The sequence below is a fragment of the Takifugu flavidus genome, chromosome 5 (assembly GCF_003711565.1).
Source record: "Takifugu flavidus isolate HTHZ2018 chromosome 5, ASM371156v2, whole genome shotgun sequence".
Taxonomy (NCBI): Eukaryota; Metazoa; Chordata; class Actinopteri; order Tetraodontiformes; family Tetraodontidae; genus Takifugu; species Takifugu flavidus.
Window position 1 is genome coordinate 11,852,701 of NC_079524.1, and position 247,484 is coordinate 12,100,184.

Here is a 247,484-nt window from a genome sequence, read left to right on the forward strand (position 1 = left end):
AGGGGTTGGAGGCGGGTGGGGCAAATGGAACGAGGAGTGTGTAGGGCCGGCGCTGATGCCCACACACACACACACACACACGTCTCATGGCCGCCGTCGGCGGCGCACGCCACGAAAATGGACGAGACAAGCACTTGATTTGACAGCCGGGGCAGAGGGGCGGGGGTGGGGGGAGAGGAGTCATGTATAGATTTTTGTGTCTGTTGTTTTGGCTTATTTGTGTGCCTCTTTTACTCAGTCAATCAAATTTAATTGACACCGCTGGGCTGGGGCTGGGGGCCCCACGGCATGCTGGGATGACAGGCTTTTAATGCCAGAGAGAAGAGAGGAGGTTCTTCTGCTTCTGAAGGATGTGCGGGTTAGAGGAGGAGGAGGAGGAGGAGGAGGAGGGGGGGGGGGGGGGGGGGGGATTCTGGGAAGAGGAGGCTGAAGGTGACAATTCCTCAGCCCGTCAAGGGCATTAATTGATGTAACAACAGTGATGATCGATGCTAATAAATACAACCTTTAGGAAAAAAGTAATTAGACGACGTCCTGGTCTCTTGCCGAGACTGGCTGATAAACACCATTCGTCTTCCATGAGCCTTTCAGAAGGACACGGGGCATCATTTACATGCAGATCGACAGCAACATTTGCATTTAGGGGCCTGGATAAAAAGACAACAACACTTGTGGTTCTTGTTAAATAAGCCTTTTGGTCTGTTTGCCTACAGAGAGAGAGAGACTGCCCTCAGCGAGGGTCACTGTGGCCCAAAACCTGCAGATCTGTGTTTTTACCGAGCTATGAACCTGTTGACGTGGTATTGATCCGACAGAGCAGGTCAAGATTAAAAGTGTTCTGGCAGGATTTATCTGGACTGATGCAGCTGTGGTTCCGTGTGGACGGAGGCCTTTTGACGCTGAGTCAAACCTTTGCAATAGACCAGGTGATTCATGCACCGGTGCTGTTGGACTTTACCCCTGTTTCCATTTCCTTTTATATTTCAACACAAATCATTCTCATTGCCTCACAGGATATTTGATTTGAGACATTTTTTCTCCATCAAAATTCATCTTTAATACGCACCCATCATTATGCTGTTTAAATGTAATTTCATTTCCTTTTGGTCTTTTTAAAACATCAGAGTACTTTGGGTGAATATAATATTTCTTCAGGTCTACCTATAAATCGCTAATATTCGTGTCTGGACTGGAATTTTGTTTTTTAAATCTTCTGTAGATACACTTAAAATTATGGATTTATTTTAAAAATGTTTTAATATGGATTTTAATTCCTTAAACGTACTTTACATTATATGACATTATACATTATATGAAAATACAACGATTATACATTAATAAGACGCTGTTGCGCTTTAAGACCAGCAGGGGGCAGAGTTGCGGTTTTAACCTATTTCAGCGGAACTTTGAGCATCATCATCATCATCTTCAACACCAGCAGCAGCAGAAGCCTCGGTTGTCATTTGACATTTACCGCCTTTGTCACACAGTCGATTTGTGGATTCTGAGCATGAAAACAACAGCGGTACCTTGTTAACGTGTTTGTTTGTCCCCCGAGGACCAATGCAAAGAGCACATTTTATGAATAACGGGCAGCAAACTGACGTCTTGTTTTGCCTGTGGAAGTGACAATGGCCTCAGTTTCCTTCTGAGTGCCGCTGGAACTATCTGCGACCCTGTAAAATGTCAGAGATGCACCGGCGGTAAAATGAAAGAGATTATTGATTTTCTTTTTCCTGTTTTCATGTAAAGTTGTTGGTGTGTTGACAGGAGAGTTTCTGCACAGACTCCAACATCTTGTTTGCAGTTCTGCGTCTGACAGGCAGAAAAGACGCATCCGAGGGACAGAATTAGCTTCCTTTCATTTAGCCCACAGCGACACATTGTTCTTTAAGTGTGTTTGAGGTTTGAGATGACGATTTGGTAATAGATTTATGAAGTTTTGTGAAATTAATTAGTTTTTTTAAATTTAACAATAAGGATGAAAACCTTATCTTCAACAGAATGTGGCTATCATCCGCTCTGCTGTTCTCTTTTCCAGATTAAAATTGATAAAGTACAATTTTTATCTTTAGTCCTTTAAAGAGTAAACATCACTGCCACGATCTTCAAGTGTGAAGACATTTTTAGATTGTTGACTGTTTTCTGAGATGAGGCTCAAACCTCTGACTGCTTATTCTCTCTTAGTCAGTAATTTCATCCCGAATGAAATAAAACTCGAATAAAAACCCTCATTTGGCTGAGGGGTCCCTGGGGGGTGCTCTGAAGGGCTGCTGAAGATCCCCAGACCCCACTTTCGGAGGAGTCGTTCAGGCCCACGTTTACAGGCTGTGGTAATGATGCTTGTTTGTCCAGTGGTCTGTAAATCACACCAACATTAGAGCTGTCACCAGATCCACCGGAGACACAGCAGACCATCGCTAATACCCTGGCCCAGGAGAAGCTGCTCCCTGCTGGATCTATAACACTGGCCAAATAAATGACAGAAAAACACTCAACGGTGAACCTGTGGAGGAGATAAAAGTAGTTTTAAACCAATACGGACCATCTTTAACATGAATCTGGGGCCATAAAAGTGCAAAGTGACCACACATCAGTCAGAGTTGTGTTAGCGGTGTTAGCGGGAAGTGCTAACAGAGGGGGCAGCAGGTTTTCAGGTGTAAATAAAGTTGATATATACAGCTTTAAAGTGATGAGATTTAATAAACAGTTTAAAAGAACATGTTTATAGGCCACATCATAGCTAAATTTGGGTGCCAAAGGTCATTCAATTGCTGCTGTTTTGAAGCCCCTCCTACTCCTGGCTTCCTTCAAAGGTGATTGGCTGCGGAGTCTTGACCTCACCTGATCATTCAGGTCTCATACCTTTGGCTATTTTATCACACAGCCAGTTTATGGGACACGCAGGAGACGTCAGCATCTCCATCTCTCCCATGACAAACATGCAGAACCCTCCAGGAAATCAGTTTGTATCTGTTTTATCGTTTCACGCCGCATTCATTAATCATTCACATTTTAAACCCACTCAGCGCCGTGGCTCCTCTCTCTCTGAGGAGCCACGGGCCCCTCACAGATTGGACCACCTCTGCACTCTGGGCAGCATTCTGTCTTCATTTCCTGCACCATTCTTCATCCATTACAGCAGCTTTACTGGGAGATTGTGGCTTTTATTGGCACTGCTGCCTGTAAAATGGCTCAGAGCGGGCTGAGACGCTAACCTTTAAACGGGGGGGAGAGTTTGTTAGAGGAAAGATGGACGTTCAGGCTATAAACGGCAACACACAAACACGCTGAACTAGATAGGACATATTTTCAGAGAGCGTTGTGTTATTTATCGGGGAGCGACGGCTCCTTTAACCTCACCCATCGACCACCCAGAGCTCCCATTAAGGCTGACTGGGATGTCCGCAGGGAGGGAGGATAAGTGTGTGTCTCGGTGTGGGATCACTTAAATGCGATGGAGTGTTTGTTGGAGTGTTTATGGACAGATCTCACCATAGACTTATTTGTGGATTACTGATCAAATTTGTCTGGAATGTCTCAATGGCAGGAAGTGATTTAATTATTTTGCTAAAATCCTGTACATTGTTGCTAAATCGTCCCTTGTTATGAGTGTCTGGGCGTGCGATCCTAATTAAGAGTGACATTTAAGAGAAAATTGATGGAGGGATTATCCTGCTAATGATTCACCTATATAGTCTTGTTTGTAGGGTTTTTTCTCCGTATCTTTGTGCGTTCCCACATTTCCTTCGGAGACATGAACAACGACGTCACTTTCTAAATGACCTTTATTGAAGAGCGCGCTCTGAACAAACGAAAGGTACATCAGTGTGGGTGCTACTGGGGAGGGCTCAGCTCTTTGTTCGGCAGAAGGGACAAGGGTTGTTCTTGCTGGACTGCAACCATGTCTGGATGCAGTCTTTGTGGATGGTGTGGGAGCAGTTCAGAGGGTAGCGGCTCTCGCGATCCACCAGGTTTTGGCACATCAGGCAGAATTTACGGGGCCCGCCGGTGTGGCCCCCCCCTGCTGGCTTGTGCATGGAAGCAGGTGGTCTCTGGACTTGACTATGGGGCATTGGTCTGCTGATGGGTCCCGGCGTGGTCTCGTTCCGTGCCGACAGTAGCTGGATCTGCTCGGTGGCTTCGTCGATGGACATGCCCGCCAACGTGCCGCGGGAGCTCTTCACCTGCTTGAGCAGCGTCTTCAGCTCAGTCGTGTTGTACTGGGGGAAGCGGGTCCCCAACTTCTCTAGGATGCTGGTGGCACTGGCAGCCACATGGGGAGGTGGGGAAGGAGCCGCGGGATGGGTGGGCTGTACTGGAGGAGATGGGGAGTGGTTTCGGGGAGGAGTCAGCCTGGACGAAACCCCAGTCTGAGCCAGGTACTCGGGCTGAGAGGGAGGGGGAGGGTGGAAGTAGTGCGGTGGTGGGGGACGGTAGCGTTGATGGTACTGAGGATGTTGAGGAGGTGGGTACTGTTGCTGCTGGAAGTGACCCTGGGGAGGGAGGGGTCTCTTTATCGGCTCTGGAGGGGGCATGAACCGAGGGTGGGCCAGCGACTCCAACAGCTACAGAAGACAAATGTAAAAAAAAAAAAATTAAACATAATATTGTGTAGTTTACATGACTCCATAATGACTCTAATTTAGAGGGGGTGTCTTACGGTGGGGGCCTGTGGCAGCGATGGCACAACAATCCTGGGAATAGACTCCAACGTTTGGCCCTGTTGGAGATTCTGCAAGACTTCCTCAAAGCGCTTTTGCAGCTCCACCTGGTTCTTCAGGACCAGACTTATTTTCTTCTGCCAATTCTGCCTCTCGTGGGGGTATTGCTGCGGGAACTGCACCCTCAGAACGTTAAGGTGCTGTTCCACCTGGAGCAGGTAACCAACAGATGACTTACACAGGGTAAATGCTGTCACAAAGGTTCTCATTTAGTAGCAGATTTAATGTATAGTCGATTAAAACGTGCTGATATTCTGCTGTGTACCTCTTTCAGCCAGGTTTCAATGTGAGCCATGGCAACATCTCTCTGTTTTTCCACAGCAGTAACCTCATCCTCTAAGGCGAGCTGTGTGGCCTCCTGCACCTCCTTCTGTACTTGCTCCATCTCCTGCTTGAGCTCCTTCAGCTCCTCCTGACACTTCTGCTGCTCTTCTGTCTGCTCCTCCAACAGAGCCGTCAGCTGTTTCTCTTTTTCCTCCAGCTCCTTGGCCAGCCTCGAGGGTAAATAAAAGTAAAAGCAAATCCATAAAGGTGCTTTTTTGGGTTTCTTTTAAAGGATTGTACAGCAATACCACTGAGGTCAAGATTCACATTGTTGTTTCATTTTAACACAATGTTTTAATTTAGGAAGGTTTAAAGAAGCAGCAAATCAGCATTATTATGCCTTGTTTTTAAAAGTCAAAAATACATATTTGGCAGGTTCGGACCAACAAAACAAAGACGCTTCAACCGTTCAAACTTAAACAAAATCTGAAAAACATGATAATCATTTCTGAGTCTTTTTACCTGTTTTTCTCCTCCTCTGCTTTATTTTTCTCCAGGGTCATTTCCTCTTTCTTGTGTAAGAAGTTCTTCTTGGTGGCCTTGGAGTTATTTAGCAGCAGTTTAACCCGCACTGATCCCAATTTTTCCAAAAGAGCCTGAAAAGCGCAGTCACAGTTTGATGGAAAAATACAGCCTCTGTTACGAGGAGCAGTTTGTGAGTCTGACCTGGTGCTGGCGGATCGCCTCCTCCTTCTTCTTCTGCAGTTGTTCTTTCTCTTTCTTTTGTGTCACATTCTCTTCTTCCTGTTGTCTCATCAGCCTGTTATACTTCTCTACCAGGCTGGAGCTGTACTCAGACATGGCCACCAGTTGACTCTCCCAGTCAGGGTCCGTGTTGACGCCTGATTCCTCAGTCATGCCGTCTGGTGGCACTGGCTGCTCCATCTGAAGCAAGCCTTAGGAAGGAAACAAAGCAAGGGAGAAGGTCTATGAGTCGAGGCCCTGCAGCTCAGGTCGTCCTGCATCAAAAAAATACGTTTTCTGCGTCATCAAGGAGATCCCAAAACGTGAGTTTCATTTTTTGTTTTATTTCTCTAGAAGCGAGTCGAGCCATTGGCGCTCTTATCAGAAAAGTAAACATCTGCTATTTATCTACCCCTTCTAAACAATATGAAATCCATCCTTAACTTAGACTGAGCATATTATTACTGAACTCTCTTTAAACATCTTTAGACATCCCCCACGGGGATGAATAAAGTTCATCTTAAATGCTACTATAAGAGATTCAACTAACTTGGAAAGTATATTTGCTACATCTTTATTAACTTATATACAGTCCTGATTCAAGCTCAACTGCCGATACTGTCGTTTACTGATAACACTTACCTTCTAATGCCATGTTTTGTAATGCTATAACCAAGTCTTTTTCTGATTCCTGGTTTGATGCCATGCTAACTGCCTCCATGCTACCGCTCATGCTAACAGAATTAACAACATTTTCAATTTTTTCTGACCTAAACTCAACGGTAAAAGCAGCGTGTACGTTAGAAAACTACACTGAACAGTAACGCCTCTAGAGCTTAAAAATTATTTTCAATTTTAAAAATACTGCATCAGTTTAAAAAACTTACGACGCCACTGACTTGCGAGCTATGCGGAAACGATTGTGCGTCGTTGAAAATCATCCGCTTGAAACTGAGTCTGAAACGACCTAAAGATCGTCTATGGAACACAAGCCGATTATTCCTCAGACTACTATTGAGTACTTAACCAACTGCTAGAGTAATTGCCAAGAAGAATAGCAAACCTTTATAGCTAGGGGTAACTATCAAAGTAAAATTGGGAGAAATTCTTCTTTTAAAAAAAACCCCCAACTTTGTTTATAATGTTTTTGGATCTCATGAACAATAGAGAGAGTGACACCTCTTCATTTTTCCTTTGCTCTCTGGCTCCAGTCGGGAGTCCAGTTAGTCACATGACAGCGCTGGGACTCCCTGCTCCTCCTCTCTTTCTCTCAGTCCGTCAGTCGACTGTTTCTCCGCCTGCCTGTGTTGGTTTCTATTACCCACCTTTTAACTATCATCTGCATCAAGCGCAGGAACGAACATGGCGGACATTGCCAGTCACCCTCCACCGGAACGCACGGATTTCCAGGAGCTGGAGGACGCGGAGGACCTGTTCTCAGACCCGGCCGTCACACAGGAGGTGAGGAGGAGGACGTGTTTAAGGGAGGCCAAGGGGAGCTGTGGTGAGCAGGGCGTGATGCTTCTATCTGACAACACATGTAAACTTGGAGGTGGGGAAGCTAGCACGAAGGAAAAGCTAAAATGCAGGTGGTTTGAATGAGATGTGGTATCTGGCGGAAGATATTAGTCTCTGCACTGTCATTGTTATATAAAAATAGGCTCAAATTGCTGTGTGAAACACCTCTAAAGGTGATCTTTCAAACGACACGGGGGCCCACGAGGACCATATTTGCTCAGAGACAGAGGTGTGTTTCCTTCATGTCAGGTGACAGTCACAGGTGTTGCATTCAGGGCAATCTGGACAACAGGGGACAAAGACTTGTTGTTTCTCATGGTAACAGATTACTTAAAAAAAAAAAAAAATTCTTATTTGCGCTTGATATATTTGCACAACATTTTCATTTTCAGAAACTTTTAATACTTAATGCATCAGCTCAAAACAACGTTTATTTGTTGCAAATTCACTTTTAAAGGCCTAATTCACCCTCAAAAAATAATTACTATTCCTTAATTGATTTGTTCTCTGAAAACAAGAGAGGAAATATAAAATACTTATGGTACATATTTTCCCGATTCAAATGACTGCAAACCCTAGTACTCATATTTGTCTTGAAATTGAGTCATTTTTGTTATGCATACTAGCCAAACACTTGAATTTCCATTATTCTTTATATACTAATACATACTGAAGGCACCACAAGTGCAGGTCTTCTTTTGAAGAAACGACCTATTTCTTTCTAATACTAAATCTCATCACAAACTGGTTTACCTTTAAAACTGATGTGGAAACTCCTCTCCAAACCGTGATGAAACACAAACACAAAACAGTTATCACATGAATATTTGGAAATGTAGAGTGCGTTGGCACTTTTGTCCTTGGCACAAACCTGCCTGTAGTACTGTTATGCATACAGGCAAAATTGATGCAAATAAGATACAATGTTAATGTCACATAGAGCCAATGTGGCTGTTCACTGGGCCACAGGTCTCATAAAAGTAGTTTGATTCAGATGCTGTAGTTTTCTTCATGTGTCGATGAGCAGGATGAACATGATAACAGCCCCTCTTCTTCTCCTTACTTCTTTTTTTGTTGGCTGAACGTAAACTGACAATGAAAGTTTTATCTGAATATGGTTTAAACCTTTTCCTCAACTATTTTGTAATTTCACAGCAAACAAATGTGAAAACTTGCAGTTACAGACATGCACACAAACACATGCACATATAAACACACACACACACACACACACACACACACACACACACACACACTGAGGCCTCATTTCTCTTTTGTTTAGTCAGCACTCTGAATTTTATTCCTGATGATCCATGAGTGTCACAACAGTATTCTGTAATAAAGTGTGTGTTCATTCCAAAAAATGTCCAAAATAATGACTTTAATTTTTCCGTTTTTGCAGTGTTAAATCAAAAAACTTTTTTATTGATGTAAACGGCAGTAAATAACAAAGTTTGTGCTCAGAAGCCTGCAAACACCAGGTTGCATTTCTCGTTGAGTCAGTTGTTGTGTTTGACCCGTTCCAGAGCTGATGTTGATTTAACTGGAGGATGTATTTGCCGCTGCAGACAACAGGTGCACCATTACCAGCAGCTCAGTGAGGGACAATGATCCCTTTTCTGTTACTAGTTGCACCTTAAAGTGTTGTCAGGAGAGGAGTTGTCAGCTCTGACCTGACGTTTGTCCTGCGGTGTCCTCACCTTTCTTTTCTCTGTCTTTCTGCCTTCTCAGCAGCTTTAGGACATTGTTAGATGAATGATTACACCTGGCTTCTGTCTCAGACTTTGATCTGAACTCTTGGTTATTATCACCGGATAATTGTTACACTGATCCACATAATAGATGTCAATATTCCATCCTAGAGATGTAATTGTTACTTGATTATCGGGTGGTTAGTGTGTGTGTGTGTGTGTGTGTGTGTGTGTGTGTGCTTCCTGTGTGTGTTTGCTGAGTAAGGAAGAAGGAAGATCCTGGTTATCATCAGCCATTTCCTTTTGTGTCCCTCCACGTTTGGTGCTATCTGCTCGGCTGAAATTTTCATCCGTCTCCTGCTGCAGTTTGTCTCTGAAGCAGAATTTGATGCTCAGATTCAGAAAGAAACTTTGTTGTTAAACACAATAGATCCAGAGCTGCGGTGTGTGTCGGTGATCTGAACCACTAGGATGGCGCAGTCGAAGGTTCTGGGTTCCAATTCATCATCAATCAATCAATCAATACATCAATCCATCCATCATGTGCATCATAGGAGAACACCATGTAAACAGCAGTAATTGTGGGTAGCAGTAATTGATTTATCCTGATTGTGTTCTCCTGCCTCAGCACTTTGCACTGATCACGAAACAATGGCCAATCCTGTTTTTCTGAAAAGCTCATTCCAACTTTTACGGATTTGAGAAGCTGCCTGTAAATGATTTTATACATGATGCAGAAGTTCTCAGATAAATACTAATGCAGCCAGTCAGAGACAGTGAAAGCGCCACCTTTGGGTGCACTTTTCTGGTTGAGACAGAGTTGGTTGCTGCAACTTCAGTTCCTCCGAATCAGGAGAAACTTTTCCTGTCAATGCTTGGAAGTCGTTACTTGAAACAGAAGTTCATAAAAACTCTCTGTAAGACACTTTCACCCCCCCCCCCCCCCCCCTCTGTGTGTGTGTGTCTTCCATAAAGTTGCAAAACAAAGGGCTCATGTGATTCAGCAACAGTGCGCTGTGGTGCTGTTGTATGCAGATGGAGACAGGATCCTGTTGATTGTGGTTTTATTAGTGCCATTGTTGTTTTATCACCTACAGAGCAGGAGTTCATCCCCAGACTCTGACACTAACGGATCCGTTAAATCACGCTCGTGTCTGCCGGAAATCGAGCAACTTTTAATGGCTTTTAATGGCAAAAAAACACCAGGTGACGTCTTTTCACCTGAGTTACATCTGTCAGTCCTGTCGGACTCACTTCTGAGCTCCAGCGTCGGTCTTGTAACTGGAGGGAGCTGTGAGCTGCTGCCGTAGCTGTTTGTGGAGCAGTTGGCGGTTTCCTCCTTGTGAGCAGGAAGTTCTGCAGGATGGATGACACAAGCTGTCGAAGCTTCTTTTCCTTCTTCTGTGGAATATGTCCAGTTTGTGGGGCCTCGCTGTGTCAGTGAAATCATACCGTCCAGCTGTGGAGGAGGTGCAGAGGTCAAAAAATGTGGAGAAATACTGCTTTTGGAGAAGTTATTGATGAGACCGCAGGTCAAAAATGCACAGCATTCAAACAGGCCGTGTTTGAAATGTGTCGGTAAAGTCTCAGTAATTCCTGTCTTCTATGTCCTCTCAGTCGGGACCGGCCAGCCTGCCTGCCGAGGACATCAGCACCAACGCCAACGGACCCAGACAAGATTCACTGTTTGACGACGACCCAGAGGACCTGTTTGCAGGTAAAATCCGTGGCTCGTTGAGCTAGGACGCGCTGTGTTTTTCTGCATTACAAACATCTGCGTGAACGTGACATTCTAAAGGTTTTTGGGGTCACAGCGTGATTAAAAGCTCTTCCCCATCCCTTCATGCTGCACACACAAGCTTATGACTTGCTGTCACCACTTGAGGTATAGGATGTGGCTATATGATTAGCATGCTAATTCCCGGTCTTTCTTAAATATTTCTCTCTGTCCCGTCACAGAGGCCACAGAGGAGGTTTCGCTGGACAGCCCTGAGAGAGACGTCCTGCTTTCCGATGGGCCGTCACCTGCCATCACCCCCATCACACCTCCCACCTCCGTCATCACCCCTTGCATCGGCATCACACACGACGACATGTTTACACACTCCTCATTTGACGAGGTAAACACGCTTTGTTCTGAAATTAATGTTGAACTACTCATCCTGTCATGTGATCATCAGCAGGTCTAAATAAGAAAATCAGGACATTAGGTTCAGGGGAAAATGCGACTCTCTCAGATTTTTTTATTTTTGCTCCTTGCTGTTTTCTGTAGATTGAAGAGGAAGAGGGCGGAGACTCTTTTGACATAAACATTTCAGTGTCCGACCCTGAGAAAATTGGTGAGTACGCAAGTACGGACTTGAACCTCTGACATACACAGCTGCTGCTGTGGTGGCTAACAAAAGTTGAATGCATCGTGGGAGTTGCATCTGATCTGTGCTTGATAAGAGGGGTGGAGCCACTACACAGCGCACAAAAGCTGATCTGAGCACATGACGTTGCTTAAGGAACCTTGACTATTTTCTCAAGAAGTACGAGTCATCATGAACAATTATGAATCATGCATTCTTATTAGACAAAATGTTTTTCAATGTACAGCAATCTTTACTTAAAGTGAGTCTATACAGGCTACACGTCAAAATACTGTAATCACAAGAGAATTTAATTATTCAGCCGTTGTTAAAGTCTTATTAAATATGACAATTATCATTTCTGCTGCATCTGTCGACCAAATGCTCTAATAACAACTTCCTTTAAAGGCAGTAACCAGTTCAACCAGCTCAAAGTCTCACTGTTGTATCTGTTTATCTGTTAAACTTTATTTCTGAGAATGCTGCGTATATTTATAGTAAATACTAAAGAAACGGCAAAGAAATATGTGTTTACTTTAGTGCTTAGCGTCAAAGCCATAGGCCAATACAGACGAGCTACTGTAGGACACCAGTCTCTCATTTGTGTGTTTCAGGCGATGGCATGAACGCGTACATGGCTTACAAAGTCACGACGAAGGTGAGATTTAAAATTACCCGCTTTTCTCCAAGAACGCTGCAACAAAAGTGGCCGTCAGAAACATTACGTTTCACCTGCTGGTGGCGCTACTGTAACATTTTTCTTGTTTTTTACTGCTCTCTCTCTCCTTGTCTCTTGCCCAGACCTCCATGGCTCTGTTTAAGAATAAAGACTTTTCCGTAAAACGCCGTTTCAGTGATTTTCTGGGTCTGCACAGTAAACTGGCCTCCAAGTACCTACATGTCGGCTACATCGTCCCCCCTGCACCAGAGAAAAGCATCGTGGGTAAGAGCAATCATCTGGATGTCTTACAGTCTGTCTAATTTCAACGACAAACGTGTGTTGTGTTGTGTTGTGTTGTGTTGTGTTGGCTTCATTCCTAATGTTCCTCCTCTGCAGGAATGACCAAAGTGAAGGTGGGGAAGGAAGACCAGTCCTCCAATGAGTTTGTAGAGAAGAGGAGGTCGGCCCTGGAGAGGTAGAATGAGATGAATGTGGGAGCAAAAATTGTAGCATTGCTTGTGAAATCATTCCTAAAAACTGGTGCAAAACATTAAATTCCAAATGTAAGCTACATCAATATTCCACCTGTGTGTGTGTGTATGTGTGTGTGTGTGTGTGTGTGTGTGTGTGTGTGTGTGTGCATGGTAGACATAAAGTGTGTGTGCATGCAAGAATGCATGTGTGTTCAGTTGTAGTAAAACAAAATTCCAAAGGCAAAAGGTTAAATTGCAGATATCAGATACATCGTTATTGCGCGCGCGCGTGTGTGTGTGTGTGTGTGTGTGAGATATGAAAGAAGTTGGGTGGGGCTGACATTCTTCTGCCCTTTACTGATGGTGTTTGACTGACAGGAAGGTCAGTTAGTGACAGCTGAAGAACTCCATGTTGATGGAATATATATTTACATTATAATATATCAATTAAGATTAGATTCTAGTGTTAAAATGGCCTAATAGTTGCAACCAGGAATCAGCAGATTTTGAAGTAGGACATTAAAAAGGCCTTTTTGTGTGTGTATCAGGTACCTGCTGAGAACGGTGAAACATCCTATCCTGCTGAAGGATCCAGACGTCCTGCAGTTTCTGGAGAGCTCAGAGGTAAAATAATTAAACAAAACTGTATTTAAAACCAACGGCTCCCATGATAAACGGGCAGCGTTGGGACAATGTCGCAGAACCGGGATGGATGTCTCACTCAGCGGGAGACAAAACCTCTGCTGCAGTTTTCGTATCCTCAACCAGCAGCAGAACATCCCAGAAGGATGAAACCAGTTCCAAGGAGTTCCCTCCTTTTATTGTTTGATCTCTCTAAACCTCTTTGCTTCATCATCTCCAACTGGTACCACCCCCTTCTCCTCTTCCTCCTTCTCCTCCTCCTTCCCCTGTCCCCCTCTTAGCCGTAGCTGGTATTGTGCTGGGAAGGAGCCGCCAGTCACTGGGTCCAGATTAATGGCCTTGTGTCACAGATTTAACACATAAATCACTCGGATGCTTGACCGAGCGCGTCGCTCCATCCAGCCCACTTAATGAAACGCAATCGGACAATTGCGTGTGTGTGTGTGTGTGTGTGTGGAGGGAGGCAGGACGCCTCCACACATTTAGCCTCGTCCCCCACATTAGCGCCGGCCCTGGGGACTGAGCTGTCCCCGGGCTGCTGCTGCTGCCGCCCCCGCCGCCTCTGCTAGATGGAACTGGTGGGTTTCACAGAGGGGAGTGCGATGAATCGTCTCCTGTATCGGAGGAAAACCACAAACGTCCAGGAGAAACGCACATTTTTCCAACATGACGAAAAACAAGCTCGCTTCAGAGTGATGTAACCACCTGTTTTAATGTCTGCCAGCACGTGGGATATTTCATCTGAGGGGACCTGAATATGTGGGGGACGGTGCATTCAAAAGTTGGGGAGAGGGGGGAGAAAGCAGAGCAAAGGGGAAAAATAGGTGGAAACAGAGGGGGGAAGAAACGTGAAGGTGAAAACAGTTAATAGCAGTTAATAGATGTCAAATAAGATTGCAAAGAGATCAAAAATAGAAATATAAGCAGGTCATAAACAAAGAATTCCATCAAATGTACCTGTGAACGTGTCAGGCCATCCCTCCAGCTTCCCTCTCTGCTTACTTGTCTGCCCAGTTGCCGCGGGCGGTCAACACTCAGGCTCTGAGCAGCGCCGGACTCCTCCGAATGGTCAACAAAGCTGCCGACGCTGTCAACAAGATGACCATCAAGATGAACGAGTCGGACGCTGTAAGTGCAGGAGAGGAAGAGGAGGGAGGGAGGAACTGAAGACAGCTGGCAAGGATGAAGAAAGAAATATTTAGTAAATGTGGCAGTCGACGGAAGACTTTGTGTCATTTTAATAAGAGTTTCCACATTTCGATTCACGGTGTGGATTTTTTAGAACTTCTATTTAAAGATTTCCGGACGGAAGAGGAGAAACTGGAATGAGGATGTCGATAAAACAGACAGGACATGTTAAATTGGAGTAGGGAGAGGTGAGAGGAAGGAACTGATCAACATACTGAACTCGTTATGCGTGTGTTTGTCAGTGGTTTGAGGAGAAGCAGCAGCATTTTGAGAATCTGGACAATCAGTTGAGGAAGCTTCATGCCAGCGTGGAGTCGCTGGTCTGTCACAGGAAAGGTAGGATGCCTTTAGGAAATATTTGAAAATATGCCCATGCCACTTTTTTAATTTTTTTAAAAATAGTTTTAGCTTTTAATCTGGTTTCTTTCTGAAAATGATTAACTTCTGGCCCTTTCTTAAGTTTTGCTGCATAAAGATGTCCACTAGATGGCGCTAATGTCCCACTAGAGGATGAGGGCACTATGTGCATCTGGATGCATTTCTTTAGAAAAACGCAGATTTTTTTTTAATGTTTGTGTTGTCATGGTGACAATATTTTATATTTTCAATTCAAATTATTGGTCAACAGTAATTGCATTGCTTTCTTATCATCTTTGCCCATTTCTACTCAGAGCTGTCGGTCAACACGGCGCAGTTTGCCAAGTCGGCGGCCATGCTGGGGAACAGCGAGGACCACACAGCTCTGTCCAGAGCTCTGTCACAGCTGGCCGAGGTGGAGGAGAAGATCGACCAGCTGCATCAGGAGCAGGCCAATGCCGACTTCTACCTTTTCTCCGAGTTACTGGGAGACTACGTGCGCCTCATCACTGCCGTAAAGGTGAGAGCGGCGAGAAGCAGGAAACCTTTGGAAGTTGAGGGTGAGCGTTAATCTGCAGAGTAAATTGGGTTTTTGCTCCAGTAATAACTCTGCTGTGGTGCCTTACTGCTCCGAGCTTCTGGATTTAAAGCTGCGTCCACAAGGTAGGAACAAGACAGGACAGGTAGTACAGGTAGAATTAGTGTTGTGTACACTAGGATTATGTAGAAAGTTGTAGATTTCTTTATTAGTCAAAAGATTTATTAAATTTGAAATTGAATCTGCACAGAGAGCTGCTTTGTTTAATCGAGGATGGCCACAGCTAAATAATCCTGTGGATTATTGTGAGGACTATGTCGCAAAAACATTATCTGAGCCCCAAAAATGACAAAAAGAGAATATTTGTTACAGCTTTGTGTGCGTGCATCTTCAGGGTGTGTTTGACCACCGTATGAAGACGTGGCAGAAGTGGCAGGACAGCCAGTTGCTGCTACAGAGGAAGAGAGAAGCTGAGGCCAAACTGCAGTTCAACAATAAACCAGACAAACTGCAGCAGGCCAAAGACGAAATCAAGGAGGTGAGACACACGCAGACAAATAATCAGAACACTGAATCCTTAATTCACTATATCGACGCCATAAAATGTAACAGGCAGGACGACCCCAGGTTATATAGGAGGTACCAAACTTGGAAGATTTTATGAAATGATTAAACTGGAGGCTGAAAGCAAAGCTACACAAGTGCTGGGGCGATGTTCCAATGAAAAATCTGTATATTTTAAGTCTGGAGCTTAAGTGGAGACACGTATTGCTGGAAGGAATCACTCCTCTGAAGCTACAAAGCTGAAAGAAGAGCACAACCACAATTCAGTCACGTGAAAACTTTTTTTTTTTTTTGGACGTATAAATCTTGTTTTCCATCATCCAGCAGACTTCACATGAGCTGAGTAGGACAAACAAGAGCTGGAGAGAGTAGAAAAGTACTTTATTAGAGCCTCTGTTGAAGCTGTCACCGCACAAATTCATCCTCCCTGTCAGGATGCAACACACACACACACACACACACACACACACACGAGCGCGCGCACACGTGCAGCGTGGTCGGGGGTCTGGCATTAGAGCAGGGAAGCTGTCAGATGTGGGGTTTCGGGAGGAGGCCGGGGGAGTTTTTGGGGGAGGCTGTCAGAAGCTGCAGACGAGGACAGATCGCAGTAGAGTTGCAACCAACATTTATTTGGAGCCGACATGAGTTTTGCTGCTTGTCAGGAGTTGGGTTATGGCTCAGCCCCTGACACCGACCCAAAAAAACTAGTTCCCTCCTGATGTAAAGAAAAAAAAAAACAGTTTTAGTTTTCTGAACAGGCGCTACAGGAAACAGATTAATGCTAAAGCAACAGAAACTGCACACTGTAAACACCGTTAATGCCCATAGTGGGGTGGAGGAGCAGGTATTAAAATGTAAAAGCAACAGAATGTATGGATTTCTGCTTTTCTGCTGCAAATGTGTTACCCTCTCTACAACACAAAGTTGAACAAAGACGATTAATCTGTGCTATGGTTTATGATTTATGATTGTTTGTACTGGAACATCAATACTAGAGCAAATGTCCTAATTTAAAACCTTTAAATGGTGCAATAGATGACCTGAGCGCAACAATAGGTTATAGCTTGTTATATTATATACATTATATATCTCTCATTATGTTTTAGGATATTTGTATTTACTGTTTTTTTTTTTTTTGGAGTGATGTAGAACACGTAGCACCGCGGGGTGTTTAGTTTGTTTTCGGACAACAGTGCCCCCATGTGGACTCCAAGTAGAACAACGCAGCAGTTCGAAATAGTTCTGTTTACAAATAGCATCATTCTGTTAAAAATAGGAACAGATTATGGGTGCCATTTAGAAGACATATTTATTAAACTAGGCAAAAACTGATTATTTGAGAAAAAAAACCCCAGATGTGTGATTGACACAACATCAACATACAAACTCCACCAGTCATGTCTTTTTTGATTAATAATGTTAAATAAACAGTGAATCAGGGACGACTTTTTCCCTTTGTTTGCAGATTTTAATTTTCCTCATGTTTCTGGATCTTCCTCTATCATTTTTTTTTTTTTTTTGGAAGCTCTGACATTTTTTCCTGCCTCTTAAAATTCTTTTGCATTTTCCCTGCCATGCCTTCTTGCAACCAGGAAATTGAGGAGGTAGGACCTGCCCCGTCTGTCCACACTCCGTGTCCACCTGTCTGTCTGCCTGTCTGCCTGCTTCACACCCTTTTTCTTTGCTTCGTTGCACCGCTCTGCTCCTTCTCACTGAATAAACCTTTCCCAGGCTTCGTTCCTCATCTCTTGTCTAATAGCGGAGTCACGTGAATGAGTCTACCAGCATAAATTCACTTTTCATGCGATGTTCCAGATCATCTTGTTGAACACAGTGTTTATTTGCGTCCTCAGACTTGAGCTCTATGTTTATGTGAACGGCTCAATTTTATCATTGTGGTAGATCCATGACTGTCAGTAACACCAACTAACACACTTTGTAAACTACATGAATTTAGTTGGGTGTACAATGCTTGGATAATGTCATTTTCAGGTATAAAAAGGTTCATTTTACTGCATAAACAGAGAGAATCTTGTGAATCTCGTCAAGCAGTTTGACTCAAATAACAGTTAAGTCACCATTTTGCGTGTTTTCATCCGTTTAAATGTGTTACGAAGCTTCTATAATTGTAGATGATGTCGTTTTCAGACAGGAAGCTGCATTGTTCCATGTTGTCTGTGTTTCAGCTGGAGGGGAAGGTCCAGCAGGGAGAGAGAGACTTTGAACAAATCTCCAAAACTATACGTAAAGAAGTCAGCAGGTTTGAGGTGAGAACGATCCTATGGGTGTTTGCCAGCAGCCAGAAACCTTCAGAATATTCAGCAGCGAGTTCTTTTGCTTCTCCCAACAGAAAGAAAGAGTGAAAGACTTCAGAACCATCATTGTTAAATATCTGGAGTCGCTGGTTCAGACACAACAGCAGGTGAAACAACATCAATATTAATATTTCTCGATAATACCAGAGCTTATTTTATCTACAGCAGATAAATATTTTTTCTATCTCTCTTCCAGCTGATAAAATACTGGGAGGCCTTTTTACCGGAGGCCAAGGCCATCTCGTAAAGTCCCCATACACACACACACGCGACAGACAGTCCTGACTGGCTCCGACTCAACTACCCACAATGCACCTGTCCTCCGGGATCCTTTCATCCTTCTGATTAAACCCAGAGTGAAGAAAAGACACGAGGCTGTGAATTACAGACGTTTCTGCAGTTTAAAATGCTCACAGTTCACATGTTTACTCTTTATTCGTGCTCATCCCCAAACTGCAATGAATCCTGGTGCAAAGTCCCGATTATTTTAGCGATTCTTCATCACATTTTCTGATGCTTTTATCTGCAGCACTTTTAAATTAATTCTTTGGTTAAATGTGCCCACGGGTGGACGAATTTCACCAGTTAAACTTGATAAAGAAATTGATTTTATACCCAGATACATTTGTTTCTTAATATTTACACATTTGGAACCTCATCCTGGCCAATAATCTATTCTGATTCGACATTCCTGCTGCCCTTCCCTGGTCATTTTATCCGATAACCACACCAAAAACTGAATGCTCCATCATAGATTCTTATTTCTGTCTCAGTATTCTGGTGTGATTCTGGCAACATGAATGTGAGCTGTGAAACTGATCCGGAGGCAGAAATGAAGGACCGTCTCTATGTTGTACCTCCCGCCACTTCCTCTCTTTCCTTTCAAAACAAGAGTCCTGTTTAACTGTTGCTGCATGATCGTGAGTGAAGGCAACAGTTTTGTATTCTTCATTTTCTCTTCCAACTCGTTTCTGTGTTGGAGGAAAAGAACCCTCATTTATCACATTAAGGACATTTTGATTTTAGTTGTCTTTTAATTTTAGCTCTAGATTCTACAAATTAAAACAGATGGACAGTAAAAGGACGCTTCCTGACCTTTAAACTGCCATCCTTGCCTCATTGACGTCATTTGCAGTATCAGGAAGCTGTTTAATTGGCTCACACAGACAAACAGCCAAGTTCTAAATGAAATAGGATTTCTGATTTGTTGGGGGGGGGGCAAAGGCATTTCCTCACTTTCAGTTGTTGTCAGGCAATCTTTGTTTCTTGCCTTTAAAAGCCGTCCAAACGCCCCAGTCCAGTGTTTTTATCAGACTGAATTAGCCTGAGAAGTTAACTGATGCTATATGCTATACGTCCAGGACATAGACATTTTATTAACAGAGCTATATCCATACATATTTATTAACTTTTTCCCATTCTGATGCTGGACCTGGTGTGCCTGTTCACGAAGATGTATGTTTTCTCCACACAGACGGTAGCTTTGTTCTATTTTCTTGACTTGGAATTTCCTTTAGCTCCTGTTTCCACCTTAATTTGACAGCAGGTCTTATCTTCAGGTGCTGGAGGGGCTTTACATTTAAAATAGAGAGAAGAAAGATTTTTGGAGGTTTCAAATGCTTCAGCCCTCAGTTGTCTGAGTATTATAAGAAGGTCAGATTGTTTGCGTCCATCCAGAGAGCCGTCTCAGACCCCTCCCATTATTCTACTGGCTGTTTCTAGTCTTGTTTTGCCTCCAGTCAGCTCTCGATTTTCACTTTGTGAGTTCTTATTGAATTTAAAGCACATTTGATGATCAGAATTTAGTCAAACCTTTAAGAATCTTTATTACAGACTCCCTCAAATATAAATCACTCATCATTATTTGATTGTAACTTAATTGTTTTATTCATATTTTCCCGCCTGCTGATGTGCAATTGTTGAGAATTTTCCATTGATTTTTTTTTTGTTCCCCCTGATTTTTGCAGCAGAATTTTGAAATGATTGTTTTGAAGTGACATTCCTTCAGTGTGAGTGCAGCAGAACTTTAATGACAATAAAGGAATGTATCTCACCCACGGCTGTGCTGTTGTTCTTCCAGGATTCAGATCTATTCTCCTAAACAATATTTCTGTAATGCCTTTCAAAATAAAAGTTCACTTGCATATTTAGAACATTTCTTTAAAATTTTTATGGATACGATTTGGTTGCCATGTTCAGATTTTAATCCTAAACTAAAATGAAAGAATTTGGGGTAAAAAAGTTGCGTCGATTTTCAGTTAATGGCTATTGAATTACTGTTGAGATTTCATTTAGTTCTTTCTCTCAATGTCTGGTTTCCTGAGTAACGTTGAGATCATTCTTTTAAGTCCTGATCCGAACTGTTCCGTGCAAGATCGACCTCCAGGAAATAAAAACTGAAAGGACCTTCATAAATGTAACGGGTGTTCACCTGTCGTAACTGCACTGACCCGCACATGTGGCTCATCTCCAGACTGAAAATATTCACGCACATTGTCAGGGAGCTACATAAAAACTCTGCATACACACACACACACACACATACAGTACACACACATATATTTTAATGTGCGGAGCAGCCAGAGTGCTGTCAGGAAGTGGGCTGTGTGTTATTTTGTGTTATGGCTGTCACAGGATCGACTAGCTGTCATATTCAAGCTGCAGGTTCCTCCAAGAACAGATTCACATCCGAATTTACAACAAGCAGAGAAATATTTAGGTGATGGCCTTTGTGTATGTGTGTGCGTGTGTGTCTGCACGCACTCGTGTGTGCATGTGTGTGTATCACAATTTTCAGTAGGAAATTACCCTACTAAATGTTATTTTGCATATTTCACGAGCAACATTTGAGCACCTTTTATTGCTCTCTTTGACCCCCCTCCCTTCCTGCCATGGCAGCCATTTCTAATGGGTGGCTGCCGACGACTGCGGCCCGTTTGGCTCGGAGGATAATGCAGGTGAAGCTGAACCTCCTGCTATCGCCGAGGCTGTAATGGCTTCACCTCCACCTCACATCTCCACTGTGACTCCAGGCTGATGTAGCTGCATCTTTTTCCCCACTCGCTGACCTCCTGCTCGCACATGACTCCAGGATAATGTAGATGTATTTATTTCTCACCCTCACCCCCCCGACCCCCCTGCCTGTGGAATAATGCGAGCACATCTGTTGTGTTCACCTATGTAACCCCTCAATTTTCCCGCCACTTCAGGGTAATGTGGGTGTATCTATTATCCACGCCAATGTCTGCAACCTGCTTCTTAGAATAATGTAGCAGCGTTAGCACGGGAACCCCCCCCCCCCCCCCCACTTACCCTGGCAGCACCGCCGCCGGCTTTTCTTAATAACTCCAGACTGCAGATATGAGTTCAGCCCAGCTTTAAACTTTAAAATCTCTCTCGGTTATTTATGATTTCAGCTCATCATTTCACCTCTGTAGTCTACTACTTTAACTTTCTGCTCTTTTCTCTGGAGAAACCCACCGAAATGATGTGCAGGGAGGGAGGGGATGGGGGGGGGGGGGGGTTGCAAAAAGCACTCAGTGGAGGAGATAAGAATGTTGTTGCAGTGCAACCTCCACCTTTTATTTATTTATCATATCTCCAAATGGCGGTGTAGCTGTTGTGCTGTGGTCAGGATACAGTGACCTCAGTTGATCAACTATCCCCTCAGTGGGCTGATAAGAGGCCTAATATAACAAGCAGAAGGGGAGAAGAGCTGTACTGTAATTATTTCTGCGCTGTCGGGGTGGGGGGGATGGGCACCCTCCTCTTCCGATTCAAATCTGAGGGAAAAAGAGAGAGCTGGAAAGAAAGAAGAGCAGCCGTGAGACAAATATCAGGCAGCTGCAGCGACACAGCTGAAATTGGACTAGTTTGTCATACACACACACACACACACACACACACACACATCCAAGGTGCCAGATGAGATGCAATTCAAACTTCTTTACGCGTCCACTGAGTGGATATGGAAAAGATATGTGGACAAAATATGGCAGAAGGCCTGTAAATGTAAATGTGAATTTAAAGCAACTATCGGATTTTAATCTGAAAGACGCCAGGATAACTTCTGCTGATGGACGACATTTCTGAGTGATGACGTGACCTTATTTCTAATTTATGGAGTGATTTTGACGGGAGAAGGGGGAAGGGGCAATAATTTGAATTTATTTGATGGAGGCCTCTAATTTTTAAATTTAAATAGAAACATCTGTAATGCAAAAAAGATTAAACTGTGAAAGTTTGGTGGTTATACCTGTTGGTTCATTTTTGTCTCGCTTTAAACTACAATGACAGCAGCAAGCTTAAAGATATAATAATTATTACTGCCTTTGTTAATTGTAATGTATTGATAAAACATAATCCAACCATCCCTCCTGGGCTACCACCTTATCGTGGTGGAGGGGTTTGCGTGTCCCAATGATCCTAGGAGCTCCGTTGTCTGGGGCTATATGCCCCTGGTTGGGCCACCCATGGCAAACAGATCCTAGGTGAGGGATCAGACAAAGCGTGGCCCAGGATCCCCTAATGAAGATAAATAACATTGGTCTCAAGTTTCCCTTGCCAGGATGCGGGTCACCGGGGCCCCCTCCTGGAGCCAGGCCCGGGGGTGGGGCACATTGGTGAGCGCCTGGTGGCCGGACCTCTGCCCATGGAGTCCGGCCGGGCACAGCCCAAAGAGGCAACATGGGACCCCCTTCCCGTGGGCTCACCACCTGCAGGAAGGGCCAAGGGGGTCGGGTGCATCGTGTTTTGGGTAGCGGCCAAAGGCAGGGACCTTGGTGGTCTGATCCCCGGCTGCATAAACTGGCTCTAGGGACATGGAATGTCACCTCTCTGGTGGGAAAAGAGCCTGAGTTGGTGCGCGAGGTTGAGAAGTTCCGACTAGATATAGTTGGCCTCACCTCGACGCACGGCAAGGGCTCTGGAACCAGTCTTCTCGAGAGGGGTTGGACTGGGGTTGGAGGCAGGGGACACCAGTGGTGAGGGATGCCGTCAGGCTGAAGAAGGAGTCGTATCGGGCCTTACTGGCCTGTGGGACTCCTGAGGCAGCAGATAGGTACCGGCAGGCCAAGTGGAGTGCAGCTACGGCTGTTGCCGAGCCAAAGACCCAGGCATGGGAAGAGTTCGGTGAGGCAATGGAGAACGACTTTCGGACGGCCTCGGACCACCATCAGGCGTTTGAGGAGGGGGAAGCAATGCACTGTCAGTGTTGTGTATAGTGGTGATGGTGTGCTGCTGACCTCAACTCGGGATGTTGTGGATCGGTGGAAGGAATAGTTCAAGGACCTCCTCAATCCCACCAACACGCCTTCCAGTGAGGAAGTAGGGCCTGGGGACCTGGGGATAGGCTCTCATATCTCCGGGGCTGAAGTTGCCGAGGTAGTCAAAAAACTCCTCGGTGGCAAGGCCCCGGGGGTGGATGAGATCATGTTATAGGGCTGTCGTGGTTGACTCTGCAACATCGCGTGGACATCAGGGGCAGTGCCGCTGGATTGGCAGACCGGGGTGGTAGTCCCTCTTTTTAAGAAGGGGGAACGGAGGGTGTGTTCCAACTATAGGGGGATCACACATCTCAGCCTCCCTGGTAAGGTCTATTCAGGGGTACTGGAGAGGAGGGTCTGCCGATAGTCGAACCTTGGATTCAGGAGGAGCAATGTGGTTTTCATCCTGGGCGTGGAACAGTGGACCAGCTCTACACCCTCAGCAGGGTCTTCGAGGGTGCATGGGAGTTTGCCCAACCAGTCCACATGTGTTTTGTGGACTTGGAGAAGGCATTCGACCGTGTCCCTCGGGGGGTCCTGTGGGGGGTCATCCGGGAGTATGGGGTGTCGGGCCCGCTGATACGAGCCGTCCGCTCCCTGTACGATCGGTGTCAGAGTTTGGTCTGCATTGCTGGCAGTAAGTCGAACTTGTTTCTGGTGAGGGTTGGTCTCCGCCAGGGCTGCCCTTTGTCACCGATTCTGTTCATAATTTTTATGGACAGAATTTCTAGGTGCAGTCATGGTGTTGAGGGGGTCTGGTTTGGTGACCTCAGGATCGGGTCTCTGCTTTTTGCAGATGATGTGGTCCTGTTGGCGTCATCGGCCCGTGACCTCCAACTATCACTGGATCGGTTCACCGCCGCATATGAAGCGGCTGGGATGAACTCGTTCCTAGCCTCACCTATGGTCATGAGCTTTGGGTAATGACCGAAAGAACAAGATGACGGGTACAAGTGGCTGAAATGAGCTTCCTCCGTAGGGTGGCTGGGCTCTCCCTTAGAGATAGGGTGAGAAGCTCTGCCATCCGGGAGGAGCTCGGAGTAGAGCCGCTGCTCCTCCGCGTTGAGAGGAGCCAGATGAGGTGGCTTGGGCACCTAGTCAGGATGCCCCCTGGGCGCCTCCCTGGTGAGGTGTTCAGGGCATGTCCCTCCGGTAGGAGACCCCCGGGAAGACCCAGGACACTTTGGAGAGACTATGTCTCTCGACTGGTCTGGGAACGCCTGGGGGTCCCTCCGGATGAGCTGGAAGAAGTAGCTGGGGAGAGGGAAGTCTGGGCTTCTCTTCTTAGGCTGCCCCCGCGACCCGACCCCGGATAAGTGGTAGAGGATGGATGGATGGATAATCCAACCAGTCCCTCCAGGATGTAGCCATATATTTTATTTCTAATGTTATTTATGATTGTTTTAGCCTGATTTTTAGAAGGCTGCAGAGAAATGTCTTGATGGGAGCAATGTGGAACAGGATCTGGTGTCTGAAGGGTTTGGAAGGTAGAGAGGAGTACTAAAAATCTGAAGCCAGTCCAGTTTCCACCCATCCTGGGTCCAGTCCTGAAAGAAGGTCACAGCATCAGTCAGTCCAGATTCTGTGAACCCGAGAACTTGATCTCAGTCTCAGTTTGTTTGACCTTGAAGGCGACAAACAGGAAGCAGCCGTTCTGTAATTACGACACAGAAAAGTGTCAATTGTGGATTTTATTGTGAAGCCAAAAAGATCTATGAGCCAACGCGCCTGGTGATAGATGAGGCGATACGAAGCTTCCCTGATTTCGCAAATTTCTATGAAATGTGTCTGGAGTTCACGAAGGCGAGGAGATAAGAGGCTGCAGGAGACTCCTCGGCCAATAGGATTCATCCATTTCTGCCTCTGTGTGCTGATAAGAGCCCTCCTCTTCCTCTCTCATCCTCTTTTCTTCCTCACTTCTCTTTATTTCATTGCTTCATCACATCCTTCACCTTTTGGCTCTTTTGCTCTTCTCTCATCTTTCTCTCTTTGTCTGCCATCTTCACCCTTTTCCTAAAAGAGCTTAAACGCCAGTAAAATATTCTAAATGAGTCAACTTCCAGATTATCAACCATCAACTTGAACAGATTTCAACCCGCCGATGAAAGTTTTAGTGAAGAAAACTTTAGAAAACAGTGAATGATGCTGCCTGATTCCAAACAACCCACTGCTTAATGATCGCTGTGATGTTGATTAGATGGAATAAATCCAGATTTAAAGGATATTTAAAGGTAAAACAGCCATACCATAATGCCACTGAGAAGTAGCTCCCAGTCACATCCCATTCATACTTTTCCTAAAAAAACACCTTGGAACTGTTTGTGTCCGCACTTTCCTGCAAACCTGCCGTCGCTGCCGTTCCTCCGGCTGTGACACTAGATCTTCTTTAAGACACTTCAACCCTTTTTTCTCTCTCTCTCTCTCTCTTTCTTTTTTTAAAGATCCCCTAAAACAACATTGATTGTTTCCCAGAATGACTTTCTGTCGCCGCGGTAATGATTATGCAGATGTGGCACAACCTTTCCCTTTGACGGGCGGTTCCCACGGGGGCGGCGGTGACACGGTAGATGTGGCCTCGGAGACAAGCGACCGACACGTCCCCTTGCCTCCGCCCTGCTCGACCCGTCCGCTTGTGCTTAGTCTGGCCTTTTCCTGGATGATGGAGGAGCCGCTATCCTCAACACCTTTTAAAACAACTAAATCATCAGGCTGATCAAACCAAATTCACGAATATTTTCATCTGATGTCCAAAAGAATCTTTCGACAAAATGATGAACTTCTGTGGCAGTTCTGCAGCTGGATCATTCCACTGGAATCAGGGAATAATCTGGGATTATCTGAGCCCCCCCCCCCCCCACCGTGACCTCTCTTATCCTTCCTGTTATTTGATTAACAGATTTCCTAAAGAAAATGTCACGTGTGAAGTAACTACCCCCCCAGCCCCACCGCCTAACCCCCCCAGCCTCCCGCTGTCTCGCTGCTCCATCCTCAAATGACGGCCCCGGATCCGTTTATTCTTCCTGCCCATTGGCCTCCTGCCATCCCATTGACAGCAGACCTTCTTCATCATATATCCACTTTTCTTCTTCTCCTCCTCCAGATCATTTTTCCTTTCATATTAAGTTTTTTTCACCCCCCCCACTCTTTCCCCCACTCCCTCCGCTCTGCTGCTGGATTTTATTTGACAGGAAATATTCCAGGCGATGTGGCGTGGTTGTAGATCTCACGCCGTGGCAGACGCCATCGATCGTCGCCATTTGCATACATAAATCTATTGGCTATGTGACACTTGCCAATACTGTGGGCAGCAGGGAGTGGTGCTGCTGAGTCGGCCCGGTCACATTATCATTGGTGATGGAGCTTTGATGAAGTGTGACAGCGGCTGACTGACTGGAGCAGAGGCCACGCTGTAAAAAGTGAAGCTTCATGTTTAAGACGCTGAGGGCAAATGGCAGGTTGAACAAAAATAACAGGAGCGTGTAAAATTAAGATTATTTTGGGACATTTACGTGGTCTTTCCTTTATCTCTTGGACATCATCATTTGTTCAGGATTCTGCTTTAGCATTTTATTTTTATTTCATATCAAATTTTTGCTTTATTACTCTGTAACAAAAGTAATTTGTTCTAATTTTACCATTTACTGCATAAACCTGATGCGTATGTTTACAAGCTGCTTTGTTTTTAAAGCAGTATGAGTATCTTGTGTTGAAAATGTCTATATACTTGTGTGAGCGTCGGGATAAAAGGACAGAATTAAGTTTCTTTATTAAGTGAGCCGCTCTCCTGCAGCAAACGAAACCTGTGTGTGTGTGTGTCTGGTGTGTGTATGAAGCAGCCCGTAGTTTCTTTGTTTCTGTTGGAAGAAAAGGTCAAAGCAGCAGAGAGAATTAATTGAGGAGCGAGAGAGCACAGCTGGCTCTGCCTGTGTGTGTGTGTGTGTGTGTGTGTGTGTGTGTGTGTGTGTGCGTGCACGTGGAATGATTATTGCATTGTTTGATTTGAATGTAGAAGGCTAAACATTTGTCTCGATCACAAACATATTCAAAAGAAATAATTAGCAATCACAACACACTTGCTGAGAAGCTTCAACTCTCTGGAGATCAGATTGAAACTCCTGGAGGATCAGAGCAGCACCTGGAGCAGCTGAAGCAGTTCAGAAAGAGACAACCAAGGTGTTCACACATGGAAGATCTCATCCTCCCAGTTTGCCCAGCTGTTGCCAAGACAACCGGCCCAGCTCAGTCAGGCAGGGGGGTCCTGGAACGGCTGAATTCTCAAACTGGTCTGTAGTTTAGTAAGAACACTTTTCACTCACAACTGTGCGCGCTCTTCTTCTATATGGTGTTCTCTGTGGGTACGCATGCGTGCGTGTGCTCCCTCATTACCAGTGTTCCTGGTGTTATCGCCGTGGGAACCGTGACAACCTGCTTGCCACTTTTGTATGCAGGAGAACAACACTGATGGTGGAGCAGAGTTAATAGCTCTTCTGTGGTGGGGCTCTGATCCTTTAACACACACACACACACACATGCACGCACGCGCGCACGCACGCACACACACACACACACACACACACACACACACACACACACACACAATGTTGCAAACTGCTACAATGATACAAACACCAAGTGGCACAATTTAATGAAGTTCTGTTCTTTAAAGCAAGTGGCGGTTTGCAATGGGGGGGGGCTGTGTGTGTGTGTGTGGGGGGGGGGGGGGGGGGGTCACACCTCTCGGCTCTTTCGGCTCATCTGTTACTTTGAATAGTTTCCACGAGCCAATCGATGTGCCGGTTTTCTCCTGGCCTTTCAGCGCTGTCAGCCGTCATTGAGGGATGCAAATTCACATCAGAACCCCGCCTGACACTTTTCCTGTGGCAGGAGCCGCAAACGCCGCCGCTCAGCAATAAACGAGGTGAGGGCCCGGTTCCTCCGAGGGCCGACGGGGGGGAGAGAAAGACCTTTTCCATCAAAGTTTCTCTCTCTCTGCGCTGACAAGACGAGAGCGTAAAAGGACACTTAGTAAAGTTCAATTCTCTCTCAATGGAGAAGCAGCAAAAGTCCAAAAAGGAAGTTCTCTGATGGATTACTGGAAACACAGAGGCTGAATTAGACCAAGACGGACGCTGCGGTAGATTATTTACGTGTTAAATTCATGTGTTCTTCTGCATGTCCACATCTGTTTTGAAGTGTTTCATTTGACAAACACACAGATGTTGGATCACCAAACCATAGCTAATGTTACTAAGACAAAGTTTTTCAACAGTAGAGGAAAAAGCTGTTCCTATTCCCTATATAGTGCACTAACTATGGTGTCCGCCATTTTGTAGGGTTGTTTATATGTTAAGAAAGGATTACTGACCTCTATTTATGGTAGCGCACTCAGTGTATCCCACAATGCACTGTGAAATCTAGTGTACACAGATTCTTCATACCTAAGCAATATATCCCATGATTCTTTGTGGTTGCACACGAAAAGCCAGATATGACCTTTACTTCAAGTATTAAATGCATAGTACGACACCATTGCTCATTTGTCAACCACCAGAGTTGCTCTTCCAGAATCTCTTAAAATGCAACCAAGCTAAGATATTTGTCCTCTTCCAGGATCTTCTGCTCTGAGACTGGAGTATTTACCTTGGAACAGCCACCGGTGATTGTGGAAGGTGTAAAAGAAGATCCCGAGTAGTGTGAGTAAGTAGAATTTGTACATTCTTCACATCCTGGTAATATTGTAAGGTTAGAGACACCAAACTCTTGGTTCCTCTTCTTGTTCCTCTGTGATGTGATTGCTTGATTGACCAGTTAGCTAGAGTTGAACCAAAACAACCCTACATGCTAGGTGGAGATGAAGCCTTTTGTCATCAGGGTGAACAATGATGGACAGTGGTGCTTTATTGAGCTCTGCTGATTCTGATTGGTGCAGTGTAGCCCTGCAGAATCATCCATACACAGAACTAATGGTTGGTAATAGGTTTATCCTTAAGTCTCCTAATCCTCCTTTAACATCACAAACACTTGCCTCTTGTGCCTCCTCGTCTCTTGGCCTTCTTTCCGTTTTTTGTATTTCATCATTTCCACCTCCTCTCCCCCGCACACTCCATCTTCTCACCATCTGCTTTCCACTTATTAAGATTTCAAAGATACAAATGGCGGCGGGCTGATTGCTTTCAGGGAATCTGCCTTTAATAATTACAGGTGGTGAAGCTCGGCGTGGCGTCGGCCTGGCAGAGACTAATGGAAAACTAGATTTTTTCACTGAATTAGAGTGAGGAGTGGGGATCCATATATTGACAAGCCATCAACGGGCCGTAGATCAGGACAAGTGCTTCGGACTTGTTGGAGACGGCGGCAGCAAACTGTCTCTGATGCTCTGTGGCATCTCGATACGCTTCCCGCATCTTCCACCAGGCTGCCGGGAGGATCAAACCGACCTTCATCTCCTGGATAAGACTGTGCGAGGAGGACAAGGTGGCAGCAGAGGAGGGGGAGGAGAGCTAAAGGCCACAGAGTTAACCTTTTTTTGCTGATGACTCCCTCCTCCGCCCCTGCGGAGGACCTGAATCAAAATGTAAATGTTGGGGCCTCTGAGGGACCCGGGCTCTGGGATATGCTTGTATTGATTATATGAAGTGAGTTAGAGTTGCTCTGTTCAACAGCCGAACGTGTTTCCCCCCGATGCTCTGTGACAGGAATTACCCAGAGTTCAACAGGCATAGAGCTCTGCTGCTAATGACATTTATTTCACAGTCCGCATCACTTTGGTTTAGAAAATAATTTTGGTTTTTCCCTCTGTGGTATTAAAGGGAGACACTTTATTGGGACATATTATTCACGTCTGAATATTTAGGCAATGCTTTTATTGATTAGCTGGTAAAAGAGTGGAACGTCTGTCATTTTTATTAAATTAGAGATACACCCTTTATATACTTTCATATTTTTGAATCTTTGGTAACATAAAATACGGCTTGTGCTGAGGTCTCTCTGTCCTACCAGAAGCCCACTCTTCCTCTCTTTTCCCACTATAACCAGTCCCAGTGAAACCAGTCATTAGACGGTGCTGTCTCTTTTCAGCGTGTTTATTTATGCATGTTTGTGCTTTAATAATTAGTTAATAAGGTGGTACTGAACAAACAACAGAGATTACACAGATTTGAATTTGCTCCCTTCACATTTTCAGCTTTGACCTAATTTCTGGAACCATGAATGTACAATTTCCAATTTTTTTATTTTTTTTTGAAGCGCCGGCCTAAAGTTTTTCTCCTTACCTCTCATACGGAAATGACATTTTCACGCTTGTTACCGCACACTCACCTCTGTCCACGTGAGGTCATTTTCCGTTTCGGCGTCTCGTTTCCCTTTTTGCGTTTTCCTGGGGTGTGATGGTTTTCCAGTTCTGTGCTCCGTAGCAGCTGAGCGGGTCATCCATCATCTGCTCCTACTCTCTGCTGCTCGCTCCTCAAACTTGTTTTTTGTTTGGAAACTATCCATCATATTTCTGAGCACGACATACTGACCAGAGGCATCCTGGCGAAACACTCCGAGCGTGTTTTTCCTGCTGTGAAGTCATGTGTTTGTGCTGGTAAAACAACTCGGTAGCCAAAAACAACCCAAACAGAAAAAAATATTTTCACACCAGTCTGTCACGGTCATGTATCAGTCTGGTCCGGCGCCTTCACTTCGCAGAGATTAATCAGGAGCTGCACAGAATTAAGGAATCGGCGGATGGAAACAGTCAGAAATAACTTTGACTCCAAGCTTCTCCATACTTACAGTTGTTTCATTTTTATTCCTGCGTTCGCAGCTGTGTTTACTTGGCCAATGTTAACACACTTGCAGGCTGCTTTAGCATCCATCATTACTGCTTTGCAATCCATTTGTAATCCACACCTCCCTGAAACAATATCAGGTCAACACCATCAACAACGGGGCAGACAGGAGACCGGTTGTGAGGCCAGACTGGTGCACATGGAATCAGAGGTCTTATTTTTAACATTATATGTTATGCAAGAAGAAATCTACAGTTAGCATCGTAGTTTTGTATTTCACAGCATGTTACACCTCTTCATCCCTCTCTGTCTCACCTCCTGTACACCTGTAGACTCGGTGGTACAAATGATGTGATTATGATATATCATGTAACTGAGAAAGTCTCTTTGTTTCTGCTGGAAAAGGGAAAAAAAATCAATACTGGGGTACCGCGGTGCCTTCGGGGGCCGTGGCACCGTCCGTGGACTGGTCAGGTAAGGGTTAGGGCCAGTTGGGCGTATGGCAGAGCCAAAAGCTGCTGATGCTACAGTTAGCCCGACAGTGATGCATGTCTCGCCGTCCGGTGGGCCCTGTACCTGAGGGTCTGGCTGGGGGAGATCAGCTGCAGACCAGGATGATGTTAGGGATGGAGAAGTGGAGCGGTGGGTGGGTGGGGGGGTAAAAACTGGAATTATTTTTAGAGGCAGCCTCAGAGGGAGCAAAAATGGAACAAAATCTTTATTTGAGGGTGAAAATGGGGGAGTTGAGGCCACATGTCCTTGAAACACTGGTGCAGACGCAGGGAGCCCAAACAGCCTCCCCTGAGGAGCAGGTCAGGGGTAGTTTTCCACTAAATCTGTGTTTTTTATCCACACAGACACGCACACACACAGACCCATGTTTGTGATGTGACCTTTGGCCTTCGACCTGACCGCAGCATGTTGGCAGCCATCATTAGATTGTTCTGGCGCCTGTGGGAGGCACCAGCACCCACCACTCTGATAGGAAGATCTGACGCTCGGACGCGGCTGGGGATCAATTTATTAGCTTAGCATTACTGCTCTGTAATTCGGCTTCAAGCAAGTTCAGATTTTCACGATTAACATGCAGCAGGTCAAGTCCCCGACATCACGGAGAAACTTTGGCTGCACACTGAGCGAGTTAGAGAAATGACCCGTCCTGACAGAAACATATTTTCAAGAAAGTGCAGAAAGTAAACATTTGTTAAAGCAGCTAAACCGCTGCGCAGCTGGCCAGAGTTAAAAATAAGGTCCAAGTCCTCGTGGAGAGCGTGTAAATCCTCACACAGGATGGATGTAGCTGCCGCTGTTGTTCGTGTTGTTGTGTCCACCATCCCTTACAGAGACAATGGTGTTAATGAGCCTCACATATCAACCACAGTGTATTCCATCGTCTGTGTGTGTGTGTGTGTGTGTGTGTGTGTGTGTGTGTGTGGTGTGTGTGTGTGTGTGTGTGTGTGTGTGTGTGTGTGTGTGTGTGTGTGTTCTCCTAGAATTGGCTTTAGGTTAGAGTCTGGAGCTGGGTAGCGCATTAGGTCTTGAAAGTCTGCATAAAAATAGAAATAGTGTAAGTGTTTGTGTGTGTGTGCGTGTGTGTGTGTGAGAGAGAGTGTTTGTTTGACTGATATTTTTTGATATTTAACTTAAGCAAGCAGATTTATTCATTTATTTTTGCACTGTTGCATCTATTTGCAAAGAATTGAAAGTGTTTTGTGTTTTTATTTTTTATTATTTTGGATCAATCGGAGGCACTGTGTTTGTTTATTTCCATAAATAATGTTAAATAAAGCGTGAATGGTAATATTAGCATAGCCTCTGCGTCGACCTTCTCCTGAACTCTGAAGTGAGGTTCTTTTGTGTTTGCTCCAGTTGTCTGTGGCTGTTCCTGCTATTTGTGATGTGGCTGCATCCGAAAAAAGATCTTCATTATGGTTGTTGATTGTGTGTGTTGAACACGGTGCCTCCAAGCAGTCTCCCACAATGTCGCCGTAACAACCACCCCAGTTGCAAGGGTTTAATTCCAGTAATCGCGATGGAAAAGTATACCTCTCCTACTAAAGGTAAACAGAGCTAAGGTGAGCCGAGTGGTTGTCCTCAGTTTTAACGTCCTCTTCAGACATCAGGTCCAAACAAGGAGCTCTTCTCCAAAGTAATGGCGCTTGATGGTTGGATGCAGGTACAACTAGCTCCATTAGCGACCTGGAGATGTGTCAGGTGTTTATTTTCCTGTTCTGCCCGCAAGATTTGCCACATAATCAGCGAACAGTAGCATGAAATTACTGTAACCTAACCCAAAACAACATGTACTGTACTAATTACTGTAGTTATAACATGGGTCCAAAACAAGCATCTTCCAGAGTTACCAGTCACTTTAACCTCCTCACCCGAGGCTTTTCTCCATAAATAACAAACTGGTCAATCAAAGTCACCTCTTTTTTTAACCTCAGCTGGTCTAAACTAACCAGAAATCTGCACAATATGTGCCTCTCTCACCACTGGTGGGGTACCGGAGGTGCTGGTGGGGGTTGTCGCACTGCGATGGCTGTCTGTCAGTGCACGGACGTGGTAGAAATTCTGTGTTGAAGTCAGGCTCAGGTTTGCCATCTGTCAGCTCTAAAGGCCCAACTATTGATCCAAACCAGGGGTCACGCCAGGACCCTGACCCCCACCCACCCAAACCTCCTAACACACACACACACACACATACACACATTTAGATACATGACAGTAATGGGACAGTCATTTTGCCGTTGTGATGGCTTGTCAGTGACAGTCTGGTCAGCAGCGATACAGCCATCACTCTTAACCTTTTTATCAGCAGCAACCTGTGAGGGTGTGTGTGTGTGTGTGTGTGTGTGAGCGTAAGAGGGAGGGAGCTGTGTATGTGGAAATGCAATTATTGTAGGAGTGTCAGAATATTATGTCATAATGTAAAACTGCAACAATTTTTTTTTTTTTTTAACAAAGTATGTTCCTTTGCTCATTCTACTGGGTGAACATTAGGCATAAAATAACTTTCTACCTCTTCCAGGTCTTCTCTCCCTGTTTGCAACAGACTTTGAAAAATCGCCTCTACAGCTCAGGCATCCAATCCTGCAGCCTCCAGTCTCCGAAAGAGCCGACAGGAGCACATCGAGCTGGAATTGATACTCAATTAGAGGTCACTTTAATGGGCAGGGAAGCTTTTTCTGCCCTCTTGTTCCTTTTTACCCTCAACTTCAGCCAATCTGTTTAGGTTAACACATCATCGACGCTGTGAGGTCACACTCGTGTTTCACTTAACGTTTAAAAAGCTTAAATTTTTGATGAAGAAGAGTGAACTGCAGTTCTGCCTCAGGCAGCAGAAAGGTCAGAAGAGGTCAGTGATTTGCTCCCTGCTGTGGTTTTTCTATCTAAACAAGGTTCTGACCCGCGTCTGCCCCGGGCTGCAATAGAAACACGGTGACCATTCTCGCACGTGTGTGGGTGTGTCTGGGCGGGGGGGGGGGGGGGGCTGCAATATTTGTACAAAAATCTGATTTCAGAATTCAGCGGTACTGATGATCAGTGTGCTTATATGCTGTTGAATCCAAAATGTTCCATTTCAGCTGCTTATATTTATAAAATGGTTTATATGTCCATGTTTCTCTGTTGGACAAAAGTGAGACTAAATATCTGAATATTTAAAAAATCTTTCTACATAAACGATAAAACTTAAGAGGTGTGTAAAATTAAAAATGCTTTCAGGATCCAGTAAGACAGACGAGGCAGCAGGAGGCCGGTGGTCCAGTTTTTCTTCTTCATTAGTGCTTGTCCCTGCGGCTGTTAAATAATATTAATGACCTCCAGCGTCACTATACTCGCTACTGCGCTCGGCTTTACCTCAAGTGATTTTATCGACTCCTGACCCTTCAGCGAGTTTGTGTGAATGCGTGTGTGATTATTCTCGGCGATATTATCAGTTACTTTAATAAGTTGATTAGCCGTGACTCGCTATCTGCTAACTGGATCTAGATGATGATGTTGATTGGACGGAGCGCCCCACCATCAATCTTTCTGATTGGCTAATAACTAAAATCCATCACAGGTCCATGTGTGCGCACGTGTGTGTGATTCTTGTTCACTCCATTTAATCTGCGTGGTTTAATTTCTTCCTCTTCTTATTTCTTGCTCTGTTTCCACACTTTCTTCTGTTCATTCATATCTTTTCTAAAGTTTTCATCGATTCAGCCTGTACGGTTCTTACATTCCAAGCTTTTCTTCTCCACTTTTTCAATAGCGCATAGATAACAAAGAGAATGAAGACTGAAATGAAAGAAAGACAGATTGCGCTCTGCACAACTGGACTGCTTCCACCCAGGAAGAACAAGAGTAAAAAGAAGTGTGTGTTTATTGATCGGCCCTTGTAACCACACTTAGGGGCAGTATTGATATTCGGGGTTACTGAAGCCAACAGTTCTTTGTTCAACAGACATTTACCCTCGGAATTCAGGAAGAATGACCCATTACAGCGCACAGAAAAACGTAAAGTACGCAGGGTATTGTGAGAATAAAATAAACAGCGGCTGCGTTTTTGTATAGCAGATTTCTAAACATGTGGTACGAATAAGGAAGAGAGTGCATTGTTGAATAACACTGTTATTTCTGCTGGTTGAAGTTATTTTCACTCGAATTAGAATTAAAGTGTTTGGAAGTGACCCGCCTGTTATAGTGCCCAATGATGTGAGCTGGCTAACCAGTTAGCCGCAGCCTGTTAGTCCCGATAGTTCCCTTGAGTTTCCTCTGATTAAAGTTGCTGGTGATTGCTGAAAGTTTCAGGATTCTCCGGAGTGTAATTGATTTTCCCCAAACACGCCGTTTGGTGCATTCATTGAAAATCTGTAAAATTGCTGACTTACTTGGCTTAGTGTGCCGAACGTGGGCAAAATTAGCGCCGCTGTCAGAGGCGGATGTCCAAGTCAGCACGATGTTATCGTGTTTAAAGTTACGGGGGCAGTTGTGCATCAGTTTCCGTGTGTGTTCGCAGAAAGTGGGAGAGGAAAGCTCACTGTTGTGAAACACCCTAATTAATTCCTGCCCGTTTTTTTATCTCGGACACACTTGTTGATGTGTGGTGCGTGTGTGTGTGTGGATGGTGAGTCTCAGGAGTTTTGGCTGTTGTAGAAACAATATATTGGTCTCTGCTTGGCCCAAAGACTAATTACTCAGAGTGACATGCCTACACACACACACACACACACGCACACACATACACACACACACACACACACACACACCACACACACACACACACACACACAACACACACACACACACAGGAGAGCAGGAGAGCAGCTCACTTAATAAAGAAACATAATTCCGTCCCTTTTTCCCAGCGCTCCCTTCACTTTGCAGTTCCTGTGTGTTGGTTTGTTTATGTCGGTAAAAAATGTATTGGTGATTATTTTGGATGAAACTGCAATAGATTATTTGTGTTTTACTTCTGCTCCCCTGTCTTCCTTTGCATTGCAGGAGCCATATACAATATTCCTCTTTATTTTCTTTAGTTTTTCAGTTTTTTTAAAAGCACCCTTTTGGGGGGACACACAGTAAATAGTGAGTTCTTGTTCCCTTAATGCCATGTGCCACACTTCTCCTGCTCTGATTGGCTGAAATCTCTTTGCTGTCTGCCCCTTAGGCCACAGTGTCAATTAGCCACAATGTCAAATTAGAGAAAAGCTTCTACTGGTGGATGTCGACCAATTCAGCCTGGCATACATCACAGGATGCTTCAAGCCGAGGCGGCTCAGTGGCTCCCAACGAGGCTAAATATGGAAAAGCCAAGATAATATCGTGAAAACATCGGATTATCTAAGAAAGCGATCCAAAAAACACTGAATCTTATGAGAAATAATCAGATATTTGACAATATATCTATTGACACTAATACGGGAAGTCAGTGTTTCATACTTGAAGTAAAACACGCACATTTTGCACACACACACACACGCACACACACACACACACACACACACACACACACACACATCCAGGCACCCAGACATGCACAGTCCAGTTGAAAGAGAGTTATATCATCATTTAGTTCTGTTTTACTTCCCGTATTTCCTCATTGGAAGCAGAAGATTAAACCTGCCTGGCCATTGGTCTTCATTTGGAACCAGAAACACTGCTAATGTTGTGTGTGTGTGTGTGTGTGTGTGTGTGTGTGTGTGTGTGTGTGTGTGTGTGTGTGTGTGTGTGTGTGTTTTGTTACATTTTATCAGCGTGTGTTGGTACTGTGGTCTTGTATTTCGTGTGTGTGCTGTGTAATTAGCCAGGTCAAGCTAATTGACCTTGCGGCGTGAGTGTGTGTTAGCCACAGATTGCTAATGTTAGTTGAGCTGAGGCTGTGAGCAGTGATGGATGTGTCTGAGTGCTCGCAGCAAAATCAGGGGGGAAAAGACGTGAACCTCGCAGGACCTTTTATGTAGAAGTGTTTTTGTTTTTTTTTCATCAGTCAGACCTCCAAGAAACCAGCAAATGCATGTTGCTGCATAAGCTACTTCCCATATCATCAATAACCACAGCCTTCCGTAGCGCTTAGCGAGTCATTTAGGAGCTTTAGAGGTTAAAATAACGGAGGATTATTTGGATTTAGCCCATATGCCATCATTTTCCAACTTCAGCTAACAAGCAGGGCAGATTTATTCTGGGCATCCCGCTCTGACCTGTGATCGGCCTCCTCAGGATCCTCTCTGCAGCAACAGTGTGCAGGGTTATCGATGCCTCGCGGTCACTGATGATTTATGCCGGGAAGCGTCCAGTCGGCCGGCTGCTGGAGAGGCTTTTTACAAATGATGAAACGATAAAAACGGGAAGTCATATTTCCTCACAAAGGCTTTATTTTTTTGAAAAATTAAGGCTGAACGGTGTAGATGGATGAGGCTTTAAAGTGACGATGGTGTTCTATGACTGCTATTGAATGGAGCACATCCTTAACAAATGTCCCCAACATCCCGCCTGTGGGGTGGACCCCCCCCCCCCTCTCTCACTCTCCCTCTCTGCACAAGATGGATGTGTGTGTGTGTGGCCTATGACAGTGTAATGTGTCCTGGCATACTAGTTGGGTTTATTAGCTGAAACTAGTTATTTCTGGGACCCCCTGTGAGTGTGTGAGTGTGTGTGTGTGAGCGTGTATCAGCAGTGATAGATGCTGTGTGGCTCTGGTTGATTTTGTTCATTTGTCAAATGGCTGGAGAAAGGGTTAATCAGCTGTGGTCTCTTTTTCTATTATACATCTCTCCATCTCTTCCCCTATGGTGTCTTTCTCTCCTTTCTCAATTTGTTCCTTTGCTCTCATTTGTGGTGTCATTCCCTCTCTCATCTCATTTTCTCCTCTTTCCTTGACTCTATTTATTTGCGGCTCGCTTGATTTATTCTCCTTTCGGTCCATTATATTTATCTTTATTGCGTTTCCCTGATTTGACACCTTCCTGTCTCACCAGAAACATCCAGAAATTTCACTTTACTTCACCGAGATCACAAAGGTGTTTTTTTCCAGCTGACTTTATTCATTCTAGGTCAGAGTTGCACCCAAGCTGTATTTTCATACTTGCTGTGACTCCTCAGCATTGTTTCTGTGCCCATCAGAGGCTCCATAAAGACGGAGAAGTTGCAGGTATGAAGTTCTTCACTTCAGTCTTGTGCAGTTTCCTCTTGTCATCTTCCTTTTTTGGGATCTAGCATCTGCTTTAAACACATTCGCCACACAATTATTTCAGATTCTCTTCTGAATGCATCCCTATTCCCTTTGATAATAACCTCTAAATCCTTTTATAGGCAGTTTAATCTATACATTTACAGATAAATATTTGACCACTGATTCTTCTGCGTCCTCTGAGCTGCATCAAACCCACTTTTAATCATCCCAGTGGTGTTGTTGGTGTTTCCCCCTTTCGTGCTGGGGTGTGGTGCTCATTCTGTGTGCTGGGGGTGGGGGTGGGGGGGTCATAGATCTACCCAGGATACCCAACAGAATGCAGCTTTCCCAATTTATGTCTGTTAACTAATTTTTTGTGCAGTTTTCTCACAGGGTGAAGGGGTTCGATGTGTTATGTTTAATTCGAAATTATATTATAATTAATTGTGTTATGAAAAATATTCCTTCATTTCCAGAATATATGTGCTCCGTCTCAAGAATAAAATTCCTTAAGGTCCAATGGAATTTTCACATTACTTGGGCCCTAAATAGACTGAAAAATAGGGAGAATGAAGGAGGATGGCGCATTAAAGAAACACACTCATCCACTCCGATCCATCCATTTCTGCTTGTGGAAATAAGGGTCTCCTTGTTGTCAGCTTGTTATTTTTTCCTCCCTTCTCCCTCACTTGGTCTCTCTCTGTTCATCTCTTCCTCGCTTGCCCCGTGTCCTGTCCGCTGCCGGCGTTCTGTCATGTGTGAAGGTATCGATTTGCCAGCATTTTAACCATCAAACTGCAGCTCAGCTTTTTAAACAATAACTGACGGACCAAGGGGTGGGGGAGAAGACAATGAAGGGGAGGAAATAATGGGAGGAAAATGGGGAGGAAAAAGGGAGGAAATAGAGAAAAGGGGAACAAGAACAGAAAGGGTGATATATGTGATTGTAGTAAGGTGAAAAATGAGGAGAGGAGGAAGAAGAATGATTTTTTTTAAAATGGAAAAATTATTTCTGTCACTACAAATATTGAGGGATGCCAGTAAGCACATATGTTGTTTGATCTACAGAAGGAAGCAAAAGAGGGAAGAAAGGGGACAATCAGAAACCCAAGTGAGTGAGGACATTTATCAAAGGTGAATGAAGAACATGAGACAGTAGAGAGATTCTCTTCCAGAGAAGAGAGAAAAACACACCTCTTTTGAGGTTCCATCACTATCGTACATATAAGACTGTCATCAAAGCAGAAATAGATGGATGGATGGATGGATGGATGGATTGATGGATGGATGGATGGATGGATGATGGATGGATGGATGGATGGATGGATGGATGGATGGATGGATGGATGTGTGGGTGGATGGATGGATGGATGGATGGGTGGATGGATGGATTGATGGATGGATGGATGGATGGATGGATGGATGGATGGATGCATGGGTGGGTGGGTGGATGCATGGGTGGGTGGGTGGATGGATGGATGGATGGATGGATGGATGGGTGGATGCATGGATGGATGGGTGGGTGGGTGGGTGGATGGATGGATGGAAGGAAGGAAGGAGGAAGGAAGGAAGGAAGGAAGGAAGGAAGGAAGGAAGGAAGGACAGAAGGAGTTGAGATTTGCAGGACTATGCAAGACAAAAGGGGCTAAATAGTGCAAACTGGGCCTACATACAAAGAGGATGGATGGATTTGATGGATCAAACGTTAAAAGGAAGAAAAACAGGCAGAGAAGTGGGAGCTTTGAAAAAGAGTGACTGAAAGACAAAAACCGGCAATTGAGAGAGACAAAAAAATAGTGTTGGTGTTGGTCCTCTTTATAGATTACTGTTTGTTCAAGCAAAGTTTGGCAGCATTGATCTTCTGCCAGCTCTGCATTTATCACAGTGTGTGTGTGCATGCGTGTGTCTGATCTTAACTGAAAGTAAGATCACACACACACACACACACACACACACACACACACACACACACACACACACACACACACACATCCACAGGGTGCTCAGGCCACTCAGTGGAGCATCTCGTCCTACTGGTGTGTGAAGACAATAAGAGAGATGGAGCAGGATGAAAAATCCATCCATCCCACTGAGAAAGAGAGAGAGAAGAGCTGCTCCATCACTGGAAGAAAAGCATCGGTCCTCGCTGCAGCTGCCTTTTATAACAAGTCCAAATTCGGTTAACGCCACATTTATATGTTCAGATTTTCAATTTCGCTTGTTGAAAACTCCAAATATGCAAAAGTCCAGAAGCTTGTTGAACTCTTCATTGAATGCATTAACACAACATTTTCTATGACAGTCCCTGCAGGTTTAACATGGAATGTTGTGTTCAATCTCTGAATTTTATCTCTTGGACAATAAATCAGGCTTGTTTCGCTTCCCTGAAGTGGCCATTTACAGCTCAGGGCTGAACACATCTACAGTTCCACGGACCTTTAATCCACTTTTAGGATCTCCCCTCCTCCTTCTCACCACCTCTGGTTCTGTGGTCTCGTTCTTCATGTCTTCCTCCTTTGCTCCTCCCTCAGCTCCCGACTTCACTGTTAATTAGTTTCAGAGGGAGAGAGGGGGTAAGAAGGGAGGGATGGGGGGGGGGGGGGGGGGGCGAGAGTTGGGGGAGAAAGGGGACAGATGAGGAGTGAGAGAACGCAATAAGAAAAAAAAAATTAAAAATATGCCTGATTTGGTCCATATTGGCAGTTACAAATTCAAATTTTGCCACTAATATAACTTTGAAAGAATAACAATTGTACTATTTTTAGTTTCAATACATTAGAAAAACATCACGGAATTCTGCATATTTAAACATTTTTTTTCTATTTTTTCCTGTGTTTGCTTCAGGGCTTCAGTCGCTCCCTTGAAAACATCTGTAAAAAAGGAATTTAACTTTTAATGTTTCATATTTGTTGTTCTCTATTTCAATGTTTTTCTTGTTCATCTAAACTTCAATTGGCCCATCGATCAAATATATAATAGATGCGATGGACCAGAATGTATAACGCACATTAAAACTTCATAGCCTGATAAAAGAAAATGTATTCCACACATTTGTTTCACTCTCTTTTGAAAAAGAGCTGCTTTTGGAAACGACGGTAAGACAGGAACCTGCTCTCCTCCCAGTTAGGACTTTAATTGGACGATGAGAGGTGTCCACAGGCCCTCTGAGGATGTTTTGTGTGTGTGCATGTGTGTGTGTCAGTGTTTCGATTTTCTCGCAGCGTCCCCCTCTCTCTTGAAGGCGGAGGTGTCGCCATGGTTAAGGTTGCCGTCGGTGACAGGACAGCAGCTGCTCTCTCGTCCCTTTTCTCTCTCTCTGTCTCTCCCTCTTCAGTGGTCCGGATGAAGGAAACTCAGGGGAAATCATCACTATGTTTACTCCCACCTCCCACCACCACGCCACCCACTATCCCCGTCCCACCACCCCCTGTTGTCTCCGAACCCCTCCCTCATCCCCATATCTCTGTTTTCCACCCCATGACGCTGGCTGTTAGACAGATAGACACCCCCCTCCCCAATTGTCTCTACTCTCTCTTGTAAATTCGTGACCTCCTCTAGCTTCTGAGGAGATGGGGGGTTGGGGGGGTGACTTGCAATTGGTGCTGATATGAGAACGGGGGGTAGTAAAGGCCAGACAATTGCTGGTGAGGGATGCGAAAGAGAAGGATGAAGGGGCGAGGAGAGAAGAGGCCTTGAGAGTGCGATCAATGCGATGTTCACCTGCCGTCCACCTCCCCAATTTAAAGAGAAGGAGCACTAACGATTTCCCCACATGGCTCCTCTGGACTGATGGAGGCAGAGAGGAAAGGATACACAGAGAAAGTAGAAAAATTAGGCCTCTCTGCAGCAATGCATATAGATGGGAGAAGGTCGCTCAGAAAATTAGTTTTTAATGGTAGAAAGCATGTAGTCAAAGCAGAAATGGGAGGAAAATGGAGCTGAAATGAGGCTTTTAATGCAGGAATGCATACAAAGGAGGGGGGGGGGGGGGTCTATTGCAGGAATTTAGATTACAAAATATGAGAACATAAACTTTATAGTAGATGAGTGAAAGAATGCACCTGGGGAATGCATCCTTGTGATGATATGTGTTTTACTGCAAACCAAAATGCTTGAAGATAGATGAAGTTTATCTGCTACCTCCCACTATGCAGGCAACTCAAAATGTCCACAAGCAGCACTGTTCTGGTGGCTTGGATCACCCGTCAGTCAGTCAGTTGTCCCGTCACTTCTCTGTAGCATTTTTATCAACCCCATGCTTCTACACACTGTCGTGCTTCTCCAAACACTCACTGGTACAGGAGAATCCACATGCTGCTCAGGAATGGTCCTGTCTTCACCTGCTGTCCCTTATATGGGTGTTTATTGGCTGAAAGGGTACAGGATTTTCATTGACAGCTGCAAATTATCGTGGAATATTTTTCAGTTGTATTATAAAATATAGTATTTTTTATATGCCTGTTAAATCCACACATGCGACATCATTTGCAAAGACGCCTGGCTGAAGGTCGGGCCTGCATGGACGTCTCTGTGAATGCAGATGTGCGATTCAGTACAGTCTCTGTCCCTCCTCAGTGCTGCGTCAATATGTCTCTGTGCAAATGTCAGCTGATTCCTGGGTATTTCAGGTCCTGGAGGCCGTAGCGACTCAGAATTTGAATTGACCGTGTGTCATTGTCATAATATCAAAGCTACAATAAGACACACTGATACGTCTGTCTGCTCCTCCTCCTCCGCCTGCTCACGCTCTGACATGTGTGAGTATTCATGTTCCTGCTCTCCTGCCCTGACCTGTCAGCGCTGTCAATGATTGTTCTTCTCTCTAATTGCAGTCGAAGAGGAGGAACAAGAATGAGATGGAGGGACCCCTCAGCCCAGCGCTGTGACGGCGTGCAGAAGTAAGAGCACGATGGGTGCTGATCATGTGGCGTTTAACATCAGTAACTAGTTTTGCACCGACCAACACTGGGGAACTAGTGTTAGTATATATTAATGTTTTATAAAGTGAAGACATTTGAAAAAACAAAAGATTTCTGAATAATGAAGCATATGAAAATTATATTTTCAGTGTTTTTTTGTGACCTAGGTCCAAATGGGGATTGTGGTTTTGTGTTTATGAGTATCTTGTACTGACACGCTTGCACATATTGATTCATTTTATGCGATTAATGGTAGCACGCCGCTCTGGTCCGCTGGTATCAGACTGAATCCTGCTGTGCGTCATAGCTGCGGTGCAGTTTAGTCTGCCTTGTGTGCAGGTTCGCTGGTTGTTATCAGCGCTCCTCTCTGTCTCCCTGTCTGATGATGTGTTTGCTGTTGACCTTTAAACAACTCTGTCCCATCATCCTTCTCTTTGGAAAGCACACAGGGACGAACACACAAACACACCCACATGCATGCAAATGGGTTTCTGTTAGCACGACAACACACAGCCAACAAGTAAGAATATGAACACACACACGCACACACACACACACACACACACACACACACACACACTGGTACAAACACAAAGATGTGAACAAACGCAGACGCATCACTGTCTCAGCTTTGTTGGTAATGAGGCCTGTCATCCTTCCACACAGCCTCTCTCCCTTTTTCTTGCTCTCTTTCTTTTTTCATTGATCCACTAACAGATCCCCAATATAACACTTTTGCTGTGAGAGCCTCCTTTTCCTCCTCCTCCTCCTCCTCCTCCTCCTCCTCTACCACCACCTCGACATGCATCCCTCCGGACCATTTAAAAACCCACCACCACTTTCTCTCTCTCCTCTCCTCCATCTCTTTCTGTCCGAGTCTCTCTATCGCCTTCTATTTCTCTCCGCTGGCCTCGGACAGTCTTGTTATGTCTTCTGACAAACGGAGAAGAGGTTTCTCGGCGGCGTGCTGAGGAGAGGCGGCGGATGGTTAAAGGTGGGAGTTTGTGCATCCGTGTCCATCTCACCTGCTCGTCTCGTTATAGAATAAGCTGAATCAAACACAGTACGTGCACCACTGTTAATGTTCATATATGATCAGGCACTGATTTTAAAGAATGCAAATTGGTTTATGTTCAGGCCACAGTGCGGCTTGTATTTTTAGTGTTGGAAGGGAACAAAAGGAAAGTTATAGGAGATCACAAATCCTGCTCTGAGCCATATTACAGATGCTGACTCTAAAAGAATTTGAAGACTCACAGTCACAGTCGGTTTGTTGCTGTTATGTGTGAAAAGGGAAATAAAATTAGCCTTTCTGGTGGCATAAACCTGATGAGAACCAAATCCCGTCAAAAGCGTCGAGCTGCTTTTGCTGTTTTGACATTGAGTGAAAATCGGGATTATTAGTGTGATTCACAGAGATCTGACTTTTCAAAGGAGCGCGAGCGTTGATTTATTTCACTGTTCTATTTTGACTTCCTGTCTTCCTCTGGAGGTTTCTGTTCGGCTCTGACCTTTGTGTTCCAAGATGTTTTCCTCCCCTGTGTGTGGGTGAAGGTGTGTGTCTGTGTGTACGTGTTGTAGAAGAGAGGAAAACAAATCACCCGCTGTAGTTCTCATTAGCAGCAGTTTTGTGTCAGCGCTGAGAGATCAGTTGTCAGCTGGCGGCTTCCTTGGCAGCTTCACCTTTTACCAACGATAATTACATAGTTTAACGCCAGCATATCTCAAACTGTGGCTGTGGACCCAAAACAGGCCCAAATGTGACATAAAACAAGGACGCAGGACAATACTGAGGACAAGGATCAAAGCCTTTATAGGAAGGAAGGAAACCTTCTGGAACCCTTTGAAAATAATACAAGACCACAGATGTATTTTTTTTTACCAGTGCATTTATTGTAGTAAAACAAACCTTTTGGCACTTTTTTTGTAGGTATAAAGAAGGAAAAGTGACCATCTATTATGTCCACTGAGGAAGACTGAAATGCTTCATTTAGATTGAAATGCTACCAGAGGTTTGAACCACCCGAAGTCACAAGATTAAAGAGAAGAAAACCATAAAAAAGACAAAAGATCAACTGTCAGAATAAACATTAAGACTAGGAGACACTACAGCATTTTCCTTGAAATGACTGGCAGTGTGAACTAAGCAGGCGTAATTATGAACACTCATAAAGGGTTTAGTGGCGGTAACACAAAGTACAACATTTAAGATCATTACACTGACAATGGCAGCATTTTGAGCACTTCAATATTAATAACTGCATGTAGTTTTCCTCCTCTGATATTCAATCTGCATGATTTTTGCATATGATTTAAAAAAGATAAATAAAGTGAGAAAATGGCACTTTCTTTGCATATGTTTGCAGAAGACAAAGCAGTTGGCAATAAGAGGTGGAGGAGCTACACAATTCTGAAAGTGCAAGTTTGCATCATAATCCAAATCACAGTTTTGGTTTTAAATACAAAGTCAACCACATTATCAACAAGAGAACAACAGAATTGCCTCGTTCTTGTTTATGCTACAGTTAAATTTAAATTGTTTTGGTCTGCTTTTTGTTTTGAGGAAAATTCTTGGAAAACAACCAACTCTAAAAATATTTCATCTCACACATAAAATATTTTTTTTCAATTCTTGGAAACATTATAAATGGTTGCATTTCTTTGCATTAATACCATCAGCTTTGATGACATCAAAAACATCCCAAGCAGCTTTTCCTGCATGCGAGTGTACAGCCATGCATGTATGAATTTGGCCACCACAGAAGTAAACTTGTAATCTGACGTTCCACAATAATCCTAATTTCTTTGTTCCAAGAGCACCGTTCACCAACCCTCCACCTCCACCACGAAGGGCTCTTTAACGTGGATCCTGCCGCTGTTGACGATCACGCACTCGTTGTACGGCAGGTTCCTGTCGTTGGTGTCTTGAAGCTCGACGGTGTGAAATACAGACTGTCAGACACAGAAGCATTCTCACTCAATTCTCGAGATCATTTAAATTTAATCCTTAATACATGCAGACCTATGTATGTCAGAAAAGTGTGAGGTATCAATCTTTAATGATGAGGTGTAATTAGTTTTAATTGATTGACAATTTAATGCAAATCACCACCCCCTGCTGGCAGGAAGATGTATTACCTCTCAGACATGCGCAGGTTCTAATGTAATTGGACTATTATGTTCAGCTGACCTCATGCATGTGTGCACCTAGTTGGCAGCTTGCAATCGCCGTAAGTAGTTTTTGTCAAAATGTTTCTCCATTAACCTTGCTGCTCTACTTAGAATAAAAACCCAAATTTTGCCGAGGCTCCACCCACCATCCCATCCAGAACTTTGCCAAATACCACATGTTTTCCATCCAGCCACGGTGCCTTGGTCGCCAGGATAAAGAACTGGGACCCGTTGGTGTCTGGACCGGCATTGGCCATGCTCACCTGGTAGGATCAAACACATGATTCTCCTTAATCAAAAATGGGGTAAATTTGGTTTGAGTCGCCAATGGATGGAAATGTTTAATCCTGTTATCTGAGAGCATTCTCTCAGAACTCACCCAGCCTGCTCCGATATGCTTCAGCTTGAAGTTCTCATCTGCAAAAGTTGTCCCATAAATGCTGTGACCTGTGCAGAAAAGGGAAATTAATTACAATCACAATAACTAATGGTGCGCTAATTTTCTTTTTCTAAAGTCTATTAAAATAACAAAAAACAACCAAGACATGCAGGTATTTCACCTCCACTTCCATCCCCAGCTGTGAAATCTCCTCCCTGGATCATAAAATCCTTGATGACTCTGTGGAACTTGGTCCCCTTGTAACCATAACCTTTCTGTGGAGATGAGGAGGGAAATCACCAACAGCCAGCGGCATAAGGTTACACAACAATCAACCAAATAAACCAATCCATCCAAAATCAATTAGTCAATCAATCAACAAGCATAAAGCCACAATAAGCAATAAAAAGCCACCTACTTCTCCAGTTGCCAGGGCAACAAAGTTGTTGACAGTGCGTGGGACCACGTCTCCAAACAGACCGATGACGATCCGACCCACCTCGTGACCGGCCACGGTGACGTCAAAAAAGACCTGGACACAAACAAAGCTGATCGTCTGATCAAAAGTGTCCGAAAACTTTGGATTTTCGCTTTATGCTTTTTTCCCCCCTGATTATTCGTTACACTTTTAATTTGACCTCTTCGATCGATTTTGTTTTGTTAGAAGAGTTTTAGTTGTTTTTAACCTGCAGGAATGCTAAATGAAACTACCCTGCTGCAGTCTTCATTATGGACATGAATGGAATTCCTTTTGTGTGTGCGCATCTGCGCGTGAACGGCCGAGAGCGAACGCGCTGCTTCATCGGAATGGACACGTGTGCAGCTGAACGTGCGTGCGGGAGGGGTAGAGCGGGTCTAGCGTGTTCTGGAAAGATCGGTGCGTAAATTTCTTGAGGTCCAGTCTTCCAAAACAAACATCCATATCGTTTACAATCGCCACGTATGTGCACGTAGCGGTTCGCCGCACGAAGAGGACGGAGCAGCGTCGGATTCACGCACGCAGCAGCATCAGCACCCACCTTCTCAGTGACCTTCGGTCCTCTCCGCGGAGCCGCCGCGCCTGCGGATTGCAGACAGGCGGCAGAGACGCAGAGGACCGCAGGCAGGATCATCCGGAGTTCCATGTTTAACCGGGGAGATCAGCGGGAGCAGGCCCCTGGTGCTGCAGGGAGTCACGGCGACGAGGTGGGGGGCGCGAAGGAGAGGAATTCACGAAGATTCGCAGCGGAGGGGCTGGTCGCGACGAAGCTGCGTCACCAAACCACGCCCATATGAACTTGGCCCCGCCCATGAAAGAAAAGAGAAAGCGAAAGTCATCGCGACTATGTTATCTGATGTTAATCTAAGAATTCTCAATATGAATGAAATAAATGAATAAATTAAAATTAAGAGTTGGTTCCAGGGAGAACATGACTGCGTTTCCCCGCAGATCACGTGATTCGTCTGTAACGTCCCAGGGTGTAAAGAAAGGTTACCTGTTTCAGCCGACCTTTAACACCCTGAATTGATAGAAAGGTGTGTTTCCTCGTTTGTAGTAATAAGCAGAATGTTATAGCTGCCTGTCTGCCTGCACACACCTGAAGGAGCAGCTCAGCAGGACACAGGTACTGAATATAAAGGGGACATTCAGCTCACATTTGATTTCCACATGAACAGTCCATACAGGCACAACAGCATCATTTAACTAAGCAAATTAAGCATTGCTTATTCAAATCATGTTGTACTTTTAACTGCAATATGTCAACTTTAAGCTTCATGATCTTAACTGTAATATTTTCTTTACAATATTAACTCCTGTATTACTTCTCCTGCATTTGAGTTCTGGTAATTTTTGACGCTTCTATGACAAAAGAAAGAACATTCACGGTTAAAAATGTTTGTTTTTGATCCTTGTTTTGTTAAATGACGGCACACTCACTCAATCTTGTCTCTCTAGGTGACGTGGTATTATAGAAAATTCAAGTCGCCGCTAGAGCTAATATGCTGATTCCACGTACACTTTTCTTAGGATTTCTTTTTTCTTATTAAACTCATGTAGTTTTATCTACCAATGGTGCTACTAAACTTATGTGGAACCATAGTGGGTCTACATGTCAATATATATTTCTAGCACTGGGATAATCTATAATAAGCAGTTTTTGGCAAGAGAATGAAAGTAATTAATGAAGTCGGTAGACCAGGATCAGAGCTTTACAACACTTAACTGCATTAAAAACTCCTCAGTGGAGCTCAGCTTCAGCTGCAGGAAATAAAGCTGAAAAAGAGAATATAAGTCCCTGCTGAATACATGTCTATAGAGATGAATTATAATAGTCAGCCTTCCGTGACCTTAACACCACAGCTGGGACACACACACAGACACACACACAGAGTTATCGGCCTCCTGTCAAAGCAGGCCATCCATTCGTCTTTTCTTCCCGCCACCGGCCGAATTAATTAAGCAGAAATGTAAACGTTTTAATTGAATGTCAAAGCAGGACCTTAACAACATGCTCCTATGTAAATGAAAGTGACACTGTTCTAAACCTGCATGTTTATATCTACGAGAGTCTTTCCCAACAAGGTTAAGTGTGTGTAAACGAACAAGGGACATGCCAAAGTTTTAATTGAATTACCATCAGTTATGTGCTAACTAACCCTGGTGGATTTAAACCTACTACATTCTTAATTAGTGCAAGGAACCAAACCTTTACATGCTGGTACTGGGTTTCTACACATTTATGTCTACAGATTTATTTTGATTGATATTGTGTTCTGTTGTTTTATGCTAACACAAATGAACCACAACAGGAAGTAATAACACCCCTAAAATGCATATTGATATGGATGCAAAATATGGACTCAGTGGTTCCTGTTGGATACTGATGGTTCTTATGGTTGAACATACTTAGAGGCTCTTCTGTGGGGGCTTGGGTTCAGCTGTGCCTCAAAAAATGCTGACATCAGTATCTGTACATTATGAACCGTGCTACAACGTTTGAGACCCAAACGGGCGCTCTGGAGCTCAGCAGCAAGGCGTGGGGGTCGTGATGGCTCTCTCTCTGTTGAGACTTATTGTTGAGTTTATTTTGTTCCTTAGACCAGCACGTTGAATATACGTACATGACATACGATCATATAAGCACCAATTCTTGAGATGTGGATCCAAATCCAAAGTGTGTAAACTGACATTTCTCCAACAGAACTGCAAAGGCACAAACAATCTGGCGGGCAGTTCAGAGATCTCTCTTGCATGTGGTCTCGGGCTCATTTTTCACTTACAGTGCAACTGTTTGAATCGATTTCCATAATTTATTCAACTGTAAACTCATTTTAATGTTCCCTGTGTTTATGTGGAGTTTAAATGTAAACAGCAGCTCTGCAGCGCTCTCACGTGAAGAATACACCGCTTTGCTAAACCAACTCTTGTTAATATTGTGTTTTTCCCCCTTCCTTCAGCCGTCTAAATAATTAGCTTTTGTTGTAGAAAATGATGAATTTGGGCAGTTAATTTATTGATCGGCCGGCTCCTCCGATGTGCTTTGCTTTGGAAAGCCATTAATCAATGGATGAAAACACCTAATTCTCCGCCTGCTTGGATGTCCCCCCACCCCCTCATCTTTTATGCTTCTCAGATTATCCCCAGTTACAACATGGAGACGAGTTTAATTATGGACTAATGATGATAACGAGTGCAAGATGGAAAAATAATAGTTTTGGTACATTTAGAATAAAAAGGGGTCTAGCTAAAATTTTATTTTTAAAAGGATTAATGCCTCCTAATCTCCATTATCAAATGAGTTACTGTGATTGCACCCTTAACATGTGGTAAAAATAACTTATAGAAGCATAATTCCTTATTGTCTGGCCTATATAAATACCTTTAATGTCATGTAAATAATTACTCTGCCATTGCTTGTTTCTAGTAAATGTTTGGTTTGTTTTTTAATTTGCTCAAACCTTTTGTGAGAATCTAACATATCCAAATTGGTTTGTCACACAAAAGTCTCCATACTGAGAAAACACAGCTGCGGTCCAGTAATAAAGGTGTTTAATAAAGATTTCACTGGGGATCTGCTGAAGACTGATGCTGTGGTTTCTGGAGTCACACAGCTAAAATGTCCTAAAAAGGCTAAATTTGTGAGCTCTGCTTTTCAGACATGCATTGTTTCCATTCAGCAACAGACGCTTCTGTTTCCACAGATATTAGAATTTTTATCAAAATGTATTATTACTCATTAAAGCATGCAGACCAAACATGTAAAATCTGTTTCAAGCTTTCAACCACTCCATGGTGCATTTTTAACTATTACCATTGAATGGGATGATATGATGAAAAGCTGGGATTTGGAATCCCAACCCTGTGGTTCCCCACTGACCACCGCTGGCCCTGATCCTGTGACGTCATGTCGTAGCTCCACATTCCACTTCCCTGAAAAAGTCGCTTCAAGCCGACAAGAGTTCATTTTCAGACGCTTATGTTTGTGTTTTTGTTCTTTATCAATCCACCAGAGGTCCCAAGGATGACAAATGGGTCCTGTCAGGGCGACGCCAGTCATAACACACACACACTCTCGCGCACGCATGCACACACACACACACGCACGCACACACACACACACACACACACACACACACACACACACACACATGCACGGTTCCGTTTTTAGACATTTAGCTCAAGTTCTTATCCGGAGCAACTTACAATGACTGATGTATACACACTGTATCCTTTACATGCCTCTGTGTTGTGTGTGTGTGTGTTTGTGTTTGTGTGTGTGTGTATGAGTGTGTGTGCGCGCACACATGTCTGTGTTTGAAAGAAATAAAGAGAGAGTAGTAGATGGGTGGGAAAAGCTAGGGGTCATGGATAACAAGTCGGCCCTAGAAACACAATGAGTCTGGTTGTAATCAGTCTTATCAGTGCACGAGCACACATACACACACAGAATTAAAGTGATAAAGAAGCTGAGGTGAGCTGACAGCAGAACGACCACCTACAAGTGCAGTAATAATAACAAATGCTGTAATGATAATCTCAGCTGTACATTGACAAACGGGTTCAAAGTTCTCTGGATGATGAACGAATAGAAAGAAGAGGATGATGCAGGTCCTGAAAGAAAATACCCTCAAGTTTCCATGAGAAGAGACCTCTTGTGGTCGTCATAGTAAATTCATGTTCTGTCTGTAAATTGAGAGTGATGCACTTTTCCAGCTTGGCAAAAACTAAGGCCTCAACCAGACTGCATAAATCCAATGAGATTACATTCTAATAACCCCCCCGGCCCAGCATGCAGTCTTTGGTGATGACCACTGTCGCGATAGAGAGGCAGCTGGCAGTGTGAAGGACATGTTGTTCCACCTTTAACCCTTCCACTCCCCCATTAACACATATTCAGTCCATTGCTATCCAATAATCTGTCCACCAGTTTGAGCGTACCTGTAGATTAAATGTTTCAAGGTGATAAACTGAAGGACGTGAGGCTTTATGTTTGGATTAACCAGACAAGGCATCACTAAACATTAAAAACTCAGTCCCTAAATGCATAGAAATATGTTTTTAACTTTTTAGAAAATGCAGTGTTCTGTAAGGACAAATGACCAAATTATATCAGTTAGTCTCTGCTGTTCCTCTAGTATCAGCAACAAGCAAGGTTGCCACGGAATTATAACTAGTCTAATAATAGGGTTCTATCTTAGATCCAATCGACAAAATGTAAGATATCACTGCAGGAATCAAAGGCAGCCGTGTTGTCAGAACACACTGTTTACTTTTGCTTAATGTCAATAAAAAGCATTTAAATCTAATAAAATGGGAGAAAAGGAACAGGGATGGCCAACAGGAAGGCGGAAAACAGACCGGAATGTGAAAGTCAGAGAAAAGGGAAAAGGAGGAGAAACGATGGAGAAGTAGCAGAGGGAGAAATAATATGTGTGAATTAGAGAGAGGAGGGGAAGAGAGAGAGCGAGAGGGGGTGGGGGAGAGAGACTGAGAGACAGAGGGAGAGAGAGCGCAGTGCCTCAGTAGTTTTGGCTACGGATACGCTCAGCGCGCAGCGAAGTGTCCCGGCTCACCTCGATGGTTCAGCGCAGCCCGGAGGAGGGACGAGCCTTCCTGCCGGAAATCAGCACCGAGGAGCCGTCGTTCACGACCTGAGAGCAGTAAGCCTCCTCAACAACTTATGCATTAAAGCCTAAGAAACGGATAGAGAAAATAACTAATGGAAAACACGGACAAACGTCCAGGCGCTTTCTTTCCGCTGGCCGCTGCCTCTGTCCGGCCAGGGATCTATCACCGACCCGCTGATGGACCGGTCAAGACCGGTCCAGTCTATTAATTAAGGACTGAACTTTTTTTGAAAATGTATCTGTGGCGTTCTCGACTTTAGCTTGTAGTTTTGTTTCTTGGTTATTTGGTGCGGGTTTTTTCTGCGCTTCCCTTCTGGCGCGCTCCAAGGTTCGCAAAAGAGCGCAGCAGAGCCGGACTGACGTCGGAGGGTCAACCGGGCTGAAGTCACTGTTGTCCGTGGTTTTATTGGCTGTAGCGAAGCGCAAACACGTCCTTCTTTCTGAAAGAATCCAACATTTTACCTTCTTTTTACGGGGGATTCTTGAGGTGCAAAAGATAAAATACACTTTTATTTAAAAAATACCTATACATCCACATGTCTCGAACTGGTCTACACGCTCTTTAAAAAATATTCCGACCAGAAGCAACCATCTCATCTTCAGCCTGTTGAAATGTCGACTTTAAATCCAATTGCTTATTTAAAATCTGAAGGCGCAGATTTAAGATTAAGACAATAACAGTGCATTTAAAAAAAAAAAAAAACAAAAACGAGTTTCTGTGAGAAAAAGTTGCATGTGTGCAGGAAAAGACCAAAGACTTCAAGACCTAAAGGTTAAAAACTTGTCATGACCAATGCAAAGACCAGGGTGAAGTGAGCTGCTCATCAAAGGAAAAAATAGATATGCATAGCTGTGATTCATTCCAGGTACAATTTAAAATAAATCCAGCTTTACAGAGTCTCACAAAATGCCCTGAAGTTCATTTTGTGTTTGCCTTTAACTGCAATATGAATCAAACTTTACAAGTTTGACTCCTGACGTGTGGCGTCGATGATGACTGTCTGTTCTGTCTCCCCTCAGCCGCCGGCGGGCAGCCATGCTGAAGCCGGGCGACCCGAGCGGCTCAGCCTTCCTGAAGGTGGACCCGTCCTACCTGCAGCACTGGCAGCAGCTCTTCCCTCAGGCCCAGCTGAAGGCTCCCCTGGTGCCGCCGCTGCCACCACCTGATCGCCTCTCTATCCCTGTGGACAGCCTGCGCCCTTCCCGCCTGCACAGCCACCTCCTGGCCTCCACACACTGCAACACCTCCTCTTCTTCCACATCCTCTTCCTCAACTCCTTCCTCAGCTGTCGCAGCAGCTCTCACGCAGTCCTCCTCCATCTCCATCTCCACCTCAGTAGGGATCTCCCATCTCCCTGTTCCCCAGCAGATTGCACTTTTCGGGCAGGCGTTAGCCCCGGTGTGTGTCGGGCCTGGCGGTCCTGGAGGAGGAGCAGGAGGTGGAGGAGATCTAATGATGGTAATCCCCCCAGAGAACCAGGATCACAATCCAGCAGCGGGACTTCTCCAGCAGGCAAAGGAGCAGAGCTGTGGGGGGGTCAGCGTGGTGTCATCAAGCCTGAAGAGCAGCAGCAGCGGAGGAGGAGGGGGAAGAGTGGAGGACGGAAGCAAAGCCGCAGCATCCAGGCTCAAGCTGACGTCTGAGGAGCTGGACTACTACCTGTATGGACAGCAGAGGATGGAGATCATCCCCCTGAGCAACCAGACCGGAGAGGTCAACAATCGTACGTAAAACACCCCTCAACATCCACACACGGAGCGCCAACATTGGTTTTTAATTAAACGATCTTCATAAAGTACTTTTTCAGGAAAAACAGTGTACACGTGATCCATTTAACCTTTGACCTCACAATTGTAATTTCGTTTTCTTGCATTCACTCCTTTGAATTTTATTATATTTAGAGTTTTCACAGTCGTTGACCATTTTCTACCTATTATTTCCGACTACAACAGCTATATAATGATTGTATATTTATCAAAAAATATTTGATCAAGGTGTTAATTAAACATTTATTAATCCTTTCTATAAAATTAAAATATTTGCGCCATGAGAAACCTACAAATCATGTAAATATATATATATACAAATAAAAAAATATTTCTTAAATGTTTTCACATAATGCCCTGGTGCATTTTACATTTATTATAGTTGCAAATACATTTTGCACATTATTTGAACTTATTTTTTTAAATAAAGAATGATCACATGTCAGGCCTTAACAGCTAACTTATGAATAAATTGAAATGTTCTAATGTAATAACGAGAGCATTGGTGATTTAACCAGATTCAGCCTGTTTTATGCAAATTTAAATTAAGAAATGTTCCTGAAAGCCTGTGGTAGCTGAGAAATTATTATTAAAGAACATTTTGGTCAGTTGCACACTTGTCGGGCGGAGCTGCGGGAGGGTGATGGAGAGGCAGAGGTGAGAGATCAGCAGCCGGGCCAGGGGTTCAAGTCCTCAGACAGCAGCAGGAGCACCCAGTTAATATTAATTAGGCCTCATTTAGATTTTATGCTAATAACAATCTGAGTTCTCTTCTCCTGTGGAACTGATATTTTCTTTGTGCACAAACATTAATCTCAATTAAACTCGGTTTAAAGCGATCGATTAATTGCATATTTATTATACGTTTTCTTTAATTGATCCTTAACCCCTATAAAACCTACTCAAATTGTTCATAAATTAATCACCGCCCGCAGCTCCACAGTTGCACTGCGCAACAATGTCTGCGAAGTCATTTAAAATCATATTTCGTCAATGAGGGGCGAGTGTGTGTTTTATTGACAATGCGCGGCCATGCGTTTCTCTTTACGCAGTCCTGGTCAAAGCCTCCTCAGGAGGGCTCAGAGGTCCAGCTGAGTCTTCAGAGGGTCCGGTTACTCCTAAAAACCGTGACAGCTCGCACTCCTCGGTCCGTTTGTTCAGCCACGTCACAGGCAGCCGCGCTGCACCCAGAACACTCTTGTGTCTCTTACTTTGGTGTTTAAATCATCATCATCTGCTCTCTAAGGGAGCGTGAAAAGAGACTCTGCTTGCGTCGAACCCGATTTTCTCAACTGTTTATCTCAAGAGTTGGACTGTGATTCCACGCTTTTTTGATTCAAATGGATTCAAATTGCCAGCGGTGTCGTTTATATGTCTGTTTTTATGCTTTTTTGGGGTCTTATACTTGGGCAAATACGTTTCTTTAAATTCTAAATGCGACATTCTTTCAATCATTTGATTTATTTTTCAGCATCTTTAACCTTTTAAACGCGTTTCCATTTTCGAGTGTTTTAATATCGCACCGTAACGCACAAACATGAAGTCGCATCAAAACTTTAGAGTTTATTATGAACTGAGTGCCTTTTCCTTTTTCAGTGTCTCTGTGTGTGCGAGTGCGTGCGTTTCAGCGGTGATAAAACGGACCATCAGCAGTAATCTGCGTCGATACGCGCCGGCAGGACCGATGAGGGATGGAGGGACAAGCAGGAATTAATTGCTGTATATAGTTTTGTGTTGGTAGAGGGAGAGAGAGAGACAGAGAGAGAGGAAGAGAGACGGAGAGACGGAGAGAGATGGAGAGAGAGAGAGTGAGGGTGGGGGGGATCGATCCGGCACACAGGGCCGCTATTTATCATCCCAACACTGTTGTATTGAGGTCTCTGGTGTGCAAGTGTGTGTGTGTTTGTGTGTGTGCGTGTGTGTGTGTGCGTGTATGTTTGTCTGTGCGCATGTTAGAACAAGTGAATAAAGCAATCACGCGCACACTCCCTCATGCGTCACTGTCCGCAATAATTAATTACATTGATAATAACGCAAGCAAATAATAATAATAATATAGAATATAAAGAAAAACAAATTAAAGATATTAATAATTATTTCACATCCCTCAGTTTTGTGCGTTTTAATTTTTGTTGGAATTCTTATTATTGTTCCCGCATTTTAAAGCGGCCATTATACTTATTTTCTAGATTTTACTATTTCCTTTTACTGATTTTTTTTTTTTTACAATTTACTTTTTTTTATGAAATGTTTTATTAAATATGACCTCCATATTTTAAAGACCTTTCGTGAGAATTTTGAATTAATGTGGATCATTAAAAAATAAAATCGAAAGAGAGTTAAATATACATCGAGAAAATTGTATTTATTTATTTATTTTTTAAAAGAAGGCTAAACGGATCACGTCTTTTCTTCAGTATATTTGTGATTGTGATTAGTAACGAGACGTGTAAAAAAACGGAACGGAAGTCATCTTTTTACCTGATATGAAAAAAGACTGTTAATTATCACGTCACAGGCTGATACTTAATCCTTCATAAAAATGATCCATTATCAGTTCGATTTTGTTTGAGCATTAACATTAAAAACGGGAATAACGGAAACAAATATCAATCGTTAGCTGCGATGACATGAAATGACGTCATCATATGCCGTAATTATTTGTTATTACATTTAAAGGTGTCCTTTGTTTTAGCCTTGATTTTTTTTTTTTAAATCTCCTAAATTTTGTTACATATGATGTTTTTAATTAGATAATGCTTTATTTTCTTTTAAAGGCAATTTTAGGCCAAGTCATCAAAGGTGAAACCTCCAATCTGCATAAATCAGATTTAGGTTCAGAAGTCACTTCTTCATTTAAATATACCTTGAGATTATTCATATTAATAAATTATTCAAAATAAAGTCAGTTAAATCCACCCAACGCAGATTAAATTTTGTAAAAATGGATTAGGTCATCTGTGGACGTGGGTCGTTCTTTTGACCGTGTGATGAAAGCGTTCACTCCATTTAGCTGTGCGTTATCTCTGACAGCTCTGGAGGAGGTTTCAGATGTTAGCCGTTGCTCTCCCATCTCTTCCTGCCGTTTGGTGCGGGCTGAGTTTTTTGCGGGTTGTTTACTGCCTTCGGGAATAACCAGAGTGAGGCAGAAGCCCCAAACTCTGAGTGTGAAGGGGCTAAATGCTTTGCAGAGGCTTGTACGGCGTGCGGAGCCTCACTGTGTGGTCCGCCTCATCTGGCCTCACAGCTGCGTTGGAAACAAACACAGCTTTTTATCATCATAGGCTTTATGAAGTGTGATGGGTTTGTTAAGGGGTCTGGGGTTTCGACCCCCTCGCTTTCTGGTGCATGTAATAGCAGCAAATCAGGACTGACAGGAGCTCTTTTATGAAGCCCTTTATCACATGTGAGTCACATAAGGTCACACGTAGAAATGGAAAGTGATGCTTTGAAGTCTGAAATTTACATTACAAATGTGTTTATGAGCCAACAATCCAGGTGCATTTTAGGGGGATGAAAAACTAGAAACTTGTGGGAACGAGAAAGTGGCCGCAGGCGTTGGGAGATCAGAGGCGGAGTGGAGCTGTCCAAACACTGGCGATGGATGTAACGGAATACTAAGTTTGAATGATGTGCGCCGAGGACAGCGTCATAACAAGTTCACAGCTAGTTTATCAGCCTGAGAGAGACGGAGGGCAGAAGAGCCAGGAGGAGGAGGACCCGGCGACTTTGTGGCCTGTGCTGCTCTTCTTCCATTCAGGGTAGTTTCAACATTAGTGTGCATGTTGAATTTGCGTCTCGTGCCTTTCACATATCACCCTGACAGCAGAGTAGAAAGTTTACTGAGAAGAAAAGAATTCCACCTCCGCTTCCGCTTTTAGCCTGGGGCAATGTGAAATATTTGAGTTTTATTCAGGAGTAATTAGATGTTGACATTTAACACTGGTGCTCTCCCAAACTGGAAATCTAAACCTTTGATTTTTAACTGATCAGGTAGGAGAATCAACATCTTTAAACAGGAACTTTAGCAAACTGATGGTCTTGGCTCTTGTGAACAGAAAAGCAAATAAACCCAGTGCTCTTAGTCTGAGGACTTTGCTAATTCACAATCCTCAATCCCAAGAATGCAATTTTTTTGTTTGTTTTACAAAGTTCTGGGTCAAGGAGAAATCAACCTTCAGAATTTCTCTCATTTACTCGCCCATGAACCTGTGTTGTTGCTCATAATATAGTTTAATTCACTCATATCCATCATGGGGTTAAGGTAGCCGTCAGGTTCCAAAATTAATTTGTGGAAACATAAAAAAAAACACCAATAACATCCTGCTGCTGTCCGGACTTTCGCCTGCGAGTGGCTCTGTGGGAGTTTTGTGTCCCGATAATAATCCCTCATTATGTTGTTACAGTCAATTAAGAGCCATTAGTGTCACACTGCATCTTTGAACCAATGCTGACACTCATTAATCCCCAGCATTAGGAAACAGCACATTTTTTCGTCTTTGTTTTGAATGACCAAAGGACAGACGAGACCATAAGAATTTATGATTTTATTTCACCAAAAAGATACTACTACTACTACTACTAATACTAATAATAATAATAATCACTACCATCATTTGAACTGTTTATGGAATCTTCTGTTGCCAGGTTGTGACATGTGTGCAGACAACAGGAATGGTGAATGCCCCATGCACGGCCCTCTTCATTCGCTGCGCCGCCTCGTTGGCACCAGCAGCACAGCGGCACCCGTCACCTTGCCGGACGTCCCAGAATGGCTGCGGGATCTACCCCGAGAGGTGGGACTTTCGCAAGTTAGCCAAAGTCGCTGTTTTCTGGGCTTCTTTACTGTACAGTCCATACAGCAGACAATAGCTGTTTTAGCCTTCTTAGGAGGGGAGGATTAAAGGGAGTTCCTCAGGGTTCTGTGTTAGGAACATTCCCCAGAATGTTCTCTGTCTGATTATCAGATGTATACTGATGACGCTCTTGTATACACCAGCTGAGGCAACAGAAACTACAGTTACAGCAGCTGTCAGACTATCTGGCTCAGCGGTTTAGGTTAAAACCATTTGACAGATAGAGTAAAAGTGAATACAGCATCTACTGTACACACTCTCTTAGTGGATGACTCATATCAACTGAACCAGATGTTGGGGTAGGATCATCTGATCAAGTTCTTAGTCTCCATATATGAGTGCTGAATCTCTATTTGACATACATATGAAACATGTTGAAACTGTTCATGACCTAACATGGTACATCCCTCCGTGCAAGAAAGAAATAATATTGCAGGAAATTATAACAATGGATAAAACTATTTTGAACAAATACATTCATTTTACTAAAGGTAACTGATGCTGATTCGTGTGCATACAGGTGTGTCTGTGCACCAGTACAGTTCCCGGGTTGGGTTATGGGATCTGTGCGGCTCAGCGGATCCCTCAGGGAACCTGGATCGGCCCGTTTCAGGGGGTCCCTCTCCTGCTGGACAAACTGCCGTCTGGAGCTGTCAGGAACACGAGACACCTGTGGGAGGTAAGAAAGGTGTGAAAGCTGTAGACGAGCTGGCCTCCCGTTCCTATTTTACTGGAAAGGTCAATGTCTTTTTTCTGATTAAATACATTTACAGATTTACATAAAACTAACTATAAAAAGACATCAACTTTTATTAATTACAATTTTGATAATTGAAGTAATTTATTTTAATATACTGAATAATTATTCTAGTTTTTCCAACATCATTTTAACTAATTGGTTTGGAATTTACTCTTGGTGCACGTTCATCTTCACGTGGGTGCACGTGCGTGTGACCATCACATGACACCCCTGCCTCCACCATCAGAGTGGCCATATTTACAATCAGCCATAGAAGCGAGTGAATGCAGCAGATATGAAGCGCTGCCTTATAGATGAGGCAGACGGGACATCCGTCTCTGGAGCCGGTCATCAGCCGGTGAACGGAGGCACAGAGGTCAGAGGTCAGGTCGGTCACGAGACCAAGTCCAGGAGGAGTAAGGGTCTGTTCATCATCTTAAGTGAATTTGAATTATCATTAGTAAGTCTAAAATTAAAGTTACATTTTAATTTCATTTGGGATCATGAATTATGGTTGTTTTGACAAACCTGGCACACACCGGGGCTAACGCCTGCCCGAAAAGTGCAATCTGCTGGGGAACAGGGAGATGGGAGATCCCTACTGAGGTGGAGATGGAGATGGAGGAGGACTGCGTGAGAGCTGCTGCGACAAACCTTTTGCAAACCTTGTGCAAATGTTCAAGGATAAACTGATTAAAGTGATAAACTGCTTTTAATTATTTCAGTCAATATCAGAATCATTTATTCTAGAATAATTCAAACACAATACGATTATTCAAAAACATTTTTACAGGAATGAACTAGCCATTAAGTCTGAATCCTTTTATGAGGTGTGTGAATATTCCCTCCTCTCAATGAGTGAGACAAAGCTCTGAATTTGAGGTGAATCAATGACCTAATAATTGATCCAACGTGTGAGATTTGGCATCACCTACCACTTAGAGTAGAGAATGCAAGAACTCAATATCTGTCTTTAATCGCTTTTTCTCCCTATTCTCAATTTTGATTTTTCTCTACATATTTACGTGTTTATGTATTTATCCATATTATTTTGTCAAAGCTTATATTATATGGAAATGAATTCAACTTTTTTAATTTATTACTGTCGTAAAATCTTCTCATACATCAAAACTTGAAGGGTCCCATTTTAGACATCCCATTTTAGTCCAATGAAATTTGATGATCATTTTTGAAAATAAATCTGTCTGAGCAGCATTCATACAACATAGTCTGAGCATAAGACAGCCAGAGGTTTTGTTACCTTAAAGAGACTTCGAAGCCTTCAACCCTGGAGAAACTCTGATCCAATAACCTGGCTGGACTATCGGCACATTATCGGCTGTCCCGGTAAAAGTGGTCATTAGTCTTATTGATGACGGCGCTTTACACAAAGGTCCCATTAAAACTCACTAGCTGTTAAACTCACTTATTGATGCCTCCCAAAACGAGAAGGGACGTCTGTAATGCAACCATTTAGGGATCGTCCCACGATTGCTCACTGCCAGATGTGAGTGGATCAGTTGGTAGAACATTCATCGGACTTTGGACGTGTTCGTTTAAACCTGTTTCAGTCAAAGATTCTAAAAACCTTTAAGACAGAAATTGAAGAGCAAACTGAGCTGGGTTCATTTCTGAGGTGCTGTTGTTTCATGTCATTTCATGTTTCTCACTTTGAGACACTTTTATGCCATGATCCACTGCAGGGTTTCTGTTTGGTTGGTCAGGCTTTGAAAACCTCTTGAGAGAGGCAGCTTAAAGGGATCGAAGATGAAAATTAGCAGCGTTTCAACTCCAACTCTTCGCAATGCCTTCAATGTCACATTATAGGTGACAGCATTCAGAGAAGCCAGAAACAAAATAGCCCCTTTTTTGAGTCCCTACGTTAAGGTAATAGCCAAATAGCAGAGCACTCGATTTTAGATTGGTAGAGATGGTCTGGTTCAAATCCAGTTGTTGACGCTGCACCAAAGATGGATAGAAACAACCACATCCTCATGTTAAAACCATTGAAACCTCTGGCATCGATGCACTGTTGAAGTTGGACAGGAGGCAGAAGAATGCAACGCCCCACTGTAAAACCGTGATGGGAGGAAGCCGTTATGTGGCAGCAGTGGCATTAGATGAAACCAAGATAGGAAGTCTTGCTTATGAACAGCTAACTGCAATATTTTAGATTAAAGGAAAATACGACGTATTTTAAAGCCACATTACTGATTAAATGAGGGGTCTGCACTGGGTTTGGTTACGTTTCATACCTACACAATGTACCATTACTAAAAACAGTGCCAAAATGCTTCCATCAACAAGAACAAGAACCTCTGATTTAACTATGAAAGGCTCAGGAATGGGATCACAAACCTGGACCTCAGGGCTGTCCTGGCTGAAAAGAATGTGCCAGCAGAGACGTCCTGGAGCCGCAGCTCCGACCTCATCTTTAGTTTTCCTTTGGTCCTGTCTGAGAACGACGGGGTTGTCAGTGCAGAGTCAATGAAAACAGATATTGTCAGCTCTGAAGGGCAAAGAAAGGAAATGTTAAACAGTGCAGTTTAAGCTAAATATTTTGTTAGCGTGGGGTGCTATGACACAGATTCTGAGATGTATTTAACTTTTTTTGAATGTATAACTGAGTATAGATTCAGTTCTTTGTTGTCCAGCACTTAAATAGCGGTGGTCTTTCTTAACTCACTTATTACCACGGCGTCTCATATTTGTCTGCTGTCCGTTGTCATATCCTGGCTGTATTCCCAACAGAATTCCCACTGACTTCGTGTTTTCAGTGGTTTGTGGCCACAGCGTCCGGCAAAAGCTCTGTAATGTTTTTCTTGACTGATGATGTCAAATGCTTGTGTAAGTGTTGGTACTCTGGCTTTCATTAAGAGCCTGATCGCCAATGACATCATCGGTGTGATTGTATAATCATCCTAACTTTGATTTCTTTTTTGCTCTGTGGGGTGTTTGATTTTTTATCACTTGAAAATTTGAACCCAAACAGTGATAATCACTCTAACATAATACAACTATTATACAAGGATTAAACCTGTGAAGCTTAGAACATATATATCTGTTTGTATAATGACAAATGCAGATATACTAAGGTCTGGATGTGAAGCAATTCAGTTCTCAGCATTTTTGTTCAAAAAGCATATTTTCAAGATAATTTATCATTTGATTCCGTAGAAATCTTTCCTAATTGTCAAAGTCAGCTTTTTAGCTGGGTCAATTCAATGATGTCATCACTGGAGATGGTGGAAACCACCGCATTCCCCTGCGCTGTTTGCTTAAACCCACTCTGAGTCGGGCTACCTCTGTTCATTTCTCTGCTCTGTGTGACGTCGCCTCGGAGACACGGTGTCCACGGGGGTGGGGGGCAAGAACAAAGACTGGGGTTTTCCCCAACAGGAGCCCGGTCTTGGAATAACACAGGGCGTGTATGTGTGTTTGTACATGTGTGGACCAGCGTGCTTGGTGTGTTCTGTTTTTACAAAGATGTAAAACTTTTGGGGGGTTTTTTGTTTGATTTTTTTCCACATTTGGGTTTATTGAGTCTTCTGAGGCCTTGTTGGCAACTTGTTCTCTTTTAAATAATTTCTGTGGCTTTAGTGATTTTATTTATTTTCAATCAATTTCTTATTTATTTGAGGTTATGGTGCCTCACCTCCGCCAGTGTCCAACCCATGTGTCAGGAAGGACATTAAACTAATGGATGGGGCTATTTAATTAATGTTCCTCATTCTTCTGGGTGGTAGTACCAGTGGTGGTGGTGATACTGGGTGTGCTGGTGTGTGACCCTCTGCCTGCCTTTGTTGTGAGAGAAAGCAGCAGCCCTGCCTTTAGTCTGGGGCTGTTGATACTGGGGTGAATCAGGGTGCGTTGTATAAATATTATCCGTGTCTCTGAATGATTATTGCCCCCCTGATTTATGAGAGCGCTGACTGCTCGGTGAGAGAAGAATTTGGGATTGTGGAGCGGCTCTGGTGGTGACAGGGACGGCAGTGAGGTTTCCAGACTGCCCAGTAAAACATTAACTCCGGGCTGTGAGTGTGGAAGAACAAATTTTATTGGGAGGAATATGGACGAGCGGGAACAGATGGAAGTGGGGATTTACATGAAGTGTGAAGATAAAAATGCAAGGCAGGGATGGAACATAAAGCAGGCCAAACTGGTGGGTATAAATTTACAATTCATGTGTTGGAGAATGTCTTATCTTTACAGTATGTCATATTCTTGTTTAGTAGCTAGCTACCTATAGGGTACAGGCACTTCTAAAGCATCAATTTCAACATGCCAAATATTTTAAATCCCTCTCACACGTGCCCTGCGATCATGAACCTAGCGTGGAAACTCTCCTGAGGGAGGTGCATGTGAGAACACGCGTGTCAAAATCAGTAGGCCTGGATGTTAAACAGACATTTTCCTGCCAGCTCCCTAGTACAAAGTCTTTAAATGTCAGATTAAGCCCATGTGTGTGTGTGTATGGAGGAAGTCAGTGACAGAAAGCACGCAGCAGGCCTGCGGATGTGTTAGCGATGACGATGTGATGTTGCACAATCAGACAAGTGGAGATGCTTCATACACGTGCACTTTGAATGCACTGTTCAGATTCAACCTGAATCAGATTTCTGTTTTGGTGTCAAAGTCTTCTTAAAGTGTTTATGCTGTTTTGGCCATCACTCGCAGAACGATGGTGAGCCCCACTTGGAAAAGGAGGAAGAGACTGAGAGAAAAAGGAGGAGGGGACATGCTAAGATAAGGCAGAGGAGGCACACAAAGCAAATGAAGAATGCAGATAACAGTAGAATTAGTAGAGTTTCATTGATTAGCTGTAGGAGAGAAGTGTGCACGCATTGATTGTCTCTCAGGAACAGTTTTACAGGATTTGGAGTGAAAAAGAAGAGGACAGCAGTGTATTCAGTGGAGAAAGAGAAGTAGATGCAGATTATCAGTGAGGCTTTTTTCTGACACTGATGTTCTGTCTGCAGGCACATCTGGCTGGTCTCTCAACATCTGAATTCAGCTCTGATACTGTATGAGCTACGTTAACCACACAACCAATTAGATATTACAAAACCACAACTAAAATTTGTAAGCACAGTTACCTGGTGTTTGCTTATTATTTTCATCATAAAGTTCAGCACTTCCATACGGTACCTGAATGCAGCATTTGAGAGTTTTAGTGGCTCCATGCCAGATCGTGTCCAGTACCATTTTAACAACAGGTTTGTGTAATTTTGTCGCTAAAGTACATTAAAAAGAGGGATTTTATGGGGGTTAAAGATTTTAACCATGTTTTGGAATGAGCGACATGCAGCAAACGGTCAGTGGTCCAAATGTAACCCAAGAAACCTCCAGGTTCTGCCTCTCACTAAACACACAAAGGGGAATTTTATTTCTATTTGGCTGCACTGGAGCGTGCCAACATTTTCCCCCCTTTACAGCAGAAAATGACCAGACTTACTGTTAGCTTTGTTCCGTTCTCTTTTTACATTACATTTTACAATCTTCAATTTACTATTATCTTCGGTGACCAACATTCCCAAGTATGTGTTTGTCTGTACACTCAAGCAGGAGAGTGCTGACTAACACCATTTGACTTGATAACTGACTTTCTGACAGGCGAGTGTCACATCTCCAGCGATAAACACCTTTGACATGCACAGACAAACACGTACTCATCATGGTCGCCTAACGTCCCCCTGCTGCTGCAGCCATTTACATGCCAGCGTTGCCTGAGTGGTGCAGTTAAGTGTCTTTAGTTGATAACTGAGCTGCATTCTTGTGGCGGAGCGCCAATGTGTGCATGTGTATGGTGTAATCAGAGCTCAGCCTGGCATCGATTTATACCTGTCACTTTAATTACATAAGGACTTTTTACATAAATGTAATCATAATGTTTTAATATGATAATAAATTTATATTATCATTTTTTTAAGAAGGTATTTGAACATAATTGGTGTTGGTGATGTGTGTATTTTCTCACCGCAGTCACTATTGATTTACTTTATATTTTATATAGTGTATATTATTTAATATACAGTATATGTTATATTATAATTAAAATAGAAAATTTAAAATATCAAAACATTAGTGTTCAATTTATGAATAAAACAGAAGTTTCTGTCAGCTGTTGGTGTGGACAGGGATAGGGAGACGGTGGTAAATCCAGCCTCTTTCACTCCTCTGTGTGTGTGTGTGTGTGTGTGTGTGTGTGTGTGTGTGTGTGTGTGTGTGTGTGTGTGTGTGTGTGTGTGTGAGAGAGAGAGAGAGGGAGTGTGCGATTGAGGTAATCCTCCCCTCTTACCTCCACTCTTCTGGTTCTTGTAAGCATAAAGATAGACAGATAAGCACCGGCATATTTTTACGTTTTTCCTGTAAAATTCTGTAATTTATTCATCACAAAGAATTGACAAATTCTGTCTTTGGAACTTTTCAAGCTGAACACAAGAATTTAGCTCATCACTTCCTCATAAAAGTTTGTTTTAAGTATTAAGAAAACTGCATGATTCTGTGTAGAACATGACACTAAATTAAAAGGTAATTATTGCCGGTTGAAAAATACAGTATAGTAAATAACAGTATAGTACAACAGTCTTTTCAAATGTATGTACTTTATTAACTTTCATGGTTAAGGAAAATGTGTTAGCCTGTGCCCTGAGGTCTACCAGTCGAAATATAATGTGACAGGTCAACTGTCCTAGAAAAAATGAAGGTCAAACACTTGTAATTTGTTGAGCTTTAATAAACAAAAGCCACAAAAAATGATAAACTTTGTCCTGATGATTGTGCTTTAAAATAAAATAAAATAAAATAAATAAAGACAGCTGGAGCTGTGAGCTAAGCACAACAGCCAGGAACTGTTTGCAACATTTTCTAGCCGTTGAGCTAAACAACATGTTGTATTTGGCCGTTTGTCTTGCAGATGGAATTTTTGCAGCGATAGATTTGATAAACACCAGCAGCCAAAACATTTTTGACAGAACAGCATCAAGCTAGAAACCAGCTGCTGTTCAGAGAGGCTCCAGCTCGCTGCAGCTTCAGGCGGTTCACTGTACAGGCGGCACTGGGTCAAACACACAGGTGCTTCTGAAAAAATACATGTTACACACTTTTTGAAATTGAAATACGATCGCAGGTGATGCACTACAGGTACCTGCAATGTGTTTTCTGTTAAATGTATGTAAGAATATCCACACATAGCAGGAAAACATTATATAAATGAGCTTATCTTAAGTGATTCTAAATTCTTACCATAAACAGGACACAGTAGGTAAAAGTTTAACATGTTTTTATTTCAGGGGGTAAAAATCAAGTAAAGTGGATAAGTGGAGCTGTGATTTGTATAAGAAGATGTGGTGAAAAATCTCTGCAAGTAACAAAAGGTTTAAACAAGAGAAGAGTGCAGGAGTTTTATTACCAGCTCTGCACACGCTTATTTATGAGGACCCTCAGTGACGTAAGTGTTCCTGCAGTCAACCTGACTTGACATTTAAAACCAAGAGCAGTGCCAAGTTGTGAAATTGGTTCACAATACGAGAAATAGCAAGATTCAGTGGAAGAGAAATATAGGGCACTCTGGGAATAATTAGTCTGAATTTCTTATTGGAACTCTGCTTTGAAGAAAATATGGCGAAGTTCAACTTCGACATGGACAGAAACTAAATTTAAACTTTTATTTTCATCTAATGAACTCCACAGAATCCTGAAACAATGATTTGGATAAAGGCAGAGGACCAGACCGACACAGTGGTGGACATTAAAGTGCTTACATGCAGAGAATAATGAACGATTCTCCCAGTCATTTACAGCATTGATTGTTTGTTGGCCGTGTGGACAGCAGAGGGGCCTGCTATTGGCTCAGGTCATCACCTTATAAATGCACTCAACGCCTCTTCAATACAGTCGCGCTGCATCACCACGGATGGATGGAGGGATGGATTAATAATGAACACTGTGAGGATGAGGAGATCGACTTATTCTAACTGCTTATTATAGTGTGTTCATGGCTCTGTTGATTTATGTACTGATTTAACTTTAGCGTGATCTCTTGTACTTGATCTTACACATGGATCTTGCAGAGGGGTGGGGCTTCGGAATTTAAGCCAATACTTACCTGCCTCTGACTTGTCAACATGATAAATTGTGTTCATGCATCTGCTTAGATCTCTCTAGCATTGCGAAGGTGCAGTAAACTTTAAAGTTAGACACATCGGACACAGCGGGAAAGCTCAAGCTGCAGAGTCTGAGATCAGAGTAATATCAGCTTCAACTGCATTGCATTAAATTCCATTTGTTTTCCACAAAAGGTCAACAGGACCTTCAGATTCTACAAATATACAGGATGCCTGATATATGATGTTCTAAATTAATGTCCCTGCTCTGATGATATAATTCTAATAGGGTACTGCCTTTGTGCTGCCCTCTTGTGGCACAATGTCTACTAGAAAAACAGCTTCAACTTCATCTTTTTACACCACGCTCTTCATCCTGATTCTCAACATCTTTAGTTATGACTTCTTAAACCAGCCATGATCCAGATGAGGCCTTTAGTTGGACCAGGGACTTTGTGCAACAGTGGAGCAACACCTTGTCAGCACAGAAAACCTGGATTTAACAATGTCATTTGAATTTTGCCATGTGATTAATATTTAACTGAAAGTCAGTACATTAAATTCCATATATCTTTAATGCTTTGATGTACCTTTAGAACTACGCACCTAATTTGCTTCTATCTGGATCGACCCATTTAATTTAAATTCTGCAGCGAAATAAAAGAAAAGCTTCATTAATTTATTTTCTCTGTGAATCTCTGATATCTGTCTTCTTTGAGGTTTGAGCCAAAGTACATTAAGTCCAGCTGGAGGAGATTCCAGAAAGCTTACATCTCAGCTCTGTCAGGCCTGGTGTAAATATTAGACTTTATTTAATGTGACCGCATACAACTTATGACCTCTTTAGAATTGGGATTTATTCTATAGATGTGCCATCATCCTTCTCTTCCTTTCTTTCTATTGCTTCCACTCTTGTCAGTTTAGAACACACGACTTTCTTCATTTTTCTGGTTTAGACATTCCCAGATGGAGCATTGAGGCTTTTAGGCATGTGTAAATCAGGTTTGTGTAACGTTTAACACCCAGCGGGCCTGTTACAGTGACAGCTTCAGCACAACTGTGGAGAAGAGGCTAATGATTTGTTGCCAAGACTTCCTTGAAACATTTCAAATCAACTGGAGTTATTTCTTTTTGTTTCAGCTGCAAGTGCGGTGCCCCAAATAATTTTTGGTTGCAAACATCCATCAGGAAAACTCAACACCTTAAAGTGAAACAAAGCAGATGTATGGGATGTCTCATAAAATGTAGATAATTTTCCACTCTGACATTCCCATAAACAGACTTTTTGCCTTCAGAATTACACTTCATCACTTAACCTAATCTATGGGTGTATACTCTGAAATAAAACTACTATAGTACAGGTAGTATTTTTTTTAAATCCATTATTTCAAAGGCCTGGCCAAAGCTACATAGCCACAATTTAAATGCACACACTTTTATGTCTTTCCTGCTAGGATACGACACATCAAATAGACTGCAGAGTCTGATCAGTTAGCTCATCTTTAAATTTAAACAGCTGACTGTCTTCTTCTGTTCTGCCTCTTACTCGCTTCTTTTAGATCTGTAATGTATCCTAATGCTTTTATAGCCAATGTCTGTTTTTATATTGAAGTCAGATGTTCAAAATACAATCAGAAAGGGAAAAAAGACAGATATATACAATTACATTTTAAAAGTCCCCAAAGTCAAAGTCCACAGCTTAATCATAACAAAATGAAGCACACATTTTTGTTTGTGCACTTTATTCCAGAATTCCCAACAAAGCAACAGGTTCATGTTAATTTGATCAAAATAGAGAAATGTAACTATTTTGTAAGATTGTAATAAGCTATCTATGCTCATTTATACATTTTTTTTAGACCTGTAGCTACAACTTTTCTGTAATTTTTCTGTAACTTATAAAAACTACTAAAAGGTATGTTTCACTACTATGTCACTACTACCTCTTTCTCTTCTATTGCTGTCTCTAATATTACATGGTGAAAATACAGTATAGTATTGTGGTGACTAGAGGATCCAGTCACTATTTATATTGAAGTTCAGAGTGTGATGTGTATTGTTTGTGGTTTTATGGGATGTGCTCGAGTGGAACAATTGTTAAAAGTAGAATTTTATTTGTAAAGTTGCCGCCCTGAATGAAACATTTGATTTTCCCTTTGTTCTTTGCCAACCATTTTGCACAACTGCGCCCCCTTTTGTGAGGAGGATGTTGTAATACCTCCTCACAAAAGGGGGCGCAGTTGTGAGGAGGTATTAATACATCAGCTCGCTACACTATGGATAACTTTAAAAACCTGGACATAAGTCTTGCTTTATGAGGTTTAATAGGCAATGGGGAAGAAAATAGTAATCTATAGGTGAAAAGAGATAAGTATAGTGTAGTGGTTTTATATAACATAAAATCAAATACTTCCTCAGTATTTTTTTTAATGCAGTATAATTGTGGGTTTTCTGATGCCAGTCAGATTTTTTGAAAGTTTTATTAAATTTTATATATATATTTTTTAAATTTTGTGTTATTTATTTATTTAATTCTAATTATAATAAACTCATGGGTAATCTGCTACATCCATCAATAAATTCAAAAAACATTTAAGCCCTCGAGAAATTAAAGGTGCAGATCCTGTTAGGATGTCGCTTTACGTGATCTCAGTAGTACAGTAGTACAAAACTGCAATCAATTGATCCTGATTTAATTTGTTTTTTCAAAGCTTTTAATTGAGCCCGTATCTGTATATTCCAGATCTATGATGCAGAAGGGACATTGCAGCACTTTATTGATGGTAATGATCCCAGTAAATCCAGCTGGATGAGGTATATCCGCTGTGCCAGGCATTGTGGGGAGCAGAACATGATGGTGGTTCAATACAGGTAAGGACACCTTTAATTCTCTGACTGGTGGTAATTGGTTTTTTCAACACCTTATATCACCATGTGAAAAGGCATTTACCATTTAATTCTATCATACTATGAGACATATTAACAGGAGTTACACATTTCTATATTTCATTAGTAATTTAATTGTGCTTCACTGGATCAATTGTATTTCACTTCAATGATAAATATACAATTTGACATGAACGTAAGTGTAAACACTACATGCATTCCTTTAATTATATGCACAACAAAGAACCTGTTTACAATGTAAAACTAGTCTATTACTTTCCTGAACCAGAACATTCATGATGAATAGTGATGTTATTTAAAATGCTAATGTGTTGTATTCTATTGTATTTTTTTCTAGCAAACAATAAGAGACATAGATGGCATTACCAACTACTGCATTACACTAACCTGATAGAATTTTTAAAAAGAAATTAAATCAAATCAAAGTGGAATAAAATAAGCAATAGCAGAACAGTTTTTGTATTTCTCAAACTACATTTCTCAAATGACATTTATTATTGTGGTAATGTAGCGATGTAAATCTTTCTCATGTGACTAATAGGTAAGTAAGCAAGCAAAATGTATTTATGGAGCACACATAAAACACAGTTTGCACTGACCAACGTGACGTAAATAGCTAAAGATAGCACCCTTAAGAATATACTTCCAAAGCAACAGTTCTGAACTAAGATGACATCAAAACACAAACAGTTAAATACAAATGGAACAGGGGAAGCCAATCAAACTGTAGGGAAGGCTTTGTTTTGAGCCTGGACGTAGAGACTCTAATTTCTAGGCCTTTCTAATGTCAGGTGCACCAAAGTAAAGGGAGTTAGAAGAGTTCAGGCTGGAGGGTTTGAAGGCAACGGGGACTTTTTCCAGATCCTTGACAAACCTGGGAGTCTTCTGAATAGGGACGAATATTCTAATTTCACATGTTGCCGTCTCATTTTGTCACAAGATCACACATTTCCCTCTGGCTTTTTTAATGTGTTCTAGTATCCATTTGTCAATTTCTTCCTCATGCGTTGCTATTAGTTGAGTGATTTCTTCAGTCCCATTGTCATAATTATCTTCACCTATTGTGTTTAGTAGGTGATTCATTTCTTCTTCTTGTTTCCTCTGCAGTCTTTGGAAGTCTTTCCGAAAAAATTTGTTTTTGTTCAGCTGTTGGACGATGAGGTCCTTTTGCTGTTGCTTCTTCTGATTCACAACATCGTTTTCCCGTTTATCATTTTCCATTTGGTCTAAGACATTCATGGAGTAGTTCAATAGGAAGTCATTTCTATTTTCAGCTTCCTTTCTTGCTTCTTCCTGATATTTTTTCTTAAATGCTTCAAGTTTTTCCTCAAACGTGTCCTGAAGTTCTTCCAAGACATTTTCATTTTTGACTTTTTGAAGTTGAGCATCTTTCATTCTGTTATAATTCTCTACATCCTTTTCATATTCCTCTCTGAGCTTTCTGAGTTGCATTTTATTCTCGTGTTGGTTTTGCTCCTCTTCTGATAGTACTTTGTCCCAATATTCCATTCTTCCCTTCTCCCAAGCCTCCTGTTCTTCTGCCATTGTCTCTCTTTTCATCATCACCATATAAATCTCCTCAGTGCCCATCGTAGCATTCACACTGTTTTCCAAATCTTCAGATGTTTTTTCCCACTTTATTCTTTTGGCTTCATCCTCCAGCATCATTCTCATTTTTTCTTTTGCCTTCTCTTCTTGTTCTCTCTCTATTTTTTCCTGCTCTTTTCTGATGAGCTCCTCTTTTTCCTTGATCAGTTCTGTTTCTTGTGCAGTTATGTTTCTTTGTTCTGTCATTTCTTTTATCTTTGCTTCTATTTCACATGTGAATACCTCTTCTATCTCCCTTTTCTCTCTCTCTATCTCTTCTTGCTTTTCCTTCAGGATTCTGTCAGCCTCCTTTTGTATGGCTGCCTCGGCTTCTTGGAAGATTTCAGAGGTGTAGCTCTTTCCCTGATTTTCTTGCACCATTAGCTTAATTTTCCTCAGCAGCTCTCTGACTTGATCACCATTCCGATCTTTATTGTTGAAGACCTGGTATCTGTTTCCACAGTCTTTGATCGTCTTCTTCAAATAGCCTTCTCTGTCACTTTGTATGTAAGATTCAATGGTTTGATTCCCAAGTTCATCTCCCCTTGTGAATATGATGATGATGAAGTCTACTGCCTTGCTGCCAAAAAAGTCCTTGATCAGTTTGATGGCTTCCCTTTCCTCCTTTGTATAGCGGTCAATTTTTACCACCACTAAGAAGGCATGGGGTCCTGGAGCCAACATGGTGATGCATTTAGCAAGTTCCTCTTTGATTTCTTCATCGGTCAGCTTTGTGTCAAACAGCCCAGGTGTGTCCACCACAACAATGGGCTGCCCATTAATCTCTCTTGTCTCTTTTTGGCAACATTGGGTGACTGAACTTAAACAGGCATTAGATTCAAAGCATTTTCTGCCCAAAATAGTGTTTGCTGTGGCGCTCTTTCCACTGCCAGTTTTCCCAATCAGCACAATCCTAAGGCACTCTTCATTTTGTGATGGCTTGTGAGGCACTGTTGTCAACTCCGTTGAAAGAGCTACCTCAGCATTTCCAGACTCACTCTGTGGCTTTTCCATTATTTCTCCGATGAAACATTTGGATTCCCCAGCACTTGTTTTTTCCACCATATGCAACAGCTGATCAACTTGCTGCCTGTCCGTCACATCCAGGACAAAATATCGCCCTCTGCAGTGTCCACAAAGCTCCAGGAAGTGCTTGTTCTCCTTTAGAAAACTCTGAACAGCTGCAGCACTGGGGTCACACTTCACTGTTATCAAAATCATAATGAAGTCTTTTACTCTGGAGGTGAAAATGCTTTGCAAGGTCTCTAACTCTCTCTCATCTTCATCACTTAGGGAGTCCATAGGTAAGATCAGGATGAAGGCATTGACTCCCTCGGGGTCACAGAGAGACATACAATGAATTGATTCCTTTATAGCTTTTACCCTAGGTGTCCCATATAAAACAGGAAGCTCTACCAGCGATACTGCACGTCCACACACCTCACCCTGGAATTTGGCACACTCTAAAGGATTGTCATTTGAGTCATTCTTTCTTCCTCCTAAAATAGCACTGGTTGCTGAGTTCTTCCAGGTTTGAAATCTCCCAAACAGCACTAAGTTCAGAGGTGCTTTGGAGGTGACAGGTATCATTGCCGGGTCATTCTGTTCAGTGTAGTTCAGATGTCTTCCTTTGTTCTCATTCACAATAATCTCCATTTTTTCCATCAATGCTTCATAATCCTGTTCTGGAAGATCTTTTTCGAGAGAAACCGTGTGACATTTGTTTCCACAGTCTTGGATGACCTGGTTGAGTAAATCATTCTCTACGTCTACAGTCTGTGCTTTGATGACTATTGAGAATTTACAAGCCTCTTGACTGAAGGAAGTTAGAATTGTGTTTACATTGAGATGTTCGTCTTCACTGAAATCAGAAGGATTCAGTAACCATAGGAGAACATTTGGTCCAGGGGGACAAAAAGCAACACACCTTTTGATCTCATGTTTCAGTTTAACTTCAGGTAGATTGAACATAACTGGGGTTGTTACTACAATTATTCTTTTTCTCTTGTACTCTCCAAACGTGACTGTACATTGCTCCCTCACTTCCCAGGGGGGTTTATTTCTCTTCGCAATATTGTTCGTCAGTGTTGTCTTTTCCTTTTGGTTGTTTCCAAAAACCACAATTCTGAGGTAGAATCCTAGAAAAAAATGAGTACCAAACAAAAACCACGTCATGACACATTTATTAAGAATTAAGTAATCTGATTTCTTGTTTGTAAACCAGGAAACATTTGCCAATTGAGTCTGTAAAATGTATTCAATATTAGACTGCCTGCTTGTTGTCCCTGTTTGTCTTGTTTTGCATAGTTTCTGTTGGTGTGCCTTAGTGGCACATTCATTTTCTTGTCATACCCTAAAATTCTTACCGCAATTTTCAAATGCTGCCATGCCGTCACTTGGTGTTAGCAGGAAATAAATTCAGATGAGATGGCTTTAAAATTCAGGAAATGTCCTATCAAAAATAAGAAGAAATGCAAAGATGATAAAAATAAAACTTCTGTAATTACATTTTATATTTAAAAATCTTTAAAAATACAAATGTGTGGCCACATCAAACATATTTTAAACATCAATTGTATCCCATATTATGTAGATGGCATCTCTAAAAATTATATTAAAAAACACACATTATAAACATCTGTTTATGATTTAATAATGAACAAGTCAGTTATTGTGTCTCTTTCCATCTAACATGCTGAAGATGCTTCACTCACCTCAGCTTCATGCAGTTGCTGTAAAAGTTGTCGCAGGAGTTTTCCAGTTGTACTTCCCTGTGGATCGCACCACCTGAGGAAACAAATCCTAGTGGTTACCAAGAAAACACATTTTCTCTGCATGTTTATTTTCAACTTACCAGGTGAACTTCTTAAAGTCGTGGTTTCATACTGACTTTCCTGTTGTTACACCACCTGTTTAATAACAGTTGGAACTCCCTTCTACTGGAAAAGGTGTGGTCTGTCATTCAGTGTCACAACAAGCCAAATGTAGTCATGTCAAGTTTATTCAGAGGCCAAAATCACAAACATTGTTTGCCTGTGAGGGCTTAACAATCTGCAAAGTTGTGACCCCCTTTGTCCTTAGACCCTCGAACTGGTCATGTAAAAGAAGAAACCTGAAGGAGAGCCATAGATGAGGGTTCCTGGAATGACAGATGGGCATTCTATTCCACATATACAGAGAAAATCAGCATTAACATCAATAATAAACAGTACATGTTCACTAACTAACAACATTGCACAGGTGATAAAAGGCAAACCTTGAAACAGCTTTAATATGGGTATCTAAAGACAGATCCTGATTAAACAAAACACCAAGGCTCCTTACAGTGGTCCTGGGGGTCAGGTTCATGCCCTGCAAGGTTACATCATAGAGAATATGTTCCTAAAGTGTTTTGGGTCTAGTGTGATAACTTCATTTTCATCTGAGTTCAACCTGTAGAGCTACTGTAACAACCGACACCTGTTTACTTCCTGCAAGCCATAAGGCGTTTCAAAGGATTTGATAAGCAGAAATGCTGTCACCATGAAATGTACTTGGTAAAAGCTTTAAACTGTCAGTGAGATTACAAAAAAGACAAATCCTCTAGACAGAAAAGTAAGTTGTTGTAGAGTTGGAGCATAATTAAAAGCCTAAAGTGCTCCGTGTTACAGCTCACTGGGTTGATGCACCCTGGTTACACTTATAACCTGTGGTATTAACTAGAGCAACTAAAGATTTCTCTAAAAAATTAAAAAAGTATCTGTTTATCCTCCTGGAGATCCATTTGTACATTGATTAATATAAAAACTAAAGTATCAATAAAATGAAAACTGAATTTTACTTTACCTTTATCTAACTATCCGATTTACTGCTGACCTTAAAGCCCCTTTTACAACTATGCCCTGGCCAAGAGGAAACAGCCCACACTATAATCAACATAACAATAATAAAAAAAAAAAACATTGTAGCAAGTTAAGGACCAGTCAAACATTAGTTTTTAATTCTTGCTAGATGTTTAGCAGTTGTGTAGTTGTTACAGGACACACAATAATATTATTCACACAAATGAAAACACTCATCTTATCTCTCATGACATCAGTTTGCCTTGAGGGACGTTTGGGGCCATTAATGCTGATTAATAACTTTTTCTGTCATCAGTTCTCATGTCTATATCCTTTGCTTTCTTCTTAACATTTCTATAGTGAAAAACAACTCATTTTAAACAATCACCTTGTAAAAAAGGAAATAAATTTACATTAAATGTGAAGAGCAAATGATGAGAAAACATTTCAGATAATGGTGCAGGGTTTAGGCCTATTTCTCCCGGGTATTTCCATGCGTTTATTTATCCACTGCTGTAGTTCTTCCCTGTGCCTCATCTTTAGCTTACTGATTTCCTTATCCAGATTTCCTATAGCAGTTTGTTTCAGTTCTTTTTCTTCCTTTTCTTGTTTTATCCTCAGTTCATCATAGTCTCGTTTGTTTGCACTGTTTTTGCAAAGATGTTCTATGATCAGCGATTGTACTTGCGTTACACAAATGTCAAGCTTATCCAAAACATCAATTATGTAGGTTTGTTCGACACAAATTAATTTCTGAGCTTCCTTCCTGGCATCCTCTTCATATCTCCTTTTAATTTCCTGCTGTTTCTTTTCATATTCCTCTTGAATGTGTTTCAGTTCTCTTTCCTCCTCTAAGTTTTTTCTTGTGACTGATTCTTTCACATAGAGCTCTTTGAGTTTTTGAAGCAATTCTTGGTTCTCTGTGTGTTTCTTTTTATCTTCTAAAGCTCTTTGTCCCCCCCATTCCTTACTTTCCAGCTCCCAAACTTCTTTTTCTTTTGTCACCTCAGCTCTACGTTGTGTTCTCGTGTCAGATTCTTGGGCAGACTTTGGTCCTTTCTTCAAACCTTTAAATATGCTTTGGAACTTTTGTGGTTTGGCTTCCTCCTGTCTTTTCTTCTGTTTTTTCTCTTGATCTCTTTTTTCTTCTTCAATCTTTATCACTTCTTGCAGATCCCTCAACTCTTCATATTTTGGATCTAAGTTATCTTTGGACTCTGCAATGCTTTCTTTTCTTCTTTGTATTACTTGTTGATGATGTAACTTAAATGTCCTTTGTTGCACCAGTATTTCTTGTTCCTTTTCTTTCATAATTTTCTCTGTTATCTTGCCAATGACATCTTCTGTTTCCCTGAACATCTCTGTAGTGTAGTAACTTTTGCCATTCTTTTTTATCATTTCCTCCACCTTTACCAGCAGCTGGCTGACCTGAGAACGATTGTGCTGGTCATTGTTGTTGAAGACCACGTATCTCCCTCCACATTGTGTTATCAGTGTTTGAAGAGAACCCTCCTTATCTTGTGCTAGATAACTGTCTATTGATTGACCTTTGAGCTCATCTCCCCTAGTAAATATGATAATGATGAAATCTTTTGATTTTTCACCAAAAACTGTTGTCGTGAGCTCCACTGTAATCTTTTCCTCCCATGTGAAGCGGCCAATCTGTAACACCAGTAAAAACACATGAGGTCCAGGGGCCAACAAGCTCATGCATTTCACAAGTTCCCTCTTAGTGTCTTCGTTCGAAAAAGACGTGTCGAACAAGCCAGGGGTGTCAACCAAAGCAACACGGTACCCATCAATCACTCCTGATGCTGTTTGGCATTGGCGGGTCACTGAACTTATACCAACTCTAGATTCAAAGCATTTCTGCCCCAAAATTGTGTTTCCAGTGGCACTCTTACCACTGCCAGTTTTCCCAATAAGCATCATCCTGAGCAGTTTTGTTCTTTCTGCTGGGCTGGCTGACTGCATTGCACCTTGAGACGGGTGATATGGAACCATGGGCTTTTCCAAGAGTTTTGGAGCCGGATGTTCCCTAAAAGACGCTCTTTTTGGAAGCAACCTAGGTCTACCAGAACTCTGTAACAACGATAATTGTCGTGAAACAGGTGTATTATACATGTCTTCTCGTCTAAAGCCTGTAACAGTTTTCATTTCTTTCACAACATGCATTGCCTGAAAGACTTGCTGCTTGTCCAATATGTCGATGGTCTTGTATTGGCCACTGCAGCTCTGGACGATCTGTTCGATATCTCTGTTTTGCTTTAGAAACCTTTCAACCCATGAATTGTTTACCCTTCCCTCTATAATAAAAAGAATCACGATAAAGTCTTTGACTTTAGTGCCGAATGCTGCCTGGATCGCTTCTAACTCTTTCACATCTTCTTTCGATGGAGGTTGTAAAGGAAGGACTAAAAGCAAGGCATTAATAACGCCAGAGTCACAGTAGGAGAACGATTCTAATGCTGCTTTTTTGGCTTCTTCTTTTGACCTTTCAGACAAGGAAGGCAACATCACCATTTTAACATCTTCTGTTAGGTAAGCAGGTGGAACAGTCTTTTTTCCCAAAATGACGTTCAGCACCAACATCTTTAAGTGATTGTGTCTGCCACAGAGAACTAGGTTTGGGGATTCTTTTGGATATGGAGTCACATCGTTTTCGCCTGAAAAATTTAAATGTTGTCCCCCATTTCCTTGAATTATTATCTCCATTTTTTCTAGCAGTTCTCCAGAGTCCTCATCCTGAAGATCGGTCTCTTCCAAGTTGATCATGTGCACTTTGTGGCTACCATCTTCAATGAGTTGGTTCACAAAAGGATTTCCTCCTCCATCGCTTTGTGTTAAGATAACCATTAGGTGTTTTATAGCATCATGTCCAAAGAAGCTCAAGGCAAAATTCAGGATTTGCCTGTCTTCCTCAGTAAAATCAGATGGCTTCACTAGCAGCAGCAGAACATTTGGTCCCGGGTGACACTGAGCGACGCATCTCTTCATGTCATGTTTCACTCTGTTCCCTGGATGACTGAAAATGTTTAATGTTTGAACCACTGTGGGCGACGGCCTAAACCTTATGGACTTCTTTCGATTGTGTTTTCCTGTGATGAAGTGACTGAGTTTCATCATTTCAGTCGGATTTTTTCCAAACATAAGTATTCTGGGTGTCGTAGCTGTAAGAACAAAGAACAAAAATGTTCAATATTGAAATATTATCCATTTCAGCAAGGTCTCTCTCTTTCATCCTTGTTCCTGTCTCTTTTTCTTTTTCCTAATATTATCCTCAGTCTTTTTATGCTCACACCTCTTATGAACCTTAAGAAGTAAGCTGATATGTTTGTAAGGGTTTACAGATACTTCCTCCTTACTGACAGTTTTGTAAATGATGTTTTACTGGATTTACCTGTTGCTGACGCTGCCATTATGTGTGGGTTAGTACCTTGTCAAGTAGTTTAATGTGATACCTGTTGGATTTAAAGAGATATTGCACAATTATGATGCACCCAAAGCAAGAGTATATTATATTATATATATTGAAACTGACATAAACGACATGAACTACAACATTGTGCTGATTTCATAAAATATTTCACAAACATGCTCTTAAATAATGAGCATGAAACTTTAGAAACTTTAATCAATAAATGGTGTTTGTAAAAATGACCTAAAGTAGCTTGCTATGAGCCAAAAGGCAAAAATTAAAGAAAAAATATGAATGAATGAATCAATAAAAATAATTAGAATGACAGATTTTGAAGTTCTAGCAGAATAAGTACACAATTAACATATTATGCAAAAATATTTCAAATGTCTGGCATCTAGTTTAAATCTTATTTAATGCCTTTATTATCTATAGATCACTCACCAGATGTAATTACTCAGTCACAGAGCCTGCGTCTCAATACTAATATCATCTTCTCGTGTCAAAACAAAATGGCTTCAGTAGGTAGAAAAACAGGTAGAGAAACACTAACAGTCAGTGGGCAGAGCCACACGCCACCAGTGGATAAACAAGGTGACACAGAGCCCTGACAGGGATTGTCAGAAAGTATGATCATGACTCTGCTTTTTTCACTTGCTGAAACTATTCGTTAGAGTATTTGCAGCCGGCTTAAAGAGTTCTTTGTCAACGAGCAGCCAAAATTGAGCTGTGGCATCTGGCACATTAACAAGCAGTATTATTAGCTCAGTCTTAAATAAGGCAGTACTAAGATAGCACTATGGTATGGTAGAAAAAAACCAGAAACTCACAAGTTGTAAGTCCACATCCTCAGTTCAGTGGTACTTCCCCCTAATCATTTTTTTGGTGACTAATCCCTGATGACCAGGAATTCCCTCGAATTCTTGGAAGCCATCAGTCATGTAGTTTCCTTTTCGTTGTGTTAGTTTTACCCATGAATGAGTTGTGAATTGGAAGAGCCGTCATTGGAAATTAGGATTTTCCCTGACGGGGTGTGTAGGTTCTGGGTATGGACTTTAAAAGCTCAACAAGGATGTAGTCATGGATGCACTCTTTGCTGGGAAATTACACCAACTTAGCTGATTTATTATCATACTGATTCCTGTTATTCCAATCACACCACGTCACTCTGATTTAATGTCACAAATCTGGTAGCATTAGCCACTGGTTTTTCTTCTCCTATCATTGACACAGATTGTCAGCATACACAAATGGTGTTTTACTTCTGAAGTTTAAAAGAGACTTGACTGCACTAAGAGGTGTTTTAGTAAAGAATACAAATCGCATTAGCATCACACTTTGTGCTTGATGGAACTTAACGTGCCTTGAATTGTTTCTGACATTGACAAGCAATTGTGGTTTGGATCCAACGTGATTTCTGTTCACTTTAAGTGGTTGTCTGAATTTGTTTCACGAAATAACATTTCAAGCTGGAAAACAGAGGAGCTCTGTGGGTCACAGTCTGGTTTGTCTGACCCAGACAAATGAAAAAAAAAAAAAACTTTACATAACAGCAATAATTTTTTTATTGACTGAAAACGTTTCTGATTGTTTTTGTTTCAGGTCCTGTATCTTCTACAGAGCATGTGTGGACATCCCCAGAGGAACAGAACTGCTGGTTTGGTACAATGACTCCTACACTTCATTCTTCGGCATCCCTCTGCAGTGCATCGCTCAGGACGAAAACTGTAAGATTCTTCTGTTCTTCTGAGATGTTTTTGATGCAAGATGTGACTGTAACGTCTGAACCTTCCAGCTATAAGACAGACCCCGTATTGATTTCAATTTCTTTGGGTTTAGGGTTAAATCGATTACCCTGCTGTCAGTGTCATGTGTGAATTCATTTCCTTTCTCTTCTTCCTTTGCTCTCCTTTGTACTTTTTGTCTTCATTGTCCTCTGTTTCGGCCTCTGTTTCTTCTCTGTCCCTAATTTATTTTTGTTTACATCATCTCCAGTTTTCTGCTCTGTCTCTCTGTTTATATTTTTTCCATTCTATCTGGTTTTCCTTGCCTTTGACAGAGTCCCTCAGGAGGAAGCAAAAACAAACTTTGAATCTGTTTTTTTCTGTCACAATTACAGAGCAAAAGTACAAAACACGAAGAATGAGTTTTAATCTTTGGACTCCAGATCGAAATAAATTGAATTAGGAGGTCGTCTTTCACAGACTCGGTTAAATTAAATCGTGCTGATTGTAAATGAGAGATGTTTTACCACAAAGGAGTTTATTCTACAGATGGAACCTCTCTGTTATTGTTCTTATGATGGGCCTGTGGCAGGGTAATGTACAGTCACATGCAATGATGCACAGAGGCCTTTATGAGGACCTACATGACCAGAACAACTCTCACAAAAGTTGATAAAGAAGATAATCTCTTTTATATGGTAGCATGTCCTAGAAAACATTTTGAAAATGGTCTAGCAGGTTTAGGGGTTCAGTCAATAATTGATTAATGATCTTATTCTTGTTATTCATTTCATTTCCTTAAACATTTTTAGCTTGTGTAAAAGGTTAAGAATCCGGCATGGATTCTGGTTAAGGGTTGGGTTTCCTGTCCAATATCTGCCAAAATGTCTCCTATTTTCCAACAAGACAGTCACACATGGAAATATTGTATACTGACACACAGAGGGAGGACAAAGACCTGGGAGAGTTGGCTTTTTTTCCCCAACCAGCAGTCAAGAAACAAGTTTGTTCACATCTAAATGAACAGAAATTCGATTAGGCTTTATTTGAACAACTGAAAGATGGCAGCTCTGCTCCAAATTAAAGACATGAAATTTATTTAACTACATTTGGGTTTTCCATGGCATTGACTCTACCGCAGAGGATGACTTTGGCATCTTAATTGTGGCAGTGGAGACAGCAGGACTGTGAGTCCCGGTATATTCAGTAAAGCAAAAATTATGTTTATTTTCCTAATTACTGCAGAACAGACTGAGAGGTCTATCTATCTATCTATCTATCTATCTATCTATCTATCTATCTATCTATCTATCTATCTATCTATCTATCTATCTATCTATCTATCTATCTGTCTGTCTGTCTGTCTGTCTGTCTGTCTTCTGTCTGTCTGTCTGTCTGTCTGTCTGTCTGTCTGTCTGTCTGTCTGTCTGCCTGTGCTTTACTTTTTAAAAGGCTTGTGCCCCCTTTATTCAGTGGTTTTAATACATAATAAATAAAAAACGCTCACTTCTCATTTACATGACATTTATAATGCCAACACGAGTTGTACATATATTTAAACACACACTGCTTTTATAAACATGTATTAAATATCAACTTCTAAACCCACACATACTCGTATCAAAGTGAAAGCACAATCTTATTATTGATGACGGACACACACAAATACACCGCAGTCACGAACACACTAGTGTAGCATACAAACCCCGTGGTTGTTTACTTGTGTATGTTCTGTTCAATCACTGCCTGTTTGCCCGACACTGTGCAGCCTCGCTGCCGCCTAACAACAATAATGCACACTGACAGGAAAAGAAAAATCACTACAGTAAGACTCCTCTCTGTCGTCCTCCTCTTCATTCCTTTACTTCCACCTTCTACTCCATTTGCTTGCCTTTTTGGGTACATTTTCTTTGTGGTATATCTTATTTCTGTTGCTCTTCTGTCTAAAATCTTCTCTGGAGAGCAGCGACATCAGGAGGATGACTTGTGCTCTCAACAAGCCTAAACAGTGGAAAGGATCGAGGGAGATGGATGAAACGGGAAAATATGACATAAATAAGGAAGATTATATGATTGTTTCAGAAAATAGAAATAGTTTAAAGAGTTTTAATTGTAACTGACTGTAACCTTAGTTGAAAGTGAGCCCAACTTTTTTTTTCTTAGGTAAAAACTCACTTTGTAGTGCATCTCTGTGAAATAAGATGTAAAAGTTACAGTCGGCAGTGCTGAGAACTGTTTAACTGTATAATTCTACCATTTTAATGACGCTCCCCATGAGCAGGCCAAGCGTTATTGACCCATAATGTGCCATTTGTATATGTGCTGTTTGTTGCAAAATGAGGATATTATGGGTGAGCAGCAAGTAATGCATGCATCAATACTTCCATTGGGCAAATTACAAATGGTATAATTATCTCCTCATAAGATTATAAGAGGATCAATGCACTTCTGTGGCCTGATAGCAGAGGTGAAATAATGAATGATGGAAAACGGGTACACGGCATCGTAACCATGGGAAGGCGAACCAATCATTTAGACAAGTAGACAAGCGCTCTTCAAATCATGTCAAACATCATGAAGGTTTATGAAGTCCAGGTCTCTTATTTGCTCAGACCGCAGAACAGAGCCAAGCTCAGATCTGGGTCAAGTGAGGACAGTCGGCATCATCCGGTTTACCAAAAATCTAATTTGCACACTTACATACAATGTTTGAGCCTTGTTAATGTTATTGTTTTTGACTCATATGCGTGTTGTGATGTTGTTATCTTACAAAGTATGGATTAAAGCCTTCCTTCTGAATGTAATACATCAATACGATTTTTGAACATACGCCTGCTTCCAGGAGTCCTCTTTATCCTCATTTCTATTTGTTCCCAGTAAACGTCCCAGCCTCAGTGATGGAAGCTATGACAAGGCAAGAGTCTCTCCAATCCTTCAGCAAGAATGGAAAAAGCTCCTCATCTTCATCCTCTTCGTCCTCTTCCTCGGTCCTGATGCGCTCCATGGTCTTCCAGCACTCACCGTGCCCGAAGAATTTCTCCCTGATGGACAAGATTGGGGGTGGCCTTCAGTCAGACTCCAGTTTCAGCCAGCTGGGGTCAAAGAACCAGCGGATCTTGGCCAGCCCAACCTCCACCAGCCAGCTGAGCAGTGATTTCAGTGACTGGCACCTGTGGAAGTGTGGCCAGTGCTTTAAAACGTTCACCCAGAGGATCCTGCTGCAGATGCACGTTTGTCCACAGAATCCAGACAGGTAAGACAGTAAAGCTTTTGTCTGTTACAGTATCACTGCTAGTATCAAATCAGTTTAATACAGCTGACAGAAGGAGCCACAAGGTATCCAGGAATCTCAATTCAGGCCTTAAATCAAGTCATGACATGGAAAACCAATTTCAGCTTGTCCCTGTATCCAACTACAACCAAGCCTTGGCTTTTGGATTGAGAAAAAACAATCATTAAAACTATGTTCCTTTGTTCCCTGGAGTAGCGCTTGTCTTTGCATGACATTGGCACAAGTCATATTCTGTTTTTTTGTGTTTATATCCCATTCATTCATCCTTCAATGTAGGGAAATGCTGAAAAACTCCCATAAACCACTTATATTTAAACCAACAAACCCAGCTGTGTTGAAGTTAAATGTGGAGGGTTTTTGTCAAAGCTCCAGTTTAACACACTTCAAAGGTGGAATGGAAATATGTTGTCTTCTCATGTTGCAGTGCCTGGCTGAGGGTAATAAATAGACTGGAAATGTTTTCTTGCCAATTTAAGCAAATGTTTTTAGAACTCATACTTACCTTGGTGGAGTTAATTTAGCGTTGGAACTTTCTGCGCTGATTTAACACTTGTGCACATTTGTTGTCGTATCTGGGCTGTTGGATATATCATCTTTTCATCAGGCTCCCATGAATATCAAGCAATAATCCAAACTGGATTGGAATCAGTAATGTAATTATTAACCAAACCTTCGACCCTGTAACATCAGAAAGGACACCTTGCAAAAACCATCCATCCATCCATCCATCCATCCATCCATCCATCCATCCATCCATCCATCCATTCATCATCCATCCATCCATCCATCCATCCATCCATCCATCCATCCATCCATCCATCCATCCATCCATCCATCCATGTCTCATCCTTTCATGTCTTGAACACTTGACATTGCAGCATTTCAGAGGAAACAATTAATCAGAAGTTTAGTCCTGATTTAATACCTTTGTTGTCTCATCATGCCATCATTTATGCTTGACATAAAGTGGGACTTTGTGCTCATTAACATGAGGATGTTTGATTGTATATAACATCTGCCAACTTAATTATACGGGATGGTGGAACCAGGGAAGGCGTAGTGAATGTTGATTGTTGGGGGGATGTATTGGAAAATTTTTGCTTAGCTTTATTTTTTGTTGGGTGAGTCAGAGCAGCGTATTAATCAGCTTGGGTGTCAGTGAGAAATACCTCGCCTTACGCTGACCGGGGCCAGGAAAACAGATGCCACTTATTCAATAAACTAATACTCATAGGGAAGAAAAATGTGGGCTGGATATGGGGGAGGGAGGGGGGAGGTCGATGTGGAGCTGTCTGTCAATATGCAGGTTTTATGGGACAAAGGAGCAGATAAAATTCAGCTGAACAAGCCAAACAGTCGTGACTTGTAGATCGTCAGGGTCCTAGTATGCCTGATACTCGTATATTTGAGCATGGGTATGGTTAATCCCTAAAAACCTCACCTTAACTGGAATTAATTAATTTAAGATTTGGAGGATTCAATGTAGCTTCACATGTACAGACATGTACAAAAAACAACCCATATTTCAGTTTATTTATTTATTGCCTCATTTCCGTTCTTGTTTCCCCTTCATACGTCTTTATTGGTGTTTACATGAAATGATCATTTGGAAGACTGAAGGCTCTTCACATGAGCTTTACAATATGGCACAGCTTCTCAAGCTACATTGAATCGTCCTCCTCTTTCAGTTTTTTCTCTGTTTTTTGTCTTTTTTTTTCCTTTCCTGTGGCGAGAAAAATCTTTCACCAGAAGAGAAGTGTGTTTATGTCGGCGAGGCCTTGGACACGCTTTAGATCACAACACGGGATGTTGTTTAAGTTCTGTGATGGAAATGAGCGATGTGTGGGGGGGTCAGGTCAGAAGAGAAATGAACCTAATATCACTGGCTATAAACCTCTGCAATGATGAAATTATTAACCTCCGCTTTTATGATTGATGTGTTTACTGCACTGGTGTTTAACTGGGTCATTAGTGGTTTTATCAGAAATGGGCTGTTTTCTCCCACCACTTTGATCTCCCAGTCTCACTGGGTAAGTTTTGTGGTTGCCCGTGTTTATGACTAAGCCATGGATTTGTTTATGGATATTATCACACATGGTATCAAAGTGGAGCTGATTGAATCTGTACATCAGCACAGTTTTAGCTGTATGTTGGAGTGAAATGTTTATTTTTCTATTAGACTTTACACTCCAGCAACGGCACATGATTATTTCATCTCAGCAAATGATCATTTTTTTACATCTGTCATTAAACTTCTAAATTTATGTATACTTGTCACTTTCTGTCTCAAAAAAAGGCAACCTTGAAGCCAGTCTTCAATAAAAAGGCAGGTCTGACCCAAGTGTGCCCATGCAGAGTGGAATAACAACACTCCCAAAAACCCAATTAGCTCTAAATGTTTGCGTGTCGAGTCTGCTTCTCTGTTTTGCTAAACAGTTGACTTTTAGAAGATTTATCACCCAACCGTGCAGACATATTTGCATTTAACATTAACACAGATGTGTGCTGTCCCTGCTGGACACACAGATGTGTTGAAAAATTGCTTTATTCCCTTTTTCTCCGTGGAGCCGCAGGAGGAACCTGTGACGATCCGTCACCGTGATAAACGGGCTTGTAGAATTCTTTCCAAGGTTTATTTGTACTCGTCATGTTTGTCACCAAAGTAAAAATGTAAATTGTATCATGGGTTTCAGTGTTTAAATTGTCTTTGTGTTTTTAAAAAGCAGAGATGAGATTAATAGTGTTGCAAAAGACATAAGATGACGGGCAGATTGGTAAAATTTGATGTGTTTGTTTTGTACCAGTGAAGTTTTTGGTTTTTGAAGGTCTCAGTGCTCACACACATATTATGTGTGTGAGTCGATGTGCGTTCAGAGAGACATTGATCGCGCTGTGTATTGACGAAGGGAGCAGCAGTGATTAATAGCAGCCAGTCTCAGAGGAATAATGTCTTCATATGAGGCCGACGGACGAGTCATCCTCACCGCGCAGATTTAACTTCATATGGATTAGTCCGACTCCAGATGGGTCAATCAAGGCGCTCACTCTGCATCGCTACTCGCTGCAGTCCCACACACACTTCAAAGTTCCTCCTGTGCATAATTCTTTCCTTTTCATACCACAAAAAAAAAGGCATCTGTGACAACTACAGCTTTTAACAGTGGATGCTGACCTTTGACCCCAGGTCAAATTATACAGTCAGGGGGAATTAAAAATTTATTCCAATATAATTTGAATACCAGGAGGGATGGAAAGCTGCTTGTCTCTTTCATCGGCTTGTGTGTTAAATGCTTCAACGCAGCCACACGTCAACTCAGACTGTCGTTATTCCCACATGTTGTGTTGAAAGGCAAAGTTTACCGGCCTGAACTGCTTTGCTGAAAGTGATTCTGCCTGTCAGAAACACACACCCACTCTCACATGCTCACATTACATTGACTTCCCTTCAACTTTAATTTATTAAAGCAAAATCTCATCCATTGCCTATATATGCACTGTCCTCTGATTCTGTTGTTCCCCAGAAATTTGAGGGCATTGGATTTTGTGTGCGTGTGTTATCTGAGGAGTTTATGCTTCTTTCTACTGTAATAAACAATAACTGAGCATTAATCTCCAGGCCTGCTGTCTTAATAAATAATATCCACACATTCATCAACTTAAACTATTCACAATCAATGCTGCTCTTCATAGAAAACCCACCTAATAAATAGTGGTGTGGCCCACTGAGGCGTGAACTTATAGACCAGCCGGCTGATAAATGAACCAACCCCCACAGCAAGACGCCTTTTATGTGGAAAACTGCAAGTGAGAATTTTTCGATTTTATATTAGACTATTTTATTCTTATTACTTTGCTCTGTGTGTGTTATCCTCTCAGGGTACAGTAGGTGTTGTGATTAATAGAACAAGTAAAGACGCTGGTCTATTTGTTTTATTCTAGTTCACTGTTTGTACTTATTTGTCTTATTGGTTTTCCCAAAACCATTGTTTTATTTTCTACGTGCATGGTATATCAATAAGTCTCGTTACCACTATTGAAGAGATATAACTTAAGCATTAATATCATTATGAACGTAGGACATTTCTGTGTATTAATGCAAGGAGGCTTCCAAACCCAGGCTCAATTCAACATTGATTTGGCTCAGTAAAACGCATTAAAATCACCATGTGATGCACTGTGGAGGTGGTTCTTCTGCCACAGGACCAGGATGGAGGCACGTTCCAGAAAAAATATCTTTGGGAGAGACGCTGACTTGTTCAGCATGGTACCTCTGTTATATTATTCTATTCTGGAAATAAAAAGTTTTTATACAGTTGTAGGGAGCAGAAATAGGAAGAATGATAATAGCTAAGCAGAGATCAATAGGAACTATGATCACACTGGAAGTGTCCTGTAAGTTTAAATAAGGAGATAATGATAACAAGCGACTGTGTCCAGCTCAATAAATAGAAAAAGTGGGAGATTAGATCTGCTGCACAGAAGCAGGACGACACGCCAACACAGCTATTGTTTGGTTGTTTGTTTTGGTCTGATTCACTCCCACTGTGAACTCCCATCTGAAAGCAGAAACACACACAGTGTGTGTATCTTTATCTCTATCTCCTCCTCTGGTTCTGTTACGGTCTCTATCTCAGCCCCTCTTAACAACACACATTCACACAGACACATGGTGATAGATGGTGCAGTCATGATCCTGGCCTGAATTGTTGATGAGGGTCATGCTGCCATGGTTACCGCAGCAGTGTCCGACGCCCCCTTCCCCACGCGTGCGTGCGTGTGTGTGTGTGTGTGTGTGTGCTGTGTTCTATGATCTAGCAGTGAGGGTACTTGTGTGATACCTACTTTCTTTCTTCATTTGTGATTTTAAATTCTGTGTTTACAGTTATTATGAATTTTGCTCCTTTTATTTCCAGAAACAAAATATGTTTGTTTCTGAGAGCTTTCACCTTGATGAATCCAAGACATGTCCAACATTTAAAAGAAAACCAAAGATATCTGGAATGGCAACATTTTGCGTGCAAAGAGAAAAATGTAACTTAAGATACAATGTGTGTGCAGTAAACCCAAATCACCATATTATCTTTAACAATGTCAACTTTAATGTCTATAAATATTTTTGAACACTGATTTCCTCCATTTTTTTCCTCACCTGTCACTGTCTGCCTCTCTCTCTTAGACCCTACCAGTGTGGCCATTGTTCCCAGTCCTTCTCTCAGCCATCAGATTTGAGGAATCATGTGGTGACCCACTCCAGCGACAGGCCGTTTAAATGTGGATATTGTGGCCGAGCGTTCGCCGGAGCAACAACACTCAATAACCACATACGCACACATACTGGAGAGAAGCCTTTCAAGTAAGTAACTCCCCACCAGTCCAACCATCTCTCACCTTTTCTACCTGCTGTAAACCCCCACTTTCACTCACAGAGCAAGCTAATACATACAGTAACCACTGATGAACATTCGATTCCCTAAAAAGAATGTCACTTTTTCCCATTTTTATAAAGGAGAATGGGAAATTAAAAAAAAGTGGCGCATCGGTCAAAAAGGGTCAGTGACCTCTGACCTTTCTGGCATGCTGTGACTGCTGTTATAGAACGTCCAGCTTGTCTCCTGCTTCTGAATGTATCAGTGAACTGTTGAGTGGTGTGAACACAGAGAGAGCCTGATTACAGCAAGGAGAGGACTCATTTACATTTATTACTCAGGGATGACAGATACAATTTCATGGAAGCTTCACTGCAATTAGTGATTCTGAGAAGCTTCTGTTGTCATGCTGTCAACTTGTCAGTGCGTGTGGGGAGTAAAGATTCCCCAGTGGCCAGAGGTCAGAATTCAGGAGAGCAAGGGGCGGCCGAGGGGAGAGGATGAAATAGTCAGGTAAGCGATATCAAAGAAAGTGTAATAAGGGAATTGTGTGTTGGGAAAAGTCGAGAGAGGGTGTTAAAGTAAAGCTGTGGAAGCAAATGAAGGCTTTTAATAAGCAATCAGAAATCTAAAGTCATCATTGATGGGGAGCGCCAAAGGGCAATGAGAACAAATGAGAAAATGAGAGGGAGGTCAGGGAAGAACAGGAGATCAGGGTGTAAAAAGAGTAACAACAAGCCTGAAAAAAACGGTTAAAACAAATCAGCATTCTTAATAAGTAATCAGAGGGAAACCCTGAAGCTTTTCATCAGCACTTCAGAGTCTGGATGGAAGCGGAGCGGGACAAAGACAATCATGGACGGGCGTCAGAAATCTTTAGCCGATCGATGGCCTCTGGGAGTTATCTCTTTTTGGACGCTGCAGCAAATAGATTAAAGCTGCCACTGTCACTTTGTCAGGATGAAAACGGTCAACTTTATTTGCCCACTGAGGAGACCAGGCAGGGATTCTGTGAGCTTGGCAGCTTTTTCAGCACCGGTTCTCCCCGGAGCCGATCAGGCTGCTGTTTTTGAACCAAACCAAATGGGTGTGCTGCTGATTCCCCACCACAATGAAGAAGATCCATGTCCTCTGCATCCATGCGTACGTCTGTGCTCCTCACCAAGATCGTCAAACAACTACAAAAGTCCTGTTTAGACTTTGATGACATTGTTCCAAATGACAGAGAGAAAAAAGAAAGCTGTCAGAAATGTAGCTAAATGTTATCAGTAGTGCTAGAGGGTATTTACTGGCTCTAAAATAAGGAGTGATGGGATTTTAGTGGTCTTGTCAATCCACCTGAATACAATTTGTGTTTGTGTGCGTCCAATTATGGCCCCTTTAGCAGGAAGAACTGAGATAAGAGAGGGGCTGAAACTTCAGTGATCCCTGAGAAAGCCATTAAAGCTCCCTCTGTCATTTTGTCAGGACAGAGTGCTCAGTGTTATTTTTCCCTGCCCAGAAAAGGTGCACGCCGGTAAAAGGTTCTGCTGGGTCGATAGCCAGCGGAGTGCAGCCGCCGCGTCTCAGCTCTGGCCTTTGTTCTGCTGGACAGCCATCTTCATTTCTGTCCTGGAGGATAAGTCGCTGTGGCAGAGGAACTTCAGAAGAGCTTTGATCAGCTGATCTGTTGCAGATTTACAGATTTGAGCAGACAGGATCAAATTCAGGGCAGAATGTTCTGCTGTGACCAGTTCACCATGCAGATCCTTAAACTGATCACATGGTTGCATTGGTTGCATCTCATTGCTTGTATAATGTTGGACCATCTAAAGTTTTAACTCTCCTCCATCACTGATGTCAACATCTTTAATAAACTCGGCCTCAAAACTGAAAATAAATGGCTTTTTGTTCTATCTAACATCACCCCTCCTCCGGTTCCTCTTGTCAATCTAACAGCGTGTTAGCCTTGTTTCAGGGCTGTTAGGTCCAATACCTCAACACAGCTTCTTTCTATTTGAGGAACACACACACACACATACATGCACGCACTTTCACATACACTTCCCCATCTTCAACCCGTCCAAAAAAAAGCTCCCTCTCTGTTCTCATTCTAATGAAAGTGACAGTGACACTGCTTTATCAGGTCTTGACGTGCACGCGCGTGTGTAGGTGTGTATGTGTGTAGGTTTGTGTGTGTGCATCTGAGAGAACGCACGTGTGTGATGGGAATATCCTCCCCAGTCCACTAGATAGATTATTGACAGACAGACCGTGTGTGTTCTTGTGTGTCAGTCAGAGTGTGAAGATCAGGGCAACAATTACAGCTTGCTGCTCCACTGGGTCTCACACACACTTTGTACTGTCACTGGAAATTAGAGTTAACAGGAAGGTCTGTGTGTGTGTGTGTGTGTGTGTGTGTGTGTGTGTGTGTGTGTGTGTGTGTGTGACAGGTGCAAACATTGCGACCGCAGCTTCAGAGATCTTAAGGTTGTTTCAGAGTTCTGCTCTTACAAATGTCATTTGCAACAAACACACTCTTTTAACAAAATTTTTGTGTGACTCTCTTTCCAATTGTGTGTGTGCGTGTGTGTGTGTGTGTGTGTGTGCATGTGATAGGTGCGAGCGTTGCGACCGCAGCTTCACACAGGCCACTCAGCTCAGCCGGCATCAACGACTACCCAACGAGTGTAAACCCGTTAATGAGAGCGAATCCATCGAGGTGGATTAACCCCTGACTGAGAACAACCCACTGGCACACACAAACAAACACACACACACACACACACATTAAGGCAGCTAAATTTGAGATAGCTTTTCCTCCCTGTTTTTGGCTCCATCCACACCAGAACACCAGTTTTTCACATGAAATATACAGTGAATAAAACTGTAAATAGGTGAAGGCATGAAAAGGTTCTGTGGAGATCACAATTTATTCAACTATTTTTGAGTTTTTCCAATTAAAGGAAAATATGTAGGTTCTTTTGGCGCAGTGGTTTGACAGCTCATAAACATTGTCAGGTTGTTCTGCGCTTGTTGGCCATTTAAGCGCCGCTATCTGACGTCAAGCTTCAGGCTGTGGGTCTCACTCTACCTCACACAGTTGAATTAGTGTTGTTACATCTCCCACCTTCGACACCCAAGATGAGGAAAGTTGACAGTCTTTGTTGCTTTGACCATAAAATACACAGGTGGGATTTTTCATCTGGCCCTGCTGTGGATGGAGATCCTGTGGGAGAAAAAAACAGATTTTTTTTAAAGTTATCGTCTTCAGATTTAGCTGGTTTAATATGATCTCTTCTCCACTGATTGTGGACAGACGGTGAAGTCACGCTCATCCTGCTGGAGAGAATCCCCGTCCCGTCAAACCAAAGATTTGTTTTGTCCACAGAGATGAATTTTCACACGCAGAGGTCGGACTTGTGACTCTAAAACACTTCGGACGAGGATATTTATCGGAGGCTTTTGGGAATCCTGTCAGGGTTTCCTCCAAAGAAAACTCTTTCTTGAAACTTGGACAAAAGAGAGAGAGAGAGACTGTTGTTCTGTAGCTTTATTTCCTTTTTACAACAGCGATGCCAAAGGAGGGCCTGACCAAAGAGAGCAGACTGTAAATGCACAACAGCAGAGGTGGGAGGACAACATGTTTTACATTTAAAAAATGAACACAATGAAAAGTGATATGTAAAAAAAAAACAAGAAGAAGCTTACTATATTTATCCTCCTGCCCACATCATGCCTCAGGCACTTTTCTGTAAAATGGTAATTTAATTTTTGATGTTAACGGTGATAAAACAAATCCTGGGGAGATGATGGATGTGATTTCTTATAGAAATAACTCTGCGGTTCCTGTGTTTAATATAAGGCTATGACATCATGTGTTCGAGTATGTATTTAGGTTAAAGTCAGTCCGACGTGTTCAGCCTGTTTACGTTTCAAAGATGAGAGATTCGGTCGCCAACACAAAGAAGAATGGCCAAAGTTTCCAGTGGCTGAGTTTGAATCCATTCACAGGGAATCTCAGATGTGTAAATATTCACTCTAAAACACTTTGAATTAAAATCACGGAGGGGAAAAGCACAGTTGTTACACGAATACCAAATATTTTTTTGTGCCTGAGAGTTTAAAAAAGCTTTAATAATAAGAGTATCACTAACTTCCCAAAGATCACGGCCGTTCGGAATCAGGTGGATCTACAGTCTGAAACACGTCTGTAGGAGTTCCAGAGAGCAAACAGCTGCTTGAACTCTCACAGACCTGGTTAAGATGTGAGATATGTCTTTATTTTGAATGCTTATTTGTCTAGTTATGTATGTATATAAAATAATAATATGGGCTTTCTACACATTGATCCTTCGATTAAAAACAAACCAAAACAATGATGTAAATATGAACCAGAGCCGGGAGCATATTCACTTTCTGTTCACGTCTGTCGGGATGCAGAAGTTGAACTTTTCAGCTGAGGTTTAAAGAAATAAAGACTCAATGCCAAAACAGACAAGCCCATGACGTGTTTCCAAAGAAATATACAGATGTTTGGCAGAAGCGGTTCAAAGGTACTGACACCAAAGACGTGAGATCAGGCCTGGTCTCTGCAGCAGTGGAATAGAGCAAATCAAACTACACTACTGTTATTAAAGCCTTCACTTTACTCTATTTTTCCACAAGTTGCTCTTTTTTGTAAATCTGATCAACTCCTCCGATGAGCTGCACAGAACCTGGATCTTGTTCATTCTAATGTTAAAATAAACAGAGAAGAATGGATCCTGATTGTGTCCGGTTTGATTGGTCTGGTCTGATCTGGTCCGGGACACTGGGACCTGCATTTCCATTGTGAGTAGTACAGGATGGTGGAAGCAAACAGCTGATTCTTTTCTCTTGATGATTCTGTCTACCAGTAATCCCAGTGCAGCGTGTCTGGCTCCACCTCTCCACTGGAGCATTTAAGACTCTATTAAGTGGTTCTTCCTGCCCCAAAAGATCACCTGACCCACTATGATGTGTTTTTAGGCTCAAATAATGCTCTAAATTGCCTTATGTGAGCTTTGGCCAGGCATCAACAGCTGCCTCTACTTACTGCTAATAATCTGTAACACGGAGAGCGACAGCAGCGCCTTGACCTCAGCTCCGTCGGGGCCGCAGTCACAAAGTGGACTTTTCCACTTTCCAGTCTGATTTTAGAGATTATTCCTGAGAGGATTTGACAAATTCACCAAAACAAACACAGTCGGAGCTTTTCACCCATCAATCACCGATGTTTTTCCAGCGTGGGAAGCAGATCGAGAAGCCTGAGGCCAAACAAATGAACACACGAGCAAAGAGTCTCAAGTTTGTCTCTTTTAATGTCAAAGCAAAGACAGATTAAATTCCACTAGATTATGGAAGCGGTAGTTTTTCATTAGAAACATGGAGAACTACAGGAGGAAAGTGTAGACTGCCGCACGTCTGAAGAGAAAAGGTAGGTTGGATTGTTTACGTCAAGAAAGTTCTGATGGGAAATAAAAGGAATATGATCTAAGATAATAAACAGGATGTTTATTGATTTTAGTGTAATTTCCTGTCAAATAACTAAAATATGGAGCAGACAAGAGGTCAAAACAGAGAGGACGCAATGCAGCAGAGTTGTTAAGATTTAATTGGAAACATGTTGGAGCAGAAAAATGAGAGAAAAATTCACTGTGAGAAAATCTGACCATGAGTTCAGAAACGGCGTATGTGTGTGCGTGTGAAAGTATTTCTGCTACATGAATCATCCCTTTTAAAGAACACGCTGGACAACAATCACATCACTGTCACAGGGTGCACATCACGATAAAGCGGCCCATTTATAATTTAAATAAAGTTGTATCTGCACTTCATGAATTTAGAGGTAATGCTACAAAATAAAGAAACAGGGAAACATCTAAACGGACCCGTTTGGGGATGTCAATCAATTAATCATTGCTACAAATATAAACGTTGCAACCAAAAGATCTGGCACCTACTCCTGCGGTACGCTGCCCTCTGGCGGTGTGGAGGGCATCAACTTTACCTAATTACGTGTTAATATTACCCCCCACCTCCATTGAACAATTAAAGTGAACAAGTTTTGTTTATTTTTACTTTACTTTTACCAGATTTTTTTGCCTTATCTTTAATATATTTATAATAGAACTAACATTTAACTGATATATAAAAAAGCCTTAACTCTTTTTATTAAATCATGGATTCGCCCTCGTCTTCAGGTATGACGCGGGTGTGCGTGTGCGCATTCGAGTCGTTTATCACTCATAAAAAAATTTTTACAAGCAGAAGTTTGAGATAAAACGCCCAGATGATAAGGTATTAAAGGAGGACTTTACTTCAAACGTCAGCGTCACATTTCTTCTTCTTGTCTCTTTATCTTCCTCGCCGCTGCGCCTCCTCCTCCTCTTGCTGCTCCCAGTAGATGGATGAGTTGGGAACATCTGTTCCCTGTCAGCACTGAGGGCCCAGATCTCAACACAGACGCAGTGTGTGTGTGTGTGAGTACATGTTCTACATGTGATAACACGCGTCGTCTGTCTGCGGTCGTCCTCCAGCTGATTCTGTTCACATTTATCACATCATTTTTATATTCTATTTGTATTTAAACCTGCCACTAAAACGGCTTTGTCAAATTTCAGTCTAATTTAATTAGTTTAAGCTTTTCCACAGATCGACTCCATTAATCTGGGCGTATATAAGCGCACTGATCCTTAGAAAGGTATATAAAAATGTGTATTTTCACGATTGACGTGAAGCGGAATCTTTACACACTCGATGTTATTTAGTAAAAGTGACGGGAAAAGTGACGATTTTACGACCGTGAAAAAAAAGTACCAAAATAACGTAATAAATATTTAATCACTTGATGAGCCTCAACACAATAAATCGCATTTCAACACTAGAATTGAATGGGAAAAGAAAACAAAATATTATGCAAAATAATTTATTGAAAAAAGACAGCAGAGATTTCACTTCAGAATAATTTATTGACGACAAACTCAGAAATCTGTCACCTCTGACCAACTAAATTTAAGCTTCAGACTCGGTGACGTTTGTTTTGGAACTAATGCGCCCCCTGCTGGCGGATCCATCTCATCAGGGAAAAATATATAAAAGTACAAACTATTTTAACAGAATTCTATTAACTTAGTTTAGGATCAATAACGCAGATTTTACAGCATTCAGTCGAGCTGCTGCTTCTCATCAATCCAGCAGGTGAATGAAAGTGAATTCCTGAAAATTAAATTAGAAACGACGAGGTTGAAGGGTTAAAACAACCGAGATTCTAATCCCACCGACGCGCACCAACGCGGGCACACGGACGTGAACTGACGCCGATTGTTGTCCAGCGTGTTCTTTGAAAGGGATGTGACAGAAATCACGCCTCAACAACGTAAAATGGCGTTTGGAACGTAAACTGGGAAACATCAAGTTGCACCACAGCTTCACAGTGTGAAGTTTCACAGTGTGAAGTTTCACAGTGTGAAGTTTCATTTTCGACGTAACAGTAAGGATGAATTTAAGCCAATTTAAATTAGGAGACATCATGATTGACGGATGAACCAATGATTTGGCCACACCGACGTCTGTCCTCGGCTCTTTTGGCTTCTGGTTGGTCGACGCCGTCACGCCGTTTCTCGCTCCCTCGAGGCCTCCAGTATTTGCCTGTTGAGCTCGGAGATGATTCTGTCGTCGTGGGTGTAAACGCCCGTCCTCAGCAGGGTGTCCCTCTCCTCGTACAGGCGGCTCAGGTGTTCGTCGGCGCTCCTGGTCGCGTGCTGCGAGGGGGCGGGGTCAGAGCGCGAGGAGGCGGGGGCGGGACGCGAGGAGGAGGGGCCTAATCTCTCCTCTTGTTGCTTCAACCTGAGACACAACATTGATTGATTAATTACCTGAAACGAATATTTAATGGATACATGTATTGTGTTACAGTGTTACGGATACATCTCGTGTTACATTGACTCATTTACAATAAAACACAATGATGAAATAGCGAATACTTAAATATTAGCTACTTGTTTGCATCATGTGTTGCGTTTGGTGTTACCTGTTGAGGTCATTTCTGATGTCTTCCAGCTCCTTTCGGTCCTGCTGGACCGCCTGTTCCTGCTCCGTTGCTAGGCTATGAAGTTTCAGGGCCTCCAGCTCCGCTTGCTGCTTCTTGAGGCGCATCATTGCGTTTTCCTGCTCCCGCTGCAAGCACAGATTTGACCCGTTTTCAAAAGAAAAATGACAGGAGATTGAAATACATAAATGTGTAAAAATGTACATCTTATTTAATTAACTAATGAGTGCATATGTTTGGTCTTTATTTACATATTTATTCGCCTCACCACTATTGGAGCTGGTTACCATAGAGACCCACACCAGGAATCAGTGACCTGGCTTCATAGGATTGAAATCTGTGCGTTATTCTCAATAACAGAACAGGCCTGGGTTCTGCGGATCAAATCTGGGAATATTTAAAAATAAACCTCTGACCTCAGCGCTGAAATGTGCGTTAAGCTGCCAGGAAGCTGCTTGTTTTCATTACGCAAAGTAGAGTTTGGTGATTAATTTGTCTGGCTTCACATTTTCATAAAACCTCCCTGAGAAAAGTGCCGCACGACCCGAAGAACCCACAGTCGCAACACCGGCACGATGGGAAAAGAGAGTCTGCCTCATAAAAACGCCTCCAAGTCATATTTCTCTCAGCTGTTCGAACCTCCAGCTCAGTCAGACTTCCCCAAATTACCCCTAATACCAATGATGTCTCCGTCTACTCTGGCTCACATCTGGACACGCATAAATCAGAGAAGCTGTCCAAGGAGGGAAAACAACAACTGACGGGACGCCAGGCTGAAGGTCAGGGTAAATCTGGTGTCATGTGACCAGGTTTCAAAAGCGCAGGAATAAAACCGTTTATTCTGAGCTCTGATGTCCAACTCCTCAAACAATCCAACAACTTGACCAGAGCAGCATAATAATAATAACAACAACAATAATAACGACTCTGGACTGTTTTGTTTTGCGTGTTCTGGTGACACAGAGCAGAAAGTGCGGTTCTAGATGGGGAAGCTAACTTGCATGCAGAAATCTTCCATTTTCACACGGTTGATCAGCTCACCTCCTCACAGGGGGAAAAAAAAGAGAAAAAAAACACAGACAGGCACACATGAAAACACACACAATCTCTCATGAACATATCATACACACACGTACAGCATGTTGACACAGGCCGGACTCTCTGCGGACCATTAGCCGTCTGTATTACAGGCTGTTTTAAGGCTAATTACAACAAAAACAAACAGGCTAAACATTTTCTCTGGTGCCCGCTGCCAAGGACAATCTTGGGGCCGAGACCTGAAACAATTAGAGGACGAGGTGATACCGGGGCCTCGGTGGGGGGAGAGGAAGAGGCTGACACAGAAAAGGTACTAAAAGTCTGTTTCTATGGCAGATATTTCACATTCATGGCATCAATCAAACGGCAACTGCAGCCGGCACCGTCGCCGCGGTGATAAGGTGAAAACACAAGACAGGAGACACAAACAAACCAGACCCGAGGACAAGAAGACCTGAAGTCAACTCTGGACCCCCCTCTGCAAACAATTACAGTTTCACTTTTCCTGACATGACTAATGTCAACTCATTAGAGCGGAAAACAACTGGTTTTAGTTTCAAAGCTTGGAAATCCTGGATGTAGTGACCCAAAGAAGACAGAGGGACACATGTTTTTTAAACTTAACGTCCATGAGCTGACGCTGGAAACATGAGGCTGTGTTTGACGATGTCCAAAAGAGCTACAGGACGGCGAACCTCTAAGAGGAACTCCAGGAGAGCAGAACCAGGTTCTCAGATGCTTGTTTTCTGAACAATGACCAGAGGATGACTTCTCCTCCCCCGGCTGCTCCTCCGTTTTCCCTCCTCTGCTCTGGAGGGTCGTTTTGTGCGAATGCTTTCGCCCTGCTGCTCACATGTGGACACACTTTTATTTCACCTCAGAAGTAGTTTTCTGAGCAGCCCCCCCACCTGCAGGGGTTCAGGGGCCTTTTCATCAACGCAGTTGGAGCCTTTTTTTCTTATTTGACGGATAAAGAAAGAGGACGACTGGGACTAGTGCCGGAGATGAATGGGGCTGCAGTAAATTACACTAAATTATGAGCACGTACACAAACAGGGATTAATTACACCAGTTGGTTTCCTCTTACAATTAAATCCAAAGCCTGAGATGACCTATTACAGCGGTAAAACCAGATTTTGGCCATTTTAATAATAGCCAAATGGCCACACTGGCCGGTCCTGTGAAGATGAACCTGGAGAGGTTCAGGTCAGACCCACAGAGGCTGCAGCACTTTTATATCTGGGTGTCGTCAAAGGTTAAGATCAGTATTTTCAGGCTGCTCTGGTAGGTTTGTGAAAGTGATAACATGAGATAAGAGACACAGCAGCAGAAGTTTAAGAATGTGCTCTGCCCTTGATAAAGGCCTGGGTCTGGCTCAAACACCTCTTTATATAGAGATTAGAGGCCCAGATCCCACTGGTATATTTGTTTAGTTGGCCTGACAACAGCTAGTATGGTTTAGAATATTAACAGGATCAATGGTTGACAAAAAGCAAGCTCTAATCTAATTCTGTTTTTAAGTATGCAACAGGTTGAAATACAGCTCAAAATTGTCATTGTTTGATCATTTTTTAGTAAAGGTGATAAACCAGCCGTGTTTCCATTCCTGTTATGTTTCCGGGAGTTTTTCTCCGGAGCTGAAAACACTGATATATTGACTGTTAGATAAATGTGGGGGGACACTGGTTCCAGTAAATATATGGACGTTTCTGACCCTTCTCTTCTGGAACAAGGCCTCCTCACACTGGAGCATCAAACCATTCCAGCAGTGAACAGTGGGAACCATCAGAATCTCTCCACTGAGACCAGTAATACTCAACCGATTGCAGACAACAAGCTCCATCTGTCTGAGAGTTTCATACAAACACAATCACAACATCATCAGAGAGGACAAGTTCTTCCAGATGAGCCCAGAGCGAGGTCACTCCAGTCTGTGTTTTGAGATCAGATGAAGCTAAACTGCCACGAAAACAATGAGTTAAACTGAAAACTGAATTGATATCGAAGTGATTCTGTGATATGACACCAAATCTGCGAAGATTTGAAATACCAGAACTTACAAAGAAAAAAATGGGACATATCATCTTCAGAAGCCTTCAGAGCTTTTCTGGTTCTGTATGCTAACATTGCTGGTGTGTTCACAGCTTTGTTAGTGAAAATACTATATTTTGCAGCCCGATCCTCAACGTGGGCTTTAAAAATATCAATTTAACTTCCCCCACTCAAAACTTTAATCCCTTTATCCCAATATTTTTGCTCTGAGAGGGCTAACTTAAGCTCCCTGTCCCAATATTTTGAGTTGAAAAAGACCGAGGCCGACTCTTTGATCTAATACCTCATTGCTGTCTGGGTATTAATTCTGGTTCTCTGCGAGCCAGCGCCTCCCGGTTTGAAAAACACATTATTCCTCGGGCAAGAATTTTTATGATCCGAGCTGAGCTAAACATCATGCCATATGAGGCGCTGAGAGGAGAGAATAAATAGGCGAGGAAAGGCCGACAAAAACCAAACAAGTGTCGGTTTTTAAAACCGCGGAGCGCCAAGATGGATGGTCGTGTAAACACAGGCCTGATATTTTACAAAAAAGCAAGAGAGTGACATCTGAATAGTAAACGGATGCTAGCTTATTGCCCAATGCGATCCCAGGATGATTAATAGGCAGGGGGTGACACTCTGCACCGAACCCCCTTAGAGCAGCATAAATCACAGCCTGTTTTCTTTATGATGATGTGGCACTTAAAGAGAGGCGAAGGGAGGGATGGCAGACAGAGGAGAGGAGAGACAGCAAAAAAGGGAAAAGACAGGCACCACGAACAGTCACTTTCTAGAAGACATGAACCAGAAAACGACGATCTGGATAATCATACAAACAAATGGATCTGCAGGAAAAAAAAGGAGAAAGGCTGTAAGACAGGGAAGAAAGTGACAATGGACAAAGAAAAATGAAGAAAAAACGCAGGTGAAAGGAGAAAGTGAGAAGGATGCTGAAGAAAAAGGAGGGAAATCTAGCTGTTTAATGTCAGCAGCGGTTATTAGTTTCTCACATCAGTCCAGGACGAGTGTATTTACATTAGTCTCAGCTCACTAAAGCCCCACTCAGCTCTCTGTCACACAAACTCTCTGTGGTCAGAAGCTGTAACCTGTCATGCAGAACTGAGACGGACCGACTTCAGACAATCTCATACACAGCAGCTAAATTCAAGGGTGTGCCAGTATAATTTATTGCATCTCTGAGGACATTCGTATTATTACCGACTGTTAAAGCTGGTAAAATATTCCCCTTAATGAATCAAAGGGATGGATTTTATTGTGAGCGAAGACTATAACAGAAACAGCATCGGTGTGATGGATGAGCACCTTGAACAGTACCTGTTTGAACCGGGCCAGTTCTTTAAGTGCACGTCCCCACTGCTGTTTGTAATGCAGCTTGGACTTGGTGGTGGACTCCAGCTTCCTCTCCAGCTCCACCTGAATCATCACAAATCAAAAAATAACATATATAACATCTGAATGACTCTCGACAGAGCTAGAGTCTAAATTAATTTCAGGACTGATAACAAGAACCTGTATTATTTTTAAACTTTTGGGAAGAATGCCTGCACTGCATGCAACAAACACCAAAGTTAAAGGTAAAAACTGTTGGAGAACGTAGAGTCCAGCAAGTACCCTGTACCTTTATGGCCTACCTTTTCCAGACTGAGGATGTTGACCTCTGTCTGCAGCCTGAACTCAGGTTTGATGTTTTGTTGTTCTCTGTATTGCTGGAACTCTTTTTCAAGCTGCTTATATCGAGACTCCCCATCTGCAATCTGGATAAGACAGGAGCACATTAAATTATGCTAAAATTGTGTCGTTCCTGATCAAACCCTGTTCCCCGCTCTGTACCTGCTGCAGCAGCCGAGTTCTCTCTTCCTCCATGAGTCGAACTCTGTCTCTCTCTAGCGCCACCCGGTGTTCACACTCCTGCTGCAGCCTCCTCCTGCTCTCCTGCAGCTCCCTCTCAAATAGGTCGCGCTCTGCTCGCAGTTCCTTCTGGGCGAGATCGTGTTCGGCACGCAGCTCTCTCTGCAGCCTCTGAGCCTGAACACATCAGCAGTGTTTAAAAAGTCATTAACTACTACAATTGTATAGAAAAAAGGACTCATGTAATGCTGCATATTTAAGAATGTTGCTTTGTTGAAAGCTAAATAAATCTGAAATGCATTTAAACATTAGTTGGATAATAATAATGGTTTCCTTTAATTGTTATCAGTGTCCGAGCATCACAGCATCTATTCTGGGGTCAAGATAGGAATATTTAACTAGTTTAGAGAAGCATGTTTTCATTCAACCCTCATGCATCATCTCATCCAGTGCCAGATGAGTCTGACCTCCAGCTCTGCTTCAGCCAGATGTTTCTCTCTTTTCTCCAGATCCAACAGGGTCTTTCGGAGCTGCTCCTCAAAGGTGTTGTACTCTGTCGCCTACAAACAGAGATTTTCAAATTAAAAGTAAATGTGGTCACACATCATCCTTCAGGTATTCTCAGAAGGTCTTGTTGTTTAGACATAAAGGAGGCACCTTCTTTCTAAATAGAGCTTCTCTCTCCTTTTCTCTCTTCTTCAACTCTCCTGCCAGAGCCTGCATGCAGCTCACCTCCTTCTTCCTCAACTGCAGAAACAATATTTTAACGTGAATATTTGAGTCCATATTTATTTTAAACAAATGAGGACACGTGTCAACAACTAGCCTTTTTTTTTTTTTTATTCACCTCATCGTCAAACAGATCCTCCTGCTCTTCCTTCCACCGTTCCAGCTCCAGAGCTGTACGGTACTCCAGGGTGTCTCTGGGTAAAACTGGGGCTGTGGGGACCACAGGGGTGGGATCCAATGTGGAAGCAGGAGGTCTGTTTGCTGCTTGGTTGGATGGTAGCTTGTGGTACCCAAATGTTCATTCTAAGGAGACAACAGATAAAAGGAGAAAGAAACACTACAGCATAAAACACGACAGACATGTGACAGGAAGTGCAGTCTGGAGTTTTGTGTGCAGACATGGACATCTCACCTGTAAAGAATCTGACAGAATGACCTCTCTGGTTTTAACAAACCCCAGGTCCTCCAGAGTAGCCACAAAGCTCAACTCTGCCACCTTTTCAGTGGGACTGTCGGACAATATTGAACAGTGATTAAAAAAAGAGCGAACGTGAGTCTATAAAGCTCCTTTGGCACATGCACTCAAATGGGTTTAAATGTGAATGTTTCCTACTGTTGTGGTTTTAGGACAGGGATCCTCTCCTGGTAAGTCTGTCTCCAGCCCTGTTGACCCACTGAGGTCTGAAATCTGCTTCTCTCAGACATCAGAAGGCGAGACAGCTGGATGGAGGCCTGTCCTATCAACTGGTCTCTGCTGTTGGCGTCTTTGTGCCAAACCTCCACCTCCAGAGGAACTCTGCAAGATACAAAAATTCACTCATCAATCAAAACACAGCTGAAACCTTTGCTGAACGCTCGCTTGCAAATCAATGTCTAAATACAGTCATGTTCCGCCCCCTGCTGGACAGAAATGAGAACGACTGTAGCTGTCTACAATAAGGTAATTCAGTTATAGCAGAGTCCAGTGTTACTATATATATATATTCTAAAATCCAAGTCAGTTCAGTGCAAAGAGGGAATATACCTTCATAAATACACAAACAGCAAGTAAGTACAACTTGTATGTGTGTGCTCCTACTTTAGAAAGGTATCCTGTAGATGTTGTGGAAGAGCAGCAAAGTCAAAGGCACAGTAGGACTGAGGCAGAGACACTTCCATGTTCCTCTGCAGCTGCACCGGAGGGTTTGTCATAATGGGGGCTGGACTGCTAAAGAACTGATATGTGTACCTGAAATAAACACCACCATCATTGAATCAGTGATCATCATTCTGAATGTGTGGGTTCCAGCTTATTCGACATCTGGACTTTATTTTTAACCTGAGTGTAGCAGCAATGGAGTGGGTCAGCCTCAGGCCTCCCAGGGTGCGAAAGTCCAGAGAGAAGCAGTAGTGATGGGCAGAGGGAGGGATTAAAATCTTCGGAGCTGAAACACTGACTGATGATGCGCCGCCGTCTGCAGTAGCTTCAGTCTGCACAAGATCCAAATCTGCAGCTGCTTAAAAACAAATAAACAGTTATGGCCCCTGGTGATCAGTGAAATGGCATCTTATGAAACTGCTTTATTGCTGTGTTGGGTGTCACCTGGCAGTCCTGTCTGAGGTTCTACCAACAAACTCTCCACTTCACTCTCAGTCCCACGGCTAGGAGGGGAAGGAGGAGGAGGAGGAGAAGGAGGAGGGGAATCTCTGGGTTTTTGAACTGGCGATGTGTTTCGAAGTCTCTGCTCAGCAGCAGCAACAGCAGCAGGGGTGGAAGGAGGGTGGGAAGGTGTCTGAACTTCAGATCCTTCTTTGTTCAAAGGAGGCTGGAAAACCGAAGAAGTCAACATGTCGGTCCATTGCGATGCCGAGACGTTAAATAGAGATCACACCCTTCACATTACTACACTGTACTAGTCGCAGGATGTTTTGGTCAGATTTAAAACAGCAATATACATCTCAGAGCTCAAATAAAAGCACCTTTCCTGTGTGTATCTTCTGTGTTGCCACATCTCTTCTTAGGGTAACAGACACTCCTACAGTTGGCTGCAGGTCTGCAGGCAGAGCAGGCAGCATCTTATTAGTGCGGTTGGGAGGTTTGAGTATAAAGGCACCTTCCACCGCTGCTGCCTTGCTCTCCAGATCCACTGAGCCAACAGCCAGAACCGAGAGAGAAATGTTTGTGCTGCCCAGAGAGCGACTCCCACAACACAAATGGATCTGAGAAGACACAAGCACATATAACACACTGCGAGACTTTAAGGTGTTTAAAAGGCTTATAAAAAGTATAATTGTAAAGCACCTCTAAATCAGGCTCCTGAGAAAGGAAGGTCTGGAGGACCTGTTTGCTGCTGCGGATGCGTACAGAAGAGCGCTCAGGATCAAAGCTGGGACTCAACAGATTGTGGAAAGGTTCACTGGTGATGTCATTTCCCAGTAAAGAGTAGTAGAAATAAAACTCTGACCCTTCTGTCGACAGCTTGACTGTGCTGGGAATCAGCTAAATAACAAGAAAGGACATTTTAAATATCAATGCACTTCAACAAATAATATACAAAAATGTAAATACACATTGTTAGAAGTATATAGTGCCTTTCAAGGCACCCAAGGATGCTTATTATAATAAAAATATTACCAACAACAACAACAACAATAATAATAATAATAATAATAATAATAATAAGATTTGGGCATTTCCAAAGCATAAAACCTTTTCAACACAGAACATGTTTAGTGAGTGCCTTCCTATTAAATCCATATACCATATAAAGTCTATGTAAAATAATGAAAGCATGAATTCTTTTCTGAAAAGGAGCACAATGTAAAAGTAACTGTAAGACAAAGATCAGAGTATCATCCCCACCTGTTCTAGTTTAGTCGCAAAGGCCAGAGTGACTGATAGGATGAACATGTCAGAGCAGTGATCTGCAGGTCCGATCTGATGGTAACCCTGATCTGGGATTAGGACAGCCTCCAGTTTTTCAGGTAGAAGTTCAAGTACAGCAGGAGAACCTACAAAATCAGAGCAGCAGAGGATTTTAAAAGGGACAGGAAATGAGGATTAGGGAAAAGTAGGTTATTTTATAACAACTTATAATCATGTGACACCTTCAGTTCAAATATATCGAAGTGCAGAAGTGAAAACAACAAATAGGAAACAAAAAACCACTAACAAGAAAACAGCAAACCTTGTCGGGGTGGCGCCTTCCTCGCCTTGAACCTATCGGGAGATGGCTCAGAAGGCTTGTTATCATTTTCCAGCACCATGCTGAGGAGAAGCGCGGGCCTCAGCTTGTTGTATTTACTGCTCAGCAATGGACACCAACGAGGATCCTGCAAGGAAGAATGACAAAATAATATTCCTGGCACCAGCGGTCAGACATCACTTTCATCAAATACCACCATCACGGTGAAAATAATGTTTTCGCCCAGAGGAAGGGAAAAGGATCACCTGTTTGGCTTCCTGTACAGACCGAAGGTCCAGAACGATGTAGCCTACACTTTCGTTCTTCTTTGTCACCGAGTCAGTCGCAAAGCACTGAAGTTTGATGGGCGTTCTCTGAAGCCTAGGACGTGTCAACACTCATGAAAATTGTATGAAAATAGGGCTGCAAAAACATTGACATAAAAGCAGAACATGCGTATGAGGGCCACCTGTGTTGGTGCAGGGTCTTGCGGTCCAGCTCCCAGGCCAGCTCGGTGTTGAACTGCGGTCGATCACCGTGCTCCACCGGGTCTGTGGCCAAGTGTTCCCCATCAAAACTGGCCTGGACCACCAGACTGAGACGCTGACTCTTTGGAAAGTTTCGACCTTGGCATCGAAGGAAGATGGGTTTACTGAGACGCCACAGTCAGGCTGTGACGTAACTTGATATATTACAGTATATGGAGTTAGTTTTTAGCGTGTTAAAGGAGCAGTTAGCAGGTTGGATCTTGGGAAACTGATTTATGCTTTTCGTAAACCGTACTCTGCGAGAACTATATGCTTATAAGCGTCCCAGCTGTAAGGAGTTATGAATTACTTCGCTTAGTGGTTTAAATGGACGTAATTTGCCCGTTTATGCAGCTTACCTTCCAGAATGGAAAGAACGATCAAAAGTTGGTCCGTCTTCGTTGACATTTCAGCGCCGATGTTAGGCTTTTGTAACGAATAATATGGTAAATCCTTTTATCCACTCCGATGAGGTCACATCGCAATTACAGATTCAAAAGCACAGCAAAGAGGGTTTAAACTGACGGGCAGGGCCAAGAGTAGCCGCTTTGTTGTCAAGCTTTGGCGCCACCCATTTCATCTTTAAAGCGGAAGTAATGAAGGGGAAAGGAAATCGTTTAATGCCCCCTGCTGGCAGGAGGTAGAACTGCAACCACCTGTATTTTATATATACTTTTTAATTTATTATTTGTACGTTGTTTTAAAAGCCGTATTTGATTTGGCTAGATAAATGTCTTTGTTTGAGGGTAAGAGTCGACCAAAGGGTCGTTGATCGAGGCGGCAGATTATGGACTATATGGTCCCGAGTAGCGAATCAAGGGCACTTGGAGAGAGATTCGAGTTTTCTTTGAGTTAAGGTTATTGAACTGTGTGTGTGTGTGTGTGTGTGTGTGTGTGTGTGTGTGTGTGTGTGTGTGTGTGTGTGCGCGCGCGCGCGCGCGCGTGCTAGCCGTATCCTCACTTGTCCAGGCGGCGTTTTCAACTGCAATTTTCTGTGCGCCACTAGATGGTGTTGCTGGACCTTAACCTGCAGGGCCTTCTCACATTCTTAATTCTATACGTTTATGTACAATAAGTAATCAAATACTTTAATATTCCTAATTTTTAAAAATGTAAACCATTTGACATTGTAAAGATCTGGCTATACACAGCAAAAGTTTCCAAATTCCAAGCCTGAAGAATTAAAACCAGCTGATGTTATCTCAATAAGATAATTTACTTTTCAGGTTTTATTTTTAACCATTAGTCAGAAAACTGAAGAAACACATTTATATAAACGTCCTTTAATCATGATTGCCAAACATATGAATTAAGGCATATACAGTATAAAAAAGCAACAGCAGGTTTCATGTTTGTTTGATTTCCATGGATAAACGAGGTGAGTTAACTGAACATACCAAGCAGCTTTTTAAAGACAACACTGTGTCTCCCAAAAGATGACAGCATTTTGTAAACAGAGTTCATAGCACTATATTCAAGTAATTGAATGATCACTAACACTATGCAGGTAAGATGTTGTGTAAGTGAGGCAGAGCAGCTGATAGACCAGGTCTGGCCATTAGGACTTGAATTTTTCTATATTAACCTTCACAAGAACACTGGTAATGTTACAAGCCAATCAGCTGAGTTATAAATGTTGCACAAAACAAACAACAAACACAAAAAATTTGGCCTGTAGAGGTCATTTCTTGGTTTGCTCAGAATGATTATATTTACCCGAAAAGGCAAAATTTTCAAAGACAACGTCTTAGTTACATTCGAGGCTAATGATTCTAGTCTGTAATAAAACAAAGCTGGCAGTTGGCATATTCAACTATCTTCTGCATGACTGGATACTTAATGAACATGATGTGAATATAATTTTCTTTTTGATCTGACTGACAGAGTAGCAAGAAGATGCTAATATTGGTGATTGATGTTAGACTTAATGACTCCCTCTTCACAATCTAAGAGTCTAATTTTTAGTGTGTTTATGTCAGGCAGCCTTCAGGAAGACCTAATCCACTTTTTCAGTGTGGAAAATCTACATAGTTACTAAAATAACTGGTATAAACCACTGCCCACTTGAATGATTCAGTTTTTGACATCTTCACTTCCTGCTATCCCTTTATGTGCTAACAATCCTGTGTTAATCGTCTATATTTTTTGCAGACTTGCTACATATGCCTTAATTAATTGGGTTGAACTTTACAGGTACCAAAGATGATATTCAACAGAAAAGCTTTAATTGTGTGATTCAGTCTATCAGAGGCTCTGCAGTCAGCTAGTTAGCATGTGAGAGGCGTGAGAGGCAGCTGCAGAGCAAAGGATTAGGGCACCACAATCGGGGAAAAAGAAGAGCATTTTACATTGGACAATTCCAGTGAGATTTACTGAATTCCTTTTTAAAAGCTAGTTTTCCAGGTAACTCTATTCTTGTCTTGGCTGCTTTTTTTTTTAACAAATGGCTTCTCTGTTGCCACGTACTACAGTTCCTGAGCAAACTTGGAGCAAAATACAAATACAAATTAGGGTTGCAAATGATCAAAAGAATTTAAGCAAATTTGATCAAAAAAACCTGCATTAAAAAAACCATATCAGTTACTCTAAACATCCAAATCAACTGATGTAGGAAGCATAAAACAGAATTTATGTTGCTGCTCTGCCTGCTGCTCTCCTGCACGGATGATGGAGGTCAACATAGAGTACAATAAAGCATGTTAGTGCTCTGCCATGAATCTGTACAGAATATATACACCACTGGGTTCCTACATGGTATCGGGCAGGTAGATGTGAAGGTTTACTCTCACATAAAGACAATACAATCAACATGGTTACGTCAAGTACAGGTTAGTTATACAAATGCAGTGTCAGCACTATGGAGGGAGGAGGACCACTTCAATAATCAGAATAATAAGGATAATAATAGACTTTTTAGCATTCTAATGCTGATACCCAAGATCAGATTTAAAAAAACAAAACAAAACACTATTGAGATAACGCAAGTCATCGTCGGTACATTCAGTCATATCATCATCATATTACACTATGATAAATGTGCATTTCATAAAGCCGTGGTGGGACTGAGAGCACGGCGCTCTGGATTGTTTTATTTTATACATGCCTCCCGTATCTGTTAAAGTCCTGCAAAACTGATAGTTCCAAAAGTCTGGATTAGAGCTTTTCCCTCACAGAAGTCCCGATCCTGCTTTCTGTCCCGCCGGCGGCCCGTCCACCTTGATGCTATAAAACCGGTGCTCGCCGTTAGTGCGAAACGAAAGAGGTTTGTAAATGTTTTGTTCTCTGCCTCTCAGCGAGGCGAAGCTTATTCAACACCATGGAATTGATGTCTGATAAATCTGCCGTTCCTCATGTGAGACGTGGTCACATGGTCTTACTTCTTGCCTTCACTTTCTGCAGAGAGAAGAGCACAGGTCAGATGAGCTGCGGTTCATCCTGTAGAGGTTCAGACAAGAGCCCGTTTTCAAAAGTCTTCTGAAGGCAGAAGGGTTGAACGCAGAGAGGCTCTCAATAAAGCTGAAAGTGTTTGAATTTTTAGCTCGAGTTTAATGTTTTAAGTTCTGCTACTCAGTTTTCTTCATATTCTGGTCATCAATATTCATATATGTTCTAAAGCAGCTTTTTAAACTGAAATGAATTGGTTAATCTTCTCACGTCAATAAGAAAATGTTCAGAATTTCTGTAAAAACACTTTTTTTCTGGATTTAAAGAGTTTGTGGTTTGCGCTTACACTATTACAGCTTTGGTGATGATGAGATAATTAAGGAAATCGTTTTGTTTCACAGGATATTAAAGTTGTGATTTTTAGATATCCTCGCTACACAAATTATCACTCACTACACAACAATTATCTACTGGCAGATATCTGCAGTCTTTGCAGCAATAACCTAATAATTGTATTACGTGCTTTAACTGTCTGGCGTTATGTCTCCGCTGCAGTTCAAAAACATAGGCAGTGAAAGAGCAGTTGTTAAAAAATAAATAGGCACGGAAATCAGTGAGAAACAGATAATCATCTGGAAAAGAACGTTTTAGATGCATAATATGAGAGCTGTTGCTTATTTAATGAGGAGAAAAAATAAATTATTTCATGCATAGAGACCCCAACAGACAGCCTAAATCCAACACAATTCTACTTAAAGTAGAATAAATACAAAGATAATGACAGAAAAAAATAAACTCTGAGTTAAGCTATACATATTCATGAGCACAATGATTAAACCCACAGGGCAGAACTGAACACTCTTAACATAGCTGCATTAAGTTTGGAATGTTACAGCCTGACAGATATAACTTTTTCAAATTTGCTCAAAACACTGATAAAACTAAAACTACTTAATTCCTCTGCATTGTAATGGCCGTAACAGGATAATAAAAGGTTCTGAGAGGCTACAGGCTAAGAAGTTTGGCATTCTGGGTAGCTGAGATTTTTTTATTTTTTTTAAAAAGCTATTCTTACGCATTTTTATATTTGTTTTTTGATTGTCCTGGTGGTTTGAGGATTCATTAAACCTACCGGTAGGGGTGTGCCCGGACACCTGCTGACTGGACACCAGCGACCTGGAGCTCAGACCTTACACACAATAAAAGAAAAACATTTCAACAGAAGAAATTCTTCCGCTTAAGTAAGTGAATCGATCAGCTGCTTGACGGACTACTGACGTGCGTTCAAGGTTCCTAGTTTGGGTCGTGGGGTGTTGTCGGTCCTACCTTGGTAGATGTCGTACTGTCCTGACATCAGGTTGTAGCTCATACCCAGGTGTGTGTGATGGTGTGTGTGGAGGTGTCGGGCAAATGAGACGTGGTTCCTGTCTCCTCTCTCTGGCTCTCTTTCTCCCTCAGGGGAACCCTTCTCACCAGGCTGCAAGAGAAGACACACACCTACTTACACACATTCAGTACATGTCTGAAGAAGTGTTCCATCTTTTTATTCCCCTGTACTGGACAGAAAAATAAAACCTTGAATTTGCTGCCTAAATATATAAATATGCATATTTAGATTCAGGTAAACTAAATGAGCAGAAAGGAACTATGTAGGTTGAATTCAGAATATATTAACATAATGTTAAAAATAAATTCCTTTTTTATGAAGGAATTACTGTAGTTACAATTTTGAATATGCACTCATTTATTATTCTATGTTATGCCAGAGCTCTTGTCCGTGTGCGTTCTGCTGGTGGCAGCAGCTTGGCCGTGGTGGTGCAGTAAACAGTGTCTCACAGCGGGTGATTTTCCGCGGTACTGATGGGACTGCTGCTGCAGCAGCTCAATGGCGGAAGGTGAAGAGGAGTCACCGCTCTGCTTGCTGCTCACCACTGCTCCTCTGCCAGGCTGAGTCACCTCTGACTCGTCCCTGTCTGCCGTTTTTCCATACAGAGGATAGTGAAAACCTGGTGGGAGACAAACACAGATGCACACAACAACATACCCACGCACGCGCCATTAAAGTCACGTCACCTCGCTACAGTCATCTCATTGTTATTTAAAAAGCATAGTGTTGCAGCCTGTTTTCTCTTAAAATACTATCATTTTAAAACTGGACTGCGTCTTCCTCGAGTGTCAATCCCCTTCCTGCCACAAGAGGGAGAAATAGCAGGGATACGGCATGTGCAATTTATATTTCATACGTTTGTTTTCTATTACATTTGAGAGGCACAATGCTGCAGTCATTAATAATAATGTTTAATGTCTAATTCTACATTTTTCTTTTACTTACCTGGGTAATTGTGTACAAGAGTTGGGGACACCCCTCGATAGGAACCCCCACCGCCCTCACACATGGCAAGGTAGGCTGGGTAAGGGGAGTGCTGATACTGGATGTAGGGCTGCTGGGGGGTCATGGGAGGAGACACTGCTACCCGTGCATTTTGGGACTCCTCAGCCAGACCTCCCATTGGCTCCAGGCCTTGATCGTCAAGCCCTTCGGGATCGTCCGACGCGTCAATGCCAGGCAGATCGTGGGATGCATGGACCCGCACTTTTTTCAGATCGTCAGCCGCTCCTCCTCCCTTTTGTCCTCCAACTCCTCCTGAGATGACTTTGGCCCCGGCAGGCTCCATGGTAGCTACCCATTCCTTTCCCCTGTCTGCCTCACCCTCTTCGGCCTCTTCCCCATGTTGACTGTGTAGCTCTGTAGAGTATTTGCTGTGAACCAGGCAGTGAGCCCAGGCCGGGCCGTCTGAGGGCTAGATCGATGGGGACAAGTGTTGGTGGCAGTTGCAGTGTTTCCCCTATAATTTTTTGTTAACAGTGGTGGGTAGAGTCACATTGGTGTCGGTTCAACTTCGGTCCATGTCTTTGTCCCAGTTTATCACTATATGGTCAGTTGGAGAGCTGAAACTACCTATTTTACAAGTGTCAATGGTCTTATCTCTTTAGTGTGTTTTTGTTTGAAGACCATAGGGGTAATTAAGCTACTTAGCATTTTCTTTTGTTTAGCGGAGTCGGAGAATTGCTTGCTGTGGCGGCCCACCGCTGCTGAGTGACTATAGAGGAAACACTGTGCAATTGAGTGAACAGAACCATAGACAGAGCATCTATCACAGGCTCTGGGTGTGATGCTGATGAAGGATGACGACGTTGCAAAAGCAGGCGGCCATTCACTGGTGGAATGTGAGCGGTGTAGCGTCCCTCTCAATGACACAAATCACGATGCGCCTCACACATGATGAGCTGCAGGATTTTGGTCAAAATGAAGAGTGGGAGAAAAAAAACAACCTACCCTCTCAAACACATCGTTCATTCACTTCTTACAATCATTGTTACATGATCAAGCATGGCTAGTGTTAGCAGTTATCTGCACAAGATTAAATACTTAAAAACTGTACAAGCTCTCTGAAAAACAGCAGCTGATATCAAAACCATCAGAGTATTAGAAATGCTTCCTTTGTCCCTTTATGTACTCACATTTACAGCTAAAGTGAACAATACACATCCCCCATTAATTCTTACTCTTAACATTAAAAACATATGCATCATTAAAATTAAATGACACATGTCAGAGTAGAGCGACAGCACCACAGAAGCCACATGGTCTTTGTTATTAGCACCTACTGGTTTCGCTGTACACAACGTGCGATTAATTTCTTTGTGACACTCAACAGTCAGTAAAGCACACCAACAACACCATCAGCGGCGGCGGCAGATTATAGACAGAGGGAGAAACTTACACTGGAAAAGGAAACATTTGAGTCCAGATCTGTCTGACTGTTTGGGTTGTGGAGTGAAGAAGAGGAAGAGGACGGTGATTTGATGTCATCACAGTCTTTCATGGAGACCTGGTGTTGGTCCATACCACTGTGCACAGCTTTAAACCCCAAACTCTGTCCCCGTTCTCCTCTCTCACTCATCTCCACATAAGAGAGGACGGGTTTGGGACAGCAACCCTTAGCAAGATCTGGACCTTTACCTAGCATAGATCCAGTGGCAGACCCCCCAAGCACATGTTTATCATCCTCACTGTCTCTTATCCCCTGTCCCCTATGTTTAGCACTGTGCATCTGCTCACTGCATTTGGAGGACATCAATAGTTTCTGGTCCAAGTACAGTCCTCTGGAGTATTGGCCATAATACAACGACTGGGCCAGTGCAGTCTGGGTCTGACTCATGGCCAGCTGAAGTTGAGATTGAGGGAGCGTATCAACTTTCTTGGAGTCCGAGAAGTCATGTGAGGAGATTTTGTCATCCTCTTTGACTTCTTCTTTTCTGTCTTTTCCTTTCCCATCAAGTGCTGAACCTTTATGATAAGCACTGCCGCTGTTTGGCCTGTCTGACTGCATATAACCCTGCAGGTAGTAGGGTTCATAGCCGTGGTAGTAGGGAGATTGAGAGTCTTTTGATGATGGGGCAGATGGGGCGGACAGGTTTTTACCAGAATTACCATGGTGACTGTTGGAGCTCACCTCTGAAGAGGTGGAGGAGTTGGACTTGGATCTAACGCCATCTGAGCGACATTCAGAAGATCCCCCATCCTCCCCAGCATCTGAGATGTCAGAATAAGCGGGACTGTTGTTCTTGCTGTTGTTTTCTCCTGCTGTGAGACAACTTCCACTGGAGTCAAGCCTGGACGAGCCTCCGATGGAGGGACTGGGGGCATTGTCGGTGAAGGTGTATACCTTGTCAGCTTCGGCTCGGATGCTGGCCATCCTACTCTCTTGGCTCTCTGTGATTCCATTTATCACATCCTGCTTACTCAGGTGCTCCTTCAGCAGGCTTCCAGAAATTTCCTTGATTCCAATTTTAGAACTACTACTACTGTCTTCCATTTTGATTCCATTGCTGTCACCATTGGGAGTTCTGGTTGGCATATCTTTGTTGTGTTTGTCCTTCAGCTTCCGTTTCTCTTTCTTTCTCGTCTCTTTGCTGCAGGTAACCAGAGTGGCTTTGACGAGGCTTGGCTCCATCACGATGCTTAGCTTTGGTTTGATGGGTTTCAGAGGAAGATTTTTACTAGTGAGGCCTATTGCTGCCATAGGTGAGGGCTGCTGTGATGGGGGAGTATCTGCTGTTACAGATGGGTATGGAGTGTTGGGAATAGCAATGAGTTTAGGAGGAGCTGGCGCTGGGGCAATTGGGCGGTTGGTGCGTGACTTAGATAGCTTCTCAACCTTCCCGTTAGCTTTCTTGCCCTTGTCACACGCACCTCCCTTTTTGTCAATCAATCCCTCGGCTTCCAGTTTGGGCATCTCTACCGAGGAGTTCCTATCTGGCACCATGCAGTTCTCCAGAACCACGGTCATGTTGGATATGATGGGCAGATTACTGAGGTCATCAATCAGCCCATCTTTGAGCAATGAGGTTCTTCTGGTCTTGGAGTTTGTTGTGGGTGTGTGGTCAGTACTAAGCAGTAGCCTTCTGTTCTTTGGCGACCCCACTGTGGTCACCTTGTAGAGAGGGGTAGGTTTCTTAGAAGAGCTGTTGGCATTTGAGCTGTTTGTCTCTGAGAGGTCATATGTCAAGTTGCCAATGGTGTCCTCACAGTCTGATAGTCGTCCCTCGCTATCCCCATCCTTCATGGGCTCCAGTTCAGGCTTCCTCTGTTCTTCAACCTCCAGATGCGCATGAGTCTGATGGTAGCGCAGTCCATTGATGTGCTTGTAGCGCTTAGTGCAGTTTGGGTGGGGGCAATCAATGAGGATGGGCGGGGGTGGTGATGAAGCACAACCTCCTCCAGGGTCCATGAACGAAGGGTCAGATTTACCCTGCGGTGTAGATGGGGCACTGCGGGATTTTGCCCGGATCCTCTTCCCGTTCCCATTTTTAATGTCATCAGAGACCAGGCTGAGGTCCAGGTCTGCAGGGGGTTTGTTTTTCCGTTTCCCAGAGGACAGAGAAGAGGTACTGTTGGCAGGTTTTACCTCCTCTACAGTGAAAAACGAAGGCGGCGGTCGGCAGTTGTTGATGAGGTTCATGCTGCCTCTCCGGCCCTTTGTATGGATGGTTGCTGCAGTTCCAGCTACACCACCTCCTCGGCTTCTGTGCTGTGACAGGCCTCTGACTTTGGCAGGGGAGGCTGGCTCAATGCAGAGGCGCTCAGCCATGCCCATCCGGATCCTTTTCCCTCTGCCTCGTCCACCTGGCAACTCTGGGTCACTGGAGGGAGACTCGCAAAACCTGAACAAAAGATGAGGAATATGATTAGGATGAACATCAGTACACTCAATCACTGGGATTAAGTGGTGACTAACTCAGCAATAATGAACTCAGCCAGACTGGCTGCTTTCATTACGATGTTAATATCTTTAAAAAGCACTGATATAAAAATATACATGCTACACAATATTTTTTTGCTATATCAATGTTTTAAGGTATCTTAATACGGCAGCAGAACACAGTCAAAGCTGTTGACACAGGATTTTTGCTACCTCAACAGCAACCTGAACTCTTGACACTTCACACACAAGCAATCAACCTGAACACACATATCATTCAAAAGCTCATGCAGACCTCTTTACAGAGACTCTGGGGAGAAAAATGGATTTTTCTCTGTTTTTGATATCAAGGATTTTGTATTCACACGCTGCTCCCTCTGCCTCCCCGGACCTCACAGACCTTTATATGCATTAATTACGACAATAGATCACAATAATGGTTAGTGGCCATTACTGAGCGACTATATTCTGACCTTGAGAAGCGTGCTTTGGGTGTTAATCACCTCATTATTGGAACAGACTTCAACACACACCGAGACAAGTCTTTCCTGTCCCTGACTGTGATTTGAAAACGATGATATCTCACATTTCCTGTGATGTTTGTAATTGCTTTTTATATCAGAGTCCCTGGACATTAAACAATGCTGCCGGGGTGGACTTGCATGCTTTATGCAACATTTGAAGTTTTTCTTATTTATCTCAATTCTGTGGTTTTGCATACTCAAAACTGAATTCTTAATTACCCAGGTTTTTATTTGATGTGATAAATAACCTGCTGGTAACCCCATATATACACATACATACATACATACATACATACATACATACATACATACATACATACATACATACATACATACATACACACACACACACACACACTTGTGTGTGTGTGTGTGTGTGTGTACATAGGTATATATATGGGTTTGTATGTGGATGTGTGCAAAATCCCATCTATTGTTGAATCTTAGGGGAAATCTATGATTATTCCACTCAAACATCCTCTAATCTAGTAATCCCAATAAACTCGGGTTAGTGCTGCTGACCTCAATATTTCATATTTTGGTTACAGATAGTTCCAAGAGAAACAATGCATACAAGCATACAAGTATCGTCTTTAATTAAGTGAATTATAGCTGGTTGAAGGAGAAACATTTATTTGCGTCTGACAGACATCTGCACATCTGTCAACGCTGCGTTTGAAAAGAAAAAGCAATTTAGCTCCTTTCATTGAAAAGATTAAACTGTAACTGCAATGATGCCATTAATTTACATACAGGGGCGGTAATGTGAGGATTCAGACTCAGAAATCACAGAAACACTCTCCATCTGTGAAGCCGTTGAGACCAGAGAATGTTTGAGGCTCATCACGGAACAACAGCAATGGAACCAAATCAGTATTCATGTCTAACCAAGATGAACATGTTAATAAACATGTTTATTAAAACACATGAACGCCATGAAGAGTGGCAGCAAATCGGATAAAACAGATGACAGATCAACAAACACTAATCACAATAATTGTAATAACCTTGTCATTTAAATGCAATTACACAGAAATGACACAAAACTTTTCTCCATTTATCATTAAACAGACGGAGAAAAAGAACCTTAAATGAGACACTAAAAACATTTTTTTCACATGCATAACAAAAAGAGTTACAGCTTGAAAGCAACTAGCCTTCGAAAGTAGGTCTCACAGTCAGCGTGTAGGTTTAAGGGTAATAAAAGCCAGTGCTTGAAGATGACAAATCATGTAATTTTACTGGAACGTCTGAGTTTTCTTCAGAGGTTGCTAGTGCAGCAATAGTTTTTTTTAACATCGAGGAGCAGATAGAGAAGCAATATAGTGTTACCTTGGAGGAGCCCAGTCGTGCTTAGTGCAGTCGAGCAGAGTTCCCACGTATGTTCTCTTCCTCCAGGTCACATTAACCACCAGCACACCTGTCAATCACAGCAGGCAGAGAGGGAGCGGTTAGAACCACAGGGAATCCACTGGGACCGTGGTTCCTACAGGGGTCGGAATAAAAAGGTCAGAAATCAGAGAAGCTCAGAGGAATTGGATGGTGGAGTTGTAAGAAATCTTGGTGACATTCACAAGCGTATACAGCTGATTAAGATATCGATTATAACCGACTGTGAGCGTTGACAGAGCCTCCTTTCACCGGCTGTTTATTTGATTTCAAGCGCTTATGTGACGGGCAACACATATACACAAAACAATTTGAGTTCTGAAAAGAGCAGGGCTTAGTGCTTTAGAAATACAATAAACAGGGAACGGGAGCGGAGTCAGCGATTCTAAAACACTCCAAATGTGTTCAAAACGGTTGCAACTTTGGCAGTTACAGCCCGCAGAATGACTGACAAAATGATGTTAGTCAGCAAGATCTGCAGAGGACAACAGCACTCCCATCAGGTTTATTGTCAGAAGAAAAAGTGCGAGGTTGAAGCTGTAATGTTAGGATACCCTTCAGCCATCTGTATGAAACATTTCTCTCCTCTCTCCTGGTCTCCGTCTCGCTCTCTCTCTCTCTCTCTCGCACTCACCAGCTGACATTTGAAAACCATTAACCTCCGTTTTGTGATGTGCCAGCAGCAATGTCGAGCAAATCAAATTTTGGCTGCATTACGGCGTTAAAATGAGGTTTGACTGCAGCACACGACTTCTTGATCTTCAATTAAAGCCGATGGCCGCCGCCATCACACAACACGCTCTCAGATAAATTAGAGCCGGGAAACACTGCCAAGTGTGTTGTTCATTTCAGCAAGAGGTGGATGGGGATCAGGACCATTTCTCTGTTTCATCACAAGCTAAAATCTCCAATTAATAAGTGGGATGGAGGTGATTGGTGAGCAGCTTAATATTCCCAATATCCACTTTAAGTATCCTCATAAAGTACTTTGATAGAGTACTTTACTCTCTACACTGGGCTGATATCTCAAAGTTAAAGTCTGCCTTTACTGAAGGCCAAGTCCCAGGCTGCCTGCAGCCTACACTCTAAGTGGCTGCAGGGTTTAACAAGCCCCGATCTGCTAGTTTGATGTTGTAAAAAACATTTCCTGCAGCAGGTTCATTAACTCTACTTTGCAACATACAACACCCCGTCTACCAAGCCATTAAAAATACAAACACAACTCTCCGCGCTTCTAAAATAGACTGCAATGTACAACTCTTGACCTTAAATTTAGATTTTAGGTGATTTTTCAATCACAGCTGAGGTAGTGCACCCATGCTCACACAAAAAAAACCATATTGGGCACTTCTACCTGCACAGGAACGTATTTGGTACCACAACAACAGGATGGCTGGACATGGATTTTCTCTGCTTTGATCCTGTCCTGTGGTTTTGTAAGCATGACTGAGAGGTTTTAATTGCATTTATTAGATAGGATAATTAAAAGTCAGCAGGAAGGCCTGCGATGATGTGATTAAAGGTCTCTGTAAAGATCTGAGCTTCCACAAAAAAGAAATTATGAGGGAAGAGCGCAACAAGATGCATAAATTCATTTCTAAGATTTCCTACGTGGTTTTAAAAAAATGATTTTTGTAGGGCCAACAGTTGATCTGCAGCTTCATCAGGACCGATGTGATGCTCAGTTCATCCACAGGTGCTTTAAGTGATTTAAATTTATTGTTCCAGTTCAAGGACAGCAGTGTAGTCTTCACTGTCATCCATCCAAGATTGAGTGTTGCTATTTTGAGCCTGCATCACTTTTTATCTTCTTATATTCCTTTCAGCTCTCGAGTTCCTGTCTCACTGTCACAAATACTTTTTGCAAACATTTCACAGAACATGCATGGTGCTCAAAATCCTTCAAGGCCTGTTTTTAATTTCCAACCCTTCTTGAAAAGAAATATCCTTAAGTGGCAGAAGTCCCCAAACCCACGGAGTGCTGTGACTTCAGGGTTTGTTCATTGCTCTGCAAAGAATTCGAAAAAAACTGGTTCTCTGTCTCTCTCTCTTCCTTCCTGCCTCCTCGCCGACTGCACATCAAAACAATTTCATCGAAAAATCATAAAACCCTCTTCAAAGTCCCCTTCCATCCTTCTGCACGCCTCTCTTTTTCTCCAAGCTTGTTGGTTTTCTTCTGATTCAAAACTCAGTGGTTGGGGAAAAAAAGAAAAAACAATGACTGGTGAAATAGATGAAAAAGCTCTATGACTGAATGAGGTAGTACATTTTAGTGCCACACACAGCGGTTGAGCTTAAAATCTTGATTTTTTTTTTTTAGCAGTACTATAGGACTAAATGATAAGGAGAGAAAGAGCCACCACTGACCCAACCAAGTGTGAGGAAGAATCAATGCAAATAAAATGGTGGAAAACAGGAAAAAACTAAAAACTCTGTGATTTATTAAACCAGTCTTTAAATGTTATTTGCATGAATTAGTACAGCTGTTGTCTGAATAAATTTGAGTCACAAAGACAGGAGGTCTTGAAGTCAGATCAGCCTGTGAAGCTCAGCTGAGAGTCGAGCCAATCACCACCTGATTAACGCTCATCAGCCCCAGACCTCCTGCAGAGAGGAGCAGAGAGGAGATGGGGGAGTCCAAGGCTGAACCGCTGATGCCGTCTTCATCTCCATCTTTCCTCTCCGCTCTTCCAATTAGCGTTCAGCTTAATTAGCATGCACGCGGCGTCCTCCACTCGTATCCTTCTGCAAGAACGGCGCTCTGCTAATTTCTCCACCTCCAGAGCAACAGTCCCCAAGCAGCACAGCAGACTTAAAAAATACAAACATTACCAAAAAATTAGTCTTTCTCCCTCATGCTCCCTCCCCCTTATCAGCCTGTGTTCATCTATCTGCCTGTCTCCATCTTTCCGTCAGTGTGAAAACATCAACGAAACCTCTGCTGCCACCCTGCCCATCTCTCACACTTCACTGTATCACCTCCATCCAAACCGTCAGACTGCATCCATTTTGTCTTATCAATGCATCCTTCACCTTTGAAGTCCAATTATTTCTCATCCCTGCTTCCATCTGTGATATGTCTATAGAAAACCTCCACACACCCAGTATTTTACCTGGCCACATAATAACATTAGATTTGGTTTTATAACTGCTTATATACAGGTTTATAACCATTGCAAAGAAGGACTGCAGTTACTTCTTTGGGCTTAGGTGGATTTTACAGATTTCTGTTCATAAGCTGCATTTTGTGTTCTTTTATATGTAAGTCTGTAAGAAAGGAGGAAACACATTAATTCTCTTCAGTCCACATTATGTTGGGGGACAAAAAAGATGTTTGGCCTTGAGGCAATATTCTACCACCAAGAAATATAAAATAGCTGCTATTTAGTTTTTAAAACATGAACAAGATTTAAATGTCAATTTACTGTATTCTAAAACATATTACAAAATGTGTATCAAAAATAATATAACATTTAGAAAACCTCCAATCCTGTGTTCTATATAAAAATAATAACAAAATAAGACATTATAGAAAATAAATTCTGTTCTTTTAGCATTCTGACATAGGAGACCAGAATCTGAAAGGCTGGATAAACAGTAATAAGTAGCAACGTGAAGATAGAGCATTGGGTGACATATGGAGGATTATTTTGTTCAAACTGCATGTTTTTCGCTGTATAAATTCCTTCTGTGGGCTGTCTGGCTGCATTTATCCACCTTTCATACTCCGAGGCAGAAGATGTTCTCTTCACTCTCGTTCTTTTCTCTGTTCTCTGTAGGAGCGTTGCTCAGACCAGGATATATTCCCCTGTGTTTTCTCCTTCCTCTTCATCTTTCTTCTCTCAGACCGAGTAGCCAGAGTTAATTAATAGGGGGCCAGGAAACAAACACCTCTCCACCAAACTCGACACACCACTTCAGAGGCCCTGCGGCTGGCAGAGCAAGATGGGCACCAAATGATGGGATTTATTCATTAGCAGCCTCAGTAAGGCATTACACCAGCGCCGAGGAGCCGCAGTGCCGAGCGCTATCCTCGTTAACTACCTATCAAAGTGTAGCAGCATCAAAATCTGCGGATGAATCATTAGACCGTCTGATCCGTCGCCTGGTACTCCCAAGGTATCGTTTTGTAGCTCTGGATGGGTTTCTGGTTCTGCTCTTTCTGCATTGGGTACTTGGTATCCTGCATCTTAGTACCAGCACAGGTCTCCTGAGAAAATCCATTTGAGATGCAGCTTTTATTGTCTTTATCTGTAACGTTAAAAATAATCTAATACCTATGTATTTGCTTAGCGTGTGGTTTTACAACTCATGCAGGCCAAAAATTAAGAATCCTTTTGGTTGTTAAACAGAAATGTGGCGCTTAGAATGGGCCAAATAAAAGAATGTCAATTTTTTTGACTGTAATTTTAGAACAAAATGAACAATTATGAACATTCACACACCAAAGATCCACCTTCAGAACCTATTCCAAGGACACTTGAGCCTCCAGACTACAGAGGCTTTATATTTAACTAACGACCTTTGTGCCACTCACTCTGTGACCTGAGCTACAACCATCGCACAGACATCAATCAGCTGAAGGACACAACTGTGTGTTACAACAGATGACCTAACTCCACTCCTTACATTTAAAAACCCATGTTTCAGCAGCCGGTGGCCAACTCAGCTCTTATGTCGATGTTATAAGTATTAAATTCTTAATTAACATTATCAAGTGTATTCAACTGGTAGCAATGTATAAGGATACCAGTACAGTACAGAACTAATCATCAAACATTATTATTTTAACTATTATTATTAAAGTGTAGTATGTCTGTTTATGCTCTGTGGGTTATAAAGTTTACCCACCTATGAATCTAATGAGGTAGGTAAATTTTAAAATCTCAAAAGAAATCCCATTCAAGCAGAAAGAAATAATCTTTTCAGAGATTCAGCCATTCAGTCCCTCAATTATGATTGTATTCTCTACAAACAACTCTTTCACAAATTCAAATGTAAAACATAAACTGCAGCTCTTCTTTTTCCTATCAAGTACTCTGCATTCATGGTGGCACAAGCACAAGAGGACAGCAGACAGCATTTCAGCGCAGTAATGGCTGCATTTCTGGAGTGGACAGAGATGAGCCATCCATGTCTGGTCAGGGCAGCATTTGTGATTGTTGCCGACCGTCTAAGTGTCGGTGAGTCACAGATTAAATTGGCGAGACGGCCGCTAACTTTCAGACCTGCAGGCAGTTTAAAAGAAAAACACCTGGCTGAGGACATTGAAGGGTAAGTCTAGGCTTCTTAACATGTCAACAGAAAATAAAAGTCCTGCCAGCTAAAGTCGCCTAAAGCTGGCGGATCAGAAAAGCTGCTGATGCACTTCCACCATTTTGGCTTTTCCAGAGTCACTGAGGCGTGCCGAGTGTTTTATTTACACATGTTCACCAGCTAAAGGCCTTTCACAACTCTACATCACAAAACTGCTGTCCTGCAAACATTAAGATGTTCACATTAAGTTAGAACATTGAGGCTGTGCAGCACCGTGAACAAGCCCGGTTCCACTTCACGCCACGTGAGTACAGGCTTAAATAATAGATGTACTGAGAGTTCTGTCAAATGCCAGAGCAACACGAAGGCTAAACAAAAGTCCTGCGGCGTTTTGCTGACCTTCCTCGGTCTCGTGCCAGACGATGCCTTCCAGGTTGACACTGGTCCCTGGCTGGCAGGGCCCCAGAGAGGAAGGGTCTCCCTCCAGTGCCCCCGAGATGCCTCCATCTTGGGTGTTGGTGCCGATGGATCGCGTCCTCACCGTCAGCTGTTTGGGACTCGAAGCGGGCAGGGCCGGTGGGGAGAAGGAGGGGGTCGAGGGCAGAGAGGGCCCGGGGCCCCCGGGGTGACCAGGAGCGGGAGGAGTAAACATGGGGTCCATCTGAAAGTAAAAGCAAAAGGTGGACACTAGCTTTTAAAAAATCCAATTGCACCTGAATTCCTGGCCAACAAAGTGTGGAGAAAATTTGGTAAAAGATTTATTAATGTTGAAGTAATATTAGTGATGTGAGTCAATGTGACATTTTTGAATGTTGGATCGTCCTGCTACAGAGGACATTTTAGAACAGGAAGCATTATCTCTAAATGTCATACCCTTCATTATTCTGTCTACAGCCTGCACTTCCCAACTTTCTAAATACTAACTGGCAGCTAATCATCTCTCCAATACATCCAGACTTTGCAGAGAACCCTTCTTTCATGTGTACTCGCCTCACCTAATCTCTCTATATAATGAGTTGCAAAGAGAGATTTCATCCTCAAGCTCCTGTGTCTATAAGGAGAAACTATGTTTCCTGCCAACAGGCACATGCAGTCGATTCCACGTTGTAATTAGCCACATTTGCACACAGCAACTTGGTAAAAAGCTGCAGCTGTATAATAAGACAACATTACTGCAGTGTGACTATAACAATAACGGCTTCTCTGTTGCCATGGGAAATGGGCTGTGGAGCTTCTCTAAAATGAGGTTCAGCATTTTTGCAGTTACATTAACAAGACATTTGAAGACTTTCTAAAAAGCTGCCGAAAGCTTCGGACCACAGTCGTCCTCTGTTTTTCTGCAGCCTGCTCATCAGGATGTGACCTCACGTGCTCTTTAAGTATGTGGCAGCTGAGTAGATAAATGTGAGGAAAATGATCCTGATCCAGAGTGTCATCACAGTGAAAACCAGCTGTCAATACACCCTGCTGGGTCTGTAGCACAGTCAAGGTTGTTGTGGTGGCTAAGCAGTGGTATATTCTTCATGCAGCCACCTACACGTAAAACAATCTGTCACAGAAGCTTTGAAAAGGAGATGAAAAGAAACTGGAAGGACAGTGAAATCAAGGCTGCCAAATAAGATGTTTCCCAGCAGATTAACAGCTGGAAATGAACAGTTGGTGGGGGTGAAGTAAACCGGCCTCTTACACAGAGATTGGTGCAACGTTGCAGTAACAAAGACTCCTCTCGGATTCTCTTTCCTTTTTCATCAAAAAGCATCCAAGTTAGGTTGATCCACGGTGGTGGCGCAGCTGCACAGGACTGCCCCCCCGTCTGGCCTTGTGGGTTCATCGTGGCAACATTGCATAATGACATAAAGCTCCTTAAATTTATTTACGCAGAATATCAGGGAGGTGTCACAACACTGACTCACGGTTTCCTGTAATAAAGTAATCCAGCATCCAGCCATTAGAAGAAGACGTGTCAAGACACACTCAGCTGTGAGGGAGGTACTTCTGTCCCCGGGAAAACGAGACTTGTCTCTGACCTTCAGCACCAACCCAAAACCTCATCCAGAGATAGCTTTCAAATTTGCGACTTATAGACACGCTTTTTTTTTTTGTCTCCGGGTAGGAATGGATTCTGTAAAGATCTTTAACTGATGGAATGGACCTGTGTGGACACTCTGTCTCAGCCTTTCATAAAACCAATTCTTCGTTTTTTTAAAGTGCGTGATAGATCTTGGCTGTCATCACTTTGGTTACGTGTAATAAAACACTAAGTCATCCGTGTGTGCCTGAGCTTTACTCCCATCTTCAGAGCTTATTATGGTCCCAATTACAACAGCACTGGGATATAATTCTGCCGAGAGGGCAGCAGCAATAAGGAATGACGGATTTTTCTCCCCGGTGCGGCTCAATGAAGATCACAGGTTTTGTGGATAACTCATGGCAGGAAATTTACTGAATTGGATGAGAACAAAAGCTCAGTCTGTAGTTGAGGAAACAACATCACTTTGTCAGAGCGTGTGTGTGTGTTTGTGGTGGGGGGTGTGAGGTGTGCCATAAAACCAGAGCTAGGTTACAGTTACTCGAACAAATCTGACAAGAACACAATTTTTTCTTTTCTCACTGGATAACGAAACAGACAATGTGCCCATTTTAATAAACTCCCTCTGGTGTCTTTTTTTCTACTGCAGCGTTTGCTCTCAGTTCCAGCACTGTGGGCAGAATATCAGCAGCTATTTTCTCCATGATTAACCTGTTCTGCAGTTTGCAAAAAAGTGAGTCTGTATTATGCTCACAACTTGCAATGTGTAGGATGGACCTGGACATTGTGCATTCCAAGTATTCATAGAAACCACTTCCTTGTATTACATTCCACAGTATTTATATAAGAAACAAAAAATGCAAATTTATCATGGAAATGGTAATAAAACAAAATAGAGTCGATCCCCTGTGCTTCCTGACACTGTCTGTTTACTCCCACACAGATGCTGACAAAGACCACACAGGATTTATCCTATAAAATTCACAAAGCAAATTAAGTCTAAAGGAAGGATTGAGATCCTCTGTGAATTCTGTTCCGCCGTTAATGCCTGCTCCTCCCTCCGACACCCAGAATAACAAGTGCTCAATCACAATTCACACAGCAGCTCCGGACTGCCGGAGTCACAAAGCAAAATAACAAGAGAGAGAAAGAAAAAAGACAGACTGGAGTCCCTCATGTGTTCAGTGCTTCGAATGCATCATACACTTCCTTTTAAAACAGTCCAACATTAATGAAAAACAATGTCAGTGAGAGGATATCCAGAAAGAATTAACGTAGTCTGAGACTGCTGCTGAAATAGGCATGTGATAATCAACATATTTACCATAATATAAAATTATGATTGGCTGGACTGGATCTGATGAGCAAATCAGGTCAATTCAGTAAAATTAAAATGCCAATGTTCATCAAAGGTATGAAGAAAGCTAATTTATACCAAATTTAATTGCATATATCTACTGGGAACAACAAATTAAAAGACAAAATGTGAGTAAATAACATCATGATTGATAAAACAATCCATTAAGATAATGAAATGAATTATCAACAATTAAGAAAACTGACATCTGTCATCCATGTTCCTAGTAATTAAAATTCTCCAGTCACTCCCAATTCAGGCTTCTTTGATCACTGTTTAATGGTTTTCCACAAGTTTCTAACATGTTTTATGTGGCGTTTAAGTTTAAAAAAAAAAAAGCACAAAACTAGTTCTTGTTTCCACGAATCCACACAGGAGACTCAAGTACACAGAGACCCAAATAACACTAAAATATGCATGGGCCCTGGAGCTGTGCACACACAAGGACTCCCTCTCCACTTTTCAGACAAAACTATCTTCATCCGCCTTAACAGAATTAGCAGAAGAAGCCAAACCTTTTTGTCGCGCATTAAAAAGTGCAAAACCAGGCAGTCCCCCAAAAACAGTGTTCAGACTCCTCAAGCTCTTATCACACTGTCCTCTGTGTGACACAAGTCTTCTGTAGAAGCCTAAAATTTGCCATTACTAAGTTGTCCTTGCACAGACAAACTGGTAATTTTGTATAGGTGTGGAAAAGCAACATAATGAAGAGTCAGTATGAAGAAAACAGCAGCTAACGTGATGATGTTCACATAAATCAGCCCCCTCCTCATTAGTTTGTGTCGCACGGTGTGTAAGAGAGTAAATTCGGGCATACCAAAATCTCACCAGCAAAGCAAGAAACCAAAGAAAGATTTAAGTTGTGTATTATAAAAGTTCCGGTGCTGCATGAGGATTTGGGCAGTAAATGGGTCCAAATTCCATCTAGAAAAAGAACAATGTGTTAAAAGAAATGACAGGAAGCAAAGCTGTATAACCCAGGACGAAGTGGCAAAGAACTCACTGCAAGCAGGCTTCAAATGCTAAATTCTATGCTATTTTTTAAATATATTGACTAATTTCATAGTACCATGTTTGTACAGTCATGTGGGTTAAAATAACCACAGATCAAGGCACAATAACAGCAACCACTCATAATTAAGGCAGCCTCAGACACAATAAGTACAATTAAAATCTCAAAAGCACGCAGGCTTAAAAATGCCGTTAGCTTGAAAAAAGAGCCCGACGTAAACAAAGGACGTGGAAGACAAATGTGGCGCTAAAGCAAACTAAAGCAGATTTATGTTTGCTCTGACATGCTGGAGCTTTGTGTTGAGGCTGCATCACAAACAGGTGCAAAAACCCACATACAGAGCTGCATTTTCCCAAATTAATCAGCAGAGTAGTGGTGGGGTGTCTGGGGAGCCAGCTGAGGTTTCCCATTAATTCTGCATCTCGAAAAAAATCTATAATTAACGGGATCTTTTTGCTTATTTATTTATTTTAAATCACATTTGAGTCACATTTTACTTGCAGTACAGTCTACTGAAAAATCCCATTATGCGTTTAAAGAATGTTTGCTCGGTGATGTTAACGATCTAATTATGCACCTTTTCACACTTAGTGCTCGTCTCCTCATCCAGCTCAGGTAATGAATTAAGGGTGAAACATCTCCATTTTGACAACATGGGACCTGGATTTAACACACAAGCAGCAACAAAAATGCAGTTGATCAGCAGCAAGGATCCATCAAGATTGTCCATGGCAGACCTGTTTCTCTCTGGCTATAAAGACATCTTTTCCTGTCTTGCTTGCTCACCTCCATTTCTCTTGCCCTCTGTTGTCTTTTTCCTCCCAGCCTTCCCCCTGCTTCCTTTCCATTTCCACCTTCTTGTCCTGATGTCCCCCACCCCCCCTCCTCTTGTCCTCTTCCTCCTCCCCGCCTATTAAATCCCCCAGTGAGCAGCCACACTGACAGTTTTTTCCCCAGACAGAAATCACCGTCTTTATTGTCAGGCTGCTGAAAGAAGGCAGGGTGTGTGTGTGTGTGTGTGCAGACAATCTGTGATTTTGAAGTGTGTGTTTGTGGCGTATGTGATTTTTTTTGGTGTGTGAACGGCAGCCATCTTTTTTCTCCCATTTTCTCTCTCCAGTGCCTCTCATCTCTCTCTTCTTCTTTCACTCCTCACAAAATCACTCCGAGTACACACACACACACATACACACATACACACACACACACCACTTACCTTCCTGCTGAATGACAAGCATTAATGGCACAACATTACTCACCGCTGTAATAACTCCTGCTGCTGTGAAGCGTTTGAAAAACATCAATCGCTTTTGCTCCTTTGACACCACCAACACTGCACAATCAACCATTTCCAATAATTATGTTTGCTCAATTTGCCATAAATTAATCACCCCTATTTTCTGCATCTGGAGCAACATTTCTATTATAATACACAGTAAATATTGTGTGATTTGCCTGGCAGCTGATTTAACAGCAGAGATTGTTTCATTATAAGCCAGGCAATCATGTAACAAAAGGGAAGTAAAAAAAATTTAAAATGATACGACTGACAAAAAGTAGCGGATCTCCTCAACAGCAACTGGGTTTAAAAAGGTTACCTCAAAAGAGGACTGCTGATGTTCTACAGCCATTTGCTAACCTTCAGATCAACATGTTTGGCATCATATCAACACTAATTCATCTTTTTCCAACAATAAAAATAAGAAAAAACATGACTGGAGGTGAATCAGGGTCCCTTTAGATACAAGCTTGTCTAAGGAAATCGTGTTCACCACATTCACGTCGTCCTGGTGAAACTATCCCAACAGCCTGGCACCGTTATATGGGTGCAATGGAAATAGCAGCGGTCAGATAATGAAGCCAATTTCTTTCTGTTTTTCCTGGTTTTCAAATGAAATTTTGGTGATTAATTGAAACGTTAACTCTGCAGCAAATTAATACAGTAAACGTGGAATTATGGACAAGTGTCCTCCAGTATGTGCTGTTTCAGGGAGCTTTCATTGTTGAATATCAATCAATGGAAGACAAATCAATGGACAAAGAAATGCTAATGAAGATGTGTTGGCGTTGAGCTCTTCTCAGCAAACACACCTTCCAGGATATTCTATGACAGAATGATAGAAACAACTGTCAGCGCCACAAAACCGGCTTTTTCTACAGCAGACTGTGACACGTTCAATTATAACGATAATTATAACATATTCTTTTCTCACTGCTTCTGATGGCACCCAGAGAGGACAAAGCAGTGGGAAAAAGAAGTAAGTCTTTTTCAGCTTGGTTACATTTCAGGGCACAAATAAACACATCTCCACCTCTGTGCAACCCTGATTGTGTGTGACTGCAGCCAAAGAGCTGTGCTCAGAAGCTGCTACCCGCAGCTCTGTTAACAGCACAAAGAGCAGCAGAAGCATAAAGCTACAGTGGAGTTACGCCCTGAAATACCACACCAAAAAAATACACAGCACAGGTGGAATCACAGTATTGAAACTGGTTGAAGACTGTTTAGGGACAATATTAACATCATGCGATGTTTTTAAGTTGTCTAAAATGCAACAAAAGTCTTGCTCAAAGACTAATGTGTCATTCCTTGTCAAACTTAAAAACCTAGCAAGTCATTCTGGCCTAAATCATTCGACTGTATGCAGACGACACTGTGTTGTGCGAAACTGCACCATGAAATGACCACGAGTGCCGCACAGCCGCGCCCACTCACTCACGTTCTTACCTTAAAAAAACGGATCTTTGATTCAGTTGTTTATATTTTAACCACGTCCAGTTCAGCTTTCATTAAAACATCATATTTTAATATTGGATAATGTATTAATGTCAGTGTAGGGAGTGAAAATACAGAGAAGTGCGGCTGCACAGAGATATTGTGCGCGGAATTTAGTTATTAGCACAGCCTCTAAGCTGATAAGACCTTTGCTTAAAATTCAGACTGAGGATGAACTCCGACTCTTTGAATATTTCATCCCCTTCCAACTGTACTCGGTTACCATTTAACCCACAGATCCGAGAACATAAAAGTCACACAACTCAATTCACAAATTAATTTGACCCTATTGAGTTTCACTGACTGCATTAGATGAGAAAATCTTTAATCTAATTGTAATTCCAGTCAGACATCCCCTCAGCTGAATAACAAAAAAAACAAAAAAAAACAGACTTTGTAAAAGTGAATAAAGCAGAAAATCTCAAGCCAAATAAATCACAAAAGCAGAGCAGAGACAACCCTCGAGTCAGATGCCGGACAGTGATATGAAGATGTACTCTCTTTATTTCTGCATCTCTTTCAGCCGTCAGGGCTTTGCAGAGAGGATCTGCTGTGTGTGCGCATGCATGTGAGCGCATGTGTCTGTGCGTGCGTGCGCTTAGAGGTCTTTTCACACCACTTTCTTTTCATCCCTAATGGACTTCAAGCCTTTCACAGAAAAAAATATATCTTTTTCCTTCCGCGTGTCCTCCAATACACCAGGTATTGAAATGTCAACATTGAGCAGATACTAACACATATATTGTATTACTTAAAACTCTGCTTCTGGAAAGAAATGATACAAGATAATCTTAATTAATCAGGTGGTCTTTTCTTTGTATCCCTGGTGTGCTTGTTGAGTGTAGGTTCAGCCAGAAACAGCCATATATTCAGCATCGGGAAGGATTATTGCCCAGGAGGAGGGTCGGCTGTACCTCCATCTGGAACCCAGTTGCTCCTGGTGGTGGTATACTGGGACAAGACCAGCAGCTACCTGAAGCGGAGGAGTCGTTCAGTGAAGAGTTTAATGCATGTAAATGTCCCGTGTTGTCGCACAGGCGCCGATCTCTAAAATATGCAGCATTTCCTCCTTTTCATCGGGAGTTTGAGCTTGAACTAGCTTGAATTTGCATATCCGCTATTAGCCTGCTGTGTTAATAACCGGTCACGATAAAATTAATGAGGCTGATACATTTTTCATTGTGTCTGTCTAAACACAGCTTCGGCTTGATTTGGTTGCGTAGGTCTCAGCGATGCTGCGTTGCAGACCTTTGAACGTCTTTCCTCACGCTGTGTAAATGTTTTAAAGTCATCACAGATGTCAGGCCTGATGTCTGGAGCCGACGTGAGTCATCCCCCCGGTGGTTCGTCATCAAGAGTCAGACATTTTGTCCCTTTAGAAAATTTTCCTCCGCGTTTGTGGGGAAAGCGGGCCGAGTGTTAGATAACAGTCTGACTGAGCGGCTGACGGAGCTTCTCTCCTGCCAACGTTCTTTAAAAATGAAAAGAATAAACAACATCAAAGCACTGATAATGATCTGCTTCAGGCTTCACACATGCGATGTGTGTTTGAATCCCACTGATTAGTGGTGACCTTTTTTTTTTCCTGATGAAAAGGCGCTAAAAACCGTTCCTCCGCTCATGTCGGCTCTCCGTAGAACTGCTGATCAGAACAAAGACATTTTATGTCATGGTCTCTAAAATGAAGAAATGCTTCTACGCGCGCTTCCACCGGCTTGGGCGGATATTTTGCTGGTTAATAGAGAAAATGTTGGACTACACAATGCAGTGGTCTGACAGTTGTGAGCACTAAAGCCATATTTGTATCTCCAAACACAGATATTATGGAACAATAGGTGCAGCCCCGGATGATTTGTGTCAGCAAAACAGCCCTAAACGATTTGAGGCTGGACCTTTAGCTCAATTACCCTGTACCTGGATAGATTTTAGACATGTACTTACATCAGGAGTGACCTCTAGGTGCAGCCATTCTACACACTCTTAAATGCAGATGGATTCTTATACACTGCCGACGTGCAGTCACCCTTTTTAGGTATCATTAGACATTATAGGTATCAGCATAGGGGACTATTTGTTCTTGATTACTGCTATAAGGTGAGTTGTTGCCTTTGAAGTCATCAATATCAACAAATAATATTCAGGCTGGCGCACGCAGCGACATCTGATTTATATTCAGGAGCAATCGTGACTACATGAGTGTTGCTCTATAATTCACGAGCCTTTACCTTCAGTGCATCCCTGCTTTCATGTCTCCCGATCGCTCTCCATCTTAAAGCGCCCACACTGGCAATCCGCTGTTTGTATGTACTGTAACGACCAAGCGCGAGCACCGTCACATCTCGCTGAACAAAACCAACAGCATCAGTGCCGCTGCTGGAAACAGAGCCGCTGTTGGCCAACCTGCGGAAAAACCCACCAGGTAACAACAAAAACGTGCCAGCTTCACGAGACCTCATCGCCGTGGTTACTGTAGGCAAAGGCACAGTGTTTCCATACAAAGGCGCTACACCAATCAGAGGTCCTGGAGAATAGCTGGGTATTGACAGACATGGTAATACTCCTGTGGTGCAAACAGAATTCAGGATAAATCAATAAAATCCAACAGGAGTAGGAAGTGTTTGTTGTCTCAGCCTTATCCAGCCTGGAGGGATCCAGACTGACAGCCAGAAAATGAGAGCAGAACAGTCACTGTCATTGACAGACAGACTCTAGTGCATCTTATTGTCATGCATAAGACAACTTGAGCAGCTTTTATCTCTGCCGACCAGATCAGATTGAAGAAGAAAGCTTCTTTGATTTTTCAGATGTGCCATTTCGGCTTTCTTAACTGGACGGTCAGCCGTTTGGCTGAAAACTTTAGTTAATATTTCAAAAGTTACACGGATCCATCCATTTTCCAAACTTCTCTTTAAAAGGCAGAAACCTCGTGCAGGGCTATGTATTATCCTAACCTATCATCTGTGCAAGCTATAGAGGTTACTTATTCATTTTACCCTGAAGCTAATCCAAGCAGCATTTCGAGCATTTACTCGAAAAATATTTGATTTAGCATAAAGAGGCATTTGTAAGCTAATTAGAAAAAACGACAAAAGGAACTCCAAATCCCTCATTTACAGAACTGACTGAGCGACACACTACATTCCAGATTTACCTCTTTTATCGGTGTATTTTGCTGTGTTGTCTAGTGTTGCTGATGTTCTTGTCACTAACACCGTGAGGTCCTTCGTACCTGACTGCCTGGCCAGGGGCCCAAGTTTGAGGGGGCGTTTAACATTTCCTTAGTAACAGTGTGTTCCACCAATGAGAGACAAGCGTGTTGTACGTACTGCGGTTGTTTTCTCCAACTCGGGGGCTTTAGATGGCCACTTAGCGGCCAATAAATGAACTCACTGCAGAGAACACAAATGATTTTTAATTACAGATCTGCATTAATGACGTTCCTATACAACCAAGTTTCTGAAGTTTCCATAGTTTCGAACCATTCCAGTCTGTAAAGGTTTCAATAATATCTCATTTTACCATTTCCAAGGGCATTATAATGTAAAATGGTTCGTGAATGATGGTGCAGTGTGCAGAAGACCTATTGACAAATTAGCAAGTGCACTCTAACAAAATGTTTTGGGTTGTTTATTTAAATTTGTGCAGAAAATAGTATTCATGTCCCCCTGTTCAGTGTTTGCTGCTTATTAGAAAACGTTACCTTCCGGCCTGAGAACAGCAGCACGTCAGTGTTGTCACTGTGGATGCATCTTAATTCTGGCAGGAAAATCTCCTGCTGGGAAGCTTTATGGTATTAATGCAAACAAGTGAAGGATATTAAATATAAGTTCTTTCGTGATTATGGTCTTATTTCTAAGCCTTATCCAAGTACCTCCCAGTTACTGCAGATACACATGCGTGTTCCAGGCAGCAGGGGTGCAACTGTTTATAATCCAATTTTCCTTCATTTTAAAATGAAACGCATAAAATCTCCTATTCTGCTCATGATTTCAGTTCGAGTTATGCAGCGGGTGAAAAGCAGACTGAATTCGGTGTTGTTTTACTGCTGAGATTCCCTCGTCACGCTCGGCTGTTCCAAAGTCAGAAGAGGAGGCTACAGTGGCAGCATAGCAAGAGGTGCGTTCAGCCAATCAGGGGTGAGGAGCACCGGCGTTGACGTCTGACTGAGCGCCGTCATGTTTGGAATATACATGCGGCTGAATATAAAAGCTCTTCAAGGAGAAAACCTTTCCCCCGCAGCAGTGCGACGCTTTAATTTTGTCAAACATATTCATTTATTTTGCACACGTCCTTCCAGGATGTTGCTTGTACCGCCTTTCCAACCATCCGAAATATCTGACTCCCAACACAATCAGAACAAACCATCTCCACGAAAACACAATACGTTCCAAATGTGTGCAACATTAAGGTGCAACGCGCAGATCAAAACAAGCTGTCTTGAACTGCACCGTTTCTACCTGACCAATCAGAAGGAGCTTTGCTGCCTTATCGGCTCGGATGCGCTGTCAACGTGAAGGCCCGATTAAAGTCACGCTCATGAAGATGCAGCTGATTACGGCACCGTGGCGACGGCAGAGAAAAGCTTTGCGGGAACTGTATGAAGGACGCGCTGCGGCACATGGGCAGAACGTCATTAAAAATGTAATGTGCAGTATTTGATAATTATCGAGGGGATTAGATCGGATGCTGCGAAAAAAACCAGCGCCCGGGAGAGACTGGCTGCAACTTAACACCGGCAACTAACTGATTTTTATCCGTTTCTCCCTCGTGGCAGAAGGAAATCCACTCCATGACTACAGGCATGAACATAGAATAATGTGCAATTAACTAGAGCTGGTAGTTTAGTTTTAGCAGCATGTCACTTCTGAAACTGGCATCTGGATTGTTGAGTATTTGCACGTGTACATGGCAGGATTCTGTCTGTTAATCTCTCTGTTCCAAAGTAGGAAAAAGGAACACGTCAATGTTTGATAAAATGATATTTTATTGATGCACGGTATTTTCTGTGCATCAAATGTCTTGAACTCGGAGTGCAAGCAGGGAATAAGTACAGTGACCCAAAAATCCCAAGAAGTAACATAAATCTGAGTTTAATAGGTTCATTGTTGTGTGTGTGAATGGGAATCCTTCAGATCAACAAATAAACAAAGCAGCCGGGGCAAACCACCAATCCTCCTGTCAGCAGCTTCAGTTTTTCTAATCCAGCATCCGCAAAGGAGAAAAACCTTCTTCTAGACGTCCTCCATCTGCTTCTTTTATTTCCTCTGTCTGCCTGACTCTTTCATCCCTCGTCCTCTGCTGTCACGTCCAATTCCTCCCTCTCTATTAAACATCTCTCTCCTCACATCACCTCTCCCTCCACCCATCCCTCCATCTTCTTCTATCTTTGTCTCATGCAGGATGACTTATTCAACCCCCCCCCCCCAAAAAAAACCGACATCCGGTAGGAAAAAAATAAAAAACAGGCCGTCAAGAGTTTCTGTTAAACCGCGACGACATATCCTGTCATCCTGCAGTCTTATTCAAAGAGGATGTGATCTGACCTGACTCCAGGTTTATTTTCTTTCTTTCCCACAGATGAAAAGAGCAAACAAAGCTGGTAGCAGTGCAACAGAAAAGAGGTGCAGTCTCACCTTTGTTGTGTTTCTATCGTCTCCTCTAATCTCCAGATGAAATAAACAGAGCTGGATTAAATGCTTCTGAAAGCAGGAGGATGGAGATGGAGGACACACTGCTGCTGCCTCCCTCCACTACCCCCCATCTCTTCTCCAAAAGCAAAAATCAACCACCACCACCCCCCCCCCCCCTCTCTCTCTCTCTCACTCTCTCTCTCCATCAACATGGTAAATATTAGATATTGACAGTGGAAACAAAGACTCCAGCTGAGCAACAACAATGGGAAATATGTAATATCATGTGCTGTTCAGGTGGACACCCCTCCATCACATTATTCAAACATTCCTGCTGTGTCTCTGGGCTTCTTTGTGGCCTTCACACCTGCATCTTTCTTAGTGTGTGCGCTGAATATCAAAAATATCTATCCCTGCGTGCATTGATTTCACACCTTGGAGTTGCATAAATGCCTCATGTGTAGGAGCTGCCTGCGCGATGCTCGTGTGTGCTTTGTGATTCCAGTTTGTCTTGCGGACAATAAAATGCCTCTTACCTTCTCGGCTCCTCTGTGTTTCTTGGCAGCCGGCGTGTCGTCATGCTGCCGTCTGACAACAATAGCCCCGCCGCTTTTAACTCCACAGTCCAGCGTGGCTTTACTGGCAGCGCCGCCGCCGTTGCTCCCGCAATTATTGTTATTGTTTACGTTGCCGTTATCCCCCATGATCCTGCAGTCCGGCGCGGCGCAGGGGCAGAGTCCGGAGCGGCACAGATGATGCTCGGGGATGAAGACGGAGGGGGGAGGAGAAGACGAGCCATCACCGGACTTCTCCTTCCTCGTTCGGAGCGGAGGAGCAGGGGGAGCAGCCGCGTCTCTGTCTCGCTCCCTCTTCCAGCCCCGGATAACGTTTTTGCCCTTCCGCTCCTCTTTGCTTTTGGGGCAGCCGGCAGGAGAAGCGTTTATGTCGGGGACAAGGTTGTTGTTTCCCACGTTGCCACAGCTGTCCACGTCCCTGCTGACGGCCGAAATCATCTCCAGGCCGGCTCCGCGTCCTTGAGCCTCTTGCAGGCGTTGCTGCTGCTGCTGCGGCTGCCGCTTACCGAACGCGCACACGTCGCCGCCGCCGCCGCCGCGCACCGCGACGGCCGCCGCTGAGCGTTCCTCCGCTTCCCCTTTCCGCTCCCGGCCAGCTCGGCTGCGTTTCTGTGTGGATCTCCTCTGCTCCAACCCGCAGCTGCCGCCGCCACTGCCGACAGGTCCCCGAGTCTGGAGCGAGGGCAGGGCCGCGTATCTGTCAGCGTCGCTGCAGGAGGATGAGGAGGAGGAGGAGGAGGAAGCTGTGTGGTTGGGTGACAGCTCCCTGCAGTCCGTCAGCGCTCCATTCTCTCCAGCTCTCGGGAAACGGTTCATCTCCTCCTTTCCTTACGTGTCCTTTGTCGATCTTCACAATAATCAGCATTCAAGTCATTGTCAGGCCGCCGCAGTGTGACACCGCGCTGAATCAATGACAGCTGGTTTCTGACCAAGCAGCACCCAACGAGCAGAAATCTTTTAAACTAAAAAAAGGCTTTTTAAACCTAATGCAATCTTTAAAAAAAATAATAACAATAATCTTTCCAAAAATAGAGCTTCTAAAGTTTAAGAATCGTAAATTAATTGTGTACATTTAACTAGAGGCTCCCTTGATTACTGAAGTACGCTGAAAATGAAAGAGGTGTTTTTCAATTGAAAGTTTTATGAAAATAAATCTCAGGTTTCATTTATGGAAAAAAAAAAAGATTTTAATTTTATACTTTGTGTCAGCCACGTGATGGCGCTGCAGCGACTTTAATATAGTTTTAGATCATTTCTGAGCATTTTAACTTCACGTTTCGGCCACCAGGGTGAGCCAGAGTTCAACTTGATTCGGGTTAAACTTGTGTTGTCGTTTCAGTAAAAAATAATGAGAATTTTTGTTACTTCTGATTTACTTCCGATTTTAAGGGATGTTTTCAGAACTAATAAACTAATAATATAAGTAAAGATCATTTTATTTGCTTTTCAGAATCTTTTCTTTAATTCATTGGCCTAAAATTGAGCTGGATTGGAATGTAAAAAGAAGCTAGTTTTTCCTTTCACACTAATTAAGTACAGACTGATGAATTGGAATTTTAAAAAAGGGGGACAAGTTTCTATTTGCTCTCTTTCTCCAGAAAAAAGGTTGTTTTGAGGATAGTAAAAATTAAAATGAAGGAGAGGAAACACATTCACCACAAGGGTAATGCAGGAAATTAGGAGCAGCAAAGTCAAATATTATGAAAAAAAAGATAGCAAACAAGCATTGTTTATATTTCAAAGTGCAGTGTGTGTCTGCGTGAGTCAATATGAGTGTGTGGGGGCTCTCAGTAAAGGATACATTATCAGTTTTAAACAAATGTAAACAATTACATTTTCCGTCAGTCCATGCATCACTTATCCCAGGTTTGTAGACTTTACATCAGAAAAAAAGAAATAAAGCTGGAATTAAATTCCCAGATTTTCCATTCCTGTAAGACAGGCAGAAAACTGTAAGATGCCTGGAATAACGTCAGATTTCCGAAATCATGTGGGAGGGAAGTCTTCATCATCTAAACCTGCAAAATGAATCTGTTTGCGTCCGTCTGTGTTTCTGAGCACCTCAATCATGAAAGAATGGAGACGCGGTACAGAAGTCAAAACACACAGAGGACAAATTTGTTGACTGCCAGTGTCCCAGTAACCCACAGCTGATATCAGTCAGGTCAGATTACACACACACGCACGCGCGTATGTGCGCACACACACGCATGCACACACACACACACACACTGCAGGTGTAGCATTGCTCACATTGCTCACACAATTTAACACAAAAGCACAACTTCAAAATCTTTATCAGGATTTTTTTCAATGTGTTGGGTTTTTTTTTTTTTTTTTTTTTAATTGTCCAGATGAGAGATGATTTGCTTTTGGAAAAATGAATAACTGTTTCGCAGCAGTGTAAGATGTGGGGTCATCGCTTTACTTCACGTCCTGTGACAAAAATTACAACAACAAAAAAAAAAAGCAGGATGGAAAATCTGATTTATGAGCTGTTCAGGGAAAACTGGTTCGTGTCTCATGACGGCGACTGTTCTCTGGATGCGCACAGGAAAATAAAACAACACAACCAAAGAGTGAAGCATCAGATTCCCACTCCCCACCCCCACCGTTTGTTCCCCTGTAAACTGAGTCGGAGGGAAAACAGATTGTGTTCCCCCGTTATCAAATGATGCACAAACAAAGCTGTTACAATCACCGATCAAAGGTTTTAAAACATACACACACACACACAACACACACACACACACAGACATGCACAAACACACACACACACTCACACACACAGACACACCACCTAGTCTTGCAATGACGCTGCTGATTGGCTACTCAGCATGACACCAGGAGAGCTCAGGACACGCCCACCAGGCAGGTGCAGCAGCAGAGCAGCAGGCTGCAGGATCGGCACAGACACGCTGGACGCTGCGGGTTGTGATGACGGACCAGTGTATGACCCAGCAGGCGTTGCAGGAGGACGCCAGGAGGAGTCACAGATGCTGTTCAAAACACGTGGAAAGAGATATTCAGTGAGTGACTGGAGCCAACCTGGCAGATCTGAGGAAACATACAGGAATCAGCTGTAACATGATGGTTTGTTGGGGTTAAACTCCAGCCGAGGGGTTCAAGTCTGGCAGCCTGTGTCTGTCTGTGGACAGGAACATGATTGGGGTCATTCTCAGAGCTCTGGTGTTCACTTTGATCAGACGGGTACTCAGCACTGATTCTCATTAATGGTGAAACGTAAGACGTTACTAGAAACCACTGTGTGGATTGTTCACGCGTGTGATGTGCGACTGTTGTTTTGCTGCTGTTTGAAGTTCGGATGATGAAAACGTGAAGGAGCAGCACCGGTATGAGAGGTTGGTCAGTGATCCTCTGCAAGCCTTTGATTCAGAGCAACAGGAGAGTTCAGGCCGAAGGAAACCAGCGCTGGTCAGGTACACGGCAGTAACAGTCTCGTTAATTGGTGCTATCACTATAGTAACCCTGGCAATAACCAGACCCACTCTGATTTTCTGTCATTATGAAAAGAATGAAGCACTGTGGCTGATTTTTAATGACTTCTTCTTATGAAAAGTGAATTTTAAAATGTAAAACATGACTCAACTCGAAGCCGTATAACCGAATGCCTGTAGCAACAGGTGTTGCCGTTGTGTGTTACTTGCACAGTCAGCTGAAGTTTCTCTATCTGCGTCAATGTGTTCTGTGTTTGCAGGTCAAAGACTTTCGATCACTCCTTGTTGACTCACATCCCGACAGACTCGGACCCCAAGATAGAGAGAAAGAAGCCGCAGTACAGCCAGGTTGGCAGAGTGAAACAACCTCTGAGCAGAATTTTATTACAGCCATAAATGTTACAGCAGGGAATCTATCAGAGAGAGAGCTCAGAAGGGAGTCCTCCTGACTGGAACCATCAATGTGAAACTGGATCAGATTTCATGTCACCTCTGATGGAAATTTAAGCCTAAACCCCTTTTAAAACTCTCTTTGTGTGTGTGTGTGGCGTGTGTGTGTGTGTTTCTTCAGATCTCAAAGGGCAACAGCCAGTACCATAAAATATTTAAGGAAATCAGCAAAGAGGAGCAGCTCATCCAGAGTGAGTCTGTGACCATCAAACACTGGTGATGCGTGTTAAAGATGTGACACCTGGACCACTACTTTGGCTCCTGTCTCTGACACTCAGAGCGCAGCTACACGTCGCCCACGTTGGTCCCAACTGAAACGATTGAGTCTTTTTTTGTTTTTACCTGTTTGTCAGGTTACACCTGCGCTCTGCAGAAGGACATCCTCTACCAAGGACGGATGTTTGTCTCCGCCCACTTGATCTGCTTCCACTCCAAAGTGTTCGGCAAAGACACCAAGGTCCCGGCGCAGCCTTTACAATCTGAACCCTTCCTGGTTTGCGGCGTCCCAGCTGACAGTTTTGTTGTTTGCCAGATCGCCATTCCCGTCGTGTCGGTCACTCACATCAAGAAGACCAAAACCGCCATTCTGGTGCCAAACGCTTTGGTGATCGCAACCGAAAACGATAAGGTCAGGAGGTCACATCGCTATGAGCTCACAGCCCTGATTTCTGATTGGGAAATGTTGAGAGTGGAATTCTTAGACAGGTTTAGGTGGAATTTCTGATCGGACGGCTCTTTTGTGCAGTATGTCTTTGTGTCCTTCCTGTCCCGAGACAACACCTACAAGATCCTGATGTCCATCTGTCCTCATCTGGAGGTAGGACAGATGTCCCACATGCAGAGAAACGTGAGGTTGGGTGCACGCTAGCACTCTTCATAGTCTTCATTGTCTTGTTGACATTTTCTTTTTTTATCCGCCTGTTTAGAATTTGTGTTTTTTGTCGCATCACCTTTGAACTGTGGGAATGTCTAATTGTGGGAACGTGTTCTAGGAGAAGAGTCCGTGCAGCAGCCCCATTCCCTCCTCGGCTGACAACAGCTTCAGAGGTCAGAGGTCACCCCACTTCTCACTGGTAGGCCAGACTTGGGCTTATCACATCACCAGACTGCTGGATTTGTAAGGAATGCTGATTCTCTGCGTCTCTGAAGAGGTTTCCAGGTGACTTTGTGGATCTGGATGGAACGCTCAGACACAGGAGGCAGGAGTTGGAGGAGAGCAGCAGCTCCGACTCCCAAACCCCCGACTATGAGAAGATCGCAGGTATCTCCCACAAGCCACCACAGAAACAAGGATTCCAACCATTCCAAACTCAAGAAAGGACTGAAGGATTTCTCCCACCTTCTCACTGCTTTTCCTGGATCCTGTCTCCTCAATCCTTTAGAATTTTCTGTACCTCCTTTTCTGGATGTGGTTAAACACGCCGCTTCCCCTGAAAGTCCAGAGCATCAACACAAAGTAAAGAGGAAGAGCAAGCAGAGCTCAGAGAAACAGCACGAGTCACATCACACCGGTACAGATATTAAAATAACTCATTCCAACCAAGAAGTTGACAAATATTTGATTTATTTCCTTCTTTCCAGGCTCACAGCAGCTGACAAACAGGAGAACAGTTTCTGTCAACACTCTTCTGCTCGTCTACTTGTTTCTGTGAGATTCATTCGTTTATATTTTCAAGAATGTTGCATCCCTGTCCATCTGCCGGTCTCTCCTTCACCGGTTGTGTGTGTGTGTATGTGTGTGTGTTTTCAGAGTGTGTGTCCTGCTCCTGTCTTCCTGTTACCTCGCCTTTAAGATCACCTTACTGGAGCAGAAGCTGTCAACGCTCAGCTCCATCCAGGACTTCTCCCAACAGGAGTGAGTCTGGTCCATAGATTAGCATTTCCATAAATCAGAAATTCTGAACTTGTGTCTTCCTGCTTTGACTCGTGGGTGTTTCCCAGTAAAGACTTCCTGCAGGACACTGGTGTGAACGCAGACCCCTTCACTCAACTCCTGACCCTGAACCTGATAAAGCTGGAGAAGGTCAGTCTGCCTTTCTAGTCATTAATCGGTCCCTCATATTTAGACGGTGGGTATTAGAGATGATTGGTTTGGTCCATCAGGCCTTCGTTAACATGCAAACTCATGCAGAAGAGTTTGCAGACATATGTGTAACAGGACACTCGTTGCCTTTAATCATTGATAGTCAACGATCTGCTCAGACCAAAGCAGGAAGGTCAACCGTAAGAAGAGCTTTGTTGACACGTTGAGGTTGAAAACTGGGACCGTAAATCCAATTTGTGAGATTTATTTTGTAAAACAGGAGCCTGCTCAATACAAATAAAGCATTATGTCAATAAATTGTGTTGAGTGGGGTCAAGATATTGGATTGTGAACTATACAAATAGTTTATCAATTCATCAGTTTTATTATATAATTTACCTCATAATAGGTATGAGCTTTCTCATGAGTAGAAATAAACCTGTTATAGAAAAACATTGATTAGCATTTTAAGATGATTGAATATGATTTTTTTTACTCTGTAAGAAATAAGAAGGGTTTTTCTGAAAGAATGAATAAAATAATCACAGTATATTGACATCATAGTTAATCAAAATCATTAAAAAATAATCAGAAAACCTTTTCCCTGTTTCTGCTCAACTAGAAGTGTAAAAAAGCTCATCAAATTTCAATCTAAGAAAGAAATGCTCTGAAAATACTTAATGTCCTGAACCAGAATGGACAAAACAGACCATCGCAACCCTGATATAGATTAGTTGTTTAGTTTTCACAGGAAACAAAATTATTTCTCCAGCAGATTATTTCCTGCCTAATATAATATTATTTACAACGTTTTGTCACAGAGCAATAACTTAATGTTGGTCCATTTAGGTTCAAAAGAGCCTGCAGAGACTTCTGGAAGAAGCGGGGTAAATGTACTGGAGACCAGTATCAACCACCAGTATCAACCTGTACACAAACTGTAAATATAAAAATATAAGGGTTGTTACAACACGAAAATACTAACAAAGACTTTTTAAGATTGATTACAATACGTCTGATAAGCAATCAAATAAGAGGTTGAACAATTAAAAGTGAACAAACTGGATGTCACCAAGTGTCAGGAGGATAAGAACTTCTCTTTAACGCACAAGAACTTCTCTTAAACTCTTTTCATACTAATTGTACTGTAGACTCATTCTTCCATAAAGCATCTTGAATCTTCAGAAATGTCCATTTATCCCCAAAGTAAAAATGAAATTTGTACTAACCAGAGTGGTTTTGATGTTTCGCTGACCATAAATGTGCAGTTTCATTGATGCAGAAATGCTGTATCACTGTGTTTACATTAAATAGTTTTCTTGTGGAGAAATCTTAACTAATGATGAAGTAATACATACCTCAAAGGGCAAAAGATGCACCAATTATTCTGCTGGTATTCCAGATATGAACATTACTATGTGTTTTCCTGTTCTCTTCGCCTGTGCCAACAGATTAGAGGTGATTTACCAATCTCACCATCATTTTCTCTGGATTTAATAGCACAACCGCTGCTCTAAACAAAGAGTATTTGCATTTGATTACTGGGGACAAATGTGAAAACATGTTTCAGGACATACAAACCGGATTAATCAATTTGTCATCCGAAGACGACAAACACAAACATGTAAGAGTTAATGTTACAAAGAAAACTGTAAATAACCTATTTTAATAGATTTAATGATGTGATCCTGTTTCAGGTGTTGGTTACACATTTGCATGTTGAAATAAATTTTTTATTTTTGCTGTTTTGCTTCTGTTTTGTGGCTTTTTTCCTCCCTTTGTCTTCAGTCTGTTATGAGCGTGCATGTCATGAAGCGTATGGACATGCAGTTTCAAATATAACCACAGGGCGTCACTATTTTCAATGGTAACATCACCGGCGCCACAACAATGGACAGAGGATCAGCTGCTCAGCTGCAAATGAAATATGTCGATGTAGTCTGAAATGTCACTCATCTGGAATATCCTCTCTTGTTCTGTTTTATTTACTTTCATTAAAAGTATTATTTATTTATAAATTAAAACTTACAACTGAGTCACAATTAGGAGTGAGATTTAGTTTTGAAATACACAAAAACAAAGTGCATTACAAAAAAATAAAGGTGTCAAAACTACGTGTGTGTATCGTTCACTGATGGGCTTCAGGATCAAGTGCTCTGGCATGAAAGCAGCTGTTCTTCACTGTATGCTAATCTGTTTCACACAAGAGCCCGGACGCGCACGACTCACGCTGCACGTCAGTCTAGTCCGTGCGTGGATGTCTCAGAGCGTCACCAACAATGAAGACAAATGTCTTTGTTTTATGTTCCCAGGCACACGCAAACACACACGTTAACGTCTCTGTGTAGAATATTTTTGTGTATTTCAGGCATTTTCGAAAAAAAATGTTCTGATTATGAGTTTTGTGGGTTGAATTGGGGGAAAAAACAAAATCAACGTTTTCTAAAACGGTTGTTAATGGACTTATGCTGTTCTCAGAATGAAATCAAGCTCATCATCTTTTCTTCTTTTTGAAAGATGTTCTTTAATTTCTCGTCATCTCACGAACACGTGCCTTGGATGTGCCAGGACGCAGGCCAGAGATCGGTGCGTAATTGACACCAGCCGGTCGGTTTTGTTCTTCCTATCCGCTGTGTGTGTGTGTGTGTGTGTGTGTGTGTGTGTGTGTGTGTGTGAGTGAGTGAGAGAGAGAGAGAGAGAGAGAGAGAGAGAGAGAGAGAGAGAGAGAGGAGAGAGAGAGAGAGAGAGAGAGAGAGAGGAGAAGGAGAGAAAGAAGGTTGTGACAATAAACCTTTTGAGTCACCATCTGAGGGGACGGCGCGTTCGCCAACTCGCGGAGGGATGGACAGATGGAGATAGACAGATGTAGTCAAAGAGAGAAAGATTTGCACATCGCATACAGGACCTCGCATTCGGATGCTTTGGGCACTGATGAGGACCTAAGCAGAAGCTGTTGAAAGGAGTCTTTCTGCCTGTGTGCGCACCGGCTGCTTGGCACTCAATGATCCACTCTGCTGTCAGGACGTCCCCGTGTTCTCGGAGCAGGTGGTAACAGGTGTAACAGTTCGGTGGCAGGTGGTCTCTGCGGAAGCGCTGAAACATGTCGGGGCAGAATGAATCGCAGAGGAGCGACAGAAGCCGCTTCCAGGTGGATGTGGTGTCAGAAGCCTCCTCCGCAGAGCCCACTTCCATCCCTGCAGAGGCTCCTGGTTCTCCCCCTGTTCCGTGCCCTACAGACGGATTCAAGCCCTCTGAGGAATCCAAAGGTCGCTTCAGGCTGGTGGGCTTTAGTGATCCGGGCGCGCTGGGAAGCGCGATGGACATCGGTCTGCCGCCTGATGTGTCCCATGAGCCGGACACGGCGAGGAGCGACTCAGTCAGTCTGCACTCGACGGGCACAGGACACACGCACATCTCCGACCACTCCAACACCTACTACATGAGGACGTTTGGACACAACACCATAGATGCGGTGCCCAACATCGACTTTTACCGGCAGACTGCTGCGTCCTTCGGGGAGAAGCTGAGCCGACCGTCGCTATCGGAGCTCCACGATGAACTTGACAAAGTAAAGTAAAAAAAAAAAAAACTACACCAACTAGAAAAGCTTAATGCAACATTTTAGAATGTTGCTGCACGATTAAGCGTCAATTTAGAAATGTAGTTTATAACAGCTACTATAACCTAAATGTATTTAAACTTACATACAACACACACCGTCTCGGGCTAAACTGGATGGTAATAGGTTTGGATAAAAGTAAAGGGACTCGAGAATCTTTTATTTCTTTGAATGCATTTTTAAAATATTTATCTGAACAAAACATAGCAACAGTAATTATGCTTGACAGTAATATACAGTTCTACTTTCTGACCCTGAGTGGGCTCATGACATCATAAGATAGAGGCTCACGCGCGCACGCGCACACACGCACAATGCTGCCTTTCATGTCCCTGCAGTTGTCCCCTGTCGTGCTCCCACTCCTCTGTTACAACAAGGTAACATAGACCTACATTGTCTGCTGGTGCACAGCTGACGTGGTGTGAATGACGTCAGAAGACGCTTTGGGCTCTCTGAGACTTCCCGAGAATTTCCCAATATCCATGTATCTACTCGAACAAGCACAAGCAATATCTAAAACATAAATGGACTTAATGAACGGATGTCTCTTTCACCATCTGATCAGGGCAAAGCTGGGGTCTGGGAACCTCCTCACACTCCAGGGCCCACAGCACAGTGGAGGCACCGGAAGCTGCAGACGTCTATGAGAACATCTGATATTCAGTTCAACCACACTTAAACTGTGTTTCCATCTATGTTGCGATTGATTTTCAGGAACCGTTTGAGGACGGACTGGCTAACGGCGAGGAGCCGTCAGCAGCAGAGGAAGCGGCGGCCTTGGCGGCGAAGGAGAGGAAAGGTGGAACTGTGAAGTTTGGTTGGGTCAAAGGGGTCCTGGTACGTGAGACGCTCCTCTGAATGAAAAAGCGAGACTCTGCGTCAAAGGCTGAACATTACAAACTGTGTTATAGATCCGCTGCATGTTGAATATCTGGGGTGTGATGCTCTTTATCCGAATGTCCTGGATTGTGGGACAGGCTGGAATAGGTCAGTACAAACAAATCTGCATCCACAGTCCTCATTTCTTAGTAATAACAATATAATCATCTGAAATTCTGAATACGCAAGACACGATTTGTCTGTCCGATAAATCCAGCACCTAGTGTGTGTCCTGATATAACTCCGCTCTGTGACACATTTTACTCTACCGAATCGTTATCAGAGTAAACACACAGCAAGTCAGCAGTTCTCCCCTATGAGGACAGATCTTATGTCTTCTAAATCACATACGACGCTTTTTAAATGCACCTCTCATGGGTTTGCTTGTTTGTTTCCTCTGTTTGTGTGCTAGGACTAACCATTGCCATCATTCTGATGGCCACGGTGGTCACTACCATCACCGGCCTCTCCACATCTGCCATAGCAACCAATGGCTTCGTGCGCGGAGGTGAGACCATGAATGTTCACATGTTGCCTGATGCATTATGAAAGAAAGTGATCACACTTGTGTGTCGCAGGAGGAGCGTATTATTTGATCTCCAGGAGTCTGGGGCCGGAGTTCGGAGGCTCCATCGGACTTATCTTCGCCTTTGCAAATGCCGTGGCCGTCGCCATGTACGTCGTGGGCTTCGCGGAGACGGTTGTCGAGATGCTTAACGTGAGACATAGATTGACTGTTCGCCCATGAGTCCATCCCTGCCGCTGTGATAAACTTGCTTCTGCCTTCCCTGCTGGCTGCAGAATGTTGACGCCCTGATGACCGATGAACTAAACGACATTCGCATCGTCGGGACTCTGACCATCATCCTCTTGCTGGGAATCTCTGTGGCTGGGATGGAATGGGAAGCCAAAGTATGTCCTATTGAGCAACACATGCAGAAAGTTGTGGCTGGAGGATCGAGTAATAGCCAAGATATTGGTCGAGATGTCCCCATTTATATCAGGAAAACATCCATAGACCATTTAGTGGTGACTCTCTATTGGCACTACTAACAGACTTCTTCCCTTCCCTCTCTTCCTCAGGCTCAGATTGTACTTCTGGTCATCCTCCTGGCGGCCATTGTTAACTATTTCATAGGAAGTTTCCTGTCTATAGAAAGCAAAGAACCCAAAGGATTCTTTGGTTACCACAGTAAGTCACCATTTTCCCCACAAACTTGTTTGTTCTGTGATATACTGAGAAATTTAAATCAGCGAACTAAAATTATCCGTCTCCAGCTTCCATTTTTGTAGAGAACCTGGGTCCGGATTTTAGAGACGACGAGACGTTCTTCTCTGTATTTGCCATCTTCTTCCCCGCAGCCACGGGGATCCTGGCTGGAGCTAACATCTCTGGAGACCTCAGCGTAAGTTTGATGTCGTGCACATTACTTTTTATGTCAGGAGGGATTAGAATGAGGCAGTTGCCTCTGAGCAACTGAGCTGGGCAGCAACTAAACCTGAACCTGTTCTTGTCTCCAGGACCCTCAGTCAGCAATACCGAAAGGTACTCTGCTGGCCATCGTCATCACAGGCATCACTTATGTGTTTGTTGCCATATCTGCAGGTAATATATAACTAATTTTGATAAAATGGGAGATAAATCAATGTGCAGGCGGCACTAAATTTGATTAGATTTAAATTGATTTACATTCTCAGACCTGTGGACCAGCCTTACCTGTGGTTGTTCTGATCTTCTGCCTCAGGCTCCTGCATGGTCAGAGATGCCACAGGAGACCACAACGACACGGTGAGCGACACAGTGAACTGCACCGACGCTGCCTGCATGCTCGGGTACGACTTCTCCATCTGCAAAGAGGGGGGCTGTCAGTACGGCCTGATGAACAACTTCCAGGTAAATTAGCAGCACTCATGCTCAAACATTCATTAGAAACTATTTGCATATGAACCACAAATCTTTAAGTCAATTTTGTTCTGTATCATTTCCTGTTGCTGTAATCGTGATTATTTTTTAAATCTGTGTGTGTGTGTGTGCGTGTGTGTGTGTGTGCGTGTGTGTGTGTGTGTGAGAGAGAGAGAGAGAGAGAGAGAGAGAGACAGAGAGAGAGAGAGAGAGAGAGAGAGAGCTGTTCCCAAACAAAGTGTAGCTATGATAATACTGACTGTTGTTTAGAGTCACAAGGTTCTTTGGCTGAGAGCTGAATGAAAGCATTGACAGTATCCACCTACACACACACACACACACACACACACACACACACACACACACACAACACACACACACACACACACACAAACACACACACACACACACACACACACACACACACACACACATTGTTTTATCATGATTCTTGTTTATATTTTGCTTCTCTATGATTTCGTTTGTGTGTCTGATACACACAGATGAGATGCATGAATTTGACATCCGTATGTTTCTGATCCGTTTACATGCTGACAGATGTCCTGTAATGCTGGTAGGTACTGAATGGTGTTAGAAGGAGATCAGGAAGCACTGTCCTGAGCTGCAGCTTTGGGCTGACTGTTGCTTATGATGACAGTGTTGTGGGAACCTTGACATTGTTGCACTCTTGATGAGATGTCCTACTGGTTGAGTCGCTGCACAGCTTTTCTGAAGGATTAGGCACATGTGTAAAGATACTTGCTTGTGAATTTGTTTGTTGCGCAGGTGATGAGTTTGGTGTCAGGCTTCGCACCTCTGATTTCTGCAGGGATTTTTTCCGCCACACTGTCCTCCGCACTGGCGTCGCTGGTCAGCGCACCCAAAGTCTTCCAGGTCAGATAATCCAGCCACATTTTCAAAAAATATATATTAGCGGGAAGCAACACTGTCACTATTATTTTATCCACAACAAAAACCTTTCAAGAGAAAACCAAGTGTCGTATGTTGCCGTTATCCCAGGCTCTGTGTAAGGATAACATCTATCCAGGACTAGGTGTGTTTGCAAAGGGTTATGGAAAGAACAATGAACCTCTCCGTGCTTACGTCCTGACCTTCTGCATCGGCCTCGCTTTCATTCTGATTGGTAGGCTCTGTTCCATCCAAACACAATCTTTTGGATTTTAATGGTTTAATGCTGACGCTCTCTCAATGCTGTCTTTCAGCTGAATTGAACATCATCGCACCCATCATCTCCAACTTTTTTCTGGCCTCTTATGCTCTGATAAATTTCTCCGTCTTCCACGCGTCCTTAGCCAACTCTCCGGGTAAATTAAGCAAACATGTCAATGTTAATATTTATTGCACCTTTTCGTTGTCCTGCTGCTACATCTCCTTTCACGTCCGCATCATCTGTCGCCACAGGGTGGCGCCCAAGCTTCAAGTACTACAACATGTGGGTGTCACTTGCGGGGGCGATCCTGTGCTGCGTGGTCATGTTTGTCATCAACTGGTGGGCCGCTCTGGTCACTCTGCTCATCGTCCTCGCCCTTTATATTTACGTCTGCTATAAGAAGCCTGGTAAATACAAAAGAAAATTAATGTACGAATTATACTTTGATCATAAAAACAAGTCAAACAACTAAAGCTGAAATCATGCCAACAAGAAAAAGAGCATTGGTAAACCCAGTTTGAAGCAAATGAGCAGTTCTACGACCGACCACGACGTGCTGCTGGTGTTGACCTCGCACATCTTTATTTTCACACCAGCGTCTGAAATCCATCTGAAATTGAAGTCATTTAAAGTCCATCGTCCAAAATCAGCATCACCAATCTGTTTTTTCTGATCCTGTGCAGATGTGAACTGGGGTTCATCCACACAGGCTCTGATCTACAACCAGGCCTTGACTCACTGCCTGAACCTCACTGGTGTCGAGGACCATGTGAAGAACTTCAGGTGTGGATGAAAGTAACAACAATCACTCAGATGATATTGATACAACTGTGAATATGAAGGTGAGCATCATTTACAGGCCTCAGTGTTTGGTTCTGACCGGATATCCAAACTCTCGGCCAGCTTTGCTTCAGCTGGTTCATTCTTTCACCAAGAACGTCGGCCTGATGGTCTGTGGTCATGTCAGGACTGTACGTACAGGAGCTTTAACAAACATTTCATCCTGATTAACTCCATTTGAGTGTTCCGGTCCTCTGTCTTCTCCAGTCACCTCCCGTATCTCTGTTCAGGTGTCCCGACGGCCAAACTTTAAGGAGCTGTACCAGGATCGCGCCCGCTGTCAGAACTGGCTGAATAAAAAACGCATGAAAGCCTTCTACTCTACAGTTTTTGCTGACAATCTGAGACATGGGACACAGTTCCTTCTGCAGGTAGGAACAACGTCTATATAATACAAAATATTCCATGTAAAAATACTTAATGTCAATTGATTGTACACTCATTGTTTAAACCTGCTTTGGGAATCCAAATCAGATAAATAAATTATCTATTATATTAATCCATATAGATTGAGCACATTAAAGACACATGAAATGGTGAAGAAAGACTTAAATGAAAGCTGAGTGCAGTACTTACGTTTAATTCATTATGCATGAATCTAAGTGACGGCTGAAGGATTTGACCATTTTAATGTGCCTCTCTAATGCAAAGCAGAGAACTGGGGGAAATGTAGTAAAAATGCTCCAGGTAAAGTTCAGCATCCAAAGGATCAGTCAGAGAAGGGGGAATAGAATCTAAAATGTTATGGTAAATGCAAAGGTGAGAACTGCTTTGGGACATGACACAAACTGCCAAAATAAAACATGAAGTGCTAAAATCAAAGCCTAAACTATTGCTAACTGCTAACTCTCCTGTTTCAAACAGAAAAGTTGTCTGAAAAGCTGAATTAGGCTGAATTTAAGTCCTGTTCTCTGTTTCATTACCTTCAGGCTGTCGGTTTGGGTCGTCTAAAGCCGAACACGTTGGTCATGGGATTTAAGAACAACTGGAGTGATGGAGACATGAGACATGTAGAGATTTACATCAACACTATACAGTAAGACCTGAAGTTATTGGTCAATGAATCAAACATGGTTAAGGTTTAGGGTAACAAAATGTCCTGTCTTCCAGCGATGCCTTTGATCTGCAGTTTGGGGTTGTGATCCTACGACTGAAGGACGGGCTGGACATCTCTCACATTCAGGGACAAGGTACACCTGCCTTTAACTGTATTTACAAGAGCTTCGACATGGACTGCTATAGAATAATGTGTCCATCTCCTCTTTTGTCCCTCCCAGATGATCTGATGTCATCCCAGGAGAAGCCGCTAACTAGCAGTAAGGAAGTTGTGATTTCGGTCAGTCTAGCTAAGGACTCCGACTCGGACTCCAGTCCTTCAAAAACCACCAGCAACCAGAGCAGCCTGCTTAACATCAGAGGTGAAACCCAGAGCTCCTCTGTCTGATACAAAGAAGAAGAGGAGAAGTCACGTTATAGAGTTTATTGGCCCTTATGTTGTGTCATATGATGTGATTTACAGAGTCCAAGTCTCCTCTCAGTCAGACTGACCAGCGTCTGCTGGAGAGCAGCCAGCAGTTCAAGAAGAAACAAGGCAAAGGAACCATCGACGTCTGGTGGTTGTTTGATGATGGGGGTTGGTTTTCATGAAATACTCAGACTCGACATCAACATCCGCGCAAGACCTAATCAAGAACTAATCAAGCATGTTTGTGATTGCAGGTCTGACTCTGCTCATTCCCTTCCTGCTCACTAACAGAGGCAAGTGGGGTGACTGTCGGATCCGCGTCTTCATTGGCGGCAAAATCAACCGGATCGATCACGACCGTCGAGCGTGAGTTGTATCACCTGTTGTGGTTCTCTATAACAGGTGAACCTATATTCTAAGAATAGCCTATGCATCTGTGCGCATCCTTCAATCCAGGATGGCCACACTGCTCAGCCGGTTCAGGATTGACTTCTCAGACATCATCGTCCTTGGAGACATCAACACCAAACCCAAGAAACACAAGTAATGACCTCTATGACCGCAGTGGCGTTGGTTTGCTGTCAGTTTTCAGCATATTATTGCATTAGAATTTGCTTTGTCTTTTCAAAGTAAGCTGACATTTAAAGAGCTGATTGAGCCATACAGGCTGAAGGAGGACGATATGGAGCAGGAGGCCGCAGAGAGGCTGAAGGCCCAGGAGCCCTGGAGAATCACTGATAATGAGCTGGAGCTCTACAAGGCCAAGGTCTGCTTATCTCTGACCAATCTAACGCTGATATGGTAGAATTACACACCAAAAGGAACGTTAACAGGAACAAACTGTGTGTGATCTTTCAGACCAACCGACAGATCAAGCTGAACGAGCTGCTGAAGGAACATTCCAGCACAGCAAAACTTATTGTCATGTAAGAACTTCAGGTTCTATATTTGAAAAATTCTGGCTCATCATCATATTTCAGTTTATAGGCATTAAGGAGAATGCTATCAGAATTTGTAGGCTTGGTTCTCTTTAGGACAAACCTACGCATTAAAAAAATGTTAATAACACACTGTTACACTAATGTTTGAACTGGGTTATTATATTAATATTACTGAAGAATCAAGAAGAAGGCAACAACAGTTGTGGAGGTTATGGCTTTTTAAACTTATACTCATACTTGCTGAGTCAGTTGTGCCCAAGTAAACTAAAATATACAGTACTATACTTTAATAAAAGTGAGAGTCTATTGTGCATTTAGAAGTGCTTCATTTATTAAATGTCAAGAAAAATGTTGTATTGATGGATCACATGTACAAGTAAATTCTGTCTACCTTTCTGTCTGTGTCTAGGAGTATGCCATTGGCCAGGAAGGGCACAGTGTCCAGTGCTCTTTATATGTGCTGGCTGGAAACGCTGTCCAGAGACGTCCCTCCTCTGCTGCTGGTCCGAGGGAACCACCAGAGTGTCCTCACCTTCTACTCGTAACACACACTCACAAATATGCAGCGCTCACACATATAGTGCCAATGTTTATTAAAGCATTACAGCCCCAGCACAAACAGCCTATGGTCACAATTTTGGACCGAACTAATTAAAAAAATCTTATTTTTTAACTTTGTTAACACTTCCATTTTATATAGTCTGTGATTTTTTGTATGCATAAATAAGAGTAAATCAAATTATTAACTTATTTTGTCTGACTTTATGTATTTATATGACAAAATGAAGATTGCAAAATGTTGTTGTGAAATGATGAGATGTTTTCATGAAATTTGTATTGCTTGTAACATTTTGAAAATAATGCTTCTTCAGTTCTGAAGAAAATCAGAACTGAAGAAGCATTCTGGATAGAAGGCGAAACGTCTTCAAAAGAGAAGAAAAACAGTCCAGTTGACACAGAAAACAACCTTGGATAACTATGACCTGGATGACTGAGAATCTACACAGACATTATTTTGAAAAGGTTTTATTAAAGTATTAACAAAACCATGTTTCTGTTTCTGGAAATGAAATGAAAGCAGAATGAGAAGATGTTGCATTTGTGTCAATGGAAACATGAAAATTAAGAAAGACTGTTGAGAAGGCTGTACCTGAAGACACCGCAGCTGTTTCTTTTGTTCTGGTGGACTTGAATGCAACACCAAACACCAAACTGCTTACTGTTCAGATGGAAGGTCAGACTTTCTTCTTTTTAACCCTAATTTGGAAATCAAAGCCGCCTCATTGGAAGATGACCAGCTGATTGGCTTTGGCTCTCAAGCCAGGAGCACTTGGAAAGACAGCGTCCCAGGGACATGAATGTTGCTGCAGTACTCCAATCAATCTATCAATAAACCAATCAAACAATCTTTATTTATATAGCATCTGTTACAATCAAAATTGTTTCTAGGCGCTTTACAGAATCCCAGGGCCTGACCCCTAACAAACAACAGTGGCAAGGAAAAACTGCCCTTTAAGAAACCTTGAGCAGGACCAGGTTCATCTGGACCCTCTTGCTGATGGCTGGCTGGGTAGAGAGAGGAGAAGGGGGGGAGGACAGGTAGAGGAGAGAATAGGTAGAAAACATAGAAATAAGTTATATTAATTAAAATAAATTGCCGGTAGAGTTGAGTTGAGTGGGTCAGTGGGGTCGGTGGTCAGTAGGTCAGCATACAACTATGAAGGCGGCGATACCTGTAGATGAATACAGGGGGAGCAGAAAAACTACGGTACACAAGAAATAACATCACTGATCTAATTGGAGAGGAGAGGAGAGGAGAGGAGAGGAGAGGAGAGGAGAGGAGAGGAGAGGAGGAGAGGAGAGGAAACCATGACCCAGTGGGGTGACAGAGGCCTGTCAGGTGATCATGTTTCTGTACCCCGGCAGCCTAGGCCTATAGCAGTATAACTAAGATGTTAACCTAATAATTAGGTTAATAACTGGAACTACAGAATTAGTGATAATAAGCTTTTTCAAAGAGCTAGGTTTTAAGTTTAATCTTAAAAGTAGAGATGGAGTCAGCCTCCCGTACCTGGACAGGGAGCTGGTTCCACAGCAGGGGGGCTGGGTAGCTAAATGCTTGGCCTCCCATTCTACCCCTAGAGACTCTGGGGATCACAAGTAAGCCAACATTCTGAGAGCGGAGCGGTCTCTTGGGATGATAAGGTGTCACTAGCTCCTCCAGGTAGGATGGAGCTAGGCCTCTGAGGACCTTGTAGGTCAGAAGAAGGATTTTAAAAATCATTCTAAATTTAATGGGCAGCCAATGAAGAGACACCACTACAGGAGTTATGTGATCTCTTTTGTCAATACCTGTCAGAACTCTAGCTTCCGCATTTTGGATCAGCTGGAGACTTCTGAAAGAGTTGTTTGGACACCCTGATAATAAAGAATTACAATAGTCCAGCCTGGAAGTAACAAATGCATGGACTAACTTTTCAGCATCATGCCGCGTCAGTAGTTTCCTGATCTTTGCGATGTTTCTCAGGTGAAAAAAGGCACTTCTAGAGACTATTTTGATGTGTGAGTTAAAGGACAAGATTTTGGTCAAAAGTTACTCCAAGATTCTTCACAGAGAGACTAAATGCTATGGAGATACCATCTAGTGATAATGTGATCTAATCTATCCCTGAGAGGTTCAGGACCAAACAACATGACCTCAGTTTTTCCTGTATTAAGGAGAAAAAAATTTGAAGACATCCCTGACTTTATTACTTTAAGACAGGTCTGAAGCTTCACTAACTGCTCTGTCTCCTCTGGTTTCATGGATAGATATAGCTGAGTGTCATCAGCATAACAATGAAAATCTATTCCATGCTGCTGAATAATGTTTCCTAAGGGAAGCATGTACAAGGTGAAAAGGATTGGTCCAAGTACAGAACCTTATGGAATGCCATGGGCATGAGCAAACTGGTATCTATCTGATAAATACAATCAAAACCAGTGTAGTGCTGTCCCTTTAATCCCAATCATAGGTTCCAGTCTATGTAACAGGATGCTGTGATCAACTGTATCAAAAGCAGCACTGAGATCCAGCAGAACCAGCATAGAAACCAGCCCATGATCTGAAGCTATAAGAAGATCATTAGTAACTTTATTAAGTGCTGTTTCTTTGCTGTGGTGAGCTCTAAAGCCTGACTGAAACAACTCAAACAGGCTGTTTCTCTGCAGTTACTCCAGAAACTGAGTCACCACCACCTTCTCAAGAATTTTAGAGATAAAAGGAAGGTTGGATTTTGGCTTATAATTTGCTAACATTTCAGGATCCAGTGAATCGTCAGAGTCCTGGTTCATACCCCAGCACGTGGTCCACCAGAATGGGAAGGACAGAGTATTCTTTGACTGCACCTTCCGCTACCGGGGGCAGTCTCTGAATGAACTTTTACTGCTCAGAGTACCCCTACTTGGTGTTCTGCTGAGGTTCCGCCAGCACTCAGATCCGACTGCAGAACTAGGAGAGCTGAGGTTTATCTGGAGAGACATGCAGAGGAATAGGGAGCCCCCGGTACCGGAACCACTGCTGAGCACCTTCCTCACCAAAGTCAAAGAGATACTGAATGGTAAACCTCTTGGATACATCTCAGTGGATGCCGCCGATCCTGACCCGTTCACACCACACGTGCTACTCACAGGATGGTACAACCCTTTACGCTGCAGGTCATATGCAACCCCAACAGTGTCCTAGGGACCTGTCTGCGGAGGTATAGCCAGGTGCTTGCTGACAACTTCTGGCTGACCTTCATCCAACGTGACCTACCAAACCTGGAAGGTCAGTCCAAATGGCGGGACAGTGAGGGTCAGCTGGCCCGGGGCCAGGTGGTTCTGCTAGTTGATCCGCAGCATCCACTGAGATTCCTCTTGCATGGGGGGCTGCGATCAAAGACCACAACTACCTTACTTGATCCTGTAGGGATTAAAGCCAGGGGGCCTTTGATCACCAAGCATACTTATCTAGTGTTTGACCACTGTTTCGTGACTGTTTTTAGCTTTAGTCACAAAAACCAACGTCATATTGGCCTACGGCTGTCTCATGTACACTGTATGTTAGTGCCTCTGGTAACCAGTTCAGAGGAAAGAAGAGGACCATCACATTAGTCTTATACTTTCTGCAGCTGCTACAATGGCAAGCCTCCCGCTGACTGCAAAGGAGCAGATGATGGAGAGATTTCTCATTGCTGCAGCCCGAGGAGACCTACCCCAGATGAGGATACTGCTGACCCATATCCTGTCACTCATCAACCAGACAGGTTACAGTGGCTGGACAGCGCTGATGCTCGCTGCTCGCAATGGACACTACAATGTTGTGGAGGCGCTGCTCTCTCAAAGGTACAATAAGCTCATTTTTTTTCATCAACAAAAACTGTAGCAAGACTACAGTTAAGACTAAGTAAAATACTGAATCTTCATCTGCTATTTATAATTTGGCTTTCAACCACATTTGATATTTGATGAAACCTGAACAAATCAACCTGCAGTTATACATCATTTCTCTGATAAAGCAGTTACAGTATAGCTCTAGAATGAGTTTTCATTGTGTTGTTTCTGTTGGATCTTTGGATATTTATTCATGTACTTACGGTACTGCTTTTTCTTTGTAAAAGCTTTGACAAGTTGCCAGTGAACAGTTCCTCGCAGACTGCCTACGATATCGCCAAGTTCTGGGGCCACAGCCACATTTCCAACCTCCTAGCCAAGACAGATAACAGCTGCAGTGGAGTCTTGCCGGAGCTTTATTTCTGCAGAGAAACATTGGACCGACAGAGTGATAAGAGGACAGACAAGACCTGGTTAGAGGCTCAACAAAGGGACCCAAATACCGTTTATCTGCTTTTCTCCAACGTCAACCCGATGGTCAGCAGGTGTGAGTTGGGCAAGAGTTCAGAGGTTTGTAGTTGATGGCTAGTTAAACTAGTTCTTCATGTTTGGCATTGTGATTTCAGACTGCGCCCTGTCTAGTGTAACGTTTAAGGCTCTGCACTGTGTATTCGTGCCCAGAGAACAATTATGACCGAACATATACATTATTTTGTTCCAATTGTCAACTTTTGACAGTGGCAATGCCCAAAAACAACCATGAAAAAACTGAATCGCTAAGGCATGTCAAATGATCTGGAGCAGTCTAACTAAACCCTTTCTCATTCAGCATATTCTTTAAGCTTTTTACAAATTAATTTTACTTTTATTTTGTTTACATAAAACAAATTTACATAAAACAATTAAAAGTTTATCATGCTGAACTGATAACAACTGTTGCTCTATCAGGTTCCCAACAAGTTGTGTCGGTTCAGGTATGACGAGTCAAAGACCTTATTCAGAAACCCAAGACCAAGCTCATCTTTCTCGGAGTGGAGAAAAAGAAACCGTCTTCCTCATGCTCTCAGGTACAGGAGGGCTCCTGGGAGCCTCCTGCCTGGTTTGCCGTCGGGACAGACGAAGATGCCACTGAACTTCTGAAACGCTGCAGAGAAAATAACTGTTTCTTCCCCAAGTCAACCAACAGAAACCTGCTGAAGTACAGCGAGGAAGAAGCTGGTGAGATTCTTTTCCACCATGTTTAATCAAAGTTCTTCTTTTTCTTAAATCTGAACAGTAAATTTAACAACTCTGTTCACTGTGGTAAATTGAATCTCAACATACTGTATATGATTTCATTTTGCGTGGTTTTCCTCCAGGAATTGTGGCGCATGCTCGATCGGTGCTGGTTTGGCACGATCGCTACAGCTTCTGTCCAACATGTGGCAGTGGCACGAGTCTGGAGGAGGGAGGACACAAGAGGAGATGCCTGAACTCGGAGTGCAGGAGCCTGAAAGATGGGTACAACACCTGCAATCCACGAATCGGTATGAGGCTTCTGGCCCTTTGCTTTATTATGTCCTGTTGTTAACAGAACAGTTCAATTGAGAAGAGTTCCTGTTCTTAATCCAGTTCTAGGTTTAGATTACATGAAGATGTGAATGAAGACTGAATTATTTAATCTGTGGTAGTGAAGCTATTTTTTCACCTTATGTCTTTCTAGACCCAGTTGTGGTCATGCTGGTAGTCCACCCAGATAGAAACCAGTGTTTACTGGGAAGGAAGAAGAGCTTTCCTGTTGGCATGTTCTCCTGTTTGGTTGGATTCATAGAACCTGGTAATGAAACCTCACAAACCCTGAAACACAGTTAATGACTCGGACCCTGACCTGCTTCACCTCTGCTGCAGGTGAGGCCATTGAGGATGCAGTGAGGAGGGAGGTGGAGGAGGAGAGTGGAGTGAAGGTTGGACGAGTTTGGTACATCTCCTCTCAACCCTGGCCAATGCCCTGCAACCTCATGATTGGATGCCTCGCCATCGCCATCTCGACCGACATCAGAGTGGATCAGAATGAGATTGAGGAAGCTCGGTGGTTCACACAGCAACAGGTGCACGCATCACAAATCTCCATTGCTCTCTTTGTCCGAAATTGTTAATTGTTGAATAAAGCAAGTGGACACATTTAAAAGATTACAGCTTTGCATCATTAGAATATTTTTTAAAAAAAATCACATGTGATCATAAACGTCTTTATTAAAATACCATGAAAACATTTATTTATCTAGATTGCTGAGTCCTTGCACAGAGGAGCCAATCCAACCTTGATGCTCCCTCCCAATCAGACCATCGCCCACAAGCTGATCAGATACTGGATCTGCAAGAACGCCAACCTTTCGTACCGACCACCTCTGGACATTTGAACTGTGTATGTTTCTCAACACAACAGGGAGGTTCAGGTTCGAACCACTGACCAAATCAAAAACCAGAAAAAACAGATTAAATATAACATTTCCTATTTATGTCTGTAGATTCTCAATTACCGAGGTCATAGTTTTCCAAGGTAGTTTTCTGTGTCAACTGGACTGTTTTTCTTCTCTTGTGAAGACGTTTCGCCTTCTATCCAGAAGGCTTCCTTAAGTACTGAACTCTCTGGGGACAGCGCTTGAAAATATTGCCCTTGTGGACCGTTAGCATGCTAATGTGGTGCACCCCAAAGACTTAGTATATATATATTTTTAGAATCAATATGACTCCCTACATAAATGATTCTATTGCCACAACGCCACCCTAGGAATTCCATCTGGAGAGTGATTGTTAAAGCGCACAAGTCATTACTAATGAGGGTGGGAGACTGGTCCAATGTACAAGAGTTAATTATTTTATTTGCGGATATTTTCTCTAACAGTAATCACTAAAATACACTCACGCACCCATTCACACACACTCAAACGTGCAGATAATCAAGTCAAATTCACAATACTCGTCCTTAAAAGCACCAGCCCACACAGGGTAAATATGTAATAAATGAAAAAACAACATAAGTCAACCCCTAATCCCCCCAAACAAAATTACATTAAACCAAGAAAAACTGATTCTATTCCTCCTAGAGGCGCAGTTCACACACACACACACACACACACACACACACACACACACACACCACACACACACACACACACACACACACACACACAACACACACACACACACACACACACACACACACACACATCGAAACTTGTGCCACACACAATGATACTTCTCAGAGTGAGGACAGGAGTGATGCAGTGGAGCGCAAGGTTGAAGCCATGCACGATGAACCATGAACACGGATGGCAAAACAGCAGCTGGCCAACAGCAGCAAGAGGGAAGCGCACCAGAGCCGGCACCTGTAACAGTTACTCCATCAGGTGAGGGAAAATGTTCGAGGCAAGGAAGATGCACACCAAGCCACCGTGGTGTTACCACCGAAGCGGCTAAACAGCTGATTTATCCAACAGCTGATGCACAGGAGGCGAATCGACGGTAAGACACCCAAGGCCCCCAACTCTGATGAAGGAGGGAGAAGACCCAGACACGTACGAAGCAGCACAGCCCGACCGCACGGCGATCCGGTGAGAAGACCAGGTGAGCTGTGGCGGGGCACCCGGAAGCTCGACAACAAAAGGGAGCCCACGGTGCACCACAGCCTACTTTTAAGGATAGTGCCACAGCGGCAACTGCCACAGCAATTAAGGTGGACATGGCATGAATTCCATGTTGCCACACTATGATCTGGGGGTGGTCGTTCACTTATTTTCAGTTGGTGTGTCTCCCCTTTGTCTGCTGGCTCACATGGTGGTGAGTCACCATGTGAGCTTCCCGGGAACATGGAGCGCCTCTGTCACATGGGCACCCTGGTCTTCAGTGAAAAGGTGGCCACCCGTTTGAAGGAAGATCAGTGAGCCTGCGCTCATCTCCAGATGGCTACAAACAGGGACAACGTCATGTGGACAAAGTCATGCGCTACGCCACCCCCATCATCAACATGTCCTTTATGCCCAGGTGGAGGCCCAGGTGGAGGCAGTGCTTCCCAGGTCACGCAACATGGAGTGGAAGCTGTGAAGAACCTGCTGGAAGCCGAGTCCTGCTGTGCTGAAATCCGGAAGCTGGAAGGCGCGGGATATGTGTCCAGGGTCTCCCCTGAAGAGGTCAGCAAATCATCAGAGTTCTGGTTCATACCCCACCACGTGGTCCACCAGAACGGGAAGGACAGAGTCTTCTTCGACTGCATCTTCCACGACCGGGGACAGTCTCTAAACGAGCTGCTGAGGTTCCACCAGAACTCAGTCGTCGTGAGTGGGAGACATCAAGGGCATGTTCCATCAGATCCAACTGCAGCCCTATGACACACGAGTGCTGAGGTTCATCCAGAGAGACATACAGAGGGATAGGGAGCCCCCGGTACCGGAACCACTGCTGAGCACCTTCCGCACCAAGGTCAAAGAGAAAACCTCTTGGATACATCTCAGTGGATGCTGCCGATCCTGACCCGTTCACACCACGCGTGCTACTCACGGGATGGTACAACCCTTTACGCTGCAGGTCATATGCAACCCCAACAGTGTCCTAGGGACCTGTCCGCAGAGGTATAGCCAGGTGCTTGCTGACAACTTCTGGCTGACCTTCATCCAACGTGACCTACCAAACCTGGAAGGTCAGTCCAAATGGCGGGACAGTGAGGGTCAGCTGGCCCGGGGCCAGGTGGTTCTGCTAGTTGATCCGCAGCATCCACTGAGATTCCTCTTGCATGGGGGGGGCTGTGATCAAAGACCACAACTACCTTACTTGATCCTGTAGGGATTAAAGCCAGGGGGTCTTTGATCACCAAGCATACTTATCTAGTGTTTGACCACTGTTTCGTGACTGTTTTTACCTTTAGTCACAAAAACCAATGTCATATTGGCCTACGGCTGTCTCATGACACTGTATGTTAGTGTCTCTGGTAAACATAAATTCCCCATCTCTGTAACCTGTAATGAGTCCCACATTTGTTTTAGGCTCGTTCTATAATGACGTGATGATTGATGGACAGCTTGCTGCATCCATCAGAGAGAGTGATATCAAAGAAAAGGAACTAAAGTCTAGATTAATGCTGGTGGATATATGCAGTACCATTAATTCCACCTGTAGTAGTTCCTAAAATATCTTTGTTGCATGCTGTGTTTTATGTCTTTTTTCATATTCATGTTATTCAGCTTATTTTTAGGTGTCTCACATTAAGGAAACCCATGAGAGAAGTCATAATTTATTGTTCCCCCAGAGGGAAGTTTCTGAGAATCTGCAGCAGTTCAGAGGAAAGAAGAGGACCATCACATTGATCTCATACTTTCTGCAGCTGCTACAATGGCGAGCTTCCCGCTGAGTGCAAAGGAGGAGATTGTGGAGAGGTTTCTGGATGCTGCAGTCCGAGGAGACCTACCCCAGCTGAGGATGCTGCTGACCCATACCCCGTCACTCATCAACCAGACAGGTTACAGTGGCTGGACAGCGCTGATGCTCGCTGCTCGCAATGGACACTACAATGTTGTGGAGGCACTGCTGTCTCATGGGTAGAATAAGCTAATTTTTTTCATCATTAGAGAGGCTGTAGCAAGACTACAGTTAAGACTAAGTGTAAAATACTGAATTGTTACCTGCTAGTAAGAATTTAGCTTTCAACCACATTTGATTTTTAATGAAACCTGAACAACCCAACCTGCAGTTATACATCATTTCTCTGATAAACCAGTTACAGTATAGCTCTAGAATGAGTTTTAATTGTGTTGTTTCGTTTGGATCTTTTGTGTATTTATTCATGTACTTACTGCTTTTTTCTTTGTAAAAGCTGTGACAAGTTGCCAGTGAACAGTTCCTCGCAGACTGCCTACGATATCGCCAAGTTCTGGGGCCACAGCCACATTTCCAACCTCCTAGCCCAGACAGATGACAGATGCAGTGGAGTCTTGCCAGAGCTTTATTTCTGCAGAGAAACATTGGACCGGCAGAGTGATAAGAGGACAGACAAGGCCTGGTTAGAGGCTCAACAAAGTGACCCAAATACTGTCTATCTGCTTTTTTCCAACGTCAACCCGATGGTCAGCAGGTGTGAGGAGGACAAGAGTTCAGAGGTTTGTAGCTGATGGCTATTTCAGCTAGTTCTTCTTGTTTGGCATTATGTTTTCAGCAGACTACACCCTGTCTAGTGTAACGTTTAAGGTTCTGCACTGTGTTTTTGTTCCCAGAGAATAATTATGACAGTACAGATATGTTATTTTGTTCCTATTGTCAACTTCTGACAGTTGAAATGCCCAAAAACAACCATGCAAAAACTGAATCGCTACGGTGTGTCAAATGGTCTGGAACAGTCCGACTAAACCCTTTTTTAAAAACCTTATTAATTTTTATTCATTTTTTTCGGGGGGGGGGGGGGGGTAATATTTTACCAAAAAAAGAGAAAAGTTTATCATTCTGAACTAATACCAAAGTGTTGCTTTCTCAGGTTCTCAACAAATTATGTCGGTTCCGGTATGACGGAGTCAAAGACCTATTTCAGAAACCCACGACCAAGCTCATCTTCCTCGGAGTGGAGAAGATGAATTCATCTTCCTCATGCTCTCAGGTACAGGAGGGCTCCTGGGAGCCTCCTGCCTGGTTTGCCATCGGGACAGACGAAGATGCCACTGACCTTCTGAAACGTTGCAGAGGAAATAAGTGTTTCTTCACAACTTTTTCACCTAAAATAGACCTGCTGACATTCAGTGAGGAAGAAGCTGGTGAGATTCTTTTCCATCATGTTTAATCACAATTTCTTGCCCCATCTTGTCTCGTCTATGGGCCAACATGGCCCGATAGAACTCCTTCTTCAGCTTGACGGCATCCCTTCCATTGTTCACCACCATGTTAAGGGCCTGCCGCCACGACTGGCACCAGAGACCTTGCGTCCACAGCTCAAAACTACCCCATCAGCATTGGAGGCAGAGAACATGATTCACTCCGACTCAATGTCCCCAGCCTCCCTTGGGATCTGCATGATGCTGTTCTGGATGTGGGAGTAGAAGATCTCCCTGGCAGAGGGCTCAGTCAGATGTTCCCAAGAGACCTTCACAATACGTTGCCAGGCCTGTCAAGCCTTCTTCCCCGCCAGCGAATCCAACTTACCACTTGGTGGTGATCAGTTGACAGCTTAGCTCGTCTCTTCACTCGAGTGTCCAAAACATACGGCCAGAGGTCAGGTGAAATGACAACAACAAAGTCATTCATCGACTTCATGGGTGTCCTGGTGTCATGTGCACTGATAGACACCCTTATGCATGAACATGATGTTTGTTATTGACCGACTGTGATGAACACAGAAGTCCAATAACATAACACCACTGATGTTCAGGTCGGGGAGACCGTTCCTCCCATTCACACCTCTCTAGGTGTCACTCTCATTGCCCACATGGGCGTTGAAGTCCCCTTGTACAATTATGGGAGCGCTAGCCCCCAGGGACTCCAAGAAGTCCAGCTACTCTGTACTGCAATTTGGCCCGTAGACACAAACAATAGCAAGAGACCTGTTCCCAAGCCGAAGGTGCAGGGAAAAGACCCTCTCATTCACCGGAGTGAACTCCAACACATGGCGGCTGAGCTGGAGAGCTATGACTAAGCCTACACCAGCCCATCGCTGCTCACCCTGGGCTACTCAGTGGAGTATTGGAGAGTTCAGCCCCTCTCATGAAACTAGGTTCCAGAGCCCATGCTGTGTGTGGAGGCGAGCCAGACTATCTCTAGCGGTACCGCTCAACCTCCCACACAAGCTCAGGCTCCTTCCCCTCCAGTGAGGTCACATTCCATGTCTCTATAGTCAGGGGTTTAACCTGAGGATTGGGTTTTGTGGGCCTCCTGCCACATCTGCCACCCAAACCACTTTGCACCTTCCCCTCATGATCTTCCTGCAAGTGGCAAACCTACAAGAAGTTGGGCCCACATTGCCATTTCGGGCAGCACCCGTCCGGGTCCTAATCACATTAGTGCTTTGCCTTAAACCTGAACAATGAGCCCAACTATTCTGGTCACGTTGGTAAATTGAATCTCAACATATATGATTTCATTTTGAGTGGTTTTCCTCCAGGAATTGTGGCGCATGCACGAGCGGTGTTGGTTTGGCATAATCGCTACAGCTTCTGTCCGATATGTGGTAGTGGCACAAGTGTGGAGGAGGGAGGACACAAGAGGAGATGCCTGAACTTGAAGTGCAGGAGCCTGAAGGGTGTGTACAACACCTGCTATCCAAAAATCGGTATGTAGTTTCTGGCCTTATGCTTCATTGTGTCCTGTCATTAACAGTTCAATTGAGAAGAGTTCCTGTTCTTAATCGAGCTCTAGGTTTAAATTAGGTTATGTGACTGACGGCTGAATTATTTAATCTGTGATAGTGAAGCTATTTCTTTACCTTGTGTCTTTCTAGACCCAGTTGTTATCATGCTGGTGGTCCACCCAGGTAGAAACCAGTGTTTACTAGGAAGGAAGAAGAGTTATCCTGTTGGCATGTTCTCCTGTTTGGCTGGATTCATAGAACCTGGTAATGAAACCTCACAAACCCTGGAGCACAGTCAATGACTCGGACCCTGACCTGCTTCACCTCTGCTGCAGGTGAGGCCATTGAGGATGCAGTGAGGAGGGAGGTGGAGGCAGAGAGTGGAGTGAAGGTTGGACTAGTTCGGTACATCTGCTCTCAACCCTGGCCGATGCCCTCCAACCTCATGATTGGATGCCTCGCTATCGCCACATCGACCAACATCAAAGTGGATCAGAATGAGATTGAGGAAGCTCGGTGGTTCACACGGCAACAGGTAGAAACCAGAAACCATAGCTCTGCCAAAAATTGGTATATGAACAAAGCAGGTGGACAAATTTAAAACATTACAGCATTGAATCATTAGAATATAAAAAAAATCCACATGTGATTGTAAACGTCTTTATGAAAATACCATGAAAACATTTATTTATCTAGATCGCTGAGTCCTTGTACAGAGGAGCCAACCCAGCCTTGATGCTGCCTCCCAATCAGACCATTTCCCATAAGCTGATCAGATACTGGATCTGCAAGAACGCCAACCTTTCGTACCGACCACCTCTGGACATTTGAACTGTGTATGTTTCTCAACACACAACAGGGAGGTTCATGTTTGAACCACTGACCAAATCAAAAACCAAAATATCCTGATTAAATATATCAAGTCCAGTTTAAGGCTCAGGCATTAACATTCATTTCAAGCAGCAGTGATGATTTAATAGAATGCACTTTAATGCCAAATGAACCACTATACAGGTAGTTTGAATTGTAAGTCACTGACATTAATACCACAAATTTATAGATGAATTGAATAAAATCATCAGAAAGTTATATAATTCTTGTTTTTGTTGTCCTTTTCTTCTTTTCCACCTGTCATCCTCACTGTTTCAAAGCCGATGAAATTTGTTCCACAAATATATACTCTGTCTCGCAGGTCATGTGACTATTGTGGTTAGTCATTCCTTCAGAAAAAGGTCAGTCCTGACACAACCCTTCTGAAAATTGGTTCAGAGTGTTATCCTCTACTTTGCGAAGAAAGCTGTTATTGGCACTGTTCTTTCGCTTGGTGTCGAATTCAGAGACACAAACGGAGTCCAGTTTGATAGTGTGCATCAGTGGAGAGGTCTTCTTGTCGGTCCTTTTTTGAGGAGTGCTCTTGCTTCGGAACAACCACGATGAGGCCTTTGTCTCCCAGTATATCCAAAACCTTCATGTTGTTACTGGCACCAGACCTAGGGGAAATCTGGACTGGCAGCAACAATAACACATGCGAGGGTGGACTGTGTAACTGGAGAGAGACCAGCAGTTAGCTTCATGCCATGTTAACATTCATTTCAAGCAGCAGTGATGATTTAATAGAATACACTTTAGCCAAATGAACCACTATACAGGTACGGTAGTTTGAATTGTATGTCACTGACACTAATACCACAAATGTATAGAGGAATTGAATAAAATGATCAGAAAGTTACATGTAATTCTTGTTTTTGTTGTCCTTTTGCACCTGTCATCCTCACTGTTTCAAAGCCAATGAAATTTGTTCCACAAATATATACCCCGTGTTGCAGGTCATGTCACTGTTGTGGTCGGTCACTCTTCATAAAAATGCCTGTGCTGAAATACCCTTCTAAATATTGATCAGTGTTCTCCTCTTGTTTGCGAAGAAAGTTAAAAATTATTTGTAGAATAAGAAAAACAGTGTCGAGAAGACTGTACCTGAAGGCAGCACATATGTGGGTTTTGCTCTGATTGACTTGAACGCAACGCGAAACACCAAACTGCTTACCGAGCAGACGGAAGCAGTTCTTTGTTGACAAAGGTTAGACTTTCTTCTTTTTAACCCTAATTTGAAAATCAAAACCCACATGACACGCACCAATCTAGTAGTTGTTACCAACTTTCATCAACTGTATTTTCATATAAGTTAATTAAGGCAGGCGTGACGACTATAAAGTTGCTAAACTAGCTAGCCGCAGGCATTGGTTGGTTATGTGAGTTATTCAGGCCGTTTATATACGAGCCTAAGTCTCACCTATTGCTTGTAAACAACATCCATTATCTGGAAAATCCTTATGGTTCAGGTAACAATGCGCAGGGAATGTTACATGTGTTTCAGGCTCGTTGTATAATGACGCGATGATTGATGGACAGCTTGTTGCACCCATCAGAGAGTGACGTCAAAGAAAAGGAACTAAAGTCTAGATTTATGCCGGTGCATATATGTAGAACCATTAATTCCACCTGTAGCAGTTCCTAAAATATCTTTGTTGCATACTGTGTTTTGTATCTTTTTTCATGTTCATGTCATTATTCAGCTTATTTTTAGGTGTCTCACATTAAGGAAACCGATGAGAGAAGTCATAATTTATTGTTCTCCCAGAGGGAAGTTTTTGAGAATCTGCAGCAGTTCAGAGGAAAGAAGAGGACCATCACATTGATCTCATACTTTCTGCAGCTGCTACAATGGCGAGCCTCCCGCTGAGTGCAAAGGAGGAGATTGTGGAGAGGTTTCTGGATGCTGCAGCCCGAGGAGACCTACCCCAGCTGAGGATGCTGCTGACCCATACCCCGTCACTCATCAACCAGACAGGTTACAGTGGCTGGACAGCGCTGATGCTCGCTGCTCGCAATGGACACTACAATGTTGTGGAGGCACTGCTGTCTCATGGGTAGAATAAGCTCTTTTTTTCATCATTAGAGAGGCTGTAGCAAGACTACAGTTAAGACTAAGTGTAAAATACTGAATTGTTACCTGCTATTTATAATTTAGCTTTCAACCACATTTGATTTTTGATGAAACCTGAACAACCCAACCTGCAGTTATACATCATTTCTCTGATAAAGCAGTTACAGTATAGCTCTAGAATGAGTTTTCATTGTGTTGTTTCTGTTGGATCTTTTGTTTATTTATTCATGTACTTACTGCTTTTTTCTTTGTAAAAGCTGTGACAAGTTGCCAGTGAACAGTTCCTCGCAGACTGCCTACGATATCGCCAAGTTCTGGGGCCACAGCCACATTTCCAACCTCCTAGCCCAGACAGATGACAGATGCAGTGGAGTCTTGCCGGAGCTTTATTTCTCCAGAGAAACATTGGACCGGCAGAGTGATAAGAGGACAGACAAGACCTGGTTAGAGGCTCAACAAAGTGACCCAAATACTGTCTATCTGCTTTTCTCCAACGTCAACCCGATGGTCAGCAGGTGTGAGGAGGACAAGAGTTCAGAGGTTTGTAGCTGATGGCTAGTTAAGCTAGTTCTTTATGTTTGGCATTGTGATTTCAGACTGCGCCCTGTCTAGTGTAACGTTTAAGGCTCTGCACTGTGTATTCGTGCCCAGAGAACAATTATGACCGAACATATACATTATTTTGTTCCAATTGTCAACTTTTGACAGTGGTAAGGCCCAAAAAACGACCACTTAAAATGAATCCCGAAGATGTGTCAAATGGTCTGGAGCAGTCTGACTAAACCCTTTCTCATTCAGCACATTCTTTAAGCTTTTTACAAATTACTTTTATTCTTTTTTATAGTTTTAAAAAAAAAATGAAAAATTTATCACGCTGAACTAATAACAACTGTTGCTTTACCAGGTTCTCGACAAGTTGTGTCGGTTCAGGTATGACGAAGTCAAAGACCTTATTCAGAAACCCAAGACCAAGCTCATCTTTCTCGGAGTGGAGAAAAAGAAACCGCCTTCCTCATGCTCTCAGGTACAGGAGGGCTCCTGGGAGCCTCCTGCCTGGTTTGCCGTCGGGACAGACGAAGATGCCACTGAACTTCTGAAACGCTGCAGAGAAGATAACTGTTTCTTCCCCGAGTCACCCAACAGAAACCTGCTGAAGTTCAGCGAGGAAGAAGCTGGTGAGATTCTTTTCCACCATGTTTAATCAAATTTCTTCTTTTTCTTAAATCTGAACAGTAAATTTAACAACTCTGTTCACTGTGGTAAATTGAATCTCAACATATATGATTTCATTTTGAGTGGTTTTCCTCCAGGAATTGTGGCGCATGCTCGATCGGTGCTGGTTTGGCACGATCGCTACAGCTTCTGTCCAACATGTGGCAGTGGCACGAGTCTGGAGGAGGGAGGACACAAGAGGAGATGCCTGAACTCGGAGTGCAGGAGCCTGAAGGGTGTGCACAACACCTGCTATCCACGAGTTGGTATGAGGCTTCTGGCCCTTTGCTTTATTATGTCCTGTCGTTATCAGAATAGTTCGATTGAAGAGTTCCTGTTCTTAATCCAGCTCTGTTTAGATTACATGAAGATTTGACTGAAGGCTGAATTATTTAATCTGTGATAGTGAAGCCATTTCTTTACCTTGTGTCTTTCTAGACCCAGTTGTTATCATGCTGGTGGTCCACCCAGATAGAAACCAGTGTTTATTGGGAAGGAAGAAGAGTTTTCCCGTTGGCATGTTCTCCTGTTTGGCTGGATTCATAGAACCTGGTAATGAAACCTCACAAACCCTGAAGCACAGTCAATGACTCGGACCCTGACCTGCTTCACCTCTGCTGCAGGTGAGGCCATTGAGGATGCAGTGAGGAGGGAGGTGGAGGAGGAGAGTGGAGTGAAGGTTGGACTAGTTCGGTACATCTGCTCTCAACCCTGGCCGATGCCCTCCAACCTCATGATTGGATGCCTCGCTATCGCCACATCGACCAACATCAAAGTGGATCAGAATGAGATTGAGGAAGCTCAGTGGTTCACACGGCAACAGGTGCACGCATCACAAATCACCGTAACTCTCTTTATCCCAAAATATTAAATTTTGAACAAAGCAGGTGGAAAAATGTAAAACAATATGGCTTTGGATCATTAGAATATAAAAAAATTCACATATGATTATGAATGAATGTCTTTATGAAAATAGCATGAAAACATTTATTTATCTAGATCGCTGAGTCCTTGCACAGAGGAGCCAACCCAGCCTTGATGCTGCCTCCCAGTCAGACTATCGCCCACCAGCTGATCAGGTACTGGATCTGCAAGAACGCCAACCTTTAGCACCGACCACCTCTGGACATTTGAACTGTGTATGTTTCTCAACACAACAGGGAGGTTCATGTTTGAACCACTGACCAAATCAAAAACCAGAAAAACCTGATTAAATATATCAAGTCCAGTTTAAGGCTCAGGCGTTAACATTCATTTCAAGCAGCAGTGATGATTTAATAGAATGCACTTTAATGCCAAATGAACCACTATACAGGTAGTTTGAATTGTAAGTCACTGACATTAATACCACAAATTTATCGATGAATTGAATAAAATCATCAGAAAGTTATATAATTCTTGTTTTTGTTGTCCTTTTCTTCTTTTCCACCTGTCATCCTCACTGTTTCAAAGGCGGTGAAATTTGTTCCACAAATATGTACTCTGTCTCGCAGGTCATGTGACTATTGTGGTTAGTCATTCCTTCAGAAAAATCCCACTCCTGACACAACCCTTCTAAAAATTGGTTCGGAGCGTTCTCCTCTTCTTCTTCTCCTCCTCTTCGTAGAAAGTCGTCGTTGGCACTGTTCTCGCGCTTGGTGGCAAATTCAGAGACGCAAACGTCCAGTTTGATAGTGTGCATCAGCGGAGAGGCATCTTCTCGTAGGTCCTTTTTTGAGGAGCGCTCTTGCCTCGGAACAACCAGAATGAGGCCTTTGTCTCCCAGTACATCCACGACCCGGTAATCTTCAATATCCAAGACCTTCATGTCCAAGGTTTTCTGTTGAAAGGTGTAATTTTTTGGGATTTTTGAAAATATTAAAAAATAAAACAGAAGAAAATTTGCACCAGTATTGGTGTTTCCACACACTCAGAAATTTTCGAAGAATCAACTGTAAAATACAACTGAATTAAATGACCTGTGGGGGTGGGTTGATCAGCCAGTGGCCCATTTTACTACTCCAAGGGCTGGAGATAGTTGGGAAGAAGTATGACTTGCATCTACACATTGATGAAATGATAGAAAAACAATCAACTCCTAGAGTGAAAAAGATGGAGGAAAAAAGGTGATCTCACAGACTCACGCGGTCCTGAACAGGAGGAAGAAGATGAATACAACCACAGCCAGCAGCAGCAGAGGGGTGGCTGCAGCCACCACGGGAACCTCGTCTGAAAGATTCATTTACGAAAGGTTGAATCCAGCACTGGGTAGTATGGGTAACAGTGAGAGAGTTCACTCACCAAAACTAGTTTGAACAGAAGTGGTGTGTTTGGAAACATTATCAGCCAATAGGACAAGGGAATACTCAGTGCTGGGCGTCAGTTGAGAGAACGTGTGCTGCCATTGGTCAGGCCACAAAGATATGGCTGAAAATAAACGGGACAAAAATGACTTTCTCAGATTAAAAACATACATAAATGAATGAAAAATATATCCATTATTGAAAAACACCATTTAAATCTGTTATTCTTTATTATTGTGGCATGTTTCTTAATAAACATGTGCAAACCTACGGTGCATCTCTGAGCCTCTCCTTAGCATCGCTCGATATCCGCCCACTCTGATTGGCTTGGATCTCCTTTGCCACACCCAGCCCACTGTCACCGTCTTCTTGGTCACGCCCACCAGCTTCATTTGGACCGCCTCCATCAAAGCTGAGAAACATCAATTCCATTTTACAATTTTCACTACGTTTCAAATCACGGCCCCCTTTGAAATAAATAAATATAGACCTCCGTGCTGCAGACTGGCAGGCAGTGACCATGATGGTCCGCACTGCTGGCCATAGACGGGGATCACGCTGATCAGGTAAGGTGTGTAAGGGTCAATATCTGCAAACGCACTGTGCATACATTATGGACGTGCAATCAGTAACACCTTAAAAAAAACAACAAGGCTGTTTGTTAACAGACCTTCTATGAGAGCGGAGCTGTTCCAGCTTTCTACTGTGATCCAGCAGCCAATGGATGGATGAGCCTCAGGGTACCACTGGACGTAAGAATGACTGACAAGAGGGCCAGAAGGATTCTGCCAGTGGACCTGAACAGCATTCTTGGCAGGGAAGTGGCTGTAAACCCACAGGTTTCTGACCGGGGGGAGAACTGCGGAAGACAGAATTATCACAAACACAAAACCAAACGATCACCAGCATAAAACTGTTTTATGTACAAATGTTGCTGTTTTAACAACTATGAAGAAGTGCAGCTGTGTTGCAACTTTATCAGATAAACTTGCTGCTTATCTGCTTCCTTCTTGAGATCTTCTGAGGGAAGGAAGCACACACTCACACAGAACTATGATTAGCTGTTAAACTGCCATGATTGGCACTTTTTGAATAGATATTATCAATTTTAAACACTCAACATCCTGTACCAGTGCATGGACATGTTTTCCTGTGTTTGTTAAGACAGTGTTTGAGTTGTCACTTGAGTTTATTAAAAGCATTCGTGTCTCATCAATGAAGAATAAGAAGTTAATATACAACTAATGTGCAAGCTTATAGCAAACTGGTTAATCAATCATATGATAACATTCTAACTAATGAAAAATAATAAACTGTGACTTACAGTTCACTCTTTGTGTGTCAATGTAGAGTTGTGCAACAGGGCCGTAACCAGCCGTGTTGAAGGCTCTGACGGTGATGCTGTAGTTCCCCGGCTCCACCTCCAGGAGGTCTGTCATATCCGTCACGTTCCTTATCTCAGGTAGCTGCTCGTTCCCCTCTGGCTTGTAGCTCACCTGATATGCAAGGACACGACTTCCAGGGTCGCAGGGGTTACTGTCCTGTGGACAATGGGTTGAAAAATCTTTTGAACTCTTTTGAAAGGGTTTCCCTTCCACAACACAGTGTGCTCTTTACACAGACGATTACGTACTTGCCATCTGAGACGTAGTTGAAAAGATCCACTAGGCTCATTTTTCTCCACTGTGTAACAAACCTCAACAGGCCTGGATGGAACTGCAAAATTAAAGCAGATTAAAGCCAACGTGGCTTGGGTATAGGCCCTCACCTCCCTGAGACTTTTGCTTCCAGGGCTCCAGGGCTCTCCGAACCACAATTTGAGCCCAATTCCCAATGGAATATGCCTTTCAGAGAAGAACTCTTCCGTTGATGGAATCACTCAGTATCTTCAGGAAGTCAGGTGACGTCATTCTTTGGGCCCATTCTGTTGCTGAACCTGAACCTGAGCAACTACAGCATCCCTAGATCAGAGCACTGCCCCTGCAGGCTTGTTCAGAAGGCACAGCATCATCTTCCTCTCTTCATTCTGGAACAGGGTGAATCTGGACTCCTCAGACCACGTGATCTTCTTCCGTTGCTCCGGAGTTCAAATTTGCTCCCCAGCAAATTCAAGCTAATTTTCCCCATTAAGGTTTTTAGGACTGCACAACTATTCAGTCTCTTTAGTTTTGTTTGCATTGTGTGTGAAAATACACTTCCTTTCACTATGAAACACAGCCCGGTTGTTTATTCACTGTTGTTTTGCTACGTTTTGTTTTCAAACATTTAAGCAATTGGCGATCACCATCATTCAGCATTTTATTTCCAACCATGCTTCTTTCTCTAGGACACTGGTTACCAACTATCCTTCCAGTTCCTAATCATTGTTGGACCACTCTTAACCCAATTTTAGTGGTTTCTGTGATCTCCTTAGATGTTTCTCTGCTTGATGCAGAACAATAATTTGAGCTTTCTCTTTATTCAAACATGACATCAGTAACTTTGGGCACCTCGTGACAAAAATGTCTAGACAAAAAGTGGTATTTGCCATCCTCACTACATCCCGCTGTGTAATATGTCAAATCTTTCAATGCAAAACCTGTTCTACTCTTCATACGAGCCAATTTCGAAACAGATAAGAAGAAGGCCTAGTTACTCATATCTGGCGTCCTAACAGTGACCTCGGAGCTCCAGTCGCTCCAGATGTTCGAGTCTCCTCTGCAGGCTACAGCGGCCCCGTAAACAGTGAATGGCAGCAGACCTTTGATGTTGTAGGTCAGGATCTGATCTTCTTCACCTGCAGGAACTGTATCAGCCACCTGGAAACAATCCAGGAAGTTAATTTCAGGTATAATTTTAGTCTTCCACACTAACCAGTCAAGGCAGGCAACTTCCCACTTAGACCCGAGGGTTTGGCAGAGGCTTCTGCTATTCCTGGTCACTGTATCTCCAGGGATTTCCCCTCAGATTACTTATCTCTAATAACCCTTTTGACATAAACCCATGTAAGGAGACAATTCAGGACAGATAGTGCAGTGTTAATGAACAAACCTCTGTCCACACTTGAGTACCATTGGCTCGGTAGCGAAGTCGACAATCACCTTCACAGATGCTATCCCAGGTCACATTGATGGAGTTAGCAGTGGAGCCGCAGACAGTTAATACAGGCTGAGAAGGTTTGACTGAGAGCAGATACACACTTGAGCATATGGTATCACCTACTGTTGCAGCATAGATGATCATCACAAACCTGCATCATGAAGACGTATGGTAAGAGGCTGAGACCAGATCTCAGTGTCCATCACAAAGTTTTTCATCTTGGCTGTGATGCTGAGGGTGGAGAGTGGGATAAATACTCCGAGACAGGAGTAAACTATTCTGACACTGAAGGAAAAGGAGAAAGATTAACTTTAAATTGCTCGCATCAAAGTCTGCCCGCTGTATGATGCCTTCACCTCCTGAAGATGAGCGACAGTTCAGGCTCTGTGGGGCTCCTAAAAGTCTCACTCCAGTTGCATGTCACGGAATACTGATCTATCTGGTAGTAACAGAACATGTTTAGGCTCTCTGCAAGAAAACAGCACCAGGAGAAAGCTTTAGGTTACCTGATTAAACATGGTGGTTGATTTGTGTGATAAATGTCATTGTCTTTTTGAAAGCTACTGATGGGTGCGACTGTGTGTGTATACCCTGAATAGCCGAAGGGGGCCGGGGGTCACAATCTCGAGGGTCAATGACACACAATTGCTTGTCCTTCTCACAGGACTTCAGATCTGTGTTCCTCACCGTCACTTCTGACGCAGAGAAAAGCATCAAAAAAAGAAGCATGAATCATTGTGAATCATCGAACAAAACGGAAACAATTTTTTCATTCGTGAAATTAAGGTCCTCCTATAATCAGACATCGCGCCTGCCAACAGAAGTTCGGTTAATTTAGAGTTGAGACGTTTTACACCTATAACACCACCTTGAAACGTCTTTAGTTGGTACACCTGGTCAACCTGACACAGATTATTCAATAACACATTAGCTGGTCATATGGACGTGGCCCGACGTACCCTGAGAACATCAAGAAGTAAGGCAGCAGTAGCAGTTCTGGTTGCAACATAGGAAAACCAATTCAATGCAGAAGACTTGTGGCCAACTCACCATAAGCAAACACACAGAGAAAGTTCAACACCATCCAGGTAGCAAGACACCAACTATCCATTTTTCCGTTTTTGTAGAAAAACTACAATGAGAAAATGTGACCTCATTTGCTGTCAGACATCCTTCAGCTCACATGAGGGCACAGTTAGTTGAGGGATGTTTGTGGGTGATGTTATCAGAAGACTGTCACGCCTCTTTTGGCAGGAAGTCACCCTGTGAAACCGCCCAAACACAACAGTGGTGAAATCATGCTCACTTCTACATATTAGGATGACACAACATTATATGAATTGCTTTAATACACTTTCTTTCATACACATGCTGGACAAACTCTTTTGCATCGATTTTCCTTTCATCAAAATCAAACTTTCAGCTCATCTCATTTTTGTCTTTGTCTCATAGAAAAAGAAAAACTAAATTTGCATCATACAAACTTTAAAAAATGACAGCAAAATAGGAGGAAAAGCTGTACAGATTAGTAAAGAAAAGTTCCACTCTTCCTCAGGACTCGTCTGTGCAGTGAATTACAGCAGCTTTCTAAACTCACACTATTTATTTACACATGATAAATTGGCAGAATAGTGCATTAGACCTGCTGTGGACAAAAAAGGAAAAAAACAAAAAAAACACAACACACTTTGGACTTTGAGAGGATTTGTGATGCTTGTGAAGATCCAGCCTGTAGGATTTAAAGTCATCTACTGGCAGAAAAATGAATGTTTTTCAGTTGGCTGTAATCTGCAACCGTAGGACGGCACCAAATCCTACACTGTGGATCACAAAAAGTCCTGAAACTTTGTGGTGGATTTTGCCCAGCAGATTTGTGGATGCAAAGGTGAGGACAGAAAAGAAAACCAGGTTATTTACAAAAGAGACAGAAGCCGAAGGAACATTTAAATTATTTCAGAGAGGACTCAGCAAAATCCTAAAGTAATAAGTGATTACATGATTTTAAAATTAAAGAATAATCACCAGATAATGTTAACAGATTAGTGAGCAGTTGATGGTTGATTAAAGGCCTGTATGATACAATTTATTAAAACATTTTGGGTGAAAACAAAGCTGACAGCAGAACACGACATTAAAACAGTTATCTACTTGAATTTTGATTGGAACAAGTTAACCGCACATCTCAGATCAAATATCTGAGATTTGAGACATACCTTTTCATTAAGGAAGCAAATTAAGAGAGGTTCTCTTTTATTTCCAGTATAAAACGGCAACTCCAAAACGTGCAAGTGCTACCAAATGTTAGTCTGTTTCATCACTGGGAGTGCTGGTAAATTTATGACAGTAGCACCACCAAAAATGAGTTTTTTAGAAAAATAAACATATGTATAAACCTCAGGAAGAAAATTTAATTTTGGAGTAAATTTTTAAAAAAATGTATTCTTTGATTTGACCTGGGTCCATAATGGGGCATATCAAGGAACTCAAGGAAAATTAGGCCATTTAGAGTGGGGGGGGGCATTGTGACGCTGCTACGTTTTATCAGTTTTTCTTGCTGCACATCCTGCAGACACTCAGGGAGACGACAGAAAAATCAGAGAATAAATAGAATGTCATCGCACAAGCATGACTGCACACTCTGGACACTTCCTGCTTGGCCAAATTGTTTCAAACATTTTATTTGAGCCGATTACTAGAACTCCCTTCAGTGGTTTAAAATCACTGAAAGAGAAAAATTACACTGAGATGGGAATCAGACTGTATATCACATGATCTGTCCTTTTGTAATTTAAATTACAATAAAAATAGCTTCCCAAGCAGCTCTAAGTGCTGTACAACTTACATGAAAACTCTTTAGCAGGCTAAATTAGCCACCACTGATTTAATATCACTGCTTCCTCCAGACTGTTTCCAAATATTGATCCTGCAAATTAAATTAAATATCAAATTAACCTAAATTTTGCCTTTTTTGGGGGGGGGGGTAGTGCTGTTAGGTCTTTAAAAACTGAGTGAGCCTTCTGGCGCGTTCCCTCATCTCCTGCAAAGTATGGACATAAGCGCGAAGACGCTTCTGCAGATAAGGGCGTGACTTTGGTACAAGCATATTGCTCCTTCAGATCTCGGTCAGATTGTTCTCGGATGAGCTCTTCACCTCTGCTCTTCATCAGTGATTTAACAGGACGTGTGGCTTCCATTCCTGCACAAAGCAGCAAACAAACTTGCCACATTTCTAACAGAGTGCAGAGGAGAGGTGCATAGGACAGGGAACAAAACATTTGTCCATAACCCGCCACCCCCCCCCCCCCCCCCCCCAAAAAAAAACCGTAGCACCCACTTCTTCTTCTGAGCAACCGCAATGAAAACTCTTCAGGTTCTCGTAGTTGGTACAACCCAAACAAGCTTCCCAACGAGATGAGGAAAGCAGTCAGAGTTCAACGGAACTGGGGGCATCTTGGACAAACCGAACTGGTTTGCGGACGACTAATTCCCGAGCGTGTCCGTGTCAGTTTGTGTGTGCGAAGCACTGTGTTATTTATTGCGCAGCAGCTCCAGCTGGTCCTGGTATTCAGTAAACAGTCTCTGGAATCGCAGGTTCTCGCCAACGACCGGCAAAACCTCACGCAGCAGATCTCGCTTCCGCAAACCCTGAAGACAAACAAAAGACAGAATTTGATTTATTCCACAACAAACTGTAAAGATAAGCCGCACTGGTGCTTACTGTGTAATTTGGGCACTTATTCAAATGTGATTTAGTTCTCATCCCATTGGATGATGGGATCTTGTTAAAAACATATAAAACCACCTTAAGCAGACCTTTTTGAGCTTGAATTGAGAACTTTCTTTGGATCTATTGCCGTTTGAAAAACCTGCACATATATTTTGACCACTTATTCAGTAGATGTACTCATACCAGTGTTGTAGGCTCCCACGATGTAGTAGCTGATTTGTGGACGGGACCCAAAAGCTCTTTACAGAGTTCTCTGAGACGATACTCTGAACCTAGCGAACAATAAATAGAAAGTTAGACACAGAAATGAGCTAGTAAACAGCATCATATTATGAGTAAGGGATCATCACCTTCATTGACGAGAAAACGGGCGTAGATGAGCAGCCAGTAACGATATTCCTGTGCTGACTGCAGAGTGAGAGCAGATGCTAACTGATTCTCCAGGAAGGCCAGCGTCATGCTCTGCTGAAGGTGGTGAGGTGTGGAGGAGAGGCGTGAGGCCAGGCGACCGGCACTGCAGGCACCAGAGAGATATTTCACATTCAAATTTTCTTTACAGTAGATCAATCTGGTGTTAAGAGAGAGACTAAAATGTCAGTGTCGTACTTGAAGTTGCGGCCCTGCATGGCAGCCAGAGGCCCTGAGGACATGGGTGCATCCTGATTAGGTAGGCAATTCCTGAAGTCAGCACATTGGACCAAAGAGTCTGCTGTATCTGCGATCAGCGTCCTGAGAATACCAACACAAAGTCACTTGTAAATGCTGGAAACAAAACCAAGTTCATACAAACAACACGTTCATTCATAATTTAATATTCAACGGCAGTATTAAATGTTTGCCAATAGTGAATTTAGCGTTCAGAGTAGATTACAGCCAGTCAGGTTCTCACCATGTCTCCAGTGACAAACTGAAACAGTAAGACTTGCCATTGGACAACCCAACAACTGGAACACCCTGCTGAGTCAGCATAGACTGAGACACTGTGACAGCAGCACCTGCGCACAAAAACCCAAAAGGTTTTTCTTTTATGCTGAATCTTGTTTCAAGGAAATAGCTTCCTTGTTTTCCTTCAATGAGTTGCAATATCAGGAGAGGAACTGATGGCAAACTAATGGGAGAATACACTAATTCCATTTAATTTGAATTATGCTCTAGGATACACTGCAGTGTCTCACCAGATAAAATAGTCAGCAGAGACTCGTTCTTCACCAAAGCCTTCTGTTTATGAACATCCCTGTAAACACACACGTAAACAATATACTTTTATCAGTAAATTAAAATCTGGAAGTCCGTTATTAAATATATCATCTGCTGTGCAAAGTCAAACACTTGAAGCCTCAAGCTGTAGTTTACAGAAATAGACCAGGAGGACACTGACCAGACCGAGAGCGTCGCTCCGGAAGTCAGAACCATGACAAAGTGTGCAGAGCAATGGAGAGCTGACACGGGCGTAGCCAGTTGGATGGCTGGAAGCAGACGTCGCCCACAGGAAGAGAACACTGACAACATCCTGTCCTGGCTGGCCACGGCAACAACGTCGCTGAGGAGGAAGGAAAACACAAAAATTTTAAAAAAAATATATTCTCAGCTGACCCGCAGTGTAAAAACACGTTTGCAGTCCTACCTGCTGCCTGCCGCTGTGAGCACCGAGCTCGGCAGCAGTGTGTTCCAGTCTCTTCCGTCTCTCGAGCATCGCAGCTGGCTGAGCCTTGAACCTGCGACCACAGATACCTCGTTCTCCACCTCCAAGAAGACGGATGGATCCATGCTGACCTAAACGCAGTGCAACATCTCTATTTACAACCAACAAAGTGGTCAGTCTAGTGGCTACTTTCAAAGTAAATGTGAAAAGATTTGAAGGCCCTGTAGAACCAACCAACCGAGTTTGAAAACACTGCTACAGCCTAAAAGGAAATGTTGAGTCAGTCCAGGACATCTATGATGCCCAGTGTTACCTGTAGAGTGAAAGCCTTCTTTATGCTTGGTGTTGGGAGTTTGAGAGCAGCTGCAGCTGTTGGAGCTGCAGCACCAGCACCAGCAGCAGCTCTGCTGGGCTCCCGCTCTGCTGGGGAAGTTGTCTGTCAGAAAATGGGATGAAAACACTTTCGTCTTTGTCTGGAGCTCTGCAATTGTATCCCAAGGTCATATATATACAAAGGGACTCTTTCACTATATCTGCTACATAATGTAACTGAATTTCAAGCCTCATGAAAAGCTATTCAGATTACCCCACTTAATTAAAACATATAAGTTCATAAATATCTTAAACAATCTATGTGCCCCCGCCCCATTACCTGAGTAAGGGGTTGGGCAATGGAGGCAGCCATCTTGTCTTTCCTAGGCCGTCCCTTCTTCCTTTTTTCCACCACCTCCGCTCCATCCATCAGCAGCTCTGGTTTCCTTTTATTAAAAGCCAGGTTTTTGTTGATGGTGGCCATCTTGTCCTCACTGTCACTGCTGGTGTCTTCTTTAGACTTCACATCTTTCTGCATGGGAGTGCTCTCTTTTGGCCTGTCGGAACAAAAAAAAGAGACGGCATTCGATTTAGATGTAGTTTTTTTAAAAATCTCAGACACTTTAACAAAGTTGCCTGTAGTGAGTAAATCACCGCTCTGAAGGCGTGAGCCCTGTGGAGGAAGCGATGGCAGCTGTGGCCCCCGGCGTGGCCTTGGACCTCTCTGTGAACCGAGAATCCAAGGCTTTCATTGGCTCTATCTTGGAAGCAGAGGTAAGTAGCAGGCACGACTTCACCCTGGAACATTTAAAAACCAGAAGTAAATATGACAACAGGACAAAGGCGAAGCAGATATGAAGGACACAAAAGAGCGAGGAGCATTAGTAAAAAAAAAGAAAAGAAAAATCTTGTTATGTGCAAACACAGACAAATAAAAAAGATAAAATGACAGTTTGCTGTCTGATTGTACCCATCCTTATTGTCCTCCAGGACTTTGGCAGCACTGCTGGGGGGAGGCGAGGTGAGCATGGGGTCTTGGCTTGGCCTAAGACCCAGAGGAGGAGCCTGCCCAGGGCTGGAGTCAGAGCTAAGCTGGGAGGTGAGCTGGTTAGACATGGAGGAGCCTGACGGCAGAATGGGAGCGCTGTTGAACAGAGCTGGCGAGAAATCCCTGCACAGAAAGAGGAAGTGATTGAGTATCGTTTCTATGGCTACCGCTGCCAGTTTATTATCAATACTGCAGCAGGTAAAGCGGTGGACATGAGCTGAAGGTAATATTAGATTAAATATTTAATTCCTCCTATGATGTGCAAAATAGATCGAAAATAAAGGGATGGCTGGTTCTGCTTCTCCTGCTTGTCATCTGGTTATGCTAATGTTTGTGTTCTGTCTGGTTGCCTCAATTAAACGCAAACAAATCGTATACAAAGTATTTTTTCAAAAGAATGTTCAGACTACTCTGGTTATTATATCAAAGTACAGTAATTTTCTTTAAGCTAAGGCATGGAAGCAGCTTTTACATCCTTTAATCAGATGATTTGTTTTCATATAGACGTCATTCGCCCAAACTCAAGACGCTTTTCAACATTAACACAAAAAGAGCTGCTCGGCGACTGAATGAGTCAAGGATAAACTCCACGAGGACGAGTGCCTGGCTCTACAGACTCAGACTGCTCTGCAGTGCTCTCAGCAAAATGAAAATCTCTGCAACGGGGAGTGAATACAGAATCTGCCTGCGTGCATTTATGAAACAGCGCAGCACAAACGATAACCATGTACCCATCCATCTTGGTTAACTGCAACGGGACTAAAAAAAATAAATCATAAAGGGGTCTAATATGCATCTTACTGATAAAAGATAATATCCCTGATATTTTTAAATATATATAAGCAGAGTTAAGAACAATATATAAGCAGAAATGCATGGGCAACCATATTTGAAATGTAGTTTTCTGTCATTGTGATTCCTTATTTCCTACCCTGTGTCCAGCTGAGCGATACACAGCGGGGTGATTCGTCTTCTGCCATCAGGAGTTCTCGTCTCTACCTGCTTTTTAAGAAGGTTCTAAAGAAGAATGGGAAAAATGTAACCTCTATCTAATATCATCTAATGCAACACAAGATACTTGCAAATCGATATGAAAATATAGTGAGTCTGAAATCCATCTGACCATATTAACTATTAACAGGCATCGAGGGGAGCCAGGAGCACCATATTACCGAATGCATCAAAGTTTTGTTGTTTCTCGTTACCTTCCTGATGTCTTCAAGTGACTCCCCGTTCATCACGCTGTTGAGTTTTGGGGTGGCGGATTCGGACCCTGTGGCCCCTGGTCCTGAGTTGGCCTGAGTTGAGTTTCGTCGCTCCTGCTGGTATTTGAGCATCTCGGGGTTCTCTATGATTGTAGTGGAGAGCTGAGGCTCTGTGTTGGTTATGGCTAGACTTTTACCATAGATGTTCTGGTGGATGCTGTTCTGTAGGTCAGAGGAAGGGAAAGAAGTTAGATTTGTGTTCTTTTAGAGACAAAAAAGAAATTTCAAGGTGACATTTCTTCTTGTCACCTTGTAATTTCTTTTTTAGTCTTTTGTTATACATTTATTATCATGAAAGCTGAGTTGTGCGGGTTTTCTTCACAGCTGATGAAGGTCTAACCTTCTCCTCCTCACTCAGTGGGTCTCCCAATTCATCTAGGGAAAAGTCCAAGTAGGCTACGGTACCATCCATGGAACACACCAACATTCCCAGACCTGTCAGTGTCCTAATACACACATACACACACACACACATAAGATGCAGGACTCAGCAACTGTATTAGAGTACTGCGTCTAATTCACATTTCTTTCAGTTCTGCAGACAATAATACAGAAAAGCCAAAGATGCACTTGTTTCTTTCCTTAGGATCTACTTATGTACTATGAACAGCAAAAACGCACAACTGGTGTGTGTTTTTTAGAGGGAAGGGCAGTTTTAACCAACACCTGAATTCTCCTCACATTGAGTGGACTCCAGGTTGGCTGACTGCTGGCTGCAATTTGCTCTTGGCAAAGTCATTAGCATGGGGTTCAGATACTTTTTCCACCCTTAACTGTGAATGTTTACATGTGTTCAGTAAAAACATGAAAATTTAGCATTTTTTGTGCAGTATTATTTTAAGCAGACTGTGTCTACTGATGTGAATTAGATGAAGATCAGAACATATTTAATGACCAATTTGTGCAGAAATTCAAGTAATCCCAAAGGGTTCACATACTTTATTGCAACTGTACATAAGTGTTGTCCCTACTCACCAGGAAATGTCCATTATTGATTTGTCAAACAGATCATGGATGACTACTAGGGGGCGCTTCAGGGAGGTGAGCTAAGAAGCAGAAAGTATTCATTTGTAACTGTTTAAAAAGGTATTACAACAGAATTACATTTTAGTAATTTAACAGATGTTTTTTGTCCAAAGCAACTTACAGTGAGAGACACAATTACACATCATAGACCTATGTGAATAAAATACAACCTTACAGTCCAAAACTACCAATTAATTGAGGAGTGATATAGTGATTGAAGAGGGACCGAAACAGGAGAGAATGAGAGAAAGAGAGAAAAAAGACTGTAGTACAGCAAAAGTCAGTCGTGTGTTGTAACTGACCCAGACAGACAGCGAGCGGTCTTTGCTGCCAACTGCACAACAGCAGTAGGGACAGCTGGGTTTTGGAGAGCCACCATTTTTCTGCTTCTTCTTAAAGATCTTCGGGTTGAATTTCTGCCAAGAAATAATCAATTTGCTCATACATATTTTTTAGGTGAGGCTTGTTTCGGTGTACCTAAATGCCAAGCGCACAGGAGGGACACGGCGTTTTCAATTTTAAAACTTTTCTTACCACCACCGTGACAGCTTTACGGTGACCCACGAAGTCCATGTTGGTCCTCCAACCATCTCTCTCCACGATTTGTGCAGTGGGACCAGAGTTGTTCATGGCATGAGCTGACACCAGGTACTGACCGTCCGGAGACCATGACAGACGCAGGACATGAGTCGTCCCGCCACACTGCCACAAAGAAAGAAAAACTCTTGATTTTGAACATGTGACGTATAAAACATAAATCCATACGTGAAGCACACCTGTCCAATAGGAATTTAACCTAAATCCAGAGAGCCAGGGTGCTTTATTTACCTCACTAAAGGGTTTGGTGATGTTAGCTTCCATCTGCCAGTCCACTGTCCTCCACACTCTGAGGCTGTGGTCATCGGCCTGGGATGCAATGTACTTCCCCACTGGATCCCAAGTGAGGCCTTTTACCAAACCAGTGTGTCCTCGCAAACATGTCACCATTTCTGGAAAAAAAAAGGCTGATGAGCTGACAGAATTCTCTTTCTGTATGAAGAGCAAGTCACACTGGAATGTATTAAACCCTGAACTGTGACTTTGTTAAAATCGTCTCAGAGAGGAACGTTGTCCGATGTTATCTACCTGGGAATTTGCGAGCATTCCAAATGACAATGGTGTTGTCCACACTGCAGGAGGCCAGCCAGACATCATGGGGAGACCACGACACATCCATCACATCTGTTAACAACAAAAAAAAACCTGAGTCACATCATTGTTTTTCTATACATATTCATTTTTGTGGCAGTCTTACCACCAGTGTGGTTCCTCAGGATAGTGACACACCTCCATTGTTCTACATTAGCCAACTTATTGCTGGATCCAAACACTGTACTTGGACCAATTAATCTACACAAAGGAGGAAAATGTTTGGTTCAAAATAAAGTAGTTTTGGTTTACTCCAAAACATGTGTAAATCTACATGGACAACATGAACCATATTTTCAGATTTTTATGTGTACATACGCAGCTCTCTTCCACACCATGACCAGTTTGTCATCTCCTCCCGATGCCAGATACAGCCCATTGTTGGACCAACGTACACAATTTACACATGCTGCAGGGACACAAAGGCAAAATTCAAGGATTCTAACATTAATTGATCAAATAATTGATTTCTACAAGTGGTTAGGATCTGTTTAATCATCGAATGTATACTGGAAGCAGTACCAGGCTATGCTAAATAGGTTCATTTTAATTATTAGTACAAAAAAATAAACTTCGTTACCTAGGTGATTGTCCATTTGGCAAAGCATTTTGGGAACATTTTCATTCTTTTCATCCTCCTCTTTGAGAACTGGTGCCATATTCCAGATCATCACCTTACCAGAATCCTCTCCTTAAAAAAGGTAAAATGGTAGATATAAGTGACAAAGAGCATCCAAAACAAACACGAACACACACACAAACGAACACACACACATACATACACACAGTAAACTTCACTGGAGTATATTACCAAATGACGCCGGTGTATTTATAACTGACCCAAAATACATGAAATGCTTCCTTGCACTTCAGCACATTAAAGTACAGATCAGAGGAAAATTGAATCATACCTTGTCCACCAGTTGCAAACTTTGTCCCATCAGGATGGATGTCAACTGAAAATATGGGTTTGCCTGCAAAACACAGAGGTTGTGAGTTCCTCTGAACTAGTGTTAGATCTCACTTAACTACTCTACATGTAATACAATAATATTTATATATAGCTATTTCCGACAGCAAATGGTTAATATTTTCGGCTACTCTTCCAGTAAAGGTATATATTCTCTTGAAGAGATTTTAAAGGCAAGTGCTTCACACGAAGGTAACTTTTTTTGAGTTGATCATGAAAATATCGGGAAAGCAAATACGTTGTTGGAAATGACTTTGATGGTGATTTAGTTAGTTTTTTTCATCTGTAGAATGGAAATATGAGTATCAACCCAGTGTATGTCTGCAAGTGAACGATCGTCAACTTTGCCATAAACTAAATCCAATGGCTGACAATTTGACAGCTTTAACACAACATGTACTTCTTTAACTCCACAATGTAAAGCACAAACAATAGAAGATGTCAGCTAAAATTATGAATCGGCTGTCAAACAATTCTGCTTAAGACGTCATCTTCCATTAACAGATACATTTGCAAAGGTTAGGGTATCAAAGCTAGCTGGGGAGGGGGGGCTAAACTGGCTAGCTAGCCATGGTTAGCAAACATTTATATCTTCTGAGCAACCGAGGGTGATAATGATACTGCCACAACCGTGCCAGTTTAAGTATTGCATTTAATCTATTAATTGTTTGAGAGACTATTCAGTGACAAGCAAGTCAAACAAGTTTCGGCCACCACAGCACGCCTGTTCAATTCACCCCCTCCGACAACAAAAGACCAACTTGGTCCCCCAGATTCCTGCACAAGCTTACCGTTGTGGCTCACCCAGCTCGGCTTCAGCAGCTTCATTCTTAACCCGATTTTAACTTTCCTCCTATCTTACTTTCAACAAACAATCCATCAAGTTGGAGAACCGCTAGGCCCTCTTGCTTTGTCTCAAACTCTCAACGGCAATTTGTTGTTCTTGCGCTTCAACTCCATCCCAGCAAACACAGCCCGGTCAGCGCTCAGTGGCTGTTGGCACCCCGGACAACAGTCGAGGTGACACCAAACAGCCCAGGAAGTGCTCCGTTATTTTTGACCGCGGACCGGAAAATCGTGAAAGATGACTGTCATAATAAGTCAATAGAGAAACTGTAGAACTTACTTTTGTGTTAAAATAAATGACATAAATATTCAACTGTACAGAAATCGATTCAATACTTACTCATCTTGTTCGCTATAAAAAGGAAAATGTATAATATATTTGTCAATTGTAAATTCCATTGTGCTGGCCTTTATCTTGAAAGGTAATTGAACCGCTAGCTAATTTAGGATTTTAATAGACCTACACACGGATAGAGGCGGGGCTAAGACAAAATTCAAAAAGAATATTTACCAAATCACAAAATGAGTGGTTTGCTATACATATAGAATTTCATACTAATAAATATGTAATTGCAAGGGCAAGTTGTATAACAGTACAAATCGTAAATGTAATTTTTAATAACACATTGTATTCTCAGCTATGGATGAGAGAGTTGCACTGAGATATACAATCGCAAATATCGGATTGATTTCATAGTAGCAAAATTGTTACACTTCCTTTTCGAAATAGTATACTGTACATAAACTTGTGGATTTATCTTTATTGAATCAGTACTGGAATCACATGATGTATCTGTATGTTCATTAAAGAATTTCAGTCACTAGGACACAATGGGGTTTTTTTTACTATTGAGGTTGAATTCAAGTGTTTAATTAATCAGATTAATGCATGATACATAACTGGGGGGTGGGGAGTAAAAACATCCCAGCTGAATGAAAATAAAATACTTTCTTCATCAACTGTTGAGTACCTTTAATGTGACTTCCCCCTTTACGCCAAAATCCCAAAAATAATGACAAACAACCATTGTAATGCTAGTATGTTTCATTCTATTTTATATCACCAAATATATTGACTGGTCCAATGAAGACAGTTTGCACTGAATGTAAACAGACTCACTTCCCAAAAGAAACACAAAGCTCTAATTTTACAAATGTCAGCACTGTACCAACAGTGTATAAGGTTTCAGAAAATCCTCAGTCTCAATTACCCCTGAAAGTATATTCTACAGATAGTGATTTTGTAAAAAGTTTCAAAACTTCAATCAGTAGTAATATTCCATCAATATAATTTTAGTAATTATTTTCTTTAAATATTGATTTTAGTAGTGAGAATTCTGGATAATCAAAGAAAAAATCCAGACAGAAGAAAAAACCTTCATAATTATTTACTTGATTTTCATTGTCCTCCTTCCTTTTGATTTAGATTAACCATAGTGCAGATAGAACTGCAGCTGAGCTACGACGGAGACCCCAGCAGGGGGCAGTGTGCATCTGTCATTCTGGAGGTAGGCCAGCGTGTCGCGCTCGTGAAAACACCCGCGTGTGATCTCTGACACTGAACAAAGATTAAACAATAATGCACACTTTTTAAAGAATTTACCTGAAAACTACTAGTATGTATTAGCTTAGCCAAAAAATGTTTTACGTATCAAAAAAATCCACATCCGTTTTCAGTGTCAGTTGGTTCAGAAACACGAGATTATCTTTTTGTGGATGAGTCAGGAGGATGTGGATTCAGGGACCCGATGTTCCCCTGAAAGTTGCTTCGATCTGTTCGAGGGTTTTGCCTTTTGTCTCTGGGATGAAAGCTATGGTGAAGATGACATTGAAGATGCACATAAAAGCAAACATCCAGAAGGTTCCAGCACTGGTCAGAACATTCTGAAAACAAAAATCCAGTTCAAGACATTAAAGTTAATCTGAATACAGATATAGTTGTTTATTACTTATGTACCGGTACTTCTTTCAGCTTTTGATTGTGAATGATGTCATGTCTTTCCTACTGTAAGAAGCTGGCAAAAATCCATTTTGTATGTAACCAGATGTAACCAGAACCCTCACCATCATATTCTGGAAGGTCTTAGTGACGACGAAGGCCATGCCCCAGTTGGTAAGTACACATGCAGCGCTGGCAAACCCTCTCGCTTTGACAGGGAAAATTTCTGACATCACCAGCCATGGGATTGGACCCCAACCCAGAGCAAAACCTGAACACAATAACTAAGTATTAATACATTGTGGGGCTAAACTGGCTAGTTAGCCATGGTTAGGTTTAAATTCAAACATAAACCATTTAAATCAGACAGTGAGTTTGGATTCAAATACCTGCGATGAATACAGCCATGCTGGCCAGGGCCAACCAGGTCAAGTCAGGTTGGGCCTCTGTCACATTGCTGCTGTGAAACACTGACATGATGTAGAAATAAACCCCGAAAGCTGCAGTGCTGATCGTCATGGCAATACCTTTATTAGGGAAAGGATAACAACGTCAAGCTCTCACCGTGCAGGGGAGGGAGGGCACAAAAAACAAAACTGGGGATTTTCTAAAGATACCTGAGATGATGAGGAGGATTTTCCTTCCAGCTTTGTCCATGATGAGCGCGGCAACTCCTGTAAAGATGACCTGGATCAGACCCACAAGCACTGATGCAAGGTCACTGTTCTAAAAACAAACCAGTCAAAAATGTAAAAAAGTTACACAATTTATAAACACAAGTCCAAACTGATCATTTCCATACGTATTTTATCTGTATCTGTTCACCTCCCTCCCTCCTTCCCTCCCAGACATCAAGCATCATTCCAACACTAATTCCTCTTAACTGGAAAAACGTAATGGTCTAAGATCGAGGCTTAAACTGAAGCTGCATTCCAAAATGCAAATTTGTTCTTTTTTAAGTGGAAACTGTAGCTACTCTAAGAAAGTATCTCATTAAGTGTTGTATTAGGTCACATGAAGGTCAGACTGGGTCTTCCTTAGAACAATAAAGCTTAGAACGTACCAGATGAAAAAATGGGTCCTCACCTCAAAATGTGCCTGTTCAAAAATGTTCTCAGCATAGAACATGATGGCGTTGATGCCCGTCATCTGCTGGAATACCATCAGCATGACGCCGATTACCAGCGGCTTGTAGACACCAGGGTCTTTTATATCTAATAAGTGGAAGCTGGACCCCTGCAGGTAAACAGTGGCACATTTCACCGTCTAGGACTGAATCAGGTGCATGCCTGACTCCGAAGCGTCAACCCTCTGTAGACTCACCTGTTCCTCACATGCATCTTCAATACGGGCGCACTCCCATTCAATGGGGGCATCTGGTCCACGCAAGAATCGCAACGCCTCCTCTGCCTCACGCCTCTTTCCCTTTGACAGCAGGAAGCGCGGCGTCTCAGGCATGAAGCACATCAGTACCATCAGCAGTGTGGGCGGGATGGAGCAGCAGATGGCCAGCCAGCGCCAGTCCATGAAGAGACCTGCAGGACGAGATCCCACCAATCAGAACTCCTCACGCATTTCAAATCTTGTTCTTAGGCCATTTCAATAAAAAGAAACTATCTAAGCTTCTTTCCTTCACATGTATCCGAACACTGATTCTTCTATGTCAAAACTAAATGGAGCTTTGTCAAGGTTTGGCTTTCCTCATTCCATGTTAAAGTGTTGCTGCTAAAAATACTCTTTTCTGCTAATGTGATTGTTCCACCCAATTTCCTGCAGAAACCCCACTGTTGATGTTCATTATATGCAATGTTTTGTTGACATGCTAGTGCAGGAATAAATACATCCAACATGCTACACATTAAAAAAGCAATTTAACTCAAATAGCATAATGGCATCTTGAAATTGCCCTCTAACATACACGAAGCCATCTCATGTGACACGCTAACCTCTATAAATATGAAGGACAGCCAGATAATAAGATTATGGCGAAGCAGCAACATTCACACAGAACGGGAAATTTAAACAAGTGAGCAGAGGACCGAGGCAGATCACCACATTCGTTTTCAACTGTAGGTTGCAGAGGGCAAATGTAACTTATATCGCTCTGTACGTGTTTTTGAGCTTGTGATGTGCAACTGTAGAATAAACAAGCATGACAGCCAACACGCCCTAAGACTTTAATGTGCCTGTGAAATGTTTCACTCCCAGAAGATGAATTTTTAAGCTGAGCATACTTGCCTGCCAGATACACTCCCATGATGCCCAGCACCACCATCAGCTGCACACAGGAGCCTAATGTGCCTCGTACTCGCTCATGTGACATCTCAGAAATGTATAGCTGTGGGAGGAAAGGGAAAAAAACATTTAAATGATGCAGAAAAAAAATAAAAAAAAAAAATAATAACTTTAATAAACTTGAAATAATTTATGAAGAAATACCATTTATGGTTTTTCCATAAATGTTTTCTCTTTCAGTCTCAGATGTTACAGTTATAAAAAAAATGCTAAAAAATCCTTTTGATAAAGATGTGAAATCTACAAACAAAAACAACAACAGTCTTGCAGTACAGAACAGAGAGGACCGACTGCGAGTGCAGTGTCTCTTACCGGGACAACCAATGATGTGACCCCGCTGGCGAGGCCGGTGAGCAACCTGCCAACGTAAAGCATCCACACGTTCTGAGCTGCAATGATGATGGTGAAACCAAAGACAAACGGCAAGGAGCAGAACATCAGGCTAAGCTTCCTCCCAATCTTCTCCACCATCCAGCCCCCCAGCAGCCCCCCTATGGCTGCTCCCACTGTAACTATGGACTGAAAAACAAAACATTATACCTTCAAAAAGACCAAAATTCGACTAGAAAATGACAGCTCTCAAAAAAGATGTCATACCCCAAACCAGGAGGCCTGGTTAGCATCCAGCTGCAATCGAGGGTCAGCAATGGTGGTGAGTTCAGGAATGACGGGAGAGCTGTACCCAAGGACAAATCCGAAACTCATGGGACCCAGAACTGATGCAAAAGTGGCCAGGTACAACTTCTTGTTCTTCACTTTACTAAGGGGAGAAACGGAAAAAAGAGTAGATTGAAAAGGGCAAAGGTCAGATCAGGTCATCATTAATCTGCACATTTACACAACCAACTTTGTTAAGGCAGAGGATCAGATTTTCTCAGCAAACATCCTTGATTGAATTGTACAATCAACTACTGTTCAACTACGGTTCAACTTGGCAACTATTTTGGGTCAGTAACACATTTAATTTAGCTCTGTAAAGTCAATTGAAGGTTAAGAAGAAGACAAGCATAGTTTGCTCTGCAGAACTGGTGTATTAAGAAGTTTCAGCTGGGTTTGCTGGATCATATAGGCGGTATCGCTCAAATCACCTGTCTGCTGGCCCTTAACCCAGGGACAAATGATGGCTGTATTTTTGGAACACATCTGATAACACATTGCATCAATTACTGAAGTCTGGGGGACATTATATGAGGGTCTTTTTTGGGAGGGGGGCAAAAAAACATTGAGTCTTTGGCTTCACTCCATAAATAAGAATAAGCGAAAAACAAAGACAATTTTGGTTTGCTGATCAATCAATGCGTAATGGGATGGATTTTAAAACACATGTTTGTTAAAGAATAATGAGTGCATAAATTATTATTTGAAAAATGTGATCTGCCATTTCAATGGATCAGTACTTTTCTGTGGAACACTCTAAAAACCACCCGTGGGTTGCTGGAAGAGCAACAACGGTGCATGTTAACTAACCTCAGGTAGGCATCCTGCTCGGATATGAGTCCGGTAGGATTGTGTCCGTCCTCCGAATCCAACAACCTTCTCCTCTCATTCTGGATGTCCATACTTAAAGCACCGATGTCACTTCTTTTTTTCTTGATCCTGTAGATCGTCGATCACAGGTAAAAGTAGTCAGCTCTCCTTGTACCTTTCCAACTCCTCCTCACAGAGGAGTCGAAATGTGGATGCTCTGCAAAATTGGGCTGGAAGATTTACATGGACACAACTGTTGCTTCACATTGTGTCGTTGAAGTCACACAACTCTGCGAAAGGTTGCTTCCTCGACACTTGCTTTGTCAACATTTAAGTCAGCTGACCATTGTGAGTGTGCACTATTTCCTTTTTTCAAAATAAGAGTTCTACCTAGTAATTCAAGTACGAATGGCGCCCGCTTACTGATGTAATTTGTTGGTAACCGTATAAGCATATTTTATTTTCCTATTTAAGGCTACAAATTCTAGCAAAGTGGTTATTTTTATCCTTAAATTATTAATTATTACACCGTTTGATTGTATTTCGGTGGGATCGAAACAACACCGGAATAGTCTCGCGCGCCTCTAGCGGTCGTTTGCATGACAACACCTAGATATTCGGCCAATCTAAAATGCTGGCAGACTGAATGATGACCAGACTTCAAATTGGGAAAGCAAATATCAGTATAATCAAGACTGTTAAGATGTTGATTTAATCCAGAGTCAACACACTAAGATCACAGTCCAAGTTGTATATTTGATCTGGAGTGTGAAAAGGTCTTTATCCACTCAGAGCCCGACCGACGAAACATTTACTTTCTAGTGGCAGCTGAACATGTCAAGACAGGTAGAACCTGACAATCCTGACTGACATTTATCTCTGTTCACAAGTTCACTGTGTATGTGTGTGTGTGTGTATTTCCTCCTTTAAAATGATCAGGGCACTTGTGCGGTAATTGTAGGTTTATTTTAAAAAGCTGAATACCTGTGTACCAGCATCTTGGTTAATTCCTAAAATATTTCACTGCAAGTAAAAAAAAACGAAAAAAAAAACTTTTTGGTTTGTTTTGTTTTGATCTTTTTAAAGCTTTTACAGTTCTGCATTCTATATATTAGATTCGGATTCAGATCCTTTATTTGTCCCACACGGGGAAATTTACAGCGCAACAACAGCAAAAGCACGCAGAAAAAATATAATATATATAATAATATAAAAATAGAATAGAGAATATACAAAAAAAGGATGTAGGTATATATATTAGAAGTAGTTTGTTGCTAGTGTGAGCAGAAACAATTGGGTTTATAAATTATAATGCTAAAAACTTCCGCTTTTTTACTGTGCAACCAACAAAAACCAACCAACAAAAAACACAAATTTTAAATTCCTTTCAGCAGAAGAGGAAGACAAGGAGGCGTAATATTTCTGTGCAGTAGGTGGCAGCAGAAGCGCAATTTTAGGATATTATTAGTTTTCAGTCCTTTTCACCCTAATTTCTTCAGACAACGGTCATGGAATGTCCTACTATTTCAATCCGGTGGCTTAAAATCACCTACCTTTTTAAATTTACCTTATTTTCAGTAGCTATTTGTTCCCCTCCTCTCTACCCATCTTTCTGGCCACATTTTCACTACTATAAATTATTAATACATGTTAAGACTTAGTGATTAAATTAAATCCTCCTATATATGGGAAACTCTCCAAATATGGCCCTTGAAGAACCCTTAATCAAATCACTTTCACTGTTTTGGTCTAAAAAAAAAAACTCACTTTCTCAGGGAATTGATTACAATGCAAGACGAGTCTGATATTAGCCGGTCTGCTAATTTGGTGTTGTACTTAGTTACCATTTAAAAGATGGTGTACATTGCTTATCTGTGCATCACTGCATCATGACAAACACAGTTTAGAGCCGATCTACTCCATAACATCCCCAGTGTTTTCATGACTACACCCTGACAAAGTGATTTTGGCCCAAATAGCATCATCGTGATATCAGGCAGTTTTAACGTGGGCAACCATTTATAGCAACAATCTTGTGTGATTGGTTCAATTTTTTTTCTCTTCCTGTGGTGTAGTAAAATCTGAATGGCAGCTGAAATGTCATAAGTTACTGAATTTCAGCAGCGGGGATGTGTTATGCTTGCATCTCTGCAGCGTTCCCTGACAAGCAGCTGACCTCAGTGTATTAACAACAGCTGTGGTAACAGCTGACACACAGAGCAAAGACCTGTGGCACACTGGCTATCGTCACATCACATAAAACATCCACACAACATTGGTAAGATCACAAAAATACCAGGTTCACGCTATAGAGAGGACTTTAATGAAAATGGATGTAACACGTTTTCTCGTTACCTTCTTCAAAAAGGCCCCTGCTGGTGCGAATTGATGACCCTCATAACACCAATGAGCTTGAACTTGGTGTCATTTTATGGGACTGGGTTCGTATTAATTTCTCCTGTCAGGATTTTACCCAGCGAAACAGCCATAAATGTGTGTGGGCTTCTTCCCATCAGCGGAGGGGTGCGGGATAGACAGTGGTCGTGGAGGAGCTGAGAAGCGTTTCACACGCATGTGTAACGAGAAAAAAAAAAATGGATTTAGTTACGAGCTCTACAGGGCCGGGAGGTACAGCCACCCGGGTGGTGCCACTGGCCCAGCCAGTCTGAATTTTGAGGCAAGACAAAACCACCTTTCTCTGGGCGCAGGGTGCGTGCTGGGTGGCTTGGCCTCTACTCAAGACATTTCAAAGTAAAGAGGGATATTCACATTTTTGCCGTAGTCTGTTGTGTCTAGGATATACAGGATGTGTTTGTAGTCTCTGTGTGCGCAAATCCATGTCCTGAAGTGAAAGCGGATGGAGAATTGTGGGTTTAAAATTGGATTAGTATCGTTAGACAAGGACCAGGTCTTGAAGTACTCTATGTGCCAGCCAGGAATTTGTTGGCATCTGCTTTACTGTAAGTATAATATATGCTGTATCCCTGTGTTATGTCAATACATGGTTGAGGCTTTACAAATGAGCTCTTTTCTTCAGATAGATGCTTTTTTCTTTTATTTACAAATTATCAAAGAAAAATAGTGGACATGCATGCAAGCATACTGCAATAAATTAGATCTCAAAAAAATACACACTCTAAAAAATGTACATTGGAGTCAAAAGAAAGTGCTCAGACATGATTCAATTATCCACCTGTTAATTCAGAAAGTTGATGATACACAAAGAACACTGAAACCTTCTTTATGGTCCTGTAATTCTGACAAATTCAGCCACCTGGTTCCTTTCTCTAAGACACAGGAAAGACAAAAAGGAGGAGGGGGAAATGACAGACAGAAGCGAGCAGACAAAGACTCTCCCATGAGGAACATTTCTTGAGACAATTTATATATTTTGGAGAGATAAAACATCTGCCTATTGGTTCTTCCCATAAATTTTCCAGTCAGTTTACTGGCTTGTCTGAAGGGCCGTCTCCCAGTTCATGCTGTGTGTGTTCTTTTGTAGCATGCTGCCTGTCCTCTGCGTTGGACAAGTGTTTTAAACAGCTGTGCTCATACTGGACCTTTGAAGGCAATGGATGCTATTTATTTTTGTACTAAGCTGGGGTGTTTTGTCCCTTTGCATGTAAGCTGGGATGTATAAATACAGTTTTCATCCCACAAACCCCACCAGCCGGCCATTACAAAGTAGAAAGAAACCTGCACGCGGTGGTTGGTTTCCTGCTGATTTGTCAGTCTCGTAAATTTACCAGAAATTAGCAGTCAACTGTTGGATGATACTCCTGTTGTATGAGCATATCTAACCATTTGACTGCTTGTTCTTCAGTATAAAGTCCTCCTACAATAGGTCTGAAAGTTTGTTTCCATCTTCACTTCCAGCCATTCATCTCTTTAAGCTTGCTGATGCTGGTCCCCTTGATGGGCGTGGAGGGCGGGGGGTTGTAAAGAGGTAATGTGGTGCTGCTGCTTCCTCGTTTCCACAGTTTCTCAGTGGGTACTGTCCACACGGTCCTATTTGTCTTCTTAGAAGACTTCTTCGGCTTATCTGTGTTCTCTTTGGTGCTCCCAGGAGACATGGACTAAAGAGTGAGCAATTAGAAAACAAGATTATGAGCATCAAAAATACCCCATTTTCTTTCAGCTCTATTCCCTTATTAATTATAATAAGTGTAACGTACACAGCAGCAGAGAGTAAAGCAGGTGAGCTTTGCGGCGTTTTGTCCCGTCCCTGCATAGCGATTCTTCTTTGGCAACAGCAGGATAAAGGACACAGCCAAAGACAGATGGTAGAAGCTGTGGACGTAGGCGTAGTCCCACTCCTGTAGTGACACAAGTGGAGCACACTCATGCCCTTGATTTATACAAATGTATTCCATGACAAGCAGAGAAGTGGGGATGAAAAGATTATGGCATTTATTTTTGATAATTACCTCGAAATAGAAACGCAGCATCAGAGCCAGAGCACCGAAGCAGCAGCCCGGACCGACCTGCTGTGTGTACACCGTCTTCTCTGGATACACCGCCCTCAACTGCTTCATCTTCTGAAGCTGAAATAGAGGTAATATCCACAGAAAGGGCACACTCAGAACAGAGTGGTTGTTTTGATTGTTAGAATAAAGAACACCCCTCACCCATTTGACAGTGATTATAAAGACAGCGGATCCAATGGGCCCAGAGTAGATCCCATAGCCCCAGCGGTCCTGGTAGATCCTTACAGCAATAGTCAACACTCCAAACATGGTTAAACTTGACCTTTGGGGTTCATCAAAGTCTCCTAAAGCTGGAATAACATTCATATTTGCATTCGAAAAGTTGAACGAGCAGCATTAAAAAGAGCTTTATCTTATTGTACGACATCACTTTGTCAGCTTAACACTGTTAAAGTTCAAATTATGAATAAGAATAGAGAAAATCTGCCAGCCGTCAGGGTTACTGATGCCACTGGCTTGGGCACAACACATCATTTTCATTTATAATTTACAAGCCGAAGCTGTATTTGACATTGACTCCTTTTTTAAAACTCCTCAGATGCCAAAGAGACCCATCAGTGAGGACAGCTGTCAAAGATTTCCAGTGTGTGATTGAAAACACTTGCTGGAAAACCTCAGGAGCTTAGATGGGAAAGGAGCGTGGCCAACAACAAGCATGTCTGAACAGATGTGAGGTGAAGTCACAGACACAACATTTGCTGTTAACAACTGCTGTGGCCAGAGCAGATTAACTCTACTGTTGTATCCTAACCCCTTGAAATAAATGGTAAAATCAAAAAATGAGTTCTGAAAAATCCCATGGTGAGTTAATTGGCTATAAATCTAATAAAAACAAGAATTTCCAGCCAAAGATTTGGCGGTGCAGCTCAGGTTAGGGACACTAATGTGTCAGACTGCCTCTAAATTTTGATTTAAATGCCATCAGCAGCCCATAAACCCCCTCGTCTTGTCGTTGTCAGTGTTTTATTCACAATGCATATGAAGCTTCACACACAGTCCAACCACTGACATGTCAAACTGGTGTGGACTCACCAATTAGTGTGACCCACATCGAAAGCGCAGTGCCATAAACACTGAAGTATTCCAGAACATCGTATCTCATGAAACACAGGATGGAGAGGCCTGGTCCATCACATGCATGATAGATCTACGGTCAAACAGATGTACCTGCTGTTATACACTTGAGAAGGAAACACAAATCTTCTAAACACAGGCAGAACAGATGAAAAATAGATTTCTCACCGCGGCGAAGAACATGGTAAAAAAGTACACCATTGCCTCCATGTGGAAACCTCTCTTGGCAGCCACGCTAGCTGTAGGCAGGAACACCAGGCTGCTGACTGTTGGAAGCAACATCTTGGCGATGAACGCTCCCATGGTGAAAAAGAGTTGGAGTTGAAGATCCAAGTGAAGGTCCTCAGTCTTCAGAAGGACAGTTAGTGATGCTGCAGGTTTCCTCACTGGGGAGCAACTGAATGAGCCGATCAGTGCACGTACATGCACATGTAGACTCACATACACTGGTAACACACCCAGCTGTCCGGTTTGGGCATTTAAAGTTTAAATGTCCAGCTGGCTGGTCTACAGAGGCCTGGACGTGCACAGTCATGGTCCAACAGTTGTCTGCATACCAGTGTGACGTGGGAGGGGCAAGGCGAGGAGTCCAATGCAATATCAGAGCATGTTTTTGAAGTAATTCCAGTTATCTGCGTAATTATCTGTGCAATATTTTGATTTCTAAAGTAATATGTGAAGTAGGAAGACAGCATTTCAACTGTTTGGTTTATTTTGTTTCCACTGAAAAGAAATCAGAGGACAGGCACAGCAGCAGACACTGGACTTTTACATTCTTGGTGTGTGCTTTGTGCCACAGGTTTTCTTGTGCTACATTAGGTGCTCGTCTCCTCCATGTTTGACTGTAAGTGTAAATGTCTTAGACAAGCCCTCCGCCTTAGGGCAGCAGTTGGCCTCCTCCTTTCTCCTCTCAGCTGTTACACCTGCTCAAAGGCTTGATACAGCTACACAAAGGGTGCAGTATCTCTGAGGGCTTTTACGCCATGTTTCACATTCTCTGAGTGTTTGGGTAAGACCAGCTCCCTCTGCATTCAAAATGGTTTAAAATCCTCTTTTACGAAAGAGAATACACAGACATGAAGTGAAAGGAAATACATGCATAGCCTGAGTTAACTGTTGGGGGACACTCATCACACCTGCTGGTTAAAAGTTATTTTTAAAGTAAACAGAGACGATAAAGTTGTCTTCACCAGTGTCACTGTCACGTTGACCCTGCATCTGGTCGATTATTCAGCAAGTGATGTTATCTGAAGAGTTATTTATTGCAACGTCCTTATCAACAACAACAGCAAAGAACTCATAGGTGCTCTGTCGAAATCTTGTGTACTGGTGCGTCAGTGAAATGTTAGGACCCTCCTTGTCCAGGAGTTTGTAGGCTGGACTTCGATGTCAGGACCCCTCAGTCTAAACACGGCGGGTTAGTGTGGGAACGTAGAAGCGACTTCCTGAACGCATCTGAAAAAACACCAGGCTTCCTTTTGATTTGGTAATAAATAGCTGTGACATCTGAACCTCAGGCTTTCTTTCATAAATAATTGGAGGACAACGCTCAAATGTTTGACGTGTCCATTGTGGACAGTTCAGTCTGGAACCTTTTCTTTCGATTCATCTTAATGGATGCCTTTGTCATATATTTGTCAAACTTTCTTGGGGATTAAATTACAGTAATTTCCCTATTTGTTATTTTAATCACATGAAATTACCAAATAAACAGGAAATCATAGTTTTATTTGGGTTCCTTACTGAGTCTTTGGGCTGTTCTCATTGCTCATCAAACTTTAATTAAAAGCTAAGCCTTGTTTTTAGATGTTGTCTTTTGAAGAATGTTTTTTAAAAAGCACTCAGACCGAAAACAGCTGCACAAAAGAGTTTATCACACATGCATCTGACTAACCGTGGGTAATCTAATGTCCTTTAATAAAAGAGAGATATTGTAACGCGGTGTAGGAAATTGCCGCATACAAAATCAGAACTGGGTTTTAGTTAAATCTGTTAACTGTGTGTGATCCTCCAGAAGATGTTAAATTCAGGCAGCACCATGCAGATAAATTAGTTGCTGTGCTCAATATTCTAATCATGTTTGACAGTGGTGATGACTCAAAGATTGTATTGAGGGGAAAAAAACAAAAAGGTTTCATTGACGGCCAATCACCAGTGCGTGATGTCTTCCAAATGTCTTGCAACGTGTCCCCCTTTCCCAGGAACATTTCTGAGCTGTTCAGGAATGGTTGCATTTCAGCTTTCCAGCTGAAAAAACCCTCCTGGGTGTTTGGATAAAATCTTAAACTAATAAAATAATATAACCAACCAGAATATATATTTTTGGTTAGTGCCAAAATGTGTGTGCATGTTGGATCGCTCCTAGCTTATAAATGAAATCATGGTGTGTCTCCTGCTCATAACGCCAGCAGATCAGCTGTGTGTGCACACACAGAAGAAAATAAAGACCAACTTTTAGGTTCGAGCTCAACTGAATAAAACAACTAACGACGCTATGGCACCAGACACCTCTAAAATAGAGAGTTAGCCTCTTTATCTGCATTTTTAGGAATTACACCACTCTGTTTTTATTTCATTTTTTTCCTCATTCTGTGGTAATATTTATAACACATTAAATTGCTCTTTTGTCTGCATGCACCGACACTAATGAGGCCATCCTGGCATCCTGCAAATGAGCACACAAATAAACCCAGGAGCGCTGTAAACTGTTCTGCTGCATATTTTCTGTATTGCTGTTCTTTTTATGTGTGTGTGTGCGTGTGTGTGTGTGTGTGCGTGTGTGCGTGCGTGCGTGCGTGTGTCTCAGTATAGACGTGCATAGGGGCTGATTTATTAACGTAAAGAAGAAAACTCTAAATTTTCAACGCTAGTGGGATGAAAAGAACAAGTGCGATTACAAATAGAGCAGCTATAGAAACAGAAAACTGAGCAAAGGTGTATTGACAGCAAGTGGAAAGACAGAAACATAAGGAGGAAGAGAGGGAGTGGTGAGAAATAACAGGGAGAAAAATATGGAGATGAGAGCAGAGGAGAAATCCAAATAGAGCCAGAGAGAAGGAAGGAGAGAGACAGACATACGGATGAGGAAATGGAGGGGAAGACAGCATGGTGGGCAGACATGGTGGTCCTCAGACGTCTGCTTGTCTTTCTGTCATCATTCACTCTTCTTTCCTTCATTCCTCTGTCTGAATTTCTGTCCTTTCCCTCCCCCTTGGCTGCATTTCCCAGAGTCATTCAGGAAAGGATGAATCCTTAAAGGAGATTTCCTCTTCAAGGAGATTTTCTCTTAAAGATGATGTATTTCATCACTTAAAATTTCAACATCTTAGTTAAAAAAAAAAGAAGAAAGTCATCGTCATGAGAAGGACACATTTCCACATAATGTACAGCAAATGTGTTTAGTTCATTTGTTTTATTTCATGCACTTAGACACATCTATGACTGGATAAAAGGCCAATGTGATGGTTAAAAAGTTTTCTTTTCAACAATCCCACAATGACAGTCTCAGAAAGGCGAGTTTAAACAGACTGAAAAGACGATATCCAGATATGGTGGAACCACTGCTGGAAACTTGCAGGGGTGATGATTAATAGTATAAGAAACAAGCCAAAAAAGAAGTAAAACATACCATTCTGATGCATCAACGAGAACAATTAGCTCCCCTTTTCCTCCATTCATGTCTGAAAAAATACATGGCCACGTTCAGGTCTGCATCGTTTTCAGGATTATTGTGACGGTAGGATGACATCAATGTAATTTCAAGCCATTTAATTAGAAATAAATGAAATAAAAAGACAAGAAAATGACTTGTGTTGTTTGGTCCCTGTCCGGACATTAGTAATAGATACGACAGCTAACAGTCATCAATGATAAAGTATGCTATGCTATGTCAAAGAACGATAATAGCAAAAATTACAAATCTCTGGCTATTATAGGTACATTTAAAGCATATGGTTTGCAGCTATAAAATAGCTAAAAACTACTGGCTGCAATGTGTAAATGTGTAAGTCAAATATTCTCCTCTCATTCAAAACATTGTGGATTTAAAGACACAACCTGGGATTGAAAGTGATGTTTCCACCCTGAGCTGGGCAAATGAGACTGGAATTATGATGTAATTACACTCTGTCTCTCTCCATCCTGTCTGTCTGTCTGTCTGTCTGTCTGTCTGTCTGTCTGTCTGTCTGTCTGTCTGTCCGTCCGTCCGTCCGTCCGGTTCTTCTCATGATACTTTTCCTCCCTACAACAGGTTCATGAAGAAAGATGGATGAGAGACATGTTTAAAGGGGATAAAGATAAAATCATGCAGAGTTTATACTTCCACAGAACTCCTTTAACAGTAACAAAGTAATGAACCCACTCAGCCGGGGTTTCTCCTGTTCAAGCATCCCACCTTCTCGTCCCTCTGCTGCTCCTGCCGGCTGAGGTGGTGGTGGAGGAGGGGGAGGAGAAGGAGGAGGAGGAGGAGGAGGAGGAAGAGGGATGCAGGGAGAGCACACCTTACCTCCCTCCCTTTCTTTTTCCTCCCTCTGTCTGTCTCTTGCTCCTTCCTCACTCCACAGCGACAGCAGCACTCACCAACGAAACACCACTGGTTGCTGGCACAGTAACACACACATTCACACACAGTCACACACACATATACACATATGAACACACTTTGAGAGGCATCCTCACTAAAGGCAGAGACGCCCTTGGACTGCTGAAGGCGAGGTGAGTGTGTGAATATTTGAAACCTCCTCTTTGTGCGTGCGTGTGTGCATTTGTGCATGTGTGTGCATTTGTGCATGTGTGTGTGCGTATGTGTGTGTGCGTGTGTCAGAGATTGTGTACGTTTTTTGTAATGTGTTTTGTAATTTAGGTTGTGTGCATGGGTTTGTGTGGCTGTATGCCTGTTGACAATTTGTAGGATTGCATATCCCAGTGTGGTTTTGATTTGCACGGTGTGAGCTTGTGCCTGCGTGCGTGTGTGTGTGTGTGCATGTGTGTGCGTGCGTGTGGGTGTGTGTGTGTGTGTGTTTTATGAGCTACATTCATGCCAATGAGACTTGTGATTTGCACTAGACCAAAACAAGTTCACAAAATAATGCTGACTCCCTTTCAGAAGTGTGTGTGTGTGTGTGTGTGTGTGTGTGTGTGTGTGTGTGTGTGTGTGTGTGTGTGTGTGTGTGTGTCTGTGTGTGGAGAGGCCCGTCTGGAAACTTGTCAGCTGTTGGGAGGTATGTGTGCTTATGTGAAATTGTGTGTATGTGCATGCATGAGTGAGAGAGTGAGAGAGAGAGAGAGAGGGGGGGGGAGGTAGCAGTGAGGTAGAAGCTGCTGCTAGTTGTCAAACTGTAGTTTTTGGTTGTTGCGGTTCTAAACTGTTGCAGAAATTTCACAGAGTAAAATTTCACTTTAGCTGTCAGCTTCCACATTTAGTCTCTGAAAACTCTTGACTTGATATTAGAGATGCATAAAATACATTCACATGCTAAAATATTGGGCCAATAAAGGGGGACATATGCTTGGTTACTACAGTAATCGCATTAATGTAAAGAAAGTTGAAATCGATTATCACTTTATGATATTAAGAGATTATTCTAAACTTAAAAGTACTTGTGACACATAAACTGCTAAACTGGAGCATAAAATTGAACATTTCATGAACTGCACTGAACATCGCTAACAGACTCCTTTACATGAAGTATGGAAGTGTTCCCTCAGTTTATTTCAAATTTTATCTTTAAAATGAAAACTTTAAACATGAATCACCTGATTCTACTTTCCCTGCCTTGAAGAGCAGGTCCATAAATCGGTCAGAGTTGAGTGCAAGCGCTCTCTCCTGGCTCCTGTTTGCAGATGGGCCAGCTGAACTCTCTTGACCTCTCTTCAACTTCTCAGACTGCTCTGTTTATTCGTCTCGGTCTTGCGTAATCTTTCGTCATGATCATCTACTTTCTCTGTCCGTGTTCCCATCGAAGTGTCATGTCTATCTGCCTCCATTCAAAAGTCTGTGGAGGATATGATCTAATTTCTCACGTTGCACTCACATATGAGAAGGCACATATGAGCTAACATCTACCACAGTCTTTTGTGCTTTGTGTGTTTTTCTAATGCAGGTTTTTTATGAGTGACACCAAAACACTCATTTTGGTGCCATTCATGGTAATAAGGGGCATAGCAGGGTTGGATTTCTAGTCAGAGACAGTGAACCACAACCTGTCAGAGGTGACATTTCAATATTTGTTTGGGCAATATTTATGTGGACTAGATATAAAACGGAATTTTGCACCCCTTCCATCCAGCAGATGATTGACTCATTACTACATTATTATTTTAGTGTAAACATGAAAATGTTTTCGTTGTCACAAGGAAGAACGATCACATTGGCCAACCATGCCTGACTGATATCATTAGATAATAAACCTCCAGTATTGGTCTGGAGCTAGCTCTACAAAAACAGTACAGAGAGGCCAGGGGCCCCGGTAACCCATCAGGGCAGGGATGGCATAACCTGCTTATTTTAATTACTGTGTCGGACCTGAGGGATGGGTGGGAAATTACAGTAAAGGTGAAGGGAAGTGAGAAAAAACACTGTTTGGACAAGCGAGTTTGAGTACGCATGATGACCATGTGAAAAGCCTGGGAAGGAAGCGATGCTTTTTTTTGGTTTTGTCTCATTTTTGATTTTAGATGTAGCGTAAAGTAGGGATGAGAGAATAAAAGAGGCGTAAAAGTGATGAGACGTGATGATGACATTGTACTACATGAGCCATTTAAAAACTTGCTTTCAAAGGCCAGTTCTGGTCCTGCAGCCAGACAAAATAAGGCTGTTGTAGGTAAAAAAAAAAAAGATCTGACAAACTGAAAGATGAAAATGGGAAAGCAACTACAGCCAAACACATGCGGTTAATGAAGGCGCATCGGTCATGTGTGGATGTGGGGATGTGGTGATGGACACAACAGTTTCAAACTGTCTTAGACTGTAACTGCTGTTGTAAGAAGGGCTCTTGACATGTTGCTGGTGGGGGACCAGCCCCAACACTACTAGAAAGTGTTTGTCTGCGTGCGGTTCTGAACACAACCATTTGTGATTTGCATGCCGTAGGTTCACGTGCTCAAAGTGAAGCATGAGCGTGGCCGGTGGGCAACCTGTTAGTCTCGGTGTCTGCGTACTCAGTCACGCCACCGGTTGAGTGTATACACACGGGCAGCTGTGTCTGAATGTCCGTCTCCACTCTCCATGTGTGTTTGGCAGCTGGCTGAGCTCCAGCTGTGTCTGGTGGGATAATGAAGTCCAGGTGCTGCTGCGCCGGCTCTAAGGCACCTGTCACCAATATTTAGCGCCAGAGAAATCCAGACTGCAAACAGGGCGAGACGAGATGTTTGCTTATTTTAACAAGGCTGCCTAACTGGACGCGAGGACATGGGATGAAGGCTTTCGTGGCATCTCTGTGGGTTGTACTCATCCATATATCTTCTGCTCTCCTCAGGTCTTGGCCGATTGAGACGTATCATCTTTGACAGTCAGAGGTATCCTGATGCTGCAGAGTGGACGGAAGGTCCTTTACTTTGGTGATAGATGGTGACATCACCTGCTTCGCTGCCATCTTTGCCTCAGCTGTCACTTCGGCATGTTCACCAGATGTTGGCGCATATCTGGAGTTAACAGGAAATGTCCAACTACTAATGGTAGCTGGGTGCATACTGCAAAGCCACAAAAGAAATCTGGCCCAGGGATGTTTGAGCAGGAGCACTTTGCAGACAGTCGGGATAAGTGCTACTCTGCACCTATAGGCTTGGGTTCTGTGTTACTTTGAATCAAAGGCTTCATTGAACTAAATTGGTGCATAGAACTACCTTCCTCAGGAAAAGGAGGGAACCTTTAAGTGCCCTCCTTTTCCTGTGAGTCTGCACCCGTTCATGTGAGCCTTTACATACAGACATCTACATTTCCTTTATAGTCTGAAGAGCCAAACAAAGGCCTACCTGTGCACATTTCTGGGAAACCTACCTTGGCTCCTCCAGCACATTGGGCCATTTCTAACTTGCATGGGCCCCTCCGCTGTCCAACTCTTGTCTCTCACACTTGTGCCTCCTGACTACCGGTTTGTTTCACCCCTCAAGCCCAGGCCAGGTCCACATGCTGCCAGCACATTTAAATACATGCAGCCGGCACCCTCTGTTCGGCTCTACATTGTCTTTCTTCCTTTGTGCCTCTGTTACACTTGTCATTTTTTTCCCTTTCGTCCTGCGTTTTGCTGACGTATTTGGAAACCTGAAAGTGCGTAAGAGGTTAGATTTGAAGCCCAGTTCACCTGATGCTTTATATGCACTCGCAAGGTTCAGCCCTAATTGAATCAAGGCAATAATGTGAGTCACAGAGGAGCTTTATAAACACTGTTTTAATGGGTGCAGTTATAGTGCTGTTGGACATTGGATGAAGTTCTTCTGGTCACCTCAGTGCATAAGAAACAGCCTCAGGCTCCAGGACAGATCGACATTGTTCATACTGTAAACAGTCAGCAGTTGATCCACGTTCATCTTTGTTACCAGCAGACCTTCTGACAGATAAAAAGTTTTTAAAATAACTTTTTTCTGACAAATAATAAGTTCTGTCTTGTAATGTACATTTCACATTCCCTTATTTTCTGATTCATTAGGATCAGGATGCGGTCATGGGAATTATTTGGAGAGAGCTGCGTGGTTCTGCTGGGTTTCCTGACCCTGGTTGTGTCTCTGGGGAACCTGTCCACCAGAGGGCCACAGGTATGCTGCACACCACAGAGGAACAATCTGCAAGTGCACTGGGAACAGTTCCATTGAAGATATCACACCCTAATGTCACTCGGCCAAACCTATTCGGACTGCAAGTTTAAAAGCGAATGTGAAATTAAATTCTAAGCCACATTTTCCCCTCTGCTTTGGTTTTCTATCTAATGTCTCTCTTTAGCCATCTCCTTGTTTCTCTCTCACTTACGCTCCCTGTCTGGTATTTCCAGTGTCTCTCATCCTTTTTCATGTCTGCTCTCTCTCACACCTTTGCAAGGAGCTCAGTGCACATTCCAGCGGTCACTCCGATGAATCTGTGTGAATAAAGGGACGCAGCCATCGGCCTAAATTATTGATGTTCCTGCACATCAGGAATGCGTGAAATCCTGACTGTCTTTACACTCTGGATTACAGGACAACACTGACGCTTATTTACTGTCATTCTCTTGGGTTCTGACACGCGCTGTTATGACAGTCCAAACATTTGCACAGCTGTTTTACTCAATGGAGTTAAAATCCTGCTAAAACCATTACGTATACTGGTCTGATGGTAATGTAACCAGCGCTATCACAATACTGAACTAGTGTTGTTTCCCTGGTGACTAGTACTGCCCTGACTTTAACAGACTTTCACAAAAAACACATAAAATTAAGATTAAAATGGTTAAATGTTCCCGGTGATTAAACTCTTAAGTGATAGCTGGGATTTCAACTGTTTTTGGAGTTATGGGCTCATAAGAAGTTACTGAAACTGAATGTGATGGAAATTCTGAGAGCCAATCAATAGACACGAGAATTTACAGAGTGATTCAGTCCAGGGAATGAAAGATCAATCCCAAACCTCTTAGTAGTCCTGGAAATAGTTGTCCACACAGTATACACACATAAATATGTTTACGTTAAAACATTTCAGTCCTTCTTTGTCAGCATATCCAAAAATTCAAGTACAGCACTTCCTCTGGTGTAATGTCGTAGTAAAGTTATACCGCTAAAGTTTTTTCCAAAGGCGATTGCAGTCATCAAACCCAGCTGTTTTTCCACTCGTTCATGTTTCAGCACAGATACACAACCTGGGTTGGTCTAAATGCCAGTCTACTCCCATTTCTGTTGTTGGGTTTTCACAAAAGGAGGAAGCTGCAGTGTTTCATCCACCTTGATGTCATTTGCTGTGTCTAAATTAGTTTCTGGGTTGGGTCATCTCATCCCATGAGGATACTGAGGCGCAGTTAACAGTTAAATTGCTAAAACAGACATATGGCTATCCTTATTTTTAGGTTTACGTAGTATTTCGTTATTTAAGCTGATATAATATTCTCTTTCCCAGAAAAATAATAAACAACAGAAGGTGCTCAACTAAAAGCAGACTATAAGATTTACTGCTGGCTGTTTGAAATGTAAAACACTACTGCTTTTATATTACTGACAAACTGTATGACTCTGCGTGTGTGTATTGAGGAGGATGGTGTGGCATCCAACAGTCTGGAGGAAGAACTGGAGGTGACCACGTACTGGTGGGGCGAGTGGGCCAAGTGGACAGCTTGCACTCGCACATGTGGTGGAGGAGTGATGACACAGGAGAGACACTGCCTCAAACAGAGGTCAGTCCGTCTGACTTCAAAATTACAAGCTGTTTCTCACAGCATATCCAAACGCGCGTGCTGTTATATCTTTAATATATTATTCCTCCAAATGTTTGTCTTTCACGTCTAGAAAGAAAGTTGTTGCTGGGAAGGACAATATGACCTGTACAGGAACTGCCAAGAAATATCATCTCTGCAACTCTAAGGTGAGTCACGGACTTCCAGTTAATTTGTCATCACTTTGTGTGACATCTTTATTAAAACAAACGCCTTCCCTCTGACTACATTGCTGACAGTACAGGACTGTGGTTGCGACCAGCACCCTCATCGACTGCCTGTAGTTCTTTGGAAAATAAGGCCAGTCGAGGTTCAGAGCAGTTGTGCATTCTCACAAACCTTTCCTAGCACAAATAAACACTCAAAAAGACTTTATTTGTACAACAGACTGTAAAACCGAGTCTTAACAAGTGTGGAAACAGACCTCATTTAATGGCCTGTGCTGTTTCTCTGTGCTGTAGGAATGCCCTGCCACTGGGAGGAGCTTCAGAGAGGAGCAGTGCTGGTCCTTCAACTCCCAGCTTTACAATGGAAGGAGTTACCAGTGGAAATCTCTGTATCCTGGTGAGAACACCCATAAAGGGTTCTGACTTTGACAACTCAGTAACACAAGTAGAATAAAGGTGACTGAGGTCATTTGCAGAGCTCAAATAACTAACGGGAGCAAAAGTATTTTGCTCCTTTTCACCTTCTAGTTTTGCTGACACAGCACATTCATGAGAAATGTATCTGCTTTCATACCTCATAAGCTCCAGCTGTCAGACATGTACAACTAGCAACTAGGAGATATTTAGGGAGATAATGTTAATATTGACACATTATATCAATACAAAGACTAATTCATGAAAACATCTAACCCATGCTCTTCTAAAGATGACTACGTTCACATCTCGAGTAACCCCTGTGACCTTCACTGCACCACCACTGACGGCCAGAGGCAGCTAATGGTCAAGGCTCGAGACGGCACGTCCTGCAAATATAGTAGTTATCGTGGCGTCTGCGTGGACGGTAAGTGTGAGGTGAGTCCTGCATCTTCCTTACTTTGTCCCTTTTTTCCACTACTTCATGTAGCCTGTCGAGTGTGTTTGAAATGAGTAAAATCCAAGAAAAGATCGCTGTAGCAGTAGAAATATGAAGATTCTTAGTTATCCAAGCCTTTTTAACCATGACGAAAAGTAAAAGCTTGAAAGAAAAAGAATATAGATGGCTTTTTTCCTCTCTCTAGCCGATCGGCTGTGACGGAGTTTTGTTCTCCTCCAACACTCTTGATAAGTGTGGGGTCTGCCAGGGAGACGGCAGCAGCTGTAGTAGAGTTGCTGGAAACTTCCGTCGTGTTGCCATGACTCTGGGTAAGCCCTAAGAGAAGGTTAAACGTCAGATATTTTCCAGAAAACAGACTACTACAATTCTTTCTGACACGTAACCTAAGATTCATTACTTTACTTTCACCTGTTGCCAAGGTTACTCTTTTATAACTCAAATCCCCGAAGGAGCATGGGATATCCAAATTATTGAGAGGAAGAAGTCAACTGATGTTCTAGGTGAGTCCTCACTGTCTGGTGCCATACATACAATAGAAGAACTCATAAGGCAATTACACTAGTTGTAGGTGTTCACTTGGACAACTGGTGTTTGCACCTCACAGGTTTGCGTTTCGTTTTTCAGCGGTGACCGACCAGGCAGGCAACTTCTTTTTCAACGGAGCCTATAAGTTAGACAGCCCCCAGAACTTTCACGCCGCAGGAACTGTCTTCAAGTACCGCCGGCCCATGGATGTGTATGAGACCGGGATCGAATATATTGTCGCCAAGGGCCCCATTGACCAGGCCATCAATATACTGGTACATTCTGCATCATTTACATATAACACAGGGTGTCTGAGTCTTCCAACTGGACAGGATAGAATATAATTCAGAGGCTGACATGGTTCTCCTTTTGCCCATCACACAGGTGTGGAACCAGAATGGACGTGCCCCATACATCACTTTTGAATATACTGTCCTACGAGACTCCCTACCGCCTGTTCCACCCCCGCCTGTCTATACTGGTGCAGACACCTCCGCTGGAGAGGTTTCTGTGGAGGTGGTGGGTCTGCTGGCCCCTAATAGCAGCATCTATGTTCAGGCGGCTCCCGAGGGCCATTTGGACTCCGGAGGTGGAGAAGTGCAAAAGGGCCAAGAAACTAATGAGGTGTATGAGGAGTCGGCAGCCATAGACTGTGACCGGGACGCAGCAGCCGCCCCAAAATACTCAGGTAGAGCTCGGAAAAATGTCGGCTCTCATTAGACTGTGTGAAAAAGTGTTTTAGTTCTTCAGGACCTGATGTCCTCTGAATCTTTCTTTGGGTTTACCTGGTTTGTTTTTTACATCTGAAACATTTTGCAAAAATGTCGGCAATGATACATTTTCAGCACTCAGGATTTCTGAAAAGTGCAGACACTGAATCATCAGGTTACAAGAGAAAGCAAATAACTGAGGCTTCCTAAATCTGTTTGAGTGCAGTATATTTTTCCAGAGCATGACTAACAACATAATAGTTAAAGACTGTTGTAGCTGATTGCTTTGAATGACAGAGGCATGACACTTAAGAGCCGAATTCATTGTGTTCCTTCCCACAGTACCTAGGACGAGGATGCAGCTGCAAAGAGACTCAGTCCAAGTTGAATATTAAATTACATTCTCAAGTGACCAATGAATGAGACCTACATTACAGATAGAACTTAAATAAATCAGTTTTCTCTCCAGGAAAACAGTTTGGGTTTTGTTGGGGTTTTTTCAATTTTTTTTCAATTTTTTTCCGCCAGAGAGCAACAGCAGTCACACAGGCAGCACTGCTAAGCCTGTACCTGTCGGTGGATCCCTGGATATGAGGCCAGATGCCCCAAATCTCATCTGGAGGGTCTTGCTGGGTGACCGGATTGGCCCCGATGAGCTGCTAATCAACATCTCAACCAATCAACTGCTCACAGAGGGAGACAGTTTCTTCTCAGCAGAGGTGGGACCAGCAGAGACTGGCCCGAGCAGCATGGAGATAGACGGGCCACTTGGCTTGAACGAAACACTCGAGTTTACCCTGGGTCGTAAGCGCAATGACAGCGGGGATGGTCCCTACCAGAACAAAACAGTGCAGAGCGGTGGTAGGCCCTCCAGCCGCTCCAACAGAACCAGGTAAGCAGAAGAAACAAAAAAAGAGTGGCTCTTCTCACTGATCCATTTACATTTGGAGTGATGAAAAGCAGCGTTCCTTCAGGCTGGATTAAGTCTGGACTGAATGTCTTCAGGTTAGTGTCACTCTGGGCCTGAATGTTCAGACATTGCGAAGCCCCTGGGTCTCTGCCGCTGGCTGAGACAAATATGCCGCTGGCAGCGAGCTGACTGGATGGCTTCAGCACCTTTCTTTTCAAAACTTTCTCAGCGAGACAATTGAAATACGGAGGGATAGAAAGCCAAATTGTAAAGTTAGCCAAGTAGCTATACAAGTAAGTGTACTGACAGGCAATAAAGCAGCAAGACAAGCCTATGGAATGGTAATAAAGCCCTTAGGCCCATCGGTACCAGACTGCTGTGCAGCTCACACCCCAGGACTTTTGGTGAATCAGTTTGGAGTTGTGCAGTCATCATGCACAGTCAGAGAGGACAGCTGATGGTGTTTAAGTCACTGTAATGATATTTTGAATCAGTGGATGTGTGCAGAAGAAATCAGCTGTGTGCTCATTAATAATTAGCTACACAAAAAATACTCTGGAGAACCATCTGCTTCTCTGAGCACCTTAGAGTTCGCATGAACAGACTCACATAACGTCCACCTCAGCTTCACTTAGATGTAACTAAGGCCTAAACTGACTGGTGACAGAGGTCCCCCCAATAGTGTTTGCTTGAAAACATGTCCATTGGCTTTCAACTGTAATGCTTAACACTACCCGGTTATCCATGACTTTGTTTCCGCCACAATGATGATAGCTGTTGCACAGACAGTTAGCTGTTTAACTTGTAGACACTAGAGGCGTAGGCGACAGCACGCCTCTGATGTAGCAACACAAACAAGGTCACACAGTACATTGTTGATGAAATATTTGAACAAATTGATATGAAAGCATGTATTAGAGGTCAGGTGGTTTAAACATACATACATATTTAGACATAGAAATATAGGACCTTAGTATAGGTGAGTAAATGGACAGAGCAGACAGGTGGACCTGATCCTTTTGTATAATGCATGTTAGTCTTCACTTGAAAAAAAATAAAGTTTTGGGGCCAGCAGCTATAAAACAGACTATCAGACACTCTCTCTCTTTCACTCTCTCCCTCAGACACACACACCCTTTCCTATGAGAGACAGGGAGGAGTGGAAATGAGCAGAGCACAGATGCACAGGTCACTGCCACACGTTGAAACAAATAATTCAAAGTTATTCGCTAGCAAAGTGAAAAAATATGATACAAAGGGGGAACGTGTGCTGTCAGACTAGTCTCCTCTTGGGAGAGTAATAATGTGCAGGAATCATTCTGGCTTTATATGGATGGATGCTGGCGTGGTACAACTTGAGGTGCCTGTGATTTTCAAATAAATGTCTGGCAGAGAGAATGAGCAGCATTATGATAAGAATGTGCACATGATTTTTATGTGATGTGAAATAAATGCATATCTGCCAGGTCTGTGAATCAGCTGGGAGGCTTTGAGGGTTTCTACCTACTGTATGAGTGTCTTTAAAATAATTTTGACTGAGAATCTATCTACAGTTATACTGTACACAGACTATTATTATTAGTATTATAAAATATTGAATAATAGGTATAATATATTGCTTTAACAGTGGCCATTTAATCTCTGCTGCAGTATATTGTACTGTGTGTGTGTGTGTGTGTGTGTGTGTGTGTGTGTGTGTGTGTGTGTGTGTTGTGTGTGTGTGTGTGTGTGTGTGTGTGTGTGCGTGCGTGTATTTGGTAACAGGGGGAATCAAAGATTGAACCAAAAGAACCTGAAGCTGAGTGCTGCTGACATGTATCGTTGGAAACTTTCCTCTCAAGAGCCTTGCAGCATGACCTGCTCTATAGGTGCGCACACACACACAGACACACACACACGAACACACACACACACGTACACAAGTACCTGTTACATATGAATTTATGAAACTGAATCCTAAAGATTTAGTGTTCCCAAAAACGTATTCTTAAGCAACCACATAAACTTTATATCTCAATGTATTTGTCCATTTTCTCCTAGTACAACACTTCCAGTTTCATTCTCTTTTCATGTCACACACAAATGTCTGCTTTCTGCTCACTGTACAGGAATCTCAAAGTCCTTCGTCACATGTATTCGCTACGACGGTGTCGAGGTCCATGACATGTACTGTGACGCTCTGACCCGGCCTGAACCAGTCCACGACTTCTGTATTGGGAGAGAATGTCAGCCCAGGTGGAATCCACTAGGAAAAACTGACATACCCTGAAAGGTCCTTGAGGTAATGATGTGCTTGTGCTCAGGTGGGAGGCAAGCAGCTGGAGCGAGTGCTCCAGGACCTGTGGGGAGGGTTTCCAGTTTCGTCAAGTTCGTTGTTGGAAGATGCTTTCACCGGGCCTGGACAGCTCAGTCTATAGTGAACTCTGCACCCTGGCCGACCTGGAGAGGCCTATAGAGAGAAGACCCTGTAAGAGCCCTGCCTGTGGTCCACAGTGGGAGGTGGCAGAGTGGACTGAGGTATGAGCCATCTCTGATAATTTCCTCTGCAGACAATAAATCACATAATCTCTTTGCACCTCCGTCCAGTGTCCTGCTAAATGTGGTCGCAAGGCCCAGGTGACCCGTGATGTCCGGTGCTCTGATGAGACCAGACCGTGTGACCCAATGGCCAAACCACCAAACATCAAAAACTGCACGGGTCCACCCTGCGAGCGCCACTGGACCATGTCTGAGTGGGGGCCTGTGAGTGTGTGTTGTCATTGCTCAGCTTTTTTTGTTTTTTAGCTTGTAAATCGTTTCTTGAATAATGGATTAGCATTCATGAAACGTCCAAACTGTGAAAAAAAGTGTAAAATTTTTTTTATTCAGATTACCAGCTGAGCTTATTTTTTAAGGGTGGGATTTGTGACCCGGCATGTCCCAACCCAGTGCTCGAGAGCTCTGATCCAGCAGGGTTTTCTGTTCTCCCAGGCAGAAAACGGCTGTCCTGAAGGCAGGTGAATGCCCTGATTTTGACCTTTAACCTGCATTGTTGCAGTGCTCGGGGTCATGTGGCCAGGGGAAGATGATGCGTCACGTGTACTGTAAGACCCCGGAGGGCCGCGTTGTTCCCGACAACCAATGTGCTGTTGAAAACAAACCTCTGGCCATCCACCCCTGTGGGGGGAGAGACTGTGCTCCAAACTGGCTGAGCCAAGAGTGGGAGAGGGTAACAGACATTTATGTTTTCTTACACATTTAGGTGTAGATGTGGAGCAACAAAGCACAGTAGCAGCATAGAACAAAATATTTTCTCCACAGTGCAACACAACTTGCGGTCGTGGCGTGAAGCGAAGGGTGGTCCTGTGCGTGGGCATTAGCGGAGGAAAGTTTCAGATGTTCGATGAGGAGGCGTGCGGAGGCAGTTTGACTAAACCTGAAGGGGAGACCACCTGCTTTGAGAGGCCGTGCTTCAAATGGTACACCACCCCCTGGTCTGAGGTGAGGTCAGCACGGCACACTCACTCCATGCTTCCCGTTTCCCCAGTTGTGTGTCAAGCTTGTGCTCCCGTACGTCCTCAGTGCACCAAGACGTGCGGTGTGGGTGTGAGGATGAGGGATGTGAAATGTTACCAGGGCAGGGAGCTGGTCCGAGGCTGTGACCCACTCACCAAACCGGTGTCCAAACAGACCTGCACCCTGCAGCCCTGCCCCACTGAGCCACCAGGTAACCTTCAACATTCCTTCAATAAGTCCCAATTGTATCACGGTTTATCCGTCTGTAATTGAAATGGCTGGACTGTGGTGATGGTTTGACCCACTGCTGAAAAGTGTCGCCATGAACTGCATCACATGTTCCTTGTGTCCCAGATGAGAGCTGCCAGGATCGTCCCTCTACCAACTGTCTGCTGGCGCTGAAGGTCAACTTGTGCAGCCACTGGTACTACAGTAAAGCCTGCTGCCACTCGTGCCGAGTGGTACGACCTCCCACCTCCTAACGTAGGACTGCACAACCTCTCCCACCACCCTGACTCTAACTTAAGCTCCAGGAAAGAAACATGTACATTTAGGGACATGAACTGTGTCAGCATGACAAGTCAACTTGAAGCTTTTTACCTCTTTGACCGACACAGGGGTTTTTCCAACTGATTTGACTGTTTTAAAGACGGAGTTTTTCTTTTTTTCCTTTTGGCCGTATCTTCTAGTTTAGCTCCTTTTGACGCTGCAGCTACTCACACTCCATCACAGCATCACAGAGCTCCCGTCATTGGATGAGAAGTTGAGTTAACACTGACATGAACCATCATCTGCATTTGTGAGCTGTTGTTGGGTTGATTAACATCAAACAAAGGAGAGTTTTAAGTACTTTCTCCACCGAATATACTGCATGATGAGAATATTTAAGTACTGTTTATGAAATGTTATTTAAGTACATTTTGATTTGGTTTCTGGCATGTCAGCAGCTTGGTGCCCCGCCAGTAGCCCTGCAGGATACAGAACCATATTTATTAGTCATATTTACATTTACTGCGACGCTCCTGATGCCAACTGATACTTATTCATCAGGAAACCTGATGCCAGCACTAGTCTATGTATGAGACGGAGGAAGAAAAGTGTAAAAACACAGAATGGAACATTCCTGACACTTGAAGTATGTTTTATATTTAGACTTGTACATGTATGTCTCTTTTGTAATAATCTGTGTACTTTTTATATACCTGAGAAGCCCAGCTATTGCGGTAAAATGTCAGTGTTGTAAAGCCTTCAACACGACACAGTTGCATCTTTCGTATGTGTGCACGTCACATCTGTACACACAGGCTCAGGAGGGGAAGCGAAACCTCGACGTGCTTCAAAACCACTTTAACCAAGTGTAACCAGGTGTGTTTGTGGCTATATATATTTTTTCCTACCAGGTGGAAATCTGACCAGAGCAGAAGTGTGATGCTGTACCATTTATGAAAATGTAAAGCTGGAGCATATCTGTGACCTGCAAACACAGCTGGGCTAAACCAATACCTCTTTGTACAAAATTAAGTGAGGGAATTTTGTACTGATGATAATTACTGACTTCTATTACAATTAAATTACAGTGGAAATGAATTTGTCCATTGATAGTCATTAATGCTCACTCCATGATTTTGTTCAGTAATGTTTTGTCAGCACAGAACCTCAGGTTGGCATGGTGATGCAGTGGTTAGCGAAGGATTGGGGTTTGATCCCAGCTCAGGTCTTTGTGGAGTTTGCACATCTGTGTGCATTTTCTCTGGTTGATCTGGTTTCTTCCCACTGTCTAAAATAAAACACATTAGAAGGCAACTAAATAGCCCATTATGTGGATGATAAACCTTATTTTCTGACCAAAAATACCAGGGCATACTGGATGTTTGGCAATCAATTTACTTTCATTTAACCAGATTTGGCCAACACTTATGCAAGCTGATGTTTGATTTAATAACGTTGTGAGGTGTTTGATGTAACAAAATGAGGCTTTTGTCAGTTTGTTGGTTGAACAGTTGAAGGGAGATCGTAATTTGTTCCAGAAATGGGTCTTTTGTTAAAACCTGTAAAATTGCTGGTTAAATTCAACGAGAGCAGATGTTGCTTGGCGATTGTCTCCCCCTACTGGTAAAAAGGAGACAAAAACGTTAAATTACCGTTAATTTTCCCTTTCCAGACATTTTTATCTTGCATTTTTTGGATTCCCACTCAGTTTATGGCCTGAAATGATTAGTGAAGGAGTTCATAACTTCCAAAATTGCCACAATATAATGGATAAAACAGTCATCAGAACTTTAGTTTATTTCCATTTAGCAGCAGATTAGTACATAAATTGTAGCAACATTAAACTGGTTTCACAGTATCATAGGATTGATCATGTAAGCATCACGTACATTTGCTCATATATCTCCTTCAGGAAACACTAAACTATCTAATTTAATGACTCGAATACACAACATAATTTTTAAATCTGAAAATATGACTTTTTTTAAATTCACAGATAAATTTTAACTTGATTGGTTTTGGGATAGTTGGAACAATAATCTTCTGCTTTAAAACACCAGCAACAGTATTTTTACAGGAGCTCAGAACAATAATCACAGTCGTTGGTTCATTGAACTCCTCAGAAAAGCCCTTTTAAATGAGATTTATTTTCTGCATCACAGTTTAAATACCTGCAAACATCTTAACTGCCTGAGCCACACTTTTTTTTCAAAATTAATTTTTCTAACAAAGATAAATCTGTTATTTTAAAGAGCTATTGGTTTAGGGTTCTTTATTCTTTAATCCTTAAATGCAACAGAAAATGTAACTTAATTTGGCTGAAGTCAAATGTTCTCAATAACACATATTAACATACAAATTCCTAACACACTCTTGGGTTTTTCAATGGGATTAAACAAAGTTTCTGATTTCAAACTGCTTTTCTTGTGTCAAAATTTAAAAATCAACCAATCAAGCATGACTGTACAGTGTGCGTCTGTTTTAGTTTAGTTTTCTTAGCTAAATCATAAAGGTTGAAAGGCATTCTTTTATGTACTTCAGACTCTTTTAGACCTTTAAAGTCACCTGTACAGCCATTCAGCTTACTAGACAATAATTTGTTGACAGTATTTGGCTCCTGTGTGTGGAGGAAATAAATGTGAATAACTAAAGGTAGAGTTGTTGCATGAGAAAACACATTTCAGGAAGTTTTCCATTAGGGATAGTACAGGAAATGCTCACTGTCCAGTGGTAAAAGGTGGGTAATTCGGTTCTGTGAATGCAGAGATTGGGTCAGCTTGAACAGAGTCCAACATAAGTTTTGTGTCCTCCAAAACTAGTGAGGTGGTGAAAGGTTTAGAAAATATCTTCAACCAATCCAATAAAAAGACCCATGGTAACGCCATTAAAAGTTTTTTAGTCACATCAAAAAACACAAGCCAAATGCCTCCCAAATTGGTCCACAACAGTTTGAGTTATATTTGTAAGACATATAATATGTACAAACTTTCTGGCTAAAAATTCAGATATTATTCTAATGCCCCAGTGGCCACATGTGGCATTGCAGCTATGATTCCATAAAAGTGTTTAAAACTGTTGATAGACACCTGAATAATTGGTAAACAGTACTAATTATTGGCAGATTTCTGGATCTTTTTAAAGTCTATGTTACTGTAAATAATGAGTTTACGAATCCAACACAATGGCATCTTCTTTGGGCCCAGCAGAAGCTGATGGGCAGCTTTAGAAACAGAACAAAAGGGATGAAGGAAATATTTTTACTGGACTTATTAGAGGTCTATCACAGATTTACTGAACAATAATCAGCAGTTGTCCCTTTTAAGTGCATTTAAACAAACATAATCTGTGCAACATTTAACCTACTAACAAACCATGAAATGATATGATCTAAAACACACACAGGATATTATTATTAGTTGACTAACTAGTTGTCCAATAATCATCACAAAATGATCATTTTTTAATCCAGAATTAATAAAGTCATTTCTGGGTGTTTACAGAAAACGGCTGTGCAGATGCTGACCTTCAGCCTCCAGCTTCTACAGCCTTCAGTGCTGCAGTATGGCTGCAGCCGGAATGATTGTGATATTTCAGCGTGTCTGCCTGCTCCACACTCGGCGCCCTTACACATCCGTGCTGATGCTGTTGTTCACCACCCCCCTCGTGCCGCCAGAGCGGATGAGATTAAGCTTGTGGTACAAGCTCGCCAAGTCCACGGGCAGTTCCAGGTCCTCCTGGTGAACAGTTCTGTAGCTGATCCGGCGGCCACCATTGCACAGGCGCTCCGGGTGCTGCAGGTAAAAGGGCAGCGAGCAGCGAGCGCAGGATGGGCAGAAGGCGTGCGAGCGCTGGCACCTGCGTGGTGGCGGCGTTGGGGAGAAGCTGGCCGGCCCGTTGGCCTCGGTGAGGAAGGTGGGAGGGTAGGTCTCTGGTTCATCACTATAGTGATCTGGTGTCGGCGGCGTAGGGGGAGCTGACAGAGCCAGGGGGCGGGTCGGCGACATGGTGGCAAACTCTGGTTCCTCCTCTTCCCCCTTTTCAGACTCCTCCCTCTTACAGCAGTAATACTGGAATTTGGTGACAGTGAGGGAAAATTAATATCAGAGTTTGGCTTGTTTGGCTTTTGGTGATGTACAGAAACTTCATAACTTTAGGCTAAACACAAAACTTTAAATGCAAACCAAAATGGCTGAAAGTCAGCTTGACAGGAAGACAGTTCATACCTGCAACCTACATAAACACAGTACAGCGACGATGGTCAGTAAAATGACTGTAGCCAGAATTCCCCCTGCAATGACCACTGTCCCGGCTGACATTCGAAATCTTCTCCATCAACAGCCTGCAGGAAGAGGAGCAGGAAGAGCGCCACCAACAGTTACAGAGGTGACACAACATCTGATTATGGCAAAATGTCACCATTCCATCACGTTTCATCTCTTGAGTTTGTTGAATCAATAAGAGTTTATCGCTCTATGCAGATGACGCCATTCTCTTTGTTACAGTATGTCTCCATGTTGCACACAGCTTCACCTCCTCCTTAATTATGAGGCCCAAAAAAACAATACGTGTTTCATATCGGTGGTCTGTATACACTGAAGAATGTATAGTGCAACAGAAGGTCACAAACACTATAAACACATCTCATTATTACTTTACCCACTGACAATATACTCAGGTCTCTGTTTAGCTACCTGAAGTCCATTAGCCATATGCATGTTTCAGCTGACGCCTGAGTTCTCCCAAATCCACTCTCCAACCTGCCGAGCTGTAGCCTCCAGGGCTGTTGAGGATGAAAATATCATTTTGCTTTAATAAATTAGATCAGTTTCAGAATTTCTGACCTCAGATGTCAATTTATTTACAAGTTTGGGGAGTGGAGAGGAAGAAAAGTACTAGTGGCCTGGAAGAATGAGACCAGAAACGAGCTCTTAAATAATAATAAATATTAATTAAAATAATAATCCATTATTTTATCAAAAGAGAAAGAGACTAAATATTCCATTATTCATTTTGCTTCATGTTTAATACAAAGCAATACTATCTTATACTGTACAGTATGTGTTTTTAATGCTGCCCAGATGCTGCTGCAACCAGAATTCAATGAAATGACCAACACATTCAACAGTGAAGGCAAGGGTTGAGGGAATTCAAACAGTTCCTCTGTAGCCTTCTGAATACACTGGCATCCGTTGTGTTCGGGTGTGCACCAGTGCCACCAGTAGCTGCCAGAGGAGGATAAAGTGTAAAGTTAGAAGCTGCAGTCCATCTTCCCACTGTGTATCAAGCAGACATGTTTGAGTGACATGTGACTGAGATAGAAGGTGTGGTGACTAGCATGTATAAGAGCACAGTTAGCATCTTTCCTGAAGGAGTCGAGGATGGCTGCACCCCATCACATCAGGTGACAGAGACCAGAACAGTTTCTTTTATCATTTGCTGCTGCTGGAATAGACACAAAAAACCCACAGGAAAGTGACTGGGAAGGGCTTCACATTCAGAGGTCAAGATCCCTCCATTCATAAGGCGTGTTTACTTGGACCCCAGTGTGTTGGAAACTACAGCGTAATTGAAAGAAATTTAAATAACTCCTGCTCATTGAATAATAACAGCATAGATTTTAAACGTGCTAATTTGCAATATAAACTTTTCTGTTAGTGAGTCTCCTGCCCAACACAGATCAATGTTTTTACACAATCTTGGCCGCTGCTGTTAACGACGGGAGTCTCTATTTTTGTTTTTATCCAAAACATCCATAAAGGGGTGAGGTCTACTCCACTGTTAAACCAGTATCGACCTTAAAACGGCGGCGTCGTCAGTAGTATTTTTTTTTAGCTTTAATTTGTGAAATCGGTAAATATTTAGAGTGTGACGGTTATTTTAGTGGGGGGACAAATCAACGATTAAAGTGCCTGTTTGCTCCGAGGCTGCGCGTCGAGGCGGTTTCTGTGCGCAAATTTACGCATCAACTCAACGTCGAAAACCATCAGTTTGTTCCACTTTTCATCGAGTTAATTACACACCTGCAGCTTTAATTGCGATTTTTCATCCTAAATCTAAACTGCTGTTTTATGTATGCATCATTTACTTATGACAGTAGTCAAAAATACACCGACTGTTTCATGTAGAAATCGTAACCAAATTAAACGTAAATAAACTTTAAAAATGTTTCGCTGGTCCAAAATCTTTTCACTGGTCTTCGGTCACCCGGTACCGGATCATCTTACCCATCACATTAGATGCTGGATCACTCCTTGGCGGCACCTCCGGATCGAGGCGCGCCGCGGTTTGAGGGCAGAGGTGGAGGCTCTTCGGATTTGGAGAGCGGTTTCAGTTCGGAGAGGTGTGACCAAATCTGTCACTGGAGAAAAACAAAATAGTGATTACATCCAGACGGGCTGACGGCCCCAAAAAAGAGAAAAGCGTCGATCTTTACAGGGGAAGGAGCGAATCTGTTCACGTTAATTCTACACGGATTTGGATAAATTGCTCCTCTGCGTCCTCCAGGTGTTCTACTTCTCTCTTCCAGACCAGCGTGTAGCTCTTCTAGTTCTCCAAATCAACAAAAATCCCAAATGTTGTTATATTTGAAATCCAGGTGCTCAGTCGATAAAGGGAGCAGATGTGATCCAACGAGCTGCTCCTTTAGGTAATTAATTGGAGGACGCGTGTGCGCTCCATCGTTCCGGTTTCTCCGCGCGCGTCTGTGAAGCAGCGCGTGCATTTGGATGACTTCACTGGATGTGGCCGCGCGTCATGGCAGCACGCGAGGCAAAAAAGAGAAAAGAATTCACCTGACACGGCTTTTATCCTTCATCAATTCAACAGATTCACTTCTTTTAGTTAATTAATGAAAAATGACAGTCTGGTACATATTTTTTACATATTTTCATAGTTTTTATGCCTTCAATCACATTTTTCTGGAGATGTGATGTGACTCAACTGAAATAAAACTAAAGTTCAGGTAACATTTTAAAGTTGAGGGTTCACAAATCCTTGTATTCTTACTATAGCACTAAAGATAAATAAGTTATTGATTAATTGCTGTGCAAGAATCCCTAAATGTCAGCATCAAGATACACATAAAGTCCAAGATTTAATGGAAAAAGTCAAATCATTTATGTTTTTATAGTTTTCCTCATTCTTGCTCCTTGTTATTCTTTCTTTGCATTTTAATTTGTCATCAAGACTCCATTTTTTTTTCCTTCATGGGGCTGAACAAAAAACATTCAGTTTAAAGTTCTTTAAACAGATTAAATCAAGCTGAGCTGTTAGTCATTCATCCATATCACCTGGAGTTTGTTCTGTACCAAAGGATTTTTTGAGTGTTGTTAGATTAAACATACACATTTACAGACGTGGATGAAAGAGACGTCTGTGTAGTTAAGCACTGCTCTGTTGGCCTCTTCTCTCTCTTTGCAGCGCTTGCATCAGGGAAAGGAGAGCCTGGTGGAGGCAGTGAAAGAAAAGATCTTATTGTGTGAATTATTTAAAGGATGAAGCAGGCTGAGATTCCACCATATTGTACAGACAAGAGTGTGTAATATTAATGATGCTGGAGGTTATTTCCCCCCATATCTCCAGCAGCAGTCGTCCTGCACTTCCTGCTGCTTCCACAGGAAACCAAAAATCTGAGTTCATGATCGAACACCTTTACGCAATCAAGCGATATGAAGTGTCTTTATCTGATCCAAAGGGTCTGTTGCTCTTTGTTGCTGCTGCAACAATGATGAGGACACAGACTTCCTCCTCAGTTTTGGTCAAACCTAAATCTTTGTTCAGGCACTCACCTGAGATTGCGAATATTGCGTGTTTGAAATGAGTTGAGGAAGGAGGGATGAGGAATTGTTTCAGGGCTGTCCAGCAGGGAGGACACATGTGCACAGAGAGGGTGGTCACAGCTTCTCTCCTAATGCCATCTGCAGTTTACATGTTAAATAACCAATAGATGTTAAGATGAGCTGAGAAACTACTCTGAGAAAATCTGTGAATATTGAATGGTGTTAATGAGCTGAGGTTAAGGAGACGGTCCAGAAATCAATCAGCCGTCTTCCTCTTCCAATATATCATCATCACCAATTCTGTACGATTCCCTAACAAATCTTCCCAGCTCAAAGAGTAATGAGCTAACTAATGAGCTCCCCCCTCATTAACGAAGGACTAAAATACATGCAAAAATACCCAGGTGGGGTTTCCGGCAATGGAGGACGTCTCGTCTTCATCATTGGATGTTTTCATCTAACTGCAAAGCAGCTTCTGACTTCATCCTTTGCTCATCAACAGCTTCTACAGAACATCATCACATCATTACATTAACGCTTCGTCTGAACACTTTGCTTAGAGAGCAAATCTACGACCATCGGCTCTGTCTGGTAGCGCTCTGCCGCTCCATAATAACGCTCGATAACACAAAGTGGGTCTCGACGTGAGTCACCCAGTCAGCATCGATCCCAAATGAGGACGATAGAGGGGTTTACAGGGGGTGCACATGGGAAGGTCACACAGCATGTCAGGCAAAGAACTGCAGGGTCGTGGAGGATCAGGTGGTTAAACCTGCAATGGGCAGGAACAGGTCTCAGATTTAGAGCCCAGATCAGATAGAGGTTTTGTTAATAGGATTATTCTGAATTAAATTCAGCTGTCAGAGGATCTGTTGATAGAATAACCAGAGGATGAGTTCCACCTGCAGCAATCAACAGAGAACTGCATAGAACCCCATAAAATGTCCCTAACTTAGTTAAAAACAAGTAAATGTTAGATCATTTAGTCTTGAAATGAAGGGAGGGAAATCTGAGGGCCATCGATCAAACCAGAGATGTATTTGTCGTACAGATCATTTTCTTGGCCTGTAGAGTTCCACCCAGCAGGAGGGAACATGGATGGTTCCTTCCAGTTGGGTTCACAGGCCTGTCATGACCGGCGGGATGCTGGCTGTGACACGTGTCGCTCCTGTCATGTTCAGCAGGCTGCGACTGATCTGAGCTCTCATTCTCTCAGTCACAACATCATCCAAACTGCATGTTTACGTCTCCCTCTGGATTCCTACACAAACCCCAGCGTCACCACGACGACAGTCTTCAACGCTTTCTGCTTTCTTACTTAAAAGTGACATATTTACACATGTTTAGCAGACACCGTGGCTCTTTTGTCTGATATGCTAATGCTAAGCCATTCTTGCTGAAATATACTCCTAAATGTAATGCAATCTTCAGATTTTCATCAAGACAGGCTTCTTTTTATGCCGAGAATAATAAATACTAATAAAAACACTGCTAAATGCAAAGCAAGAGTACTTGTTTTGCAAAATGGCTCCATAAATTGTTAATTTATGGTCCAGAGACCTTTTAGGTTTGGAGCGCACTGCGCCTGTCAGGACTCTACACAGTCTTTTTAAGAGGCAGATAACCCCTGCTGCTAAAGTGGTCCCCTTTAGCCAGAATATTTTCAGGGAAAAGCTCCTTCAGTGCAGACATAAACAGCGACCCCGCTGTGTTTTTCCTGTCACCGGTTAGAACCGGTTGTGCAGAAATCAATGAAGATGGTGATAAATTTCCTGCTTTGCTTGAACCTTATCATTTAGCTGTTAGTAACTACAGTTCCACCAATTGGTACATTTCCACAACAGTTTCACTACACGATGGAAAATCTCCTCTACTTCTGACCCCCGATGGTACCAAAATGAGCAAATGAAGGTTGTATCTGCCGATGCCCTCAGATGGTGTCTGAACTTTTCTCACTGCTTTCTGGGCGTCTCCTCCTCCAGCTGCGCGAAATTAGAACCGACTTCCTCTGCGAACTGGCCTGTCAGCTTCCAAGTGTCTCCTGTTTCTTCTATTATTTAGTCTAGGGATTCCAGTGTAAGAGGAGCCTCCATTTGTCTGCGGGAGCCTGTAGCACCCAGCAGCTCTGTTATCATTTCATCAGAATTCAGGTTCTCTGTGGGAAAAAAAAGCCTCATCTGGAGTGAGGCTCCTCGGTGTTGTCATGGGCTCCTATGAATGGGGCAAAGTGAAAAAGATATGCTGAATTAGCCCTCCGTAGCTTTCCCACCAAACCCAAATGTTTGTCAAATATATAGAGGTCTCCTCACGTTACGGCTTGTGATGTCAGCGTGTCACTTTGCACCGTAACCCTGCGTCACTGGCCGGTCTGGGCGGCCTTGAACACAGTCTGGAACTGTTCATACAGCCGTCTGATCGGGGACGCTGCGCAAACAGGCTCTCGTCTCCAGACAAAACAGAGGAAAGAATCTGTGTTGTTACGGTTGTCAAACACGGGCTTCTGTCCCAAGATTTGCTCCCAGTGGTTGAGGTTTGTAATGCAATTTTAGGAGATCAATTACCTCCCCTCAGGGTGTTAGCTTTGCAGACATAAAGCTGACAAGTCAGGGTTTAAAGCTTTTCCAAGAGCACCTCTTTCATCCATTTGAGCTCTTTAATAATTGGCTAGACTATTAAATATGTGTGTGGCATAGCCGCCATCATCTCTTCTTGTTGTACAAACGCTGAGAATAAGAAATTTCTAACTGACTCCACTTGTTGATCAAGATTTTTTATTTTAAAAGAATCCTACCAATTAGTTCTGGATCATCAGGTGTTACAGAGCTTTGTTTGCCTTCAGCTCCAACTGATCCCGTAATCAGCCCCTCCTGTCCCCTTCATGCCCCCTCTCGTGCCACGCCCCTACCATCCCATTTAAAAGGGGCCCATCTTCCAAAGTCACATTTTTATGTGTTTTGCTCCAGCTCTGTTCACCCTGGAGACTCACATCTTCCTTGTGCTCTGTTCTTATGAGGCCTAAAATATTATTATATATGTGGCATAACTTTAAACATTAGATGAGATTTCACCTGTTTTAACTGCTGAATGAGTCATAAATGAAAGAAGGGAAACACAGAATTGACTATTTCATTTGCTAGATATTAGCTCCCGATGCTAACAATGGTCAAACAGTGGGGTGAGATGCCTCATGCTGGCCAGATAGTTGCTAGTTGCTAATTTTAAACACCACTTGGCTGCAGACTTCTTACCGAGGATGCAACAAAGAAAAAGCCCAACTTTTAAAATTCCTTGGTGCATGAGAATCCAAAGTAAATTCTAACATTAGGGAGCAGATTAAGTGCTTCTACATGTATTTTTCAAAGAGTAAACAACTGGAATTCAAAATTATATGAGAAACTTTTTCTTTTTTCTTTAAATTAGGGAGCCTCTCCATAAATCACTGAACTGTGCAAAATGCAACCAAACGGAACAACGCTCTGGTCTTAACTGGGGCTCCCTCTGTCTTTCAAGAATGTACCAGAAGAATGTCACAGAGACAATCTCTGCAGCATGATATACCAGGTTAAAAGTTGCTCGTCATAGATTGATCGACCTCCAGTAGTTTTTCTGTGCCTCTGAAGCCAGCGGACTTCAACGTATTCATTGAACATATCACATCCAAGACACCTGCTCTGCTCCTTTAGTGCCAACAGCATTATTAATAATGAAACACAAAGATCTCTATTTGATGGGTTGTGTCCTCTTTAGTGCTCTGACCCCTTTTATAGAAAGGAAAAATGGCTTTTTCAGAAACTATTGCAGCCCATCTCCACTGAAGTGCATGGAGAACATCTCTTTCTGCAGAGGCTTTTATTGGATAAGAGCACACGACCTTCAGTGTGCCCTCATAAACCAGCAGAGCTCATACAGCTCAGATCTCTGGACTCGGAAAATGTGTTCAACCTAAACCTGATTTATGTTAATTGCTACATTGAAGCAAAGGGGTGGTTTGGAACACAAACGTCCTGACAGTTGCTGTGGTGACCGTGTCCACGAGCCCCCAACTGGCTGTGCTTGGATCCCAGCCTCTGGGATGTGGAACGGCACGAAGTATGACAGTGTTGGAAAAGTCCAGGAAAGCACGAAGGTTAAAAACTCTCCTGGAGACAAGTGAGGTCGAACTATTAAGTTATGCAAATGAGCTCCAGGTGGGAAAGAAGCAAGTGTTCATGCAGAACGATGGGGGCTGCATTAAAAATGAAGGTCGAGGAAACAGCTTCAGCACTCACACAATTCTAGATGTTCACGTTACCACCGTCTCATCTAAGTTTAAATGTGGACCACATTCTGTCTTATGTGAACGACTCATTTACATTTGATCCTTAATAGAAATCAGAAACTTTTCCAAAGGATAAATCTTCTTTCATGTAAAATGAAGCAAACCTGCTGGTAAACAAGGATTTGTTTTGTTCTTTTTACCAGGAGCCATTTGGTATCATCTTGGAATTGAGATTATTTGCCTTGTCCTTGTGTGTCCTGAGCTGTGCGTCAGTAGGTAAAACTATCAATACCCAACAGTTGATTAGTAGCTGATTCTTTTGTTTGCCGTAGCACCAATCTGCCTGACTCACAATGGAAACCCCGCCTCTTTTAACTGGACACATTCCAGCGCAACACTGATCTTGGTGATGAGTCTCCTGGTGAGTCATGGACGGAAGTTTGGATGGAGGAAAGTTCCTCCAATGACACTGAGTCCAAGCTCCCAACTGTCATTCTGAATGTGGTCCTGTATGTTGATGAATATTCATCCCTGCTATTAGCATACTGTTCAGAATATTAGCATAGCCATGACATAAACATCAGGGTGAGGGGAGCAGATGAATCATAGGGCACACGGAGAGGGAGTGGGCAGATTGGGCCTGGAGGGGACAGCAGGTTAGCATTCATTATTTCACAAACCGAGTCACGGAAGACAGGGGCGGGCCTGACAGGGTCTGGATAGAACAGATTTAGAGGAGGATGTAGTCATGTGGGGCAGTTTGGGCTTTAGTGTTGGCAGCAGGAAGCATAATTAGAATCTACGTCTACACCTGATCTCCAGAATGGAAAGGAGCATCTGTTTAACACCTGTGGGGGACTTAAAATGATGATGCAGAAAGCACTTATGGTCCTCCGGTTATAGTTATCACACCCGGGGGAGCAAATGGCATCATGCTGCCTTGAGATGCCAGGTAAGATGAGCCTCTGAAATGCAAAATGTGCTCAAAGAAAAAGCTGATGCATTTTTCATGGCGAGCAGCTCTGCTCCTATGACAATGAGCACTCGCTGTGTGCTGCCTCTCACCCGGGTGGGTCAGCAACACACATTTGGCCCCGCAGCACAGGTAATGTAAATATTATAAGGAGATGGTGCTGCTTAAAGACATACTGGTGATGAATTAGCTTCTATATGTCAGCAGACACAAACCCTGCGTGACTATCAACAGAGAGGCCAAGACTCAGACGCGTGCAAGACGATGTTTGTGCCTTAAACCCTGAGTTTAGTCACCGAGGATGAGCCCCCCCCCCCCTCCAACCTCCAGCTTTTCCGGACACAACTGATGCCACGTGATAGACGCCATAATGACAGTAATATCTCGCTTCACAGTAAAAAGGGTTTTATGTTAATAAAACTGTTTAATTGTGAAAGGTTTATAAGGATCTATGGGATATTTGATTGTTTATGAATTCACAGAAGATGATGGCGTCCACCCATTTGTCCTCATGCGTGTCAGTGACAGAAAATGAGTTACCTCCTAGAAAAGTGGCTTCAGGCGAAGCGTTAATGTCAGTGTGCCATTAAAACAGTCACAGCCTGCTAACTCAGCTGGCTTTTAACGAGCTTTCAGCCTGATCGTCATCACCCTGAGCACCGCCGTCCATTCAGCCCAGTCAGAACAGCGTGCTCTGACAGGGGCCTTTGAGGGCACACCCAAGTCCAGCCTGGCCAAAACCACGTGCTAGTGCCTGTATGACCTTCCACCATCTCCACAGCAGCTCTCCAGCACAAATAATGTTGGATCATCTACTTTCATCAACAACAGCCACACCCGAGCTGATAGATCGGACCTATTTTATGTTTTCACACCATTAGACTCACTTTAAAATAAATTATTAATGTACCTCAAAGCAATTAATGACCGACAGCACCAATAGATAACAGCACCATTGTATTTAATTTGTCCTGGAAGCAGCAGTGTGAGCAGCTCCACATCACTCAGGTTTAGAGAAGCAGCGTAACTGAGTGCATATGTGTGCCGGACAACGAGACACAGATATAGATAGATAAATGGAAAGAGAAGGTAAAGATGGAGTCTATGTTTTATTTATATCTGGTTAAAAGCCAGGAAGAGATGCAGTAAAACTGCTGGACAGGACAGCCCTGCATCCTTGTATGTGTCTCTCATAGCTCTGATTATTATTTAAATTAATCAATACCATTTTCTCTCTTTTTTTAGTTACTGTTTCTAAAATTACTGGACAGTGAAACTAAAAGATATTATTACAAAGATAGTATGTAAGCCAGGCTTTTTATAATAGCATTTCTGTCCCACACGGACATTTTGTCTCTCTTAATCGGACAAAAAAGATTTAAAAATTTACATGACACGACTTAATTTCTATAGTCCATTGCCGCCCTCTGTTGGTTTTATATGTGAACCGCAATCTGAGCAGATCATAAGTTCAAAAAAAGTTCAACTTACTAATAAAGTTGAGGAACAACTTTTGATGGCTGATTTAAAGTTTTTTTTATATATATATATATAATAAAATGTATGACATTTGATGGCAGTCAGGGGTAATTATCGCCACAAATAAAATCATTTGGGTTTTTACACTGATGTTATGAAGAATAAAAAGAATAAAAGAAAATAATAAAAATAATTTGAATTAAAGCCCGTCAGACATGACGTAGCAGTGATTTCTCCTGTAGTGGCCACTATGAATGTAAGGGTTAAACGTCTATGTCAGTGTAATGTCTTAAATGCCCAGAAGGTGTCAGTAAATACTTCCAGATTAAGTCCTCGATCATCCTGGAAGAACTTTGATCGTCCAAATGTTTTTAATACACCGAAAACAACCCGTCCTTATAAAGCTGTTCTTTTAAATTAACCCACTCACGATGCAGCCTGAGATCCATCTGTGAGCTCCAGATAATCATTACTTTCTATATTCAGCTCACTTTTGCTTTTAGACATCTCGATTGACTCCTCAATTTTAGGTCTGTCAGCAGCTTGATTGAAGTGTTGCAGCAATGGCATGATGCACCGAAGGTCATTGATATCTGAGTCAAAAGGACAAATGGCTGATAGCCTAAATGGTTACTCATTAATAATCTTTAATCTTATCTATATTTATCTCCCCTCTTTTTCTAAAGGTGCTATTATCCACATCGATGTTCAGATATGTTTTCATCATGTGTGATTTGTTTTCACTATCATTTTCCCTAATTCCGTCTCATAAAGCCCGACTGAACATTTTTAGTCAGAATGTTACCTTTGTTTTCCAGTCAGGATGGAATTCTTCATCAGCTCATCAGCTCACCAGTGCTGGAACAACACGTCCAAAATAATATATAACTATGAAAGGAGTGAAGAGTTTAGGAGTTTAACAGTACACATGGACCCAGTCTGACATGTATCCTAATTTTTGTGGGGAAGTTGAAGCAGGAATTCTGTCCGTCAGCTCCTGCACCAGCCTCTGTTTCTGACAGAAAATGCACTGTCAACTCAACTTTATGGTTCTGCCATAAACCCGTGTATATAAGCCATGAGGAGGGAGGCTGCAGACTCAGCTGGGAGCGACTGTAACGGTGAGTGTTGTTCTTCAATCAATCAGACACGGACAATCGATTTAATCCGACTATTATTAAACTGCAGTAATATTGATTAAAGCCTTTTTTTCTTGAGAGTTGCATGTCGATGCAGAAGTCTTGAACACAGTTTCTGCCCCCAGATGAAGCTGACGGCGTTGACGCTGCTGGCCCTCCTGGCTCTGTCCTCAGCCAGTCTGCAGGACATTGTGAAGAAGAGCTCACAGTACCGAAAAGGTACAAAAGGATTTAAACTCTATCCAACAGGCCAACTCTTGAATCTTTGTGGATTTCTTTGTGTTTTCTTGTAACATTTGTTGTGATTTAACCTAATTTTTCCCTTGGGGGCAGTCTCCATCCTGAACCCTGAGCGGGAGGACGTGGTGCCTACACTGGGTAACGCCGTGGTCTCGGCTCCACTGACTCCCATCGAACTGAGTCAGCAGCAGGACCTGATTTCCTCCAACATTTTCGGCGATAATGTAAACCTGGAGTGGCTGACCTGGAACGGCACTCTGCCCAACGGAGCCGTGTCCATCTACAACAGCTACACTGAACGCACCGACTATGTCTGCAAGTACAAGTGCGAGGCCGGTTTCTACAACCCAAAATTGGGCCCGTACTGCCGCTACCCCTATGGTGACCGTGAGTACTACGCCCCCGAGTTCCAGATCCTGGCCAACAAAGACAACTTTGAGTTCTTGGAATGGAAGGAAGGTTCCTATGGTTCGGTGCCACAGCATTCAGTCAGGACCTGTGCAGGTGTTGGCATCTACGTTGGGAAGAACAAGTACGGCCTGGGGAAGGTCGTTCCTCAGTTTGAAGCCTTCTTCCTCCCCTGGGAAGGTGATGAGTACTGGTACAAGAAATACCAGGTTCTCTCCATCAACAGGGATGCCTACACGCAGCACATCAGTGATGTCAAGTACGCCATCGATGAGGCCGCCATCTTCCAGTATCCCCCAGAGACCATGCGCATCTCTGGCATCACCAACAACGAGTGCCAGGCTGTGGTGAAGACGGTTACCATCACAAAGACCACAGAGGTGGAGACCACCTGGAACATCGGCCGAACCACCATGTTGGGCATCACCGGAAGCATCACAGCGAAGATCCCGCTCCTCGGCTCAGGCGGCATTGAGATGAGTGCCGAGAAGACCCTCCAGTTCTCCAGAGGAACCACCATGGTGGAGTCACTCAGCCACTCCGTGTCCGTGGAGCTCACTGTCCCCCCAAACCACACCTGCAAGGTCCGAATGGAAGGACGCAAGATGAAGGCAGACATCCCCTACACAGCTCGCCTCAGTCGCACCTACCGCAATGGAGAGACCCAGTGGACCACCGTCACTGGCACATATGACGGCGTCCAGATCGGGGAAGTCCGGGCTGTTGTGGACCGCTGCGAAGCAGTGGTCGATGCCAAGCCTTGCCCCTGATTAACGACAAACCTGAACCTGAGCAAATCTGTGCCAAATAAAAGATTAACGCAAATGTGGTGTGTGGAAACTTTGTCTTGTCGGCCAGTGGCCAAAAGCAAACACATGATGTACAGGATAAAAATATACACAAACATATAACGGCTCTAAAGAGCTTACGCTCCTATTTCAGTGTGACATAAAATACAAATAAATGCACCAAATGACACCAAATATATGCCTGAATGAATAAATCCAGGAAAATAGAAGAAAATGGACCATAATTTAGATGAGATTTCTCTAGTAGTGCTATTAATATTTCCCCTTTAAGTAAATATAGACCCAAACAGTTCCTGTGAGTCCATATCTGTCAACAATGTGAACCTGAAACTGGAGGGCACTCAGAATTTCTGCTGACACTTCTCCCAGTGGACCCAGTCGAATGAGTTTCAATTCAAATGTTCTGGTCTGGATGATTTTGAATTTAGTCGACACTCATTTAATCTCTCAATCGGTTCAGGAGACGTTTTATGCATCTATGTCAATGATGCTAACAAACGGTCTTAATCCACTAGCCCAGGTGGGGGGGGCAGCACGTGACCCCTGGAGGTCTGAGCGACGCCCCTCAAGTACTTGTGAAACAGAGCAGGGACCCTGAGAAGACACAATGATCCTGATCTGTGTAACTGGGAATGAGTCAATATTTAAAGGGATATTTAGTCTTGTTTTCTTATTTCCGTTCATGTGTAAATGTCTGACAGAAGATGGATGGATTCACAACAAGGACCTTTTGTCTGCCTCCCTTCACACATTCAGCAAATTTTACAGTCAGAGCAAATAATCAGGCTGTAAATCAGGATGAATTGCTTTTTGTCACCCTTGCTGCGTTTAGAGGAATAAAATAACAAAGGCCACTAACTGCCTTCAGACTGTGAATTTGTTCACAGTCTGAAGGCAGAAGCAGCTGCAGGCAGTGACAGCACAGTTCCAGCATAAATGACCTTTACTCATCCGCGTTCACAGAGTCCTCATTCAATATAAAATAAATAAATTGATAATAAGGGTCAGTCTGCCTCAAGGACGCACACACACAGATGGCCATGACATCAGCGAATCTCAATGACAGCTCTGTGTGTCTTCTTCTTTGGTTTAATCTCAGCAGCCAGCAATATTACACAACTAAGACCTTCCAAATCAATCAGCCACTATTACAGGAGATCTAATCGCTATGTTCCAGGCCGATCTTATCTGCAGTATCTTGTCATCTGTGGAGAAAGAGCAGTATGGCACTTTGGACATCATGCGGTCCTCTATCAGCCTGCAGATACAGGACGCTGAATCCAAACAAATTCACTTATGAAGCACGTCCAACGGTGTCAATAAGTGGGGTCAATAAAGAGTCTTATCGGTATCTGGGTGGACGTCCTACACTCATCCAGCAGCAGGAGGACATCTTCATGTCAAGGACAAAGGCAGTGGGAACTCTTACCTAACCGTCTAACTGAAGGTCTCCCCGCAACTTAACCAAATTAGAAGTAATAGATTTTAGAGAGTCTGACCTGACCTGTTTCTCCTGATGTTTAGAAAAGCGACAAACAATCCAATCAAAATAATTCAGATAATTAAAGGACAGTCAAACAGAATTGAATGAATGTTATCTGTCCATCCATCCGTCCATCCATCATCCATCCATCCATCCATCCATCATCCATTCATCCATCATCCATCCATCCCCCATTTTTGCTGTGTTAAACACATTTCCATATTACTGCCAGGCTGTGACATAATCCAGGGTCAGGGTTCAGGTGATTGGCTCACAGGAATTAGGATGATGTGGTCATACTATCCACTTCTAAAAATAATTAATATAACTGGAATAAAAATCGTTTTATTGTATTGATTCACGTATGGGATTTTCTTTTTGTCATGAATTCATGGACTGGAGCTTTGCGTCAACAGCCGAGCCACAGTTTCCTTTCCTGTTTATTGCAGGCAATAATTCAGGAGGGAGGTTTTAAAGCTCAGCCCTCCTGTGCAGACGGCGTCACAGCCGGAGGAACCTGTTGAGGTAAAAACTTTGTTTTCTGAGGGTCTGACATTAAATATAATCATCATTAAACATTACATACAGAGTTACCCACACGTATTAATTAATTACTCCGTTAATCGTTGCATACAAGGCCAAATGTTTTTATATAATATTTATTTAATTTCTCTGGTAGCTACAGGTTTCTCTGTTGTTCCTTTTGTTGTAAAGTGGAGCTCATAGGTTGATCCTTGTTCATTGAACAGGTGCTGTTTTTTATTGGCGACTCAGCACTATCAAGTCGTTATTTTATTTGTATTTGCTGGTACACTCTGCTGCACTCTTCATGCATGTTCATCTCTCTCTCTCTCTCGTTCTCTCTCTCTCACTCAGACAATGTGGCGCATCGCTGTCACCTTAGTGGCGCTGCAGCTCTTCAAACCAGCACTGCAGGCTGACCCGTCAGTCCTCTACCAGCTGCAGCAGGTCCAAGAAAAACCCAGTGAGTTTCATTATTGTACTACAAATGCCTAAATATAGAGCTGATATAGATGAGGACGTGTTCCAGCTGGACAGCCAGTGTTGACGTTTGAGTTTTACATGCTTACAAGTTATTTATTTATCTATATGTTTATTTTTTATTGTCTTTTTTATTTATGCTCTAAAGCATTAGAGCTGTGTTTTATAGAAGGCTTTCCTGTCTCCTCTCTGTCTCATTGTGTAGAGCCACGACTCAACCCCAGTCTGAAAGATGTGGTCCCATCCAGGGAGGTCAGCAAACCTCCCATAGATGGCCAGACTCCAGAAACTGATGCGAGCGTACACTCCTCGCCGATGTTCAGTGAACACACTAACCTCAAGTGGGTCACATGGAATGGGTCCCTCCCGAATGGCGCCGTGGCCATCTTCAATGGCTACACTGAGCGAACCGACTACGTTTGCAAAGTCAACTGTGAGGCTGGTTTCTACACTCCCAGCAAAGGGAACTTCTGCAGGTACCCATATGCAGACAAAGAGTACGCATCCTCCAAGTTTGAGATGCTGGTCAATGTGGACCACTTTGAGTTCCTGATGTGGGTGGAAGATTCATATGGGTCAGTGCCCAGTTATGCTATCAAAACCTGCGCCAATGTGGACATCTATGTGGGCAAGAACAAGTATGGCCTTGGCAAAGTGGTCACTCGACACGAGGCCTTCTTCCTTCCCTGGGAGGGCGATGAGTACTGGTACAAAAAATATCAAGTCCTGGCAATCAACAGGGACTCCTACAGCCAGCACATATCCCATGTAGAGTACGCCATTGACCAGATGAAGCTGTTCCATCATCCTCCAGAGGCCCTGAAACTCGCCAAAGTCACCAACCTGGAGTGCAGTTCTGTGGAGAAGACTGTCACGCTGGAGAAGATCAGCACAGTGGAGAAAACCTGGGACATTGGCAGAGAGACGCGCAACGGCTCCGTTTCCACCATGACAGCCAAAGTGCCCATCCTCGGCCCAGGGACGGTGGACTTCAGCAAGGAGCACACGGTCACCTTCTCAGAGGGGACCAAGATGGTGGAGTCACTTAGCCACTCTGTCTCTGTGGAACTTAAGGTCCCACCCAACCATTCCTGTGCTGTGAGGATGGAGGGAAGAAAGATGACTGCAGACCTTCCATTCACCGCGAGGCTGAGCAGGACCAACCATAATGGAGACACCCACTGGACGTATGTCACCGGCACCTACGATGGCGTGAACGTTGGCGAGGTCAACGCTGTGGTGGAGCGATGTCAGCCAGTGACTGATGCTGCTCCCTGTCCAACAGCTGAGAAATTATAATTAATATCTCCAAATAAAATCTAAATCTAAGCCTCTAATTGTATTGTGTCATTTTAATTTATCAAGTTCATAATTAATCTTTCAGAGAAAATTGAGTTTTATACAAAATTCCCATGTTTGTATTTTTTTCTCTGAAAGATTCTAAGACCTGAAAGTAATATTTTGCAAACAATTACTATTTATTAGTGACTCCTGCGTTCCAAGTCAACGTCACTTCGTAAATAAAGGGTCAAAATAAGCCTATTATGTTCTGAATTATTAAAATTTATTTGATGGTTCTGTCGAAAGCAAATATATGAAATCTAAAAATTGGGTGAAAATATTGCAGCTTGCCGTTGCACATCCGCACCGTTGGGGGTCGTTGTGGCCCCACAAAGCAGGAAGTGACTTCTTCGCACTTTCACTGTCGTGACAACAAAAGTAGTAGCTCGTGTGAGTTCAAAATTAACTTGATTTTCCTTTGATCTAATTATTTTAGCGGGATGTGTGTTTGCACCCTTGTGCTTTTTAGTCTGTACCTCATTTATTTTATTGAAAGTGATAAGGGAGCAAATCAGCCTCGCTGAAGTTACCCTTTCATAGATCCGATTGAATTGTTAGTTAATACTCACAGTTGCAGTATATTTAATATCAACAGTTTAATTTATATCAGTTTGTGAATAAAGACAGGTGAAATAGGTTTAGTACAACATAACTGGTAGACAAAATTGCTCTAGTGACACAATGCCCGTCAAACACAGCTGCTTCTCTGAATCCATGTAAAATTATTTCAAATTTAACACCAGTAGAATCGGATTACTTCATGACCCGATTGAATAAATTACCTACGTTGCGTCAATTCTTATCAGTATTTTGTAAGAAACTGTTTGTCGAGATGCGAAGACTTTTAACACGGGTAATAAACCGAGTTTTGCTGAGTAAGGTGTTTACGCCAGCGATGGGCTCTGAAGCGGAAATAAACACACAAGGCCGCCGGAAACTGGTAAGTTTGCATTTAAATAAACCTGAATGATAAAACTACGCACAAGTTTAAATAACAAGTGAATTTGTATAATGTACTGCTTCAAATATAGCTTTTCTATGTGACATTATTGGTAAACTACTGTGTTCCACACCATTCCTGTAACAGAGCCGCTCTCACCAGTACATCAGTACCATCCGTACTGGGCAGGGCTGATGTCATTCTCACTTGTCACTTGTAGAATTTACGGAATACTCCATCTACATTGCTGTCCCCTGTTGTTACATCTTGTAAATGTGCTTGTGGTGGTGTGAGAGGTGGTGGGACTGGGTAACCCAAGGATGGAGGGTACCAGGCACAGCGTTGGCATGGCAGTCCTCAGCGCGTTCGCCGCTCGTCTCGGTGTGGCAGATCGTTGGCGTGGTGACAAGCACGTGTCTGGTGAGGTCATTGTGTCTGAAGTACACACGGGTGTGGTGCTGCTCCGTCCTAGGCTCCTGATGAACATCAACGGGGTGTCAGTGGCCAAAGCCGGTGAGGTCACCATCCACATTCTTGCCTGACCGGTTGCACATTATTGGGGCTTTTTATACTTTTTGAACTTCTGTTATACTGCAGTTGATGAAAGTAACTTTGTTTTTCTAGCGGCCAAATACCAAATCAAGCCAGAAGATATTGTGCTGGTACATGACGAGCTGGACAAACCTCTGGGGAAAATCTCTATTAAACGTGGAGGAAGCGCCAGGTTGTTTTTTCAGGTTTTAATCATCCCAACTTTATTTCATACCACAGTTTTGTTGCCTTAGTTAATCTATTGATTTACAACTTTAGATGAAATATGAAGTATTTGTGACAAATTGAGGTGAAATAAATGATTGTATAAAAGATTGCCAAACATTATTGTTTGCAGAGGACATAATGGAGTTCGCTCTTGTATCGACTGTCTCCAGACTGATGTGAGTGAAAAAGCTGTAGCACATTCATTTATAAATAAGATTACAGGAAAAACTATTCTGAGGAACATCTAAATGATTTAAGCAGTGAAATAATCAGCAAATAAACTAAAATGTGTTTGGAAAAAACATGGAGGGAAGATGACGCTAATTTGAATCAGCAGGTAATGCCAAGACTCCGGGTTGGGATTGGACGGCCGGCCGGGAAAACCTCAGTGGAACGTCACGTTTTGGGTCGCTTTGCATCCGAAGAGAAGAAAGTCCTGGACTCTGTTCTGGTCCAGAGCGTGGACCTGCTCCTCTCTGAACTCTTTTTGCTGGACTCCCAAAAGGAGTCCCCCTCATCACCAGCAGGGGGCAGAAACGCAGCATCGAGCAGGAAAGAGAAGAAATGTTCGGCTTCCCTAGCTGCAGATTCTGCTGCTCAGAGCTGAAGCTTCTCAGGCTGAGATGCATGAAGAGAACTTTCATTCTGACTGTATTTATTTTCTGTGATCGAAGGTAATAAAGATAATGCATCCCTATCTTGTTAAATAAGCAGAATCAAGAAACCATTGTGTCTGATGCACTTTAAGGGATCCAACAAATCTGATTTGTCACTAATACAGATTTATCTGGATGTGAGCGATTTGTATGTGCAAACATGGTGTGACAAAAATTATTTAGGCCTGATTTTAAGCTGATTCGGCCTTAAATGATCTGTTTATTTGAAGTTTGTTCCAGTCCCTGTTTTGCTTGCTAGAAAGAAAATTTTGCTGTTTTTTAAACCCACTACAACAGAACTGGGTCATGATTTCTTCAACTGTTGTATTCTGCTGTGAGTGTGAGCACTGTAAACATCAACTGTCCCTGAAGGCCACTTTCTTCTCGTCTGGGCCTAAAAGGAGAAAGTGAGCCTCCATCTGCTGCTGTCGCTAGAACCTAAGGTTCTCCTCACATGCTGCTCTCTCTTCTCTTGTGCCCAGCATTCTGGTTCTTTTAGCTCAAAACATATTGATTTCCCCTTACGATTGTCACACTAATTACACTCTTCATCAATTAGGCGTCTTTAATGGGCTGCATCCAGTCAAGAGGCGCGCTGCATTCTCACACTACAGAGAATGCCAGAGGAGAGTACAGCGGGGGAGGTAGCGGGGACACAAAAAAGCCAGAAAAGAGCATATAAAACAGCGGAAAGAGGCTGACGAGCCACTGAATGAGGGAAATCAATACAAAGGAGGCCAGTAGATTGCGATGGAGGGCTGCAGAAGAAAGGCAGGGAAGAAACAAAAGGGGCCAAACATTGTTTAGAGCCGGTTTGTTTGAGGCCTTCTGTCCTGCTGTAGCTCAGAGTCACAATAGCTGCAGGGACACACTTGTGGACATGAGGAGGAGGAGGAGGGGGCTGCTCAAAGGAAACTTCTTCACTCCATGACACCCCCTTTCCACACACACCGTGAACACCCCTCACCCTCCTAAACCCCTGCGTTTCTTAGCTGTGACCCCGTTGAGCCACCCTTTCCCTCCATCGGGCCATTTTCCCAGCCCCTTCTTGATGGTCAGCTTTAGGAGGCTTCAGCAGTGGCTTCAATAACTTGTTCAGATGGGGTCAGAGGTCACCAGTGGGTTTGGACACCTGGGTCTTTAGAGGAGAACTAAAATTTATTCAGGAATGGGACCCCCAACCTCCCCTTGTGGCCTGCAGCCAGGCCAAGCTGGACTCACTCTGGCCTGGTGGGGGGTCTTTCCTCCTCAGTGTGTAGAAACAGCAGAAACTCTCCTGAAGTTGGAAAACCCTGGAACCAACTAAACACAAATAATGCAGTTTGGTATCCATCTAGTTTCAGCCGGGACACATTAGCATGGGCTAAAAGCTGTAAATTCTGGTAATTATTTTCTCTAATGATAAAAATCACATTTTCTTGACCTCAAAAATATTCCTATGGTGCAAATCCACACCTGAGGGTCTCAGCAGGGTTCACTAATGCCGTCTGTCTGAGTCCACGTCACTGAGTTTCACTGAGTAAACTAAAACCCACCCCATATTTAAAATACATATGGACTCAAAAATCCAAATCAGTGATGTACAAATCATTTTAAACTGGTTCAAATCAAATTGTCTGAAGTCTTTATTTAGGTTTCAGTTCTCTTGAGCTCACCCTGGTTATGTTTGGAGCACTATCTCCTGCATCCATAACGGGGCACCTGTGTTTTGTTAGAACTGGTTTTCCTGGTTCCATGTGGCACTCACTTCTCAAGACACAGTTACCCGTCTTGTTGCTGTGGTAACCGGCCGTATTAATGAGCTCTTGCAGAGGCATGTGGTGTCCCGCGTCTCAGGAGGACTGAAGCGGGGATGGTCAGTGATCAGGGCTGGTTTGGAGCCCTGCACTGCCTGTCTGTCTGCATGTTGATTACGGTATGTCCAAACAACCCTGCACAGGGCAGCGCCCCCACTGGTGTGGAGAGTTAGGGGGGTGTTCCTCAGAGTTTTGAGTTGGGTTGGAATGTTTCCTGACTTCCAATTTTGAGATATTGCAACTCTTTATTTCTCTAAACAAGTAAATTATTTATTAGTCCTAACATTCTATGATATAGAGAAAAAACGGCGTCCTGGTTTCCCACTGTGGTGTCTTACAGTGAGTACTGGGAATCTCTCAAGCACATCTCTCCGCGATGATGGGGCATTAATAACGCGTCCTTCTCCCCTTTCATAGTCATAATCTCCAGTGATCTCGGGCCTCCCACGCTAAATTATTCGTACAGGGCCATGAAAAGGCAGCGGTGAGGTCTTTTAAGAGGCAAATGAGCATCCAACGTGCAAAGATGTTCCCAGCAACGGAAATGTTAGCTCACCATACAGAACAGAGAGGAACAGAGAGCCCACATGACATGTCTGATGAGAGAGCGAGGAAAGGTCCACCATCACTCTACAGGCAAAGCCTCCTGGGTAATTTATTCCTTAACCCCTTGTCTCACTGTTTACATTTGGCTTTAAGTTGATGGTTTGGCACAAAGGGGGCTCACAGAGTGCAACAGTAAAGGCTGACATGCTGGATTATCATGCCTGGGATCCATGATGTAGGTCCCAGAAGACGGCGCAGAGACCACCAATTTGATTTGTCTGTATCTTCAAATTCAGGAGGAGAGAGGAAATTCCAGAATTACATAGGAACCAGGATGATTTTATAATTAGAGAGGAGTATTGATGAGGCGAAGTGAGAGATCAGCAGATCAAATCCACAGTGTGGTTTGGCTCTTAAATTCTCTGGGGTTTGGGAGCCCATATTGATCACCGCAGTCTTCTGTGTTACAGTATTGGTTATTCAAGGTTCTGGTTAGGGGTTATTAAAGACATGTTTACTCCAACAGAAACACAAGTGGATTGAATGTGACTCAGGCTGCATAATTCACTTTTTTCTGCACCGGCTCCTCTCATTGGCTCCCCTCAGCTCTTCCTTTACCCTTCTGTCATTCAAATTTCCTGAATGTCAGTTTAAAATTGATCATCTTTTATGAGGGAAGAAATTTCAATACTTATTTGAGCATTGGGAAATCTGGGATTGATTATAAATGAAAGAATCAATAACGTGATTGCAACTTTCTGTCAATGATTATGGGGATTTTTCTGTTTTTTTCATCATTAATTCAATACTTTTAAGAATGAATCATTTCGAGTTTTTATAAATTGTCACACAATGTGAACATTTGCAGATGGTAGCATAATCAAGATATTATTCTTCAATTGTCCAGATGAATGAATATTGGCAGCTAAAAACCTGCAGAAACCTTAATGTAAAGTACAAGTACAAAGCCTTAACTGAATTATTAAATGTTTATTTGCTAAATAAAATGTACAAAAGCTGTTATTTTTCTTGATGTAAAAAAGTTTTGAAAAATATTTATTATTTTAGTATTTTATTCGTCAATTTACTTTCATTTTAAAACATTACAGTGCTGAGATGAAGACTGACAAATGATAAAAATATTATTTATTTAATGGTAAAACATGTAAACCGGTTTTATTTGACAACATTTAATTATTTCACCTTTATTATTATTTTCCCCTTTGAAGCTGTGCACGTTATACTAAATCATTCCCGTTTTTTTTTAATGTTTCATGAATCTTCTGCACATTTTGGTTTGTCATCGCTGAGGGCAACCAAAAGGGAAACTTGTGCGCGTGTGTGTGCGTGTGTGTGTATGCAGGAGGGTTAACATCGTGATCATTGTTCACAGAAGTGGAGGAAAAAAAGTGATGGAGAGAAAAATAAAAATAAAACTGTTGTATTTCTTTAAGAGGTTTTCTGCTCGACCATTCAGTCTCTCTCTCTCTCCCTCTCTCTCTCTCACCCTCTCTCCCTCTCTCATTAGTTCTCCTCCTCCTCTGGCCACAATGGGCATTTATCATCACCCCCGCGGTGCGTGTGCGTGCGTGTGTGCGTGTCTATGAATCTGTGTGTTTATTCAAATCTCAGTACCATGAGCGCAGCGGCCCCACTCCCGAGCTCTCTCTCGGTGACACGGACGCACTATTGTTGCGGGAGCCCCAGAAAAAGCCCCCCAGTCCAGACAGAGCCAAAGCCGAGCCGGCGGCGGCGCTGGCTGCCATCCTGCAGACCTTCCTGAGGGGGGATACTACCGCCATCCCTGCCCGCCTCCTTCCTGCCACCATCGGGTCGCTTCTGCCGCTGGAGTAGTCTGATTCTACCCTGGAACTACACACAGAGGAGCAGGTGCACCACCCTGCGAGACGTCCCCACCCTCGACATTTTCACCCTTTTCTTCTATTTTATCTCAAGGTGAAACGCTGTGCACCGGGGAAAGGCACACGTTACAGCTAAATGTACCTTTTTTTTATAGCTTTTTTCGTTGGAGGGAGGAGGGAGGGAGGATGGAGGAGAAAGATGCGTCCTAACAGGTGCAGATATGGCGGAGAGGACTTTTGGTCCAAAACCTCGGGATTTCTCTGCTCCTCCCTCTGATCTCCAACTTGCTCTCTATCTGTGTGGCACTTGACAAGGGAAGCCTGGTTATTCGTGGGCCCTGGTTCGGTGCTGGGATCATTTAATCTCGATAAATTCGGAAGGTGCTAATGGGCAGCAGTAATTGGATAACGTGGCCTGCTGCTGGTGTGTGAACACGCTGCTGCTGCTGCTGCTGCTTCACTCTGAGCTGAAGGTTGGATGGAATCGGACCAGCGAACGATCATGTTTCTTCAGTTTATTTCCATTTTTCTGAGCTCTAGCAGCTGATTGTCCAAACGCAATTCTTGTGAAAATTCAAATCCTACCCGAGAATTGTGCCTGGACATCTGTTGCTGGACGCTCCTGCTCTTCTCTTTAGATGGAAAATAATAATGATAATAACCACAATACTCGCGTTTTAACCCCTCGTAGTTATCAGCCCTCTGCGTGGTTGTTATTTTCGATTGTGACTCCTTTGGTTAACTAACAACTGTTCAATAAATCGAATTCAGGATCGTTCGGTTGATGAACCGAAGTAGAAAAGTTTTACACTTTGGGCTGCAGATTTGGAGAAGCAGGCCAAGCACAAAATAATAAAGAGAGATAATGAAGTATTTTACAAGGTGGGACATTTTTTCCAAGTTGTTGGAGTGAAACTAATATTTCCCAGGCAGGCCCAGCTCCGCAGCTCTTCTCTTTCTTCGCACTTTTCCTCTCAGGGAAGGTTTATTGTCGCTCCACTGGTGAGCTTTTGTTGCCGCCTTTTGTTGGCGTTTTGGGGATTATAATTTGCATAATTCTTCAGGAATGTATCATTTTAATTTTGTTTAACAAACCGTGACCTTTTCCAAGCCCTTTCATCCCTTTGATAAAGGATGCCATTACAAGCCAATAAAGACGGAATTCGTTTGTTGCTGATTCTTCTGTTGATGAATAATAAAGAACTAATGACCATTAAGAGAATCAGCATTTATTTAATCAATTGTTTTTGTAAATAGTTTGGTTTTTTTGTCTTTCATTTGATATCGTCAGCATGAGATGTATAAATATTGCATTTTATATTCGCAGGGGTTTAAAATGATCGTTTCTATGTTTAATGTTTTTGGCTTTTAGGCCTCGTTATTTCTGTTCTACGAATAAAGTTTTAGTTATGGGACATCTGGCAAACTGACATTATTCTTTACAACTCAAAAGGCAACTAAATTCGCGGTCATTTAACCAGATTTTTTTTATTTTTTTTTGTAGAACAAAACATTGATTGAAAACCTCTAAAGAAAATAAATCAGCATATTTCAAGCAAACATAAAATCCTCAGAATTAATTAAACGTTTTTTTGCCACGCTGCTACAACTTTTTTCCACGGTTTGACTTCGTGAAGTTTCCTTTTTTGTATAAGAAGGGCGAGTGTGACATAAGAAGAAAGTGAAAAGCTGTCAGCAGCAGGATAAATCAGTCCTCAGTTTGACTTTGGCCTCTTTAGTGTTTTGGGACAGGGGTCTGTTTG

At 42.8% G+C, this 247,484-nt stretch overlaps 21 protein-coding genes, 2 long non-coding RNA genes and 1 pseudogene across 46 annotated transcripts; 12 read left to right on the plus strand and 12 right to left on the minus strand.

Moving 5' to 3' along the window:
- Window positions 1-3,770: 3,770 nt before the first annotated feature.
- rnf214 (ring finger protein 214) lies at window positions 3,771-6,688 on the minus strand. Its single transcript, XM_057032868.1, has 6 exons — window positions 6,375-6,688; window positions 5,715-5,944; window positions 5,511-5,644; window positions 4,990-5,218; window positions 4,664-4,873; window positions 3,771-4,568 (listed from the first exon to the last, which is right to left on the minus strand). The coding sequence occupies exons 1-6, from the start codon at window positions 6,463-6,465 to the stop codon at window positions 3,852-3,854; spliced, it is 1,611 nt and encodes a 536-aa protein (XP_056888848.1). The 5' UTR covers window positions 6,466-6,688; the 3' UTR covers window positions 3,771-3,851.
- snx2 (sorting nexin 2) lies at window positions 5,838-20,083 on the plus strand. Of its 4 annotated transcripts, none has more exons than XM_057032870.1 (17): window positions 5,838-6,055; window positions 7,087-7,193; window positions 10,559-10,658; window positions 10,901-11,061; window positions 11,214-11,280; window positions 11,907-11,950; window positions 12,094-12,235; window positions 12,350-12,428; window positions 12,975-13,050; window positions 14,083-14,196; window positions 14,499-14,592; window positions 14,928-15,133; window positions 15,546-15,689; window positions 17,308-17,319; window positions 17,902-17,982; window positions 18,066-18,137; window positions 18,227-20,083. In XM_057032870.1, exons 2-17 carry the CDS (start codon window positions 7,095-7,097, stop codon window positions 18,275-18,277), a joined length of 1,542 nt encoding a protein of 513 aa, XP_056888850.1. In that variant the 5' UTR covers window positions 5,838-6,055; window positions 7,087-7,094; the 3' UTR covers window positions 18,278-20,083. The 4 variants fall into 4 exon arrangements, with proteins under 4 accessions (XP_056888850.1, XP_056888849.1, XP_056888851.1 ...); XM_057032869.1 differs by having other exon boundaries at window positions 5,839-6,055; window positions 7,082-7,193; XM_057032871.1 differs by lacking the exons at window positions 5,838-6,055; window positions 17,308-17,319 and having other exon boundaries at window positions 7,002-7,193.
- Window positions 20,084-45,511: 25,428 nt separating this feature from the next.
- ppic (peptidylprolyl isomerase C) lies at window positions 45,512-48,443 on the minus strand. The gene is made up of 6 exons (XM_057033731.1): window positions 48,212-48,443; window positions 47,611-47,724; window positions 47,374-47,467; window positions 47,193-47,260; window positions 46,960-47,076; window positions 45,512-46,594 (listed from the first exon to the last, which is right to left on the minus strand). Exons 1-6 carry the CDS (start codon window positions 48,314-48,316, stop codon window positions 46,466-46,468), a joined length of 627 nt encoding a protein of 208 aa, XP_056889711.1. The 5' UTR covers window positions 48,317-48,443; the 3' UTR covers window positions 45,512-46,465.
- A 4,746-nt stretch (window positions 48,444-53,189) lies between these two features.
- On the plus strand, window positions 53,190-95,631 carry prdm6 (PR domain containing 6). Of its 2 annotated transcripts, none has more exons than XM_057033580.1 (9): window positions 53,190-53,333; window positions 54,321-55,024; window positions 59,715-59,863; window positions 60,444-60,602; window positions 71,511-71,638; window positions 82,103-82,227; window positions 85,102-85,477; window positions 90,693-90,869; window positions 93,481-95,631. In XM_057033580.1, the coding sequence occupies exons 2-9, from the start codon at window positions 54,337-54,339 to the stop codon at window positions 93,590-93,592; spliced, it is 1,914 nt and encodes a 637-aa protein (XP_056889560.1). In that variant the 5' UTR covers window positions 53,190-53,333; window positions 54,321-54,336; the 3' UTR covers window positions 93,593-95,631. The 2 variants fall into 2 exon arrangements, with proteins under 2 accessions (XP_056889560.1, XP_056889561.1); XM_057033581.1 differs by lacking the exon at window positions 93,481-95,631 and adding an exon at window positions 92,384-92,762.
- On the minus strand, window positions 71,527-77,751 carry LOC130526148 (GTPase IMAP family member 8-like). Of its 2 annotated transcripts, XM_057033579.1 has the most exons (4): window positions 76,116-77,751; window positions 75,976-76,048; window positions 75,628-75,713; window positions 71,527-75,399 (listed from the first exon to the last, which is right to left on the minus strand). In XM_057033579.1, exons 3-4 carry the CDS (start codon window positions 75,647-75,649, stop codon window positions 72,608-72,610), a joined length of 2,814 nt encoding a protein of 937 aa, XP_056889559.1. In that variant the 5' UTR covers window positions 75,650-75,713; window positions 75,976-76,048; window positions 76,116-77,751; the 3' UTR covers window positions 71,527-72,607. The 2 variants fall into 2 exon arrangements, with proteins under 2 accessions (XP_056889559.1, XP_056889558.1); XM_057033578.1 differs by having other exon boundaries at window positions 71,527-75,713.
- LOC130525350 (GTPase IMAP family member 8-like) lies at window positions 77,530-81,126 on the minus strand. The gene is made up of 3 exons (XM_057032038.1): window positions 80,945-81,126; window positions 80,483-80,543; window positions 77,530-80,252 (listed from the first exon to the last, which is right to left on the minus strand). Exons 2-3 carry the CDS (start codon window positions 80,499-80,501, stop codon window positions 77,530-77,532), a joined length of 2,742 nt encoding a protein of 913 aa, XP_056888018.1. The 5' UTR covers window positions 80,502-80,543; window positions 80,945-81,126.
- A 2,202-nt stretch (window positions 95,632-97,833) lies between the features above and the next one.
- On the minus strand, window positions 97,834-108,876 carry cep120 (centrosomal protein 120). The gene is made up of 20 exons (XM_057033657.1): window positions 108,653-108,876; window positions 108,236-108,392; window positions 108,033-108,147; window positions 107,770-107,914; window positions 107,445-107,593; window positions 106,884-107,081; window positions 106,562-106,801; window positions 106,185-106,407; window positions 105,921-106,095; window positions 105,681-105,830; window positions 105,216-105,398; window positions 105,015-105,111; window positions 104,721-104,882; window positions 104,531-104,620; window positions 104,341-104,433; window positions 103,856-104,050; window positions 103,657-103,779; window positions 103,340-103,438; window positions 98,915-99,060; window positions 97,834-98,730 (listed from the first exon to the last, which is right to left on the minus strand). Exons 1-20 carry the CDS (start codon window positions 108,699-108,701, stop codon window positions 98,493-98,495), a joined length of 3,027 nt encoding a protein of 1,008 aa, XP_056889637.1. The 5' UTR covers window positions 108,702-108,876; the 3' UTR covers window positions 97,834-98,492.
- A 684-nt stretch (window positions 108,877-109,560) lies between these two features.
- znf608 (zinc finger protein 608) lies at window positions 109,561-139,601 on the minus strand. Of its 5 annotated transcripts, none has more exons than XM_057033316.1 (9): window positions 138,450-139,601; window positions 125,512-125,773; window positions 119,800-119,887; window positions 115,463-117,905; window positions 114,010-114,478; window positions 113,607-113,683; window positions 112,956-113,154; window positions 112,810-112,866; window positions 109,561-111,686 (listed from the first exon to the last, which is right to left on the minus strand). In XM_057033316.1, exons 1-9 carry the CDS (start codon window positions 139,302-139,304, stop codon window positions 111,667-111,669), a joined length of 4,470 nt encoding a protein of 1,489 aa, XP_056889296.1. In that variant the 5' UTR covers window positions 139,305-139,601; the 3' UTR covers window positions 109,561-111,666. The 5 variants fall into 5 exon arrangements, with proteins under 5 accessions (XP_056889296.1, XP_056889294.1, XP_056889295.1 ...); XM_057033314.1 differs by having other exon boundaries at window positions 113,514-113,683; XM_057033315.1 differs by having other exon boundaries at window positions 113,004-113,154; window positions 113,514-113,683; window positions 138,450-139,600.
- Window positions 139,602-141,344: 1,743 nt separating this feature from the next.
- LOC130526315 (GRAM domain-containing protein 2B) lies at window positions 141,345-146,164 on the plus strand. Of its 3 annotated transcripts, none has more exons than XM_057033872.1 (14): window positions 141,347-141,517; window positions 141,809-141,928; window positions 142,207-142,294; window positions 142,518-142,587; window positions 142,750-142,853; window positions 142,929-143,024; window positions 143,142-143,243; window positions 143,389-143,469; window positions 143,546-143,657; window positions 143,779-143,907; window positions 143,978-144,044; window positions 144,147-144,251; window positions 144,338-144,419; window positions 145,269-146,164. In XM_057033872.1, the coding sequence occupies exons 1-14, from the start codon at window positions 141,426-141,428 to the stop codon at window positions 145,308-145,310; spliced, it is 1,290 nt and encodes a 429-aa protein (XP_056889852.1). In that variant the 5' UTR covers window positions 141,347-141,425; the 3' UTR covers window positions 145,311-146,164. The 3 variants fall into 3 exon arrangements, with proteins under 3 accessions (XP_056889854.1, XP_056889852.1, XP_056889853.1); XM_057033873.1 differs by having other exon boundaries at window positions 141,351-141,517; window positions 143,142-143,213; XM_057033874.1 differs by lacking the exon at window positions 141,809-141,928 and having other exon boundaries at window positions 141,345-141,517.
- A 1,063-nt stretch (window positions 146,165-147,227) lies between these two features.
- Window positions 147,228-156,286, plus strand: LOC130526211 (solute carrier family 12 member 2-like). The gene is made up of 26 exons (XM_057033673.1): window positions 147,228-147,987; window positions 148,753-148,875; window positions 148,950-149,025; window positions 149,330-149,425; window positions 149,496-149,635; window positions 149,719-149,829; window positions 150,001-150,109; window positions 150,196-150,323; window positions 150,439-150,523; window positions 150,663-150,811; window positions 151,607-151,714; window positions 151,841-151,964; window positions 152,044-152,145; window positions 152,243-152,398; window positions 152,675-152,774; window positions 152,851-152,962; window positions 153,062-153,202; window positions 153,761-153,867; window positions 153,942-154,021; window positions 154,109-154,249; window positions 154,351-154,464; window positions 154,551-154,662; window positions 154,753-154,839; window positions 154,927-155,062; window positions 155,155-155,222; window positions 155,647-156,286. The coding sequence occupies exons 1-26, from the start codon at window positions 147,520-147,522 to the stop codon at window positions 155,780-155,782; spliced, it is 3,309 nt and encodes a 1,102-aa protein (XP_056889653.1). The 5' UTR covers window positions 147,228-147,519; the 3' UTR covers window positions 155,783-156,286.
- An 819-nt stretch (window positions 156,287-157,105) lies between these two features.
- Window positions 157,106-162,084, plus strand: LOC130526371 (NAD-capped RNA hydrolase NUDT12-like; annotated as a pseudogene).
- A 2,675-nt stretch (window positions 162,085-164,759) lies between these two features.
- On the plus strand, window positions 164,760-169,618 carry LOC130525703 (NAD-capped RNA hydrolase NUDT12-like). 2 transcript variants are annotated; one of them, XM_057032749.1, is made up of 9 exons: window positions 164,760-165,160; window positions 165,436-165,718; window positions 166,090-166,363; window positions 167,704-167,871; window positions 168,040-168,153; window positions 168,225-168,424; window positions 168,586-168,725; window positions 169,082-169,121; window positions 169,227-169,618. In XM_057032749.1, exons 1-7 carry the CDS (start codon window positions 164,955-164,957, stop codon window positions 168,718-168,720), a joined length of 1,380 nt encoding a protein of 459 aa, XP_056888729.1. In that variant the 5' UTR covers window positions 164,760-164,954; the 3' UTR covers window positions 168,721-168,725; window positions 169,082-169,121; window positions 169,227-169,618. The 2 variants fall into 2 exon arrangements, with proteins under 2 accessions (XP_056888729.1, XP_056888728.1); XM_057032748.1 differs by having other exon boundaries at window positions 169,082-169,618.
- On the minus strand, window positions 168,858-178,639 carry LOC130525702 (interleukin-12 receptor subunit beta-2). Of its 4 annotated transcripts, XM_057032747.1 has the most exons (16): window positions 178,456-178,639; window positions 177,996-178,100; window positions 177,762-177,873; window positions 177,557-177,690; window positions 177,358-177,488; window positions 176,963-177,125; window positions 175,961-176,043; window positions 175,652-175,868; window positions 174,998-175,186; window positions 174,818-174,916; window positions 174,599-174,739; window positions 174,326-174,451; window positions 174,169-174,253; window positions 174,004-174,085; window positions 173,739-173,864; window positions 168,858-169,272 (listed from the first exon to the last, which is right to left on the minus strand). In XM_057032747.1, the coding sequence occupies exons 1-16, from the start codon at window positions 178,514-178,516 to the stop codon at window positions 169,123-169,125; spliced, it is 2,004 nt and encodes a 667-aa protein (XP_056888727.1). In that variant the 5' UTR covers window positions 178,517-178,639; the 3' UTR covers window positions 168,858-169,122. The 4 variants fall into 4 exon arrangements, with proteins under 4 accessions (XP_056888727.1, XP_056888724.1, XP_056888723.1 ...); XM_057032744.1 differs by lacking the exon at window positions 168,858-169,272 and having other exon boundaries at window positions 173,316-173,864; window positions 177,996-178,097; window positions 178,456-178,628; XM_057032743.1 differs by lacking the exon at window positions 168,858-169,272 and having other exon boundaries at window positions 173,316-173,864; window positions 178,456-178,627.
- LOC130525704 (NAD-capped RNA hydrolase NUDT12-like) lies at window positions 169,750-173,440 on the plus strand. 2 transcript variants are annotated; one of them, XM_057032751.1, is made up of 8 exons: window positions 169,750-169,966; window positions 170,603-170,816; window positions 171,091-171,373; window positions 171,738-172,008; window positions 172,144-172,311; window positions 172,484-172,597; window positions 172,669-172,868; window positions 173,045-173,440. In XM_057032751.1, exons 2-8 carry the CDS (start codon window positions 170,611-170,613, stop codon window positions 173,153-173,155), a joined length of 1,353 nt encoding a protein of 450 aa, XP_056888731.1. In that variant the 5' UTR covers window positions 169,750-169,966; window positions 170,603-170,610; the 3' UTR covers window positions 173,156-173,440. The 2 variants fall into 2 exon arrangements, with proteins under 2 accessions (XP_056888731.1, XP_056888730.1); XM_057032750.1 differs by having other exon boundaries at window positions 169,820-169,966; window positions 170,528-170,816.
- Window positions 178,640-178,736: 97 nt separating the features above from the next.
- LOC130525701 (protein HIRA) lies at window positions 178,737-189,609 on the minus strand. Its single transcript, XM_057032742.1, has 25 exons — window positions 189,375-189,609; window positions 188,525-188,587; window positions 188,194-188,304; window positions 187,932-188,022; window positions 187,720-187,814; window positions 187,551-187,646; window positions 187,254-187,414; window positions 186,960-187,127; window positions 186,728-186,841; window positions 186,375-186,445; window positions 185,740-185,845; window positions 185,340-185,561; window positions 185,066-185,151; window positions 184,057-184,257; window positions 183,741-183,884; window positions 183,427-183,643; window positions 183,088-183,210; window positions 182,757-182,905; window positions 182,511-182,672; window positions 182,308-182,366; window positions 182,022-182,127; window positions 181,739-181,861; window positions 181,483-181,646; window positions 181,316-181,404; window positions 178,737-181,050 (listed from the first exon to the last, which is right to left on the minus strand). The coding sequence occupies exons 1-25, from the start codon at window positions 189,409-189,411 to the stop codon at window positions 180,934-180,936; spliced, it is 3,075 nt and encodes a 1,024-aa protein (XP_056888722.1). The 5' UTR covers window positions 189,412-189,609; the 3' UTR covers window positions 178,737-180,933.
- Window positions 189,610-190,261: 652 nt separating this feature from the next.
- slc2a8 (solute carrier family 2 member 8) lies at window positions 190,262-195,468 on the minus strand. Its single transcript, XM_057033674.1, has 10 exons — window positions 195,131-195,468; window positions 194,261-194,423; window positions 193,976-194,182; window positions 193,607-193,706; window positions 192,692-192,903; window positions 192,455-192,604; window positions 191,986-192,094; window positions 191,758-191,895; window positions 191,494-191,639; window positions 190,262-191,313 (listed from the first exon to the last, which is right to left on the minus strand). Exons 1-10 carry the CDS (start codon window positions 195,220-195,222, stop codon window positions 191,167-191,169), a joined length of 1,464 nt encoding a protein of 487 aa, XP_056889654.1. The 5' UTR covers window positions 195,223-195,468; the 3' UTR covers window positions 190,262-191,166.
- A 359-nt stretch (window positions 195,469-195,827) lies between these two features.
- LOC130526010 (uncharacterized) lies at window positions 195,828-200,568 on the plus strand. The gene is made up of 4 exons (XR_008950636.1): window positions 195,828-198,090; window positions 199,007-199,076; window positions 199,568-199,685; window positions 200,156-200,568. It is a non-coding gene; the product is annotated as an uncharacterized LOC130526010 (long non-coding RNA).
- On the minus strand, window positions 198,169-203,987 carry mymk (myomaker, myoblast fusion factor). The gene is made up of 6 exons (XM_057033339.1): window positions 200,860-203,987; window positions 200,650-200,764; window positions 199,759-199,907; window positions 199,558-199,674; window positions 199,306-199,446; window positions 198,169-199,206 (listed from the first exon to the last, which is right to left on the minus strand). Exons 1-6 carry the CDS (start codon window positions 200,992-200,994, stop codon window positions 198,997-198,999), a joined length of 867 nt encoding a protein of 288 aa, XP_056889319.1. The 5' UTR covers window positions 200,995-203,987; the 3' UTR covers window positions 198,169-198,996.
- A 101-nt stretch (window positions 203,988-204,088) lies between these two features.
- On the minus strand, window positions 204,089-205,267 carry LOC130526011 (uncharacterized). Its single transcript, XR_008950637.1, has 2 exons — window positions 205,085-205,267; window positions 204,089-204,931 (listed from the first exon to the last, which is right to left on the minus strand). It is a non-coding gene; the product is annotated as an uncharacterized LOC130526011 (long non-coding RNA).
- Window positions 205,259-219,350, plus strand: adamtsl2 (ADAMTS-like 2). Of its 5 annotated transcripts, XM_057033335.1 has the most exons (20): window positions 205,259-205,404; window positions 208,167-208,206; window positions 209,337-209,442; window positions 210,901-211,043; window positions 211,156-211,231; window positions 211,544-211,646; window positions 211,956-212,101; window positions 212,308-212,431; window positions 212,543-212,623; window positions 212,748-212,923; window positions 213,033-213,336; window positions 213,887-214,250; window positions 216,033-216,136; window positions 216,377-216,503; window positions 216,572-216,785; window positions 216,855-217,010; window positions 217,306-217,476; window positions 217,569-217,748; window positions 217,830-217,974; window positions 218,118-219,350. In XM_057033335.1, the coding sequence occupies exons 3-20, from the start codon at window positions 209,344-209,346 to the stop codon at window positions 218,243-218,245; spliced, it is 2,841 nt and encodes a 946-aa protein (XP_056889315.1). In that variant the 5' UTR covers window positions 205,259-205,404; window positions 208,167-208,206; window positions 209,337-209,343; the 3' UTR covers window positions 218,246-219,350. The 5 variants fall into 5 exon arrangements, with proteins under 5 accessions (XP_056889315.1, XP_056889317.1, XP_056889316.1 ...); XM_057033337.1 differs by lacking the exon at window positions 208,167-208,206 and having other exon boundaries at window positions 205,271-205,404; window positions 210,904-211,043; XM_057033336.1 differs by lacking the exon at window positions 205,259-205,404 and having other exon boundaries at window positions 205,460-208,206.
- A 666-nt stretch (window positions 219,351-220,016) lies between these two features.
- On the minus strand, window positions 220,017-224,968 carry LOC130526009 (protein FAM163B). Of its 3 annotated transcripts, none has more exons than XM_057033342.1 (4): window positions 224,686-224,968; window positions 224,477-224,610; window positions 222,476-222,591; window positions 220,017-222,319 (listed from the first exon to the last, which is right to left on the minus strand). In XM_057033342.1, the coding sequence occupies exons 3-4, from the start codon at window positions 222,566-222,568 to the stop codon at window positions 221,876-221,878; spliced, it is 537 nt and encodes a 178-aa protein (XP_056889322.1). In that variant the 5' UTR covers window positions 222,569-222,591; window positions 224,477-224,610; window positions 224,686-224,968; the 3' UTR covers window positions 220,017-221,875. The 3 variants fall into 3 exon arrangements, with proteins under 3 accessions (XP_056889322.1, XP_056889323.1, XP_056889321.1); XM_057033343.1 differs by adding an exon at window positions 222,944-223,032 and having other exon boundaries at window positions 224,477-224,968; XM_057033341.1 differs by having other exon boundaries at window positions 224,477-224,968.
- Window positions 224,969-233,710: 8,742 nt separating this feature from the next.
- On the plus strand, window positions 233,711-235,352 carry LOC130525820 (natterin-3-like). The gene is made up of 3 exons (XM_057033023.1): window positions 233,711-233,861; window positions 234,005-234,098; window positions 234,213-235,352. Exons 2-3 carry the CDS (start codon window positions 234,005-234,007, stop codon window positions 235,295-235,297), a joined length of 1,179 nt encoding a protein of 392 aa, XP_056889003.1. The 5' UTR covers window positions 233,711-233,861; the 3' UTR covers window positions 235,298-235,352.
- A 1,761-nt stretch (window positions 235,353-237,113) lies between these two features.
- LOC130526196 (natterin-3-like) lies at window positions 237,114-239,158 on the plus strand. The gene is made up of 3 exons (XM_057033644.1): window positions 237,114-237,344; window positions 237,696-237,804; window positions 238,027-239,158. The coding sequence occupies exons 2-3, from the start codon at window positions 237,699-237,701 to the stop codon at window positions 239,118-239,120; spliced, it is 1,200 nt and encodes a 399-aa protein (XP_056889624.1). The 5' UTR covers window positions 237,114-237,344; window positions 237,696-237,698; the 3' UTR covers window positions 239,121-239,158.
- Window positions 239,159-239,497: 339 nt separating this feature from the next.
- ptrh1 (peptidyl-tRNA hydrolase 1 homolog) lies at window positions 239,498-241,816 on the plus strand. Of its 2 annotated transcripts, none has more exons than XM_057033645.1 (5): window positions 239,498-240,102; window positions 240,399-240,615; window positions 240,727-240,826; window positions 240,992-241,037; window positions 241,196-241,816. In XM_057033645.1, the coding sequence occupies exons 1-5, from the start codon at window positions 239,923-239,925 to the stop codon at window positions 241,466-241,468; spliced, it is 816 nt and encodes a 271-aa protein (XP_056889625.1). In that variant the 5' UTR covers window positions 239,498-239,922; the 3' UTR covers window positions 241,469-241,816. The 2 variants fall into 2 exon arrangements, with proteins under 2 accessions (XP_056889625.1, XP_056889626.1); XM_057033646.1 differs by having other exon boundaries at window positions 239,499-240,102; window positions 241,199-241,816.
- The last annotated feature ends 5,668 nt before the right edge of the window (window positions 241,817-247,484 follow it).

What these genes read in the sequence shown, in the direction of transcription:
- rnf214 (XM_057032868.1), bottom strand. Translation starts at nt 6,465, where the DNA reads ATGAGCGGTAGCATGGAGGCAGTTAGCATGGCATCAAACCAGGAATCA. An exon ending in AGGCGATCCGCCAGCACCAG is followed by an intron (nt 5,645 to 5,714) that starts GTCAGACTCACA and finishes TGCGCTTTTCAG; the next exon opens with GCTCTTTTGGAAAAATTGGG. An exon ending in CGCTGCCACAGGCCCCCACC is followed by an intron (nt 4,569 to 4,663) that starts GTAAGACACCCC and finishes TGTCTTCTGTAG; the next exon opens with CTGTTGGAGTCGCTGGCCCA.
- snx2 (XM_057032870.1), top strand. Translation starts at nt 7,095, where the DNA reads ATGGCGGACATTGCCAGTCACCCTCCACCGGAACGCACGGATTTCCAG. An exon ending in ACCAGAGAAAAGCATCGTGG is followed by an intron (nt 12,236 to 12,349) that starts GTAAGAGCAATC and finishes CCTCCTCTGCAG; the next exon opens with GAATGACCAAAGTGAAGGTG. An exon ending in AGATGAACGAGTCGGACGCT is followed by an intron (nt 14,197 to 14,498) that starts GTAAGTGCAGGA and finishes TGTGTTTGTCAG; the next exon opens with TGGTTTGAGGAGAAGCAGCA.
- ppic (XM_057033731.1), bottom strand. Translation starts at nt 48,316, where the DNA reads ATGGAACTCCGGATGATCCTGCCTGCGGTCCTCTGCGTCTCTGCCGCC. An exon ending in AGCATATCGGAGCAGGCTGG is followed by an intron (nt 47,077 to 47,192) that starts GTGAGTTCTGAG and finishes TGATCCTACCAG; the next exon opens with GTGAGCATGGCCAATGCCGG. An exon ending in GCAAAGTTCTGGATGGGATG is followed by an intron (nt 46,595 to 46,959) that starts GTGGGTGGAGCC and finishes TGTGTCTGACAG; the next exon opens with TCTGTATTTCACACCGTCGA.
- prdm6 (XM_057033580.1), top strand. Translation starts at nt 54,337, where the DNA reads ATGCTGAAGCCGGGCGACCCGAGCGGCTCAGCCTTCCTGAAGGTGGAC. An exon ending in ACACGAGACACCTGTGGGAG is followed by an intron (nt 60,603 to 71,510) that starts GTAAGAAAGGTG and finishes TGTATATTCCAG; the next exon opens with ATCTATGATGCAGAAGGGAC. An exon ending in TGTCCACAGAATCCAGACAG is followed by an intron (nt 85,478 to 90,692) that starts GTAAGACAGTAA and finishes TCTCTCTCTTAG; the next exon opens with ACCCTACCAGTGTGGCCATT.
- LOC130526148 (XM_057033578.1), bottom strand. Translation starts at nt 75,436, where the DNA reads ATGACGTGGTTTTTGTTTGGTACTCATTTTTTTCTAGGATTCTACCTC.
- cep120 (XM_057033657.1), bottom strand. Translation starts at nt 108,701, where the DNA reads ATGTCAACGAAGACGGACCAACTTTTGATCGTTCTTTCCATTCTGGAA. An exon ending in CTCAGGAGCCTGATTTAGAG is followed by an intron (nt 106,802 to 106,883) that starts GTGCTTTACAAT and finishes GTGTCTTCTCAG; the next exon opens with ATCCATTTGTGTTGTGGGAG. An exon ending in ACCTCAGACAGGACTGCCAG is followed by an intron (nt 106,096 to 106,184) that starts GTGACACCCAAC and finishes GTTTTTAAGCAG; the next exon opens with CTGCAGATTTGGATCTTGTG.
- znf608 (XM_057033314.1), bottom strand. Translation starts at nt 139,304, where the DNA reads ATGAACCGTTTCCCGAGAGCTGGAGAGAATGGAGCGCTGACGGACTGC. An exon ending in AACACAGAGGAGCCGAGAAG is followed by an intron (nt 125,774 to 138,449) that starts GTAAGAGGCATT and finishes TTTTACTTTCAG; the next exon opens with ATGGACCCCATGTTTACTCC. An exon ending in GTCCGGGCACACCCCTACCG is followed by an intron (nt 111,687 to 112,809) that starts GTAGGTTTAATG and finishes TTCTCTCTGCAG; the next exon opens with AAAGTGAAGGCAAGAAGTAA.
- LOC130526315 (XM_057033872.1), top strand. Translation starts at nt 141,426, where the DNA reads ATGACGGACCAGTGTATGACCCAGCAGGCGTTGCAGGAGGACGCCAGG. An exon ending in CACGTGGAAAGAGATATTCA is followed by an intron (nt 141,518 to 141,808) that starts GTGAGTGACTGG and finishes TGCTGTTTGAAG; the next exon opens with TTCGGATGATGAAAACGTGA. An exon ending in TGTTCGGCAAAGACACCAAG is followed by an intron (nt 142,854 to 142,928) that starts GTCCCGGCGCAG and finishes GTTGTTTGCCAG; the next exon opens with ATCGCCATTCCCGTCGTGTC.
- LOC130526211 (XM_057033673.1), top strand. Translation starts at nt 147,520, where the DNA reads ATGTCGGGGCAGAATGAATCGCAGAGGAGCGACAGAAGCCGCTTCCAG. An exon ending in TGTGGGACAGGCTGGAATAG is followed by an intron (nt 149,026 to 149,329) that starts GTCAGTACAAAC and finishes TTTGTGTGCTAG; the next exon opens with GACTAACCATTGCCATCATT. An exon ending in ACAGCAAAACTTATTGTCAT is followed by an intron (nt 155,223 to 155,646) that starts GTAAGAACTTCA and finishes GTCTGTGTCTAG; the next exon opens with GAGTATGCCATTGGCCAGGA.
- LOC130525703 (XM_057032748.1), top strand. Translation starts at nt 164,955, where the DNA reads ATGGCGAGCTTCCCGCTGAGTGCAAAGGAGGAGATTGTGGAGAGGTTT. An exon ending in AGGAGGACAAGAGTTCAGAG is followed by an intron (nt 165,719 to 166,089) that starts GTTTGTAGCTGA and finishes TTGCTTTCTCAG; the next exon opens with GTTCTCAACAAATTATGTCG. An exon ending in GGCTGGATTCATAGAACCTG is followed by an intron (nt 168,154 to 168,224) that starts GTAATGAAACCT and finishes CCTCTGCTGCAG; the next exon opens with GTGAGGCCATTGAGGATGCA.
- LOC130525704 (XM_057032751.1), top strand. Translation starts at nt 170,611, where the DNA reads ATGGCGAGCCTCCCGCTGAGTGCAAAGGAGGAGATTGTGGAGAGGTTT. An exon ending in GTTCAGCGAGGAAGAAGCTG is followed by an intron (nt 172,009 to 172,143) that starts GTGAGATTCTTT and finishes GTTTTCCTCCAG; the next exon opens with GAATTGTGGCGCATGCTCGA. An exon ending in CACCTGCTATCCACGAGTTG is followed by an intron (nt 172,312 to 172,483) that starts GTATGAGGCTTC and finishes GTGTCTTTCTAG; the next exon opens with ACCCAGTTGTTATCATGCTG.
- LOC130525702 (XM_057032743.1), bottom strand. Translation starts at nt 178,516, where the DNA reads ATGGATAGTTGGTGTCTTGCTACCTGGATGGTGTTGAACTTTCTCTGT. An exon ending in CATACGTCTTCATGATGCAG is followed by an intron (nt 177,489 to 177,556) that starts GTTTGTGATGAT and finishes ATCTGCTCTCAG; the next exon opens with TCAAACCTTCTCAGCCTGTA. An exon ending in GAGAGGCTCAGAGATGCACC is followed by an intron (nt 174,452 to 174,598) that starts GTAGGTTTGCAC and finishes GTTTATTTTCAG; the next exon opens with CCATATCTTTGTGGCCTGAC.
- LOC130525701 (XM_057032742.1), bottom strand. Translation starts at nt 189,411, where the DNA reads ATGAAGCTGCTGAAGCCGAGCTGGGTGAGCCACAACG. An exon ending in CTGGAGGACAATAAGGATGG is followed by an intron (nt 183,885 to 184,056) that starts GTACAATCAGAC and finishes TAAATGTTCCAG; the next exon opens with GGTGAAGTCGTGCCTGCTAC. An exon ending in CCGTTTTCTCGTCAATGAAG is followed by an intron (nt 181,405 to 181,482) that starts GTGATGATCCCT and finishes ATTGTTCGCTAG; the next exon opens with GTTCAGAGTATCGTCTCAGA.
- slc2a8 (XM_057033674.1), bottom strand. Translation starts at nt 195,222, where the DNA reads ATGGACATCCAGAATGAGAGGAGAAGGTTGTTGGATTCGGAGGACGGA. An exon ending in TCACATCATTGGTTGTCCCG is followed by an intron (nt 193,707 to 193,975) that starts GTAAGAGACACT and finishes TTCCTCCCACAG; the next exon opens with CTATACATTTCTGAGATGTC. An exon ending in CATGGCTGTATTCATCGCAG is followed by an intron (nt 191,640 to 191,757) that starts GTATTTGAATCC and finishes TATTGTGTTCAG; the next exon opens with GTTTTGCTCTGGGTTGGGGT.
- mymk (XM_057033339.1), bottom strand. Translation starts at nt 200,994, where the DNA reads ATGGGAGCGTTCATCGCCAAGATGTTGCTTCCAACAGTCAGCAGCCTG. An exon ending in TTACCATGTTCTTCGCCGCG is followed by an intron (nt 200,765 to 200,859) that starts GTGAGAAATCTA and finishes GTTTGACCGTAG; the next exon opens with ATCTATCATGCATGTGATGG. An exon ending in GATGTGGGTCACACTAATTG is followed by an intron (nt 199,908 to 200,649) that starts GTGAGTCCACAC and finishes ATGTTATTCCAG; the next exon opens with CTTTAGGAGACTTTGATGAA.
- adamtsl2 (XM_057033335.1), top strand. Translation starts at nt 209,344, where the DNA reads ATGCGGTCATGGGAATTATTTGGAGAGAGCTGCGTGGTTCTGCTGGGT. An exon ending in GCGTGGACGGTAAGTGTGAG is followed by an intron (nt 212,102 to 212,307) that starts GTGAGTCCTGCA and finishes TCCTCTCTCTAG; the next exon opens with CCGATCGGCTGTGACGGAGT. An exon ending in CTGCCCCACTGAGCCACCAG is followed by an intron (nt 217,975 to 218,117) that starts GTAACCTTCAAC and finishes CTTGTGTCCCAG; the next exon opens with ATGAGAGCTGCCAGGATCGT.
- LOC130526009 (XM_057033342.1), bottom strand. Translation starts at nt 222,568, where the DNA reads ATGTCAGCCGGGACAGTGGTCATTGCAGGGGGAATTCTGGCTACAGTC. An exon ending in TGTGTTTATGTAGGTTGCAG is followed by an intron (nt 222,320 to 222,475) that starts GTATGAACTGTC and finishes ACCAAATTCCAG; the next exon opens with TATTACTGCTGTAAGAGGGA.
- LOC130525820 (XM_057033023.1), top strand. Translation starts at nt 234,005, where the DNA reads ATGAAGCTGACGGCGTTGACGCTGCTGGCCCTCCTGGCTCTGTCCTCA. An exon ending in GAGCTCACAGTACCGAAAAG is followed by an intron (nt 234,099 to 234,212) that starts GTACAAAAGGAT and finishes CCTTGGGGGCAG; the next exon opens with TCTCCATCCTGAACCCTGAG.
- LOC130526196 (XM_057033644.1), top strand. Translation starts at nt 237,699, where the DNA reads ATGTGGCGCATCGCTGTCACCTTAGTGGCGCTGCAGCTCTTCAAACCA. An exon ending in GCAGGTCCAAGAAAAACCCA is followed by an intron (nt 237,805 to 238,026) that starts GTGAGTTTCATT and finishes CTCATTGTGTAG; the next exon opens with AGCCACGACTCAACCCCAGT.
- ptrh1 (XM_057033645.1), top strand. Translation starts at nt 239,923, where the DNA reads ATGACCCGATTGAATAAATTACCTACGTTGCGTCAATTCTTATCAGTA. An exon ending in AAACGTGGAGGAAGCGCCAG is followed by an intron (nt 240,827 to 240,991) that starts GTTGTTTTTTCA and finishes TATTGTTTGCAG; the next exon opens with AGGACATAATGGAGTTCGCT. An exon ending in TCGACTGTCTCCAGACTGAT is followed by an intron (nt 241,038 to 241,195) that starts GTGAGTGAAAAA and finishes AATTTGAATCAG; the next exon opens with CAGGTAATGCCAAGACTCCG.